The sequence below is a fragment of the Bacillus rossius genome, chromosome 1 (genome assembly GCF_032445375.1).
Source record: "Bacillus rossius redtenbacheri isolate Brsri chromosome 1, Brsri_v3, whole genome shotgun sequence".
Lineage (NCBI taxonomy): Eukaryota > Metazoa > Arthropoda > Insecta > Phasmatodea > Bacillidae > Bacillus > Bacillus rossius.
This window is the reverse complement of record NC_086330.1, coordinates 230762877-231051234: the sequence shown is the minus strand read 5'-3', so window position 1 is coordinate 231051234 and position 288358 is coordinate 230762877. Positions and strand designations below refer to the sequence as shown.

Here is a 288358-nt window from a genome sequence, read left to right as displayed (position 1 = left end):
CCGCTAGTTTTCTATAAAGTAGGCAGCCGTAGAGATAATACAGCTATAAATATTCCTTATGCCGCTTCCAGCCAAAACTTCTATCGAATATTGGAAACGATCATTTGTGTCTCCCCGACCACAAAGAGCGCCCCGTTGGCTGACAAACACGAGGTGAGTGACAACCGCAATCCACCTGTTTACAACCAGGCGTGTTTAGAGCTCGTGAGCCAAGAGGAACTGAAATAGGTTGGGCAAAAAAAAGCGTTCCAAGGATTTCTACTCTGTGAATCAGACTAAAGAATAATATTGCTTAATTTTCAGTATGGCGATGAGCATACACGAGACTGATAATAATGTATCACGTGAGGTATGACTGTTAGGCAATGTAAGTTATCCGTACAGCCTGATAAATTTCTTGGTTTCACTTTGCCACAAATTAAATTTAATATATATATATATATCTTTTGAGCAGTTTCTTAATTTTTCCATAATTTTTTATATTTGAAGACTCTGAGCCAAAAACGAACACTCAACCAAAGACGTATTGAAACATGGCAGCGTTGTTGACAAAAATTTTCAAGTAAAACGGTCAATGAATGAGTGATATTTTCCCAAGTATAATATACTGGCCATATCATGACTTCGGATGTCTATTCAAAAGATCAATGGAAAAAAAAATTGTCACTACGATTTATCATTAAATAAAGTCTGCATGGATTTGATTGTTATTGAGCTAATTTTTCCAACGGTAAAATTATTTGGTGTATTTTATTTCGTCCAGGCTAAACGTTACACTTCTAGCCATTTTCGAGGTTTGTTGATTGCATGCCATTACGTAGCACGCCAGCATGAACCACATGCAAGCAATAACTACTAGTACTGGGGGACATTGTGGGTTCAGTAAACTTTAAAAATGACTCTACAGTCTTCTAAGTACTCGGACCAAGGAGGTGGTGATTCAGTGGTCAGGCTAAGTCATAAGTCAGATCCAGTGGTCGCTGTTGACAACACGGGTTGGATTCCTTGTGGTGTCAAACACCATAGTTTCTACCAGTAGAAAATGTAGCAGACTTTGCAATGGGTTGGTACCTTCAGGGTAGCACTGTTTTTTTTTTCGGGTTTACTACTGTTTTATTTTCAGTGTTATACTGTTTTTTTGGTAATGCTGCTTTTTATAATACATTAAGTGAATGTATTATACGGTTTACGTGACATCGCCCCTCCCCCCTCCCCATTTACTCTCTTTCCGGGCTCAACCAATAATTTCTAACTGCTTCGATGCTAACCAGATATTACCATAAATCATTCAAGCAGTTAATTTCGATAATTTTTACTTGAGAGGTGTTATAACTGGAACCTATAATTACATTATTAACAATTGTAGGGTTTCTCACTGCTCTAGAGTCCCTTTTAGTTACCGTGGCAGCGACTGATAAAGCGTTTTAATTTTTAGCCCATCGTAAAGTTTAACCATTCATTTTTTCGCTTTCTAAAACGTAATCAAGGACTGAGGATTTACTGTTTTCCGACATGTTTCGATCCCTGGCAAATTATTGATAGTCCAGTCGTCTAAGAATAGGCGGAACACAGATATTTGAAGGACAGGCGGTTGAAAACCAATGTGATATGTTAATGCAGTTTGACTATTTTTACCGCTGCAAACTATAATAATTTTTAATACACTACGTTATTAAATAGAGACTTTAAAACTTCTTTGCTCCGTCTTTTCGTAATGGTAAGAAATTATTAAAAAGGCGGTTCAAAATTTCGCATCGTCGTTGTGGCAACCTCTGCTTGTTGACATGTAAACATACACATCAAACACCCAACGAGAATCATATAAATAATTCTTTAGAACTAAACTGAGACAAGTGATATAAGCATTTGATTTATATTTGTTATAAAATTTGGAAAAAACCATTGACTTTCAGCACGTGTTTGGTTTAATTTTATTGATATTGATATTATATTAAAAATTGAAGTACAAAAATATTTAATCAATTTTCGTGGGCCACTAGAAATTTATTTTTTTAGTTATTGAGACTATATTTAAATGCTAATTAGCTGAATAAATTACATTATTATATTTTCAGTCGTAACTAAACTAGTTGACGCAATCTAATCAGTATTAATGTTATATATACATATATAAATATATATGCTCGTGTGCTTTGGTAGATTTTATATTCATGTTTTGAAACAATGTTTAAGATATATTATATTCATTTGTATGTTAAAATAATTTAGCTAACAAGTATATCATAGGTCACTTAAAACCATTTAAACCCTTCATCCATTTGATTAAGTTTAATTTTGGTTAATTTTTTTTTAAATTTTTAAATAATTTTGTTAGAGTTCACATGCCACTATAAAAGATAGGTTCTTGACGTTGCTACTACATGTGAGTGTATTATTTGTGTTCTTAGGCAAAAGAAACCTCTGAGTGACAGACTGGGAAAGTTATTGCGGCCCATAAAAAATTCATTGTATCGTTTATGAAGAGCCAAAGAAGATTGCAGGATGAATATTTTTCTCAAATAATTGAAGAGAAGCTTAAATATTTTCTGTGCATTTACTACCCAAAAATACTTCTGAAAGTTAAGGGCCACATTAAACCACTGCTCAGTGGCAAAAGGTTAGGGTTTTATTACTGAATAGATGCAGTACTCGGCGTTGCCCGGGCTGAATACAAGGTGATATTGTCCGCGAGTTAAAGCACAATGGATAGCGTTTCATGACAGTGGGGTAGACATAGAGAAATGACACACAATTGATTTTTGTATGACTATGACATATGATTTTCTTTTTACCCATGGTGTTCGGTTGAACGGTTTAGAAGTTGTTGCGCTGCAGCGCAATCTAATGGCGAGTTACAAAAAATGAATAGCATAAAAACTTTCTCCATGAAAAAATAACTTCGATGTGCGAACTTTCATGGAGATCGGTCAAACGGTGTCAGAGTTTATCGACGTCATACATAAATACCAACACATAATTTTATACGTATATCGATTACTGCATTATGTTTTATGTATGACAGTAGTAGCCTTTAAATACAGTAGAGAAAGTTTGTATATAAATTCCTATATAAATAGCAGTGTAAAATTATTAAATTTTAGTTTTGTGATTTCTGACTTGCGCTAGAATTATATCCTTGCTGAACAAAGAATATGTTCACAAGCCGACTGAATTTGATTTGATTTTTTTTTTTTTTTTTTTTTTTTTTTGTGATTCACTGACCTTGATTTAGCAAAACTCCTGATTATTATTTTCAATGTTTTGATGGTTTTATCCACGTGCTCTTAATTATTCCCATCAATATTTTGATGGTTTTCTCCGTGGATTCCGGATTATTTTTAGTGATTATTCCTGTAAATATTTGGATGTTTTTTTTTCAAAGTGTTTCTAGAAATATCTGACGAAACTCCCCTTAATATTCTACGTGTACTCTTGATTATTCGTGTCAATATTTTGTTGGATTTTCAGTGTGCTCCTGGTTATTTATGGCGAGACTTCTGTTGATATTCTCTGAGTTTTACTTGTTATTCCTGAAAAAAATATCACTGCATAATATTTTTTTTCGTAATTAGACAAGCAAATTTCATTAATTAGTTTATTTCTGCGACCAAATAATTATAGCATCCCACGCAAAAAGAAACAAATATTTACCTCAACATAACATGTAACGACATCTGTTAACAAGAATCGGGATTACTTGCAACAAATAATTTTTCATGAGATAAATTAATCCTCGCAGCTGAATGGAGTGAAAGACAGACATGTAGTCTTATAGCCTAGTAGCCTTGTAGCGTACCCAGTTGAAGGCTTGTAGACATGTGGGGTGGTATTTATATTCACGTCTTGAGCAATTCCTTCGTCAATAAATTCTTATATGCATTCTTATTTAACATTTGTGTGCCATAGAGGTTGCATGAGATGATCTCAAGTGATCGAAAACAAGACAAGACTTGAGAACACCATCGTAGAAGCATGTTTCATAGTCGCTGAGACCGTGCTTAAGAACACGAATAAGATCGTCTTTGCCAAGACTACTGCAGGCATGTCTTAAGCAATTGCTTGTTCTGATCGCAATGTATAAAATGGCGGATTCTCGTGAACTTCGTATTTTTAAACTTAAATAAATCCTGTGTGAAGTGCTGAAGCATATTTATATGTATTTTAAATGAGTTTAGTGTTTGTTTGTAACCAGTGGTTACATTTTCAAGTGCTAAACAAACACGTTTATTTAAATATCGATCACAGAACGAGTATACAATGAATGTGGAAAACGATGCGTTTAATGATGTTTGATGGTACATATCACAATCAGAAAATTTAATTCTACATTCGTGACACCCAGAATACATTAAAAATAATTTAAGAAAAAGTGGCATTACAGTATTGATATAAAATAATTTTCCTCAAAATTTCGTTAGAGGTTTGGTAGTGTAATGGTTTGGGAGTTGGGTTTCAAGTCCTTGAAAGGAGATGCCAATACGAATGTAGTTCAAATCCTGGCACCGACAGTACTTTTTTTATAGTTACAGTTAATGAAAAATGCAAATATAGCTTTAAGATAAATTTTATTAAATTAATTTTTTTTAATCTAATTGTTAATATATATTTTTTAAATACATATCTCAGTTTAGGTATTGATTTGTTTATTTCATACGCAGTAGTCTTTGAGACATACTAAAGTCTATATATTTTACTTAAAATACGATTAAATTATAGAATCACAAGTAACATAAACAAGAAAAATTAACCTATTATATGAGGAAATAAATGTCTTATATTATTGATGAACAAACAAACACTTTATAAAGGATTTTACAAAATTTTAAGTTCCTTACTATGTACCCTTATCAGATTCGTTAAACCTTATTGTTATAATTCTAATCATACATTTTTCTTACTTAAATTAAAAAATTTCTTTTACTGTGTAGTTAAATCTGATATTTTTATTAAACTAACATTTTCTGTACCTTATCCTGAAGCTGAAGCAGAGTGACATTTTCTCAACCAAAAAAAAAAAAACGTTTTTCACTACCTGAAATATTTCTTGATAATTCTGTAAAGACAAGTAGCTTTTAAACAAGTATTAATTCAGTATTAACATTTCTGAAGATGTTAACTTAATTTTATTATTTTTTAAAAGGGTGAAGCGCCCGCCGCGCTTCTGTGACGTCATCTCCGTGCCGCAGCCTTCCTTTCCTTCTCCCCTCTTAACCCCTCTCCGCCTCAAGGTGCCAATTTCCCCTTCCCTTTCTTTCCCCCTAGCCTCTCCTCAATTGTAGCGACTGCAACGCCATCTAGCGAATAGTATAAATGAGCGCGTATAACTTTTAATTGTCTATTTCGTGGGTCTCTCTTGGTGGAAGCAGGTCGTCTCTGGCCCGGTCGAGGGGCAGCTCGTCTAGGTAAAATTCTTCAGGAGACGGAGTTAGTGTGTGCACACGATGGCCGTGCGAGTAACGTAAATATTAAATATGCTTGCCAGCCTTGATTTTCATGTAGCCATCCCTTTTGACTTTGACCTTCACTTAATTTATTTTCTGTGTAATATTTTCTTTTGTTTCTTCTTTCTGCTGGAAGCATTTGCTTACTCCCTCCTGCATGTGGTTTTGATTTTAGTTGCTGCGCGACTTGCATTGTCGGCAGTGGACTCTTAACTTATTTCAACGGCATCCAGACCACGCTTTGATTGCTTTTGGTTTAGAAGTAAGCACGTTAAGTGCCCGATGCCGCCCTTGTATTTTTTTTTTTCATAAGAGCTTTCAGCTCCGTATGACGTAATTTTACGCATCGTTTTGCCTCGATTTTGCCCTCTTTCTTTTCCTCCCAGCTGTACCCCCGACCGGAGCCATTTGGTTAAGGCATACCCCCCGTGATCTAGCATATTTTGTTTGAGCACTTCTCTGTATTACGCTTACCTAGCCTTGGCAGTGAATGTCATCATGACGAGACCCACTGAAAATTGTAGCTGTAACAAACCATGTAACCGATCCCTCGCTTCTCTCTTGGGCTTGCATTTCTGTCCGCGGGACTACGCTCTCTATGAGTAATAGATATTTAATATGTTTTTTTCGAGGAGTGCACAATTAACGTTATATTAGGTGTTGGTTTATTTTGTAGTACATAATTCCTTGCCCCTACACGTGTTTGGACCGCTCGTATAGTCTGTATGTATATTGAGTCAGTTCCTAAAGTTGTTAACAGCAACGTACGTCTTGTGAATCACGTGTGTAATGACATAATGTTCACTATGATTTTGGTCTTCGCTCGCCTCCGGGCCGTAACGTAATGCGTACGCACGTATACTTGAATATTGGTTTCTCTCCTCTCTTATAGTGTGTGGTAACTGAGTCATAATTTCGCACAGAAAATGAGAAAATGTCTATCCCCATTGTCAGAGGCGACTGTTTTATACTGCATGATCCAGGGCATGCCTAGGAAATTCAACTTGTAACGGAGAGAGAGAAAGAATATTAACTTGTTGCTTGTTGCTTGTTGTTTCGTACGACTGTAAGAGATACGCAGTAGTAGTTTGTTTGTTGAATCAGAGTACATTGGGCACAAGGTTCACCCTAGTTTTTTCCATAAGTAAGGACTCAGTAAAGACATAAGGAGTGAAAATCATTGTGAAGGGAATAAACTTCATTAAATGTATGCTAATTTGTATTTGCTACGCACATGCCTCTAGCTGGCATCGAATCCGTTGACAGTGTATGTATATGTGTTAAGTTTGCGAAATTATAACGTTGTTGAGTGCGACTCATGTTCTTTATTTGTATTTATGATTTATCACTTTCTGCTTAACTGTCTTTTCTAGCAAAGACCCCACACACGATTTTCTTGTGCCCCCATACACTTCGCTTGCATGAGTAGGATAATCAGTAGGAGTGTTTGGTGGCGCATGGATGCACCCTGGTGGTATGCTTAACTGGATACCCCCACGCTGCAAGGGTATTATTAAATCGTTAGATACATAATTTCTTAATGTTAAACTTACACAGGAAAGAGAAAGTATATAAAGTTCTTAATTTCATTCATCTTAAGTGACACAAGTTGAGATGTACTAGAAGGTGTGCATATTTGTGGTCGCAAAACATCAATTTTTCCATGTGTGATTCAAGAGTATTAAAACAATAAATGAATTCCTCACATCAACGTACAAACGTACTGCGAATGTAGTGATATATACTCACTAAATCTTGTTACTATAAATAGCCTCAAATTCTGGGGTTTCAGTGCTTGGTGTGAATAGTACCAGAATATTTAACGAAAACAGTTTAATCGGCAAAGTTCGTGTATGCTCGTGTCTTTTCGGCTGTCTCAAGTAAGTGCTTCGTCAAGCCGTAGTACGGCAAACAAGCTCTTGCTTTAGCATGCAGTCTTCATGAAGCTCGTCTTGTTCGCGGACTATGAAACATGGAGATTGAAATCGCTGCCTTGAGAAACAAGAACGTCTTCGTCAAGACGGTCTCAAGACATTGCTCAAGATGCGACTATAAATACCAGCCGTAGACAGCTGGAGACAAAAACAAATACAGTCAAATACAGTTGGAGACAAATGAAGTTGGAGACAAAGACAGTTGACGCCAATGACATTTGGAAGTATTGTAGCCCAAGTAGTATAGGATAGTATTTCCGGAAACAGGCTTCAGGCTGTGGTTGTGGTGTCGGTGTCCGCCATCTTGGATTGTGAAGTCACGGCGGCCATTTATGACTCAAAATTCCTCAAAATTCCTCAAAAATGACTCAAAATGACTAAAACATTTCCCTTTTTGAGGAAAAAATTTCCCGTTTTCAGGGAAAAATTCCCGTTTCGAGGGAAAATTTCCCGTTTTTAGTCCTTAAAAATCCCAGAGGCTGAAAATTCCTAAAACTTGCTTAAAACTCCTAAGAGATAGCCACTTATAAGCCATTTCTAGGAAAAAGGATACCATAACCGCCATCTTGGATTCTGACGTCACCGTTGCGATTTCCGTTACGCCCGCCATCTTGAAAATCCGCAGTTTTTATGTTAGAAAATCGGGAAAATTTTTAAAAATCATTAAAAAATTTAAATAATCGAATTAAATAAAAATCTTAAAAACCACTGTTGCAGTTATCGTTACGGTCGCCATCTTTGATTATATAAATTTTGCATATTTCGTTACACCCACCATCTTGGTTGAGTACCATTTCATTCTTACACTTTACGTTACGACCACCATATTGGATCCTATAAATGTTGCAATTATCGTTATGGTCGCCATCTTGAAATTTAGACGCCATCTTGAACTATAGACGCAATCTTGAAATTTAGACGCCATCTTAGAAATCCGTAATTTTTATGTTAGAAAATCGGGAAAAATTCCAAAATTCATCAAAAAATTAACTTAATAGAATTCTGATTGATTATATCGATTCCCGTCCTTGATTCTAAACCGATGAAGGAAAAAAAACACATCAGATCCTTCCTCCACAGAAGTCACCTACAGACTGACCTACCACCACCAATAACAAGGTATTTACCATCAGCTGGTATGACGTCATGTCCGCCATCTTGTCTTTGTCCGCTGGAGGCCGCCATCTTCTTTTCTTCTGCTAGAGTGTGCTGACGACATGTTAGTATAATGTTCTGTTTACCATAACTTCGATATCTTATATTGACATTGAATTTTGTCATTGACCTTGAACTTTGACCTTGACCTTGAACTTTGACCATGACCTTGAACTTTGACCTTGACCTTGAACTTTGACCTTGACCTTGAACTTTGACCTTGACCTTGAACTTTGACCTTGACCTTTAACTTTGACCTTGACCTTGAAATTTGGCCTTGACCTTGAATTTGACATTTGTCCTTGACCTTGAACTTTGACCTTGAACTTTGACCTTGAACTTTGACCTTGATCTTGAACTTTGACTTTGACCTTGAACTTTTACCTTGACCTTGATCTCTGATCTTGACATTGATCTTTGACTTTGACCTTGACGCCTATCATGGATTCGTCATTTTATGTTCAGTACATGCTACCAGGAGCTACCACATGTTAGTGGTCATTGCCAACATCTTGTTTTCGTCTGCTGGAGGTCGCCATATTGTGTGTACTCGTCTTACCATCATGCTAGTTTTATTCTAACCTGCTACAGTGCAGTAATCATTTATTATTACCGAGGTGCCCACCATCTTGAAATTTGGCCGCCATCTTGAAATCATGTAATAATTTAGCTAGAAATGCGGGAAAAATTCCAAAATTCATCAAAAAAATCACTCATTAATTTACATATTGAATCGATGGATCCCTGTCCACGGTTCGATTCCTGACCAGTGACAGTTGTAACTAATTATGAAATAAATTTTAGATTCTGTTTTCCAATACCTTTCGCGGAGTTTATTAATCATTCACTCTACGAAAAACAACTCAAGTCAATATACCTGACCAAGGAATTAATACAGTGCCGATTAGCCTATTATGAAAGTCTAATTTTTCAATAATCTGAATAACATATAAGCCGTTCATGTACAAAGCCACACATATAGATCAATTGTCTTCAGTCCATGAGACCGAGTCACGTCATTATCAGACGTATAGGCTAGTCATTTCAGGTCCGCGTGACCTTCGTCGTTAGCTAATTATATTTAATTAATCCATCGTGACATTTTTATACAATCTAAAGGACCAAGTAAACTTGAAAAATATTTTATTAACACCAAGATGTTTTAAATCAGTAAATATTCAATCACTACATTTTGTACTACGCGCAATCAACAAAAAGGAAGCACCAACAACGAAAAGACAGCACCGACAACGAAAAGGCAGCACATTTGGAAGCACCGCCAACGAAAAGGCAGCACATTTGGAAGCACCGACACGAAAAGGCAGCACCACCATCGAAAAGGCAGCACCGACAACGAAAAGGCAGCATATTTGGAAGCACCGACAACGAAACGGCAGCACCACCATCGAAAAGGCAGCACATTTGGAAGCACCGACAACGAAAAGGCAGCACCGCCAACGAAAAGGCAGCACATTTGGAAGCACCGACAACGAAAAGGCAGCACCGCCATCGAAAATGCAGCACATTTGGAAGCACCGACAACGAAAAGGTAGAACCGTCAGCAAAAAGGCAGCTCATTTGGAAGCACCGACATCGTAAAGGCAGCACCGCCAACGAAAAGGCAGCACCGTCAACAAAAAGGCAGCTCATTTGGAAGCACCGACAACGAAAAGGCAGCACCATCGACGAAAAGGAAGCACATTAGGAAGCACCATCAGCAAAAAGGCAGCACCGACAGCGAAAAGGCAGCACATTTGGAAGCACCGTCAACGAAAAGGCAGCACCATCGACACAAAAGGAAGCACATTTAGAAGCACCGTCAGCAAAAAGGCAGCACCGACAGCGAAAAGGCAGCACATTTGGAAGCATCGTTAACGAAAAGGCAGCACCGCCAACGAAAAGGCAGCACATTTGGAAGCACCTACAACGAAAAGGCAGCACAATCGACGAAAAGGAAGCACATTTGGAAGCACCGCCAGTGAAACGGCAGCACCGACGGCGAAAAGGCAGCCCATTTGGAAGCACCGTCAACGAAAAGGCAGCACCGCCAACGAAAAGGCAGCACCATCGACGAAAAGGAAGAATATTTGGAAGCACAAGTTATGAGAACTAAGTCTTAGAAATCAGAATACAAGAAATAAAAACATTAACTTTTTATAATTCAAATTATTTATTTTATTTCTTTACATTATACAAATGCAAGTAAAACAAGCCATTATTGTATGTAGCCAGCTTTCCTCAGTTCTTTGAGTATGAAGGATATTTCTTTGATGCACGAATAGTTTCCTGCACAAAGCGAGCCATGTAGAAGTCTTAGCCGGTCAACCAATATGTTTGGATCTTTCCATGATGTGTAATCAATCTCTTCTACCACCATTTTACTTGCTTGTTTATTATAAATATTATGATCTCTGGTGTATTCCGTTTTAACACCAACCTCAGGGTAACTTTCATTATCGAGATAGTGATCATCACAAGCTTGATCAGATTTATTTAATATATCACGTCGTTTCCATCGTTTCGGTCTCAGGACACCGACACAATCTTCGATCTTGTCTGCTTTAGCTGCTTCATCACAGTCTATGCCTTTGTCAACAGCCTCAGAGTCGCTGTAGCAATCACCGTAGAAGGCAACATCTTCACCCAGTTTACCGTAAGAATTCGATGCCGATGATTTCGAAGTGTCTTCATCGTCTTCATGCTTCATTTTTAGGAGTCCATCATTTTTACAGAGTAGGAAAGATCTACTTGAATTCGGCTGGAATTTATTCTCACTTTTCACGTTAAGGATTCTTCCATTGTCTTCATTCTTCCATAAATCATCATCATCCTTCAATTTAAGTTTTTTGTCGAGATCGGAAGAGCCGCGAACATAATCTCTCCCAAGACAAGGAAAATTATTGTCGTAATGCAAATCGCTCTTCCTTAGCCTAGTAGAGCCATCGTTGTCCTCTAGCTTGTACGCAGGCTTGGCATTACAAGTTCTGTCATGTCTTTTTAAGCTCTCTCTCTGCGTAAACGACTTGCTACATCTAACACAACTTATCATATTACGTAGTGGATTTTTAACACAGTCATTCTTCTCGTGTTGTCTTCCATTCTTTCTCAAGATAAATTCTTTGCTGAAAAACTTACACCTGTGTCCTTTCAATACAGCAACAGACACCGAATCAGGATTCATATTAGGTACTGAGACCATTGTCAGATGCAAACTGAGTGAATTAAATTAGATACATTACTTACATAGAATTTTTTAAATATTTCATCAGCAAGAATTAAGTTACCTCAAACAAAAGAAATTGTTACATGTGGTTTCGATTATTAGCATGAGATGTCGCCACGTGTTGTGTTGAGTCATAATTTATTTAGTTATTTTATGTGATATGCGGGATGCTCACTAACGTTCGCAAAACAAGGATGGCTTCGCTAGACATCAAGGAGAAGGAAGTTCGTCTTGCATGTTGGTGATCCACAGATGTCTCATGGCATATTATTAATTCGACTGAGTAATGATATTTTTTAAATTCCACCTGATAAAAATATAGCAAGTTTTTACTTAGTAGCAAAAATTATCGAATTAAATGTAACTCCAAATAAAATGTCATGTCTCATTAGACAAAAAAAAATCCATGCAGAGAGCGGTTTCTCAGAATAGTCAGAAGCACTTGAAGAAACCACAGGACTGATTGCAAGAACACGGGAACAAACCATCAAAATATTGGCAAGAATAATCAGGAGCACACGGATTAGATACATAATTGCTTAGTGTTAAACTTACACAGGAAAGACGAAAGTATATAAAGTTCTTAATTTCATTCATCTTAAGTGACACAAGTTGAGATGTACTAGAAGGTGTGCATATTTGTGGTCGCAAAACATCAATTTTTCCATGTGTGATTCAAGAGTATTAAAACAATAAATGAATTCCTCACATAAACGTATAAACGTACTGCGAATGTAGTGATATATACTCACTAAATCGTGTTACTATAAATAGCCTCAAATTCTGGGGTTTCAGTGCTTGGTGTGAATAGTACCAGAATATTTAACGAAAACAGTTTAATCGGCAAAGTTCGTGTATGCTCGTATCTTTTCGGCTGTCTCAAGTAAGTGCTTCGTCAAGCCGTAAGTACAGCAAACAAGCTCTTGCTTTAGCATGCAGTCTTCATGAAGCTCGTCTTGTTCGCGGACTATGAAACATGGAGATTGAAATCGCTGCCTTGAGAAACAAGAACGTCTTCGTCAAGACGGTCTCAAGACATTGCTCAAGATGCGACTATAAATACCAGCCGTAGACAGCTGGAGACAAAAACAAATACAGTCAAATACAGTTGGAGACAAATGAAGTTGGAGACAAAGACAGTTGACGCCAATGACATTTGGAAGTATTGTAGCCCATCCTAAATTAGAAATTGCATCCTACTGATTTGAATGTTCGCTAAAATATACTCTCTTTTCGTTAAATGTACCTACATAGTCAAGCCTGTATTAGCGTATCGTACTGATAAGATCGAATCCCTGTGACGAAATCAAATTCCGTGGTGAGATCGTATCCCTGTGGCGAGAATGTATTCCTGTGGCGAGATCGTAACCCTGTGGTGAAATCGTATCACTGTGACGAGATCGTATCTCTCTGACGAAATCATATTATATCAAGTTTTAATTTTTGTCCAAGTGTGCGTCCTGTTCGTTAAATATGCTTCCTTTTTGAATAGGCCTATTCTTCGTAGTTTGATTATTTTTTATTGTACTTCAAAATGTGCTTCCTTTTCTTATATGTGCTTTATTGGCTGTATGTGCTTCCCTTTCTTGAATGTATGTACTATTTGATCACGAATGTACTTCCAAATTTACGTCCTTTTCGTTTATTGCACATCGTCAAGTATGTAGTCAGATCATGAATGGTCTCGTATTTCGGAGACGCCTGGTTTATACGTTTGACGTCTTACATGACCTCTTTAAAATGTTCGCCTAGTATCGTTGAAAAATACCGCTTGGTTACGAGATGCTTGGTCTATACGCCTGACATTGTACATGACCTGTTTAAAATTTTCACCGATTATCTAAATTATAGACCTCTTGGTCTACAAGTCTGACTTTGTACATGACCTGTTTGAAAGGTATTCTAAGTATATAAATATTAGATCTCTTGCCTACTGACTGTATGTGCCTGATCACCAAATGAACATGGCTGGACAACCTATCTGACGTGACTGTCCAGTATGACGTGCCTGACCACAGACAATGTGCCTAGCGCACAACTTTTGCTCCTAGCAAACAACTAGACGTACCTTGCTACCTACTGGACGTGCGTTCTTAGTCACTGAATAGTCGTGTCTGACCACCAACTGAATGTGCCTGGTCGCTAACTGGTAGAATTAGCCTAACCATAAACTGGAATTGCCTAATCACCAACTGGGCGTGTCTAGGCGACAATTGATCTAACGTTCCTGGTCACTAAATATGTATGTGTGTGGCCATTTATTGGACATGCCTGGTTAATAGACTATCATATAGAGATGCACTGAAAACGCATTTCAAGGAATGTGACGGACACGAGTAGTATATATTGGGGGCTCCGGAACCTGGCTTCATGACTGTGGTGCTTGGTGCTGACCACCATCGTGGATTGTGACGTCACGGCGGCCATTTTGGACTTAAAAATTCCTCAAAAATGGCTCAAATGACATAAAATTTCTAAAAATTCCCCAATTTAGCGGGAAAAATTCCCGTTTTATTCCTTAAAAATTCAAAAATTATAAATTCGAAGAACCACAAAAGAGTTTTTCATTAGATAGAACACATATTCCTTATTGAGGATAAAGCATCCATGTCTACAGACTCCAATAAGCCTCTAAAGTCATCTAGGATTATGACGTAACCGTTGAACTTTTTGTTGCCGGCACCATCTGGACAATCTTTATTTACTATCCAATTTCAATAAAAAAAAATTCATAAAAACAATTTAACTAATAAAATTTTAATAAAATATTACTTAAAAACACCATTGCATATATCGTTACGCCTGCCATATTGGATTCTAAAAATGATGATTGATTCGTTACGTCCGCCAACTTGTATTACTATTACGTCATCGTTAAACTTTACGGTACGGCCGCCATATTGGATTCTAGAATGTTCCAATTTTCGTTACGACCAGCATCTTGAAAAACAGTAATTCAAATCCTAGTAATTCAGAAAAGAAATAAAAATATTATAAAAAATTAATTAATCAATTTTAATAAAAAATACATACAAACGTACTTACGCCATGGAGTCATCGGTTCGAACCCGGTGAGTCCAAAATAAATAAAATGACGACCGATCCTTCGTCCATAGAATCCACCGGCAGACGGACCTCCACCACTAATGTCAAGATATATATATATCACCAGCTTGTATGAAATCACGTCCGCCATCTTGTTTTCGTCTAATGGAGGCAGCCATATTGACTGTGACTACTTGAGTGCGCTACCATATGTTAGTTTAAGTTTTACCCTCTAGAGTGCAGTAATAATTTATTATTACTGAGGTGCCCGCCATCTTGAAATTTAGTTGCCACCTTGGAAATCCGTAATTATTTAGCTAGAGATTCGGGAAAAAATCCCCAAATTCATCAAAAATCACACATTACAATAATGATGAGTGCTATAGATTTCCCTCCTTGGATCAATCCCCGGGCAATGCAAAAAAAAATACAAATTCCACACAAGACAGATTCGAGAAATAAAGCTAAACAAATTAAAATTAAAACTTATTAGATCAATTCATTCAACACAAACAAGTAAATAACTAGCGTTTATCGATTTATACATTCTTCTTAGAAGGTGAAGAGAGTCCTTCGCATGTCTTGACTTGTGTTTTCGAGTCAGTTATACATAACAGTTGATTAACCAATCATGTATATTTAGTCCTGGGACAGGAATGAATTCGACGGTCAGGCAAGCCAAGTTGGTGTCAATACGCGTCCAGTCGAAAGCCAGGAATGTCTATTCAACGTTCAGGAACGTACGTTCATTAGGTGACAAGTAATATCTAGTTTAAAAAAAGTAAGCAAATATGTAGGCTACGAAAATTCGATGCGGTATGATACGATCTCGTCACAGGAATACGATCCCGCCAATATACAGTACGAATTAAACTAGCATGATGGTAATGCACTCTATAAGACGAGTACACACACACAAGATGGTGTCCTCCAGCAGACTAAAACAAGATGGCGGCAATGTCCTCTAGCAGGTGGTAGCTCCTGGTAGCATTACTGAACACAAAATATCGGACTCATGATAGTCGCCAAGGTCAAAGTCAAATTTCAAGGTAAAGGTCCAATTTCAAGGTCACATTTTAAGTACAAGGTTAAATTAAAAGGTAAAGATCAAATTTCAAGGTCAAGGTCAAAGTTCAATGTCAACAGTCGAGTTAAAAGGTATGGTGAACAGAAAATTATACTAACCAGGTGTCAGCACACTCTAGCAGACGAAAACAATATGGTGGCCTCCATCAGACGAAGACAAGGTGGCGGACATGACCTAATACCAGTTTACGATATATTTACATTGGTATTGGTGGTGAGAGGTTAGTTTAGGTGGCTTCTGTTGAGGTAGGATGTCGATTTATATTTTTTGCTCTTACCGGTTTCGAACCAAGGACGGGAATCGATTTTATCAATCAGTATTCTAATAGGTTATTTTATTTGATGAATTTTAAACTTCTTTCATTAAAATCGGATAATAAATAAAGATTTTCACGATGGCGTCCGTAACGATAATTGATACAGTGGTGATATAATTCAAAATGTCTGATGTGGTGTTAAACGTTTTACTACTTTTTATTGAGAATTTTTTCAATATATTAATAAATTACTGGTTTACTCTCGCCGGAAATCGAACCAAGGACCGAATTCGTTTTGTAACTTTACATTTGAAATAGGCAATTTTTAAAATATTTTTGGAAATTTTTTGAATTTCTTGCATTTAAATTACGGATTTTCAAGATGGCAGCCGTAACGATAATTGAAACGGTTTATTTAAATTTTTTATTAAAAATTTTTTTATATAAATTTTAAAAAAATTTCCATTGAAATCGGAGAATAAATAAAGATTTCCAAGATGTCAGACATGACGTCATACTCGCTGACGATATATATACCTTGACATAAGTGGTGGGTGGTCAGTCTGCCAGCAGCTTCCGTGGAGGAAGGATTGGTCGTAATTTTTTATATTTTTGACCTCACCGGGTTTGAATCGAGGACTCCGAGCTCCATGACGTAAGTGTACATTTATTTGTTTTAAATATTTCTTTTTAAATTTTATTATTATATATGATTAGTTAATTTTTTTTATAAATTTAAAAATTTTTCCTGTATTTCTAACATAAAAATTACGGAATTTCAAGATAGTGGCCGTAACGGAAATTGCAACGGTGACGTCGTATTCCAAGATGGCGTAAATAATCCTAGATGACGTCAGAGGCTTATCAGAGGCTTTAGACATGGATGCTTAAGCCTTTTTTAGGACATTGTGTTCTTTCTAAGGCAAAGGGTATTTTGTGGTGTTTCGAAATCCTGATTTTAAATTGTGGATTTTTTTGAGAATTTATGGGAGAATTTAAAAAAAAAGGAAATTTTGGCGAATTTTGAGGAATTTTGGGCAAATGTTGACCAATTTTGAAGGTCAAAGGTCAAGGTCAAGGCCAAAGGTCTAGGTCAATGCCAAAAGTCAAGGTCAAGGTCATCCAAGATGGCCGCCGTGACGTCAGAGAAATCGGTCATTGACTCGGCTCCCGGCTCCATAGCCTGGCGCCTGTGCGTGGAGGAACTATTACATACTACTAACTATGTGTGGATGGTTGGTTGGATTAGGGTTTGCTGTCCTACATGTAATTCCTAACAAACTATTAACATATTAACACATAAAATTTAATGAAGCTAACTTTACCGTACCAAACGTTCCCACAACTAACAAATAATTATAAGATATATAACGCAAAATAATGTAGCCAGTTGGTTATGTTAGAAAAGCTATGTTAAAAACACGAATTGTGTGAATGTTTGGTTAAGCAGGGTTAGCTACATTAATAATTTTACAAAATATGTGTAGATGGTTGATTAGATTACATAAGATTTATTTTCCATTGGAAATCCCTAACCAAACTTAAATAAATCATTGTTTTAAAAAACTAAAAAAACACGCTTTTATAGAAAACTGAATTAAAAAATAGAAAATAAATTTTAAAAAATTTGAATTAAAAATAGTGTAAAATAAAAAAATGTATTTTATTTAAAAAAAAGCGCGGGGTGCATGGTGTCAATAGTTATAATTATTTTATTTACATATATGAGTATAAGGATTATCATATTGATAAGATCTTAAAAAGTACCCCACGCTTTTCTTTAAATAAAATACATTTTTTAATTTACACTATTTTTAATTCAAATTTATTAAAATTTATTCTCTATTTTTTAGTTCAGTTTTCTATAAAAGCGTGTTTTTTTTTGTTTTTTAATACTATTATTTATTTTCTACTTTTTAGTTTGGTTTATTTATAATTTAAAGTGATACTTCTTTATCGACTTATGAAAGAAATTTTATGACAATGTAAAAAAAAACTACATAGTTAATACATCAATTTACTATTAAAGTAGATTTGGAATAGATATTGGCTGCAGTTAAAATAAAATAGATAAATATTGTTTTATCTCAGAAGTGTCTCTAGATGTGACTCAATTTTTTATTTATTACAGGACTTTACTATTAAAGTGAATTTGAGTAGATATTGGCTGCTTCTAAAATATATATCCAATAAAGCGTGTTAAAAAACTACAGTACTCAATAATTTTAATATTCTGCTATGAAAATCAATATATTCGGGAAGTCATTGATGTTTATTCTAAGTCAGCATTTCTGATGGGTGACCATCCTTTGTTTGCAAATGTCTCACAAAATATTTTCTCTCATTTGTTCCAGTCCGATTCCACTGTAAGTTTCATTTGCATACAGTTGTACCAAACTACACTGGAGTATTCTAAGAAATGTATTAAAATTTATATTTTCTTTTTGTCTTCTTTGATTAGGAAACGTTCACATTCTTTGTTAAAATCTTTAATCCACTGGTAAGCATTTGAGTTTCTGCTCGTGAATTTTTCAATCATGAAATCTTTTGAAATTTTCCTTAAATATTGAGTTTCAAATACAGTTTATTTTTTCTTCAAGAAATTTTTCTAACAGTTTTTCCAATTTTTTATTTGATCCACTAGGTATAGATTCAGCACTTTTTGTTTTTTGAAATTTCTTCCAGGTAAAAGGCCTTAAACTGTAAGTTTTGCTCTCTATCCAAATATGTTTTTGATACATCTCCTGTCAAACTTATCCATATTTTCCGTGTTTGATGTATTTTATTTAATGATTTACTGACCTTGGCATAGTTTGGAGTATTTGTAACTGCTTGGTGTAGATTTGCAGGTTGGTGTTCCAGTGGAATTTCAAAAATCTGCCCATCAGGTGTACCTATTGAGGTAATGCATATGGTGTTTTTTGATTTCCCATCTGCTGTTGGTTTCACAGCAAAATTAAACCTCAATTTTTCCATGTTTCGTGAAATATTTGCAGAAAATGTTGTTTTATAATAATGTTTCACTCTTGGTTAATTGGTAAAATGAAACAAAGATGTAATTGTGTTTCTCTATTTAACGAAAGAAACAACATTTAAAGCCCTTATTACCGTTTTTTCTTTTCATATTTTTACAAATATATAATATTCTCTTCAAGAAAGTATATTGTTCACAATAATCATAACCCACTCTCACTTTTCATTTAATTAAATTTCACAATATAAAGTAGGCTTTGTATACATCGCACCAAAGACAAACTGAAAGAAAAGAGTTCGCACATGAGCGAAATAGTTTTCTTTACAATGTGCGTACTCTTTTCTTTCATTTTGTCTTTGGCGTGATATAAACCAAGCCTACTAAATAGTGTGAAATTATATAAATTGACAAAAATCTTATTTTGCAAATTGAATAATGTAATAAGCTTATTAAATTAGTGTATTGTCATCGGTCCTCGATAAATCTATTAAGTTTCAATTAAATCTGGCTGTATAAATTGGGTCAAAATCGCACCCAAAGGAGTCGGCTACAAACATACAAACATACAAACAAGCATACAAACATACAGGTGAAGCTAATATAAAGCGTGTAAAAATATAAAACAGTATTTGTTTATTTTGCTACCATACTAAATAACCGTGCAAAAATATTTAAATAATTAAATATAGCTAATCTAACCTAACAAACCATTTTCACATTTTTACAGTTTTCTAATGTAGATAAATTACCTCTTATTAAAATGGTAAACCACGGGAAAACTTCTTGAAGTATCAGCGAATGATTTAAATTAATGTCTAGACACTAAAATTATGATTTAAAAAAAATATGGAAAAATATATATGCACGTTTACAGTATTTTGAATGTAGCTCACCACATCTAACCAACCATTTCAATGATAATCTACATGAAATATAGCAATGTTGTTTAACAGAATTAAGAATAATAAGAGGATCTCAAAAGAACCATTTTCACTAACATTTATTAATGGATCAGTCCCATTCATTATCAGTTGCCAATGATTTATAAGTAACAGTTCTGCAAACTAACCCTCCTAGGTTAGGTTTGCCAGGAAGAAATAGTTTGACATTGAAAGCTCCATGAACCTTAGGCAAAAATTTGAAGTGCAGAAAAAGTATTAGTGAAAAGGTAAACTTCACTGACTGGCTAGCCATGTTGCCCATCCAAAAGGGTGCAAAAAAATAATCAAATAGGAGAAGTTGTTAAAAGGAAATTTAGGTCAAAACAATTGGACGCAATTTCAAACAAAACAATTTTGGAGGTCAACATTTGTTGATTTCTTACTACAAAATATCGCACAAAAAGGAGAATTCACTTTTTGATTATTGTTTATTGCACTATAACTTTAACATAATTTCTTTACCTTTTGGGGCCTCACAAAACAAATAAGATAGACTATAAAATTACTTTTAAAAATTTACATTGCTGTGGTAGTTACACAGTTATTCTGAGAACATGTAGCACACCAATTTGTTGATTCATTTTTTTTAAAGTTTTATTTCGATTTACGTTTATTATTTTGATTAGAATCTCAGCGATTTGATAGCTCGGTGGAGTTCCAAAAACGTAAAAAAACATGCGCCAAAGCTGCATGCGAAGAAGGAAGAAGAAAAAAAATACTGAATAACAATCCTAAAAATAATTGTTGGTACAATCCCAAAGCTGTTCAAGAGGGTAAAAGACTCCGTCTTTATTCCCGAAAAACAGTGAAAATTAACTACCCATAGCCGGGATGTCTCACTCCAACACGAGGACTGCTAAAAGAAAGTAATATATATTTAAAATAACACATCGGCCAAAAATAAATAACCCAATTGGTTCCCGGGGACATAAAGCAAAAAAAAATACTCATTTACTGCTGCGGGGAAATTAATTACCACAAAAATCAAGTGTATTTAAAATAAAACCCTAAGTTAAAAGTATGTGTTCACATTATGGCTGATTAAAAGAGAAGAAGGTGCAAGTCACCTCACAACAACCAAGATGATCATAGATATCATCACAAGATTTAAAACTGGTAACAAATACTTTGAAATTATATTCCCTGATCCTGAATAAAGATTGCATAATACCTAATTATTTATTATTATTTAAAGGTTTTATGCATTTTTTTGAACTACTAATTTAAAGGAAGACTAAACCAACTTTGTGAGTTCTAGGTAAAATAGAAGCTCTTGGCCGTTTTTCAAGTATAGCCTATGTCTACAGTCATGAAACTGACAGGGATGTTCTTTATATCACAGACACATTACCTGAACTCAGGTGTTTTCCTAAAATCAGTCTCCAAGGCGGGTTGTGGGAGCATTAAAGATTTTGGAGCTTTAACCCCTCCGCCGGCATATTTTCCACTATAAACCGACCTCGGAAACACTCTAAATCAAAAATATTATATATTTTTTAATTTTTGAAATTTAGGGTCAATACCACTTCCCCCCTCCTATGGGGAGAAAGTCGAACCCCGGGCACATTTTACACCATAACCCGATCTCTGAAATAGTGTCAACCGAAAAGAATATATATTAAAATTAAAAAAAATATATATATGGTCATTTACCCCTACCGGCGCTGAGGGGAAGACAGTGGAACACCGGGCACATTTCTTGCTATAATCCAATCTTCAAAACACTATTAATCAAAAAGAATATATTTTAAAAATGTTCGGAATTTTAGGGACACACTTTTACCATAACCCGACCTTTTGGATCGGAAACACTCCAAATCGAAAAAAGCATTGATTAAAAAAAATCGTTTTTGGGTCATTGCCCCCTCGTCACCCTAGGGGCATAGTTGACCACGGGGTAAATTCCCAAAATAACCCGACCTCATGGATACAAAAATAGCATGGTTATTACCCATAGCTTGAAATTAGTGGTTTTTTGACTCTCTGGCCACCTCAATCCTCCTTAACACTGGTCTTAAGTCATCAAATAATTATTCATTTTCAGTGTTTCTTTATATTTCTGCAAAATTTCACACATTCTGACGTCAAAAAGTGGGTAGAATTCAATGGAAATATTTTATTACATAGTCCATTCAAACATACAAGGCACGCTAATAAAAGTGTGTTGAAAAATAAATAATTTAAAACAAGAAATTTTCAACATCAATTAGTTTTCCTGTAGTTATAAGTAAAATTTAAATGTGCATATTTATATTCATAATTTGATTAACGAAGTAATCGTAAACCAGTCATACTTAATATTTCGTAAGGAAGTATGAGTTTATTTATTTTCAGTTCAAAACATTGCAAGCCATTTATTTTCCTATGGCATATCGTTAGTGTACTCATATTCAGGTGGAAAAAAGAAAGCAGTTATTTATAATAGTTTAAAGTAATGTTTCACTTAACGGCAAATTTTTTTATTTTCAACATAGTGGCCATCAGATAAATTTGACATAACGTCCTGCACATCTTATATCTGTTATAAATTGCATCACATATAAAAGCTTTGTTTTGCACAACCACTTAATAATCTACTAAATAAATTTTAGTAATGGTTTATCTGAAATAACTTAGTTTTTAAACAATGAAAGAATTGTTGAAATTAGTTCAGGAGTTTCCTCCCATAAGAATATGAGTAAATTTTAAAATAAAATATCCTTACTTTTCAAGAGCGTTAATTCCAAAAATTAATATTTTTCATATACTGATGAACTAATTATTTAAATCCCAGCATTACGTTCAATTAAAATATGGTTTTGTCAAAATGGTTGTATGTTTACTAGTAGAGGGCACATGATTCGTACGAAGGACGATATTCTTTGCATTAGCGTGTAAGGTGAGACATGTTGGCATGTATTCCGTTAAAAATAGTTTTTGTTAATTTTTCCAAGACGATGATTGTGTTGAATCCAGTATAATGTAATGAGCTTAGTTTTGTTTGCCGTGTATATTTTATTTAGACGATACGAAATAAAGATTAATAATTGCAGTAACATCATTAATTAATATTGTTTCTTATGAACACAATCTCAGCGCAAACGGCCTAATATAAAATGAAGAGAAAGTTCTTAGACACTATTTTGAGTACGACATGATTTATTTAATTTTAATTTAATTTAGTGTATGAGTAAGGTTATTAAAGTTAAGAAACATGGTTTGGGGGAAAAAAATGATGTAACATGTAATATTTTAAAGTATGGTGATATATCACGGAAATATAAACTGACATTTTAGACTTCAACACGCTTTAATGTCTACAACACTTATCGTTACTGACTTTGTACGGCGAGAGTAGCTTCTTGAATGAGCCTATGAGAACACAGCGGTGGTGTTAAATAATGTTTATGGCTCGTTAAAAATAACTACATATTGTCAAAAATATTTCTTCCGATTAAATTAGGGCCATGCATTTTTCGCGAAAAAATTTTATTGTCTGGTTTTTGGTGGTTGGCTAGTTTATTTCAAGTTCAAATCTACTTTCAGCACACCAATCATAGCCATCCATTGCGAAAGCAAACACGTCCTGTATGGTCCGGCCAAATGGGACAATGACTTCTCTTGCAGACGGCCGCCAATCACAAGTGAACAATCGCCAGTGCAGACATACCTTATTGCAGTCTAATAAGTGATCAGATTTTATTTGCGAAAATAACATTCCCGTGTAAATAAGTGCAAAGACATTATAGTGTTTTGTAGACCATATTGACACAAAACATTTCCGTAATATTAATAACCCTCTTTCATGTAAATGTAGGTGACGAGGGTTTTGTTCAGGTTCGCATCATCAAACATCGCGGTTGAAGGTTTTCTGCTGTGATGGACGCGACTAATCGAGTGAGTAATAGTCGTCACAGGTGCGTGCAAGACCGGGTTAACCACTATTTCAAGTAACAACATGCTTGTAGATGAGACACACGCAAAAAACAGACCTAACAGGAATTCGGTACACGGTCGTGCTCCGGTGAATTTGGTAGCAGAAAGCTCAGAATCATGCTATGTTATCACGTTTTAACATTTAAGATAGTTCTTTTAAAGACAAAATATTGATATGACTCCACCTCCTTCCCTTTAATAACGTCAAAATATTTCGTTGCTTTTCGTAAATCATAAAATAACAATAATTTTAATTTTTTTTTACTACTGCAGATATAGAGAACTTTAGAATTTTTGATTCAAGGCAATGTTAAACATTACTTTTTCATGCAGATAATGTTCGAATTATATAATTTTATGTAGTGTATGTATCAAAATATTGAACACTGATGCGTTTCTGTCACAAAGTATTTTTTTTTTAATTTAGTAAAAATTAACGCCATTCAGGAAAATTGTTTTGAAATTTTCTGTTTCTATAGGTTAAATTTCAATTTAATATTAATTTTAATCGAAGAAATCACGTAAAACCGACGAGCATAAATAAAACTGAAATACGGTTTGGTAAGAAATGATTTCTCGTGTATATTAATTTTGTTTGTCTGTAGGGACTGTTTGCCTTACCTGTCCCTTGAGTGGCCCGGCTCGTCCTCGGTCATGGCGCAGCCAGGGGTGCGCTCCGAGTGCTGCCCGGGTCTCGCCGGGGCAACTCAGGGACACCAGCTGGCTCGCGCCTGTGTCTCCATCAACCACACGTCGTCAACTCTACCGGAAAAAAACTATTATTTTTGTATTGGTAACTCGTCACTTTATTTGCGATATTTTTAATTATTTTTTTTACTGCAGATGTTTATATTAGTCACTACTTGAAAAAAAACTACGTTTGTTATTAATATCATAAATAAGTGATTATTGATCGGGTTTCCACGCAGTCGGCCACGGTGTTGCAGACGGGAAGTGCAGTGTGTCGGGCGCCGAGCGACCACCGGAGACCGCGCGTGTCGCGTCGCAGCAGTCGCGTCGCACCGCCCGCGCGTCACTGCGAGCCAGTCGCGCGGCGGAGCCCGGTCCGCGGCCCCCCCTAATAAGATCCGCCGAGCGCAGCCGAGCGCTGGCGGAAACGACCGAGTATCGATTCATTGTCACCTGCCCCTTCTCGTAAAGAGGAGTGGAGAAGGAGGGTGATGTTACAAATCTATCCCGTAGCCCGCCATACTTGATTCACCTGCGGTTGAGCTGCAGAGCGCGTTTGCTGGATTCTACCTTAACATAAAACCGCTCCGCTAATTCATTTCCCAACACTCCCTCCCGCCCTTAGCCACTTCACGAATTTTCATTAGGCGCTAACATCCCAAGTTTCGCGTGCAATTTGATCGTCAAGCATTTACCTGGTTGGTTCCAGGGGGTTGTCATTAGGAGAACCTATGCTGCTCAGTAGCGAATACAGGAATTTATTTATGGAAGCGATTTAAAATATTTAGAATATTTGTATTAAAAAATATCATGTCAACTAAAGGGGGTTTGGACAGCTACATTATCATTCTCAACATACATCACTGCCTTTGAAGTTCGTGATTTCTGGTTTTTCATAATTTTAGAATGTGGTATATCGCCCCCCCTTCCCGTAAAGAAGAAATCCGTTATACCAACATCAGACACAGTCGATTCACAACCAACGCTAATGTGTGCGTGTGTGTATATGTGTATGTATGTGTATATATATATATATATATATATATATATATATATATATATATATAAACGACGTAACTTGTAATAAAACTGAACTATTACATTATAAGTCTGATTCATTTTACCCGTATAATGTTTTCATTCTAAGAATTAGCAAATGTTTGTTTTACCGTTAAATTGGTATTTAGCTTATTTAAGTCAAGTTAGTGAAAGATCTTTGAGTGTTATACATGTGTGTTTTAGGTATTAAAAATCATAAATTAGATGCATAGATGCTAGAAAATCGGGAAAATTTTTAAAAATTATAAAATATAATAATTAATAAAATTTTAATAAAATTTTAATTAAAAACGCACTTACGTCATGGAGTCTTCGGTTCGAATCCGGTGAGAGCAAAAATAAAAAAAAATGGCGACCGACACTTCCCCCATGTCGGTTACACTCAGCTGACCCCCACAACTAATGAAATTGTTTATATGAACTCCCCCCTCCCATACCTACTCCCTCCTACCCTGCTCCTCCCATCTACCAACCAAAAATAATTTTACTTGGAATTTTTTCCCCTTCACTACCGACCCCCCCCCCCTCCCCTTCTCACTTCCTACATTAAAAATTATTTTATATTCTCGCCAAAAATCCCCCCTACCTTTCTCTCTACAATAAATCGTTGCAACTTCTCTCCCCACTCTTCTTTCCGCCTGGCACCGCAGTTTTAACCCCTCCCCCCTCTCCAAGTTTTCCTGGGAACACCACCCCGGGTCTTTGACCGGCCACCAACCCCGGCCAGGCTTGGCCTCGCTCCAAGGCCACAACAGTAGTACATGAAGTACATGCTTATGCCACCTAGCGGTAGTTTTGCGAATCACTTCCCCTGGGAGTTTGAACGCTGTGGAACGCCTGCTCTCTGGCGTCTCCTGCAGTAACCAGTACTGTAGTTTCTTCCCAGGCCACCAGAGCGCTGGCTCCGTCAGCCCCATAAGTGCAATTCTGCCACTAACTGCCCCGCGCGAGTCGATCTCTACTCAGTTCAGCCACACCACAGTAAGTCGCGCTGACATCGGGCAGTACCACCAACTTCGAGATATTGAAGTCTGCCTTCCTCGACAAGCACCTCGGTAATGTTCGGAGCCTTTCGGTTCGAGAGCCGAAGCCACCCCACCATTCTTACGTTAACGACACTTTTAATTACGAGAGTCTGGCCGCCCCAAGCTCACTGCGTGCTGCTATTCAGGACTGACTGCATAGAACCAGACATCATCGGAACGCCTCGCCGTGTTGTTCTCTTAAGATGTGATCAGATTAGACAAGTTAGTCAGTCCACTTAAATCTAGCTAAAGTAGTCATGTATAAGTCATCGTAGATAATTTTTTTTTTTTCGATAATCATGGATCATCCGCGTCACGCTCGTCTGCTCAAACAGTGGGCAGGCCCTGGAAGACATCATCCTGTTTGGTGAGTTTTTACCACTACCCCTCCCCCACCAGTCATCGTAACTAGAAGGCATTTTTTGTCTATTCCACCAACTGTCTGTGAATCAGTCCTTAACATATGTGTTTGGCTCTGTTCACAGACAGGGTACTCGTGCCAGAGTACTCATGCCAGGCACCGAACACCGGACCCGGGTACTTTGCCAAGGACCAGATCCGTCTACACAGGGCGGATCGCCCAGGGCCTCTGACGTCTCGTCAGCTGCCCCACTTCATCCAACAATATCCGAAACGCCAGCCTTGCAATTTTTTTTTTAAACCTTTTTCGGACTAGCATCCAACCACGACGTTTCTTTGATCTGAAATCAAGAACCTCACTAAGATAATTTAATATGTTACTTGTTACGAACTTTAATTAAAAATTGTTAAATCTACTTATGTTAATTGTCTAATAAGGGCCGGCCCATTCTTGTATAATGTGAACTTAATTCCATGTTGTATAAGTATGCTTTCATTTAATTAATTTACATTATGTAGTTCTATATTATATAATTCCAAATAATCAAAAGTAAAATATAAACAGAGAAACTAAAGCCTGGAAGAAATCATTGTTTTACCTTCTGGAACCTTCGTTCCCCTCAGTCATCAGGTGAGAGTGACTAGTCGGGACAGTTTTCAAATACAAAAAAAAATAACAAATGTGATTTTGTCTATATATCTGTGCCTCTATATTTATTTTACTTTTAATTAAGTGAACATGAACCAAAAAAAATATGATCTCAGTAAACACGTTAAAAATCTACTAAGATAACATTTATGTTTTACCAAAAATATTAAAATTATAACATATTCTCTATGTGGCGGCCCTAATTAGAATATAATTATTAAGTTTGCTTTTGCATAGTTAAACAGAATAAGAAACAATAAATAATCAAAATAAACAATCCCAAATTTGAATTCTTAGTGCTTAGAGTTATTAAAGTCCTGTAAGTAATATTTCAGGATGTTCCAATCTCTTCAAAGTAATAATGTAATTTGCACGCTGTAGATATCACTGATAATTTGGAAGAATGGAGATTTCATATTAGCTGGCCGAAGGTGATGTGTTACACGCTACAAGGGCGCATTAGCCATCCTAGGTCCCTGAGGAAGGGAAGGAGTATGTGGCCGTCATGCTCGCTCCAGGCTCTTGAACCCTGTCTGTGATTAAGCCCAAATACAACATGGTCAGAATTGGTTCACAGAAAGTCAGTAAATGGGCAAATGTGCCCACCCAAAACAGTGATGGTCGGGGAATAAAAAGGTTGGCAAAAACTCACCAAACAGGGAGTAGCTCATAGCGCTCTATGTAAGGCATCCCGCCAGGATGCGAGGCGAAGACAAGCAACGAACACGTGCGTTTTCCACAGACACTTACATAAATTAGGATAGTTAGGAATGTTTTAACTAAGTATTGTAACACCCCTCGTGCCTCAAAATTGAATTATTTTGAATTAATTAAAAGGAGCCTTGGAAACTTGCTGGATAAAAAAAATAAGTTAAATAAATTGATTTACCAGAGGCGACACGAGGTGGGAAACAAACAAAATTTAGGAACTTCCTGTAACAAGCAAGGAGGAAGTTGGTGGAACGTTAAAATCGATAAATAAAAACTACACGATTAACTTGATCTATAGTTTCCCTGTTTTATTTGCCCTGATGAATTATCTTGTTTCCATTACTTTACATACAAAAGGTTTTAACAAGTTTCAAAGATATAAAAAAAAAAAAAAAAAAAAAAAAACGAAAAGGGGCCGGCCAGCGATTATTTAAAACAATTTACATTCTTAGTTTGAAATATAGACATTTGCATTATGAGTTTCACACCCAAAATTGGATGGATCCGATGATTACATTGATAATTAGTTCTATTCGTTCTACATGTTCTTGAGGAAAACACTGGTCGCTGGTGGGTTGGTCATCCGCTTAAGATAGTTCGTAGCTAGGAAAGGGGGAAATGTTGAATTTACATTACCACCCGGGGTCTTCAAACGATCACGTCGGGTAGTAGAAACGTTTCTTCTAATGTGACCCACGGAACAGGAGGGGGGGGGGGGGGGGCCTCGAGATGGGAGCAATCAGTCTCTCCCTGTCATCGACCCTGTCTGCAAAAGTCCAAATCAAAACTGATTAGAACTTGTATACAGGCAGTCTATGGGGCAGAAAATGCCCAAAAAAAATTTAAGGGAAAAAAAAGGGGGGGTCGCGAATTATCACTTACCAAAACAGGGGGGTTGCCCAGCACGCTGCAGTCGTGGAGTCAGCCAGGGTCTGGAGATCGCGAATTGCGCGGCAGGACGCGGATGATTTCTTCATGATAACATTTAAAAGAGAAAAATTTCGAAGGCAAATAATTAAACTATGCAGACAGACTAATCTACTAGGATTGACTTGAGGGATAGCATCCCTTATGCAAAGCGACTACATAGTCGTTAGCGGTCGGATGAAGTCTTGCAGAGTCTGCCGATTCGCCGATACTCGCTGGAGATCTGTCTGCAGACGCGACGCGAGTTTATCTGTGTCGCGGCAAATCGCGTCTCGTAATTAAAAGTGGCCGCTGGCCCTTACAGGTGGAGGGGGGTCTGGGCCGCCGAAAGATTCCGAACTTGCCCGAATGCGGGCGGAAAAAAAACTCTGGCAGCAGCTTTGAAGTTGGCATCACTGGGCGACAGTAGAGAACTCTGTCGGAGGGGTCTGAGTTGAAAACAATCGACTCGCCCACGGCGTCCATATAACTCAAGGGAAAGCAGGTGCTGCTCTCTGGCGCCCTAGAGGGTAGGCTAGCGGAGAAGTTCGCGACTTGGTCGCTAGGTAGCGCTTGCTATCAGTTCTGGCGCACTCGTTTTTGCGAGTAGACCTTGGGGACGGTCACTGTTGTCCAGGGGGTTACGACCGGTCATTGGTCTTACTTGGAACTGTGAAGGGGGGGGGGGGAGAGGGTAAAATGCAACGCTGCTGGGAATCTGCGTCCCGTCGTGGCTGCAGAGGAGCGAACATAACACTAATACGTGATGAAAAAGGCCAATCTCAGCTCGTCTCTGAGAACTGGTCGCCTGCAAGCTACAGGCTTGTCTATGCAGTTAGGGTCACGAAGAGAAATGATATTACAGGCTTGAGGCGTGACTGAAGGCGGGGGAAATGGTAAGCTGTCTGCATGTCAGGGATTAGGCCAGCAAAATATCCGATACGCCGATGGGAAAGGGGCTTCAGAGCACTGAGACAAAGTTTAACTCAGAGGAGTACACCAGACTAACAAATTAAAATCACACTATAGTAGAGCAAATAAAATTTCCATACAAAAAATTTAAAATCATAATAAAAATTTAAAATATATCGTGTCGAAATTACTAATTAACGGCACATACTCCCCCGCTGGAATGCGGAGCATATAGGGAAAATAAAACAAACTTACACTTCTTAGTAAAACTAGTACCAGGTTCGCCTGTATCCTACTACTTACAAAAAAAATATGTTGATAAAATCGAAAGTGTATTATAATTGTTTAAATCACCCTTAACGGTGAATTATGTAATTAGGAAAGTTGATCTCAGATGTTGGGACTGATGTCACGTGACAAAACTCTAAACATGGGCGCTGTGAGGCGGGCCGAAAACACTGGGCCGGAACCGGAACTTGGTCCATCGGGTGCCAGTAAAGAAATGTGGGGATTTGTGTACCCCTGAAAATAATGAAAGTGGGAATGTTAACCCCTGTACAATAGTCTTTCCATAAGAAGCCGAAGGCATTGGGACTCAGCCCTGCACAGTCAGGCGATGGAGAAGACAGTCGAATTTGCTGCTTGCTCGGAGGCGAAACAGAGCCTCAGTCCCAGAGTGACACAGGACCTAAGGGTGGAATTCCCTTGGCGGAATTTTATATGACTGGGGATGAAAACCCCAAAAGATCAACAATCCGTAGGAATAAATGAATTTAAAAATATTAAATATTCAATAAATTAAGAAATTTCAGCGCATACCACTCTGATGTTTACTAATATTTATTATTTAAAGTATTCTGGAAACAAAACGATAAATTAACGACTCTTCGCACTCAAATTTAAATTATTTAAAGAAATGTAAAATGCAATAAACCAACAATTATAAATCAAAAAGGAATAAATTATAATGTAGCGGTTAGATCTTCCATGACTGCTTATAGGCTTCGCACTGCCTGAGAGGGGGTTTGAACATAGGCCGTCCAAAGATGAGTGGTGGGAATGTAACCCAAAGAACACTCGAAAATGGTCATGAGATTTTTCACTCAGAGGACCTTGGTCATAGCTCGTTGGCTCAGAGGACCCTAACTTTTGCGCCGCTCGTTGGCTAGCTTGACCTAGCTCCTATTTTATAAAAACACATAAAAGAAACCAGTTTGCCGTCTGGAAGTCACATAGCTGTTATTTATATAAACAATCTCATCGATAACGATGTAAAAGAAATACAACTTTGGGGTAGAATGCAAAATGAAAAAGAAAAATGGCTAGATGTGACAGCTTCAGTGCTCAGACTCTATGTACGTCACTGTACATCACATTTACGTGCAAGGGAAAATAAAGAAATAAACATGTACAAGTATTAACGAAAAATCAGAACAAAAAACACTACAAACATTATTCTTGCTTACTTTACGAATTATGGTTATTAAAAAAAAGGAACGTAATCAGAAATTAAATATATGAAATCGTGGAACAAGATTCGTGAAGATTCAAAAAATATCTGAGAGGTATTCTGAGTAAAAAACATTAAACTATTTACGTCAAGTAGCTTGTTAAAGACTGAAATAGGGTATGTAAAAATTAAAATATCTTAAATTACCTAGCTTGTGCTAGCCTAGAAATGGGATGCTAAAACATACACAAATTAATTAAGTGGACCTCTCGTTGGGGGTTGAAAGTATTTCACCCTTATCGGTGATTACATTAAATATTAAAAAAAAATGATACTAGTCACCTCGTAGCTGCTTAATTTAGGGGAAAAACTTATTTTATATGCGTGATTATATTATTATTATTGAGCAAAAAAAGGATGCATGTTGCCCTACTACTTGTAATAAAGCAGAATTAATTACATGACCTTTGACTGTAACTTTTTATAAGTCCAAGACAAGATTAATAATTAAATAGAGTCCATTTAAACTTGATTTGAATTATTTAAAATAAATCCTTAAAATCATTTAATAAATAAAAAATTTAATTTAAAGCTTAACTTTAAAGTACTTGTAAGCTTACAACTATTTATGTCTTTGCTATATTAATGAAATGAAATTCATCCTGTTGATCTCAGATATTGGATATCGTGTAGGAACACAAAATGGGCGCTATGAGGGAGGCCGAAAAGCACTGAGGCCGAAACAAGGGAAATGCGTCCTTGAGCACTCAGTGAATAATGGGGATTGTAACCCCTGTAAATAGGTATGGTAACCCGTAACTTACAAACTAAATTTGGGAATATAACCCCTGTACATAATTGTTTCGCTGTCCATAAGAAGTCGAAGGCATTGAGTCATAGCTCTGCACAATCTGACGATGGATCAGACGAAATAGATGAATTTAATACTTGCTTAAAAAGCGAAGTACACCTCGGTCCCGGATACCTACATTTATTAACTCACATAGGCTCAATATGTTCAAGCTCTGACGGTAGATCAGACCATCAGGCTGAAGCAGAGAGACCTACGAGGGAATTTCACCCCTGAGTTAGTTCGGGTTCGAAACCCGAAAGATCAACGAATTTGGATGAAAAATGGATAATGAAAAAAAATTTAGATGTTTTAAAAACATAACTGTACACCACCTTATAAAGGAAATTAACACCGATCCAAAAAAAATATAAAAGTTAATAAATTGTTTACTCAAAATTCATAATTACAAAAATATTATTTATTCTTTACCTTGCATTCTTAGATTAAATGGTAAATTGCTCATAGAAAACTCGACGTTAAAAAAAGGTATAGTACTCTATCTTACAATAAATTCCTCACCTCATGACTAGCGTAAAAAGTATTGGGGATTCAACCCGTGTATATCAACAATTTAGTTCAGTAACCTTTCCTTAAAGGCATGAGTGATTGCACCTCTCGTTGGGTGATCACGAAATAAATCTAAACAAAAGCTAGACACATGGGTGTGTATGGTGATACAATGAAATGGTACGTCGAAGTATATTCACGTTGCTAGTGAACGATGAAATAGGATTAGAGTACATGTTAAAATTACTTATGAGCATATTCTTATTTTATATTACTTAATGAATGGACCCTTTATAAATTTATTTTATGTACTATTAAAATACTTAATCGTTAATTTTATGATACTTAGAAAATGTAAACAATGGAAGTTTCTTAACATTAGCTAAAACAAAAGGTTTATATTATCATATTATTTGTATAGTTAATATAATTATAAGTTATATAAATATATTATGGTATAATTTACGTTTCCCTAGATTAAGAAAATACTTTGCTGCTAGAATTAATGCAGTATAGATTATTTATAGTGCCTGTCTTGGTGACATTAAAATAATATTAAAAAGACATACAATGCATGGGTAGTTTGTTTACAAAATACGTGGCACGTGGGTGGAGTGGAGAATAGTTGCGCGTGGTTGGCGGCCCTGTCATGTGGAAAGATAACATGTCGGCGTGCGCAAGGCGCCGAGAGACAAAACAAAAATACCACGATGTCCGAAAGGACTCCTATGATGAGTTTTTTTACAAAGATGGCCTGGTTTGCAGGCGGATGTGTTTTAAAAAAAAACACAGATAAAAGGAGGAATTTAAACAAACTCAGGGCACAGTCGGCCGTGAGGAACAAACTAGATTGTAACGCGTTATTTACGCTGCCGGACACGGGGGCAACGACATGACCTTGTCTCCTCCAGCCGGTGAGGTGTGAAGGGGAGGGGTGAAGATGATGACAGGAGGAAAGACACGCGTGCCTGATAAGGCACGCTGCCTGAAGGACGTCGCGCCGACGGGGCCGTGCGGTGTCTCACCGCGCGCAAACACAATCACAGTAGGACGTAAAAATTAAAACACATTTTAAAATTGAAAAGCAATATAACTACCGGGTGTACCAGCGATCAGTTTACAATATTATTACAAAATTGCTATTATAAAAAATTAATTTAAAAAAATTTTTTTGTACTTTTATTTTTATTTTATATATTTTTATATTATTCAGGTATGCCTATAGACCAAGAAAACCATGCTCTGCTACCAAGTTGTAACACCCCTCGTGCCTCAAAATTGAATTATTTTGAATTAATTAAATGGAGCCTTGGAAACTTGCTGGATAAAAAAAATAAGTTAAATAAATTGATTTACCAAAGGCGACACGAGGTGGGGAACAAACAAAATTTAGGAACTTCTTGTAACAAGCAAGGAGGAAGTTGGTGGAACGTTAAAATCAATAAATAAAAACTACACGATTAACTTGATCTATAGTTTCCCTGTTTTATTTGCCCTGATGAATTATCTTGTTTCCATTACTTTACATACAAAAGGTTTTAACAAGTTTCAAAGATTTAAAAAAAAAAAAAAAAAAAAAAAACGAAAAGGGGCCGGCCAGCGATTATTTAAAACAATTTACATTCTTAGTTTGAAATATAGACATTTGCATTATGAGTTTCACACCCAAAATTGGATGGATCCGATGATTACATTGATAATTAGTTCTATTCGTTCTACATGTTCTTGAGGAAAACACTGGTCGCTGGTGGGTTGGTCATCCGCTTAAGATAGTTCGTAGCTAGGTAAGGGGGAAATGTTGAATTTACATTACCACCCGGGGTCTTCAAACGATCACGTCGGGTAGTAGAAACGTTTCTTCTAATGTGACCCATGGAACAGGAGGGGGGGGGGGCACGAGATGGGAGCAATCAGTCTCTCCCTGTCATCGACCCTGTCTGCAAAAGTCCAAATCAAAACTGATTAGAACTTGTATACAGGCAGTCTATGGGGCAGAAAATGCCCAAAAAAAATTTAAGGGAAAAAAAGGGGGGGTCGCGAATTATCACTCACCAAAACAGGGGGGTTTCCCAGCACGCTGCAGTCGTGGAGTCAGCCAGGGTCTGGAGATCGCGAATTGCGCGGCAGGACGCGGATGATTTCTTCATGATAACATTTAAAAGAGAAAAATTTCGAAGGCAAATAATTAAACTATGCAGACAGACTAATCTACTAGGATTGACTTGAGGGATAGCATCCCTTATACAATGCGACTACATAGTCGTTAGCGGTCGGATGAAGTCTTGCAGAGTCTGCCGATTCGCCGATACTCGCTGGAGATCTGTCTGCAGACGCGACGCGAGTTTATCTGTGTCGCGGCAAACCGCGTCTCGTAATTAAAAGTGGCCGCCGGCCCTTACAGGTGGAGGGGGGTCTGGGCCGCCGAAAGATTCCGAACTTGCCCGAATGCGGGCGGAAAAAAAACTCTGGCAGCAGCTTTGAAGTTGGCATCACTGGGCGACAGTAGAGAACTCTGTCGGAGGGGTCTGAGTTGAAAACAATCGACTCGCCCACGGCGTCCATATAACTCAAGGGAAAGCAGGTGCTGCTCTCTGGCGCCCTAGAGGGTAGGCTAGCAGAGAAGTTCGCGACTTGGTCGCTAGGTAGCGCTTGCTATCAGTTCTGGCGCACTCGTTTTTGCGAGTAGACCTTGGGGACGGTCACTGTTGTCCAGGGGGTTACGACCGGTCATTGGTCTTACTTGGAACTGAGAAGGGGGGGGAGGGTAAAATGCAACGCTGCTGGGAATCTGCGTCCCGTCGTGGCTGCAGAGGAGCGAACATAACACTAATACGTGATGAAAAAGGCCAATCTCAGCTCGTCTCTGAGAGCTGGTCGCCTGCAAGCTACAGGCTTGTCTATGCAGTTAGGGTCACGAAGAGAAATGATATTACAGGCTTGAGGCGTGACTGAAGGCGGGGGAAATGGTAAGCTGTCTGCATGTCAGGGATTAGGCCAGCAAAATATCCGATACGCCGATGGGAAAGGGGCTTCAGAGCACTGAGACAAAGTTTAACTCAGAGGAGTACACCAGACTAACAAATTAAAATCACACTATAGTAGAGCAAATAAAATTTCCACACAAAAAATTTAAAATCATAATAAAAATTTAAAATATATCGTGTCGAAATTACTAATTAACGGCACAGTATAACAATTTCTACTAGGCACACAGACTGACTAATTACTGGTTAAGATAAAAATTAGGGAAAACATCCCTTGACTAGCAGACTACATTTTCGTATGACGACCGACTGAAGTCTTGCTGTGTGTTGGCCAAGGATCTGGAATGGCCAGTCTGCTAGCGCGGCGCGGAGTCCCTTTGTGGCGCGAACAACGCTTAATTAAAACACGAGCTTGATTAAAAAAAAGGGAGTTTGGCTTCTGGGCCGAAATGTTGCGAAGATTTCCGAATGGATGGCAAAGAAACACCTGCATCGATACCTTGATGTTGTCGTTAGCGGCCCAAGTGGAGCGCCATCTCTTGGGTGGTGGCAGAAACAAAACACAAATTGACTTTGTGCGCTCGCACGAGTACACTGCTAAAACAAGAGGGCTTATAAAAGAGACTGGTGTAGCTATCTGACGGTTCCCAAAATAACTACAGGGCATTGCTTGTTGCATGAGTCACCAGGCGGCAGACTGAGATTGACCACTGATTGGAGGAGTTGCTAATTTCTCCACAAGAGAGCAGAGATGGTACGTCTGGACACTGGTGTTCAGACTTTGAGACAGGTCGCCCTGCCTGGGGTTAAGGACCGGTCAGTGCTCTGGGCAGTGTTCCCAGGAAATCTTGGTGAAGGGGGGAGGGAGGTTGGAACTGCACGGCGGTTGTAAATTCGCTCTACAGGGGCCGGAGACGTGCCGGGACGTTGGATAAAACGACTCGTGTTCATGTCTTTGGGTGCTCGCGTCAGGAGGACTCTTAGGACCGAGCTGCTCTGATAGCTTTCAGGGCATAACAGTTCTTGTCACGGCTCCAGGGAGAATTACAGGCGACGGGCGTGCATCAAAGCAGGGATAAGACGAGACACGTGCTGGCTCGCAAAGATTTGGCAAAAATCTGATCTGGTGCTGGGAACAGTTTGGGAAGACAAAGCCTGACAAAGGTTAAGTAGGAGTGTGCAGAGAGCGGGAAAAGTTTAAGTTTTAGTTATAACAATACTGGTAAAATTATGGTTCAAAATTCAAATTTAAAATTGTCCCAAAAAATGCTAATTGGCACAACTAGATTACAAAAAAATATATACGTCTACAAATCCCTGTCAGTGTACCTACAGCAGGACGAGGACACAGGTCACGCAATGGTCACAAAGTACACACACATGATACGCAATGACCACACAGTACATGCTAAGCTTAAAAATGTCATCCAATAGGCACACACATTGAACACACATAATACACATGTAGGACATGCGGTTGACTAAAATGAAGTACATTTGGACAAAAATTTAACTTAGTGTAATATTATCTCATCAAGAGGATACGATCTCATCAGCAGCATACAATAATACAGACCTGACCATGGATATTTAACGAAAAGAACGTACATTTTCACAAACTTTCAAATTCAGTAGAATGCGATCGCCAACTTACGATAGGATATAATACATCTAACATTTTATAACTCCAACAGTTTATGGCTCCAAAATTATTTTGTTCCAAAAGTTCCAACAGTCATTGGCTCAAACAGTCATTGGCTCCAACAATCATTGTCTCCAACAGACTTTGGCACGAACAGTCTTTGGCTCCAAAATTTATATTGGCTCCAGCAGTCATTGGCTAAAGCAGTCTTTGGATCAAAAAGTCTTTGGTTTTAATAGTATTTTGCTCCGAAAAGAGTATTTTGGCTCCAACAGTCATTGGCTCTAAAGTATTTGGCTCCAGCTGTCTTTGCCTCCATCTGTCTTTGGCTCCAGCTTTCTTAGAACTAGCTGTTATTTGGCTACGAGACTAAGAGGCTACGAAGCTAAGACACTACAGGACTACAAGACTACTAGGCTAAAAGACTACTAGGCTAAAAGACTACTAGGCTACAAGTCTACGAGGCTACAAGTCTACAAGTCTATGTGGCTATGATACTACTTGACTCTGTCTTAGACTCCATTCAGCTGCAAGAGTTAATTATTCTCATGAAAAGGAACTTATTGTAAGTAGTCCCGATTCTTACCAACAGATTTCGCCTCTTGTGTTCAGGTAAAAATTATTTCTTTATTTTATATAGGATGAGGGATGCTCACTAATGATCGAAAGAGAACGATAGCTTCGAAAGACATGAGGGAGAAGGATGTTTGTCTTGCATTATAGTGCTTCTCATCTGTCTCAAGGCATATTATTAAATTGATTAGTGGTTGTTTTTGTTTGATTTCCACTTGATAAAAATATTTTTTAATGATAAATAGGTAGCAGAAATTCAAAATTTAAATGTTACTCTGAATAAAATAGCGTGAAACATTAAATAAAAGAAATGCTTTGTTCAGATAAAGATTTCTCATTAAAAACCAGAAGCATTCAGATAATATCAGAAATCTCTACAGGAATAATAAGGTCCACACGAATAATAACATAAAAATATTGGCAGGAATAATCAGGAGCAAACGGAGAAAACTAACGCCAGCTTTCCGTATTATAAGAAAATTATAGACAAAATTGTAAATAAAATTTAAGATTAGCGTATATTAAAAAAGAACAAAAATTAAAATTAAAATATGAATAAATATTACAAAAAAAAATATTGGTTTATACTAGAACTCTATCTATCCTTGCTCTACAAAGGAGATGTTCATAACCTGGCAGAAGCTGTTTTTGTAAATTTTTATTATTTATTTGTTTATTATTATTTATATTATTATTCGTTTTTTTTTGTCGTTTCGTTAAATGTGCGTAGTATAATCTAAGATAGCTCTGAAATTTAATGGTTAAAAACCTCTTGGTTTTGATAAAACATTTTTCAGAGATTTTGGTCTAATTAGCCTCCCAGTCTCTTAGCCAAAAATAAGCTAGGCCTATGACAGCTGGAGTCAAATACAGCTAGAGCCAAATACTTTTGAAGCCAAAGACTGTTGGAAACATAATAATTTTTTTAAGCCAAATACTTTTGAAGCCATTGACGTTTGGAGCGAAAGACTGCTGTAGACAATTACTGTTGGATCCAAAATAATTTTTGTAACCAAATACTATTAGAGCCAAAGACTTTATGTAGTCAAAGACAGTGGAACCAAAGATTGTTGAGCCAAAGTCTGTTTGGAGACATAGACTGTTGGAGCCAATGACTTTCGCAGCCAAAAAAAACTGTTGGAGCCATAGACTATTGGAGGCATCACATCCTTTTCGTAAATTGGCGATCGCATCCGACTGTGTTGAATTTTCGTGAAAATGTACATACTTTTAGTCAAAAGATTGTCCTATGTGTGCGTTGTGTGTGTTCGTGGTGTGTGTCAATTGCGTGATCATTGCAATTCCAGTGTGTACAGTGTGGTCATTGCGTGTCCATTGTGTGTCCGGTGTGTGTAGTGTGGGTCCATTATGTGTACTTTTAATCCTGTGTGTTCATCGCGTATCTTGTTTGTACTGTCTCATCTGTGTCTTTATTGTGTTTTTATTGTTTTTTGTTAACCTTGTGTAGTGTTTGACCGTACTCTGTGTACTGTTTTTTCAGTGTATGTACTGTGTATACACTGTGTCTATACTGTGTGTTCACTGTGTGTATTATGTGTCAATTGTGTGTCTTGTGAGTGTATTTTTGTTCATTGCGTGCCCTGTATGTGTACACTGTGCGTCCAGTGTGTGTCCTGTGTGTGTACTGTGTCAAATGTGTGACCAGTGTGTGCATTGTGTGTTTATTGCATGTCCTGTGTGTGTACATTGTGTGTCCTTTGTATATTGTTTGTCTATTGAGTTACCGGTGTGTGTACTGTGTTAAGTGTGTGTACTCTGTGTCCAATGTGTGAACTCTGTGGCTACTGTGTTTCCAATGTGTGTACTGTGTGTAAACTGTGTGTCCTGTGTGTCTACTGTGAATACTGTGTTTTCTTTTCTTTAGTTGAATGTGTGTCATTTCGTTAAATGTGCATAGTCCAATCTGTAGTAGCTTTGAATATTTACTGGTTCAAAACCTCTTGGTCTTGATACTAAATTTTACAGGGATTAGTGACCCTTTAATAACCTTAAAACATGTTTCGTTGTTCTTATTTATGTAATTGATATTAGCCTTACGTTTGGTCTGACAGTTCCAAGACTTTGTCTTGAATGCTTAATATATGGTATATTATCTGCAGACGAAGAAGGTATTCAGGTTCGGAAATTTCTGGTCAATTCGTCTGACATTGTTCATTACCTGGTCTCTTGGTCCAAAGACAATTAACATTATACGTGAACTGGTTGTAATTTGTTTAATGCATCAAAAAAAAGTATTTCGTGTTAGGCTGCGCGAAATATTTAATTTGTCGGACAGGTATCTTGTCTAATGTTGTTTTTCGAAGAGTGAATGATTAATAAACTCCACGAAAGGTAATGCAAAACCTACAATCAAATTAATTTTAAGCTTTAGTTATCCTTAGCACTGGCCGAGAATCAAACCAAAGATGGAAATACCTATATCGTTCCAATCATTAATTTTATAAGTTATTTTTTATTAATTATTTTCTAGGTCAATAAATACATATTTTCAAATGGTAGGTATTCAAATCCCTTGTAGGAGGATGTTATATAAGGAACTTAAGCTGCTTAAAGGATTTTTAACATGATATAGGCCTATTAAATAAGTACATTTTGTCTAAAACATTTTGTTTGCATTGATAAAGTAGCGAAGCAGGACGAATATCGATCGAATCAATCATTATATTTATGAGTAAATTTTTCGGTGAATATTTTATTTTTTACAGAATTTTTTAGTTTAATTATTAAGAATTTTCATAATTTCGGTCAATATGTCCTCATCGAATACGACTGGCTGGTGTGCTAGGTAACTATATTTATTTTAGGACTTTCCAAAATATTTATTGAAATTAATATTTTTTTTTCATAAAATAACTTTTTATCGTCATGTTTCGAACCAAGCACAGTAAGTATTTTTCTCGAATGTATAGTAAATAATTACGAATTCCCAAGATGTCGTCCAAATTTCAAGATGACGGGTGCCACATAATAATAGATAATTACTACACCCTAGCAGGTAAAAACAAAACTAACATGGTTGTAGCGCACTGAAGTAGACGAAAAAAATGGTAGCCTGCAGCTGATGAAAACAATATGGCGGACGTGAAGTCATACTTTTTAACGATATAGATATATACCTTGGCATTAGTGGTGGGAGGTCAGTTTGTGGGTGCTTTCCATTGTGAAATGATCTGTCGTTTTTTTATTATTATTTTGCCCTCATCGGGTTCAAACCGAGGTATCCATGGTGTGTGTGTTTTATAAAATTTTATTCATGCATTTATTTCTAAATTTTTTCCTTTTTTTCTGTTAATAGTTACTGATTTTTTTATATGATTTTAGTGACGACATAATCCAAGATTGATCATTGTTTCTTTAAATTTTTATTAAATAATTTGTATATAAATTCTAACTTTTTCCCAATTATCTAGGAATAAAATAAAGATTTTAAAGATGGTGAGCATAACGAAAATTACAATGTTCTAGAATCCTATATGGCGGTCATAACTAAATGTGCAACGATGACATCATGAACATCCAAGATGGAGGGCGAAGCGAAAAGTGCAAATTTTCTAGAATCGAATATGGCGACCAGAATGAAATGTACAATGGCATGTTTTAATATATAATATTTTATTGAAATTTTATTAATGATATTTTTTTATTGGTTTTTTAACTTTTTTCCGAATTTCTAACATAAAAATTACTGATTTTCAATTTGACAGTACTAACGATAATTCAAACAGTTATATCGTAATTCAAGATAGGGACCATGGCATCCTAATTGAATAGATCATGCCCTCGGTGGATTAGGGAGATTCGTAGATATGGATTCTTAAGCAACTTTGCAGACTTTTTAAGGCATTGCCAAATCTGAGGACTAAAATGGAAAATTTTATTTCAAAACGAGAATTTTTCACTTGAAATAGAAAAATTTCTAGGAATAATAGACAATTTTATTCATTTTTGAGGATATTTTTCTCCTAATAACTGGAATTTTTTGTGACTTTTACGAATTTTAAAAAATTTTTTAAATGTTAAGGTCCAAGGTAAATGTCATCCAAGATGGCCGCCGTGACGTCAAAATTCAAGAAATCTTCTCTTTCTCCTCAAGCTAGAAGCCAAGTGCAGGAAGCACATTTTTATGTTACTTATACCATACACGCAGTCCAGACAAAAGTTTTATTTTAAAGGCCCGTACGTTGAAACTTCATCAGTAAGCTGATTTATTATATTCTGTTTGTTATCGTCAAGATAACCACAAAAGTTTTTGCGTTTAACTTTCTTTGACTCCAACAGTCTTTAGATAGAACTGTCTATGGCTTCAAAAAACATTGGCAAAGAAATTGGCTCCAACAGTATTTAGCTCCAACAGGCTGTGGCTCCATAATCATTGACTCAAATAGTCATTGCCTCCAACAGACTTTTAACGTATTTACCTCCAACATCTCCAAATGTTCCAAGTGCTCAAACTGCTACAACAGCCCCCACTGTTCCAATTGCTTCAAGTGCTCCAACATCTACAAGAGCTCCAACTGCTCCAGTTGCTACAATTGCTATAATCGCTCCAAGTGCTCCCACTGCTCAATCTATATTTAATTTCAACTGATTTCAATTGAATTTTTTGATCGAACTTGGCCTGATTGCAAGTATTACTATATTATTAGATACTCTCCAGTTTTCGTGTCAATGAGGATGTTTTTAATTTTTTTAATTTAGTAGTTGATTTACGAAAAATCGGCATTAGATAGAGATCAGATTTCAAAAAAAGGAAACGTTCACATTTGAAGTTATATATATATAACTCAATTATATACACTGTACACATGTGTTTTGACTGAAAGGTATTAATCTGTTATAGCATCCTACATAACCTAAATGTGTGGCATTGAAGGTTACCCAAAGACACAATAACATATGAAAGTTTCATACATGTTGGATCGTTTATGTTTACTGTACTATGTTATTATGTAGTACATTATATATATGTAAATATATGTATATATGCATATAAATGTACATATACATATATATACATATATATAAGTCCTGTAATGGAAAGTTTAAGCACAAAGAGGGCCGCCTGAATATGCTGCCTAAGAACAATATGTGCTTAATAAAGTATATATATTAAAGATCAAACAAACTTTATGCTGTAAAGAAATTTTAAGGGTTAGAAGGTATGAATAAATAAAAAATTTAATTAGACATATTTCAGAGGGCAGCCATATTATATTTTACTTTCTTTTTTTTTATAAATATTATGAATTACAAAACCAAATTACAATAATAAATATAAACTCTTAAAAAAAAAAAGTGACCTTTTTTGAGAATATTTAATCTCGCAATTGTTCATAAGTTTATCTCTGGGGCCCCAACTAGTTTATATCAGGAAAATAATTAATTATAGAGTACAATACATTTAAACATTTTTGTTATATTCGAATTTGATTTTAACTTTAGCAGGTTAATGTATCCAAAAGAGAAATTTAATTGTCCGAAGAATGCATGCTACATGCAGAGAACACAAGAGAAACTTTTATCTGGTGCACATCCTGAGGCCATAGGAGAGAGGAAGGGAAATCCACCCCTAGTTGAAAATCAGGTATTCATTCCAGTTCAGACACGGCTCGGTCACACCAGGACGCCCACCGCTAAACAACAGATGGCAAGTCCATAAATAATAAATGGATCATGAAAATAATACTTTAAACACGATCCTCAAAGGAGTCGTGAAATAACTCACCCCTTCAGGCGGTTAGATGCTCTTAAGTTACTCCATAATATTACGATACACCAGAAGCTACAATTAAAGCATGTTTATGATGGCTGCCACGTAGTGAAGAAGGCAGAGACCACGGTCTAAGAAGGGGAGGTCTGGACACTCGCCAGATAAAAGTGACAACTTACTGTCTCCATAGTTCGTTCGACGTCCGCAATTCAACTCTAGCGCTAGGTGTCTTGCGGTGGAAATATATCACTAGGCCTTATGATGAATTTGTCAATTCTCGTGAAAAACAAACAAGATGTAAATAATATACGACACAACGATAGTTTAAAATCATCGCCGGAGGACGCATAGTAACGTGATAATCGGGCATAGGGCCACATTTCCGCAACCTAATAATTTTATGCAAATTACTGGAAATATCGCAATGCCGTTTTGCAGAATGATCAGGAATCATGTAAGGAAGTAAAAATAAGTTTTTTTTTACTTTTTTATTTCCATGGTGGCCCTCTACTCCATAATTACAAACGTAGAGAGTTACGACAGTATTTGATGCACTGCAATGAATTTTAATATAATTACACTATATTTTATTATTTAAAATTAAAGGCTGGATCAAATTACATAACTTGGCTGATTTACGTATTTGAATAACAATATCAAACCTGCATTTACAATACATTATTTGCTACACAAATAAGTGCTATCGTCAATGTTTTGTGTCTCATGTCAAGTGTTGACGCTTCAGCTTTGGTGCATAGTACGGACGTATTTTTTAATTTTTTTATTTACATTGCCTTACTATATCCAAATAAAAAATATATATATGTTTTTATAAGTTGTCGAAAACAAACAAGATGCACATACACAGCAAACAAAAATAAATGCTTTGACCGCATGAATGCACAGGTATTGTAATGTAAATTACAAACGGCGATTACTCCTAAACGAGTTGGAATTCCGTAGCTGCGCCTTTTGAAATAACAAAGGAAAGTTTAGAGCACTGAATAAAAGTATTTTGGGATTTTTATTATTTTTTTAAGGAAGAGACCGCACTCGTTTTGCAAATTTTGTATTTTAATAAAAAATAGTGTATTGTCAAACTACTTACAAACAAGTATTATCAGGGTTGTGCTGGTCATTAATAAAATTCGACATCATACATTCCATTTTTTAAAAAAGTCGGGCCTATACAAAAATAAGTAGGCCTAATATTTAGACTACATTCATACAAATAATAAAATTTAACTTACTATTCCAATGACGTTTCCGAACTGATCTTTGTGTTCCTTTTTTTTGTGAGAATGTCGTCTTCCACAAAATGTTTTTCGCATACATAATGGGATCTTTTAAGTACAAACTTGTCTCATGGAATTTCTTTCTGCCACAATTATTGCCTAACATTGTCATCATTGGGAACTCGGAATATTGCAACTTTCTCGTCCGACAATATAAGCTTATTCTATTTACTAACAATCAATGCTCCTTGCTCACAATGAAGTTCCCGGCTTCCCGCCAATGCCAATGTGGAAACTATACTTCGTAACCTAATTGACCTAATTTATGAAATAATTCCCAAACTTATAAAAAATAAACACATCCTATTTAATACTGTATCGATATCTGGAGATTAATGCATTTATAACATTTAAATGAAAATTTAAATGATTATTATGTTGAGTTGTTCATAACAACAAAGCTTAAAATACCACCGCAGAACAACCAACGCTACAGGTCAGATGGTGGAGCGGAGCGGAACTACGGATACATTAGGTGTGCCACTTTTGCATGCTGACCTGGTTGGGGAGTGTCCAGACCTCCCCTTCTTAGACCGTGGCAGAGACAACAAATTGCTAGGAATTTAGCTGTGACCAAAGAGTCACCACTGTATAGAACAGTGCAAAACAAAAGTTGTGTTCCAATATACCTATGGCATAATGCCTTACAAAGAAATACCTTAAATAATTAGCTTTTGATATTTCATTACAATATTGTAAGTTCAGAAATACATCACAAATTTCATATTTGATAAAGTAAAAGACTACAATCAATCCACTATAGTTATATTTTGTTATTATTTTATTATATTGTTATATTAATTTGTGTAAAATAAGAAATATATTAGTAAATATAACTTATAAAAAAATAAGCAGATCTTCAGTTTGCCTTAAAAAAATATATGATATGAAATTTAGCATATGCCCAGCAAATGCTGAATAGTGGCACACACCCCACCCCTCAAAACAGATGCTACCATCTAATTAAAAAAATTTTTTAAAGTTGCCATCAAATACAATTCAATTTACAAATTAAGAGACATAAGAAATAGTGATGTCAAAAACGACAAAGACTGTATTAAATATAGAAATAAAAATAAATCATTATGCAGCTGAAGAAACAAACAGCACAGACACGAGGATAAAACTCAGATATTTACTGAGAAACAATAGATTAATATCCTTATAAACTCAATACTCAATGAGGAATATACACCTCTACATACAATTATTAATACAAAATGGGGACTACTCACCCCCTAATATTGAAAATACTTAAATGCTCGCTCAAGAAAAATATAGAAAACTTGGTCACGAAATCGACATCAATTAGCTGAACGTAGGATGATCACATACCTACGAAAGACAAATCTGAAAGCTAAAGAGGAAATAAAAACGAAGATCAAAATGCTGAAGGACAAAAAAATCAGTGTGTAATAGTAGAAACAAAACAGGACAGAAAGGTGGTACAAATACCCAGGACAGCCAGTTACATACTACAATTAAAGAGGACCATACCTCATATAAAATGCCTGTCGGCTAATACAGAATAGTGGGGACTCTTTACCCCTACATATTCAGCTAAATGGGGGACTCTTTACCCTCCATATTAACAAAATTGGGAACTCTTCACCCCTGCTTATTACCAAAAAATGGGGACTCTTCACCCTTACATAAATCTTGGTCACTAAGATCCTGATCGTGAAATACCCTCCTGAACACTGTAGTTTATCAAAATAACACCACATGATAATAACGATATGCAAGAGCAAAACGACATATTAAAATTCTGAAATATAATGCTTACAAAAAGCACACCAAATCACAACTCCCAAAATACTCATGAGCCAAGTAAACTGACGAAAAACCAAATATCAAAAATAACCTAACCCAGGGAAGAAAAATGTGAAATAGAAAACAAAAAACTGTAGCTTATGGCCGACCAAAAGAGAATGACTAGGTCCCATACCCTAGACACGCAATTTAAATGCTTGCAGAAGCAAACAAGACCACTAACGACAACAACAAAAACATTTTGCATAAAAAATTACATAGAAGGTCAGCAAAGCAGTGGCGGATTCATAGGGGGGTGCAGGGGGCGCGCCCCCCCCCCCTTGACCAGGGCAGCCCAGCACCAAGAAAGGTTCTTGGCAAGGGGAGGGCGCGCAACCGGCCGCCGATGTTATACAATACACCTTCATACACTTACCTTTAACAACTTCATGTCTTGGAAACAGTTTGAATAAAGTTTTATTAAGCTTTGCATGGGACTAGAATCTTTAGTTTTTCTGTAGTGATTTTGACATTTGTATACTGCACAATTGGCCATTTTAACTACATATAGCACACAATTATGCACCAACAACAGCAAATATTCGGGCGAGACGTAAATGAAACGGATAGAGCTTGGAAAAAGATCTCTGGCTGCATCCAAGCAACCAAGGTGACGTAACAAGGGAGTGTGTGGAAGAGGTAGACATGCGCCCCCCCTTGAGATTTTTCTGTATCCGCCACTGCAGCAAAGTAAGTGTAATGTTACAAAGCCTGAATGTGTAAAATTTATACAAAGGAATTTAAAGTGTGGAAAAAATAAAGTCGATACCATACCTTGAAATGAAGACAGTGCCACTACATGACAGTCTCACCAAGCAGAACTCCACAACACGAAATTCACCAGAGATGGCTGAAACGGTGAGTCACAGCAACACCGAGCCGAAGCCGCAACCACCCTAGCAAACTCCATGCAGCAGACACCCCACAGGATAGATGCCATTGTAGCAAGGTTCAAACCATGCCAACTGCCATCATTCTTGTAGCAGCAAACCACAGTCTGACCACCATCTTTGCCTTGCTGGGTGGATCTTAAAGGTTTCACCAGTCTATTAGAAATGAACAAAAACAAGGTGTGATTCCGTCTGAAATATAATTACTCCACACTGAGGAAACTTATAACAGATACAAGAAAATTTTAATGTACAATATTAATTACATTCTTAAACAGCTCTCAGGTATATTCAAAAAAAATTATTGGCCGGCCGTACATAGAATTATCAAATGTTTCATTTACTAAAAAATATATAAACCAATAAAAAAAATACAAATATGTTTAAACGATCCCAGGTTATATACTTAAAGTCCAGAAATTATGTTTATCTAATTAACTGCATCTGACGACGTAATTTAAAGAAAGTTCAGAAAAGGGTCAAAAGATACAGAAGCACCGGAGGTCGGGGTTTCATTTCCCGGAGATCACGCGGGTACATGATGCCAGGGCGCTTGTGTCCTGTTGAGGAAGGGAGATGAAAATGCCAATTCGGCGTCCGGCTCTCGGACCCTGTCTGGAACAGTCCGAATCAAAACTGATCAGAACTTGAATACAGACAGTATACGGGGCAGAAAATGCCCGGAAAAGTTAAGGGGGGGGGGGGGTTGGGGGAAAGACGCGGATCGTCACTCACCAGACAGGGAAGTTGGCTTCTGTTTACCGATGCGTCGCCAGCCAGGAACTTGATCCCGCGAATACGTGGCTGGGCGCGGATGTTTTCTTCATTTCAAAAGAAATTAAAAGAAAAATATCTATTACACATTGTACTATGCAGACGGACTATACTACTTGAAAAAGATTATAGGGATAGCATCCCTGATTTAGGCGACTACATAGTCGGTTGCGGCCGGATGGAAGTCTTGCAGTGTCTCGTCGACTCGCCGATAATCAAACGGTCCGTCTGCAGTCGCGACACGAAGTGCCCCGCGAAGAACCGCGTCTCCTAATTAAAAGTAAATCTTGAATCAAAAGTGGAGGGGAGGGAGGCTGGGAGTCCGGACCGAAAGGTCCCGAAGTTCCCGAGTGGGCGTCATAAAAAAACTCTGACTGATGTCTCGAAGTTGGTAGCACTGGCCGACTTTAGCGCTACCTGTTGAGAGGTGTCTGAAATAAAAAAAGAATCGACTCGCCCAAGGCGCCTGCTTTACCAAGAGAATAAAGGGCGCATTCTAGTGCTGCGCTCTGGTGGCCTACAGGGTAAGTTGCTGGGCGGTTCGCGAATTTGCCGCTAGGTATCGTGTGCGGTCCATCTTGGCACACACATTTTTTATGCAAGGCGTCCTTGGAGACTGTCGCTGTCTGCTGGGGTTTCTGACCGGTCATTGTCCTTAGATGAATTCTTAGAACTGAAGAGGTGGGGGTGGGGTGGAGAAAACGCAACGACGCTGGGAACAAGCATCCATGACGTGCTTCCAGGGGAGTGAACCTAATACGTATTCGTGACAGTAAAGGCTATGGTCAGCTTGTCTCTTAGAAATGGTAACAGCTTGTCCAGAGCTGCTGTATGCAGTTTTAGTCATGAAGTGAAGTAACGTTACAGGCCTGGGACGTGCCTGTAAGCGAGGAATTTTCAAACTGGCTGCCAGCAAAGTATTAGATCTGCAAAATATCAGATCCATCTCTGGGAAAGGTGCTTCAGACTACTGGCACAAAGTTTAACTAAGGGGAGTACACCAGCCTAACAAAGTGTAAATCGCCCTTTAGTAACCAAATTATATAGCAAATAAAATTTCCAAAAATAATTTAAAATTATAGTAAAATTAAAAAAAATAACGTGTTGAAATACTAAATTTCCGGCACACCATACAGCAACAAACCTATTACACAAATTCAAAACAAGGAAGAGTAGGCCTACCTAAGTTCAAAACAAAAAGTAAAAAACCTTGCAAGAAATTTAATACTGATTAGGTTGATGACACTACACTGTGAAATGTGTGGAATACATGAGACACTGCTGTATTGTGTGGAAAGATGGACAATACACTCAACAACAACACAAAACCCACATCCCCACACAACACACCACATAACCTACAAAACAGAATATTCAAAAAAAGTATAGGCAATATATAGGATGACAAGACACGAAACAAAACAAATATACTAAAGTGTTATTTTAAAAGATGACACTAGCAAGACAAAGAAAATAGAATAACAATAATACAAAATTAGCACTCAAAATATAATTAATATTAAAAAACAAATAAAATCACAAAACAGATTATGAACCTAAAATGACACTACTATTAAAATGAGCGATTAGATCGTCCATGGCAGATATATGGTTTGATAAAAAAAAAAATGACTGAGGTATGCAAAAGGAAAAGTGCTGGTGAAGCCTAAACACTTGTCAAATGGTCTTGGCTCTTGGCTCAGATGACCCAAAAAAAATAACAAGTTTGCTCACTGGCTAAACTTGAGCAAAGTCAACAAAACAATTAAAAAAAACAAATATCGTCTGGAAGTCACTTACTCCCACAGTACAAAATTGCATATAACAATACATTAAAACTATAATACTTTCTATAATAGTGCTTAAAAAAATTCAAAAGAGAAACGACAAAATTCTAACAGATGAAAATCACTGACCTTAAAATGCATCACACTGAAACAAATTTAAATGAAGACAAACATTAATAGGCTCCAGAAGAATAAATTTAAATGAAGATCAAACACAGCTCAAGACAAAAAATATTACCCAAATACTTGATTCAAAGATAAGTTTACTGCAAATTAAATACTTATAGAACAATACCATAACCTAAATTATTAAATTGTGCAATGAAAAGCACTAAAACACACATTAAATAAACATATAAGGAAAACGAGAAAATGTCTCTTGTAAGAAATTAATCAAATACATACCCAAGATGATCTATAACACAACATGGGCCAAGGAAATAACATTAAGATAATGATTAAAACCACCTGCTGAAAAAAGAGAACTTATTAAACGATGGCAACAAAACTATAAATATACCTACATGGTTAGGTTAAGAAAAACGTGCCCCAATTGGTGATACACGAAGAGTAAACAAAACAACATCGATTAAAAAAATTATTGAAGTAAGAACAGCAAACCACAGACAACTCAACATACGAAAATCTGCAAAATAAGATTTTAAAAAATTAAAATATTATGAAAACGAGAAATAATATTCAAACAATTCTCCCAACAAACAAAACTTGCATCAATATTTAAAGTGAAATACCATTTAGAATTATGTTAATAAAGAATATGCAAATAATAGTATCTAACATTAAAACTATTACAGTTTTGTACTTTTAAATATTAGGTATGAGATTACAAAAAATATTTGTTTACAAAAATTTAAATTCCTATAACAATTCATAAAAAGAATTATTAAAGATCGCAAAAGGTAAGAGATATCACACAAAAGAGAATGTTTATGAGTTATTTTACACAACTTATTTAAGGTTATAAAATCTTAAAATTAAAATTATGATTTAGTTTCTTCAAAATTATATATATATAAAACAAATTAATAATAACAAAGTAAACAGCAAACCACGCTCTGCTACCATTTTGTGACATGTTTGACTAAAAGGTATTAATCTGTTATAGCATCCTACATAACCTCAATGTGTGGCATTGAAGGTTACCCAAAGACACTATAACATATGAAAGTTTCAGACATGTTGGATCGTTTATGTTTACTGTAAGTACTATGTTATTATGTACATATATGTAAATCCTGTAATGGAAAGTTTAAGCACAAAGAGGGCCGGCCGAATATGCTGCCTAAGTACAATAGGTGCTTAATAAAGTATATATATTAAAGATCAAACAATTTTAATGCTGTAAAGTAATTTTAAGGGTTAGAAGGTATGAATAAATAAAAACTTTATTTAGACATATTTCAGAGGGCAGCCATATTACACTTTACTTACTTTTTTTTACTAAATATTATGAATTACAAAACCAAATTACAATAATAAATATAAACTCTTAAAAAAATCAAGTGACCTTTTTTGAGAATATTTTAATCTCGCAATTGATCATAAGTTTATCTCTGGGGCCCCAACTAGTTTATATCAGGAAAAGAATTAATTATAGAGTACAATACATTTAAACATTTTTGTTATATTCGAATTTGATTTTAACTTTAGCAGGTTAATGTATCCAAAAGATAAATTTAATTGTCCGAAGAATGCATGCTACATGCAGAGAACACAAGAGAAACTTTTATCTGGTGAACATCCTGAGGCCATAGGAGAGAGGAGGGAAATCCACTCCTAGTTGAAAATCAGGTATTTATTTCAGTTCAGACACGGCTCGGTCACACCAGGACGCCCACCGCTAAACAACAGATGGCAAGTCCATAAATAATAAATGGATCATGAAAATAATACTTTAAACACGATCCTCAAAGGAATCGTGAAATAACTCACCCCTTCAGGCGGTTAGATGCTCTTAAGTTACTCCATATTATTACTATACACCAGAAGCTACAACTAAAGCATGTTTACGATGGCTGCCACGACATGAAAAAGGCAGAGACAGCAAATTACTAGGAATTTAGCTGTGACCAAAGAATCACCACTGTATAGAACAGAGCAAAACAAAAGTTGTGTTCCAATATACCTTTGGCATAATGCCTTACAAAGAAATACTTTAAATAATTAGCTTTTTATATTTCATTACAATATTGTAAGTTCAGAAATATATCACAAATTTCATATTTGATGAAGTAAAAGTTTACAATCAATCCACTATAATTATATTATAGTATTATTTTATTATATTGTTATATTAATTTGTGTACAATAACAAATATATTAGTAAATATAACAGATAAAAAAATAAGCAGCTCTTCAGTTTGCCTTAAAAAAAAAAAGATATGAAGTTGAGCATATGCCCAGCAAATGCTGAGTAGTGGCACAACACATGCAAGTAATATAAGTCATTATTGTATGTAGCCAGTTTTCCTAAGTTCTTTGAGTATGAAGGCTACTTATTTGATGTACGAATAGTTTCCTGCACAAAGCGAAGCATGTACAAGTCTTAACCTGTTTACCAATATCTTAGATTATTCTCATGTTGCGTGATCAAACTCTTCTGCCGCTATCATCTTCCTTGCATGTTTAAATAAATATTATTAAGATATTTGGAGTATTTCGTTTCAACATCCGTATCATGGTCACTTTCGTCATCGACCCAGTGATCATCGCAAGCTTGATCAGAATAATTTATTTTAACACGTAGTTTCCAACGTTTTGGTTTCAGGTACGTCATCACAGTCTTCGATAGTGTCAGCCTCAGATGTGTCATCATAGTCATCAATCATGTCAGCGTCAGATGTTTCATCGCAGTCTTCGATCTTGTCAGCTTCAAGTCGGTCACCTTGTTCGCTTTTTCATGGAGGCTACTTGAATTTGGTGTATACATATTTTCATTTCCAATGTAGTTGCTCCCTTTTTCGTTTGTTAAAAATTTTATATTATTGTCGAGATCTAGGATAGTATTTTTAGCAATAGCAGTTTTACATTCTTCGTAATCTTTATAGTCGTCTAATATTTTGCCTTTGTTCCTCTTCCTCGGTGTTGTAGACAAGTTGTCGTTATCTTTAGTCAGCTTAGTTGTACAGGTCTTGCAATGTCTATTCAAGAAATATCTTCGACGAAAGGATTTCTGACACTGACTGTAACTTAATGGTTTTTGGCAAGGACACAAAATACACTCGCTTCTCTTATTTCGTTTAGCATCTTTCCTCAAGGTAAACTCCTTGATGCAGTACCTACAGCGATGTCTTTTTTATACATATACAGACAACAAACCAGGATACATTTTAGCTTTTGCGACTAATGCCAGATGCAAACTGAGAGTTTTAAATTGTAACAATTACTTAAATAGAATTTTTGCTAATTTTTCATTAGCGAGAGATATTCATATAATACTATAAACTAGTCGGAATGAGTTCTGCTTATCAACAACAATTGTCGCCACATGTTGCGTGGAGGTAAATATTATTTATTTTCAATGTGGGATGTGGGATACTCACTCTCGATCGCAAGAGAACGAGGGCTTTGCTAGACCTCCAGGATAAGGAAATAGGTCGTGCATGTTGTAAGTCTTAGCCATCTTAACACATATTAATGTAATATGTAGTGATATTTATGATTGAATTCCACCTGGTAAAAATATTTTAAGTGCTGTTTTAATTACTGAAATTTACTTTTTAAATATACCTCTGAATAAATTTGCATGAAAAATTTAGTAAAACTTTTTTATGCAGAGATAAATTTCTCAGAAATAACCAAAAGCACTCGGAGATCATCAGCAAGTTTCTAGCCAGGAATAATCAGGAAAATTCGGAGAAAACCAACAATATATGCAGGAATAAACAGAAGCACACGGAAAAATTAACACACGTTTACCTAAATATAGATAATTAAAAAACAAAAATTAAAAAAAAAATTCTAAAAATAAAATGAAATAAAATAAACAGAAAAATAAACAAAATTAAAATAAAAAAGTAAAAAATTCAAAAACACCTTCTACCAGATTGTGAACATCACCTTTGTTTAGCAAGTACAAAGTTCTAGCACAAGCCAGATATTGAAATTTTTGCCTTTTTTTATTTATTATTTTTATTTCTTAAATTAATACTTGCCATCATGCCAAATTTGATCAAAAAATTAAATTTAAATCATTTGGAGCCAAATGTTAATGGAGCAGTTAAATCACTTGGAGCTATTGGAGCACTTGGAGCAACTGGAGCTGTAGGAACTGTTGTATCAGTTGGAGCACTTGGAGCACTTGGAGCAGTTGGAATTGTTGGAGCAAATGGAGAATTTGGAGCCTTGGAGCAATTGGAGCATTAGAGCATTTGGATATGTTGGAGCAATTGGAACAATCGAGCGATGACTTTTGGAGCAAATCAGTGTTGGATAAAAAGAAAACTGGAGCACTTGGAGCCTTTGGAGACGGATTCAAAGACTGTTGGATCTAAAGACTGTTGGAGCCAATGACTTTTGAAGCCAAAGACAGTTGAAACTTAAGACTGTTGGAGCCCTAAACAGTTGAAAGCAAAACGTTTGCACTATTATTGACGAAAACAAGCAGGACATTATAAATCAGCTTACTAATGAAGTATAAATGTATGAGCCTTTAAAATATAATATTTGTGGCTGGACTGCGTGTATGGTGAACTATATTCGTTTGAGAACCAAATGAAGAAGTGCGCATTCAAGACAGTGAATAATCCCATTCACAATTCCAACTATGTGAAACAGTCTGTTAAATACTGTATCGAGAAAATCTGTCGGGAAGAAAAAGACTATGTAGGAAAAGGATACGACTGGTCTTTGTCTTTAGTAAACCTTTCAGAACTAAGAATCAGTCAATTCAAGCCAATGCAGAAGTAAATATTTATTAGATTGCTAACTTTAGCAAGTGTTTGTGCATAAATGTAGGATTTATGTAATAAATGTTATGTTTATAATTCTAATGTTTTATTTCTTGAACATGTTATGTTTTGGTAATTTTATTAAATAAAATTGTTTACAACAGTGAAGTATTGCAGCAAGAACAGTCATCCATCAATTCATTTAGTAAGTTAATAAATGATCTTTCGATGATTTTTGGAATTTTTCCCGATTTTCTATTAAAATTATTTCGAATTTTCAAGACGGCGGTCAATATGTCATTATAAGCTTACTAGAGACTAGTAGTAGAGGAATTAAGCTGTTTTTAGGATTTTTGTCATATTTATTGAATAAGTATTTTTATATCAAATGAAAACATTTTACATCGGTCAATTATCGAAGAAAGGTCAGAAATCGATTGAATCAATCTTTGGTTTAATAAGTGATAATTTATTAATTTGAAAATTTTCCCGAATTTATAGCTAAATAATTACGGATTTTCAAGATGGCATCCAAATTTCAAATTTTTTGGCGCTACAGCAATAAATGATTATATACTTCACTCTAATTGGTATAAAATAAATTAACATGGCGCCAGTGCACTCTGGCAGATGAGAACAAGATGGCTGCCTCCATCAGACTAAAACAAGATGGTGGACATGCGATATATATACAATAGTTGTGGGATGTCAGTCCGTCAGAGGCTTCTGTTGTTGAAGGATCTGTCATTTTTTTTATTATTTTGCTCTCACCTAGTCGAACGGAAGACCCCATGATGTAAGTTCGTTTTTTATTGTAATTTTATTAGCATTTGTTTATTAAAAATTTTAAAAAAATTTTCACATTAAAATTTGATAATAATTATAATTATATAATAATTATGGCTTTTAAAAATGGCGGATGTTACATCATATTTCAATATGATGGGGATTTTTTTAAATTTTAATTAATTTTTTATAAATTTTAAAATTTTTCACGATTTCCTAGCATTAAAATATGGATTTTCAAGATGGTGGCCTTAAAGAAAATATGAAGGTTCTAGAATCCAAGTTGTCTGCCAAAACTAAATGTGCAATGATGATGTCATACAGATTTAAGATGGTGGGTTTAACAAAAAGTGCAACATTTTTATTATACATTATGGCAATCATAACGAAATGTGCAACCTTGATGACTTAATTCAAGAATGCAAAATATTTAATCAAAATTTGATTACTTATATATTTTATAAATTTTATTTTTTTCCTTATGTTTCTGTTAATAATTACGGATTTTCAAGATGGTTGCCATAACGAAAATTTCAATGGGGATGTAATAATATAAAATGGCGGAAAGTTCTAGGGAAAAAAATTGCTGAATCCAAGATGGCAGATCCAAGATGGCGGATCCAATCTTGCGTCAGCTGTTGAGCCGGCAGCCCGACGTAATGACTTGGATTTTGAAGTGACCGCCGCGGGACTGCTGATTTCCCCTCCTCTAGGTCCGATTTTCCTTCCTTACCCCTCCTGAGTTGGACCTGTCCACGCTGCGCATGCGCCGACATCATGTCAAGGCTATATAAAGACTTCAATTTGGTTAACTCGGTCTTCTTCGGCGTACTTTTGGATTGATATGTTGTAGACCAACCTGGTCGCTAGTGCAGGCGGGTGCGTGGGCAGCACTCAGCGTAAGTAACGATCGTTAGGAATACTTCTACTTTTTCTATATTGTAACTTTGTTTCGGCTCGCCCTTAGAAATTGACTTAATGATGTGTTTAGTAGAGTTAATATGATATAATGAATTTGCGATTAGATTGTAGGGCATTATTTCTGCCGTAATCTGAGCTAGCGAGTTTGTGGACGGTCCAGATTTGGCCAACTGCACAAGTATGTTCACGACTGAATACCGTTCGGGTTAAGCGCTTCATGAAAGTTGTTAAGCACGTTGCACGCCTGACATGTTTGTAAAAGCTATTGTAAGGTTAAAGAGGTGCACATGTTGTTCGAGAACGTAGCTAACTCTGTGTGGTGTACGTGGTTGTCTGCGACAGACGCACTGTCTGCGTAACCTTGAACCTAAAGAGACGGCAAACGTATTTTGTAACGTCTTATTAAAATTAAATTTACAAAACAGTATTGTGCGTTACACGTACTGTGACTTTTGTATTAACATGTAACTTTCTTATTGCGTTTTTGTGCAAAAATATGTAACCAAGTTCCTGTAGTGAATGTGAAAAAGTCATTGAATTTGCTAAAGAGATAAAAACCACGTGTTGGTCAAATAAACAATCATGTTTAGAAAGATTTTGATTTTTTTCTTTCAGAACATGCAGGGTTATAAAGATGCTTGCATTGTATGAAACTAGCGTCGTAAGGGCTTCATCGCTGGTTTCATTATTAAGATCAAAAACAAAGGTAAAGGTTACGTTCATCCAAGATGGCCGCTGTGACGTCACAATCCAATATGACGTGTGGCACCACGGCACCACAGCCTGAAACCTGGGCCATTACCGGTCAATATACCTATATACTACTTCTGTAGGGATGTCAAATAATGATCAACAGCACTAATCAAAATTCTCCTTTCATAGCAACCCATGCCACCGCTGCTTCGCAACTACAACTTTATGATTAAAGGTTTTAAGTTTGGAAGAAAAAAATATATAATGCCATAGAAATACATAAAGCTAAAGTAACGATACGTTACAATAATTTAAAAATTATTAATTTTTACAGTATATTAAATATTCAATTAAGGTTTCAATAGCTTATTATTTAAACCACCTAGGTTGTCATATTTTATAAAAAAATATTTTCATGCTGGTTTTTATCAGCTTTAAACTAAACTATCAATCATTGTTAGTTTGTTGCGTGATTAAACCGATTTTAATATGAAAATATTTTATAAGTTGATAAAATATTATTTCAGTAAATTTCATTTCCGTTTGTCCTGATATTTATTAACATAAAGTCACTATATATATATATATATATATATATATATATATAATTGCGGGACAAATGGCCTTACTTAGGGTTATTTAATATCATAAGTTTTAGTTTTCCATGTTAAAAAAATATATATTCTTTAATAACTGCAACTGATCTTTGCTCTTTAGTGTAGGTGTGTGAGTCTTTGTGTGTGTGTATGCGGCACCACACGAAAGAGAGAGTTGGTGTGTGTGTATGTGTATGTGTCTGTCCACTATTTTGTTAGAGAGAGAAATGTGACACATGTTCTAATTAGACTGCATTTACAGCCAGTTACATAACTCCGCACAGATTTTATTTCGAACTACAACAGTAACAGCCAGAAAAGTAAAAAAAGTAATATTTTTAAAGTATTGGAAGGGGGGGCAAGATGGGGTAGCGAGGCAAGACGGGGTATGCCTGCTAATGGGCTTGTGATGTGCTGCTGCCTGGCGGGAACCCTGAAAGTACATCCCTAGACATTTTCCTTGTCAGTCAAGAGCGTGACGCGTGATTCTACTTTCACTTGTGCTTGTTATGGTGATTTTTTGTTTTTTGAAGGTGGTGATGTAATTATAGATTTATTTTGAAGTGTTGTCACTATTAACTCGTGCAAAGATTATACAAATACTTGTGACTAAGAAAATACTCTGTCATCAAGCTTCAAACTAACAGGTTTGTTGGACTTTCTTTCTCTCGCATTTGTGTTTTGGGTGGCCATGTTTGTTTGCAGTACGGAAGGGGAAAGATGGGGCGGAGCAAGATTGGGCTACCCCATCTTGCCCCTTACAAAAGTTTTTTTGTTTATGATGACTTTGAGAATAATTGGTGTTTTACAGTGGGTATAATGTATATTTGCGCTGCTTATACTTTAAATTGGTAGTGATTACAAGTCTCGAAAGCTTATTTTATACAGACATACAATCTAAATCAAGATCTCTGATAGTTATGTTTTAGTAATTTACGTTACACTCTGTTGCATTTAATTAAGTTACGCTACCTTTTACAAGTCCCTCTATTGCACTTTGCTCTGAAAGTGATGTCAAACTAACTTTACCACCAACTAACAGTTATAATTACCTACCTAACGGTATATCCACAAATTGTGGGTTCATTGTTGTGCGGTGGGCTGATTTCTTTAGGACTAATACAGTCAGTTGCACACCGGGCGGTGGTGCGAGGGGTTCCAGTTTCGAATCCTATCATGGCGAGGCATATATGTAGGCCTAAATTTGTGATTTGTTATTTAGGAACTTACACCTTACAATATTTTAAACTTATGGTGTGTACAAGTTATTTAGAGGGAAGAATATTAAACTCACTGTCGAAGTTAATAAAATTGCAAAATAACCATACATTTTTATAAATAAATAAAATTATTGTCTTGATGTCATTTCATGCCCTGTAATTGTCTATTTATACCTCCGTGGTTACGTCAACAATATTAATTTTTATTGGTTCATTGTTTCAGAGGCCATGGTTCGAAATTACAAACGGAAAACCGAGAGACAGAGTTGGCCTGAAAAAAATATGAGAGAAGCAGTGAATGAAGTTGTTAGTGGTAGAATGGGCTACAACAAAGCAGCAGCACATTTTGGTGTTCCCCAAACAACTCTAGAGAGAAAAGTAAAGAAAGTGAAAGATAATCCGGACGTGAACTTGAAAGATAGGTTAGGCCCAAAACAAACTGTGTTTGCTCAGTCTGAAGAGGCTGAATAAGCGGCTTATCTTAAAGACATGGAAGTTAGATTCTTTGGACTTTCAGTTGCGGAACTAAGAAAACTTGCATTTCAGCTTGCCGAAAAGAATAAAAAGAAACATAATTTTGACCTAGAGCAAGGTATGGCTGGTATTGACTGGGCAAATGGTTTTTTGAAGAGACACCCTGATCTCTTTTTGCGAAAACCTGATCAAACTTCCATCGCACGAGCAACGGGATTTAATCAGGTTGTTGTTTCGAAGATTTTCGAATTGCTCACAAGTGTTGTAGATGAGCATCATTTAACCCCTGATAAACTGTTCAATTGTGATGAAACTGGAGTGTCAGTTGTCCCAAAATCGAAGTCCAAAATAATAAGTGCGAAGGGTATAAAACAGGTTAGTGCGCTTTCTTCTGCAGAAAGAGGAACCACCATAACTGTGGAAATTGCATCTGGGGTGTATATGCTGCCAAAGCTGATTTTTCCAAGGCTGCGTATGAAGCCTGAACTTCTAGATGGAGCTCCGCCTGGAACATGGGCAGAGTGTCATGAAAGTGGATGGATGCAATCAGACATATTTTTGTCGTGGTTCAAGAAAATTGTTGAGTCCACACATGCATCTAAAGACAATCGTGTATTGCTTTTGTTGGATGGTCATTCCACACACACGAAGAACATCCACCTTATTGATTATGCACGAGAAAATGGTGTCATACTCCTCTGCTTTCCGCCACAATGCATGCACCGCATGCAGCAACTTGACGTGGCATTCATGAAACCTCTTAGTGTATTTTATGACAGAGCTGCAACTACGTGGCTACGGTCTCATCCAGGAAGAGTGATCACGAACTTCCAGGTGGCAGAAATGTTTGGTAGCGCATTCATAACAGCTGCTACAATGTCCTGCGCAATAAATTGTTTTCGTACAACCGGAATTTGGCCTGTGGATCCAACTGTTTTCTCTGATGTTGATTTTATGCCTTCTGAGACAACGAATAGGTCTATTCCTGTTATTTATTTTGAGGATAGGCTAGCGTCTGAAGAACTTTCAACGCCGATATCCACAAAACATCCTCAGCCTGGTTCGTCTACCTGGGTAAACGGGCTCGAAATACCCTCAACACCTGCATCAGAGAATGTCGCATTGCCATCACTGTCAACTTTTCACAACCTGGTCCCGAACTAGGCCTACCCTTAAGTCCTCCATCAGAGAATGTTGCAGCGACATCATTGTCAACTTCAACACCGAGTTCGTTTACAACTACTCCACCACATCATTTCTTACCTATTCCTCATGTTGACAACACAGTAAGACCAACAAGGCCAAATGCTAAGCGTGGGAAGACAACAATATTGACATCATCTCCTTACAAGAGAGAACTAGAAGACCTTCATAACAAAAGAAAGGTTGTCATGAAGAAACTAAAGAAAACCACAAACAGTACTGGAAAGCCGAAAGGGAAAACAAGACAGAAAGTGAAGTAAATAAATAATATACAAGTGCCTCGGACAGTGATGAAGATGACGTGGAGTGCTCGTATTGTGGCGGTTTGTATTCACAATCATCAGAAGGATGGGTATCGTGTGGTTCTTGTGGTCGATGGTCACACTGTTCATGTGCTGGCATTGAAGACGACGATGATGAAGCGGGACATAGGTACATGCATTCATTGTTCAAAATGAAGATTCAATATTTTACCCCATCTTGCCCCATATCAAACCCCATCTTGCCCCGTATAAGGGGTAAGATGGGGTGTTTGCAGAGCATGAAGAAGAAAAATATTACCGTGTATGTTATGTGACTTTTAAAATTTTGATTGTTCCGATGTATTGCTAGGGTATGTATGTTATTCGAAAAAAATTAATATGGTTTCTAAGATTACAGCATTTAATGCTACAGTGGTTTAAACCTTAACTACCCCATCTTGCCCACCCTTCCCCTATTAGGGAGTAAAGAGAAATTAACTGTAAAACTTCAAAATATTCCCACACAATATTGATTCTTAAATAAGTAATTTTATATATATTATTAGATAATTTATTTTTTTAAATTACTCTCCTGGATATAACTAGTAGTATTAGTACAAGTAGTTTTATAAGGAGTACCTATATTATTTGTATAATATTTAATGATTTGCTTTATTTTGAAGGCTTCCATGAGCTTCATGGGACAGTGTAAACAGGTGAAGTACATTCACGTGAACCTTCAACTGCGTGTAACACTATCCTAAAAATACTGAATAAATTATGCTGAATAAAAGGTTTTCAAAGAGGTAATCTAACAATTATAGCCAAGGATGGATTCAAAGGTTAAATTAGCAAGAATGAATTTACATACATGTCCTTTAATCCTGGGCAAAAGCCTCACGTAAAACATTCTTTCACATACAAGAGTAATACTGGGTTTTTAATAATACTGATAGCAAGAAAAATTAGCGGTACAAATGCCACGGCACGTGAACACATATCCATGTTTTCTTTAGGATTAAATACTTAATACATAATAGAAACTTGATAGATACTTGATGGATAGAAATATTACAATTAAGTATTAACGCTTACACAATGTCGTGAACACAGACATGCCTCATTAGAGAATACAAAAAAACGTCAAATGAACATGCAGGCGACCGCGGCCTAACCTACACTAAGCGGTATAAGCTTACTGTAAAGCATGATAAAGCATGATATAAAAGGAAAATTCACAAATTAATACATTACATACATTACGTATAAACAAGTCCTAACGAAGACTGTAGACCAGACGGGGAGAGACGTCAAACAAACTATGCATGGTACTAATACAAAAAAATGATCAAGGAAAACAATAAATGCCAAATTGAATTTAGACGGTGACGGCCGAAATGGAATTTATAATACAGCTATTACCAAGTACCGTTTACATTACTGTAAGGGTCACCACCTTACAACACTTACGTGCATTCTCCCCGCTGTCACACACTCTCTCTAAAGCAAGTATCAGACTACATGCTTAATTCACGACCAGCACCGACTGACTGCTAACGAACAAGAAGCGCCTTCAAGGCATTACACCTAGTTTTAATTAAGCAAGAGGGCGCCACGCGCATGCGCGGACACCTCACGAGGGGAAGACAAAACACAGCACTGGACGCAGAGAGGGGGGGGGGGAAGGTAGGAAGGGAAGGAGCGCCGAAGTCCGCCGCGCGGCGCGAAGTTCAAGTGACGCGCACCGACCACTTCAACTCCCCCACCCTTGACGAACGCAACCGCGAGCCTCGCCAACCAAGTCACAAGGACTCGAGAAACTGCAGGTCCGGTCACAACACTCTTGAAGTAACTCAAATGTCAAGTCAACACAATTCTATGTGTGTATAATAACAAAAGTGTATCTAACTGACGATTTCTTGAAGTGAGTTCAACACATTTCTCTGTGTATACAAATACAAACAATGTTTCTAAATAACAATTTCTTGAAGTGAGTTCAACACATTTCTCTGTGTATACAAATACAAACAATGTTTCTAAATAAAAATTTCTTGAAGTGAGTACATGACTGGCAAAATTTTCCGTGTAGGACACCTAGCAAGGATTCTCAGTGTATCCACAGAAATAAAGTGTCTTCAGCGTTTCCACTGAAATAAAGACTCTTCAGCGTTTCCACTGAAATAAAAACTCTTCAGCGCTGAAGAGAAAGTTTAGAGTACGGGACGTCCCTAATAAATTCAATATCGGACAGCATCTTCTTCATCCCAGAGTAGCAGGAACAGCATGCCATCGCCCAGCGCGACACCAGGGCGAGAACGGCGGGCGTCCCCACCGCCTGCCCACGCTCGGCGCCTGGCAGGCAGGGCCGTCCGAAGCGGCCGCTGCAGGAGAGTCAGTCTCCGCACGCGTCACGGCCCCACACGGGCAGGAGACGGCGGCGACTCCATGCCACCGCTCCTCATCGGTGACGTGACGGCGACCAACGTCCCAGCAAGCAAGTGACCTTGCAGACACGACGAACCCGGCGGGCGGCTGCGGTCACGCTATCTCGGGCAGGGCGAGGAGCGTCGGGTGCGCTGCGGCGCGAAGTCCTCTTCTGGGCGTGGCGGGAGCATCGGTGGGAGGAAAGGAAAAAAAAAAGAGAAGGAAACACGAACACCCATACAACAACAAAAAAAAACTAAGTCCAAAAAAGGGAAAAAAAAAATTATTGATGAAATTTCTTTAATTGACCCACATGGGCCTTTTTATATTTTCTAGAACCAGACGGGTTACGCAATAGGACCGTGTTGTCTCCCAAAAATTTATCAATCACAAATGGCCCAACAAAAGCAGAAATCAATTTTGAATTAACATTATCAGCCAGTTTTGGCAATTTAAAATTCTTTAAGAGAACCAAGTCATTAACAGCAAAACCATGAGGTCTCCGCGTAGCGTTATAAGAGGCGGCTACAGCCTCGCGGGCCTTCTTAAGATTACAACTCACATCGTCAAGCATGGCCTCCAGGGAATCACTGTCAGAGGCGAGTTCCAGAGGCGGCAGTCCCCAGGAGTTAAGCAAGGGATGGGTCAACTCACGGCCCATGAAGGGGATGGAAGGGGGAAACCCTGTCGCCATATGGACAGCAGAATTAAACGCCACGTTGATGAATTCAAGGTCACTGTCCCACAATGACTGGTCATCCCTGTAATAAGCAGTTAGAGTGGCTTTAAGCACCTTGTTTACACGTTCACACTGATTACCCTGGGGGCAATAGGGACTACTGTAAATGGGTTTAATAGCCCATTCAAAACACATATCCTTAAATAATACAGACCGGAAGTAACGGGCATTATCACAGGTTATCATAGCAGGAGCACCAAAATATTTCCACACTTGCTCTCTTAAGGCTTTAACAATACTAGTCGCCTTCATATTTTTTAAGGGGAGTAGTAACACAAATTTGGAAAAGATGTCCAGAACCACTAGAATGCAAATATTTCCCTTTTTGGAGCGTGTAAGGGGGCCAAAAATATCCATATGCAGAACGTGCCATGGAGCAACCGGGGGATCCGCACAATACAGGCCAACCTTGGCACATTGCGGAGGTTTAGAAACCTGGCAGTCAACACAGGACCTCACGTGGTGACGCACGTCTGCACGTAGTTCGGGCCATGCCAGATGCGCGCTGATGCGGCGGAACGTTTTTTCGATACCCAAGTGAGCACCCAACAATGAGTCATGAAAGTACTTAAGAACCATCGGACGAAGGGAGGCAGGGACCACTGCCTTCCTCTGCTTGCCAGACTTCCCTGTGTAATAAATTACACCTTGTTCCTCTATGTAGGGCGTAACAGTGCCATGATGCAAATCCCTGCGTATGTGAACGCACAGCGGGTCATCCTTCTGACAATCACGGATACTAAGAAAAGACTCTGGGAAGACCTTGCACACCGCGGCACTAATCGGCTCAGAACAAGATACTGGCAAGGCACTGGTGTCAAACTCCTCAGGGGTAAACATCCGTGACAACGTGTCAGCGACCACATTGTCACTACCCTTAAGATGGTGTAGCTTAAAGTTAAAGCGGGACAGCCGTAACACCCAGCGCCCTAATTTCCCTAGCTGGTTAGGGTGGTTAAATAACCAGCTAAGTGCCTGATTGTCAGTGTACAGGTCAAATTCCTGACAGTCCAGGTACGAGGCGAACTTCTCAACGCCGAACAAGCATGCAAGCGCCTCCTTCTCATACACGCCGAGACGCCTTTCTCCGTCTGTCAACGATCGGCTAGCATAAGCTATGGGGCGTAATCTATCATTTTCGAGGTGACCTAAGACGGCTCCTAGAGCAATACTAGACGCATCGACCTGAAGTGCGAACCTACGCTGAAAATCCGGAAGGATCAAAACGGGAGGAGAAGACACAAGGGCCTTAAGATTATCAAAGGCTTTCTGTTGCGCGTCACCCCATTCAAAGGCTGTGTTTTTCTTGCGCAGCTTATTCAACGGACCACAGACCGCAGCATAGTCCGGTATAAAGCGTGCATAGTAACCTGTCATGCCTAGGAATCTCTGAATTCCCTTGACGTTTTTAGGGGGCGGAAAATTAACTATGGGTAAAACCTTGTCAGGGTCCATAATGAGCTTTCCCTTAGAAATAATGTAACCAAGGAACTTAACATGGTCCTGGGCCAAACAAAGTTTGTCAGGATTAACAGTTAACCCAGCCGCTCGAAGACGGTCAAACACCTGAGTTAGATGTTGTTTGTGCTCTTCTAAGCTAGCGCTATAAACAATAATATCATCAATATAGTTAAAGACAAATTTATACTTTAAATCAGAAAGAATATGGTCCAGCACGCGGCTCATGGCCTGACTACCAAATGAAACTCCCATGGGCACCCTATTGAACTGAAATTGTCCCCAAGGGGTAGAAAATGCGGTGTATTTACGGCAATCAGGATGCAGGAGGATTTGATGGAAACTGGCGTTCAAATCGATGACGGAAAAAATGGCTGCCTCTCCTAGGTGTTGTAGAGCGCTCTCTACCGTCGGTAATTCGTAAGAGTCCTGAATGACCTTATCATTTAGAGATTTGAAGTTGTGAACCAAGCGAAATTCTCCAGCCTCCTTTTTAGGAACTAGAAAAGTAGGCGAGCTAAAATCAGAAATAGATGGGGCAATGACCCCAGCTTCCATGAGGCGATCAACAATAATCTTCATTTTTTGTAGTTTAGGGGGTGATACTCTGTGGCCTTTGGCCTTAACAGGCGTGCGATCCTTTAAATAAAACTTGTAGGGCAATACATCACACCTACCTATACGACTGTTTATTACGTCAGGATAACGACTGAAAACGTCCGAAATCAGAGAGTCTCTGAAGGTCATGTCACTCATGTCAGGACAAGACATGACTTCAGGGGCGGCATTCTGCGGAATTAATTTAATTTTTAATGAAGGGCGAAAGCCAAAAACAAGATGCTGATTAGCCACGTCAATCAAACAACGAGTTTTCCCCAGAAAATCCAGACCAAGGATAAGTGAATGACACAAACCAGGAATAATGTAAAAATGCCAGTTCCAGGAAAATCCGGCAATTTTAATGTGAAGCTCAACTGTCCTGTTAGCGCGTACTACTTCTCCGTTAGCTACACAAATAATGACGTCAGGGCACGTAGTCACACGGCTCTGCAATGCAGGAAATTTATTACATAAGGAATCAAAAAAATCAGCACTCAACAAAGAACGAGTGGCTCCGGAATCCACTAAAGCCGGGACAATATCACTAAACAAATTAACATGAACAAAATTGTAAAATTTATGAAAGGCGGCTTTTCTCTGACGACGATCGCGGCGACCGCTCATACGCCCGATCGGGGCCCGTTTCCCGGACACTGATCCCTATAGTGCCCTGCGCGGTTGCACCTAAAGCATTTGCGTAAATCACGGCTCACAGCGGGCTGCGTGCACTCAGACACCGCGTGACCGAACTTTCCGCAGTTGGCACACCTAGACCGGCTGGCCTTACGGCCGGGCGCATTAGTGGGAGGGGGGCGCCTGTCGGTAGCGCGGCCGGAGCCGACAAGGGGCTCGGTTACACTAGCCGCACAATCAACGAGCTGCGGCGCGCGCGTAGCACGAGCGGACTGAGAATAAACATTCACAGCAGGCTGAAATTCTAAGTTTTTGGGCTTATAAAACCGCGATGTAGATGAAATGGGGAATTCCTCCTTATATTTTCTAACAGCGAGCAAGCGATTCTCCACTTCAGAGCTCCACTTGCGTAAAGCATTCAAAGTTGTGGGAGGACTAAGCATGGCGCTATGTTGAAGCACAAGCGGAGAGACATTCCCTAATATAGTTTGTACTAACTCCGTTTCTGTGAGGTTTAAATTAAGAACGGCCGCATAATTGGCCACGGAATTAATGAACTGAAGAGTGGGCTCGTTAGGCAATTGAAACCTAAATACTAAGTCTCGTTTACAGCTCTCAAGCACACGTGGAGGACAGGCAAATTGCAAAACTGAGCTTTTGAACTGAGCAAAAGAAAGATTCTGAGTAATTGCGTCAGTAAGTAATTGCAAAAATGCGGCTCCACAGAGACTCAGCAGGGCCTTTAACAATTCTGCCTCACTAACTAATTTCAGCCCTTCAAGACGTGATGCCGCACTTAAAAAACCCAAAACAGCTCGTGGCTCGCAGCTATCAAGCCGAGGAAGAAGCTTAAGGTTAGAAAAAAATATTTTTGTGTTAAATTTTGAGTTCAAGGCGGGGCCAGAAGGGGGTGGGAACTGCCGAGACGGTACCTCATCAGCTGATTCCCAGGAGTTACGAACATGCTGGACGAGTAGGCTCCTCAAAACAGCAACAGTAGCGCCCTCCTCGAAGGAAACGCCCTCCTCGGAGAGGATTTGAACCAGCTCGTCACGGCGCAGACGATACACCCATCCCGTGACCGGTGACCCCATGGTGCATGCAAGACAAAAGAGAAAAACAAAAACGTTAATAGTCAGCATAACAAAGCAGAGTTGCGCAGTTGAAGGCTTCCATGAGCTTCATGGGACAGTGTAAACAGGTGAAGTACATTCACGTGAACCTTCAACTGCGTGTAACACTATCCTAAAAATACTGAATAAATTATGCTGAATAAAAGGTTTTCAAAGAGGTAATCTAACAATTATAGCCAAGGATGGATTCAAAGGTTAAATTAGCAAGAATGAATTTACATACATGTCGTTTAATCCTGGGCAAAAGCCTCACGTAAAACATTCTTTCACATACAAGAGTAATACTGGGTTTTTAATAATACTGATAGCAAGAAAAATTAGCGGTACAAATGCCACGGCACGTGAACACATATCCATGTTTTCTTTAGGATTAAATACTTAATACATAATAGAAACTTGATAGATACTTGATGGATAGAAATATTACAATTAAGTATTAACGCTTACACAATGTCGTGAACACAGACATGCCTCATTAGAGAATACAAAAAAACGTCAAATGAACATGCAGGCGACCGCGGCCTAACCTACACTAGGCGGTATAAGCTTACTGTAAAGCATGATAAAGCATGATATAAAAGGAAAATTCACAAATTAATACATTACATACATTACGTATAAACAAGTCCTAACGAAGACTGTAGACCAGACGGGGAGAGACGTCAAACAAACTATGCATGGTACTAATACAAAAAAATGATCAAGGAAAACAATAAATGCCAAATTGAATTTAGACGGTGACGGCCGAAATGGAATTTATAATACAGCTATTACCAAGTACCGTTTACATTACTGTAAGGGTCACCACCTTACAACACTTACGTGCATTCTCCCCGCTGTCACACACTCTCTCTAAAGCAAGTATCAGACTACATGCTTAATTCACGACCAGCACCGACTGACTGCTAACGAACAAGAAGCGCCTTCAAGGCATTACACCTAGTTTTAATTAAGCAAGAGGGCGCCACGCGCATGCGCGGACACCTCACGAGGGGAAGACAAAACACAGCACTGGACGCAGAGAGGGGGGGGGGGAAGGTAGGAAGGGAAGGAGCGCCGAAGTCCGCCGCGCGGCGCGAAGTTCAAGTGACGCGCACCGACCACTTCAATTTTATTACTTAAAAACTATATTCACATGTGAAAAATGTTACTATGATGACATTATATAAAAATATTAAATTAAAAACCAGTAACATTTTTAGTTATAATGCTAACTCGGAGCTCGAGGTCCCGAATAACATGCTGGGAGCAAATTAGTCCCCCCAGCACTTGGACCCTGTCTGAAACAAAATCAAATTCCAAACGAATTAGACCTGCTTCCAGACAGTCAAACACAGTCGGCGCGAAGGCCTTACATTCGACTATTACAGGCCACGAGGAGGAAGTATAGGGCCTTATGGCGTAGCTGGTGGTGCACTCTGGTGGCCTAAAGGGGACAAAAAGGGGGGAGTTAGCAAGCTCGCCCACAGGTGTCGCGGGCGTCAGCTCCACGAGCTGGCGCCAAGAGTACACTTTACAGTTTCTGCCGCTAGATGTTGTGGGCGGTCCTGTAGGTCCGGCGCATTGAGGCAAAGAGGCTAGTAATGCGCTTGCCAATGTCGCTCTTAGCGCCCTCGCGCTTTTACGACTCGTGCATACAGACAGGTGGCACATTTATGGCTTGTACCACGAACAAGCCTGCAAATTTATGTCTCGTGCAACCACCCAGGTGGCACATTTGTGGTTCATGCATCCTGCCAGGCAGCACATTTATGGCTCATGCATCCACCTAGACGGACATTTATGGCATGTGAATACTGCCAGACGGCAATTTTATGGTTTGTGCATCCAACCAGGCAGCACATTTATGGCACATGCATTCAGCCAGGCGTCAATCTCAAGTCATGTGCATTAAACCAGGCGCCACATTTATAGTTCGTGCATCCAGCCAGGTGGCACATTTCAACAACAGATGACTCGCATAGCGGTAATTTTTTTTTTATGAGGGATGTGGGTTGCTCTCTCACCTTCGCATGAGAAGAAGGGGTTCGCTAGAAATCAAGGGAAAAGAATGTTAGAATTGCATAATAGTGTTTCTCATCCATCTCAAGACAAAGTAAACGGCTCAGTAATAAATATCTTTGATTTTAATATCACAAAAAAATTAAAAATAATAATAAATACATATATGCACAGTAAGTGATAATTTAGTAACAGCAATTCAGTAAGTAAGCTATGCTCTGAATACAATTTATTGTATAATTACGGGAAAAAATTATGTGTTGGAAATTTTTTCTCAGGAATAACCAGAAACACTTGGAGAATATCAGCAGAAGTCTCACCAGGAACAATAAGGAGCACATGGATAACATCAACAGAAATCTGCTCAGAAATAACCTGAAGCATACAGAGAAAACTAACAAAATATTGACAAGAAAAATCAGGAACACACGGAATACACGAACAGAATTCTCGCTAAGAAAATATCAGGAGCACTCGAAGAAAACAAACAGAAGTCTTGAATATCAATCATAGTGAATGTTACATTTAGATGATTCACATATATACATATTACGCATTACAGAATAATATGCCTCGAATATATCTGTTACAAATATGCATGAGCACAAAATATATACAGCTATTCTAGGCTTATTTTATATTAAACTAGCTGTACCCTGCCACACTTCGCTGTGTCACATTGTGATTGAATAGTTGAGAAATGAGAAACAAAACAAAGAATACATTTCATATAAGTTTAATTTTGCAATTCTTGTGGATATACAATATATTTTTTTTTTAGTTTTTCCACTGTATGCGTAGATATAAAGACTATCTTGTTTTCCGACTCGGGAACACGCAACATACAGTTTTCCATGTGAAAAGCAATCCGCATCTAAATCTAAACCACACATTTCTAAAGATGGACCTTGAGCTTTATTGATTGTGATTGCAAATGCCAATCGAATTGGGAATTGCAATCTTTTAAATTGAAATGGTGTATCGGTCGGGATCATGGGTATTCGAGGAATGAGGACATCTTCACCTTTGAAAGGCCCCATTAAAATCGTTGCTTCCACTACGTTATTCATTAATTTCTTAACTGAAAGTCGCGTGCCGTTGCAGAGTTTTGGCTGATTAATATTCCGCAAGAGGATAATTGGCACACCTATTCTCAATTTAAGTATGTGTGGTGGTATCCCTGGTAGATCAAGTGAGTTTAAAAATTCCGTTGGATATTTAACTACTTCATCTGGTTCCACAACAGGGTCTATTGACCTATATGTAATTTCATCACTTTGAATACTAGATTGAATAACATTATTAAGTTGATAGACATCTTTATTCTTTGCGGCAAGGATAGCTCTTTCACTGAGCCAATCGTGATTTCTATGATTTTTTTGAATGTCAGGAAATACTTTTTCGATCAGTTCTTCTTTCGATGTTACTAAATTACAAAAATGATCGGGAAATGATATTCGTCTAGACGTCTCATCGACTGGCAGCTGTCCGTTTCCAATTTCCAGTAACTGCCGTGAGAATACCTCAGTTGATGGATCATTCTGCAACTGGACACGCATATTCGTAGTCAACTGCAATGTACGTACGTGCCGCCATAGTGTTGAATATTCCAGACAAGCATTTATTTCGTCTGCTGGTGTCGATCGAGAAATTACAGGCAATGTTTGCCTCAAATCTCCTGCGAGCAATATCAATGCATTTCTGAATGGTTGAACGTTTCGACGCAAATCTCGTAACGATCGATCAAGAGCTTCAAGCGATTTTTTATGTGCCATCGTGCATTCATCCCAAACAATTAGTTTACATTTTTGTAATACTTTTCCCATACCGGATGCTTTGGAAATATTGCACGTAGGAGTTTCGATGATTTGCATGTTTAATGGCAACTTTAGAGCTGAATGCGCAGTTCTTCCACCTGGTAACAATGTCGCAGCTATTCCAGACAAAGCAAGAGCTAAGGCTATGTCATTTTTTGATCGAACTGTTGCTAGAATCAATCTAATTAGGAATTTTTTCCCAGTTCCTCCTGGCGCATCCAAGAAGAAGATCCCCCCAATTCCGTCATTTATCATTTGCATTATGCGATCATAAATGCCTTTCTGTGCACTCATTAATTTGGGAATGTTCTATCTGGACATATGTCTGAATATCATCAAACTTATAACACTGTTCACGGCGTAAATCTACATCAAATGCAGCAGTCGTAGTTCGGTTTGGTGCTGGCATTCCTAATTGACTAAGAACTTGTCTTCAATATTTATTAATACTTCGTTGTAAATGCCTTCTGTTAATTCTAAGGTCATATTGGCATCTTCAAGGCGTACTCTATGCAAAATATCCTCAGCCATATGAGATCGATATTTTTACCATAAGTCTGTGGGAGATGAAGGAAAGCAAGCGGTCAATATAATTGCGAATAATGCGCGAATTTGGTTTGGATGTGCAGTGTTGCACGCCTCGTTAATGCAAATATTCCACCGATGGTCATTTTCTGATAAATTCAGAGCTTGACACGCAGCGCGGAAAGTGACATGTGTGACGCCGTCAACTAATTTTAATTGCTGAAAAGATCTAGGACCAGGCACATTTACCAATAGCATGCGAAGGAAAAAACATTCATTTTGATTGGGATGCACTGTATAAAGTCTACCAATTGTATTTTCTTTGAAAATGCCAGGTTGACCGTCAACTGGCTCCCCTCGTCTGCGTCGTACGAATACTTTTTTAGTTACATTCCACGTGTAATAAGAGGGAAAGTCCGAATACATCAGTGTTCTGGCGAAAGCGTCGTCCTGGCATAAGGTGAAAAAAGCAGTCAGAGTTGTACCAGGTGGATTAAGGGATCTTTCTTGCACATTTGCATCTGTGAAATAGACACGCTGTCCGTTTTCTAAATGTACTGCCAAGTGAACCACAGCTGGATAGCGTTCATGAAAGGGAAATGAAAAAATTCGCCATGCAGCCTCATTGCTGCTTATGTATCTCCCTGCCTGGTATTGAGCAATTTCATCGATATCTCATACTGCATTTTTGTCACTATTATCTGATTGCACACTAAAAACTGCCATATCACTGCCTTTATTAACATATTTACAGATGTATTTAATGGATTTGACTGAATTGCAATATTCTACCTTTATGTGGGCTTTATATGTTTTGACAGCTAAGGAGAATATGGAACCACCCAACGGTTGTCTACATCAATATCACCATTTTGCATGTGTATAGTTGCCGAATTCCCACCATCTTCAGTTGATCATCTTTTATACCGAGGATATCCATCGTGGCCTGTTACTGTGTTGGCTGTGAATGCTCGAGGATATTGCTTAGATCATTTCCCATCTACCATGCATGGTGAATTTGGATTTAGTGTACCACATGGTCCATGTATCATGTTTTTGATAATAACTGCATGCAAATCCTTATCGATGTCAGCCCGTGGAATCTCAGCGCATATCACATCGTCGATTTCGTCTGAAGTTATTTTATTGTAGAGCTAGATTAGTATATGCGCATGTGGAAATCTTCTCTTTTGCCATTCCACTGAATACATCCAGCAGCGCACAGATCCAATTACTTCATGTTTCACGATGAAATATATCAGCAATTTAAGCTTTTGTCGGAAAACACGTGCTATAATGTCATGCCTTTCGACGTGTGATTGGCCAGGAAGTAACAGCTGTCGTATCTCGTCCCAAGCTGTATTGCATGTGAAAGAGATAAATAAATCTGGACGATCGTAATGACGAACATATGACATTGCATCTTGAGCATATTCTTGCATGTGACGTGGACTGCCAATGTATGAAGATGGCAAAATAGTTAGCTTTCCAACGTTGGTTGTATTACTGTCATTCACAACTGCATCTCGCAAATAAAAATATTCTTCAGAGCGTAGTTTAGTCTAAAACAAACGGAGAAATAGCAAACGTTCCGTTTCAATTTTTGCATACATATCCACAATATACTGGTGAAACAACTGACGGCATTTTAAAATATAATTGTCCTCGTTCCTCCGAATCATTAAGCAGTATGCGTAAAAGTTCATTGAGCTGCAATTTTTATTGATATCTACACCATTTACTGGATTTATAATTTTCACATTGAAATGATATCCATCGGTTCCATCCCAAAAGATCACTGGATATTGTAAAGCATCGTAACAACGGTAAGTTTCTGCTACGTTTATCAATTGATTATTTCTTTCATGGAGAACAATATCTCTTTGTTGGAACTGATCTCCGACTATGACAACTGCTACTTCGTCTATAGTTGGAGCATTATATCTCCGGACATGTTCTCCAGCGGGAGTTTTGTCTGCGTGAATAATAATTTTGTGGGTATCTGATGGCATCATATCAATTGCTGGTTTGAACAAACGCACCAAATTGTTCCTTTCGTGAAGAAGCTCCTGCAGTTGCGAAATAATGGATCTTCTTAGCGAGGTATGTATTCCACAACGTGCATCTACTTCATTTCTATCATCACCAATTAAGTAAATTTGTAAGAATTTATGGTCACTATCTGAGAACGGGAGCAGGGAGCCAGCTTTGTGATATATTTGCCCTTTGATTTTAAAAGTTGGCATGAATTGAGCAGTCACGATTTTCCGCACCAAATGACGTCATTTGGAAGCAAGAGTTATATTTCCCGATGTTCGATAGGAAATGCTTCGATTCAGCGGTAGATCCAGCAAGTAAAGTTTTCAATGGATCTGGTGGTGCATCAAGTTGAGGCAATTTGATTTTTCTGCCAGCGAAACACATCCCTTTCGTTTTATCATTAAACTTTAGAGCCTGGCAGTAGCTACAGATATGACTCATCTGACCAATGACCACATGCTGACTTGACCTATAATCAACAGCTGGATTGTACCGGAACGCAAGACGATTGTATTCTAGATGCAGATCAGCTGTTCTTTATGTTCGTGTTTCAGCTATCCTCACCCTTTCGCGTTCAATCCGTTAAAAACGAACCAAATTTGTTGCTGCAGAACGCGACTGACGTGCTCGCAATCGTGCATCCTCAAGCCTGGCTGCTCGTCTTTCTGCTGGTTCCACGTTACGTGTCTGGATGGTGCTTAGTCTGCTCCTCTCTCGTACGGATGCTCGCTCTTCCTCAGTCATATTTGATAGCCGTCTTCTTGATCCTTCTGTGTGGCGAGTGCGACGGCCCAAATTTGACTTTCTGCGAGGCATTATTTCGGTTTTCACTGAAACAGAAGAAAGGAATGAGATTATAACTTCTTATGGCCCTCAAAGCTCTTATATTCTCCTATCTCTCGTGATTCTCATAGCTGCAGTTCGACAACAATGAGACACAGGATAGACAGCATTGAAAATTAATAATATATTTACTGTCCATCATGTAATTGGAAACGAATATTGTTTCTCATGTGACTGCGCCATTACTATTGTGGTTGTCTGCGAGTGTTTTCCTCGCTTACGGCAGATGGCGCGGTCACTGGTACACAGCTAATAGGTAAAAAAAATGGTTTTTTTTCGCACTTGTGCTATGAATGTGATGCAATTGTTGTTATTGGCGATATAACATTTTAATTTAAATTAAAAATTAAAAAAATGGTATAGGGTCAATGGAGTCCAAAAAATGAATCGCCGAAAACCATCTACATGCAATCCCACATCAAGTGGTGATAGACCCATACAAAACATAACCTCTACTTACGATTGATGCAATTGTTGCTATTGGCTATAGAACATATTAATTAAATTAAAAATTCAAAAAAATTGTTTAGGGTCTAAGGAGATCAAAAAATTTATAGCCTAGAACCATTAACATGCAATCCCACATCAAGTGGTAATAGACCCATACAAACATAACCTCTATTTACGATTGATGCAATTGTTATTGGCGATAGAACATATTAATTAAATTAAAAATTTTAAAAAAAGGTATAGGGTCTAAGGAGATCAAAAATTGAATAGCCTAGAACCATCTACATGAAATCCCACATCAAGTGGTGATAGACCCATACAAAACATTACCTCTACTTACGATATGGATAACGGTGCAGTTCAATCGAGACACGATCACACCAAAGTACCTCATTCATATTGTATAACTAGCTGCCCGACCCGGCTTCGCACGGCTATACTAATGGAAAAAAATTAAGCCTCATCTCCCATTTACAGTAATGGTAAATAAAAAAAATTGAGTTAAAATTTATTACAATGCTGTATAATGTACCAGAGATAAAATGAATAGCACCGATGGTTTCCCGACTCGTGCACGCAACGTACAACTGATGTACCCGTACTTCGCTACGGCAGTCTACAGGCAGATCACTCTTGCGCCGCTCATTATACATGCCCCTCCTTGTGGGTACGCCACTGCCGCGCGATGCCTGTTGCCATGGAGACGCAGAAGGCATGAAAAATGCAAAATCCTGTTCTCATGCAGACAAAGTACCCACTGTTGCATGGTTTTAACCACCCATGGGATCTAATTTTCGGAATATGTCATCCTGCGTAACATAAGGAACATTACTGTGAAGTTTCAAGTCTGTAAAATATATATACTTAAAAAAAGGGCAATTTTTGATATTTAAAGTACCCGCAAAATTTCAACAGTGATGAGGACTGCACTAACAAGGAAATAGTCGTTGCCATGGTGATTTCCTACCAAAAACTGGAAATTTTGATATATTACACCCCCGAAACTCTCCTTGGGATCGGATTTCCGCAGAATCCGTTCTTAGTGAGCGTCTACATTACAAAATGAGTAACTATGCTAAATTTCAAGTCAATCGGGTGTATAGTTTTAGAGATCTCGTGATGAGTGAGTCAGTGAGTGGTATTTCGCTTATATATATATACAAGTCCTTGTCAGAATTATAACGGGAGAGGAAAATTATTGATGGTCCGAAAAATGAAAATTAATTAAAAATAATAAAAATAATTCTAGTAAAAGAAATAAACAAATTAAACACAGAGAGAGGAAAAAAGACAATAGTTTAGGGTTGCGATTTAAAGTGATAATAAGTATTTAAATACTAAATGAACTCTTATGAGGGTACTGATTGCTTCGTTGTTAATATCACACGGGTGTTTTTTACTTGTATAAGAAAATTAAGAATGATAAGGCATCTAGTGCGTGGCAACAATGTTAATGGGCAATAGGAAATAAACTTCTAGCGCCTGCGGCAGTGTGAACACACACTTCGTACGTGTACTGCAGGTTGTATCTAACCCCCTCCAACGCATTTGATTCTACATTGGACTTTTAGTAAGGATCCCTAATGTTATTGATAATATAATATAGCCTATAGCTTTCCTCGATAAATTTACTATCAAACACTGAAAGAATTTTTCAAATCGGACCAGTGGTTCCTGAGATTAGCGCGTTCAAATAAACAAACAAACTCTTCAGCTTTATAATATTAGAATAGATGAGTCCCATAATGGTACGCTTAGTCATTTTTTAATTATTGCACCTTACAATGAAAGCATTCTCATTGTATATAGCCATATCCCGCTCGCTTCACTTGACGTAGTTTTTTCCATTGGCATGGAGAAACGTTTCCATAACAGAAAATTCGTGAAAACACATTAATAAAATGGCGCAGTTACTTTTTCGTTGTCGCGGGTATGTTGCTGACGTGAAAAGTAGATAAAAACAATCCTTGTTGCGGGTTGTATATAATGGTAAAATTTCAGCTCGATCGGTGCAGAACTTTTTGAGTTTTTGAAGCGTACACAAACCAACATAACATTTATATATATATTCTAGCTGTACCCTGCCACGCTTCGCTGTGGCACATTGTGATTGAATAGTTGAGAAATGAGAAACAAAACAAAGAATACATTTCATATAAGTTTAATTTTGCAATACTTGTGGATGTACAATATTTTTTGTTTTTCCACTGTATGCGTAGATAAAAAGACTATCTGGTTGTCCGACTCGGGAACACGCAACATACAGTTGTCCATGTGAAAAGCAATCCGCATCTAAATCTAAACCACACAATTCTAAATATTTACCTTGAGATTTATTGATTGTGATTGCAAATGCCAATCGAATTGGGAATTGCAATCTTTTAAATTGAAATGGTGTATCGGTCGGGATAATGGGTATTCGAGGAATGAGGACATCTTCACCTTTAAAAGGCCCCGTTAAAATCGTTGCTTCCACTACGTTATTCATTAATTTCTTAACTGAAAGTCGCGTGCCGTTGCAGAGTTTTGGCTGATTAATATTCCGCAAGAGGATAATTGGCACACCTATTCTCAATTTAAGTATGTGTGTTGGTATCCCTGGCTGATCAAGTGAGTTTAAAAATTCCGTTGGATAATAAACTACTTTATCTGCTTCCACAACGGTGTCTATCGACTTATGTAATTTCATCACTTTGAATACTGGATTGAATAACATTATTAAGTTGATAGACATATTTATTCTTTGCGGCAAGGATAGCTCTTTCACTGAGCCAATCGTGATTTCTATGATTTTTTTGAATGTCAGGAAATACTTTTTCGATCAGTTCTTCTTTCGATGTTACTAAATTACAAAAATGATCGGGAAATGATATTCGTCTAGACGTCTCATCGACTGGCAGCTGTCCGTTTTCAATTTCCAGTAACTGTCGTGAGAATACCTCAGCTGATGGATCATTCTTCATCTGGACACGCATATTCGTAGTCAACTGCAATGTATGTACGTGCCGCCATAGTGTTGAATATTTCAGGCAAGCATTTATTTCGTCTGCTGGTGTCGATCGAGAAATTCCAGGCAATGTTTGCCTAAAATCTCCTGCGAGCAATATCAATTCATTCCCGAATGGTTGAACGTTTCCACGCAAATTTCGTAACGATCGATCAAAAGCTTCAAGTGATTTTTTATGTGCCATCGTGCATTCATCCCAAACAATTAGTTTACATTTTTGTAATAAATTTCCCATACCGGATGCTTTGGAAATATTGCACGTAGGAGTCTCGATGATTTGCATGTTTAATGGCAACTTTAGAGCTGAATGCGCAGTTTTTCCACCTGGTAACAATGTCGCAGCTATTCCAGACGAAGCAAGAGCTAAGGCAATGTCAATTTTTGATCGATCCGTTGCTAGAATCAATCTAATTAGGAATGTTTTCCCAGTTCCCCCAATTCAGTGATTTATCATTTGCATTATGCGATCATAAATACCTTTCTGTTCACGCGTTAATTTGGGAATGTTCGATTACACATATGTCTGAAGATCATCAATGTTATAACTCTGTTCACGGCGCAAATCTACATCAAATGCAGCAGTCGCAGTTCGGGTTGGTGCTGGCATTCCTAATTGACTAAGCACTTTATTTGTCTTAAATATTTATCAATGCTTCGTTGTAAATGCCTTCTGTTAATTCTAAGGTCATATTGGCATTTTCAAGGCGTACTCTATGCAAAATATCCTCAGCCATATAAGATCTGTGGGAGATGAAGGAAAGAATGCGGTCAATTTAATTGCGAATAATGAGCGAATTTGGTTTGGATGCAATAACCATCTACACGCAATCCCACATCAAGGGGTGATAGACCCATACAAAACATAACCTCTACTTACGATTGATGCAATTGTTGTTATTGGCGATAGAACATATTAATTAAATTAAAAATTTAAAAAAGGTATATGGTCTAAGGAGTTCAAAAATTAATAGCCTAGAACCATCTACATGCAATCCCACATCAAGTGGTGACAGACCCATACAAAACATAACCTCTACTTACGATTTGGATAACGGCGCAGCTCAATCGAGATACGATCACACTAAACTACCTCATTCATATTGTATAATTAGTCCCATACCGGTACGCTTTGTCATTTTTTAATTATTGCACCTCACAATAAAAGCATTCTCATTGTATACAGCCATGTCCCGCCCGCTTCACTTGACGTAGTTTTTTCCATTGCTAAGAGAAATCCTTTGGCATGGAGAAACGTTTCCATAACAGAAAATGCGTGTTTTTTTTTTTTTAATGGTGAGAAAACACATTAATAAAATGGCGCAGTTACTTTTCCGCGGTCGCGGGTATGTTGCTGACGTGAAAAGTAGATAAAAACAATCCTTGATGCGGGTTGTATATAATCGTAAAATTTCAGCTCGATCGGTGCAGAACTTTTTGAGTTTTTGAAGCGTACACAAACCAACATAACATTTATATATATATATATATATATATATATATGTTAGCATATATTTAAATGTATTTACTGAGTTCGATATTCAATCCTTCTGTTTGTTTTCTCAGAGTGGTCGTAATTTTTACCTTTCAAATTTTTTTCCGTGTGCTCCTGAATATTCCTGTCAATATTATGTCGGTTTTCTCTGTATGGTTGAGATTATATCTAACAAAAATGTCTTTGATGTTCTCCGTGTGCTCCTGATAATTTCTGTTGAAACTTCTGCTGTATTCTTCAAGTGTTTATGGTTATTCCTGAGAAAAAATACCTAGCATTTAATTTTGTGTCGTAATGATACAAGCAATTTTATTCAGAGCATCGCTTACTTAGTGAATTCCTGTTACTAATTTTACAAATAATATATATTTTTTATTTTGTGGAACTTAAACAAAAGAGATTCAAAACAGATCCGATTACTATGTCTAGAGATGGCTAAGTAACACTTTCATGCAAGACTTTCATCCTTTTCCTTTTATTTCTAGTGAAGTCCTCCTTCTCATGCGTTCGTGAGAGAGCAACTCACATCCCTCATAAAAAAATTATTTACCACTATGCAACATGGGGAAACATCTCTTGTTCTAAAGCTGAACTACTTCGCCATGAGTCTTTCGAAATGACAAATTGACCCTGGCTGATGAAATATTAAAAAATTCCCTTTAAGTAAATTAAAAAATTAAAAAAACTTAGTTTGCATCAGTCATTAGTCGCAGAAGCTAACATGAATCCTTGTTCGTTGCCTGTAGCTGTATTAAAATGAACCGCTTTAGATACTGTAACAAGGAGTTTACCTTGAGTAGAAATGCTAAGCATCATGAGAGAAGCTAGTGTATTTTGGATACTTGCCAAAAACCAATTAGTTGCAATAAGTGTAAGAAATCCTTTGGTCGAAAATGTTTCTTGAATAAACATATCAAGACATGTACAACTAACCTGACTAAAGATAACGAGGATTGGTCTGCAACACCGACGAAGTGGAACAAAGGCAACATATTAGATAAAATATTAATTATGAAAAATGTAAAAATTTTCATGCTAATTTTACTATACCAGATATAACTAATGATTAAAAATTGATAACCAGCGAAGAAAATAAAATCTTCATTGGGAAATCAAAAGATATATACACCAAATTTTTGTCGCCATCATGGCACTCTGAACAATAGAGAAAGACCTGAAGCCGACAATATCTAAGAATATGCTGAAACCCCAGTATCTTACATGACCGAAGACTGTGATGACATTTCTGAGGATTACACGATCAAAGCCTGTGATGAAGCTCCTAAAGCTGGCAAGATCTAAGACTGTGATGAAGCACCTAAATATGGCAAGATCGAAGACTGCGATAAAGCCCTGAAACCAAAACTAAGGAAACGTCGTGATCAAATCAATTATTCCAATCAATCTTACATTGAAACGAAGTAGCCACCATACTTAAAGAACTAAGGGAGGCTGGCTACATAAAATTATGTATTTTTTACTTTCATGTAAACAAAAATTTAAAAAATTATATATATATAAATATATATATTAGATTTTAAAATTAATGTTTTGATTTAATGTAATCTGGTTTGTAACTAAGTCTGAGCTCTCAAAATACAACTTCTAACTTAACGAAGTAAAAAATCAGCACCAATGACTAGTAAAATAGAGAGTAATAAAAAAGACATTCCTGTGATAGGGATAAGATCGATCAAAATTGAATTTAATTCAGTTTAAGCCTAAGGCAATTAGAGCTGTAGGAGCAATTGGCACTGTTGGATCACTTGGAGCACTTGGAGATTTGGCGCACTTGGAGGATTGGCGCACTTAGAGTTGTTGGAGCAATTGGAACTTTGGATTATTTAGAGATGTTGGAGCCAAAGACTTTTAGAACAAATGACTTTTGATGTCAATGACTTTTGGAGCCAATGACTATTGGGGCCAAAACTATTCGAATCAAAGACAGTTTGATGTATTTTATATTATCGCATATTGTGAGCGATCGTATCCTACTGAGGATATCGTATCCCTCTGATGAGATCGTATCCTACCAAGTTGAATTTTCGTACAAATGTGTGTCCTTTTCGTTAAATGTGCTTAATTTTTTTTTAATGTGGGCCTCTTTTTATTGTACTTCCTTTTTGAAGAATTTACTTTTGTGAATAATGCCTCATGGTTCGGAATTTCTTGGCCTATGCGCATGATTTTTTTCATGAACAGTAGTATATTTTGGGGGCTACTGGGACACGGGTTCTGGGTGTGGAGCCGAGAGCCGTGGTGTCGTCTTGGATTTGTGACGTCACGGCGGCCATCTTGGATGACTGTGACCTTGACCTTGACCTTTGACCTTGACCCTGGCGTCCATATTGGATCCGCCATCTTGGATCTGCCATATTGGATCCGCCATCTTTAAATCGAGTGCCCCACTCACTCATGATGAAATTTTCGTCACGGTCGCCATATCGATTTTTTTTGTTCCACTGGAGGCCGCCATCTTGGATACCGTCGACTTTGTTTCCGCTGTTTGTTCATAGAGAGCACCAGCGTCGCTCTTGATTTTCTTTCTGTTCCACTGGAGGCCGCCATATTGGATACCGTCGACTTTGTTTTTGCTGTTTATTCCTAGAGAGCGCCAGCGTCGCTCTTGATTTTTTTCTGTTCCACTGGAGGCTGTCATCTTGGATACTGTCGACTTTGTTTCTGCTGTTTGTTCCTAGAGAGCTCCAGCGTCGCTCTTGATTTTTTTTGTTCCACTGGAGGCTGCCATCTTGGATACCGTCGTCTTTGTTTCTGCGGTTTGTTCCTACAGAGCGCCAGCATCTCTCTTGGTTTTTTTTTGAAATTGAAATTTGGCCTTGACCTTTAAATTTGACTTTTACCCTGACGACCATCATGAATCCAACATTTTATGTTCAGTAAATGCTACCAGGAGCTACCACCTGCTACAGGACATTCCACCATCTTGTTTTCGCCTGCTGGATGACACAATCTTGTGTGTGTACTCGTCTTATAGAGTACATTACCAACTTGCTAGTTTTATTCTAACCCGCTAGAGTGCAGTAATAATTTATTATTACGGGGATGCCCGGCATCTTGAACTTAGGGCACCATCTTGAAATCATGTAATTATTAAGCTAGAGATACGGGACTAATTCCAAAAGTCACCGAAAAAGTAACTCATTAATTTACATATTGAATCGATGGATTCCTGTCCTCGTTCCATTCTTGACCAGTGACAGGTGTAACTAAATATAAAATAAATTTTATATTTTGGTTTTTATTACCTTTCATAGAGTTTATAAATCATTCACTCTACGAAATACAACTCAAGACAATATACGTCAATGTTAGACGAATTAAATACCTTGCCACTATGCCTTACATGAAAGTCTTGTTTTTGATACTTAGAATACCTTTAAAATGTTCATGTACAAAACCATCCATACATATACACAAGCGTCTTCGGACCGCGAGACCGGGTCATGAACAATGTCAGACATATAGACCATGAACACAGTACACACAGGAAAACGGAATGTACACAGAGGTAAACAGAATGTACACACAGTACACACAGTAAAACCGAATGTACACACAGTACACACAGGAAAACGGAATGTACAATTAATACACACAGGAAAACGGAATGTACACACAATACACACAGGAAAACGGAATGTACACACAGTACACACAGGAAACGGAATGAACGTACAGTACACACAGTACACACACAGGAAAACGGAAAGTACACACAGTACACACAGGAATAACGGAATGTACACACAGTACACACAGGAAAACGAAATGTACACACAGTACACACAGGAAACGGAATTAACACATGGTACACACAGGAAACGGAACGTACACAAAGTACACCCAGGAAACGGAACGTACACACAGTGCACACAGGAAACGGTACGAACATGCAGGAAACGGAATGAACACACACACAGTAGCGGAAACACAGGCTTAGTAGGAAAAAGGAATACAATAAATAAAACATTAAATTTTTATAATTTAAATTATTTATTTTATTTCTTAGCATTATACAAATGCTGGTAAAACAAGTCATTATTGTATGTAGCCAGCCTCCTTCAGTTCTTTGAGTATGAAGGATATTTCTTTGATGCTCGAATAGTTTCCTGCGCAAAGCGAACCATGTAGAAGTCTTAGCTGGTCAACCAATATGTTTGGATCTTTCCATGATGTGGAATCAATCTCTTCTGCCACTATCTTCCTTGCACGTTTATAATAAATATTATGATATCTGGTGTCTTCCGTTTTAACACCAACCACAAGGTCACTTTCATCATCGAGCCAGTGATCATAACAAGCTTGATCAGATTTATTTAATATAACGCGTCGTTTCCATCGTTTTGATCTCAGGACACCATCACAGTCTTCGATCTTGCCTGCTTTAGGTGCTTCAGCACAGTCTTCGATAACGTCGCCAGCTGCAGAGTCGCTGTAGCAATCACCGTAGAAGGCATCTCTTCACCCAGATTACTGTAAGAATTCGATATCGTTGATGTCGAAATGTCTTCATCGTCTACATGCTTCTTTTTTAGGAGTCCATCATTTTTACAAAGTATGGAGGATCTACTGAATATAGGCTTGAATGTATTCTCACTTTTCACGGTGTTGATACTTCCATTAGTTTCAGTCTTCACGAAGCCATCAGCATCCTTCAATTTATGTTCTTCGTCACGATCGGGTAAGCTAATACCATCACACTCAGGACAAGGAAAATGATTGTCGTAATGCAGATCACTATTCTTTAATCTAGTAGATTCATCGATATCCTCTATGCCATAAGTAGGCTTGGCTTTACATGTTCTACCATGTATTTTTAAGCTGTCAATTCGTGTTATCAACCTGCTACACCGATTACAGCTTAACATTTTGCGTAGTGAGTTTTTAACACAATCATTCTTCTCATGACGTCTAGCATTCCTTCTCATGACAAAATTCTTGATACAGTATCTACAGCGGCTTCCTTCCGATTCAGCTGCAGATAACAAACCATGATCCATGGTAGCTTCTGTGACTAATGTTAGATGCAAACTAAGAGTTTTCAATTGAAACCATTACTTAAATAGAACTTTTTAAATATTTCTTCAGCGAGAGTTGATTTATCTCACGCAAAGGTACTTGTTGCAAGTAGTTCTGCTTTTCAACAACAGATGACGCCACGTGTTGCTTGCAGGTAAATAATATTTATTTATTTTATGCGGGATGCGGGATGCTCACTAACGATCGCAAAGGAAGGATGGCTTCGCTAGACTCCAAGGAGAAGGAAGTTCGTCCTTCCTGTTAGTGCTTCTCAGTTTTCTCAGAGCTTATTATTATGTGACTGAGTAATGATATTTTTTTAATTACACGAGATAAAAATATTGCAAGTGTTGATTAAGTAGCAGAAATTCACTAATTAAATGTAACCTTAAATTAAATGACATGTCTCATTAAGAAAAAAGGCCTTCATGCAGATATCAATTTCTCATCTGTAACCAGAGGAACTCGGAGAAAACCATCAGGTGTCTAGTCAGGAATAATCAGAAGCACTAAGAGAAAACCATCAAAATATTGTCAAGAATAATCGCAAGCACTTGGAGAAAACCATCAAAATATTGACAAGAATAATCAGGAGCACACGAAGAAAACCACAATAATATTGACAAGAATAATCGGAAGCACACGGAGAAAACTACCAAAAGTTTTCTTTGATATCATAAAATTACAGAAAAAAAAATAAAAAAAATTTAAAAAAAGTTAAAATTAAAACAAAAAAATACAAAAGTTCAGGCTTGTACTAAAAATCTAACTTTGCACGACAGTGAGAATTTCACAAGCTGGCAGAATCTGTTTTTGTATTTCAAGGTCAATGTCAAATTTCAAGGTCAATGTCAAAATTCAAGGTCAAAATTCAAGGTCGAGGTAAAATTTCAAGGTCAAGGTAAAATTTCAATGTCAAAATCAAGGTTCAAGGTCACAGTCATATAAGATGGCCGCCGTGACGTCACACTCCAAGATGGTGGCCTTCAGCGAACGAAGACAAGGTGGAGGACATGACATCATACCAGTTGACGATATATATACCTTGGTATTGGTGGTGTGTGGTCAGAGGAAGAAAGATTTGTTGTTTTTTTTCTGCTCTTACCGGTTTCGAACCAAGAACGGGGATCAATCTAATCAATCAGTATTCTAATAAGTTAATTTTTTTGATGAATTTTGAATTTTTTTTATTAAAAACGGATAATAATTAAATATTTTCAAGATGGCATCCGTAACGATAATTGATACAGTGGAGACATAATTCAAAATATCGGGTGTGGTGTAAGATGTTTTTATTACTTTTTATTGAGAATTTTTTTAAATATAGTAATAAATTACTGGTTTACTCTCGCCGGAAATCCAACCGAGGACCGAAAACTTTTAAATAACTAAACATTTGAAGTAGACATTTTTTAAAATATTTATTGGAATTTTTTCGGAATTTGTAACATAAAAATTACAGATTTTCAAGATGACGACCATAACGATAATTGCAACAGTTACGACTTAATACAAGATGGTGGTTATGTCTCGAACTGGTGATTATAATATTACTTCAAATTAAAAAAAAATACAATTCCGAATATGCATGTTATTTTGATATATATATACGTTATTTAATTCTCAGTCTGGTAAATGTCTCGATGGCCGTGCGGTTAAAGGCATATGTTTTCCAACCTAGAGATCAGAGCTGTGATGGTTCGAATCACAGTGCTTCCAATGTATTTTGCACAAAAAATTAAATTTAATATGTTGATAAGGACCATAATAGCTCTGTTAGGTAATGGAACATCGACCTTATGTGATGAGACAGAACGACGCTGGAACTCTCTGGGAACAAGCAGCAGAAACAAAGTCGACGGTATCCAAGATGGTAGCCTCCAGTGGAAAAGAAAAAAGTCAAGAGTGACGCTGGCGCACTGAGAAACAAACCGCAGAAACAAAGACAACGGTATCCAAGATGTCAGCCTCCGGCGGCACAAAAAAAATTAAGAGTGACGCTGGTGCTCTCTAGGAACAAACAGCAGAAACAAAGTATACTGTATCCAAGATGGCGGCCTCCAGTGGAACATAAAAAAATCGATATGGTGACCATGACGAAAATTTCATCATGAGTGAGTGGGGCACTCAATTTATACATGGCGGATCCAAGATGGCGGATCCAATATGGCCGCCGGGGTAAAGGTCAGGGTCAAAGTTCATGGTCACGGTTATCCAAGATGGCCGCCGTGACATCACAATCCAAGATGGCGGTTCGGTTCTCGGCTCCACGTGCCAGCGCCAGTCCCCGGAGCCCCATTTGTATACTTCTATGAACTGTTTAAAATGTTCGCAGAGTATCCACGAAAAATATCTCTTGGCTACTGACTGGATGTGTCTGGCCACTAACTGGTCGTGTTAGTCTGTCTACAAACTAGAAGTGCCTTACCACCAACTGGACGTGTCTAACCTACATCTGGATTTATATGATCACTGACTGGACATGCCAGGCCACAAACTGAATGTTCATGGCCGCCGATTTCATGCCTGGCCACTGACTGGAGGTGTCTAGCCAACATCGGTATGTGCCTGGTTAATTGACTTTCATGTGGAACACCCTTAAAACACATGTCAAGACATATTAAGTTGTCGCTTTGTCTTCTAAGAAGACTGTATATAATGAGAAACACTTGAAATTTTCTGGGTTTTTTCGTACTTGTAGAAATTACCTACCGATTTTTTTTATTTGTAATTATGTTGTTTTATTACTTGAATGTGTCACTTGATAGGTAATTTTAATTAAATTATGTTTTGAATCCATAAAGGACTGACATGAATATATCGAATAAAATAGTATATCAATAAATTTTTTTTATATAATTTTGGGAATTTTTTCAGAATTCCTAAGTCAATAAAAACAAATTTCCAAAATGGTGGTTATTATGTTATAATCACTTACTGGAGGCCAGTAATTGACGAATTTAAGTCTCTTTTAGGACTTTTCACCATGTTTTATTAAATAAGTATTTTCTTAAAACTGACATACAACTGAAGTACATTATCCAGGTATCGAACAAGCACTTTATGCGATCCCATCAAACATTATTTTCATAATGATTTTTAAAATTAATTAAGTATTTTTTTTCCTTATTTCTAGCTAAATAATTACAAAAATTATCAAAATGTTAATAATTTTAAAAATCGTGGGTGCCCTGTCAATACTAACTAATGCATTCTGTATGGTAAATATTAAACATATATGGTGGCAGTGCACTCTAGCAAGCGAAAACAATATTTCTGAACCAAATGGCGGCCCCCAGAAGACTAAAACAATATGGCCGCCATACATCATACTGGCTGACTTAATACCTGCCTTGGCATAATGAGTCGAACTTCCATGTGCTGGTGTCTTCCGTGGAGAAAGGATCCGTCGCCATTTTTAATAGAATGACCTCACTGGATCCGAACCTATTACCTTTGAATTAATTTTGTTATTATAATTAAATTATATCATTTCTTTAGGTTTTAAAATTGTTACCATTTGTTAGCATAATAAATATGTATTTTCAATATGTTGGATGATTTGCAAAATGGCAGAGGTTTTTATATTAAAATTTTATTAATGACTTTTTAAATTTTTAATTTTGCCCAATTTATAGCAAATAAAATATGGATTTTGAATATGATGGACAATTTTCAAAATGATGATTATTTATATTAAAATGTTATTTATTAAATATATTTTAATATTAACATTTTTTTACATAAAGATCGGATAATAACGGATTTTCAAGATGATATCCATAACGAAAATTGTAACATTTCTAGAATTCTGGATGGCGACCATAACGAAAATTGTAACCATGATATAATTCAATATGGCAGAATGTTCTAGGAATCAATATGACAGAAAAACAAAATGGCAGATCCAAGATGGCAGAAAACAAAATAGAGGAAACCAATTTAGGTGCTGGGATCAAGGTCAAGGTCAAAGGTCAATGTCATTCAAGATGGCCACTATGACATCACGAGCCTAGATGGTGTCAACAATCATCAATCCAGACTCCTACTCCTGCGCTCGAACCGCTATTTACATAATACTTGCTTGGTTTAAGTAATATTTAGTTACATATGCACCAACAAAAAATATATATATTCTTTTTAATGAAAGAAAAGGAAAATTACAATTCCAGTTTTAAAATTTCGCCATCGTTTTTCCGGCTTTAATGATTTTTTGTCGCTTTTTGCCACTGGAATAGTGAATGATTGAAAACAGAACTTAATGCCCAATAACTGATAATGTTAACCATCTAAATAACCAGTTATTCTAGTGGGACCATAACTACCATAACTGGTATTCGAAAATAACCATTTCGCTTATCCCTAGCTGCTTACTTCGTTTCATATTGAGAAGCAAAACGTAAACGATTCGGGCAGTGAATTAAATTTGCTGGTGCAGAAAGTATGTGTGAGATTTGCATCAAGAAATTTTGACTTTTGAGAAGCGAATATTTTATTTACTAGTATGTTTGTCACACTCAGCGTTTTTTTAATAATTATCCGTTAAATTTCATCTCAGAGTTTCGTATAATAAAATTATTTGCAACAACATGAGAAAACATTAATAAGATCGTTACCGAATCACTAGCGAATACTTACATACTCGCTCACATTTATTTTTCTCCAGATAAAACAAACAATTTACATCCTCATAATTAAAAACATTAAAAAAACACTTATTGATTACATTTCCTTCTTTCAGAAAATATTATTTGTAAATATATTGAAGGATCGATTAATGGAAAACACCCAAACTTGTTTACTCCACTCTGGGGTATGCTAGTTCAATATAAAAGTATAGACGGCTGTCATTTGTGCCCCGTTTGCCCAAGCCTTTAACTTGGCAGATGTGTGCCCATCGCGATTGTCTTTGACTTAGTTGAAAAATTTAATATTTCCTACATTTATTACACTCGTAGCACTTTTGATTTACTTGCATATTTCATAAAATGTTTATGTTATAGTTTCTTTCTCAGTCTTTTGCAGTGCTAGTTCCAACACCTGCTCCACTAACTGTCTATGTATAGTTCAATTAGTATTGCTTTGCTTCTCTTCTGTGCTGTTAACTCTATGAGCTCTTCACGACCAGCCATGTGCACCTGATCTAGGAGTCCTCATCTCAGTCACTGAGACTCGGCTCTCCACTGAGCAGTCATCGCTGGACCATGGAGGTCGCAGTGTGGTCTGCTAGACCGCCTCCTGCGCGAAGGCGTGGTCGCCGCGGCAGGACGACAGGTCGTCGACGATGCCGCTGGCTGGGAGTCGGCGGTTGTCGCCCGGCAGGCAGGTGCTGAGCGCCGCACCGCAGGCCATGGCGGCGCTCAGCATGAGGGCGGCGGGGAGGTCGCCCCAGCTCTGGAGCAGCCAGGTGAAGCCCGCGGTCAGCAGGATGCCCAGCGCGTGGCCGGGCACGTGCATCAGGCTGCCGGCGAGGCTCTCCGACTCGGGGTGCGTCATCTCGGCGCTCATCTCAACGGCCATCGGAGGGAAGCCCACCAGGAACAAGCTGCAAACAAGCGAGGCACTTGAGTCTCTTGCAGGGGCAGTGATCTGGTGCTCAAATAGTACACCCATGTGATTTATGTTTGCTAGGTACCTGGAGTAGGCATCGCAGTATTATATATAGCCTTCTGCAACTTTATTCTATTTCCCAGTAACTGGTACCCATAAATTTTATCTAAGTTGTTGACAGGTTGCAATCCCATCCCACTGACAGCGAGGCGTTCCGAAAGCAGGGATGAACTATGATATGAATCAGGCATAATGGGAAAAGACTCATCTACAGCCAGTGGTAAGGAATCATCAAAAATTTGCCTTGAGTGATTTCAGGACACCATGGGAAAATTATATCAACATGATTGGACTGGAATGCCAGTTCAGCTGATACAATTGGCCTTGACTCCTTTTAGTTTACATACTTACGAAACTACAAAAATAAATAGCTGTAAGAGTGTGCTGGTCTCACTTAGTAACATAAATAGAGAACTTAAATATTTATATAGCTATGATTGTGTCAATTAAAGTTTAGTTTAATGTCTAAAATCTTCTGCTGCAGAGTCAATGTGGATAATCTCTAGGTCACTTAGTAAATCTTTTTTACGATTACCAAGTAATCACTTCCTAACTTTTAATTAGGTTTTATAGGATTGGTATCCAACTGAGAATTAAAACACAGTTTATCAGTTTTGCCTGTAATTTAATGTAAGTAATGGCTTTTGGTGTTAAGGAAATAATAACTAAACAATTTTGACATGTTATGTGCTTTAAATTACAGAACTTAATTAATTTATAAACAAATGATCAAAAATAGTGTTAGGCAAATACAAAAAAAAATAGAAAAAATGTTACAACATAGCGTTACAAATTACGGTCCAGAAATAAGGTGCCAAAGATAACGTTAAAAAATATGGGTGGTTGTAGCACAAATAGGTTTTTATTTTAAAAGATTCTGGTTAAGAATCTGCATAGCAGGACTAGTAACCAATAACCAAAATATATTTAAACCCTAGTCGTATACCAAGCACTGTGTAATCTCACATTTTAGCATGAGTGAGGAACAATCAAAAGTTTTCTTTTTGCTTTTTACGTTAAATTCATATGTTAGTAAGAACTTATCTCCATGCCGGCTTCAGAGATACTACAAGCGCCTAGTAGTGATGAAAGTTGAAAAGTGAGTCTAAAAAGACAGGGCCAGGCGATCACGGACTAACAAGAGTCCTTTCAGGGCGTAGAATTGTGTTTGCTAGACCACCCAAAGAGATTAGCCGGAGGTGAAATTGGAACCACACATTTGCGGTGGGTAACACTGAATCTAAGGTGTTAAGGGGCGGCGGGGTGGCAAGCCCAAAACCAAAACAGATAAAACATTACTAAGAAGACTGATAAACCCACTATGTTAAATGAGATAAAATAAGGGAATATCATTCCCGGATTATGTGATTACATCCCAAGATAATAGTTTTCGATCGCTCTTTACGAGTAAATGTCTACAGATGCGGAGGGCGAGAGAGAACTCCGAAGCAGTCTTCGCACCAGAAGGTAACATGGATAGTTTCTTCGCCTAGTTAAAGGGGCCGCTAGTGGGTCATAATAAAAGGGGGCCGAATGGGACAGAAGGTAGGGGAAGCGGTGGCCAGGGTCTGGACAGTGGCGCTCCGTGGTCAATTATGTTACTCATGCCAGCGTCGACAGAGAGTTGTCGGCAGTGCCGGCGGGTAAAGCGCAGTGTCGCAGTAGTAAGACATCAGGCTGAAACAAGTGCGCCTTGGAGTTGGACGTTACTGTGGGGAAGGGCCCGAGTTATTTAAGGACTTAAACTTACATTAGTTCTACTGGTGGCCGAAATACCACACATAAGGGCAGCGCGCCCGGAGCAAGAGTGGGTGGGATTGATGTCCATGGCGCGAGTAAATGGTGGTGTGGAGTAGTATATATTGGCCCGAGATGGGACAGGGTGCAAGCGGGGGAGCCAAATCCGATGTCCACCATCTTGGATTGTGATATTACGACGGCAATCTTGAATGACCTTGACCGGCGGCCATCTTGGATCCGCCAACATTGATCCGCCAAATTGGATCCACTATCTTGGATCCACCATTTCGGTTATAGAACTTTCCACCATTTTGAATTACATCATTTTGTTTTCTAGAGCAGTCCAACATTTAAAGCTGTGGTGTCATCATTGAATTTTGTTTACAGCTTATTTCTTGAAAATCCATAATTTTTATTAAAGAATATCGGAAAAAAATTATTACAAAAAATTTTGATACTAAAAGTTTGAAAAAAAAAATGTTGCATTTTTTGTTACTAACACCATCTTTAAAGTCCATAATTATGATAATCAAAACATTTGGAAAAAAATTACAAAACTAATAAATAAAAATTTAAATAAAACCAACCCGCCATCTTGGATTATGACGCCAAGGACCCTATAGTAAAATCCATTATTATTATCTGATTTTAATTGGAAAAGATTTAAACTTTATGAAAATTTTTAAATTATCAAATTTTTCTATAATAATATATTTAATATGCATCTAAATTATGGAGTCCTAGGTTCTAACCTGGCGAGGTCATTTGATTTAAAATGGTGACTGATCCTTCCTCCACGGAAGTCGCCCGCAGACTGACCTCCTACAACAAAAAATATATATACCTATATATATTATATATAGTGAAAATAAATAATAATTAATCTAGAAATTCAGGAAAAATTACAAAAATCATTTAAAAACCAATCATTAATACAGTCGATGCATTCCTGTCCTTGCTTCGATCCTTTGTGAATGCAAAAAATATATATATATTTAATAATAAGTATTATTTTCAATAAATATGGTGGAAAGTCCAAAAGTAAGATCAAATTCCTCTACTACCAGCCTCCAGAAAGTCGATGATGACATTTGACCGCCATTTTGTAAATTCGTATTAATTTATATTAAATTCTGGAAATATTCCAAAATTAATTAAAACAACACTCATTAATATAATGATGATTAATTCAATCAATATCCGTCCTTAGTTTGAAACTTGAATAATGCCAAAAAATGTTTTGACAAAAAAAATTTTATTAAATAAATCATATTCTAAATCCTAAAAGCAGCTTCAGTTCTTCATATACCACCGTCCAGTGGGCCGACATGGCCGTCATCTTGGAAATTTGTTTTTAATGAACTATAAATTTAAAAAAATTACAAAGTTCATCAAAAAAACTTATTAAAACAATGATTGGCGCGATAGATCTTATTCCTTGCTTCGAATTAAAGTCACTGATAAAGTAACTCAATATTCAAATTAATTATAAATTTGGTTTAAAATTTCCTTTTGTAAAGTTTATTAATCATTCAACCTACAAAAAACAACTCTAGACAAGAAACCTGAGCAATGAATTAAATATCTGGTTGCGCTGCCTAAAACGGAAGTCTAATTATTTCCATGCATGAAATACATTTCAAACAGTTCATTAACGTATCATATACGTATCGGATGTTATCAGACCACGAAACCAGGTCATGAACAATGTCAGATATATAGGCCAGACATCTACGAACTACAAGACCTTTTTCGTCGATAGCTAATAATTATAACGTTTTACAAGCAGTTAAGACAAAGTTTTATATATGTTAGTTCTAAAGTGTCGATAAAATAAATTACAAGCAGTTAAAATAACTAATCATGTTTACGCTTACTAATAAACCAAGGATCCCTGATTTTTTTTTTATCAAGACCAAGAGGATTTGAACCAGTAAATACTAAGAGCTACAACAGACAACCCACATTTAACGAAACGACATACATTTAACAAAATAACATACAGCACACACACTGGACACACAGTACACACACAGTATGCTAATTTACAAACTATAAAAACACAGTAAACAAAATGAACATATGGTACACACAGTACACACACAGTACATACAATCAACAACAAAATAACACACAATAACCCAATGGACACACCGTACACACACTAAACACACAGTACACACAGTAAACACTGTAAACACACAGTACCCATACTATATACAGTGCACAGTACACATTGTACACACACAGTACACACACAACTCACACACTGGACATACAATGGACACACAGTTCACGCAATGGACACACAGTGCACACAATAAACAAACAAAACTCACAGTACATAAGAAGGATATAAAACTAACACACAGTTCACACACAGTATCTGCAATGGACTTACAGTCCACAAACAGGTCACATAATGGCCACACACTAAAAACATAGGAAACGCAATGGCAACACAGAACACACACAGGACACACAACTGACACACAAAATAAACACACACAACACACACAGGACACGCATTTGACTAAAAGGAAGCACTTTTGGACGAAAATTTAAAATAGTATGAAACGATCTCATCTGTAGGGTACGATAATACAGACTTGACTACATACACTAAAAGAAAAGACAAAAAAATTTACAAACATTCAACTCAATAAGATGCGATCGCCAATTTACTTTCGGATATAATGCCTCTAAAAGTCATTGGCTCCAGCAGTATTTTGGTTTCAAAAGTGATTGGCTCAAACAGTAATTGGCTCCAATATTCTTTTGCTCAAACAGTCTTTGACTCCAACAGTCTTTAGCTCCAAAAGTACTTGGCTCTAAATAGTCTTTTGCTCCAAAATAATTTGAATAAAAATATCAATTGGCTACAACAGTCATTGGCTCCAAACGTCTTTTGACTACAACAGTCATTGGCTCCAAACGTATTTTGACTACAACAGTCTTTCTCTCCAAAATTCAATGTCTCCAATATTATTTGGCTCCAAAAAAGGCCTTTGGCTCCGACAGTCATTGGCTCCAAAAGTATTTAGGTCAACCTGTATTTGGCTCCAGCTGTCTTAGGCCTAACTGCTATATGACTACGAGACTAAGAGGTTATGAAGTTATTAGGTTACAGGACTTCAAGACTACAAGACTTTAACTGGTTACGATGCTACAAGAAACTAGGCTACACATGTACGAGGCTAAAACTCTACGAGGCTACAACTATACGAGGCTACAAGTTAACGATGCTACGAGACTACAGGAATACAAGACTATAGGGCTAAAAGACTTATTTGTTAGAAGTTTACAATGCTATCAGTAGCGTAGCTAAGGTGAGTGGCGCCCCTGGCCAGACTTGAAAATGGCGCCCCCTCTTGGATTAAAACAGGGGGGGAGGGGCGTTCAGTAACTGCGAAACCGTCGCGGTAGCGCCCCCCTACTCCAGCGCCCCTGGCGGGGGGCATCCCTGCCACCCGCCTGCTACGCCACTGGATGCTATGAGACTACATGGCTAAAAGTCTACGATACTATTTGGCTCTTACAGTCTTTGACTCCATTTAACTGCCAGAGTTAATTTATCTGATGCAAAATCTTGTTTTAAGTAATCCCGATTCTTGCTAACAGATGTTACCACATGTGTTGAGGTAAATTCTATTTATTTATTTTTTGTAGGATGTGGTATGATAACTAACGATCGCAAGAGAAGAAAGGATTCGCTAGACATTAAAGAAAAGGAAGTTCATTTAAAAGGAAGTTTTCGTTAATTTTTACCATGTGCTCCTGATTTGACTGCCAATATTTTGATAGTATTCTTTGTGTGCTCCTTATTATTCCTTTCGAGACATCTGCTAATATTCGGCGAGAGCTTCTGGTTATTTAAGAGAAATATATACATATGTTCTTTTTACAAATGAGTCACGCAATTCTGTTCAGAGTTACATTTAAATTGTGAATTTCTGCTATCAAATTATCACTAAAAATATTTTTATCAGGTGAAATTCAAACCAGAATTATCCATTACTCAGTCCAATAATATATCTTGTAACAGCTGAGAACCACTATCAAGCATGACGAACTTCCTTCTATTTGATGTCTAGCGATGCCTTCCTTCTTTTGCAATAGTTAATAAGCAACCAGTATCCCACATAAAAGAAATAAATAACTTTTACCTAAACACAATACGTGGCGACATTTGTTTGGCAAAAATCGGGACTGCTTAAAACAAGTTATTAAGCACGATATAAATTAACTCTCGCAGCTGAACGGAGTAAAAAAAGGTTAGAGACAATTAGTCTCGTATTCTCGTAGACTTGTAGAGCCATGTAGTCTTGTAGCTCGTAGACTTGTAGCCTTGTATAGTTGTAGCCTCGTAGACTAGTAGCCTAGTAGCATTGCAGCCTTGTATTCCCGTAGCCAGTTAATGTCTTGTAGTCTTGCAGTCCTATAGTCTCGTAGCTTCGTAGCCTCCTAGTCTCGTAGTCAAATAGTAGCTAGGTCTAAGACAGCTAGAGCTAAAGACGGGTGCAGTCAAATACTTTTATAGCCAATGACTGTTGTAACCAATAATACTTTTTTGGAGCCAAATATTTTTGGAGCAATTGACTTTCGGAAAGAAAGACTGTTGGAGCCAATGACTGTTGGAGCCAAAAGACTGTCTGGTGCCTATACTTTAGGAACCAATGAATTTAAGGAGTCCAAGACTGCTGGATACTGTGTGTACTGTCGGAGCCAAACGAATTTCTGAACCAAATATTTTGGAGCCAAAAAACATTTTGGAGCTAAAGACTGTTTAAGCCAATGATTGTTGGAGCCGAATAATGCTCTAGCCAATGACTCTTTGAGCCAATGACTCTTTGAGCCAAAATACTGCTGGAGCCAATGACTGTAGGAGGCATAATATCCTATCGTAAATTGGCGAACGTATCCTACTGGGTTTAATGTAGGTGAAAATGGACGTCCTTTTCGGTTAATGTTCGTAATGAAGTCCATATTATCATATCCATTTGGTGAGATCATACAACACTAATTTGGATTTTCATCCAAATGTGCTTCCTTAGAGTCAAATGTTTGTTTTGGGTGTTCACTGTGTTTGTCAATTGCGTGTCCAGTGTGTGTACTGCGTGACTTTTGCATTACCTGTGTGTACTGTGTGTACATTGTGTGTATAGTGAGTGTATTGTCTGTACTATGTTCAGTGTGTGTCCATTGTAGGTCCTGCATATGTAGTGTGTGTGTTACGTGTGTTAATTGTGTATTATGATTTCATTGAATGTAAAGTGTGTCTAATTTGCGTTCATTGCGATTATTGGGTGTGTAGTCTGAGTCCATTTTGTGTACTGTGTGTGTAATGTGTTTTTTTTTCTTATACTGAGTGTTCATTGCATGTCGTGTTTCTGTACACTGTGTTTCCAATGTGTATCCAGTGTTTTTTATTGTATGTTCATTGTGTGTCCGGTGTGTGTACTGTGTGTACATGGCTTGTCCTCTGTGAACTGTGTTCCCATTGCATGTACTGTGTGTACATTGGGTGTCCTGTGTGTGTACTGTGTGTACTGTAAGTAGTGTATATACTATGTTTTCAGTGTGTGTATTGTTTTTGTGTTTACTGTTTGTCCATTGTGTATTTTGTGAGTTATATTTTTGTTTATTGTGTGCAGTGTGTATATACTGTGTGTACTGTGTGTTCAGTGTGTGTACTGTGTGTGCATTGTATGTCCTTTGAGTGTATTGTATGTGTACTGTGTGTTATGTGTGTTCAGTTCGTGTACTGTGTGTTCAGTGTGTGTACTGTATGTGTATTGTGTGTGTACTGTGTGCTTATTGTGTGTTAATTGTGTATTACTGTGTGTCCAGTGTGTGTGCTGTCTGTTATTTTGTTTAATGAATGTCGTTTCGTTAAATGTGGGTTTTTATTGTTGCATCTCTGGGTATTTACTGGTTCAAAATCTCTTGGTCTTGATAAAAAAAACATTCAGGGATTCTTGGTACTTTAGTAAGCGTAAAACATGATTAGTTAGTTTAATTGCTTGTAATTTATTTTATCGACACTTTAGAACTGACATAATGAATTTTTTCTAGACTGCTTGAAATACGTTATATTAGCTATCGACGAAAAAGGTTATGTGGTTCGGAAATGTCTGGTCTTTGCATCTGACATTGTTCATGACCTGGTATAGTGTTTCGATGACACTTTCCCAATATGTATATCATTGTTAATGATCTGTTTTGAATGTTTTTCATGCATCGTAATAAATAGACTTTCATGTTACGCAGCGTGAAAAAATACTTCATTCGTTGGACAGGATTCTTGTGTAGAGATGTTTTTCGTAGAGTGAATTTTTTAATAAACTCCAAGCAAGGTAATGGGAAAACCAATAAAGAATTTATTTTAAGCTCTAGTTACCCAAATCACTGGCCGAGAATAAAACCATGGACGGAAATCTATAAAGACAATCATAAAATAATAAGTATTTTGTTGATTATTTTTGTAATTTTTTCCGATTTTTTATGTCAATAAATACAGATTTCCCAGATGTAGGCCGTATCGGCGTACTGGAGGCTATGAAGAACTTAATTCACTTTTAGGATTTACAAATGTTTTTTAAATTGGTAATTTTTTGTTATGAATAATTTTTGCTTAAAAATGTTTCGATCTATGAACGGATTTCGGTCTAATTAAAACTAAAGGGGCGTATCAGTCATAATCCATGATGGTGGGATGTTTTTGATTTAAATTTTTAAAATTACTTTTTTTATAAATTTTTTCATTTTGCCAATTTTTTCTGATAATAAATATGAATTTAAAGATGACGGTGGTAACAAAAATTGTGACATTATTTTCAAATTAATATGTTATTAAAAGTTTTTAAATGAATTATTTATAAAAAACATTTAAAAATTCCGATTTGCTAGCATAAAAAATTATGAATTTTCAATATCGTGGCCATAACGAAAATTGCAATGGTGACTTCATAATTGAAATTGTCGAAAAGTTCTAGAAACAAATGGTGCAATTCAGAAAGTAAGAAATTTCTAGAAAACAAAATAGTGGAATTCAAAAAGGCAGAAAGTTCTAGAAACCAAAATGGCAGAATCCAAGATGGGTGATCCAAGTTAGCGGATCCAAGATGGCAGATGCAAGATATCCCACAGGGTCAAGGTTAAGGACAACTAAGATGTTCGTCATGACATCACAATCCAAGATGGCGGATATCGGCTCTGGCTATACTGCCTACAGCCTGTCCCAGCTCCGGCCAATATATACTACTTTGTGGGGTCAGCGTTTGCTCAGCTTGGAGTTACCAGAAACACAGCCAAAGAGAGGGGGTGTGGCCTGTGTAAATTCGTGCGTGATGCCTGAGTAGGCTGGCTGTGCCGGAAACTCCGGCCGTGCCTAAAAAAAGTGCAAACCCTCTCCATGCACTGGAGGTGGTTGGTTCAGCCAGGCGGGAAAACCCTGAACTGCTGCTAACCCATCTTCGATGGTATGCGCGTCCGACTGCTTAGCGCTGTAGCACTAGCCGCGGGCGGAACAACTGCATTAAGCTTAAATAATGACACTTTTGGATTGAAATAAACTTAAAAAAATATTTGTAACCCTGAACACTTATCATTATGTAATACCCCAAGTGTCTTAAAGAATAATTAAATCATAAGGTTAGAAGATTTGGAAGCTTTGATTACTGAGGCCCTCCATTAATAACTATAAAAGTCAACAACAGAGGCGACACTAGGAGTAAACAAAGAAATTTTAGGGACTCCCTACAAATACTTGGGAGTAAAAGGATCGTTATTATATATTAAATAAATAAAAACAACTGTTATGTCTATAGACTTCCTTATTTTATTAATCATTGTTCTTTTTTTTTTATAGATTAAATTTTCCTTAGTAAAGACTGTTTTTCATTGATAAGTGATCTTATTTACATAACTCACAATTACACTTATTATATGATATTCCTTAACGTTATTTACGATAGGGCCGGCCCTGAATGTATAACAAAAATTAAAATATTTAAAAACAAGAATGAAATTAACATTGGTAACTTTAAAGATTGTACATATAGTCCTTCCAAAACATAATATAAATTTCTTCTCCTCGAACTGCCTTTTACTGTCCGCTGTCTTAACTGGGTTACACTAATCTTGGGTTCGTGAATAAAAAGATAGAATTATGCGGGTATCACCCGGGGCTGTAGGTAGACGGTGATCAAGGTAGTAGGCCTAATGATGTTGGATTCTGCGCAGGAACCAACTCCAGAGGTTCTGGCAGAGGATTTTGGTTGCCCCAAACTTGGAACCCTGTCAAAACAGGGTGTTGGTCCTGGCGCTCAGGAGAGGGCGTCTCGTCTCCGCAAACTCGAACCACGATTCGCGGTAGCCACGGAAGTCATCATGAATAATTAAAAATTAATAATTTATATAAAAATACTAAGTTTCTCTACTTTCAACTAAACTACTGACTGGTTAATAATTTTAGCTAGGGACTCCATCCCTTTAGTCTGAGAAGACTACATAATATACGATGTCGATGATTCGCAGAAGATCGCAGATACAAACGGTACCAGTCAGTCCGGAGGCGCGCACCGAAGTCCCTTCAGAGCGGGATATCACCAGAATATCATAAGCGCGGGGTCTCTAGAGAATGGGAGGGGGGTTAGGCTCTGAGCCGAAAATTACCGAGTCCACCCGAAGGTGTCCGGCATAAAAAAATTAGATCTTACTGGAGTGACTGCGCGACTGAGGCGCTATCTTTTGGTGGCGAGAGGAAGTACTAATAAATCGACTAGTGACCGACGAGAGTGTCAAGCTAGGGGGTTAATGGAGTAACCAGTGGTGCCACCTAGCGGCCTGAGACATAAGGAGGGGAGAGAGGTTGTCGTTACCTCCGCGCGAGCGCGGTAGTTTCGGCGCTGCCGACGCCTCACAAGTGGCATTAGTTACCACAGCCGTCGCTAGGTGTCGTTAAGGTGCAGAATCGTAACTGCGGCTGTCAAGCCTGAGATGGCCTTGACTTCGGTTAACGCACCCGAGCGGTCGTCGCTCCTAGCCACTTCTGAGAAGAGAGGGTGGGTGAGCAGGCGGGGGGTGGCTTCAAAAAACGCATGGTCTGTGGGACACAAGGCCCACGGGATCCTCCTGTCGTGTCTTGCTGCTAGTGAACCTTATACCGATTCGTGACAGAGTTAGCAGGGCTCAGCACTGCTTCACAAGCTGCTCTAGGCAAAAGAAGACCCGCGAAGAAATAACGTTACCGGCTCCGACGTGCCTGGAGGCGGGAGAAATATTAGCCAGAATGCTAGCCTAGCATGAGGCTGGGAAAGAAAATCAGCTCGCCTCTGAGAACAGAGGCTGAGGGCCTGGCCGTAAAGAAAATAAGATGAGAAAAAAAAATAATATTTCCAAAAATATTTCAGATTACAAAATTTTTAAATAAAACGTGCCTAAATCCCTAATACACGGCACATACTCCCCCGCGTTAAAGCGGAGCTTAGGGGAAAGCAAAAACAAGAAACCAAAAACTTCAGTAGGACGAGTTACCAGGTTCGCCTGTATCCTACTACTTACATGCTAAAACACAAAAAAAAATATTAAACACTCTTATGAACTAATGTGCACATTCTTAATGACTAACATGATTAAATTCATTATCTTAATTAAAATTATTAACTTAAGTGGCCACTTAAACTAACACCTTATATTAAGTTTTCTTACAAACTAGCACCATGGATTTTTATTGTTACTTAATGTTACTACCTAGGTTTTGTATTCTTCAGTTAAACTCCTTATTGAGTCTTAAATATATATAACTGTATGGCATGCCAAGGCTTAGAGAAAGTAATCGCTCCTATTTTAAATTCGGATGCGCTTTCTTAAGGTGGGAGCTGTGCGCTCGTGTCACATACTCTCCGGAACTGTGCTCGGCTAGACTCACAGTCACTGGGGTTAGAAACCGTTGGATCTGTAATGGTCCAGTCCAGCGATAAGATAACTTGGCCGATCGCTTATCGATGGCCTTACTCTGCGGGTGTGCTTTGCACATTACCGCGTCACCTACCCTGTAGGGGTTAGGGGAGCGGTACTTACTGTACCTTCTCTGACTTGTTTGGTGAGCCAAATTTAAATTCCTACGCGCCTTTCTCCAAATCTCCGTGATGTCCTTGGGATCATCCGGCAGTAGGTCTTCGAGAGACCAAAGATTGGAAAGGGGTGTGTTGGGCTTATAAGTAAACATAATCTCAAATGGGGTGGATTTGTGTCCTTCATGTCGGGCATAATTAAATGCCATCTGTAACCACACCAAATTACTGTCCCATTTTTCCTGCGCATTCGCGTGGAACGCTATGAGCGCCGAACGAAGATTTCTATTAAATCTCTCCGCGTGCGAGGGTTTAGGGTAGTATGGCGATGTTGTCACATGCTGTATACCATGCGAGAAACACATGTTCTTGAAAGTTCTGGATGTAAACTGTGTTTCGTTGTCGGATACAATTATGTTTGGTAATCCTGAAGTTTTAAAAATATGATTTTGTAATGCACGCACAGTGGTGTCAGCTGTAGCCTTACGGAGTGGAATAAGCCAAACAAATTTCGAAAAGGCATCTATGCCCACAAGAAGCATAGAGTGTCCGGATTTGGATCGAGGAAATGGCCCTACAAAATCAATAAAAAGTTTTTGCATAGGTCTTTCGGCTACTTCTGAGGCAAGAAAACCGTACTGTGTATTTTGTGCAGGTTTACTTAGTGCACATAGCTTACATAACTTAACTCGCTGTGTAATGTCCCGGTGCATTCCTTCCCAAATAAAATGGCGTCGGATACCTTGAATAGTTTTATAAATACCTAAATGGGCACCGAGAGGTGAACTATGGTAATATGTGAAAATCATATCACGCAGATTTTGTGGAAGAACAATTTTAAAGTGCCTTGACTGTTGTGTACGTTTTTGTAGGAGACCTTTAGCTAACTTATAAAATTTCGGAGCTGTACCCGCTTCAACTTGTTCAATTATTTTTGCCAAATATGGGTCGGCTTGTTGATGTGTTTGTATGTCCTGAAAAGCTAAGGGGAAATCAGTTAGGAGTGCCTGACACGAAATCTGAGGTTCCTCCTGAGATATTGTTTCGGAGGGGTTCTCGAACATTCGAGAAAGTGTGTCAGCCACAATGTTTTGAGTACCGCGAATATGTTGAATATTAAATTTGAGAGAAGAAATTTTGGTGATCCACCTTCCAAGTTTTCCTAATTGTTTAGGGTGAGCTAACAGCCAAGCGAGCGCCTGATTATCAGTTTCCAATAGAAATTCCCTATGTTCCAGAAACTGTCGGAATTTATCAATACCAAAAACTACTGCTAAACATTCCAATTCATACACTGAAGATGCTTTCCTTTCCTGAAAAGTTAATGTACGTGAGGCGAAGGCAATGGGTTGCCTGGCGCCATCTATTTCCTGAGACAATACCACCCCTATAGCAACACTTGAGGCGTCTGTTTGTAAAATAAAGGGTTTACTAAAATCTGCCATGCGCAGAACTGGTGGATTCGCTATGGCTTCTTTCAAGAAATTAAATGCCTTGTCTTGTTCAGGACCCCAAATATATTGTGTATTTTTCTTACGTAATGCATTTAAAGGTGCCGCATGCTCGGCGAAATTTGGTATGTATTTGGCATAAAAATTAGCCATGCCAATAAAACGAGCTATGCCCTTTGTGTCTTTAGGTGGTTTGAATTCCCTGATCGCCTGTGTTCGTTCTGGATCAATTGTAACACCTTTGTGTGATACCAAATGTCCAAGAAAAGATATTTCGGAAGCAGCAAATTTTACTTTTTTTGTATTTACAGTGAGGCCTGCCTTGCGCAGTCTTTCAAGGACAAGAGTCAGATGCTGGATGTGTTCCTCAAAACTTTCTGAATAAATTACAAGATCATCTAAATAATTGTAAACAAATTTAAATTTAAAATCTCCTACTACTTGTTCAAGAAGTCGTGTGAGTACTTGAGCACCTGTGGCCAAGCCAAAAGGTACCACATTATACTGGTAAAAATTCCAAGGTACGCAAAATGCGGTAATAGGTTTTGAGTCTTGCGAGAGTGGGATCTGATGGTACGCCGAATTGAGATCGAACACACTGAAATACCTGGCCTTACTAAACCAATGAAAGGCCGAGTTCAAATCTGGGAGGGGTGTTTGCGGTATTTTAATCTGTTTGTTCAGTTTTCGATAATCAGTGACGAAACGTTGTTCCGTGCCCTTGGGTACTAGAAATGCAGGTGAACTGAAAGGAGAATTAGAAGGTTCTATTACCTTATTATCTAACATTTTCTGTACGTGTTTTCTCATAATTTCCATTTTAGGACCTAAAAGTTGATAAGGATGACTTTTGACTGGCGTGGTATCAGTCAATTCAATTTGATATTCAATTAGGTTAGTTCGACCTAATTTCTTAGTTAGCACATCTGAAAATTCATTACACAAATCTCGAATAGCAACTTGTTTACTGGGCTCGAGATGATCCAGGGACAAAGAATTTCTCTCGTCAGTGTTGGTAGAAACATTAGTAACTTGTCCTGACCTTTTATTTTCAGGTTCCACGAATGATATGACAAGATTTTTATTAAATTTAAATACAAAACTTCCTGCTTGTAGATCAATCAAAATACCTGTTTTAGCGATGAAGTCGGAGCCTAGAATAAGCTGCGTGGCTAAGTTTTCTGCCACAAGAAAAGGGAAATTCCAAGTGAATAATTCTATCCTGATTTTCACTATAGCCACTTTGGATATACTAATTGGTTCGTCCGCTGCAGTAAAACAGCGCACATCCGTGACTTCTGTTTTCAGAACCTGCTTGTTCTTCTGTAATTCCCTAAACAAATCGCCTGAAATAAAACTACGAGTAGCTCCTGTATCAATCAGACCAATAATTTGATTTTTGCCAAACATTGCTTTAGTGTATGGTAATACAGTTCGGACGTGACCGAAAATGTTGTGACACTTACGTTTTCCTTGGTTAGTCAGGCTAACACATGTTTTGCAAATTCTTGTGAATTTATCAGAATTTTCTTTATGATTAATTTGCTGTGTTATAATCTTCTGTTTGTGTTTTCTGTCTTTTTCTGTGTATTTCCTTCGTTTATTTTTCTTGTGTTTTTGTTTTCCTGTGTTATGCCTTTGTTGATTTTTGTTTTGTTGTTGTGATTCGTTAGTATGCACATTATGCACTGAAAAATTCCTCTCGGATGAAGTTTTAGGTGGACCAGGTAGAAATTTGCCTGGCCACCGCCTTACGCGTTTTTTGCCTTGTTGAAATTTGGTTTGAAATTTTTGTGGTTACATTGCTCAATGTAATGTCCTGTTTGCTTGCAATAATTACAGAAAGGTGTTTGTTGTTGTATGTTCTTGTTTGAATTATACTTATTATTTCTGTAGTAGTTTGTTTTCTGTTGTGGGTGGCTATTTTGTTGTTTCGTGTATGGAAAACTATTTGCAGTTTCTGCCTGAGAATCATGCTTATCCACGGACTTCGCTGACCTGTTTCTCTGAGTGTCTGCATATTCGTAACTCATGGCCTGTATACAGAGTTGATCTAGTTCTACAAAACTCCGTGGCCTAGCCTGGGAAACAGCGCGTGAGCGCTCTGCCTGATTTAGTCCGTCTACTATGCAACTAACTATTTCGCTCTCTGATACGCCCAATCTGAGAACCGCCGCGGCTTCTCTGATTGATGCTACATAGTGCGGCAATGCTTCATTACTTCGCTGTAGCCTGTTGTACCATTCCAAACGGTAATTTATCAAAAGTCTGCCAGGTATAAAAAAATTCAAAATTTCTTCGTGGTATTTGTCAAAAGAGTAACTATTTTCTATTGCTTGACTCGTTCTTTCACTCAGTGGTGGTTGGGTGTAGGGAAAAACTATCTGTTTGTCAGGAATGCCCCCTTTCTGTCTGATTTTAAGTACGTGCCTTATGAATTCGATTAATTTATCTGGGTCAAGACCACTTGTTTCGGGAAAACCAACAAGTAATCTCTCGACTGGATGGGCAATTTTCCCATAACAGCTATACTCAGCCGCCCTTGGCGTAACTGGTAATGTTGTTTCTGGTTGATTCTGCGTTGATGGCGGAGGTGGGGGTGAAGGATGTGCAATTTGCGCGGTGGGGATGGTAGGGATCGGAGTTCCTTGCCCGGATGTCAATAAAGAATGAAACTGGGAATATGGATTAAAATATGATTGGTTTGTGGTGAATGGTAAAAACAAATTTTGCTGTGTTAACGGATGCGGATTTGCAGGCAAGTTGCCGGAAAATGTGACACTGGTGATGGGAGCTGTAGCAGCATGCATGCCTGAGGGAGTTTGAGTGGTGGCTGCTGGGATGGGAGGGGTTGAAACTGCGAAGAATGATTGAGATGTTGATGAAATGGGCGGAACCTGCCTTGTTTGGCACAAAGATACTTGTGTGTCGGGTTGCCTTATTTCCCGAGGAAATTCCAGACTTTCACTCTCTACATTTCCTAGTGTTTCTATTCCTAGGTTTTCTGCCTGGGCAATGTTGGCCCGGAGGTCCTGTTGAGTCTCTAATTGGGCTGCCCTAGCTTTCAATTTAATTTGGAAGGCGTTTGTCTATTGCAGACAACGATCTAGCTCTGTTCGATAAACACCATTGAGCACATCTGCGGAAAGTACCACAAGATTTTCCAGTCGTCTGGTGACATGCTCTAATCGCATAATGTGTCGCTTTACATTGGGCAAATTCTCTTCCACATCTGAATAACTTACGAAAGCAGCTATGTCGTAAAATTTGGAGCAAGCTATGTTGAATTCCTCGAGTATTTCTAAATTTAGATTATGTACTGAGGTAGGTAACTTATCACGTACTGCGGCTCGAAGCCTTTTTCGCAGATCTTGCGCATTTCCAGTAGTTGGTAAATTACGCAACTGCAACTCATAACTTAGTTCATCTACTAGTAATAGCTCCAGAGTAATCATCCTGTCCGGATTCATAGTATTACACAAAACAAAACAATACCCTCTTAAAATTATCTCTTAAACTTTAAACTTAGGTATATACTTAAATCTAGCTTATTATTAAAACAATTGCTTTATTGCGTGGGAAGTATGTGCCTTCATAATTTATTATTATTATTACTATTATTATTACTACTACGCGCGTCTGGAAATGAACAGTGTACTCGGGTGTAACAAGCTGTCAGGTTAGCTTGCACAACAGGGTACCTACAAGGAACGTCACGTCAGCCGGCAGGACTGACCTTGGCGCGCAGCGCCTTTAACTAGGGGTGTGGGGGGGGGAGGGAGTATCTTGTCCAGCGGACACATCTCTGTTGATAAGCCACGCGCGCGGCCCGAGTTGCGTGGGCAGGCAGCCAGCCAGCTGCTCACAGTGCGCGCTCAAATGTAAACACACAAAACTTATGATAATTTTAAAATTCAAGGGTCAATTTAGCTACTACGTGTATCAGCGGACAGTTCACAAATTACTTACTACAAAAAGATTCTAAGTGACAAAAAAAAATATAAAAATTTTTTTTATTCAATTTTTTTTTTTTAATTTTAATTTTAGGTATGACCTTTCAAATTAGGTATGCCTATAGACGTAACCATGCTCTGCTACCATTTTGTAATACCCCAAGTGTCTTAAAGAATAATTAAATCATAAGGTTAGAAGATTTGGAAGCTTTGATTACTGAGGCCCTCAATTAATAACTATAAAAGTCAACAACAGAGGCGACACTAGGAGTAAACAAAGAAATTTTAGGGACTCCCTACAAATACTTGGGAGTAAAAGGATCGTTATTATATATTAAATAAATATAAACAACTGTTATGTCTATAGACTTCCTTATTTTATTAATCATTGTTCTTTTTTTTTATAGATTAAATTTTCCTTAGTAAAGACTGTTTTTCATTGATAAGTGATCTTATTTACATAACTCACAATTACACTTATTATATGATATTCCTTAACGTTATTTACGATAGGGCCGGCCCTGAATGTATAACAAAAATTAAAATATTTAAAAACAAGAATGAAATTAACATTGGTAACTTTAAAGATTGTACATATAGTCCTTCCAAAACATAATATAAATTTCTTCTCTTCGAACTGCCTTTTACTGTCCGCTGTCTTAACTGGGTTACACTAATCTTGGGTTCGTGAATAAAAAGATAGAATTATGCGGGTATCACCCGGGGCTGTAGGTAGACGGTGATCAAGGTAGTAGGCCTAATGATGTTGGATTCTGCGCAGGAACCGACTCCAGAGGTTCTGGCAGAGGATTTTGGTTGCCCCAAACTTGGAACCCTGTCAAAACAGGGTGTTGGTCCTGGCGCTCAGGAGAGGGCGTCTCGTCTCCGCAAACTCGAACCACGATTCGCGGTAGCCACGGAAGTCATCATGAATAATTAAAAAAAAATAATTTATATAAAAATACTAAGTTTCTCTACTTTCAACTAAACTACTGACTGGTTAATAATTTTAGCTAGGGACTCCATCCCTTTAGTCTGAGAAGACTACATAATATACGATGTCGATGATTCGCAGAAGATCGTAGATACAAACGGTACCAGTCAGTCCGGAGGCGCGCACCGAAGTCCCTTCAGAGCGGGATATCACCAGAATATCATAAGCGCGGGGTCTCTAGAGAATGGGAGGGGGGTTAGACTCTGAGCCGAAAATTACCGAGTCCACCCGAAGGTGTCCGGCATAAAAAAATTAGATCTTACTGGAGTGACTGCGCGACTGAGGCGCTATCTTTTGGTGGCGAGAGGAAGTACTAATAAATCGACTAGTGACCGACGAGAGTGTCAAGCTAGGGGGTTAATGGAGTAACCAGTGGTGCCACCTAGCGGCCTGAGACATAAGGAGGGGAGAGAGGTTGTCGTTACCTCCGCGCGAGCGCGGTAGTTTCGGCGCTGCCGACGCCTCACAAGTGGCATTAGTTACCACAGCCGTCGCTAGGTGTCGTTAAGGTGCAGAATCGTAACTGCGGCTGTCAAGCCTGAGATGGCCTTGACTTCGGTTAACGCACCCGAGCGGTCGTCGCTCCTAGCCACTTCTGAGAAGAGAGGGTGGGTGAGCAGGCGGGGGGTGGCTTCAAAAAACGCATGGTCTGTGGGACACAAGGCCCACGGGATCCTCCTGTCGTGTCTTGCTGCTAGTGAACCTTATACCGATTCGTGACAGAGTTAGCAGGGCTCAGCACTGCTTCACAAGCTGCTCTAGGCAAAAGAAGACCCGCGAAGAAATAACGTTACCGGCTCCGACGTGCCTGGAGGCGGGAGAAATATTAGCCAGAATGCTAGCCTAGCATGAGGCTGGGAAAGAAAATCAGCTCGCCTCTGAGAACAGAGGCTGAGGGCCTGGCCGTAAAGAAAATAAGATGAGAAAAAAAAATAATATTTCCAAAAATATTTCAGATTACAAAATTTTTAAATAAAACGTGCCTAAATCCCTAATACACGGCACAATTATTAAGAATAAATAAAGCATATGATATTGTGACGCCTGTGACGGCGTCACAAATAAATTGTTTTTTTGTTTTGATCGTGTCCGCGCGTTGTCGGAAGGTGTGACTTATCGCGCCGCCTATTAGTGTTTTGGGTCGAGAGTTGTACGCTAGCTACGGGCTAATCCGTGTAGCGCTGCCGGCGGTGACTGTTGGAATTAGCTACCGCGCATGCGCGGTAAGCGACGAGTCAAGCACAGCGCTGTACAGAGAGAAATTGGGAGTGACTCGTGAGTTAGCAGTGGGGCCAGATGGTCAGTGTGGGTCTATGATAGGTACCTACCTCCGGTGAATAATGCACATCACGACTTCAAGAAATGATTTTCACTTTACTTGATTTATGTGTAATTCGTGGACAGGAGAAGAGAGATTTCAGCGTGTATATGCTGGACAAAGCAACGCGAGGCTCGTGCGGGGATATGAAGTGTAGTTAACCCCCAGTGGAGGCCTCTATCGCCGAGGATAATATTAGCATAGACCCGGGCTACTTACGAGCAGAAGAAAAGCAGCTACGATTGAGCTGTGGGAAAAAATTTTGTAACAAGATAATAGTGGTACCTTCTTTTCTAAATTCAAGGAAGCATCGGCGCGTGCGAGAAAATTATTTTAAGAAGTTATAAAAAAAAAATATGTAATCAATTTTTTTGGAGTTCGACACGACATGGAGGGTTGTGGAATGAGCGAGAAGGTGTGAGACTAGTCTACCGAGTCAACTTGAGCAGCTGGCACAGGAGGAGGACAACATTTTATAAACTTAAATTTGGTCTACTATTTAATTTTTCCTGTTTATTGCGGAGGAAGAGAATAGATCGTCTCGACGGATTATTTTTTTTTTTGGAATTGAAATTTGGGAAGAAATGAAGTTTCGTCGGTAGCTGAGCGAAGGAAATTCCACGAAGTTTAAATGGTTCGTCGTATGGAATGCAGCTGGTTCGAGAGTCGGTGGTTGCAGTCGGCGTCCCAACTGTCCAGTTAATGGTGGTGTAGTGATCTTTTCTTTTAAATGGCCTTTTTAAATTATTTATATTGTGCGTCGTCCTGTTCCCGATGGCAACTGAAGGGGTGAGTCTTGAAAAGTATATTTCCTTGGGTCCACTTTGGATAGTGAAGAGCTACTAAGAAGTTGAGATAATGAACACAATTTGCCTAAGGGTGTTAGTTCTATAATTTTTTTGGTGATTTAATTTTGCCAGAAATATTTTAGGCATTTTATTGTTTGCATGCTGCCCGCCTCCGTAGGTTGGAGAAAAAGCCTGCAGTGGGTGATTAGTGAGATTATAATTTTGTTATATTGTTTTTATTATATGTTTTATTATATAAAATTTTTTATAGAATTATATATTTATATTGCTGATATCTTGAGTGGTACAAATTATTATCATATATGTTTTATTAGATGTTAAATGTATGAGAGTTAAAATATTCTATTCATGTTTATTTGAGGCTGCCATCTGTGATTGATGAAATTAGGAAATCTTTATTATCATAATTGTCTTTTATATAAAATTTTATAAAACTATATACTCATAATGTTGGTAGAGTACCGTAATTAAATTATTGTTTAGAGTGTCGGGACTTGCTATAGGAGAGCTCTCGGGGTAGGATAAACGAAATAAAATATTTTAAAATTTTTGTTAGGTAATTTGTTTTTTGTATTTGGTGTATGAATATGAACTAAGAGTTCATGAACTTGTGGTGAATTTGTGGTGAAGCCTGTGAACCCACGCAACCAAAAAGAAAATATACCCACCTCTATTAAAGTTTTTGTCTTGTACCTGAATTTTGAGATTTTTAAGGTTATTCTGATTGTTGTAGTAAAGCATTTTTTTTTGCATTTGAGCGCTGTTGAGATGCGCATATACCAAGTTGTTTGCTAAATAATGAAAATATATTTATACCACTGAGCTCTGCTCTTTGTTTTGTTTAACGTAACCTTTTCTTTCCCTTTGATTTAGTACCCTTGGGCCAATTGTTAGGCCAGGTTCTCCCTGCTGTAAGGGTAATAGGTAGAGAAGGGTTACAATATGGTGCAGAGAAAATCTATATTTTGTGGCTCACAGCATCTGAAAAATTTAACACTACTCTTCGTCATTAATTTAAATTCCATTTTCAATGTAGTATTACATTAATATTTGGTAAAATGCTGTGAAACCTGGGTCAAATTGGTGATTGTCACCACCTTCCTATCGAATTTTTATACTTCAAGCACAATTTTTTTTGTCTCATATCTCAACCCTGAGGCAGAGCTGCCCGCCTGGCTTGAACAGAGACCTGCAATAATAAAACATTAATAAAATCCGTAAAAGCTCGTATTCTGGATCTCCACATCAACGGCTCTTTTCATGTTGGGGAAACATCAACTGGGTGGTTCATACATCTCCATACAAAATAAGGATAAACATTGTCAATTGTTCACCAAAATTAGTTGAATCGTCTGTCATTGTGAGTAGGAATAATGAGGGAGTTCTTGAGCGATGGCTACTGCGGGTGGAGAGGGGTAATGATCAGTGCTGGTAAATAGAGCCCCTTTAAGGTAGGGGCAGTGTTGTTGACATGGCATGTGGATATTCAAACAAGTCGTCTTCTGATGGCCGCCTACTTGTTGACATACGCCAATTTTGTTTCTAAAGCTTCAAGGTAGGTTGCACCAGTGGTTTATACAGAACCTAGTGTTGGCTGTGATTCGATCTGGGAGACATGAGTACTTCGAGGTTAAAAAGCAGAGACCTCATCCACGTGACTACTAGATCAGTTCAAGAGTAAATATATAAATAAGGAATATAATATATCAAAGGAAGACATTTAGATAATAGTACAAGCTATGATATAATTTCAAAATTGAAAATCTTTATTCCACCCCTCGTTACGGGAGGGAACCATATTAAAAAATAAAGGGTGCCTACTTGTGGTCGTCTGCTGGGACTCGTTCCTTTACATGCACAGTGTGCACTATCAATGTGCTATCTTCCCGCCATCTTGGATGTGATTGTCATCTGCTAGGACTCAATCCTTTATGCAGATAGGGCCCCCTAATAAACTCTCTCCATTTTAGATTGAAAAAAGACGCCATCTTGGATGGAGTGGCATAGTGTAGCTAAGAATACATTACCTAATGTGCATTATAAGAATGCAAAAGTAATATTGTTTGCTACACATAACCCTATATGAATAGAATTAACTGTAGATATATATAGGCAAAGTATAACCTGTAAGCTTATACGTGACCATGCATATATATATGCATATCTACTATAAAATAGAATGTAGCAAAAAGTCTTATCATGTTTACCTTTTTTTGAGTTGTATACTATAGACATATATTAATTATGAAAAAGTTCTAATAATCATAGTTTATGATTTTAAATATTCGATATGTAGGACCTCTATAGTACTAGTCATCCATTGTTTGTAGTTGTAAATCACATAGTGTTAGTTCTCCAATAATAGGTAGATACTATAAGTTTTTTTAATTAATTGTGTTTAATAAAATAAAACAAGAACCCTTATTTCTAAAAACTATCTTCAGTTGTATTGTACATAAATATTGATAATTAATGTTATAGTGTCGTGTAGACACTCTCTTCTTGTTTCAAGTGGTGAAAGGCTCTCAGGAGTGTAAGCTGGAAGAATACTTGTACGTGAAATTAGGTATTTAAAACTTGTTCATGTATATTTCATTCCACTAAATACTTAGTGTGTAAGCCCACCGACGATTCAGCAGCTGGTTGACGGCTATCGCGCAACGGGCAGCGGCCATGATATATATTACTGTATCACTGTTGTTGGTGCTGAGCCGCGCGATCACCGTGCTCGCCGCTGCCGGTCTTTGCTGCAAGGATGTTTTAAATAGAAAGTGGTCTTTTGTTATTTCACGAACGCTTCCAGTAGAGTCACAACACGGAACTGGCCTGAACACGGAACAAAAATTAAATTCGTACAGCCCAGTGAAACATGTAGTTAATCACGGAATGCATGAGCTCAGTGTGTACATTCTATATATCAACATACAATATAGCTGTGAAAAAATTAAATAATATGATTTAAAACCATAAATTATATTTTAATAAATGTTTACAATTATTAATTAAAACTTATAATGTAAAACATAAATATTTGGTTTGAAAAAAATAATAATATTATAAAAATGATATAGAAATACATGCGACAGATACACACAAACCCATCACGAACACAATACAGTGGAATGTGCATAACCAAATTACTTCTTACTCGCCAATCACAGAATATAAAACCCCAGCAGAAACCTCGCAGTGAAAACTCTCTTGAAATAATAGAACACACATCCGCTTGATAGATAAGTCAGTAACCGACTGAAGAAACAAGTTATGTCTCTCTACGAGACTGTTTAATATAACGAAGCTCTTAAGTAGGAGTAGTAGGCTGTTACTGGATCAATGTAAACATAGAAATGTAAACACCGCGCCAGTACCAGCCTGGGGGCCGCCATCTTGTCACGTGGGCGCCGCCATTGTTGTTGACATTGGTTACCAGGGCGCGCCGGTAGGCCGCCATCTTAGTTCAGCCTTTAGTTACCGGAGGGCGCCACCGTCGCTCCGAAGGCGGGAATTGTATACAAAAAAACCTGGGCACTGGGTGGATTCGATCCCGGGGACGCACCAACGTCGTGGTTACGAGGCGTGCGCCTTGACCACTAGACCACGGGACCATATGAAGTATGGGGAATTAAATAACGAACATATGCCTTAAAGAAGCTATGCTTAAAAGAAACTATGTCTTTAAATTCCGAAAAAAAAAATGCTTAAATTTCGAAAAAAAAAAAGATATGTCTATAAAACCGCCCCCCACCCCTAAAAGAAGCAACCGCCATATTTAAATTTGGACCCGCCAAGTCTTAAAAAAAAACATGCTTAAAAGAAGCTATGTCTATAAACCCACACCCACCCCCACCCCCAAGTATGTCTAAAAGAAACCCCCGCCATACTAGCTATGCCTAAACCGCTATGCTTAAAATACCTGCCATAATGTATGCTTAAACCGCCATGTTTAAAAGTCAAAAAAAAAAGTTTAAAAGCCCCACCACTCCACAACCGCCGCCATGTGGTATGCTAAAACAATGCAACCATACTAGCTATGCCTATAGACCCCACCACTCCACAATCGCCGCCATGTTTAAATTTCGAAAAGCAACCCCCACCACTCCACAACCGCCATATCCTTAAAAAAACATGCTTAAATCAACCACCCCCATATTAGCTATGACTAAAACCCTCCACTACAAGTATGCGTAATCGCCATATTTAAATATCGAAAATAAAAAAATATCGCTATATTTAATTTTAAAAAAATACCCGCCATACTAGATATGCCTAAACAGTTAACTTTCGAAAAGCAAACCACCATGCTTAAAAACCCCACCCGCCATATTAGCTATGACTAAAACAAACATAACCTCAAAATCCCGCGCAGAGAGAGCGAGATGTTGCCTGCTGGAGCGTCACTCGTAAACTGCGCAATTATAATCCCCACATCATATTATAAACATAATAATGTCTTTAAAAACAACAGTGTGTGTGCAACACGCCAAGTAATAAGCATAGTTACTATTACGTCGAGTAAAATATATAATATTGCGTAATCATATTTAAATTATTAATAATATTTTTACAGGCCAATGTGTTAAGCTTTAGCGTTAAGTAATAAACATATTTAAAATAAGGGGCGAAGACCCAGAAAAAACAACACCGGAACGCACCCCGCCTACCCCGGCGACATGTAACAAATTAAATATCGTGTAGGGAAGCATGTTCTCACACCGGGGGCCGCGATGCGTCTGAGGGGACTTGTTGACAAAACTCTGTTAGGGAAAACGTTTACCGATGCGGCGCGTGGCCAGAGGGGGGAAGGTGACTGCAGATCACTTGTTGACAAAAAAGTGTTAACCGATGAGGCGCGGACCGGAGGGGGGAAATGAAATCTCCACTACCGATCTCGCCTGCGAACGCCCCAGGGGCAAGGTGTTATGCCAGACACAGGCGGCGAGGCCGAAAAACAAAAGCCGGAGAGGAAACCTACCAGATAACATCACGGTAATTAACCCAAGTCTTTACGGAAACGGGAAAACCTTTCCACGACACTAGGAAACGGTCGCCACACTTTTTATGAATTTTATTCACTAAATAAGTATCGGGGTACGCAGTTACCTGAATCTCAGGACCATAAAACCCGCCTTTAATTTCATTACCGTCCAAATCACTCAAATGAAACACACGTGGAAAAATATTCATAACTCTGACCACTCTGAAAACTTCGTGCGACCACCTGGGTTTGAATCCCTTCTCAAACACTGTCTTGTGTTTCGATATACGTACGTACGAACCCACGCGAGCCTTTAACCGTCTAGAATCTATTTTCTTAACATATCTGTAAACTGTTTGTAGCAAAGAGTTATCCCTCACAGCATTCGGAGCCATGCCTATAGTGCGGTGGAACCTATTATTGTAGACAGAAAGTAATTTCGGTAAAAGTGTAAGCCACTTATAATTTCCTTGCGCCGAGAACTCACGGTAAAGCATATCCTTTAAAGTCCTATTTAAACGTTCTACAACAGACGCCTTGACTTCGCTATAACTAGAGTAATGATTAATTGCGTACTTTTGCATTAAGGCTTGAAAATGTTTATTGTAAAATTCCGCTCCAGCGTCGCTTTGAATATTCTTAAAACTTCCCGCATCATTTAAAATACTCTTCATGGCCGCGGTGACTAATATTCCCGTCTTTCGTTTAACTGGAACCGCATAAGCACGTTTGCTATAGACATCTATAGCAGTAAGGATGTACTTGAAACCGCTATTTATCCTGCTGTACGGAATCATCTCCACCAAATCAATCTGCAATAAATCGCGAAGCCCATATGTCAACACAGGTCTACGAGGAAAAATTCTGCGAACACCGCGATGCAGTTCATTAGAAATCCCACGTTGTGGGACACTCATTTTACGATATATCCAGCTTCCTTCAACTCTTCAAGAATAGATATCACCTCGTTGCTATGTCCGGTATGGCCAGCAGCTTGCGAGGCCATTAGTAATCTGAGGCGAGCAATAAGTTGGTTCGGGTTGTCCCAATAGATAAATTGCTTTGTGCGTTGCAAATCCAATGTTTTTTGTAACAAGCCACTTCCTCACTGAGATGAGTCAATATTCGGAAACAATCCTTTAATGATATCAAACTTTGCATGCGTTTCGCTTTTATATCGTTTTGTCGTAGGATCATTTTTTTTTATAATAAGCATTTGTAATATCTAGTAAATGTCCGTATTGTTTTAAGGCATAATCGGAGTAGGTGTGCGGCACTCGGCGGAACAATAATTCGAATAAGCCGGGAGCAGGCTGTATCAATTCTTCGTTGACGCGAATTAAATTATTATCGTGAAAAAATACTTCCGTATCCCCTAAGAACCAATGGTTGTTGCGTTTATAGAGACCGTAGGTCCCATCACCCGAGCGAAGGTTGTAGCTCCGTAAGTAAGACTGTAATTCACCCAATGAATCATTCATAACATTGCGACGTATACTAGTGTCAGAATCATAACCATCACTCAATACCGGTTCCGGCTTCACCTCTGAAGACTCTTGTTTCGGAACAATATCACGTTGCGGGATCACAAACGACTGTCCAAGACTATCCAAACGCGAATTAACAGACTTGAACATTTCCTGATTAATCGCATCCCTCTCCATTCGCGCTCGCTTAGCCAAAATATATTTGGCACGTATGTTCCGTATGACATGATCTAAAGCGTTTGCCTCGGTAGACATGACTGAAGATACCATACAGCATAAAGCCTTTTTATATACAAAATGTCTAAGTTTTAGGAGGCGGTCTGTGAGGTGTGGGCCGCTTAGCAACAGGCCTCACAGTCGATGCAGAAACCAATCCATCAACACCATTCTTAACAACACCAATAGTACGAGCCAATTGAGAAACACGTTGCGAAATGTCAGCGCCACTAGCGGTAAGTTTCAATATCAGTTCCGCCAATATACCGTTTACCTTTTCTATAATCGTATTCTCAAATAGATCGAGTTTATTCTCCAACAAAGTAACATACATATCACCCAACTTTGTTGGCAGTACCGACAGACGAGAATTGATTTGGTCCACAGACCGCTGCTCCTTCACCTCCATATTACGTAAAAACTCGATAATACCAACCTGCACATCCCGTACATTGACTAACGACAAATTGAGCTCCGTAAACCGACGCAACAGCTCCTCCATCACCGTGCGAGTGATTACACTCGCGACAGAGTCGATATAATGTTTACTCGCACCATCCCCAGCATCCTTTGGCATACCCACACGCTTTAAACGTTTTCCACCCAAATCGCAATTCCCATCAAGATCGCGAGATATACACGAGTCAAGCTGACGTTTCAGAGGACCACCTCCAAACTTTGATACGCTGTAGGACATCCTTCAATGACTCGCAACAATAAAATGATCAAAACCACAACGATACCTGCCATTAAGTAAAGGATAATCCTTTACGATAACAAGAAAACCATGTTCATTTTTCCAACACAAGAAACACATATCCTTAAACACGCGAAACTCCATATCACTGTTTACATGATCATCGTAGGCATGTCGCAAATTAAGCATATCCATGCGGAAAAGCACGATAACATTCGCATTATCACGAAGCAAATGTTTAGGTATTCTGCCATAAGTTTGACCTAGGTAAAAACAATCAACATGTGCGTGTCGACCCATAGAAAAATACTGTTGTATGATTCCTTGTTTCTCACACAGTATATCGTCAAACACAAACACTGAATTGGCCCTGGCCTCGCTAGGAGGTACCACATCAGCATTTTCCGTATACGGGAAAAATTCCAAACCTTCCACCGCTCTAAGAACCGTAGCCAGCCGTTTATACTTTGGTTGGTGCAGCGATTTTGAATATAGATACACATTCTCGAACCGAAGACCGTTCGGTTCCTCGAGTAAACTAAGTAGGACACACGTTTTTCCGCATTCGGACGGACCGACAATCAAACATCTTATTGTCGAAGGTAATAAAGAACCATGCCGCGACTCGCGAGCACTGGCTTCATCAGCCTGTGTAATCCGCACAGGCAGCGACTCGCGCTGTGGCACTACTTCCATTACGCAACTAAACAGAAAACTATAAAAACAGCGTACTTATACCAACTGGAATCAGTATAGCGTTATGCGTTGTACACGAAAGAAGGTAGAAAGAGGTGGAGGAATAATAAACTCTGTTATTAACAAGCTGCCAGTAGAAGTACATCTGCCAGGATACAATTACTGCGGTCCGGAAACGAAACTCGCCAAGAGGCTAGCACGTGGAGATACAGGAGTCAACTCCCTTGACGAGGCGTGTCGTCTCCACGATATTAGCTATTCTAAAAGTAATAACCTAAGTGACAGACATATAGCCGACGGTATATTAGCGAACCAAGCCGCACAAATAGCAAAGAATCCCGCAACGAAATTCTGTGAAAAGATTGCAGCGTGGGGAGTCAATAAGATAATGAGAGTAAAACGTAAGATTGGCGGCGGTGTTTCAACAAAGAAAAACCGCGCCAAAAAAGGCGGGCTACTACCTTTCATTTTCCCAGCGCTGGCAGCGCTAGGCAGTCTGACTGGCGGAGCGGCGGGTATAGCCAAGACCATGAACAACGCACAGCACAATAGTAAAATGCGGGCGCTTGCAAAAAACGGTTCGGGCCTATACCTGCGTCCCTACCCAAAGTCAGGGGGAGTGGTCAAGAGGAGAAGAAGGAAGAGGGGCGGGAAAAGGAAATGAGGATACTGAGTAACCTGCCAAAGCTAGCCCTTACCACCACAGACATAAAGACAGCAATTAGGAAATTAAAAATTCCACATTTTAGAAATGTGTTTATGAAGGATAAATTACCCACAAAACCATATCACAACGAGAGCGGTATTATTAATTTAGATACGAGTAAGGGGCCCGGAACGCATTGGGTAGCGTATGCCAAGACCGGTCGTACGGCTCGGTATTACGATAGTTTTGGAGACCTGCCGCCCCCTTTAGAAATGCAGCGATACCTGAGAGGCTGCAAAATAACATATAATTACGATAGACAGCAAAAGTTAAACTCATTCAACTGCGGACACTTGTGCATAAAGTTTCTCATCTCGGTATATAAGAGAACCGGCTTCGAAAGAACATGTCCATCACGCTAATACTAAGTGGAAACACATCGGAACTGTGTTCAACACACTTCCCACCGATCGACGTAAGTGACGGGTTATGGCAGCTCGCTCTCGTGGATTTTACCGTATACAATTCCATCCCGAACGTGGACGAAAACAACCGAATGTTTAGGTACAAGCTGAAGAACGAAGAGATGACGCGAGAAATTAAATTTACTATAGGTTCCTACGAAGTCTTAGACATTGAAACGTATATTAAACAACACCTACCCACAGACGTAATGTTTTCGTTGAAAGGTAATCCAAACACTCTACAATGCGTATTGCACAGCAATGCACAAATCGACTGCACCGGCGACTGTTCCCTAGCCCCGATGCTTGGATTCGAACCGGAAGTCTACGAGGCGAATAAAATTCACGAGTCGACCCAGCCCGTAAACGTGATGCCGGTAAACGTGATTAGAATCACGGCGAATATTATTGGCCACAGCTTCCTTAATGGAAAACCAAACAGTACGATACACGAATTTTCCCCGAACGTTCCTCCAGGATATAAGCTCAGTGATACGCCTCAAACACTCATTTACAGTCCGGTTACCGTGCAACAAATACGAGAGTTGGTTATTAGAGTGGTAGACCAGAACGGTAAATTAATCAACTTTAGAAACGAGGTGATTACACTACGCTTACATTTGAAAAAAGTATGGGCATAAGATACTTTGGTTTGCATAAAGGGGCGGGGGTGAGCAAGCATAGAGCCAGTACGAAAGCAAACATCAAGCGGTTAACACCTGCCAACGTGAGGTTCCTAGAAAAATTAGGTTTCAAAGTATTTCCAAATGGAATATAGTATACTCGATGTGCAACAATCACCGCACTTTGACGATGCAGTCTCAAAATGTGAAATGCACACGTACAAACCATACATTGCGGGACCGTACGAGCCAAGCTCCGAGATAGTTATAGCAATACAAAACTCTGACGTGTATACGCACATTGCTAAATCGTTTCTGCGAATTCGCGGTGTATTCACGAAACCAAACGGACAGAAACCAGACAATGCAAAAATCGTAAACAATGGTATACTACATATGATAAAACGAATATCATTCGAACTTAACGGAGTGACAATCGACGAGGTACGTGAAGTTGGAATTGTGACAACTGTGAAAAACTATTTATCGTGCACACGTGATGAAAAATCCGTAAATAAGATGGCGGGATGGTGTCCGGACGGCGACTACAATTTACCACTTACAGCGCAAGGCGAGTTTGAGATATGCGTTCCGTTGAACCAGTTGCTAGGCTTTGCAGAAGACTATAAACAAATATTAATAAATTGTAAACAAACGCTCGTTATAATCACCGCAAACAGTTATATTAACGCTATAATGGACACAAGCGATCAGCCACAGCAAGTGACATTAAGTTTGCAATCTATCGACTGGCTTGTTCCGCATGTAACGGTAAGCCCCGCCCAGCGCACACGGCTGTTGAAAATGATTGAAAAAGGCCGCGACATAGATATGGCTTTCAGATCGTGGGGAGTAGAAGTTTACCCGAGTTTACCACCATCACAGAGCGTCAGTTGGGCTGTAAAATCTAGTTTCTCCAGCGAACGCCCTCGTTATATAATAGTGGCATTTCAAACCGGCAGGCATAATGTTATAGCCGCAAACAAATCTAAATTCGACCATTGTAATTTACAAAATATCAAGGTCTATCTTAATTCCGAGGCGTATCCATATTCGGACCTAGCAATAAACTTTACGAATGGATACTACCTACTTGCATATAATATGTACTCGGACTTTCAAGCGAGCTACTACGGTAGACTAAATACGCCTCTACTTGACCCGGAGGGATTTAAAGATAAGGCCCCTCTCTTTGTATTCGATGTGTCTTGTCAAAACGAAAAACTGACCTCAACCGTCATAGATTGTAAAATAGACATTACCGCAGCAAACAATATACCGCCGCTAACACAGGCATACGCAATTATCCTACACGATAGATTAGTATCGTACAACCCGAGGGATCAAAGTATTAAAATAATGAGCTAAACGCGATGTATGTTCAGTCGTGTCTCAGCCGCCATGGCGAAGTGTGTTAACCTCCAAGGCTTCTTCTCACAGCACGGGTTTATCATTAAGGAAGTTAGCATCGCAGACGCGGAAGGGAACGTGATTACGCGCTCGTTTCAACCACCATTTGCGTGGGAACATTTAATTAGCAAACATCAACAAACAAACACGTGGCTCACCAACACCTTCCACAATCTGAAATGGGAAGACGGAATATTTCCCTACACAAGCCTGCCAAACATATTGACGGCACACCTGAGTGGAACTATAATGGTCGCCGGAGCCGAACAGAAACGTTGGTTAGCTAAACATTGTCGCAAACATGTGCGCATAGTGAACGTTCAAAGTGAATATGGCTGCCCATCATTAAAGTTATTAGATAAAACGTACAGCAACAACCGCAGAGGCACAAGACAGGTATCGTCGCGCCACAACGCAGCGCTGCTCAGAGCATGGATGATTGAAAACATTGTCGAGAGCAATGATAAGGCGGAAATATCAGAGGAGGGGTAGGCCTCAAGGTCACCGCAAGCGGCGAGATGTCGGTATAAATATAGCTCGGTGGTCCAGAGTAAACAACATCCCAATGCCTTCGTATCTAAATACCCAAGTAACAGATCATGCAATGAACTGTTCCGAATGCCGTGATTGCATAATACATTTAATTATTCATCTGGTAAATATTGTTTTAAATAGACACGCAGGTCCGTGCGTGAACAGTCGTGCAGAAACAGTGACGGTGTAAAGATGGCTAGCTTTAATCCCCGGAACACGTATCCAGATGTAACTCCAAGCGTAGGCAGTGTAGAGTATAGCGAGTGGAGTCAGGGCGCATTGAGACATGTTACGGAAGAATGTGACTCTACAGTGCACTCGAAACATATTCACAACCCAAGACCGGAAGACCTGCCTCTAGAAGTGATTCCCTGCCCCGGCTTCGGCGAGTGCTGCGTTAGTATGCTACGCACCGATACAACTCTACCCGCAACAAGTGAAGAGGTCTACGCACACGCCTTCGAGACGCAGCCGCCATTGCCCGCCTGCAGCCACACTTCACCGCCGCGGGTAGAGCCGAGACGCCGACGCCGCCCTTCCGCCCGCAGAGCGCGGGGCCTCGATGAGGGCGACTTGGGTCCAGCGGTGAGCAGTGACGAAAGAGTGTTAGACATTGCCAGAACCGCACTGCGCAAAGTACTTACAAACCTTTTAAAGAAAATATAATTTATTTTATACATAACTTTTGTATTGACATGTAATACCATTTATACGTTAAATTGTTTTCAATGTAACTTTTAACTTATACGTAAATTGATTTCAGTGTATTTTTTTTTAATTTGCGTGTAATATCATTTAAACGTAAACACGTCTTCAGTGTAATATCTTTATACGTAAATTGTTTTCACGTTTTGTATTATTTTATACGTATCATTGTTTTGTATTATTTTATACGTCAACATTGTCTTCAGTGTAATAACTTTATACGTAAAATTGTTTATACATAAAAATTGTTTATACGTATTATTGTCTTCGGTGTAATATCTTTATACGTAAATTGTTTTCAATGTAACAAGTTTGTAACTCTATTCCAACGGGTGTGGGCTATTAAAAACATAAAAAAATGTCTCGATGTATTTTTCTTTCTACTTGACCCTGACAACCTCACTAATGTGTTCACTCGTAACCATGCAAACCACATAAATATGATTTTAAAAATGTCTTCACACTTGACCTTGCAAACCACACTAATGTGTTTACTCGTGACCTTGCAATGACCTTGCAAACAACTAATGTGTTCACACTAAATTTTGTCTTAAGACGGAAAAACGTCTGTGTGACGTACGTGTGGTGAAAGTGTGTCCAACCCGGACTGACCTAGCTGGGCATGTATAAATACCGCCGTCGGGAGGCGATTGCTTGCATTTGATGTCGGCGCATGCTACGTGAGGTAAGTCTCCTCCGCTAGTGTTAATTCTACGTCTCTACACGGTCCCTCCCGCTGGCTGGGCTGGGCAGGCTCCCCTCCCCGACTGCCGGCTGGGCGGACGCCTCCCAGACTGCCGGGCGAGCTCCCCTCCCCAACTGCGGGGCGGGGAAAGGCTTGTTGTCATGACAACACGGAGCGGAGGGGAGTGCGCTCAGTCGCGTTTACGGCGCGCGCAGAGTAACAAGTTCACAGTCGCTCTGTCATGTTTACAGCGACACATAGTTTGCGCTCAGTCACGCTTAAGGGCTTCACTCAAGACCCTTTCCTTTAATATTATCAAATGTTTATTTTATGTTTCCAGAACATTATTTGTACCGCTGAACGTAACTTCCCGTCTATCCCCTCCTCACCATGACTACTCCCCCCGAGGTGAAGCGACCCCGTCCCAGTGAGGCTTCCACCCCGGACACCTGTGCGCTGTCGCGAGTGCCCGACGTGGAAGCCTCACTGGGACGGGGTCGCTTCGCCTCGGGGGGAGTAGTCATGGTGAGGAGGGGATAGACGGGAAGTTACGTTCAGCGGTACAAATAATGTTCTGGAAACATAAAATAAACATTTGATAATATTAAAGGAAAGGGTCTTGAGTGAAGCCCTTAAGCGTGACTGAGCGCAAACTATGTGTCGCTGTAAACATGACAGAGCGACTGTGAACTTGTTACTCTGCGCGCGCCGTAAACGCGACTGAGCGCACTCCCCTCCGCTCCGTGTTGTCATGACAACAAGCCTTTCCCCGCCCCGCAGTTGGGGAGGGGAGCTCGCCCGGCAGTCTGGGAGGCGTCCGCCCAGCCGGCAGTCGGGGAGGGGAGCCTGCCCAGCCCAGCCAGCGGGAGGGACCATGTAGAGACGTAGAATTAACACTAGCGGAGGAGACTTACCTCACGTAGCATGCGCCGACATCAAATGCAAGCAATCGCCTCCCGACGGCGGTATTTATACATGCCCAGCTAGGTCAGTCCGGGTTGGACACACTTTCACCACACGTACGTCACACAGACGTTTTTCCGTCTTAAGACAAAATTTAGTGTGAACACATTAGTTGTTTGCAAGGTCATTGCAAGGTCACGAGTAAACACATTAGTGTGGTTTGCAAGGTCAAGTGTGAAGACATTTTTAAAATCATATTTATGTGGTTTGCATGGTTACGAGTGAACACATTAGTGAGGTTGTCAGGGTCAAGTAGAAAGAAAAATACATCGAGACATTTTTTTATGTTTTTAATAGCCCACACCCGTTGGAATAGAGTTACAAACTTGTTACATTGAAAACAATTTACGTATAAAGATATTACACCGAAGACAATAATACGTATAAACAATTTTTATGTATAAACAATTTTACGTATAAAGTTATTACACTGAAGACAATGTTGACGTATAAAATAATACAAAACAATGATACGTATAAAATAATACAAAACGTGAAAACAATTTACGTATAAAGATATTACACTGAAGACGTGTTTACGTTTAAATGATATTACACGCAAATTAAAAAAAAATACACTGAAATCAATTTACGTATAAGTTAAAAGTTACATTGAAAACAATTTAACGTATAAATGGTATTACATGTCAATACAAAAGTTATGTATAAAATAAATTATATTTTCTTTAAAAGGTTTGTAAGTACTTTGCGCAGTGCGGTTCTGGCAATGTCTAACACTCTTTCGTCACTGCTCACCGCTGGACCCAAGTCGCCCTCATCGAGGCCCCGCGCTCTGCGGGCGGAAGGGCGGCGTCGGCGTCTCGGCTCTACCCGCGGCGGTGAAGTCTGGCTGCAGGCGGGCAATGGCGGCTGCGTCTCGAAGGCGTGTGCGTAGACCTCTTCACTTGTTGCGGGTAGAGTTGTATCGGTGCGTAGCATACTAACGCAGCACTCGCCGAAGCCGGGGCAGGGAATCACTTCTAGAGGCAGGTCTTCCGGTCTTGGGTTGTGAATATGTTTCGAGTGCACTGTAGAGTCACATTCTTCCGTAACATGTCTCAATGCGCCCTGACTCCACTCGCTATACTCTACACTGCCTACGCTTGGAGTTACATCTGGATACGTGTTCCGGGGATTAAAGCTAGCCATCTTTACACCGTCACTGTTTCTGCACGACTGTTCACGCACGGACCTGCGTGTCTATTTAAAACAATATTTACCAGATGAATAATTAAATGTATTATGCAATCACGGCATTCGGAACAGTTCATTGCATGATCTGTTACTTGGGTATTTAGATACGAAGGCATTGGGATGTTGTTTACTCTGGACCACCGAGCTATATTTATACCGACATCTCGCCGCTTGCGGTGACCTTGAGGCCTACCCCTCCTCTGATATTTCCGCCTTATCATTGCTCTCGACAATGTTTTCAATCATCCATGCTCTGAGCAGCGCTGCGTTGTGGCGCGACGATACCGGTCTTGTGCCTCTGCGGTTGTTGCTGTACGTTTTATCTAATAACTTTAATGATGGGCAGCCATATTCACTTTGAACGTTCACTATGCGCACATGTTTGCGACAATGTTTAGCTAACCAACGTTTCTGTTCGGCTCCGGCGACCATTATAGTTCCACTCAGGTGTGCCGTCAATATGTTTGGCAGGCTTGTGTAGGGAAATATTCCGTCTTCCCATTTCAGATTGTGGAAGGTGTTGGTGAGCCACGTGTTTGTTTGTTGATGTTTGCTAATTAAATGTTCCCACGCAAATGGTGGTTGAAACGAGCGCGTAATCACGTTCCCTTCCGCGTCTGCGATGCTAACTTCCTTAATGATAAACCCGTGCTGTGAGAAGAAGCCTTGGAGGTTAACACACTTCGCCATGGCGGCTGAGACACGACTGAACATACATCGCGTTTAGCTCATTATTTTAATACTTTGATCCCTCGGGTTGTACGATACTAATCTATCGTGTAGGATAATTGCGTATGCCTGTGTTAGCGGCGGTATATTGTTTGCTGCGGTAATGTCTATTTTACAATCTATGACGGTTGAGGTCAGTTTTTCGTTTTGACAAGACACATCGAATACAAAGAGAGGGGCCTTATCTTTAAATCCCTCCGGGTCAAGTAGAGGCGTATTTAGTCTACCGTAGTAGCTCGCTTGAAAGTCCGAGTACATATTATATGCAAGTAGGTAGTATCCATTCGTAAAGTTTATTGCTAGGTCCGAATATGGATACGCCTCGGAATTAAGATAGACCTTGATATTTTGTAAATTACAATGGTCGAATTTAGATTTGTTTGCGGCTAGAACATTATGCCTGCCGGTTTGAAATGCCACTATTATATAACGAGGGCGTTCGCTGGAGAAACTAGATTTTACAGCCCAACTGACGCTCTGTGATGGTGGTAAACTCGGGTAAACTTCTACTCCCCACGATCTGAAAGCCATATCTATGTCGCGGCCTTTTTCAATCATTTTCAACAGCCGTGTGCGCTGGGCGGGGCTTACCGTTACATGCGGAACAAGCCAGTCGATAGATTGCAAACTTAATGTCACTTGCTGTGGCTGATCGCTTGTGTCCATTATAGCGTTAATATAACTGTTTGCGGTGATTATAACGAGCGTTTGTTTACAATTTATTAATATTTGTTTATAGTCTTCTGCAAAGCCTAGCAACTGGTTCAACGGAACGCATATCTCAAACTCGCCTTGCGCTGTAAGTGGTAAATTGTAGTCGCCGTCCGGACACCATCCCGCCATCTTATTTACGGATTTTTCATCACGCGTGCGCGATAAATAGTTTTTCACAGTTGTCACAATTCCAACTTCACGTACCTCGTCGATTGTCACTCCGTTAAGTTCGAATGATATTCGTTTTATCATATGTAGTATACCATTGTTTACGATTTTTGCATTGTCTGGTTTCTGTCCGTTTGGTTTCGTGAATACACCGCGAATTCGCAGAAACGATTTAGCAATGTGCGTATACACGTCAGAGTTTTGTATTGCTATAACTATCTCGGAGCTTGGCTCGTACGGTCCCGCAATGTATGGTTTGTACGTGTGCATTTCACATTTTGAGACTGCATCGTCAAAGTGCGGTGATTGTTGCACATCGAGTATACTATATTCCATTTGGAAATACTTTGAAACCTAATTTTTCTAGGAACCTCACGTTGGCAGGTGTTAAACGCTTGATGTTTGCTTTCGTACTGGCTCTATGCTTGCTCACCCCCGCCCCTTTATGCAAACCAAAGTATCTTACGCCCATACTTTTTTCAAATGTAAGCGTAGTGTAATCACCTCGTTTCTAAAGTTGATTAATTTACCGTTCTGGTCTACCACTCTAATAACCAACTCTCGTATTTGTTGCACGGTAACCGGACTGTAAATGAGTGTTTGAGGCGTATCACTGAGCTTATATCCTGGAGGAACGTTCGGGGAAAATTCGTGTATCGTACTGTTTGGTTTTCCATTAAGGAAGCTGTGGCCAATAATATTCGCCGTGATTCTAATCACGTTTACCGGTATCACGTTTACGGGCTGGGTCGACTCGTGAATTTTATTCGCCTCGTATACTTCCGGTTCGAATCCAAGCATCGGGGCTAGGGAACAGTCGCCGGTGCAGTCGATTTGTGCATTGCTGTGCAATACGCATTGTAGAGTGTTTGGATTACCTTTCAACGAAAACATTACGTCTGTGGGTAGGTGTTGTTTAATATACGTTTCAATGTCTAAGACTTCGTAGGAACCTATAGGTAATTTAATTTCTCGCGTCATCTCTTCGTTCTTCAGCTTGTACCTAAACATTCGGTTGTTTTCGTCCACGTTCGGGATGGAATTGTATACGGTAAAATCCACGAGAGCGAGCTGCCATAACCCGTCACTTACGTCGATCGGTGGGAAGTGTGTTGAACACAGTTCCGATGTGTTTCCACTTAGTATTAGCGTGATGGACATGTTCTTTCGAAGCCGGTTCTCTTATATACCGAGATGAGAAACTTTATGCACAAGTGTCCGCAGTTGAATGAGTTTAACTTTTGCTGTCTATCGTAATTATATGTTATTTTGCAGCCTCTCAGGTATCGCTGCATTTCTAAAGGGGGCGGCAGGTCTCCAAAACTATTGTAATACCGAGCCGTACGACCGGTCTTGGCATACGCTACCCAATGCGTTCCGGGCCCCTTACTCGTATCTAAATTAATAATACCGCTCTCGTTGTGATATGGTTTTGTGGGTAATTTATCCTTCATAAACACATTTCTAAGATGTGGAATTTTTAATTTCCTAATTGCTGTCTTTATGTCTGTGGTGGTAAGGGCTCGCTTTGGCAGGTTACTCAGTATCCTCATTTCCTTTTCCCACCCCTCTTCCTTCTTCTCCTCTTGACCACTCCCCCTGACTTTGGGTAGGGACGCAGGTATAGGCCCGAACCGTTTTTTGCAAGCGCCCGCATTTTACTATTGTGCTGTGCGTTGTTCATGGTCTTGGCTATACCCGCCGCTCCGCCAATCAGACTGCCTAGCGCTGCCAGCGCTGGGAAAATGAAAGGTAGTAGCCCGCCTTTTTTGGCGCGGTTTTTCTTTGTTGAAACACCGCCGCCAATCTTACGTTTTACTCTCATTATCTTATTGACTCCCCACGCTGCAATCTTTTCACCGAATTTCGTTGCGGGATTCTTTGCTATTTGTGCGGCTTGGTTCGCTAATATACCGTCGGCTATATGTCTGTCACTTAGGTTATTACTTTTAGAATAGCTAATATCGTGGAGACGACACGCATCGTCAAGGGAGTTGACTCCTGTAACTCCGCGTGCTAGCCTCTTGGCGAGTTTCGTTCCCGGACCGCAGTAATTATATCCTGGCAGATGTACTTCTACTGGCAGCTTGTTAATAACAGAGTTTATTATTCCTCCACCTCTTTCTACCTTCTTTCGTGTACAACGCATAACGCTATACTGATTCCAGTTGGTATAAGTACGCTGTTTTTATAGTTTTCCTTTTAGTTGCGTAATGGAAGTAGTGCCACAGCGCGAGTCGCTGCCTGTGCGGATTACACAGGCTGATGAAGCCAGTGCTCGCGAGTCGCGGCATGGTTCTTTATTACCTTCGACAATAAGATGTTTGATTGTCGGTCCGTCCGAATGCGGAAAAACGTGTGTCCTACTTAGTTTACTCGAGGAACCGAACGGTCTTCGGTTCGAGAATGTGTATCTATATTCAAAATCGCTGCACCAACCAAAGTATAAACGGCTGGCTACGGTTCTTAGAGCGGTGGAAGGTTTGGAATTTTTCCCGTATACGGAAAATGCTGATGTGGTACCTCCTAGCGAGGCCAGGGCCAATTCAGTGTTTGTGTTTGACGATATACTGTGTGAGAAACAAGGAATCATACAACAGTATTTTTCTATGGGTCGACACGCACATGTTGATTGTTTTTACCTAGGTCAAACTTATGGCAGAATACCTAAACATTTGCTTCGTGATAATGCGAATGTTATCGTGCTTTTCCGCATGGATATGCTTAATTTGCGACATGCCTACGATGATCATGTAAACAGTGATATGGAGTTTCGCGCGTTTAAGGATATGTGTTTCTTGTGTTGGAAAAATGAACATGGTTTTCTTGTTATCGTAAAGGATTATCCTTTACTTAATGGCAGGTATCGTTGTGGTTTTGATCATTTTATTGTTGCGAGTCATTGAAGGATGTCCTACAGCGTATCAAAGTTTGGAGGTGGTCCTCTGAAACGTCAGCTTGACTCGTGTATATCTCGCGATCTTGATGGGAATTGCGATTTGGGTGGAAAACGTTTAAAGCGTGTGGGTATGCCAAAGGATGCTGGGGATGGTGCGAGTAAACATTATATCGACTCTGTCGCGAGTGTAATCACTCGCACGGTGATGGAGGAGCTGTTGCATCGGTTTACGGAGCTCAATTTGTCGTTAGTCAATGTACGGGATGTGCAGGTTGGTATTATCGAGTTTTTACGTAATATGGAGGTGAAGGAGCAGCGGTCTGTGGACCAAATCAATTCTCGTCTGTCGGTACTGCCAACAAAGTTGGGTGATATGTATGTTACTTTGTTGGAGAATAAACTCGATCTATTTGAGAATATGATTATAGAAAAGGTAAACGGTATATTGGCGGAACTGATATTGAAACTTACCGCTAGTGGCGCTGACATTTCGCAACGTGTTTCTCAATTGGCTCGTACTATTGGTGTTGTTAAGAATGGTGTTGATGGATTGGTTTCTGCATCGACTGTGAGGCCTGTTGCTAAGCGGCCCACACCTCACAGACCGCCTCCTAAAACTTAGACATTTTGTATATAAAAAGGCTTTATGCTGTATGGTATCTTCAGTCATGTCTGCCGAGGCATACGGAACATACGTGCCCAATATATTTTGGCTAAGCGAGCGCGAATGGAGAGGGATGCGATTAATCAGGAAATGTTCAAGTCTGTTAATTCGCGTTTGGATAGTCTTGGACAGTCGTTTGTGATCCCGCAACGTGATATTGTTCCGAAACAAGAGTCTTCAGAGGTGAAGCCGGAACCGGTATTGAGTGATGGTTATGATTCTGACACTAGTATACGTCGCAATGTTATGAATGATTCATTGGGTGAATTACAGTCTTACTTACGGAGCTACAACCTTCGCTCGGGTGATGGAACCTTCGGTCTCTATAAACGCAACAACCATTGGTTCTTAGGGGATACGGAAGTATTTTTTCACGATAATAATTTAATTCGCGTCAACGAAGAATTGATACAGCCTGCTCCCGGCTTATTCGAATTATTGTTCCGCCGAGTGCCGCACACCTACTCCGATTCTGCCTTAAAACAATACGGACATTTACTAGATATTACAAATGCTTATTATAAAAAAATGATCCTACGACAAAACGATATAAAAGCGAAACGCATGCAAAGTTTGATATCATTAAAGGATTGTTTCCGAATATTGACTCATCTCAGCGAGGAAGTGGCTTGTTACAAAAAACATTGGATTTGCAACGCACAAAGCAATTTATCTATTGGGACAACCCGAACCAACTTATTGCTCGCCTCAGATTACTAATGGCCTCGCAAGCTGCTGGCCATACCGGACATAGCAACGAGGTGATATCTATTCTTGAAGAGTTGAAGGAAGCTGGATATATCGTAAAATGAGTGTCGCACAATGTGGGATTTCTAATGAACTGCATCGCGGTGTTCGCAGAATTTTTCCTCGTAGACCTGTGTTGACATATGGGCTTCGCGATTTATTGCAGATTGATTTGGTGGAGATGATTCCGTACAGCAGGATAAATAGCGGTTTCAAGTACATCCTTACTGCTATAGATGTCTATAGCAAACGTGCTTATGCGGTTCCAGTTAAACGAAAGACGGGAATATTAGTCACCGCGGCCATGAAGAGTATTTTAAATGATGCGGGAAGTTTTAAGAATATTCAAAGCGACGCTGGAGCGGAATTTTACAATAAACATTTTCAAGCCTTAATGCAAAAGTACGCAATTAATCATTACTCTAGTTATAGCGAAGTCAAGGCGTCTGTTGTAGAACGTTTAAATAGGACTTTAAAGGATATGCTTTACCGTGAGTTTTCGGCGCAAGGAAATTATAAGTGGCTTACACTTTTACCGAAATTACTTTCTGTCTACAATAATAGGTTCCACCGCACTATAGGCATGGCTCCGAATGCTGTGAGGGATAACTCTTTGCTACAAACAGTTTACAGATATGTTAAGAAAATAGATTCTAGACGGTTAAAGGCTCGCGTGGGTTCGTACGTACGTATATCGAAACACAAGACAGTGTTTGAGAAGGGATTCAAACCCAGGTGGTCGCACGAAGTTTTCAGAGTGGTCAGAGTTATGAATATTTTTCCACGTGTGTTTCATTTGAGTGATTTGGACGGTAATGAAATTAAAGGCGGGTTTTATGGTCCTGAGATTCAGGTAACTGCGTACCCCGATACTTATTTAGTGAATAAAATTCATAAAAAGTGTGGCGACCGTTTCCTAGTGTCGTGGAAAGGTTTTCCCGTTTCCGTAAAGACTTGGGTTAATTACCGTGATGTTATCTGGTAGGTTTCCTCTCCGGCTTTTGTTTTTCGGCCTCGCCGCCTGTGTCTGGCATAACACCTTGCCCCTGGGGCGTTCGCAGGCGAGATCGGTAGTGGAGATTTCATTTCCCCCCTCCGGTCCGCGCCTCATCGGTTAACACTTTTTTGTCAACAAGTGATCTGCAGTCACCTTCCCCCCTCTGGCCACGCGCCGCATCGGTAAACGTTTTCCCTAACGGAGTTTTGTCAACAAGTCCCCTCAGACGCATCGCGGCCCCCGGTGTGAGAACATGCTTCCCTACACGATATTTAATTTGTTACATGTCGCCGGGGTAGGCGGGGTGCGTTCCGGTGTTGTTTTTTCTGGGTCTTCGCCCCTTATTTTAAATATGTTTATTACTTAACGCTAAAGCTTAACACATTGGCCTGTAAAAATATTATTAATAATTTAAATATGATTACGCAATATTATATATTTTACTCGACGTAATAGTAACTATGCTTATTACTTGGCGTGTTGCACACACACTGTTGTTTTTAAAGACATTATTATGTTTATAATATGATGTGGGGATTATAATTGCGCAGTTTACGAGTGACGCTCCAGCAGGCAACATCTCGCTCTCTCTGCGCGGGATTTTGAGGTTATGTTTGTTTTAGTCATAGCTAATATGGCGGGTGGGGTTTTTAAGCATGGTGGTTTGCTTTTCGAAAGTTAACTGTTTAGGCATATCTAGTATGGCGGGTATTTTTTTAAAATTAAATATAGCGATATTTTTTTATTTTCGATATTTAAATATGGCGATTACGCATACTTGTAGTGGAGGGTTTTAGTCATAGCTAATATGGGGGTGGTTGATTTAAGCATGTTTTTTTAAGGATATGGCGGTTGTGGAGTGGTGGGGGTTGCTTTTCGAAATTTAAACATGGCGGCGATTGTGGAGTGGTGGGGTCTATAGGCATAGCTAGTATGGTTGCATTGTTTTAGCATACCACATGGCGGCGGTTGTGGAGTGGTGGGGCTTTTAAACTTTTTTTTTTGACTTTTAAACATGGCGGTTTAAGCATACATTATGGCAGGTATTTTAAGCATAGCGGTTTAGGCATAGCTAGTATGGCGGGGGTTTCTTTTAGACATACTTGGGGGTGGGGGTGGGTGTGGGTTTATAGACATAGCTTCTTTTAAGCATGTTTTTTTTTAAGACTTGGCGGGTCCAAATTTAAATATGGCGGTTGCTTCTTTTAGGGGTGGGGGGCGGTTTTATAGACATATCTTTTTTTTTTCGAAATTTAAGCATTTTTTTTTTCGGAATTTAAAGACATAGTTTCTTTTAAGCATAGCTTCTTTAAGGCATATGTTCGTTATTTAATTCCCCATACTTCATATGGTCCCGTGGTCTAGTGGTCAAGGCGCACGCCTCGTAACCACGACGTTGGTGCGTCCCCGGGATCGAATCCACCCAGTGCCCAGGTTTTTTTGTATACAATTCCCGCCTTCGGAGCGACGGTGGCGCCCTCCGGTAACTAAAGGCTGAACTAAGATGGCGGCATACCGGCGCGCCCTGGTAACCAATGTCAACAACAATGGCGGCGCCCACGTGACAAGATGGCGGCCCCCAGGCTGGTACTGGCGCGGTGTTTACATTTCTATGTTTACATTGATCCAGTAACAGCCTACTACTCCTACTCTCTTATGCGACACGAAATTAGAGGGATGTTTCTCTCTGAAATCATGATGTAGGATATAGTGTAAATTATGTCAAACGATGTCAAAAAAATCTTCGGAAATAAAATGCAGAATCGCTCCTGCTAGTGGAACAAACCAAAAAGCTAAAGTACAAATAAGAGAACTTCCAAACACACCTTCAATTATCATAATTTAAAAAAATAATATGTCGTAAATGCGCACACGAACGTTGCAATACCAGAGATATATCTCGCCATAGTAGGACATTTTTCTCATTTTTTTTTTGCAACACGATATATCAACTAACATTAATGTAAAAATAAAACATGTTTTCTCTTAATTATTACACTTCTTCATTCCAAAAACAATTAAATGTTTTTATATAATCTAAAGTATACAAAAATATATACACACCTTGACCAACGAATCCATATATATAAAACACTAATCAAATCAGTAAATAGATTAAATAAATAAACGTCATTAAATAAAAGAACATTCTCAAGCTACAAAAAGATAAACATTAATTCACACCTTTTAAAAAATGAACTATTTAAAACCAAAATAAATTAAAAACTAAATATATCAACTATATTTAATATAACATATTTAATAAAATATTTGATCTGTTAGTTGTGCAGCAGAAATTAGGTAAAATTTAATAAAATACTTTTTTTGTTTAAATTGAAATACACTCTTACACCATAAATTTTAACCTAGTTATAAAAAAATTAAATCTTAAACTTCTAATTGTAAAACAAAATAAGGCGAAACCGTTATCACAAGAATTTATGACTAAATTATCCAATGAATGAAATGGTACAATTTAGAGAAGGCAGGGTGCAACAAACTTAAGCCGAGTACCTTCAGATAAACTCGCTCGAAATTATTTTTTATCGTACTCGACCACACGAGACTTGAAAGAATGTATGTTTATGTATGTATGTATACATGTTTTTTTATATATTAACTGACTATATATTCAAGAAGAGCAATGAACATAAAATCTCTTATGAATATTATTCAAATGATTTACTGTGCAATTTCGCACAAACGTCCTTGCTATTTTAATTTACATACCAATTACGAAGTTTTATTCAAGTATGGTATATTTTTCATACATTTTTCATCTCAAAACAAGGGAAATTGACGCCATTTTAGAATTAAATGCCAGCAATAGGCCAATAATTTGTAACACAGCAAACAATCTTGTTTTTGAATGTCTTTTGAAATACACGTTTTTCAGTTTAGCATAAGTAAGTATATGTATCAAGCCAGAAGCTGGCCTTACACTTAAAATAAAAGAATTTGTCTTCAAATGTCTTTCAACCATTATATTTAGAGAGCAACTTTTCAAACACACAAACCCCGCTGGCCAAATGACTTTGTCTACATGTGTCTATCTCCCTCACTCCTGACTCCACGCTCTAATTTCCTAGTTTCCCCCACACCAGGTTCCCTTCGTGTATTGCCTTCCAGTTGTCGGATGGCTGAAATGATTAAAGCCAGCTTTCAATTACTTTGCACTCTATGACCCGCATCGCCTAGACAAGACAACGGACAAGTTTACATTTTTCACCATTTTTGAGCAATCCGGTTTGTGTATGATTGAGGATCTTAAAGACGTTTGCTGTAATACGTTTATGTATATACAGTACAACTATGATTAACCATATTTTCTGCAATCATTATTTTCTATGAAAAAATTGTATCAACAAACTAAATATACATTTGTACAATTTTTCAAGGATTAGATATACACATATTATTGTATTAAGCTGGAAGTGTATGTATTCATCATTTACTTTTAAAGGACTTTGTTATTATTTCCAAGCCTGCATTTAAATCACGTTGCTGTATGTAAGTATCAAGAGATCCCTATTATCTGATTATTCAATCACCTGTAATACTCCTAGCCCAGACGACGACGGCTAATTAAAGTTTTACTCCGAATTAATTTGCTGTATTGATACTGTTATGAGGATGCCAGAGATGAGGCAGGCCCTTCAGCCAATGGTGCCTAACAGGCGGTCCAGGAGAGGGCCCACCTCCCGGACACAGGTAGTATCCATCACTCCACTACATGGTTATCCGATACATATTTCACCTAAAAAAAGTTCAAATTTTTATTTGGTATGGAAAACTCAAAACTGTATATTCCTTGACTTACTCCAGTATCTTCTAAAATCCCTCGTTTATTGTAAAACAGGCCTTGAGGAAAAGAAAGTGATGTGAAATATTTGGGATGAGTTTCAGACTTAATAGACATCAAAGTAAAACAAAATATGATGGAGGTTTTTGCTGAAATAAGACAGGAACGTTTTTAAGAGGGTTTCATAAGTATCGCATAACTGCATGTAAACCAGTTAACACACCAATGGCTCGAAATCCCGCGGTAGATATGTTAAATAATGGTAATGTGAAATACTTCTACAGGCATTTGAGAGGTTGTGTGCTTTTTTCAGTAGCATGCTAAAGGCCAGATATGTACAAAGTGGTAGGAATGTGTATGTCCTAAAAGCTATAAAGTGGGCTTTAAGATACTGAAAGGTACTTTAGAACACATTTATAAATGTTAGTGATATTTTAACAGGTTATGTTGGTGCAGATTACTGAGGGGAATGCAATGACAGAATGTTTACTACAGGATTTTGATTTTAAGTGTGTTTATCCTTTCTTTGCGCTTAAAAAAACCATATATTGTAGGAATTTCTTCCACAGAAGTAGAATAGGTATTACTTTGCACCAGGGCCCCAAATGGCTACGGCAACGGATCCCGTGGGTCTAGGGGGCCCGCAAAGGAAAGAAAAGAATTAATAAAAAGTAGAACATTTTAAATAAATCATATAATCAATTAAACAGGTATGCCTAGTTTTAGTGGTACCGATGAAATACAGGTATAACACCAGATTAATATTATTCGGAATATGCTGTGCGTACGGAACGTGTCTGAATCTATAACTGTAACAAAACCAGCACCATCTGACGTGACACCATGTTGACAGTGCAGAACAATGCCCGCCCTCCTCCTCAACCCATCGACTCGGCTCAAGGTCAATGATGTAATGTTGCTATTTTTAATCTTCCTCGGCCCGCGGCCCGCCTGCTCCTCTTCTTAAATATATCCCGTGTCCCGATTGTGAATCTACCACCCTCAAAGGTTTTTGGTACTAAGTAGTGTGTTTCCGTATGACAGTTTGTGTGTTTGTCATTATGTCTACGAGTAATTTCAAGCACAAATCTGGGGTGCAAAAACGGAAGTTAAAAGTCATTAAAGATACAAAAGGGACTGTAGGCTGTGTGACTACTGGTTGTTTATTATTATTAGTTTATTTGATTTTGATTTGACATGTTACTGCTACCAAATTATAATAAAATTAATATTGATATTATAAAATTATTTGTTTATGTAAGTAAAATGCTTGACTGGAAACGTGTCAGGATAAACCAGCCTCACAACAGAATACACCTCATAAATTATAATTACTTAAATCCAGAGGAACTTAGCTTAATAAATGATAACAACATATGCATCTTCATCTATTAGTGGTGATATATTTAGTTAGAAAATACATTTAAATCTAAACAAAAAAACAATGACTCATCTGAAGAGGTAAACAAGTCATAAAATTATCATTAAAATGGAATATTTGTTATCAATAGTAAACCTAGGGTGCACCCAAATTACAGGCTAATAATGTTAAAAATTACTTTATATTATTTATTTAGTTTTTTATAATAAATTTAAATATCATGTTATATCCATAATTAGGATTTTACTAATTGAGTCTATAACTTTAAATGTAGATTAAAAACTTCTTCAGGAACAAAACAAAACATATAACAAAAATACTTCATTTAAGTAATTAAAGTCCTTTTTTGGAAACATTAGGTAATTAAAATCTTTTGCCCAACATTAGGCGACGAAAGTCTTTTTCTTTTGTAAGCGTTAGGTGACGAAACGTTTGTACGACAAGCAATAATAAAAATTCATTAAAAAAAAGGAACGGACTTAGCTGAAGATGAGAAATATCCGTGACATGTTCAAGACGAAAACTTGTACAGCAGCCGGCGCAGAACCGTGCTTCCCGGGCCGACAGGACGTAGATTCAATACATAATGTTTGAAGGTAGGTTAAAGAATAACCCAAAACGTAAAGAACTTGAAGAGGATCCGAAACGTTAACCTCCTGCAACATAAGGTTGCAGAGAAACAAAAATTAAATTTAAAAAAAGGCAACAACAAAAAAAATACTCTCACTCTCTCTCATGCTTTCTCGTGACTTACCGAAATCGGAGGCTGAATAAATTTACACTGAACTTCACGTCATCTTTTAAAACCAAATAAAAACACCACTTCTACGTGAGATGTCTACCAAAAAAAAAAAAACTATGGTGCGAAAAAGTACATTAATCAACCACCATCACTGACTGGAACCATCTTGGCGAAAGCCGAGAACAACGGACGAAGCGGGTAAGTAATTCTAAAACAATGGAGCATCGGAAGCTTACCGAACTGCCACCAGGTTGCATGGACGGTACTTAAAAAAATTCTCTAGGAAAAAAAATGGTCTAGAGTACAGATTTTTTATATGAAATCACGTGAAGGAGCGAGGAGAATCTGCAAGCAACTGCTGACAATCACGTGGGCAGCACGCCGGGACACGGCGCGGCGGACAGGCGGGCGTTACTAAAAACTCTTAGGCTAGCACAGAACATCCGGCGAACAAATGGAAGGTTTTGACTGAAGCCAAACAAAAAATAGAATTGTGTGCTTAATGGAATATAATACAAAAATTTAAAGTAAATATCATTAATAAAATAAAATTTAAAAAACTAAATTAGGTTTAAAATGTAATTAAACACAAGTAAACATTATAAGACTCAATATAAAATAATTATTAGGTACAGAAAACAAAAATTATTTTACTATTTTACGAGTGCCGAAACATAAAACGGCAGAGCTGGCAGAATATTAGAAAGATTTTTTTTTAAAAGAATGATGGGATTGATAACCGTTCTCTTTGTGCTGATGATGGAAGTGTAAAAAGTGACAGTTTACCTACTTGGATGCTACTGCGACGGTGCCCAGTGAATTATTGGTTCAAACTGATGACAATGCAGACAAGACTTCCTCGGAGGTGCAGGTAGGAAAAGGACATGTTGTAGATTATATCAATAAGGGTAGCAATCACGAAAACGACATTTAAACGGACGAGAGTTCAAACAATGATAAATCAATTTTAGATTTTACCGGCCCAGGCACATGGACATAAATAATTAATTATACTAATCGCCGGAATATTGTCTCTCAAATTAATATAACATTTAAAGAATTATCTAGTCAGGCTAAGACATTCCCTAAAAACAGGAAAACTGTTTTCTAGCTATCTTCACAATTCTAAATCTGTAAACTCGAGAAAAGTGCCCCAGAGTCTGGTTAATTTGGAGCTCTTCAAAACAGACACTTCATTACATTGCCTGTACTCTTTTTGCTTATGACCTAAAAAGAAGGTAATTTGCAAAGTTAGGATTTTCTCCGGCTCAATTACCATAGAAAATATTTTATAATAATCTTCCCGAGCATGAAAACAACAATGACCATCATAAGTCTTACTGTAAATGTAAATCTCTCCAACAATCAATTAATTCAAAAGGTATTGACGGTGGTCTTTAAAAACAAATTTTGAACGAAGCACAAAAGTGGAAAGCAATTTTACAACGAATTTTAGACGTGATACTCTTTCTAGCATCAAGGGGGTTGCCTTTCCAAGGATATAATGTATCATTTGGTGAAATAAATAATGGCAATTTTCTCGGGACTTTGGATTTAATAGTAAAATACGATAAAATCACAAGAGATAACTTTGCTAAGATAAAAAAAACTGCAATTGCAAGGAAAAAAGATGAGAGGACAAGCCCACCACTTATTTTGGATGAGAGAAAATGAATTCATTTCACTTTGTGGTGAAAAAGTTTTAAAATTTATACTTGAAGAAAGGCAAAAAGCAATTTATTATGGAATAATTGTTGATCAACTCCTGATGCATCGTAACAAGAACAAAATGTATTTCTTTTGAGATACCTATGTCATTCAAAATAAAGACTCAAAGCAAAATTAAATAAAAGAGAAGTTGGTGAAATTTGTTAACTGTAACGAAAAAAGTGGAGACGATACTACTAATGAAATTTTAACTGTCTAAGCAAAAAATAACATACCTCTTGAGTACTGCAGGGCTCAAGGGTACGATGCAAACATGTGGGGAAAAGTTAAAGGAGTAAAATCAAAACTGTTAGAGAAAAATGATGTGCTCTCTTCTTAAACAGAATACTTAATACAATAACTTAATACGGTAAAAATTACCCCAGAAAATATGTACTTTTGTTTTTTTAACTTGGAAACAATGTATTATTTTATCGCACGTAGCTCTACAAAATGGAATATTTTTACTTCTGAAGTATCACTCTCGCTTAAAAAAAAAATCACAAACAAGGTGATAAGTAGTTCCCGTCGCAAAGCATTACCCAGGACTATTAAAGGCCTTATAACGAGTATTAACTGAGTTGAAGTCAAGCTTCGAACCAAAAGCCTACAATAAAATTATGGGTCTTAAAAAATACAATAAAATTATGGGTCTTAAAAAATACTTTGCTTCTTTTCAATTCCTATCTGTGACAGTATTTTGGTTCAACATGTTGGGCTGCATCAATGAAGAGTGTTTTAATTCAGTCGCAGAGTATTTCTCTGGACATTGAAGTGAAAATGATTAATGTTCTGAAGGAAGACATACAGCGACTGAGAAATGCGTGGGGAAACATCATCAGTGAGTCACGTTTAGTGGCGGAATAAATCAACATACCATCTACGTTTCCAAAATTAAGAAGTTGCCCTCAATTGGAAACAAATAATACAGAAGAAGAAGAACAATATTTTATAACTAACAAGTATAGTGTATAGAGCTTTGGATCATATTTTAAAAGATCTCAATTCAATATTTGAAGGACCAATACACTCACTGAACTCTTCAGCCCAGTTCTTCAATTCAGCTCTATGGAAGACAGTGATTTGAGGACTAAGGCTGAAAACTTAGTCACAACGTATAAGATCGATTTGTCGATAAACTTTCCTGACGAAATCATACACCTGAAAAATATACTCAATTCAGTGTTTCAAGTAACCTGCTAGTGTTGTTGAATGTTATCCATGAAAAACAATTTGAATCAGTATTCATAAATGTCAGTATTGCATTAAGAATCTTATGTACGATTTCATTTACCGTTTCATCAGCAGAAATAACATTTAGTCAGCTGGAAAACGTATTAAAAACATGGCCACGTTCATCAATGATCCAAAAATGTCCTAATTCACTTGGAGTGTAGGCAATCAAACACTATTTGCATCAAGCCTTGACTCCAGAGATGCAATTGAAAAATTCTCAATAATAAAAGCCAGAAAAATGTAAACTTTCAATTTTCCTAAATTTTAATTAGTTTACACCGTTTTTTATTTAGCTTTGAATTTAAGTGGATTTAGGGGGCGACGGAAGACTACCATATCGGAAGACTACCATAATGTAATTATTCCACCTAGCCTCTTCGAAAAAGGTGGAAGAGTACCATAACGGAAATCTGCCATACGTCCAAAGGACGAGACGTAAATCGGTCATATTTTCTTACACCCTCCATGGAATGAGTTATGAGTACAGCAGCATTGTCCTCGAAGTAGTGTATAGAATACTCGATAGGTAGCACTGTCAACCCTCTAGCTGTTTCTCAGGTTAACTTTAAAGTTTTCAGATAGCGCTTCTGACGGTGATAGTTGCAATTGAAAATAACGTCCAGATCACGGACGAGAAGAAAGAAAATTTTCCAAAAATTTATTATAGGTAGCAGCACTGTATTCTTATTATGACGATTTAAAAAAAATTACATATGGTAGTTTTCCATGCACGAAGGAGAATTCTGCCAAAATGAATGAGGAATGAGGAAAACGGCCTTACTCGTAAAATCTTAATGTAACTAGCTTCATACAATTTACATTTTTGCACATTGGAATACTTGAAGTAATTGTAGATAATTATATAATGAGTGCAAATCCAACGCAAATATTCAAGGGTTTTCTTGTGTAATGTTTTCATTATTAGGGTGATAGAGCTCAAAAAACTCAGATATTAAAGTTTTAAATATCCATATAAAATTATTTAAAGTCTACAAGATGTATTTTGCAGATGCTGAAATTCGAGGGAAATATTTTTGTGTAGTCTAGAAGGCACAGGTCAAGCAGCACAGGCACTCTAGGGGAGACATAGGCTCGTATATCTAATGTTGGTGGGCTTTGTTTGCACAGGCTTGCAATCTTTCAAAAATAAACTCTGCTAAAATTTAAGTAATTTTTCTATTACGAAATAAAAAATATATATATTACCATGCACAGCATATTATTCTGCTTCTTTACAACTGTCAGATCAAATTGAAATTCTGTTTTTTGTACCTTACGACACTTATAAACGAAAGTTGACAAATACATTAAAAAATAGGTACGATATAAGCACATAGAATAACAACCAAAACACATTTACACAAGACACTTTCTGATACATAATGATAACTTTACGACAAAACACGAAACAACACAGATAAATAAAGATTAATAAAGTTCATATTAACTAATTAGTTATAATTGGTTACTTTGGTTTTCAGAAAAATCTTAAACAGAAACTAAAATGGTGTATACCTAATAAATATGTAGATTATAAAAGTTTTAAAAAACTTTTTGCTTAAGTTTTTTTAACCAATAAATGTTTCTAGATTATTCAAAAAGAGTTGTAATATTTTTACAAATTGTATAGTTACTTATGGTTTTAAAAGTGTCACTAATTCTATAATTGCAAGTTTAAATTCTTAATCCAAACCGAAGTATATCTGAAGCATCAAAAATGGTAATAAAACGTATATAATAAAATGTGCATCACTTATTGAACTTCTAATAAATGGAAAATACAAATTAAAGTTATATAAGAATGTATTTAATGTATATAAAAGGAATTTATAAGCCTGAAATTTTAAAATATTACTTTAAGAATTTTTTTCTGCATACTTTCGATTCTATTACAATCAAAATTAGTTATTTAATTCCAAATTATGTTACAATATTCTACTTTATAGCTAATCAATTTGAAGAACAAAGTATACAATCAGGTATTTATGCAGAAAAGTTATAAATTTAATAAGACCTAAGAAGATCTTCAAGTGCAACTAATAATATTATCTAAATGTTGGTGAAAAAAATAGCTTGGCATGCAATATAACTCGAAGGTATTAAAAGTGGACACCACGCTTAATGTTATTTCTTGCTATGTGATAATTCTAATTAATTGAATTAGTCTTTTCACTAAAGGTTATACAATAAATACTATCGTAAATCAGAGATATTTGTGAACTTGAAAACCAGATCTGGACAGGTGAAATATCTTGCTGAATAGTTTCACAAACATATTTCCCAAATATATATTTTTTCATCGGCATCTTTTCTTAATCAATTCTTGATTACAGTTAGGATATAATTTATTAATTATTAAAGAGTAGTTGAGATAAATAACATACGCATTTGCAAATTTGACTTAAAAGCATATATTTGTAAAATAATTAAAACATATTTATATATATACATATATATATTATATATATATATATACACACCACGTATTGCTTGACCAGGCCTAAAATTAATAATTATTTAATTGTAAGATTGTGTTGGAAAGTATCAAAAGCTTTGCTCATGTTGAAATAGAATATTTTAATTATATTTGGTACACAAATCATATTATATATATATACATACAAGACATATATACATACTATATATATATATGTGTGTGTACAATACGTGTGTGTGTTAAAGATGATCTTTCTGATTCAAAACGATGGAGTTTTTACAGAAATATTATTTTTTAGGAATAAAATTCAAACGACTATAAATAATTTTTTCTTGAAAAATTCTAAAATACTACATAAAAAAGATATTGGTCAAAAGTTTGTGACTAAATTTTAACTGTCAATAATACTTCAAGAAAATATATATACCGATAAATGGATGAACACTCAACATTGGTATACAACCATTATTTAAATGAAGTGGTAGCTGGAATATCGTAGAAAATTATGGCACAGTTTACTACTGCCTGAATCCAAGTCTGAACTATTAGAATATTAAATAAATTATACAAATTAAAAATATTAATGAAAACAAGACACATCTTAGTTTAAAGTGAAAAATTAACTAATGTAATCAGCTGCTGCCACCCAGTGAATAAGAAATATGCAAAAATATTGCTGCCACACCTGTGTGGCATTTTCAGTTTGTTTGTGACTACCCGGGGGGGGGGGGGGGGGGCAGTAGGCTACTTTCTACGAATATTCCCCACTTCTAGTCACTGCCAGTGAAAAGTCAAAGATTAAATGGACGGCGTTATGCATCAACCAGCTAAGCGACATTTTTCAAAAATTCAGCTGAGCACACCATCTGTTGGCCAAGTGGTCAATCTACATGTACAAGAGTAATCAAACTTTTGTTCGCAATATAAAAAAAACAATGGGAAAAAAGTTAAGCGCCATTCCTCACATGTGGGTTACGATGATTTGCATAACCTTTGAATATATATACTGTATAGAAGTCGCGAGTAGATAGGATTTACTCTACGGTTTTTAGAAGCGTATGAGGAGCAGCTTGGGAACTTCACCGCTGCAGTGCGCTGCCGTAACGCCCTGTATCGTCTTAGTTGTTATTTATACGTTAGAGCGCAGAACTGTCGCCCGCTGTCATTCCCCGCAACCCCCTCCAATCATTCACAGCAGCTCATGGTTGTTGAACGGGAGGGGGAAGGGGTGTTTGAAGAGTTCGAGACTTGTCCGCTAGGGACCACCACAAGTCGATGCCCTAGAGATGGTGGCGATTGCGGCGGTGAATTAACCAACTACCTCAAAACCGTATTAGAAATTTTAACCTGGGCTGGCGACTTCTATACAGTATATATATTCAAAGGCATAACTCAGCTATCCGCCTCGTCTGTTTCGGTTTCTCGACAAGTGGTGTATCGAGTTTCGCATCATCCAGCTAAGCGACAGTTCGTATTACGTTGGCAGTGTGTCTGCTATGTTGGATGCATTGTTTTTTATTAAAGAAAGGAAGTTTTCGGCGCTTGTATATCAAAGGTAAGTACCAGTTCCATTATTAAATTCACACATTACATGGATAGAGTAAAATAATGTTCACAAAATTAAATATTAAATTAAACAATGCTTTTGTCTTGTATCAAATTATTCCCATACAAAATCATGTTACATTTTGTGATCAGAACAAGCTCAGTTCACCAATTCTGTACAAAAATGGCACAATGATGCTTCATTGTGAATGTACTTGTTTTGAATTTAACTAATCATAAAGAAAAAATTAACAGTATTAATTTATTATTATAACCTATTATGCACATAAACACCTATTATAACCAACCTAGTCATAATAATACATACTTCAATTTTGATATGCACTAATTGCATATCATAGGCTACATCATTAATAATTAGTGTGAACCAAGCTATAGAGTGCATTGTTGCATAATTTATTGCAGTATACTGTATTTATGTTGTTAACCTTTACATATGTGTTTCATATATATAATCCATTTTTGTGTTACAGGTAGCAGAATGTCCTATGAGTGGAAAAAATGAGGATACTTTGTTGCAGGTAGCACATTACAGTACCACATGCAATCAGTCGGCAACATTGGCAGGTGATCCTGTAGAACTTACTCCTCTGAAGACTGCTACTGGTGAGTCCTGTTATGATGTTTTATTTAACAGACGAGGGAATCTGCCCCCTAGTACATCAACAAATACAACGATTGATGCCCAATATATTGAGTATTCTAACATACTCCACCAAAATCATATTGAAGATATTACTTCATGCCCATACAGTGGTATAGAGCTTGGTACAGTACAAACATTAAATGCTATAGACAATCATGTTGTAGAGATCAGTTCAGTCACTTCTGAAACGATATCCTATAGCGTTCCTCCCATGAAAACTGCCAGCTCTCTCAACAATCTAGAAGACATTGCATTAAGTGCCACTGGCATTTCTACGATTCCTCATCCGTCTTCAAACAATTCTGTTGATATTAATGTATCAGCAACTACAGTAGTTTCGGCACGAACGTTCAATGATGTAGACCATCGTGTTGTAGAGAATCGTCCAGCCACATCCGAAACAATATTCGACAGTGCCCCTGTCATGAATGCAGTCACCTCTATTAATTGACTATAGTCGCCGCACGGTAAGTTCGTACTTTTGGGAAGAACTGTTGAAAAATGGAACTAAGAATATTTGGTTTACTATTGTGCAATTTGTTTGACAAATAAATAAACAAAATAGGACGACATAATTTATCAAGCTATTACGTTTCCGTACGTGTGTATTTTTACTGAAATAATTTGTATTTGTTAATTTTATATGTAAGTTTTTAAACACGCGTGGCAACGATATTTATCGGTATGTTGGCTACACACTTGAAGAAATAGTTCCTTAGTATGTAATTTTGAACAGCTGAAATAACGATAAATATTGCTTAAAATGCTTCACATATGTTTATTTCCAGATCCTGGAGTAATATTGTTTAATATATATACGAAAGTTAAGTTATTTTGTTTATAGATGACGTTGCAAGCTGTTGCGGATGAATCACCTACGTAACTGTGTGTCGGCCCGAGCCATGTTGAACGCTTGTTTGCTCAAAACGACTTCTGATTTTCCGAAAACATCCAGTGTATTTGTGTACTAATTAATTTTCTAATTTTAAAGGGTTGTCTTAATTGTAACTTGTAGTGAACTATTGCTTTTACAGTGTAACTTTGTGTTAGTTATTACGGTTTGTTAGGTTATTAAAATGAATGTAAAGAAGGAGACAGCACGATATTATCAACGTGGCACGAAGAGTTACGATGTTAATGAATACAGGTCAACTGGAACAGGGTGATGTCGCAGAAATGACAGCATTTCTTCTAGATCTGGGCGTCACGACCGTGAAAAAGTGAGTGACTAATTAACACGTTATGAAAGTATGTGCGTGAAAACGTTCCGTTAGGTTGGGGCGTGTTTGTAAAATAGTGTAAAAGTACCTTCCTCGCAGCTTTCTTGTTTTGAATGTCGGGAAAGTTACAAACAGACACGTTTTTATATTTTCGGTTATATATTAGGTAATGTCCCACAAGCAAAACATATTAAATGTAAGGGCATGTACACAGAATTTTTATTATTTTAACAATATGTAATATGATTGTATGATTGTATTGTTGATTTTTATATAACTTCTATTGTATTAAATTGTATTTAACTTGCTCCATGTCCCTAATTTGGGACTAAACGGAGTGCATGAATGAATAAATAAATAAATAAATAAATAAATAAATACTAACCTAACATAACCTATCCTCAACCAACATAATGTAACCTAACCCAACTCAAATGAGGTTTAATTACATTAAATTAGGTTTGGTAAATTTTGGTTGATTTTGGTTAGGTAAGGAAACATAATTGTCAATAATTAGAATGCATTTTAAAAAACTTGAGTAGAAATTCAACTCTACGTAGGTTGTTGTCATGACTTTTTGTTAACACCTGTAACCTTAAAAAAATACAGCATTTGAATATATGCTCAGGGTAAATGTGCTAATGTATGCTTTTTAAATACAGGTGTTCTGGATAACGTGTTTAGTGATATGTAATTTCTCTGCTGTGTTTATATGTGATTCTTAAACATTAGTTTCATTACAGGATATAATATAATATTGATGGTAGTGATAATTTATTGCTGAGTTTCGATTTATTTAATATATTTATTTTATTACAGATTCTTAAGTTAAGTTTTTTATGGCAAAAATTTCTTTTCTGCATTGTACATACTTAAGTGATATAGTTTTTATATGAGACAAACCACATAGACACATAAAAATACACACTTACAGAAATTTTTAATGTATAACTTAGAATTTGAATTTAAAATTTATTCTGCTTGATAGAAAATAATGCCTCTAATTACAAAACACATGTTGGTTAGCCATAACCTTTAACCGATACTTGACTCGGTTCGTAGTGCCAGAAAAGTGTTACTAACTTGGGTAAATATGTAGTTGAGCGGTATTTGCGAAAAAAAATGTTAAAAATCCGAAAATATCTTTATTATATGCTCTTCAACTTCCTCTTTTCATTAAAAGCGGCGGAGATAAGAAATTCCAAATACTTTAGGAGATATCGAATTTTTTAATTTTGCAATACATGACCTGTGGAACCATTCGAGCGACGCCATTTTTGTTATTTTGCCGTGTGTTCGTGAATACGCGAATCGTCAATGCGTAATTAATAAAATGGTTGATTAGGTCAGGTCAGTTACATTATTAATACTTTCAAACTAAGCCGACATTAAAAATAATGTGAATTAATTTTAATTATTCTTTAGTTTTAAATTATTTATAATGTAACTGACCTTACCTAACAAACCCGTAACAAAGGATGCACAGTAATAACTCACGTATTTTTTTTTGTTACTTATTACTTGCACAACAATATCAAAATAACAAATAAGACTTTAAAATTAGAAACGTTAAAAACTCACCTAAGTTGGAGGCGGTAATTAAACACCGTTTTAAACAATAAATGAACTAAATAATCACGTATTGGTTCGTTTGAATTCTGGCCTATCACGAACAATCACGTGACATCATTATCCAATAAAAAAAGTAGATACTCGTGTGTAAACAAGAAACAATGATAATCGCCACATCAATGCACTGGTATTGTGATGAAATTTTAAAATTCGATATCTTCTAAAGTATTTGGAATTTCTTACCTCCGCCGCTTTTAATGAAAAGAGGAAGTTGAAGAGCATACAATAAAGGTATTTTCGGATTTTTAACATTTTTTTTCGCAAATACCGCCCAACTACATATTTACCCTAACTTGATATTTTCTATTCACAAATGACCTCTCGATGTAATGGCAGTGATGTGCCTGGCACTCACGGCTTTAGGAAACTAACAGTTTACATAGCTACCTCATTCTGAATAATTTCTTAAAGTTAAATTCTTCATAAATGATACTGACATAATTTTCATGCTTTCAACCATAGCACTTTGTGATATAGTAATCTCGAAGCAGCAAAATTTCTTTAGTAAAACTTAACATTAATTTTTATAGATATTATGTGAAGACACAGCACCACGCTGGGTTTAAACTCTAAACTAAGCTTATAAAAATTTGCCTAGATTTTTTTATATTTAATATTTGAATTATAAAACATGGTGTTATGACATTTTCTACTGACATTTAACCAATTATAAAAATTGCAGTGTAATTTTATTATCCATTAATTACATCCCTATTTGACAGTTACCCAACCAAAACATTGCCATGTGGTAGTCACATGGTTTTCCACATGGCAATGTTATTGTTGATATTTGGCGGAAGGATACATAGTCACCTTGAAAATAGATCCCAGCTTGAAGCAGGGCTTCCTAAAAGTATGAACTTACCGTGCGGCGACTATAGTAGATGCAAGTGTAAGTGCCAGTGAAATGCCAACAATTGCTCTTGTATCATCAAATAATTCCTCAAATGATAATGTGTCACAGGACACTAAAGACCAACAAAGTACTTAACAAAGTGAAGGTGTGCATTTAGGAAGACCGAAAAAAGGAAGGAAACGGAAAATACCGGACCAAAGTAGATATACCAGACATAAACGATGCCAGCTAAACCAACAATATGTTAGTCAGCATGGTAGTGTTGTTTTCCCAAAATAATTTCGTGACTTCCATCGCAAGGACAAACGCAATGGAAAAATAAGTATAAATAACTGAAAGAAGAAGGGAATTCGAAAAATTTTAGAATCTCGAATCTTATCAAGCTAAAGCACTGTACCTACTTGTCTAGCAAAGTGTCAATAGCCGAAGTGAAGCGGAAAAGGGTCAAAGGACCAAGCAGAAGAACATGCGCCAGAAGTTACACCTTGGCAGGTATCCGAGTCTGTAAACATTTTTTTTTACCCAGACTCTTAGAATATCTGGGGATAGAATCGATGGCTGTCTAAAGAAAACAGAAAGCAGGCAAATTATCAAGGACAACAGGGGGAAATCTGGTGGAGTTAATAAACTGAGTGAAGGCAAAGTGAATGAAGTGGTCAGCCACATAAACAGATTTCCCAGGTATAAGTCACATTATTGCAGGGCACAGACCAGTTGTGACTTTCTCCCACAGCATGTCACCATTCAGGTCATGTATGACCTCTACAAAGATGAATATGCGGAACCTGTGTCGCTTTCTTGTTACAAGAAGATATTCTACTCTAAATTCAACTTACGGCGTAAAGCACTGAAAAAGGACACATGTAATGTTTAAGACACCCTGAATACACAGCTGAAAGAACATGATGTACCTGACCTAAGGCAAAGCTGGAGGTCCATCAGAAGACGGCAGAAATGGCACGTTCTGAGATGAAAAATGATATAAAGCGTGCTACATAGTCCACAGATTTAGCGGTTCTGACTTTCGACCTTCAGCGAACACCAACATTGTTTTTACAAACGGCAATTGTGGCTCTATAACTGTGGTATTCATGAAGGGAGTTCAAAGAAAGGCTACTGCTATGTCTGGGTGGAAGGGCAATCTGGTCGAGGAGCACAAGAAGAACCTTGTGTCTCCGAAAACATCTGATGGAACATTTGCCCAAAGGAAAGAAACATTTAATACTTTGGTCGGATTCTTGCGGAGGGCAGAATAGGAACGTAAAGCTAGTTCTCATAAGGAAAACAGCAACATTAGAAACAGTGACAATGAAATTTCTAATACCTGGGCACAGATTTTTTGCCCAATGATGACGAATTTGGAGACATTGGGTGTGCTTTGAAGCTGCAGCAACGATTGTACACCTCTGGTGATTACATACAAGTAATGAGAAACTGTCGTACCAAAAACAAACTGACCATAATATAGATGAGGAATGAGGATTTTGTGGGATCTGCTTGCTTGGAAAAGAAAATCACGAACAGGAAGAAGGACATTGAAGGTAAAGGTGTAAGTTGGCTCTAAACAAAAAATATTGAAATTGAGAAGAGTAAACCATTTTCTCTTGTTTTGAGAACGTCCTTCAACAGCGTAGGTCAATAAATTCGTCACGCCTTGGTGCTCGAGATGTTGTGAGTGGTGATCATCTAGTACCATTGTGGCCTAATGGCAAGGCAACATCTGCACCAAAATTGAGTGATCTCAAAAGTATTATGCATCTCATCCCAAGTGACTGCAGAGGTTTCTATGATAAACTTTACACTAGTGGTGACACATATGATGATATTGATGGTTTTGGTGAAAGCCTGGATTTCACATTACAAAATGAGAGCGTATTAACAACACAGAAGAATGTTCCTTTTATTTACTCATTGGAGTTCATTTATTATATCTATTTATTTTTATGTAATTGTGTATATATTATGAGATAAAAACTGGAGAACCTATAAATAAACTATTTTTGAACACTAATAATAGCCTCCATTATATATTAATAATTATTTCTCTTATATTGTTCTTCGCAAACTAAAACAATGTTACGTATTCATTCAGTGGTAAACGTACATAACGTGTTGTTCCATAACACAATAATCTCTAATATTTTGCATCAACAAGTTAACTACCACGCATTGGTGCTTAACTGCTTGATGCATATCTTTGGTTACCATAATAAGGAATTGGTTAAGTGACATTAAAGAAAATCAATGAAACTATTGTCATTGATAGATTTTATTGTGAATAATTCAAACATGGGTGCAGACATACAGTATTGTACGAAGTATCGACTTGATAGGGGTAAAAATATATCATATTGGCCTGTTTCTAAGCTAGAAACCTTTGAACCAATTTTACTCAAAACTGTCAATTGTCGCTTAGCTGGTTGATGCATAACGCCATCCAAATATTGTGAAATCAGTATATATATAGTCCCGTACTGGTTGGGCTACCCAATGTTTCAAATTCCTAATTAACTTTATTTATGTAATTGTTTTGTGAAAACATGATTGTTAGAATTGTAGAATTTATTATCTATTTCTAATTGATACCTTATTTTGGCCGGGCCTCTATTAGTTTTTATCAGTTTAATTTTTTTTAATTTCTGAGATATTAAAAGAGATATAATGAAAATCACCATTAACAATAAAAGGAGTAAGCTTTACACAAACTTCTTTTTTATTTATTAATTTAAAAACGACATTTTTTTTACTTCCTAATGTGAGAAATAAGTTTTTAAATAATGTTTCTCCCTTGTGTAGGTAACTCTGAGTATACTGTTTTGTCATTCTCGCCCACTTAAAACAGCTTCCAGAGCTTTTATAATAATTTATATAAAGTTTTCTTTAGCTACAAAAGGGCTATAACATAAATATGTAAAATACACCACACTTTAATCAAATTTCCTAAATGGCAGGTAAATTAAAATAGTTTGGACGTTAATACGAAGTTTCTCAGTTAAATGTTTGCATAATAGGCATGCATAATTTTATATTCGTTGCTCGAATACGATGAAAACGACTTTCGAGCGAGTCTAGCTGAAGCTACAGGACTCAAGTTTTGGAGTCACTATCTTTCTATACTTTGTACCATTTCATTGGTTGGATAATTTAGTCATACATTTTTTTATATTTTAGTCACCTTCGTCTTTTTTATTCACGATTAGAAGTTTAATACTGATATTATTTTTAAGAACCAGGTTAAAATTTATGGTGAAAGAGAGTACTTAAATTTAAACAAAATAGTATTTTATTAAATTTTACCTTTTTTCTGCTGCACAACTAACTAAATGTCAGTTATTTTAATACATAGGTTATATTATATATAGTATATATACAGAGTTTTTAATTTATTTTGGTTAAACAATAGTTCATTTTTTAAAAGATGTGAATTAATATTTATCTTTTTATAGCTTTAGAATGTTTTTTTTATTCATAGGCGCTTATTTATTTAATTTATTTACTGATTGATTATTGTTTTGTATGTATGGATTCCATGGTCAAGGAGTGTATATATTTTTTTATACTTTGAATTACATAAAACATTTTATTGCTTTTGGAATTAAGAAGTGTAGTAATAAGAGAAAACATGTTTTATTTTTACTTTAATAATACACAGTCAATAAAGTTCAGTTTAAATTTGAAAAATTAAATTAATAAATTTTAGAGAATAATAAACCTATATGACATAATTTGTACGAAATATTTTAAAATTCAAACAATCTGGCTTGTACTAGAACTCTATCTTTGCTCAACAATGAGAAGTTCACAAGCTAGCAGAATGAATGAATTTTTTTCGTTTTTATTTTTTTTTATTAATTTTTTTTTGTATTTTTATGATATCAAAGAAAACTTGTGGTGGTTTTCTCCGTGCGCTCCTGATTATTCTTGCCAATATTATGATGGTTTTCTCCGTGTGCTCCTGATTATTCTTATCAATATTTTGATGGTTAATCCGTGTGCTTGCGATCATTCCTGAGGTTTCGGTCAAAGGTCAAGGTCACACCCATCCAAGATGGCCGCCGTGACGTCACAATTCGAGATGGCGGACCTTGAGTAATCTGAGAAGCACTAGCAGGAAGGACGAACTTTTTTTTTCTCCTTGGATACTATCGAAGCCAACCTCCCTTTGCGATCGATAGTGAGCGTTCCGCATCCCACACTAATGAAATAGATATTATTTACCTGCAAGCAACACGTGGCGACATCTGTTGACGACAGTCAGAACTACTTGCATCAATTTGCTTTGCATTAGATAACTTAACTCTCGCTGATGAAATATTTAAAAAACTCTATTTAAGAAATGGTTCCAATTGGAGAAAACTGACAGTTTGTATCTAACATTAGTCACAGAAGCTACCATGGATCGTGGTTTGTTATCTGCAGCTGAATCGGAAGGAAGCCGCTGTAGATACTGTGGCAAGGATTTTGCCATGAGAAGGAATGCTAGACGTCATGAGAAGAATGATTGTGCTAGAAACCCACTACGCAACATGTTAAGCTGTAATCGTTGTAGCAGGTTGTTAACACGAATTGACAGCTTAAAAAGACATGGTAGAACATGTAAAGTCAAGACTACTTACGGCATAGAGGACACCGATGGATCCACTAGACTAAAGAAGAGTGATCTGCATTACGACAATAATTTTCCTTGTCCTGAGCGTGATGGTATTAGCTCACCCGATCGTGAGGAAGAACATAAATTGAAGGATGCTAATGGCTTCGGGAAGACTGAAACTAATGGAAGTATCAACACCGTGAAAAGTGAGAATACATTCAAGTCTTTATTCAGTAGATCCTCCATTCTTTGTAAAAATGATGGACTCCTAAAAAGGAAGCATGAAGACGATGAAGACACTTCGACATCATCGATAGCGAATTCATACGGTAATCTGGGTGGAGAGGATGTCTTCTACAGTGATTGTTACAGTGACTCTGAGGCTGTTGACAAAGGCATAGACTGTGATGAAGCACCTAGAGCTGACAAGATCGAAGAATGTGGCGATGTCCTGAGACCGAAACGATGGAAACGTCGTGTTATAATAAATAAATCTGATAATGCTTATTATGATCACTGGGACGATTGTGATATTAAAAGTATTTATAATAAACAAGCAAGTAGGATGGTGGAAGAAGAGATTGATTACACATCATGGAAAGATCCAAACATATTGGTTGACCGGCTAAGACTTCTACATGGCTCGCTTTGTGCAGGAAACTATCCGTGCATCAAAGAAATAACCTTCATACTCAAAGAACTGAGGAAAGCTGGCTACATACAATAATGGCTTCTTTTACTTGTATTTGTGTAATGTTGAGAAGTAATAAAATATTGAAAGTAAAAATTTAATGTTTTTATTTCTTGTATTCTGATTTCCAACTAAGCCTGTGTGTGTTTCCGCTACTGTATGTGTGATCATTACGTTTCCTGTGTGTACTGTGTGTACGTTCCGTTTCCTGTGTGTACTGTGTGTACGTTCCGTTTCCTGTGTGTGTACTGTGTGTACGTTCCGTTTTCTGTGTGTACTGTGTGTACGTTCCGTTTCCTGTGTGTACTGTGTGTACGTTTAGTTTCCTGTGTGTACTGTGTGTACGTTTAGTTTCCTGTGTGTACTGTGTGTACGTTCCGTTTCCTGTGTGTACTGTGTGTACGTTCCGTTTCATGTGTGTACTGTGTGTACGTTCCGTTTCCTGTGTGTACTGTGTGTACGTTCAGTTTCCTGTGTGTACTGTGTGTACGTTCCGTTTCCTGTGTGTACTGTGTGTACGTTCCGTTTCCTGTGTGTACTGTGTGTACGTTCAGTTTCCTGTGTGTACTGTGTGTACGTTCCGTTTCCTGTGTGTACTGTGTACGTTCCGTTTCCTGTGTGTACTGTGTGTACGTTCAGTTTCTTGTGTGTACGTTCCGTTTCCTGTGTGTACGTTCCGTTTCCTGTGTGTACTGTGTGTACGTTCCGTTTCCTGTGGGTACTGTGTGTCCGTTTAGTTTCCTGTGTGTACTGTGTGTCCGTTTAGTTTCCTGTGTGTACTGTGTAATCATTACATTTATTGCGTGTAAATTGCATGTATTGCGCGTACATTGCGTACATTACGTGTTGGAGCTGATGGAGCTGTTAGAGCACTTGCAGCTAATGGTCAATTGAAGCATAGGAGCAAAATGTAGATGGATCTGATGACGTGAATTGTAGCTCTTGGAGCCTGGCGTATATTGGAGAGATCGAATTTTTTTTCGATCAAATGATCCTCTTCTTTAATTTGAAGATTTGACTCTAGTATTATTGTACATGGTTCTTGATTTGACTAGCGTATTGTTCCATACGGTGCATGTATATAAGCGAGTCCTAGACAGCAGGACACTCAGTTTGTTACTGACGTCGGCGGTGTAAGGATCACCTAGTTTGTTTCTTCTGGTGCATAAGTCGTGTCAATTAGCTGTTCTTGAGACCTCGATGTCATCTTTACCGTCTTTAACGTCGAACTCGGAGGTTGTACCATCGTCTACGGGAACCATGACGACAGCTACGATGGAGAAGGTGCAGATCCCGTTGGCAACGACGGCGTCAACATTGGAGGAGATTTCAACAGATGTGATACCGCCATCATCCGAAGTTTCATCGTCAGCAATGGATTCTTCAACTAATGAAGAGCGTACATTGCGTCAGTGCAAATACTGTGACGCATCATTTACTATCACCTCAAATGCTCGCAGACATGAAAGAAGCAGTTGTTCTAATAATGTTAAAAGAATACAATTTCAGTGCAATAAGTGCAAAAAACTAATTTCACGTCTTGATAGCTTGCATCTTCATTATAAAAAATGCTCCGAGAAAGTTAAGTGTGAGTATAATGAACATGGTTCTTGTTTTGACTCATGTGTTGTACCGACTTATGAGTCTATATAAGTGAGACCCTGGTGATATGGACTTCGATCCGTCTCTGGCTGCGGTAATGAACGGATCGTATAGACATTTAAAGTCATGTGAAAGGCTTAGTCCGTACAATAAGAAGACTGTTTGAAACGAGGAATACAAAAGGCTTTGGTAATTTGTCAGTGTTTTTTTGTACTAGTAGTAGTGTATTGAATTTATGTAATAATTTTTTTTTAAAAGAACTTGTGGTGTTTTTATTTTCTCAAACCTAACACTTCTTTAGTATTTTATTAAATTAAAGTTGTTTTGTATCGGCCAGGGATCGAACCAAGGACTTTAGTCGATCCAATCAATTATTATATGTATTACAAATTTATTTAATGAATTTTGGATTTTTTCCCGCTTTTCTAGCTACATTATTACATGATTTCAAGATGGTAGTCTTGATGTCTGATAGGATGATGGTAGTAGAGGATTTAAAGTCTCTTTAAGAATGTTGAACATGGTTTATTGTAATTATAATTTTTTTCATAAAATTAAACATTATTGCATCGATCGAGGATCGAACCAAGGACTAGAGCGGATCGAATCGATATGTAAGTTAATGAGTGATTTATTTAATGAATTTTGGAATTTTGTCCCGAATTTCTAGCTAAATAATTACGGATTTTCAAGATGGCTGCCGAATTTCAAGATGGCGGGGGTCACCTCCGTAATAAATGATTACTGCACTGTAGCAGGTTAGAATAAAATTATCCAGATGGAAATGTACTCTATAATACAAGTACACACACAAGATGGCGTACTCCAGCAGGTGGTAGCTTCTGGTAGCATGTACTGAACATAAAATGTCGGATCCATGATGGTCGACAAGGACAAAGTAAAATTTCAGGGACAAAGTCAAATTTCAAGGTCAAGGTCAAATTTCAAGGTCAGGGTCAAATTTCAAGGTCAGGGTCAAATTTCAAAGTCAAGGCCAAATTTCAAGGTCAAGGTCAAATTTCAAGGTCAAGGTCAAATTTCAAGGTCAAGGTCAAAGTTCAAGGTAAGGTCAAAGGCCAAGGTCAATGTTCAATGTCAACAGTTGAGGACAAAAGTATGGTGACCTGATAATTATACTACATGGTATCGGCACACTCTAGCAGACGAAAACAAGATGGTGGTCTCCAGCGGATGAAGACAAGATGACGGACATGATGTCATACCAGTTGATGATATATACCTTGGTACTGGTGGTGGTAGATCAGTTAGGTAGCTTTCATGGAGGAAGGATCGGTCGTTTACTCTCGTCGGGAATCGAACCAAGGACGTACATCGATATAATCAAACAGAATTCAAATACATTAATTTTATGATGAATTTTGGAATTTTTTTCATTAAAATCGGATAATAAATAAAGATTTTCAAGATGACGTCTAAATTTCAAGATGGTGGACATGACGTCATACTAGGTGAATATATGTATACTTTGACATAAGTGGTGGGGGTAAGTCAGTCTGCCAGCAGCCGTCATTGAGGAAGGAGCCTGTCGCCATTTTTAATTTTTTGACGTCGTCGGGTTCGAACCGAGGACTCCAAGCTCCGTGTCGTAAATGTACGTTTTTTATAAATATTTTATTAAATTTATATTATTTAATTTTTTTTTATAATTATTAAAAAAATCATTAAAATCAGATAATAAATAAAAAAGTTAAAGATGGCGGCCATAACGATGATTGCAACGGTGACGTCATCATCCAATATGGCGGAAAACAAAATGGCAGAATGTTCGAGAAAACAAAATGACGTCATCCAAAATGGCAGATTTAAGATGGCGGATCCAAGATGGCCGCCGTGATCTACGTGCCCCGTTACTTTATGTCCCGTTACGCTGTGTCCCGTTACGCTGTGTCCCGTTACGCGGTGTCCCGTTACGATCGTCCAAGATGGCCGCCGTGACGTCAAAATCCAAGATGGCGGTCATGGTATCCTTATTCCTAGAAATGGCTTAACCCAGGCTTGAGTTAAGGATGCTTAAGCCGTTTTTAGGAATTTGGGTTCTTTCTAGGGCAAAACCTAATTTTTTCTCGAAACGGGAATTTTTCCCTCGAAAACGGGAAATTTTGAGTCATTTTGAGTCAATTTTGAGGAATTTTGAGTCAATTTTGAGGAATTTTGAGGAATTTTGAGTCAAAAATGGCCGCCGTGACGTCACAAATCCAAGATGGCGGCTCGGCTCCCCGCTCCACAGCCAGAAGCCAGTGCCAGAACATACATTCGTATACTACTAATATTTATCTTTTTATAGCTTTAGAATGTTTTTTTTATTCATAGGCGCTTATTTATTTAATTTATTTACTGATTGATTATTGTTTTGTATGTATGGATTCCATGGTCAAGGAGTGTATATATTTTTTTATACTTTGAATTACATAAAACATTTTATTGTTTTTGGAATTAAGAAGTGTAGTAATAAGAGAAAACATGTTTTATTTTTACTTTAATAATACACAGTCAATAAAGTTCAGTTTAAATTTGAAAAATTAAATTAATAAATTTTAGAGAATAATAAACCTATATGACATAATTTGTACGAAATATTTTAAAATTCTTAATTTTAAATATTTAATATTGATTATTTAATATTTTAAAAGAATTAAATATTAATTAATTAATAAATTCAAAAATTTAAATTTCGTTTAGTTAGTATTTAATTATTTATTATTTTCTTAGTTTAGTATTCACTTTTCATTTTCATCAAAAAGTTCTCAATAAATTTTTTCATTTATTTTTATAAATATTTATTATTTATGAAATTTAATAATAAATATTAAAATTCAAATTTTATTTTGATTTTTGATTTTAGTTTTTATCACAATTTTTAATTAAATGTTTTATTAAATTTATTTATTTTATTTTAAGATATTAAATAACCCATAATAAATATTTAACATTAATAATTTAATAACATTTATTATTAATTATATTAAATATTAATTTTATTTATATCAATAAATAATACATGCGGATAGATAACCTCAATTATATTGGAGTACTTGAAAAAGTATATAGCACAATTTTTTTTACTAATATTTACGAATAGTAAATAATATTAATCAAAATATTTAATTTAAATCACTACTGAATATAATTTATTAGCACATATATAATTCGCACTTATATGAAACTAAAGCACGTGTTGTGAATGAAGAAAAGAGAAATATGTGAATAAATATTATAAATATGAAATCAGTGATCAGAGGCGACGAGCGTGCCAACATGCGCGACTAATAGAGGTTCTATTTCTATTTTGTTGGTAGCTTTTTTTCGAGACTTAATGAGCGCTTTAGCGGGCAGCTTCAACCTGTTAATTTTGTGTTACAGTGATGCGCGCGCATATTAAAATTTCACTCTTTATCATTTTTTCATAACGCGCCTAAAGAAGTAAAACTTAAAAAAAAAAAGTGAAAAAAAAATCTACCGCCGAGTTTGAAACACGGCCCTTCAGTATATTGACCGTGCAGTATAACCACAGCTCTAACAGAAGGTTACTAGGAAAATGTGTATTATATTTTATGTATTACCAAAATAATGTGTTTTTTAACCTTGTAATTTACTCTTTACTATGACTATTTTAGTTTACCAAAATTAATTCCATGGTAATTTCACTATCATAAAGTTTAATTTGGCCCACCAATACGTTTGGTATGTCCCCTAATGTGGGTTTATTTTCATACACGTGGGTCCGCCATCTTCCTGTGAAAATGTCGTCACATGGTGCGCGCGCAGCTTCAACCTGTTAATTTTGTGTTACAGTGATGCGCGCGCTACTTAAAATTTCACTCTCATCATTTTTTCATAACGCGCTTAAAGAAGTATAACTTCAAAAAGAAAGAGATAAATCTCCTACTATGCCGAGATCTATCTCTGGTATTGTAACGTTCGTGTGCGCATTCGCGACAATTTTTTTTTTTTTTGAGAAAAATTAATGTTCATGGAAAGTGTGTTTATAAATATCTTATTTGCACTTTAGCTTTTTGGTTTTTTCCACTAGCGGAAGAGATTCTGCAATATTTTTCCGAAGATTTTTTTGACATCGTTTGACATCATTTACACTATATCCTGCATCATGTTTTCAGAGAGAAACATCCCTCAAATTTCGTGTCGCATAAGAGCTTCGTTATATTAAACAGTCTCGTAGAGAGACATAACTTGTTTCTCCAATCGGTTACTGACTTCTCTATCAAGCGGAAGTGTGTTCTATTATTTCAAGGTAGTTTTCACTGCGAGGTTTCTGCTGGGGTTTTATATTCTGTGATTGGCGAGTAAGAAGTAATTTGGTTATGCGCATTCCACTGTATTGTGTTCGTGATGGGTTTGTGTGTATCCGTCGCATACATTTCTATAGCATTTTTATAATATTATTAATTTTTTCAAACCAAATATTTATGTTTTACAGTATAAGTTTTAATTAATTGAGTAATGTCTATTTATAACTGTAAACATTTAGTAAAATATAATTTATAGTTTTAAATCATATTTTTAATTTTTTCACAGCAATATTGTGTGTTGATATATAGAATGTACACACTGAGCTCATGCATTCCGTGATTAACTACATGTTTCACTGGGCTGTACGCATTTAATTTTTGTTCCGTGTTCAGGCCAGTTCCGTGTTGTGACTCTACTGGAAGCGTTCGTGAAATAACAAAAGACCACTTTCTATTTAAAACATCCTTGCAGCAAAGACCGGCAGCGGCGAGCACGGTGATCGCGCGGCTCAGCACCAACAACAGTGATACAGTAATATATATCATGGCCGCTGCCCGTTGCGCGATAGCCGCCAACCAGCTGCTGAATCGTCGGTGGGCTTACACACTAAGTGTTTAGTGGAATCCTTACAAATATTATAAATGCGAATGTGAGTTTGTTTGTTTGTTTGTTTGTTACGCTTTCACACGGAAACTACTGAACCGATCATCATGAAGTTTTGTGCACATATTTTCAAAGGTGTAGTAAAGGACATAGGACACTTTTTATAGAATATATATGTATATATATTCTTTTCCAGAGAGCAAAAAAAATTTTATTGATAGGTATGATCGCTCGCCTGAGATTTTGAGTAATTAGAATTAAATTTAACACCATCTTGTGTTTCAATTAGTAAATTATATAATTCGCCCATCTAATACTGTAATACCGGCGGTCAATTCACTATTCAATTTAGTATAGCATCTGCTTCCTCATTTATTTTTATTTTTCTGACATTGCCAATCAATACTTAAACTTTTTTTTAATGTTTGGGGTTAGGTTTCTGTTTATTTTATTTGGTGATGGTTTTTTGGATGTTGATGCTAAATGTTATATTTTACTTTCAAGATAGTTTTGTAATTTAGTAGAAAATTATGTGGATCTTATTACTCAAGTTTTCCCGGACTTGCAACAAAATATGAATAGTGATCAGTGGTTGTGCGCAAGAGCAATATTGGCGCCAAAAATATCATCAATAAATTCAACTCTTATATTTTAAAAGAGGTGCAAGGGTAAATTAAGGAGTATTTGTCAATAGATACAATCATGGATACAGAACAAAGCACTTCATATTCTGCGGAGTTTTTAAATTCACTTGAACTTCCGGGTTTACCCTCACATAAAATTCAAATGAAACTGAATGTACAAGTTATGCTTATGCGAAATCTAGATTCTCCTCGGCGATGTAATGAAACGAGGCTTCAGATCACACAATTGGGGAAAAATATACTTGGTGTTACTATTTTAACAGGTGTCGGTAAAGGGGAAAGTGTTATCATACCTCGAATTCCAATTATCCCCACTGATCTACCGTTCCAATTCAAAAGAGTTCAGTTTCCCGTTAGGCTTAGTTTTACTATTACCATCAACAAAGCGAAAGGGTAAACATTGCAGGTAGCAGGGGTGCATTTGGAAAAGCCATGCTTTTCCCATGGACAACTATGTAGCCTGTTCGCGTGTGTCCAATGCCCGAAATCTGCACCGGACAGAAAATCATATAACATTGTATACAGAAGCATCCTAGAATAATACTCTGATTTAAGCTCTTTTAAAGAAAAAATAATTTACTAAACATTAATACTTTGAACTTTTTAAAATATTATTATTTAAAATTATTTATTGTTTGTAATAGTGAAACATATTTCAATAAAGCATATTTTCAGTTTTTTAAGCTAAATTGTATATTAGAATTTTTAAATACTGATGATCCCATTCATGCAATAAAAAACAATTACCATATTATTCTATTTTCCTTGCAAATATCTTTGATACTTATTTAAGGACATCAACGCGAGCGAACCCACGGTTAAAAGCTAGTAAAATATAAATGAACTAGTGTTGACTACCTAATTTCAAGTACAAGTTGTCTTCCATCTTACACTCCAGAAACACTTTCTACACTTCAAACAAGAAGAGAGAGTCCACACGACACTATAATATTAATTATTAATATTTCTGTACAATACAACTAAAGAGAGATGTTAGAAATATGGGTACTTGTAATATTTTTATCAAACACAAATACATAAAAAAAATATAGAGTCTACGTATTATTGGAGAGCTAACACGATGTTATTAAATAGTATAAAAAAATGGATGACTAGTACTATAGAGGTACTACACATAGCATATTTAAAATTAATTTTACTATGCTTATTAAAACTGTTTTTATAATTAATATATGTGTATAGTATAAAACACAAAATGGGTAAATATTAAAAGAACTTTGGCTACATTCTATTTTCAAGTATGCTTATATGTATCCCTGGTCACGTAAAAATATACAGGTTATATACTATACCTATATATTTACAATTATTTTTCTACAGGCATATGTGTAACAAAATATATTTCTAATGCATTCTTCTAATTTAAATTAGGGGATGTATTTTTTTGATGTAAGTTTTTGGACATACGCCATTGCTAAGAACTTTTTCTGTTGAAGAAAAACTAATAAATAAAATAAATAAATAAAAAAAACCAAAAAAGACAAAAAACACACAAAATTAAGCAAACAATTTCTGTTGTGAACAAGGATATAAACACCATAAAATATTCCGAAACAGGAATATGGTCAACAAACAAAAGAAAAACAAATAAAAATGTACTAAGAGAACGAAAAAAAAAAACCACAAATGATGACAACACAAAAATATTGAACCCAAAATAATTCAGCACAACAGTTGAAACGAGACAAAAACACGACAAAACGAAAAGACAAACAAACACAATAGTTTTACCAAAACAGAAACAAGCGACGTTTCGGGAACTGCTATCTGCTGCCGTCCTCAGGCAGAGACGCACATGGTACGGAAACACAGGTGCGACTCGCATACTCGATTGTGTATGGCATCTTTTCAACAGTGAGGTCTCTTCACAATGTAAAAACAATAGCACAGACCCTAGATTAAGCATGGGAGGACGCATTGAAACGATATACCATTGTAAGCTTAAAGTTTATGAATAAAAAGTCTCAAAACAGAGTGAAAAGTTTTCTTAACTTCCATATATTTTTCCACGGTTGCCTTAAAATTGCTACATTTAAGGTTTAAGTTTAAAAATGTCTGAATTAAACTTATGATATTGTACATTTTTGTTATAATTATTTCCCGCTCTAATGCATTGCGAATATTATATTGGTTATTATAATGCAAAACAGTTTATCACTCGTTAATCTAGTTGGATCTTAACACAAATATTACACAAACTTTCAAAATGCCTTACACTTGTAAGACAGCATGAATCTGTCTCAAACAATTATCATCTACTCACCCCATCACTCCTGCCGAAAAGTACACACAGAGGGGGTCTTCTGTCCTCAACGCGAAGGCGAATATACAAGTTGCTGCAGCCATCAAAATGTATGCTGCTATAGTCATCTGTCTGGAGAAAGAACATCATAGGTAATCAAACTAAAACCTGATAGTGTTTATCACAGCATTTAGTTGCAAGTATTTTTTTTCTTTTAAATGTGCTGAATTTGCTGGATGCATATTAATATTTGAAAAAAAAAAAAAACAAGGCCCTTTCATTTTATTTGGAGTTACTGACATTATGTAAATGAGTGACATGCCAACTACATATACTTACGAATGAAGACAGAGAGTAACCACTGTACCTGGGGAAACTATGTAAAAACGCAGCACTTTCTCACGTTAAATCTTTATCCGCCATATTCTGCCTTGCATGAGTGAATTGAGACATTACATGAGAAACAATAAAAATTAAGCTTCAAATGTGAAAGTTTAACTTCATAAATAAGCATAGCAATACACAACTAAATTATACTTACAGCATGTGCGAGCAAGTAAGTAGTTTTGAGTTTTGATCCCAAAACTGAGCTCATAGTCAAAATTCATACTTTTTAATTAACGATTATCAGATAAAAAAAAACATTAAAATGAAACCAAATAACACATTTAATACAGCAAAGAAAAAATATTATCTATAATTTTTTTAACGCATGTTGTGTCAAAACCCTTTTCTAAATCTGGCAGGTTAGTGACATAATTACGTACAATGTAGGAAGTTAATAAAGTACTTTTTCGTTTTCTATGTTAAAAAATTTATTTGCACACTTGTTCCAGCTTTTTAAGAATGTATTGTATCCCAAAAAAAAAGTTTACCCTTTATTTAAATAGAGAAAAGAAGCTGATTAAAACATACAAAACATGATTCTTCCCTTTCTAAACGAAATAAATGGATGGTGAGATTTGAATAAAGAAATTTATATAGTGTATGTTAATTTCGTTAAACAAATTAGATCAGTTTACATAAGTATCCAAGTTTTTATAATTTACTGTGCTTTACTAAGAAACATAAAATAGATTAAATTAAATATTAGTTATATAGTAAAAAAAACCTGCTAATCTTCAACTTCATTTTTCACGATAAATCACCATCTTAATCACTAAACTTGATTTGTAGCCCACTAGCAGTTATATTTTACTAGTCCATTTACCCGCGCCTCGCTACATCAGTCTGCAGGCAGAACACTCGCACTGCACATTTACCCAGGCCCCTCCTAGAGGGTACGTCAGTGCCGCACATCGAATGAAAAAAAAATTCAAACAATGGTATACCCGTTGTCATGGATACGCAGAAAGTGTAAAAAAATGCAAAAGCCCTTTGCCATTGAGACGAATAAAGCATCACTAATAAAATGACAAAAATTTATCAAACTTAAATCAGAATAAATAAGAACTAAATTCTGCTTGAAGGGTTGGTTGTATAGAAATCCCACATAGACAAGTGACCTTCCTCGTGTCTTGAAGGTCAAGGGTGCTAACTTTCAACTCAATCAGTTGAAAGATGCGCGAACGCACAGAAGACGAACAAACACACACAAACATATATTTTTATATATAAGATAAGAAAATAATATTGAAAGATAATGAGTAATGTAAGGCCATAAACGTAGAAAATAGCGAATACCCACATATTTTGAAAGGATAAAAACTATAAGAAAATCCTGCACTTAACTTACGTAAAGAGATCTAGCAGAAAATATTTGTTGTTGAGAATGTGTGGATGAATATTATTTTATTATTTGGAAATAACAGAACAAGAAATTTTACTGATTTAAATTCAGTTCATTTTTTTAAGGTTCAGGCTAGTAGATGACAGCTTGGAGTCTGAGTCACAGAGGCCATATTGAGTTATGATATCACTATTGCACTATTTTCGTTACGCTGACATAACTACCTTTATATTGCTCCACCAACTTAAATTACTTCGCCACATCCGCCATTTTTAATGACTTTTACCTTTACTTTGGAATTTGACCATTGACATTGTATTTAAGCCTTGACCTTTGACTTTGGTATTGATCTTGATATCAACCTCGAAATTGACCTCGACCATTGACATCAGTCACGATCATTATTCCGCGCATCTTATATTCCATCATTTTGACACCGTGCATTCCACTCCCCGAACGTTACACTTTTCGTTACATTAGAATATTCTGCAATATTTAATTCTGACATCACATCCGCCATCTTAGATATGACATTACAACTACTTTTTCGTTATCTTAAATATATTGAATGACCATATTGAACGACATCATCACCACCATCTTGTTTTTTGTTTTGCTACAGCTCCACATTTCACATACTACAATCTTTGTTTCTACGGTTTGTTCCTAGAGAGCGCCAGTATTGATCTGTATCATGCATGTAAGGTCGATAGTAGTATATATTAGCCGGTCCTGTGCCTGGGTCCTGGGCCCGGAGCTGTATGTCCGATCCGACATGTTGGATTGTGACGTCACGGCGGACATCTTGGATGAGTGTAACGGGACACAGCGTAACGGGACAAGAAGATAATGGTGGCCATCTTGGATCCGCCATCTTTAAATCGAGCGCCCCACTCATTATGATGAAATTTTCGTCTCTGTCGCCATATTGATATTTTTATGTTCCACTGGAGCCCGCCATATTGGATACCGTCGACTTTGTTTCAGCTGTTTGTTCCTAGATAGCGCCAGCGTCGCTCTTGACTTTTTTCTGATCAACTGGAGGCCGCCATCTTGGATACCGTCGACTTTGTTTCAGCTGTTTGTTCCTAGATAGCGCCAGCGGCGCTCTTGATTATTTCCGTTCCACTGGAGGCCGCCATCTTGGATACCGTCGAATATGTTTCTGCTGTTTGTTCCTAGAGAGCGCCAGCGTCGCTCTGCCTCGTCACATAAGGTCGATGTTCAATTACCTACCATAATTATTATGGTCCTTATCGACATATAAATTTATTTTATTTATGAAAAATATATTGGAAACGTTGTGATTCGAACCAGCGCAGCTCTGATCGCTAGGTTGGAATACATACGCCTTTAACCGCTCGGCTATTGAGACATTTACCAGACTGAGAATTAAATAAGGTATATAAAAAAATAACATGCATATTCGGACTTGTAATTTTTTTTTTAAATTTTAAGTAATAATAGCACTGCCTGTTCGAGACAGAACCGCCATCTTGTATTAAGATGTAACTGTTGCAATTATCGTTATGGTCGCCATCTTGAAAATCCGTAATTCTTATGCTAGAGATGCGGGAAAAAGTTCAAAATTCATTAAATAAATTGACAATAAATATAATTATTGATTATATCGATTCCCGTCCTTGGTTCGAAACTGGTGAGGGCAAAAAAAAAACATCAGATCCTTCCTCCACAGAAGCCACCTACAGACCGATCTACCATCACCAATACCAAGGTTCATATATCGACAGTTGATATGACGTCATGTCCGCCATCTTGTCTTCATACGCTGGAGACCACCATCTTGTTTTCGTCTGCTAGAGTGTGCTGATACCATGTTAGTATAATTATCTGGTCACCACACCTTTGACCTTGACCTTGAAATTTTACCTTGACCTTGAACTTTGACCGTGACCTTAAAATTTGACTTTGTCCTTGAAATTTGACTTTGTCCTTGTCAACCATCATGGATCCGACATTTTATGTTCAGTACATGCTACCAGGAGCTACCACCTGCTGGAGTACACCATCTTGTGTGTGTACTCGTATTATAGAGTACATTTCCATCTGGATAATTTTATTCTAACCCACTACAGTGCAGTAATCATTTATTACTGAGGAGCCCCGCGCCATCTTGAAATTCGGCCGCCATCTTGGAAATCCGTAATTATTTAGCTAGGAATTCGGGAAAAGTTCCAAAATTCATGAAAAAATCACTCATTCATTTACACATCGATTCGATCCGCTCCAGTCCTTGGTTCGATCCTCGATCGATGCAATAATGTTTAATTTTATGAAAAAAATAATAATTTCATTAAACCATGTTCAACATTCTTAAAGAGACTTTAAATCCTCAACTACCATCACCCTACCAGACATCAAGACCACCATATTGGAAATTCGTAATTGTAATGCTAGAGATTCGGGAAAAAGTTCAAAATTCATTAAATAAATTTGTAATCTATATACCGATTGATTAGATCGACTAAGGTCCTTGGTTCGATCCCTGGCCGATACAAAACAACTTTAATTTTAAAAAAGTACCAGAAAAGTGTAAGGTTCGAGAAATAAAACACCACAAAGTCTTTTACAAACATAATATTTATTACACAATTTCTATCCTACTACAGAATCACTTGCGAAAGCCAGCAATCTCATAAACATTTAGCCCTGCATAGACGTGCAACAACTACTTCTTAGCTCCAACAGCTCCAAATGCTCCAAATGGTTCCAACAGCTCCAAATGGCCCCAAAAGCTCCAACTGCCTTTTCTTTCAACAGCTCCAATGATATTGTACTACATTGCTACGAGTCTAAGTGACTACATGGCTACAAGGCTACGAGTCTTAAAGGATCTAGCTGGTTCCAAGTTATACATGGCTGCGAGACTGCATGACTAAAAGACCGCATGGCTACGAAACTACATGGCTATGAAGCTACATGGATACAAGTCTACTCGGCTCCAACACGCAATGTACGCAATGTACGTGCAATACATACAATTTACACGCAATAAATGTAATGATTACACAGTACACACAGGAAACGGAACGTACACACAGTACGTTCCGTTTCCTGTGTGTACTGTGTGTACGTTCCATTTCCTGTGTGTACTGTGTGAACGTTCCGTTTCCTGTGTGTACTGTGTAATCATTAAATTTATTGCGTGTAAATTGCGTACATTGCGTGTTGGAGCCGAGTAGACTTGTATCCATGTAGCTTCATAGCCATGTAGTTTCGTAGCCATGCGGTCTTTTAGTCATGCAGTCTCGCAGCCATGTATAACTTGGAACCAGCTAGATCCTTTAAGACTCGTAGCCTTGTAGCCATGTAGTCACTTAGACTCGTAGCAATGTAGCCCAATATCATTGGAGCTGTTGAAAGAAAAGGCAGTTGGAGCTTTTGGGGCCATTTGGAGCTGTTGGAACCATTTGGAGCATTTGGAGCTGTTGGAGCTAAGAAGTAGTCGTTGCACGTCTATGCAGGGCTAAATGTTTATGAGATTGCTGGCTTTCGCAAGTGATTCTGTAGTAGGATAGAAATTGTGTAATAAATATTATGTTTGTAAAAGACTTTGTGGTGTTTTATTTCTCGAACTTTACACTTTTCTGGTACTTTTTTAAAATTAAAGTTGTTTTGTATCGGCCAGGGATCGAACCAAGGACCTTAGTCGATCTAATCAATCGGTATATAGATTACAAATTTATTTAATGAATTTTGAACTTTTTCCCGAATCTCTAGCATAAAAATTACGAATTTCCAATATGGTGGTCTTTATGTCTGGTAGGGTGATGGGAGTAGAGGATTTAAAGTCTCTTTAAGAATGTTGAACATAATTTATTGAAATTATTATTTTTTTTCATAAAATTAAACATTATTGCATCGATCGAGGATCGAACCAAGGACTGGAGCGGATCGAATCGATGTGTAAATTAATGAGTGATTTTTTCATTAATTTTGGAACTTTTCCCGAATTCCTAGCTAAATAATTACGGATTTCCAAAATGGCAGCCTAATTTAAAGAAGGCGGGGGGCTCCTCGGTAATAAATGATTACTGCACTGTAGTGGGTTAGAATAAAATTATCCAGATGGAAATGTACTCTATAATACGAGTACACACACAAGATGGTGTACTCCAGCAGGTGGTAGCTCCTGGTAGCATGTACTGAACATAAAATGTCGGATCCATGATGGTTGACAAGGACAAAGTCAAATTTCAAGGACAAAGTCAAATTTTAAGGTCACGGTCAAAGTTCAAGGTCAAGGTAAAATTTCAAGGTCAAGGTCAAAGGTGTGGTGACCAGATAATTATACTAACATGGTATCAGCACACTCTAGCAGACGAAAACAAGATGGTGGTCTCCAGCGTATGAAGACAAGATGGCGGACATGACGTCATATCAACTGTCGATATATGAACCTTGGTATTGGTGATGGTAGATCGGTCTGTAGGTGGCTTCTGTGGAGGAAGGATCTGATGTTTTTTTTTTGCCCTCACCGGTTTCGAACCAAGGACGGGAATCGATATAATCAATAATTATATTTATTGTCAATTTATTTAATGAATTTTGAACTTTTTCCCGCATCTCTAGCATAAGAATTACGGATTTTCAAGATGGCGACCATAACGATATTTGCAACAGTTACATCTTAATACAAGATGGCGGTTCTGTCTCGAACAGGCAGTGCTATTATTACTTAAAATTAAAAAAAATTACAAGTCTGAATATGCATGCTATTTTTTTATATACCTTACTTAATTCTCAGTCTGGTAAATGTCTCGATAGCCGAGCGGTTAAAGGCGTATGTTTTCCAACCTAGCGATCAGAGCTGCGCTGGTTCGAATCACAGCGTTTCCAATATATTTTTCATAAATAAAAAAAAATTAATATGTCGATAAGAACCATAATAGCTATGGTAGGTAATTGAACATCGACCTTATGTGACGAGGCAGAGCGACGCTGGCGCTCTCTAGGAACAAACAGCAGAAACATATTCGACGGTATCCAAGATGGCGGCCTCCAGTGGAACAGAAAAAAATCAAGAGCGCCGCTGGCGCTATCTAGGAACAAACAGCTGAAACAAAGTCGACGGTATCCAAGATGGCAGCCTCCAGTGGAACAGAAAAAGTCAAGAGCGACGCTGGCGCTATCTAGGAACAAACAGCTGAAACAAAGTCGACGGTATCCAATATGGCGGGCTCCAGTGGAACATAAAAAAATCAATATGGTAACAGAGACGAAAATTTCATCATAATGAGTGGGGCGCTCGATTTAAAGATGGCGGATGCAAGATGGACGCCGTGATCTACTTGTCCCGTTACGATATGTCCCGTTACGCTGTGCCCCGTTACACTCATCCAAGATGGCCGCCGTGACGTCACAATCCAATATGTAGATCGGACACACAGCTCCGGACCCAGGACCCAGGCGCAGGACCGGCCAATATATACTACTGTCGATGATCATTAATGTAACCACGTTAGGACCTTTATAATATATTAAATTTAATTTTCTATACATAATACATTTAAAGGGAGGTGATTCGAACAAAGAAAACTTGGACCTCTGGGTTGGAAAATACACATCATTGACCACACGGCCATCAAGACATTTATCAAACTGAATATTTTGTAAGGTATATAAAAATAACACACATATTAAGACTTACCTTTTTTTTAAATTTATCTGGTTGTGAGAAAGCCCCCAAAATGTTTTTAATGTCCTACTAGGAGCGCTAAAACCATGTGGAATGCACATTGTCTGCCTCAGTGAGATGCCGCCATGAATATTTTCAATACTTGATACAAGGAGTGCTAGTACACACATCATCTGCGAGAAAGTTCTGCTACTATATTAATCTAATTTTCACATGCTATAGTGCAGGAGATATTATTAACATGGCATCTACCATCTCGTTGACCATCTGGGCTGCCATCTCGAATATCTTAAATAATTAAGCAAAAAAGTTGGAGAAATTACTAAAATTATTAAAAATATATATAAATACATTGATAATTTCCTTAAATTTAAGTCCATAGTTCAATCTTTGTCGTTGCAAAAAGAGTTATTTTAGGTTTAAATATATTTATTTGATAGAATAATACCTCGATTTACCATAATAGTGATAGGTTTAAGAATTAAAACATTTACCAAAAAAAATTATTAAGTGAATTCTACATGTTATAAAAAAAAACAAATGAAAGCTTTTCTCTGTTTCTGAGTCTGCTAATCACGAAATAAAGGCACGTAAGAAGCCCCACCACTTAACGTGCGATTGTCCATTTCACCATTTTTCGATCTTCTCCACCAAATACGTGTCAGGATACATATCTTCGGCATAGAAGCAACCGTGAATAAGTTTGAGGTCTAAATATCCGAGTTAGTAGGTCCTATGCTCCGATTCACGAACGTGTGTCATCCGGAATAAAAGTCGATGACTGTCAATGTGTACTTGAAGCCCTTATTTATTTGGACATATTGTACCAACTCAACAAGTTCCGCCTGAACAAATCACCAAGTCCACGAACTACGACTTTGCATCGAAGTACTTCCATATTGCAGGAGCATGACGCGATTCCAGCCCACTCATTGTATGTAGCAAGCTTCCCTTAGTCTTTCAATTAGGGAGACTATTAAGTTGATGTGCGAATAGTTTCCTGCACTATACGAAGGCAGCAACAGTCTTAACATATCGACTAATTTGTTTGAATCTTTCCACAAATGTAATCAATTTTTTCGAAATTCACTATCTTCTTTACATCTTTTGTGACTATTTTGTTTTAAATCTCGAAAGTATTTTCTTTTAATGCTAGCCTCATTTACATTAAATAATCCCAGTGATAATTAATATCATTAGAATGGCATGTAGGGATTAAGTTAATGTTTCTGGTTGTATTTTTTCCTGCTTACCTCATGGGCTACATTTAGGTTTTCTTGAGCTCTTATCCAGACCTCTCTTATGTTGTGAGGATCATCTGCTTGCAGCTCATGTAAGGACCAAAGATTTGAAAGTGGTTTGTATGTGAACATGAATTCAAATGGAGTGGTTTTATGACCTTCTTGTCTGCCATGATTAAATGTCATTTGTAAACAAACTATGTTGGTATCACATAGTGGTGTTAGGTTAGGTTAGGTTAGGTTAGGTTAGCTTATGTTAGGTTAGGTTAGGTCACTTTACAAACTAACCACTGTCAGAAAAATCCTGAAGGGCTCTCTATCCAAGGGGCAACAATTCAGACAACCTTTCAAAAACACCACTGTCAGAAAAATCCTGATGGGCTGCCCTTCCAAGGGGCAACAATTCAGGATTATAAAATTACGAAAATAGACACATTTTAAGACACTGGAAGGGCTGCCTCAGGCGCATGCTGGGTTGGTGGCTTACAGTAAGGCATGCAAGGTTATTCCTTTAAAATTACTGTTTAGTTACCTTCTCCCAACTGTTCGCTTTGTTAAAGCCTAGGTTTGATCACAGGTCCCGCAATCCCTATTAAGATTTCTCATGGTAAATAGATCACCACAATGAATGCGTGGATGGTGACGTACAGTTAGGCATACAGGGTTATTTTTTTCAGTATCCCTATCAGGTAATGTTCTCTATTGATCTTGGTTCCTTGAGGCCCAGTTTTGAACACAATTCCAACCATCCTAATCTCCAGGTTTTATGGTTCCCGTATCCCCAAAAGCAAGTGCTGGGATGGAGCCACTCAGAAGTACTTGGTGAGTTATTACTTCAGTGTGCCTGTCAAGTAACCTTTTCTAATAAACTCCATTCCTCAAGGCCTCAGATTTAACACAGGTCCAGCACTTCGTAACTCGATGGGTCTATGTTCCTAGATCCCCACAGACGAGTGCTGTAATAGTGCTTTAGAATACTGCATAGTGGGTTATTTTTCCAGTATTGCTATCGAGATACCTTTTTTAATGAGATAGCTTTCTTGTAGCATAAGGGGAAACAGGTCCTGTCCTCTTTATCGCGATGGTTCATGGTTCCAATATTACTGCAGGAAAGTGCTGGAATGGTCCCTTACATTACGCATGGCATAAATTCTTCCATTATTCCTATTTAGTAACATTCTCTAATTAGCTATTTTTCTTGCTGCATTGGTTTGAACACAGGTCCAGCCCTCCTTATCATGATAATTCATAGTTGCAGATAATTTCAGGTGAGTACTGGATTATTCCCTTGAAGTACAGTGTTGCGAGTATTCCTGAGTTAACCTATTCTAGTAACCTTTTCAAACGAGCTAGCTTCCTTGAGGCCAGGGTTTGAACACAGGTCCAGCCATAGTTAACACGATGGTTTACGGTTCCTTGATCTTTGCAGGTGAGTGCTGGTATTGTGACTTACAGTAGTGAATTATGTGTGTTGTTCCAGTATCCCTATCCTGTTACCTTCTCTAATCAGCTCGCTTCTCTAATGCTCGGTTTTTAACACAGGTTCTGCCGTTCTTATCTCGATGGTTCATAGTGTGCAGTCACCTTCTCTACTAAGCTCGCTTCCTTGAGGCCTGGGTTTGAACGTATGCATAAACATCCTTATATCGATGGTTCATGGTTCCTATATCCCGGCATGTGAGTGTTGGAATGGTACATAACAGTAGGACGTGTAGTGTAATTCTTACAGTATCCCTGTCAATTTCCCTTTTTAAATAATCTCGATGTCTATGAAACATTAAAAACAAGCAGTATAACTATAGTGTAAATGTTCTGATTGTTATTATTAATTTTCTAGATCGAAAACAAGTAAATTTATAGAATTTAAAAATAAAATTGTTCAATTATCTATTAAATAAAATTGTTCCACTAACTGACAGATAACACACAGTTTAAATTGGTTTGTCTATAACCATGAAATTTCTTACAGGAGTTCCTTATACAACGTTTGTGAGCACTAAGAAAAGATTTTTAAAAAAATCATTCCTTAAGGGGATTAAATAGGGGATGAACGTTTGTATGGAAATTCATACTTGAAGTTAAAACTATCATGAACAAAACATTGTATCCAAAATTTCCAACATTTTAGAAAAGTCAGATTGTTCCTGAAATTTTACCGTTTGGAAATTCCATCGGGCACACGCTAATTAATTAAAAACTTCTTATTTTATGTTTTATTTTTGTATAAAAATAAAAAAATATATTTTTTGAAAGTAAATTTTAACGTTTATCTCACTGGAAGTGGACGATTTAAAAACGACTAAAAGGTTAACCCTTGTACAAAAAAAATTTTTTTTAACCGTTATTGTTAAGACTGCGATGATCTCATGTTTGACTCCAACCTCCAGCATGACACAAATTTATGAGCAATAGAGTGTACATCTTTATAGAATAGGCCTATTACATTAAAAACATTGTGCACGTGAAACTTCCTGCTTATCAGGTATACATTGTAATAAATTGTTAGTATTTTTTATTGAACAAAAGGTAATAAATGAGAATGTAAGAATGCGGTATGATCTCTCAATGTAAAAATACCTTTTCCCGCGCCCTGGCAAACAGCATGCACTTTTTTACATTTTCAATCACACTATTTACATGAAAATTAATGATATTTATGAAGTCATTCCACAAATCCATAACTCTTTTACACACAAATAAATAAATGATAAATACTTTAAATTAAATAAAAGATATATCGTCACTTGTTAGCCGATACGAAAACTAAGTATTAGACAAACACAAGCAGAGTTACGAGAATTCCGTAGCATCACTGCTTCGTTATTTCTTCCTCTTCCCTGCCGTTTCCCCTTCCAGCCGTTACAACAAGGATATAGCATGCTACGCTATGTACCTATAGCGTCTCCCCCCCTCCCGGTCCCCCCGGGTTTTACGATGTTCCCATTCGACCACTAATGCATGCGTTCGAGTGGCGTCGCCCCTGACGCACTCTCCTCCTCTACCGGTTCCCCCACCACGTATTCGCCTCATGCGATCGGAATTTTCGTAACACTCGAATATCGTAGTCCCCTCAGGAAAAAAGTTTCACCTCAAAAAATGGAAAAATTTAAATCTTTGACTAAACCAGCAACTTTTTAGTTCTGAAGAAAACTGTTCTGTCTGTAGTGTGTTTTTCATCAGTTTACTGAGTCTAGTTAAAACTAAAATTCCCTTTTCAGATTATCAGAAGTTAGAGACCACTTTAATTTTAGACTATTAATTATAGGCATTAAGCTTAATAAATCCAAAATTTTGTAACGTTTTTTACGTGTATCTTGGTCGGATATAATAATTTGCTAGTTTTATGATTTCAAATCCTGCGGACAACTAATAAAACTGTGGCTAAACGATGATGCACCAGCAGCGACGAATTTTGAAATTACTAACACTTAGCTTCTTTGTCGTTCTGTACACGCACCATCGGTTGTACCTCAAGCAGAGCTCAATATTTATTTCAAGCCAATTTTATATTTTTTCCACATTTTTTAAAATTAATTTCCGTACTTAATGGAAAAGTAGTGTCAAGAGAGGAGGGAAAGAGGGATAATTGGCCAGCTAGCAAAAACCCTCGGCACGCCAATCAATATGTTTTATGCATAGGGACTTTAAAATATTTCGCAGAGTCATTGACCTTCAGGGCAGACCGCACAGTCCTCTGTACAGTCAGGAAAATAACGCCACTTCATTGGCTGCTGGCTTGTGAGACATGTCAAATTTGGTTGAGGGTTTCCCACTGGCCCAGAGTGATCCAGATGAGCAGTCGAAAGGTGTCGTGGAGACACTCACTTGTGCTTGCGCGTCCACCTGAGCGCTGCGCCGAACAGCGCGCAGCCCAGCAGACCCACCGCCACGATGACGAGGCCAACTCGCCCGGTGAACTCCTGTCCGTCCTGCGCATGGCCCGCCAACACCACTCTCCCGTATCTCCCGTATCTCCCGTGTCTCACGTGCCTTCAGCGCATTTCACTATCAAACTGTTTCGCTTGTTCTTTTTAAACAGATCGCATTTCACAAAATAAAGCTGTATTGTATAATTTTACGCAGTAAGTTGTCATTGTTATGTTTTTAACTTTTTCAAAACCTTAACACCTTTAAGGAGATTAAAATTTACTACACAATTGAAATTACTCGAAGATTAAAGAAAATTGTACTAACTACATCAAGATACGGCTTGAATTTCTCTTGGAAAATTGTGTTTAGTTTTGCTTAGCGCTAGATCGGTAGGTAATAGCAAACAGTCCTGACAACCACATTTCAGTGCGGCCCGATTAAACAATCGTTCTACAAATAAATGTTATCTGTAGGGGCAGGCATATTTCGCGAAAAGATGTGAACACTTATTAGACTGCAACAAGGTATACACGCACCTGTTTCTTCCTTGTGATTGGCGGCCGTGAAGTCGTTGCTTTATTTGACTGAGCCATTCAGGACGCGTTTTCTTCCGCACTGAATCATTGTGATTGGTGTTGTTACAACCGCTATGTACCTGGGATAAACTCACCCAATCACGAAACACAGACGGTGCTCAAGTGTTTTAACTTTCATCCAGTCCCGAAATCTATTCGCGAGATCTGCATGCCCCTAGTTATCTGGCAGGTATTAGCCGTCTTTGGTTGCATAAGTAACCAGGCACACACCATTACTACATCATTTTCTAACACAACTATTAAACATATATTAAGTTAAATTTATTATAAATGTATTTTTAATGGTATTAATATTTGCAATATTTTTTTGTAAATACTTTATTTCAGAGAATATAATTTTATTTCTTCTTCATGCAACATATAGTGTATTTATAGTCTACTCTAAAAATAAAATGCTGATAACTGTTGTTTGACTTAGAGACTTGTTGGTGACTACTCACGGGGAAGTGGCGCGTGACGACGGGGTTGAGCTGGGTGAGGATGGCGCTGAGCGCGCCGCGCGCCAGGCCGTGCGCCGCGAGCAGCAGCAGGTAGTCGCGGCTGGTGAGCAGGCGGCGCAGCGTGGACGCGAACCCCCTGGGGGTGGCCGGAGCGCGGCGAGACCGCAGGCAGGCCTGCTCGCTGCTGGGCGGCAGCCGCGGCCGGTCCCTGAACACTGCGTCCCCCCGGCACCTGCTGCTCACTCCGCTCTGTGGCTTACTGCACATCATGTAGCTGTGTAACTCTTTACATGCGGGAACCACTTCAGTCATGGACTATGCTTCACTGGACATTATGGAACTTCTACTAGGCTTGACTAAATTACCTTTTAAACATTCAAGCCACTACAGTGTAGGATTCTGCTTTACCGTACATTATGGAGTATCTACAGGGCTAAACTCTATTGATCTTTACAAACTGGAGCTCCTACGATGCTGGAATATGCTGCACTGAGCATTATGGAGTTTCTAATTGTCTAGACTCTGTGGCTTTTTACATAATGAAGTCCCTACACTGGTGGACTCTGCTGAACTGAACATTATGAAGGTCTACAAGGCTATACTCAATAGGTTTTTACAAACTGGAGCACCTACAGTGCTGGAGTCTGCTGCAACGTACATTATGATGATTCATCAGTGCCAGAATATGGCATTTAAAACAGAAGCCGCTACAGATCTGGAATCTGCTTAACCGTACATTATGGATCTTCTACCGGTCTATACTCTATGGCCTATTATATACTAAAGCCCCTACAGTGCTTTACACTACTGAATCTTAAATAAAGAGCTTGGCAGTGCTAGACTCTATAACGTTTTACATACTGGAGCCCTAAATTACTGGACTCTGCAATATTCTATATTTACGAGAACCACTGTGCTGGATTCTAAGCATCTTATCATACTGTAGTCGCTAAAGTTCTCCAACTCCGTTTAATTTTATTTTATGGAGTCCTACGGGGCTTGTCTCTATACCTCTGAACTATCAGGAACACCTACAGTGCTGGAGTCTGCTGTACTATACAACCTGGTATCTTTACTGTCTAGACTTTTTGGTATTTTAAAAACTTAAACTGATAATGTCCTGGACACTACAGCACTGTGCATTATGTAGCTTCTACAGAGACAGATTCTATGGTTGCTTATATACTGTAGCCCCTTCAAGGCTGCATCCTGCTTCACTGTATATTTAGGCATTTTTACAGGGCTAGACTCTATGGTTCTTTAAATAATGAAGCCCCTACTGCGCTGGACTCTGATGCACTGTAAATTAACAGCTAATACAATTCTGTACACTATGGCTCTTTACATTCGAGAGCACCTACAGTTTTGGACACTACTGCCATTAACATTTGGAACTGCTATAGTTAAGGAATATAAGGCTTTTTACAGATTTGGCTTCTACAGTGCTGCACTATACTGAACTGTGCATATGAAGCTTCTACAGAGCTAGACTGTATGGCTATATATACACAGGAGACCCTACAATGCTGAAAGAGGACGAAAAGTACATTAGGGACTTTCTACCAGTCTAGACACTATGAGTCTTTATTTACTGGAACACTTACAGTGCTGCACTGTGCTGCACTTTACATTATGGAGCTTCATCACTGCTTGACTGTATGGATATTTACATCCTACAACGCAGGTCTCTGCTCCAATCTATATCTATACTAGTATTATAAAGATGATGAGTTTGTTTGTTTGTTTGTTTGAACGCGCTAATCTCAGGAACCACTGGTCCGATTAGAAAAATTCTTTCAGTGTTGGATAATACATTTATCGAGGAAGGCTATAGGCTATATTATATTATCAATAACATTAGGGATCCTTACTAAAAGTCCAATTTAGAATCAAATGCGTTGGAGGGGGTTAGATACAACATGCAGTACACGTACGAAGTGTGTGTTGACAATGCCGCAGGCGCTAGAAGTTTATTTCCTATTGCCTATTAACATTGTTGCCTCGCAATAGATGCCTTATCATTCTTAATTTTCCCATACAAGTAAAAAACACCCGTGTGATATTAACAACAAAGCAATCAGTACCATCATAAGAGTTCAATTAGTATTTAAATACTTTCTATCACTTTAAATCGCAACCTAAACTATCGTTTTTTTCCTCTCTCTGTGTATAATTTGTTTTTTTTCTTTTACTAGGATTATTTTTTATTATTATTATTATTAATTTTCATTTTTCAGCCCATCAATAATTTTCCTCTCCCATTACAATTCTGACAAGGACTTGTGTGTGTGTGTGTGTATATATATATATATATATATATATATATATATATATATATATATATATAAGCGAAATAGCACTCATTAACTCACTCATCACGAGATATCTAAAACTATACACCCGATTGACTTGAACTTTAGCATAGTTACTCATTTTATGATGTAGACGCTCACTAAGAACGGATTCTGCGGAAATCCGATCCTAAGGGGAGTTTCGGGGGCGTAATATATCAAAATTTTCAGTTTTTGGTAGGAAATCACCATGGCAACGGCTGTTGCTTTGTTGGTGCTTCATTCGTCTCTATGGCAACGACTATTTCATTGTTAGTGCAGTCATCACCGTTGAAATTTTGCGGGTACTTTAAATATCAAAAATTGCCCTTTTATTCAAGTATATATATTTTACAGACTTGAAACTTCACAGTAATGTTCCTTATGTAACGCAGGATGACATTTTCCGAAAATTAGATCCCATGGGTGGTTAAAACCAGGCAACAGTGGGTACTTTGTCTGAATGAGTACAGGATTTTGCATTGTTAATGCCTTCTGCGTCTCCATGGCAACGGGCATCGCGCGGCAGTGGCGTACCCACAAGGAGGGGCATGTATAATGAGCGGCGCAAGAGTGATCTGCCTGTAGACTGTCGTAGCGAAGTACGGGTACATCAGTTGTACGTTGCTTGCACGAGTCGGGAAACCATCGGTGCTATTCATTTTCTCTCGTGTATATTATACAGCATTGTAATAAATTTTCACTGAATTTTTTTTATTTACTATTACTGTAAATGGGAGATGTGGCTTAATTTTTTTTCCACTAGTATAGCCGTGCGAAGCCGGGTCGGGCAGCTAGTGTACAATATAGAGCGTCAGGGCCAATTTAGAGGTCTGGAGGTCTCGGGGCAAAAGAGTAGCGGAGGCCCCCTGGCCCCAAATTATTTTCCAAATAAAATGAACAATTGTTTTCAGTCGAGTTTTCCAATAAATATTTTATTGTGAAATCAAGTAGATTCTCTTAGTATTTAAAAAAAACATACATAAATATAATCGGATACAAGAATTATATGAAATTAAATTTTAGTGTTAATGAACGGAACCTTCCGAGCTTTTTTCGCCGAAAAATCGTTGATGATTTCGCTGAAATCCAATTCCCGGAGTAAATCGCTTTCAATGCTCGGGAGAGAAAGCTTCGATAAATGTTTTGTCCCATCGTGGTTCGGAGCCAATTTTTTTATAATTTTCATTTTTGAAAATGAGCGCTCTCCAGTGCAATTTGAAACCATCAAAACCAAATACATTCTCAATGCAATTTTGAGGTTTGGAAATTTAGCTCTGAAATTTTGATCTGCGAGAATTTGGTAGTAAAATAGTTCTGGAGATTGGTCTTTTCCATAGTCCTTTTTGTATGAGTCGATCAAAGACACAAATTGAATCAATTCATTACCGAGACTAGGCTCTAAATCATCCGTATAAACTTTCACCAATGCCTCTGCTGCAGCGTACAAATTTTCAGCATCCATCGTCTCGATGCGATTAAGAAATCCAAATCTCGAACGTACAGCTTCATAGGCATGCAATCTTTCAGTAAGAGAAACACATAGCTGGTCAACCACTGGGATATTTGTGGGGGCCATCCGTTTGTGGAGGCCCCGGGGCTTTCGCCCCGGTTGCCCTCCCCTAAATCCGGCCCTGTAGAGCGTCTACCATTTTGTGAGATCCAATGGTTCATTGAATACTAGAGCCCCTACAGTCCTGTAATATCTTGCAATCTTATCTTGGAGCTGGTAAAGGTCTAGGATCTATCGCTATTTGCCTATTGGAGCCCCTAAAGTGGAGATATCTGCTGCACTGTACATTATGGATCTTGCATACTAGAGATCCTAGATTACAGGACTCTATTGCACTAAATATATGGAGCTACTACTGTTAATAACTCTATGGTTCTTTAAGTATTAATACCCATACATTGTTGAACTCTGCTGCTGTGTGCATTAATTAACTTCTACAGGGTTAACATCTATGACTCTTGCATACTGGAACTCCTGGATCCTACTGATTTTTACATATTAAGCTTTTACAGTTAAGAACTTTATGACTTTTTACAAACTAGAGCCCATACAGTGCTGAATTCTTCTGAACTGTTTCTACAGGGCCAGACTATAGCATTTTACATACTGTAGATCCTACGGAGTTATTATGTGATGCACTGTACATTATGGAGTTACTACAAGTTATATGAATATGGATCTTTACAGACTGCAGCCCCTATAGTGCTGGACACTGCATTGTATATTATGGTTCTTCTACCTGGCTAGACTCTATAGCTCTCTAATAATGAAGCCCCTGCATTGCTGGAATCTACATAAAACTACATTATGGAGCTTCTACAGGGCTAGACAATGTGGCTATTTACATACTGCAGCCCCAAAAGTGATGGACTTTGTTTCACTGTACTTTATAGAGCTTCCCAGTGCTGTAATCTATGGCTCTTTACATACTGTGTTCCCCATACTACAGGACTCTGCTGCTTATGAAGCATTTACAGGGCTGACCCTATGGATATTTACATACCAAAGCCCCTACAGTGCTGGACTTTGCAGAACTGTAAAATGTTTAGCTTATGCAGGGCTAGACAAGAGGCTCTTTAATTACAAGAGCACTGCTGCACTGTAAATTATGGAACTTCTACAGAGCTCAAATCAGCGGCTCTTTACAAACAAGTGTCCCAACAGTGCTAAACTTTGCTGAACTGTATATAATGGGTGTTCTAGAGGGCTGGTCTTAATCTCTCCTTATAAACTAACCCCCTTAAAGTAATAAATTATGCTGCACTCTTAAATATAGAAAATCGACTGATCTAGACATTATGTATCCTTATATTCTAGTGTCCTTACTGAGCTGGAATCTGTTTCACTGTACATTATGGAGCTCCTATAGTTGTGGACTCTGTGGATCTTTAAATAATAGAGCACCTACAGTATCATAATCTGCTACATTTTTCATTATAAAGTATCTACATGACTTGACCCAATGGCTCATTACTTACTAAAGGCACCTACTGTGCTGAGTCTAATGCACTGTATTTTTGGAATTTCAATAGTGCTAGACTCTATGGCTGTATATATTAAGTTTCTACAAGGCTAGACTCTATAGTTTTTACATAATGGAGATCCTATGGAGCTGCAATGTGCTGCACTGTACATTACGGAGTTACTACAAGGAAATACGCTACGGGTCTTAACAGACTGCAACTCCTGTAGTGGTGGACTCTGCTCCTTTGTACATTAATGTTCTTCTATCGGGCTAGAATATTTAGCTCTTTACATACTAAAGCCCCTACAGTGCTGGAATATAAATCACTCTACATAAAGTAGCTTCTACAGGGCAAAATAATATGGCTATTTACATACTGAAGCACCTACTGTTCTGAAATCAGCTGCTTTATACATATATTATGGATCATCTAAAGGGCTACACTCTATGGCTCGTTACTTACTAAAGCCCCTACATTGCTAAATCTACTGCATTATACACAATGGAACTTCAACAGTGCTGGACTCACTCTCTTTACATCCTGAAGCCTCTACAGTTATGGACTCGTTGCTTTTACTATTATGAAACTTCTACAGGGCCCGACTCTCTGGCACTTTACATACGAAGCACCTACAGTGTTGAAGTCAGCTGCACTGTAAATGATGGAGCTTTTACCGGGCTAGTCTTAAAGAGTCTTTACATACTACAGCCCCTATATGGCTGGACTATGCTGCACTGGAAATTATGGATCTTCTAAATTGCAATTACTCTATGTTTTTTTTATACTATAGTCCTTACAGTGCTGAAGGTCGCTCCTTTTATACATTATGTAGTTTCTATAGGGCTAGAATATATGGCTTTTTGCATACTAAAGCCCTTACAGTGTAGAACTCTATTGATATTAACTTACGGATCTTCTACATGGCTTAATTATACAGCCTTTTACATACTGAATTCCCTATAGTGCTAGACTCAGCTGAACTGTACATAGGTATGTCTACAGTGCTATACTGTATAGTTTTATGCATACATACCCCTTAAATTTCTGAATTCCTCTGCACTGTAAACTATGGAGCTTCTACAGGGCGTGACTCTATGACTCTACATAATAAATACCTATAATGGTGGATACTGATATACTGTACATTATGGAACTTCTACTGGTCTAGACTATATGGTTTTATACATACTGATGTCCCTACAGTACTCGACTCTGCTGCACTGTATATCATAAAGGTCTACAGGGCTTGACTATATGGCTCTTTACACACTAGAGGCCCTTCATCGATTGCTTCTGCTGCATTGTATTTATTAATCTTTTACAGGGTTAAAATTTATCATGTTAAAAATACTGAAGCAACTACACTGTTGGACTCTGCTGTAGTGTACATTATGTACATCCAACAGCGTTAGAATATATATATATCTTTACATACTGGAGCACCTACCCTGCAGGACACCACTGCACTGTACATTAAGGAGCTAATGCAGGTCTGTACTCTATGGCCCTTTTTATATTAGAGATTCTACAGTGCTGAACACTACTAAACCTTACACATGGAGCTTGACAGTGCTTGACTTTATGGCATTTTAAATACTGGAGCTCCTACAGTGCTGGATATGCTACACTGTACATTTAGGAGCTTCTAGTGTGCTGGGTTCTATGGCTATTAATATACTACACTCACTAAAGTGCTGCAACTGTGCTGAAATGTACTTTTTAGAGCCATACTGGGCTAGAATCTATACCTCATTACTTACATGAAATCCTTTATAGTTGAAGACTGCTTCACTGCACAATATGGAGCATCTACAGGGCTAGACACTATGACATTTAAAATTCTCGAGCCACTAAAGTTCTCGATCTCCAGCACTATTTATTATTGAGCTTCTACAAAGCTAGACTCTGTGGCTCTTTACATAATTAGCCCCTAAATTGCCAGAGAATACTGCATTGTACATATAGAGCTTAAACAGGGATAGACTCTATGGCTTATTTACTTACTTGAGTAACTTAGAGCTGGACTGAGCTGCACTGATAATTATAAACCTTATAGAGTGTGAGACTATGGTTATTAAGATACTATAGCATATTAAATGCTGGACACTTATGCACTTTACATTATTTAGCTTCTACAGGGCGAGACTTTATGTATAATTAAAACTGGATCCCATAAAATGCTGGACTATACTGCATTGTACATTATGGAGCTTCTACAGTTTTGGAATGTATGTCTCTTTATACACTGTAGCACTTAAAGTGCTGGGCTCTGCAGCAACTGTAGATTATGGAGCTTGTAGATGCTATACTCTGTGGATCTTTACATACTGGAACATCTACAGTGTTAGACTCTACTGCACACCACACTTTAGAGCTTCCTCAGGCTAGAATTTATGGCTCTTGAAATACTGGAGCCCCTACAGTGCTGGATGCAACTGCATTCTACACAGTGGACCTTAAACAGAGATAGACTCTAACCACTTTACATAATAGAGCCCATATAGTGCTGGACACTATTGCAGTGTACATTTTGGAGCTTCCACGGTGCTGAGCTTTATTGGTCTTTATATTCTGGATACCCTAGAGTGCTGGACTTTACCGAAATAAATATAGATATATCAATGCTAGAATTTATTTTTTTTACATCATGGAGCCCTTTCAATGCTGGACTTTACTGCAGTCTAAATTAGGAGCTCCTACAGGGCTAGACTCTAAAACATTTTTACACTAGAGTACAATAAGTGCTGAACTCAGCCGCACTGTAGATTATAGTGATTCTTTAGAGCTATTTTCTTAAATTCTTGCAATGCTGGAGATCCTATAGTGCTGGTCTCTACTTAACTGTACATATGGAGCTACTACATGACTAAACTCTATTACTATTTACCTCTTGGACCCCCTACAGTGATTAAATTACCTTCATCGTACATTAGGGACTTCTACAGGGCTAGACTCCATTGCTCTTTGCATAATGAAGCCCCTAAATGCTGGACTTAACTGCACTGTACATATAAAAATTGTACAGGGTTGGACTCTACGGCCTACAATGCCTGACTCTACTGCACGTACATTATGTAGCTCGTAGAGTGCTGGACTCTATGTCTCTTTTAATACCAGAGTCCCTACATTGCAAGTCTATACTACATTGTTCATTTTTAGAGCTTTTACAGGGCTATACTCTTTGGCTTTATCAATGATAGAGTCCCTTAATTGCTGGACTCTGCTTCACTGTACATTTTGGAGCTTCTACATGGCTAGATTCCGTGGTTCTTTAGATAATGGAGCATCTCCTGTGCCATACTCTACTATATTGTAGATACGGATTTTCAAAAGGGATAGACTCTGGAGCCACTAGTTTGGTGGGCTGTGCTTCACTGTACAATATGGACCATCTACAGGGTGAGATTCTATTGTCTCTAGAAACTGTGGCATCTGCAGTGTTGGACTCTGCTGCACTGTACATTATTAAGCTTCTACAAGGCTATACTCTATGACTCTTCACATATGGAGCCCCTATAATGCTGGATTTTTCTGCAATTTACATATGAAACTTCTATAGGGCTAGATTGTGCCTCTTTGCACACTGAAGCCTTTACACTGATGAACTCTACTGTACTGTACATTATGGAGCTTCTACAGTGCTGTACTCTATAGCTCTTTGAATACTGGAGTCCCCACAGAGTTGGACTCTTCTGTTCTTTATATATGAAGTTTCCACAGGACTAGATTATATGGCTCTTGGCACACTAGAGCGAGTACAAAGTTGGACTCTACTGAGCTGTACATTATGGAGTTTCTACAGAGATAGACACTATGGCTCTTTACATTTTGGGGTAAATGCAATTTTAGACTCTACTGTAACGCACAAGTGAGGTCATTTATCCTGGCTGCACACAGGCAAATTGCAGTGTACCTGTCGAGTTCGGACCCGAAACTGCAACGTGCAATACATACCTACACTAAAACGCAGACAGTTCGCAGTTAGCATGCTGCATCTACGAAAACATGGGGTTTTCTAGTCGTATGTTGATCACAATCACTTTAATTCTTGATAATGAACAGGAAGAGAGAAATCAGGTAAGACCATTTTGGGTTTACTTCTTGGTCCCGATTTGCTAAGAGATGGGAGAATATTCAACGATGTATCACCCACTAGTATTTAAAAAAACAAAATTTAATTAATATAATGTATTTATCATAGTAAATATATAGTTATATAGAGAATAAACTTGAGCGACACGGTTTGAGACACCCGCGCGGGAAGGTACATACTCGACGTGATCTGTACTCGGGGACACCATGGTCGGTGTCCCTCCAGTGGAGTTATTGCTGCCCAAATTGACTGGACCACCTGGTCTGAAGCTATACACTGGAGTCCGTGCTGGCCCTTTTTGTTGGACCGCGAGCTGACTCGACCATGGCAGCAAGTGCTAATACAGTTTTACAGTGAATGTGTGATTAGCGATATTACCGAACTTCAATATCGTTCAAACTGATATACCAAAGAAACTTAATATACACTACAATGATGTTTTTAATTACCTTAAAATAAGCTGCTCTTTAGAAAGAAATAATAAATATAAGCGTTGATTTTATAATAAAAAAATCATTACGGGATAAACATAAAATGTGTGAAGTAACCCGCTTTAAAACAGGGAACACTGAATTGAAATGAAAACCGAGCAGTAATGGTGCATCCTGAGCGAACTATAACTGCCGGCAGAGCAGTGGTGCTACTTGGCAGCCAAGCTCAGCTGACAGAATACATACGAAACATTTTTGAATGTAAATAGTTCTTTTGATGCTAAATTACCGATTATACCAAACTTAGAATACTGCATTAATTACTGTGTTATTTGGAGAGCGGTTAGGATGCATACCGTTATGCACTTGAGCTACTCTCTCTCACTGGACCATAGGTTAGTTTGTCACGTCTTGAAGAAAAACCAATAAACCGAACACAATAATGTAATAAAATCTCATGCAATCTGGCGAGAAGGATAAAATGTTGAAGCAGGCCATGGATTTATTTGTGTACAAGCGCAGTAAATGAATTGATTTTTGCAGGTTTATAACTTTGGTAGGTTACTTGCAAAAACTTTCAGCATTAAATAGTGTTACAACTGCCTTTCTCAAAACTGGCTTAAATTAGAGTTATTGTGTGCACTTTGCTAACAACACTGAAAACATAAATGGTTTTGTGGTCATTTGTACATATTTGATTAATAAGAAACTACCAAATATTTCGCAGTGACAAAATAAATAATTTTCTAGTGTCTATGATCTGGCCTCTTAGTGACAGCACCTAGTGAAATGACAAAAAAAAAAAAAAAAAAATATTGGGTTGTTACAATTATTTTAAAATAAAATAATTTGATAACAGCAAAACTGTTTCAGTTTATTAAATTACTCAGATTAATTAAACATTATCATTAAGCTTAGTAGTATTACAATTATTTGCAAAGAAATAGCTTTCAGTTCCAACATGAAAAGCCTTGGAAAATGTTATTAGAATATATTGGCCCGTCCAAGCCCTGGCTTCTGGCTGTGGCGGTTATACCGATGTTCACCATATTGAATTTTGATTTAACGGCGGCCATATTGGATTACAATAACCTTGACCTTTGACCAGGCCCTTGACATTCAAAATTTGCCCAAAATCCGCCAAAATCCAACGAATTTAGTTTCTTGGATAAAAAAAATTCCGCCATAAAATCTCCAAATCTTTGAAAACTATAAAAATGTTCTTATTTTGAGGGAAAAATTCTTATTTCAGGTAAGTAGTGCACAAATGGGGCTGCTGACACAGGCTTCTAGGCTGGCGAAGACTGGAGCTGACCATCATCTCTGATTGTATCGTCATGGCGGCCATCTTGGAGTTTAAAATGACTCAAAAATGTCTCAAATATTCTATAAATGTCCCTACTTCGAAGGAAAAATTCCCGTTTTGATGAGAAATTTCCCGTTTTATTCCACGAAAATTTAAATAATCGAAATTCGAAACACCTCAATAGACTATTGCCATAGAAAGAACACAAGTTCCATAACGATACTTAACAATCCATACAAACAGCCTCCTTAAGCCTCTGACGGCCATCTTGGATGACCTTGTCCTAGAACATAAAATTTCCATTATTTATTTTTTGACCAATAAATTATATATATATATAATTTCTTACTACAAATGTATAGTTACTTAGTAAATGGCCTTTGGTTCAATACCCAGCGAGAGTAAACATTTAATTAATTAGTAATAAACTAAAACAAATATAATAATAAATAAATATGGTATAACAATTTCTTACATCTCACCCGAAAACTTCAATTTTGACCTAACTGTTTCCATTATCGTTACGGCCACCATCTTGAGAATCCGTAATTTTTATGCTAGAAAATCGGGAAAAATTTTAAAATTTATAAAAATAATTAATTAATTAAATTTTAATATTTTTTTTAAAAAAACCACCGTTGCACATATCGTTACGATCGCTATCTTAGATTCTAGATGTGTTGCAAATATCGTTAGGCCCAACAGCTTGGATGAGTATTATATAATCGTTGCTCGTTTCGTTACGGACACCATCTTGGATTCAAGATCGAAGCAATTTTCGTTACAGCCGCCATCTTTAAAATTCGTAATTTTTATTAGAATTGAAAAGTAAATTATTTAAATTTTTAAAAAAATTATTGATCAAATTACAATTAATAATTATTTCAAACATGCACTTACGTAATTGGTTCGATTCCGAAGAGGACAAAAAAATGGCAACAGATCTTTCCGCTGACAGACGAACCTCCCACCACTAATGCCAAGGTACATATATCACCAGCTTGTATGAAATGTCCGCCATCTTGTTTTCGTCTGCTGGAGCCACCATATTTTTCTCGTATGCTATAGTGCGCTACCACCATGGTAGTTTAATTTTTACCCGCTAGAGTGCAGTATTCATTTTTTATTACTGTATAGCCCGTCATCTTAAAATTGGGACACCATATTGGAAAATCGTAATTATTTGGCTATATTCGGGAAAAATTCCAAAATTAATTTTTAAATAAACCTATAATTAAAATCATGATTTATTCGATCAGTTCCTGTCCTCGGTTCGATACTTGAACAATGCTAATATTTTAATTTTATGTAAAAAAAAATGATTCAATAAAAGATGGTGGAAAGTCCCAGAGGAGACACAAATTCCTCTACTACCAGCCACCTAAGCCGATATTTCCACCATCTTAGAAATTCGTAATTACTTAACTAGAAATTAGGAAAAAAATTCCAAAATTCATTAAAAAAAACGCATAAAATAATGATTCATTCGAACTATATCCGTCCTCGGTTCTATCCTTGGTCAATGCAAAAATGGGCAATTTAATTAAAAATACTACAAAAGTGACAGGTTCGAGAAAGAAACACCACAAGTTATTTTATAAAATAAATTTCATTACATAAATTCTATGCTGAAACAAGAATAAAAACAGACATTACTAGCATTTCTATATTTCTACAGTGTTCTTAGAAGGCGAAGCGAATCCTTTATATGCCTTAACATGTGTTTGAGTGAGTTAAACAAAACAGTATATTAACCAGGCATGTATATTTAGTAGCCAGGCACATCCAATCAATAGCAAGACCTATTTAGTCGTTTGAAACGCATAAATATTAATTGGTCACGCATGTATTTAGTGTACAGAAGTATAAAGATTGTTAGGTAGACACGTTAAGTTGGTTAGGCACTTCTTTATTGAGGTCAGGCTAACACGATGAATTAGTGGCCAAGCATGTCCAGTAGTTATTGGCTCGACACCTCCATTATGTGGCCAGGCATGTATATTCACTGGCCTGAAAAGCATATCCAGTAGGTGACAAGACGTATTCAGTTGAAATTAAGTCTTTCTATTCAGGAGCCAGGCACGTAATCGACGTCCAGGTGCTTTCAGTTTGTGGCCTACATGACCAGTTATTAGCTAGCCATGTACAGTCAGCAACAGGGCAAGACCAGTTGGTGTCTAGGCATGTATTCGGCGGTTAGGAACGTTCAGTAGGTATCAATACGCACTCAGTCGGTAGCCAGTAATGTGTATTCAGCGTTTAGGAATGTACGTCAATTAGGTGGCAAGTAATATCTACTTGGTAGCTAGGTACATCCAGTAGGTGGTCAAATAAATCCAGTCAGTAGCCAAAAGATACTTTTCGTCGATACTCGGTGAATATTTTAATCAGTTCATATAGCAAACCATGCACATACACCAAGCGTTACGAACCAAACGGTAATATACAAGAATATGCGATGAACATTTTAAAATGATAATTTTTAAAGTCATGCCAATATACCACTCGTCTCCCAACAATGAGGCCAATCATGTACTGAGTACACACTTATCGATACACATTCGTCGTGAAAAAGAACGCACATATCGACGAAAATTCGACGAGGTATGATACGATCTCGTCACAGGAATTCGATCTCGCCAATATTCTATAGGCTCGAAAGCAAAAATTGCTCCAAGAGCTCCAATGCTCAAATTGCTCCAATTGGCAAACAGCTTCAAGTTCTCCAAAGCTTCAAATGATCCAGTTGCTACAACAGCTCCAACTGCTCAAATTGCTATATCAGCTACAACTGGCCAACAGCTCTAAGTGCTCCAAACTCCAAATGCTCCAATTGGTGCAACAGCTACAACTGCTCCAATTGTTTCATCAGCTCCAAGTGCTCTAATTGTTCCAAGTGCTCCAAAGCTCCAAATGCTCCAACAGTCATTGGCTCCAACAGATTTTTGGCTCCAATAGTCATTGGCTACAACAGTCTTTTGGCTCCAATAGTCATTTGCTCCAACAGTCACTGGTTCCAATAGTCATACGTTCCAACAGTCGTTGGCTCCAATAGTCATTGGCTCCAAAAAACATTATCTCCAATAGTATTTTGGTACCAAAGGTAATGGGCTCCAATAGGCATTGTCTCCAATACCCATTAGCTCCAATTCGCATTGGCTCCAATAGTCATTGGCTCCAATATTCATTAGCTCCAATAGTCATTGGCTCCAACAGTCATAGGCTCCAATAGCAATTGGTTCCAATAGTCATTGGCACCAATTGTAGTTATCTCCAATAGTCATTGGCACCAATTGTAGTTATCTCCAATAGTCATTGGCTCCAACAGTCATTGGTTCCAATCGTCATTGGCCCCATAGTCATTAGCTCCTAAAATCATTGGTTTCAACAGTAATTAGCTCCAATTGTCATTGGCTCCAATAGTCATTGGCTCCAACAGGTTTTGAGTTAACAGTCAATGGCTCCAATAGTCATTAGCTCCAAAATCATTGTCTCCAACGATCATTGGCTGCGACGGTCTTTGGCTCCATCGGTTTTTTGGATCCAAATGTTATTGCCACCACATGTCATTGTCTCCAACGGTCATCGGCTCCAACAGTCATTGCCTCCAATATTTTTGGCTCCAACAGTCAATGGCGCTAAAAGTATTTAGCTCCAAGAAGTATTATTCCTAGCTGATATTTGGCTACTAGACTAGGAGGCTACGAAGCCACGAGACTACTGGACTACAGGACAACAGGACTTCAAGGCTTCACCTGGCTACGATGCTACAAGTCTACGAGGCTACGAGACTTTATATAGCTACAAGTCTACCAGGCTACAAGTCTACGAGGCTTCTTGGCTCTAACTGTCTTTAAATCCTTTCAACGACTAGAGTTATTTTATCTCATTCAAAATAACTTTTTGTAAGTAGTTCCGATAATTGCCAAGAGATGTCACATGTTGTGTTGAGGTACAAGTTATTTATTTATTTTATGTGGGAAGCGGGATGCTCACTAACGATTGCAAGAGAGGGAAGCCTAGGCTAGACACCAAGAAGAGGGAAGCTGTCTGAGAGTTGTGGTTGCATTGTGTATATGGCAAACCATATACTTCAGAGAAAAATGTGAAGTAGTGTGCATTCAAGATAGTGAATACTCCCATTTACAATTCCGACGATTTAAAGCAGTATGTTAAACATAGTATCGAGAAACTCTGCCAGGAAGAAAAATACTATGTAGGCAAATGATCAGGGTAGTCTCAGTCTTCAGTAAACCGATTGGAGCTAAGAATTAGTCAGTTCCAGCCGATGCAGAACTATATGTTTACAATATTGCTAACTTTAGCAAGTGTTCCTGTAGTATAATATAAATTATGTAATAAATTATATTTGTAAAAAAATTCCCCAATTTTTAGCTATTTAATTACGATTTTACAATAAAGTTGTCATAACGGCTTACAAAAGGCTGGTATATAAGGACCTTATGCCCCTTTTAGGATTTTGAAAATGATATCTTGAAATTGTTATTTTTTACATTAAATTTATTTTTTGCATCATTCCAGGGATATAAACAAGGGCCGATGTCGATCGACTCAATCAGTTAAAAAATGAGTGATCTTTTTGATGAATTTTGGAATTTTCCCGAATGTATAGCTAAATAATTACGAATTTCCAAGATGGCATACAAATTTCAAGTTGGCGGGCGCCACAGTAATAATAAATGTTTACTGCATTCTAGCGGGTGAAAATTAAACTAACATGGTGGTAATGCACTCTAGGAGACGAAAACAAGATGGTGGACATGTCGTCGTACTAGCTGACGATATATATACCTTGGAATTAGTAGAGAATACAACCTCCTTAAGGCTCAAGTTTCACGGAAAATAAAGGACTTTAAAATAAAAAAAATTCGGGAATTTTTTCACAGAAGTCGGACGCAACCCCGACAAATGAGGCGCCTTTCACGCACTTTAAGAGGACAAAATAAATTTATTTCTACCCCGGAAATCATTACAGACACGGGCATAATTTATGCAGCAGACGCAAAGGCCAATTCAATGGCAGATATCTTTGAAAAATAATTTTCGCCTAACGAAGACATAAATGATCCCGGTTCACTATAATCACAATTTATTGCGGTTAGTTACTACATACAAGCAGGCACCCTGGTAGCGTCGAAACTCATCTCACCTAGAGAACTTCTGGCTGCAATTAATTCTCGTCCAAGCAATGAAGCTAGTGAACCTGATGGGGTTAGTTAAGAAACTCTTTTAAAAATTCCCCTCGATGTTCTCGAATATTTATTAAAAATTTGCAATTTGCAAAGTTTAAAACGTACCCTGCTGCTTAGAAAATTGCTTAAGTTTTCACTGAAGTTATTCGTCAATCCTCTAACCTAAGGTATGCCCTAGTCGCTGTTCAGAGGCAGTTTATCTCACTCTAACAGAGTACTTCAGATGTCGCACTAAAGTAAATGAAGCCAAGTCAACCAGTTATTTTCACTAAGAAGCTCGCCCTTCCCGATCCAGAGCTTAAATTTTTAACCAAGCCATTTTTAATGTGGGCTCAGTGAAATATTAAGGCCTTACTCTTGTCTCGAAGCTTACTTGTGTAAATCCCACCACCAGGGCTGCAAGGATCGCCAAGCACCCGGCGAAGCCTAACCCAACTTTAATGGCTCCAAATTTCTCCAGGAGAAAGAAGGTACAACTATATTAACAAATCATTCATCCCCAAATTGTGTATGCCTGTGAGATCTGGGGCCATGCAGCAAAATATAACAATGATAGGCTCCAGGTAACCCAAAATAAATTTCTCCGAATCAATGCCGACTGCCATTGGAACACTAGTAATTTGGAAGTACATTGGCTGCTCAAAGTAGAGTACTTTCGGATGACATAAAACGACTAAATAGGTCATTTTGTGGCCAACTCTCCACCCATGCAATATTATTATGATAGCTACACCCAACTACGACCCACCCGAGCGCCACCAATACAAAATATCGTGACTTGGCTTAACCAGCGCCAACCTCGGTCCCATTCAAGCCCCACCTTACCCTTCAATACTACTTACTAGTTGTTTTCCCCAGATATCTCCGATCTCCCGCTTCCCGGCTTAAGAAATGCTACAAGTATCAGGAAGGAACTGGCTAAATTCTCTAACCTTCTAACTACCTATTGTTGGCAACAGGAAAACCTGCAACTCTAACATCTCTCCGGATTGTACCCCGCTCACCAGCTCTCGTGATTATTTTGTTTTGTTCTTTTCTTATCAGTTACTTTGTTATTCCTGTGTTCCGGCTTAAGGACTGGGGCAAAGGTAACACGAAGGAGCTGGCTAATTTCTCTAGCCTTCCGACCATCTCTTGCTGGCAACAGTATAAACTGAAGCTCTAGCCTCCCTCTGGAATGTGCCCCACGCACCAGTTTCTCGAGGGAAAAAAATATAGCCACAGTACGTACTAATGTGCTCTCTCCCTCAACGGGTTACTCTCCCACGATGATATGCCTCCGTGTGTGACTAGCCGGGTCTAGTCTTGATATGTCAGAAGGATGACATACCCTGTTTTCAGCCTGACTGTCGCAAGCGGCGTTGTATCTTTACACTACACGCACAGAGAGTTTAACCAGGCCGATTTGACACAGATGACCAAACCATACTCTAAATACAGACATCACGACACTCATATGCATCATTTGGCCAACTAACTGATGGGGAAAGGGTGACCTCCCCCCGAATACAACCCATGCAAAAAGACAAACATAATTAAGCATTATGAAAATTAATATTTGTCAGGATATAGTGTAACTACTTATGCCATTTATAAGATAATAATTAATCATGAAAACTGTCGAAGTTAGTCTGCAATACACTCTAATCTCTCCTTTTTTGTGTGACAGGAAAGAATACATTTTACATGACGTAGTTATTTTATGGAAAATCACGAACGTTTTATAAATTTCTTCTTTAATGGCTGAGTTAGAGCGGAATGATCTAATTTAGCTGATTAAATCAAGTAAGTAAAGACTGGTTGAAAATAGGGACAAAGTCATTTGGAATATCTCAAATAGTCCAATTTTACCGAGATAATTTATTTATGTTTAACATCTTTATAGTAACTGCAAAATTATGTAACAATTATATGATAAAAAGGGACGTGGATGTAGCCGATAATTAAAGGAGTGAAGGAGAGATGAGAAAAATGGAACAGAGTGAAGGAGGAGGATTGGTGGTGGGACAAATAAAGATGAAGGGAATTTACTTTACAGACCCGGCTGCTTGAAGCATTTGTTGTTGATGATGATGATTATGATGATGCAAATAAACCATGTGCTAAGTTTGTATTTGTTTTGCAATTGAACACAACTGGATGAATCACGTATACATTTTTGTAGCAACATGGATGTATTTTGTTTCATACTAAACTGTCAGTCTGAACGCGCCTAACAGAGTAACAACTTCAGTAAAAGATAGACCGGCGTGGATAGACCCCGACAGTGGGCGGGGGGGAGGCGCAGCACCACTCACGCAGCACCACGAGCACCATGACGACGGTGGAGGCGACGGCGGTGCTGCTGCCCAGCCGCCTCAGGTCGCCGCCGATGTCCTGGGGGTCGTCGTGCGGGCGCACTATCGTCGGCGGCAGCAGCAGTCCCAGGGCCATCCCCAGCTGGGGAGCAACACCGCGAGGTCAACATCTTCGTCGCACATTTAGAAACGAGAAAGTTGGGTGGAAGGTCTTAAATACGGTGCGTTGAGGGCCACTGCTTGTGCCAACACTACCAAAGTATACAACTGCAATACCAAAGTAACATTTATAAGCATTACGGTAGTATTTAAATCAAGTTATAATTATATTCTTTAGAGAAGGGAAAATAAAAAATAAGGATCGGTCTTTTCATAAAACCATTATGTAAATGTACCTGTGAAATTTGAAATGTAACCCATTAAAAAAACAGGGACTACTGCATTAAAATGAAAACCGAGTTGTGCTGATGAACCCTGAGTGATCTATAACTGCCGGAAGCGCGACCTGGCGACTGAGGTCAACAGTCGGAAACCACCCGAAAATATCTAAACACGAGCGGCTTGATTGTTGCCGGATAGCATAATGTGCTGAACCATATAATTCTGTATTAAAGACCTTTCAGTGTGTATCGTAGGGTCACTGGAAAAGGTCGGTTATCAACAGAAACATATATAACTAGTTTTCTGTAAACAATGAGACAAAAATATACTTTAGGATTATTTGTGCATATCTGGAACATTCATGAGGTACATGCTTTGCTCTTTATGACTTTTCAACACAGAAACCATTTTCTTTATCATTGATATTTTAGAACTCCTGTTTTCAGAAACTGGACTTAAAAACATTTTACAATACCATCGCGATGTGTAAGTATGAACGGCAACACGTATGTTTTCTTGCCGTGACCACTAAAGCGATCCCAGTTTGAATCTCAGTAGGTTCAAACGAGGTTTTTGTGGGAGATGTTACCTTAAACAGGTTGGGTTCTATTTTCATCACTGATGAACTTCCGTTTCCCTCGTTCTTTTATTAAGTCACTGCTCAGTTCTTATCTTTCCATTACTTATTGTCTCCAATCATCCGGATTTCGATGTGTCGTTTCAGAATGATTCATTCATTCATTTATTTACTTACTGACAAAAACAAAATTAATTTTAACGTGTTTTGCCAAATTCAATGTGTTAGACTTTTTTTCGTGCACCTAATACACTCTAAAAAAAGTTTGTACTTTTACAAGGGAAATTCTTGGAAACCCTGTTGCCAAGGATATTACTTGCAAAACTACAAGGCAGAGCCTTGCAAAATCGCACATGGTACAAAGCTCTGCCTTGTAGTTTTACAAGTAATATCCTTGGCAACAGGTTTTTCCAAGGATTTTCCATGTAAAATATACAAAAATTTCTTTCAGTGTACAGTATACAGTACAGTAGACAAAATCCTATAGTTGGGAATATTTTTGTGGAATGTTTTAAATTAGGTATCTTTATTCCTTTATAAAATAATAAGTAGACAAACAATCCCCTCGATATGTCCACCAAAAGATCTTACGTTTTTACCCAACGAAACATTTGCATGGTAATATAACGAGTGTAAGTCATTACAAATGTTTTTCTCACTAAGAAACTATTTTGTGACTCCTACAAAATTCGTATTTAGAAACTACAAAAAATATCTCTGGGTGAAGGCTTACAAAATTTTTAGGAGCCAAAAAACTGTTTTTATAGTGTATTTTAGAAATAAATGCGACTGCTAATGTAGTGCTAATAATCACCAACAAGATTACCTTCGCTGAACATACAACACACATAAGGTTCCATAAAACCATTACAAATAGGAGATAGTACTGAATGACCTTGAACTAGCGAGGACCACCGCAATGTGTACCTACGCGCTCTCGCCATGTGTATATTCACCTTTGTGACTGGCGTGCGCAGACTTTTCTCTTTTACGTGTTGACTTAAAGGCTATCTGTTATTTTAGTCTAACGATCAGTACAGAATTAGGGGCATGTTATTTTATTCCCCATAAATATATCGATACAATGTGTGTGTTAAACCCCGGTTACCATTGTATAAATGTCTTGACCTGTTAAGATTTTTTAAAATATTTATCTTCTGACAGTAAAAGAATAACAGCCATTTTGTACGGAAGCAAAGAGTCCATATCGACCCAGCCATATAAGTAATATGGTTTCCCTTGCATATGGCTACAAATTACTTAGTAGAAACTAATGAAGGTTCTGATTAATATTCGCAAAAAATACTTGCCCCTATCCATACTTCATTTTTCATTTTTTCCAACACAATTTAGAAACATTTTTTTGGTTTTTGATGTTTTTTTTCAAATAGTCAAACAACATCTTTAAAAAATATAAAGTCGATCAATACAATGGTATGCTTTTTTTTCGTTTACTTAATAAATAGGATCAAGAATTTAAAAACAAAAAAATGTGTGCATGGAGTCAACGCTCGACAGAAGTGAAACTTCTGGCTTATTAGCTATACAGAATGTATCAAAATTCATGTTACAACGCTTGAGGGTAGAAAGCTCTTATTATTTGCAACCATTTTTGCTAATAAACATGTTGCCGGAAACGCGTAGTTAAGCCCCTGTAGCCCCAGAAAGAGTCAGCGTAGGCAACCCGTTGTAGAGTGTTATGTTGTGGATGTGCGGGCGTTCGAGTAGAGAAATAACCTTTTTAATCGTGGCACAGATTTTAATTTCACTCTGAAATCAATCACAGCTTCGGCTTTGTTTCACAACATTGAAATTGTTGCATACGTTTTAACAACGTGACAGCTTAAAGCAACGGCTCAAAAACACGCCCACCTTGAGCGACACAGAGGTGGCAGCGCCGAATCATGTTTTCACGGATACGCTGTCGACCTTATGATTTCGAACCTTTCAATGATTCGCTGTGTAAGCTCTTCTACCGTTTATACTAGCGTAGCGTAGATAAGCCCTTTTACGTAACCCCAAAGAAAGAAATCTAACGGGGTTAGGTCCGGTGACCTTGGCGGCCATGCAACAGGGCCCGCTCGTCCAATCCATCGGTTTGGAAATGTTTGGTTTAAATACTCTCGCACTTGAAGGGAAAAATTAGGTGGTTCCCCGTCATGTTGGTACCAAATCACACGTCGGACATGCAATGGAACCTCTTCAAGAATACCTGGTAGTTCGTTCTGAAGGAAGTGGAGGTATCCGGCGCCGGTAAGTCGTTGCGGAAGAAAAAAAGGCCCGATGAGTACGCCGTCAAAAATACTGGGCCACACATTAACTGAAAAATGTTCCTGGCGAGCTGTAACACACGTTGCATGCGGATTGACATTATTCCAAATATGACTGTTGTGCGAATTGAGAATAGCGTCTTGAGTAAACTTGGTTTCATCGATGAATAAAACCGCTAACTCGGGGTTCCTCAATACTCTTCGAATGTACCAACGAGAAAAGGTCATGTGAAGAGGATATTCCGCCGGGCCCTTTTTGAAGGTGGTACGGGTACAAGAGTTGCTCCTGAAGAACTCGCCAAACAACCATTTTGTCAGCGTCCATATCGGAACCTTCTGCCCTTGTGCTTGTATCCGGACTCTCCTCAAATCTCTGAAGTACTACATCTTCTTCAAAACTGGGAGTACGAACCCTGCGTGGAGCACCAGCATTTGGTTTTGTGACGGCACATGTACCAGTATCACGCATTCGCTGAGTAAGTCTTGCAAACATGGTGTGAGCTGGAATCCTACGACCTGGATATCGTTCTTCCTACAGACGACGGGCGGCTCGTCCATTTTGTTTAGCTTCCCCGTAAACAAGCAGCATGTCCGTGTACTCACTAAACGTGTACTCCATTGAGCTCCACTAAAACGTCGCCCTTTTCAGAACCACAGCGAAAGAAATGACACCACGAGTTTGCTTGTACGACAGAACAGTCAAACGACAGACCACCAGTGATATCAAAACACACTGCGACACTGCGATGTCACGCTGCTCAGTGCTATGGCATGGCACGAATGGAAGAAAAGAGGTGAGGGCGCCACCAACAGAAGTAAAAAGGGGCGGGGGTCAACATTCGACATCGTACAGTCCTCTCGAGCGCTGCCCGGTGTCGTAAACACGTAATTCACCACAGCATCGTGTGTCTCGCTCAAAGCCCAACGGGTTGCCTAGGCTGACTCTTTCTGGGGCTACAGGGGCTTAACTACGCGTTTCCGGCAACATGTTTATTGGCAAAAATGGTTGCAAATAATAAGAGCTTTCTACCCTCAAGCATTGTAACATGAATTTTGATACACTCTGTATATAGAAATAGAGTTCTAATATTTTTAATAAAACATTAAATAATAATTGAGAAAAGTAAGAACACGGTTATAATTTCAAATGAAATAACCTTTTTTCCACACTAATAAATAAATTCAAGATTGCTTGAATAAAAATAATTTTCTATTTTTTTCTATTACATTTCAAAAAACTATGATTTTAAATCATTCTTAAAATTAAAACTTGTCCATAATTTGGTAGTTTATGCAGCTTAACTAACTGTCCAAATGGACGTGTGTAGTCTGAGGTAGGTATCTGGCATGTGAAAGTGACAACATGGCATACGAATAGGACCTGGCTCAATGCTACTTTGTTGCGCCACAGTCACGCACAGTTACACTCAGATTGAGAAATTCTCACGCCTCTTAGTTGAACTTAATATATTTACACACTTGTGGGCTCGTAACTTTTCTACGTTGTGTGAATTAGTTAATAATAATGATAATTAATAATAAGATAATAATTCGTGACAGATAATTACCCATGTCAAACACAATCGTGAAAAGCATTAAACCAGCAGAGATATTAAGTTACACGGCTAAAACATCACTTACATAACACAGTTTTACACTGATTTACACTAGTAATTTAATTAATAATACATAATTGAGAAAACCAGATTTTCTTTCGAATATGGCCATACCGCCATGAAGCACCTATCCCTACAGCATGGCAGGATTCAACCTGAGCCATATGCAACCACTTGGAGCCCGCTCAAGGCTGGTCCAGCGATCACCGACCACGCCAACGGCCCCGGAATGGGAATAGCGTGACGTCCACCTCCAAGAAACAACCGCGCACACGAAAGTGCGCAAATGCCCAAGAGAGCAAGAGCGCAAGAGTACAAGAGAGAAAGAGAAAAAGAGAGCAAGAGAGCAAAAGCGCAAGAGTGCAAGAAAGAAAGTACACAAGAGTGCAAGAGATCAAGAGAGCAGGAGCGCAAGAGCACGATTATGATGCGTCATTTATACCTTTCCCTGCCGTCTCCTCTATCGGTTCCCCCACCACGTACCTATTTCCCTCACGAGATTGGAATTTTTGTAACGCTCGAAAATTGTTACCGCCTTAGGAAAGATGTTTCACTTCAAAAAGTTTATATTAGTTTCCGAGAGCTTTCGGACACCCTCTGGCGGAACCGTAGATGTAAAGATTAGGTATACAAACTGGAATCGCATGAGCTTCTGACTGGCGAGCAGTACGAGTGTTGGAAACTCGCCCCTCACAACCTCAGTTGCCACCAGGTCATATAGTGTGGGAGAACCACAAATGTTTTTTATACAAGCTTTAGGGGGAAAAAATCTTCTTGTGTTTGTGTCTACATGTTCTGTTTATTACACTTGTTGTGATATATTTCGTGATTTTATCGATCTGCAAACGATTTTTTTTTAATTGATCATCCAATATCGTTTTCTTTCAAATGAAAATAAATTAATATGTATCGCAAAAAAATTATATCAATAATCCAAAATACTCTAACCTCCCCGTGTTAGCTCGATTGAAAAAAAAAATTTTACAAGACAAATTAATTTTAAATTGTTTGCACACATTCTGTAACACAATAGATAAGTAGTATACATACATTTTATGTTTCTGGACCACTGTAAAAATCACTTGAAATTCGATAATATGTAACTAGGTGCTGTCACTAACAGCGCCCCCTAGCAGAAGAAAACAATATGTCGGATCCACAATGGTGGCCTCCAGCAGATGAAAACAAGATGGCGAACGTGACATCACACTGGCTGATACAGTATTTTCCTTTGCATTAGTTGTGGGTGGTTAGTCTGTCGGTGACTTCCATGAAGGATGGTTCTGTCGCCATTTTATTTTGCTCACCGAGTTCGAAAGAAGTCTTCCTGGTGTATGTTTTTTACACAAATTTCATTATAATTTTTTTTTATAAATTTTAAATTATTTCTTGAATTTCTATGATAAAAATTATGGATATTAAAGATGGTGGCCATAATGTAAAGTGCAACAGTAAAATCATAATTCAAGATGATGACCATAGCAAAAAATTCCGTGTTCTAAAATCCATGATTGCGGATTCAAAATGTCCACTGGGGTCAAGGTCAAGGTCATAACCCGGAGGCTTAGTATTCAGCATTCTAATAAATGTAAGTTTCTCAAGAAAAGTTAAGCCTCGGTGAGAAAAATAAGCCTCGGTAATTTCTTTAAGAAAAAAATGCAAAATTGTTCTTCAAAGAACTGAAATTTTTCTTCGAAATAGGGAAATTTTTAGCAATTTTAGGGAAATATGAGGAAATTTGACCCCAAAATGGCCGCCGTGAAATAATTATCCAAGATGGCGGACGGTACGTTGCCATCTCAGCCTGGACTCTGCCAGAAAATATTTTTATATTCTACTTCGATCTTTTTTGAATATTGGCGAACATATATGATGTTATGTAGGCTACATAAAGTTCTTAAAATGTTTCAGGAGCTTATATAAGAAAGAGGTACTTCTGAATCTATCTACCAACGCCTGTAGGCTGTGCCGAAAGGTATTTTTAAAATTATGTAGTGTATTTTATCCTAATTTGTTGCTTAATAATTACAGTTTTTCAATATTACATGAATTGTATAATTTTGTTAAAATTTTTAAATATTTTTTAATTTTCATGATTTTCTAGTTTAATAATTACATATTTTTCAGATGGTGGCTGTATTTAAAAATGATGGACATGATGTCAAAACTCAAAATGTATGAATGTTTTACCATTACGAAAAATGCAATGTTCTTTGAATGGTACACTCTTTTCCAAGATGGCAGAAAGTTCTAGAATTTAAGATAGTGGAAATTATATGGCGGCTGAGCTTAAAGGTCAAAGGTCAAAGTCACAAATCAAGATTAAGTTAATCCAAGATAGCTGCCGTGACATCACAATCCAAGTTTGCGGTGATGTCACCAATCATCACACCCTGGCCAATGCACTAAACTCACCATTATCCTACTACTAACATAAATGTTTAAATTTTTTTTTAAATATTATAATACCAAAATCAGGCATGTTAAACCGTAAGTAAATGGAATGATCTTTAATGTCAAAACTGAATGTAATAGAACCAGAAAGTACCTACTATTCCACAAATTGTTATTAAAATAATTCATAAGGGTTATTGATATTTTTTATTTAATTACAAGCGTTTGATTCTTATTAAACAACATGCCACTTAATTTTTGTATTCAAATTTTTCCCTCGATCTGTTTTTTTTTAATTTTTACTTTTTCATCTTCCTTTTTTCGATTACAAACAAATAAACAATTATTATTAGATGAATTACGAAAAATGTTATTTTATAATCAATCTTCTCTTGTAATTTTTATGCATTATTTCTGATAAAAAAAATTCATATATTTGTGGATATATTATTTAATTTGTTCTATCGCTATGAATTTATTATACAGAATTTTTTACTATCAACACCAGTAGGTTCTAAATAATTTTGTTAATTTCGGAGTTCGTAATAATACCTAGGCTATAAATAGCTTCAAAATCATACCCGATTTCGAGTTTTATTCTCTAGAAAACTGCAAAAAAAAACTCCAATATCTAATTTGGAATATAGTACATTTATAAAATATGATGTAGGTATATAATCATTTACATACGATATACTTGCTATTATTGTTGGGTTTTAGATTCTATTATTTTTGAACCTCAATTAAAACTATTTTTAAGTAATTTTTAATAAAACATTTAATCATATAGTTGTAGTATTAACATATGAAAAGGGAAAAAAATAATTTTGATAAAGCTTATATACATATTGCTTAACAAATAAAAATATAAATAATACTGATATACATATAAAAACCAAATTATTTTCATAATGTATGCGGAATGATTTGTTCCTGTTCTTAATTTTATAAATATATTGATGTTTTTTCAACAGATATTTAAATATATAAATTTTGAATTTAGTTGACAGCCTGCTTCAGCCGGTGCTGAAATGGAATTTTTTTTTATTTTTGTGGTTTTATATGGTATTCTTTTTTTTTCTAAACAATATATTTTATTATACAATGCACTTAGTACTAATTTATGTTCAATTGAACAAATATCATGCTTTTTATCTTAATAAACTAAGTTTTATAATTTTTTCCTCATTAAAAAGTGTTCTTAACAGCATTAAATATCATCTACTTTAGATAAAAAAATTCTTAACTCCATTTGGTTACAATTATTTTTTTTTAAATCATATATTTTTTGGTCTTAAACCAAAAAAATCCTTCATTATTTTACCACTAAATTCATCCTTCACTCGATCTAAATCATTTTAAATTATTTGTACGTTATTTTATTGTGCGTCCAATGTGTATACTGTGTGTTTAGTTTGTGTACTGTGTTTACTGTGCGTCCAGTGTGTGCGTGTACTGTGTGAGTACTATGTAAATGTGTGTCCTTAGCCAGGGTTGAAGGAGAGGTGCTGAGTTGCCGACCGCCATCTTGGATTTGTGTCAACACGCCGGCCATTTTGGACTCAAAAATGACTCAAAAGACACAAAATTAATAAAAAAAGTTCCCATTTACGAGGGGGAATTCCCGTTTTTTGAGGGGAAATTTTCCAGTTTTGTCCATAAATATGCTGACGGTGAAACGCCCCTCGTGTCCTTGTTATTAATATTGACAAGATGTCAACAAAACAGGCCTTGGAAGTGGCGGGCAGAAAAGAATAATAAAGAACAAAATTTAAACATCAGAGGCGGACACGGGGTGGGTCCAACGAAAATTTGTAAACTCCCTATCAGGACTTGGGAGCATAGTGTGGATCGTTATTGCCTTAAGAGGCCACTCCAGTGTTTCAGGGGCACTACGCAACCCGCGTTAACCTCATAAGATTCAATGCTATTTTCATTTTGCTTATAACTAATTAACTAATATAGATTTCGAAATTATGCCTGCTTGATATGTAAGACAACGATGCTCTTATCAAAGCCCCTTTCTTCAAAAACATGCATAAATTATGGTTCAAACCTAGACAATACATTTATGCATATTAGTAAAGATTAGAATAAAATCATAATTTATGCACATTTTTGAAGAAAGGGGCTTTGATAAGAGCATCATTGTCTTTCATATCAAGCAAGCATCATTTCGAAATCTAAATTAGTTAATTAGTTATAAGCAAAATGAAAATAGCATTGAATCTTATGAGGTTAACGCGGGTTGCGTAGTGCCCCTGAAACACTGGAGTGGCCTCTTAAGTAATAAAAACAAACAGTTACGTTTATAGGCATCCTTTTATTTGAGATCAAAGTTTGTTTTCAAGATTTTCTGTTACAAGCTATAAAGAGAAAACACTTCTATCATTTAACCATTATTAAAGAGAGCTCAGTTTACCTAATCATTTGCCGACCCGGGCCGCGAATAGAAAATTATTTTTCTAGCACATCATTCTTAAAGAAACCGTAAAGTTAACATTTTATAATAATCTGTAATCACCATATTTTCTTATCATTGGTTAATCATAACCATTTCACATATACAATTTTGAGATGGCTGAAGAGACAAAAACTGTTAAACTGGTTAGAATCTGATATCTGAAATTACATTTGGAAATTAACAAAAGAAACTTTCACTGGCACTCGCTCTCATGAACTGAAGATTTTCTGGCGGTTCGTAGCTGATGGCGAAAAGGCCGGGAGTGAGGACTTCCACTGGCGAAACCACCAATTCAAAATTGGAGGTCGCCAGGCTTGCTTAGTTCCCCATGATGGTTTCTTTCTCTTTGGGAAGGGGGGGGGGGGGGGGGACTAGGACCCTATCTGCGGAGACACCAAACCAAAAAAAAAAAATTATATCTGCACCACAGACAGAACAAGGTCGGGTCAGAAAACGACCGCTAGAGTGACAAAGTTCAAAGGACCGAAGAGAGAACTTACCAAAACAAGGTAGTAGTTGTTAGGCACAGCCATGTTGCCTGGTAGGAAGATGGAGGGCGATGCGCGGCCGACGTTGGGGTTAAAAAAGAAAAAAAAATATATGCGGCACCAGACAAGAAATTTGGTTCGCGGAGAAACTTGGATTACTACGTAGAGGCTATGCTGAGATGACTAAAATAAAAATAAAAGGTAAATAGGGAAACACCCCTTTTCTGATCAGACTACATCTTTGTACTGCTGCTCGGCGTCAGCTTTGATTTAACTGGACGGAGCCCGAAACGCGATCAGCGGACTACCGACGCGGTCGTTCCAGAGTGCAGAGCAAGAGTCCCCTCACATCCGCGCCGCGTCGCGTCGCTAATTAAAACAAGGACTTCGTCCTAGAGTGTGGAGGGGCGTCGGAAACCTTCGGAAACTCTCGTCGTCCGGCCCGAAGTGAACTATCGTAAAATAATTCCCTCTGTCGGAGTTTGCGGCCACTAATGTCGACCAGGGGTGAGTTGCGGTACAGTCGACTTAAAAAAAAAACTGCTCCCTTAGGTAACCAATCTATATGGAAAATAAAATTATTTCCAAAAATAATTTTAAAATTATGATAAAAATAAAAAACATGTCGTAAGTAGGTAAATATAGTAGGTCCTGGGGCAGGGGAGGGGGGAGGGGGATCCGGGGATCCGGCGGCAATCTTTGATTACTTCATTTCCGGCGGTCATCTTGGATTACGTCACTTCCGGCGGCCATCTTGGAATACGTCACTTCCGGCGGCCATCTTGGATGACGTCACTTCCTGCAACCATTTTGTTTTTATCCGCCATTTTGTTTTCTAGAACATTCCGCCATTTTGAGTTTCGTCCACCATCTTGAAAATCTTTATTTATTATCCGATTTTAATGGAAAAAAAATTAAAATTTATAAAAAAATTAAATAATCAAAATTTTAAAATAAAATTAAAAAAATGTTATTTAATAAAATTTTAATTAAAAACCTACGCATCGAACACCCCACTCCTCTAAATTACAAATACATCATCTAGCACCCCCACCCCTCTGTTACAATAACATCGTCATCGAACACCCCACTCATTTATGTTACAATTTTTCGTTACATCCACCATCTTGGAAAATCATAATTATTAACTTAGAAAATCAGGAAAAAATATATACACCATCGTTGTCTGCTGGAGGCAGCCATCTTATTTAGTGGAGACTGCCATCTTGATTTCATATGATGGGTGTCATCATCGGTTGTAGGTTTATAAAGTATGTTAGTGTATGTAAGGTCGAGTTACAATTCTCTACCAACATTGTTATGAACCTTATAGACCAAAATCCACAGAATCCACAAAATCCACAGTCATTTTGCTGTTTTAACCGACATTTTTTCTTAAAGTCTTATCACTTATAGGTTTTAACTAAAATATATGTTATCAATACTATCGTTATGGATGCGTTAGTTAAAGTAATGATAATTTAAAAAAACCTTTATTACTCCATCTTAGCGGAAGAGAAATTTTTCCGAGTCCTAACTCACAAGTAATATTCTCTTCTCATGTTTGCGTACTCGTGTTTTAAAAGCTGCATGGAAGCAGATATTTTAATGTTTGTGTATAATTGCATTTCACCATTCTGTAAGATATTTATAAGTATCAGTACCTCGTGGGATATTGGTTCTATATTAAAAATAATAAACAATATGTAGGTAAAATGTATTTACTAAATTAAGAACATATTTTACACATCAAAAATTGGGCAAAAACAGAAACAACACATAAAAAAATGGAAACTTTACAACAAAAATGAAAACTATACATCAAAAACAAAATCTATATAACAAAAATGAAAACTGTACAGCAAAAACATAAACTGTACAACAAAATGAAAACTATAAAACGAAAAAAAACAACAGAAAAACTATAAAATAAATGAAAACAACAACCAAACTATTTACAGAAAAAAAATTATTCATCGCATCCAACATATCCGTGGGGGACCGTGCGGATACCATCTTCGCAGATCAACCGTTTGTCGTCCTCCCACGTTATGGCCAGCTTATTGCTGTACTCAGTATAGAGTATGTGCTGACGGGAGCGAATTGCTCTAACGCCTGCCCTCATTGTGCGGTGGTCTTGCAGGGCATCCAGGTAGTCATCGAATGTTATGTGGTTTTTGACCACACATCGCTGGATGCCCTTGGCCTTTTTCTCGCTCTTACCACCACACCTGTAGGCGTAGAGTTTGGCCCGTAGGCTTACAAACTCCTCCATCACTTCTCCCCCACATTCATCTTTGAATTTACCGACAACTTTCTTGTTGATGGGGGAGAAGCATGGGTGGTCGGAAGGGTAGCAGCTGGTGTCGAATTTAGCCATCAGTGTAGGGTTGGCTTTGAGGTCTGAGTAAAAGTCTGCTGTCTGGATCTCATACACAAAACTGTCTGTATCCATATACATCATGTGAATATTGTCATGGTAACGGGGTTTCATGGTATTGTAGTGGAAGTCGTACATGAGAGTCTTTGAAAGATCTAGTACGGCCAGTCCGGCATAGATCGGCTTGTCGAAAATGATGGTCTCGTGATTAAGGTGGACTAGAGACAAATTCGGTTCGTACATTGTACGGTCCTTGAAGGATGGACGACACACCAACTTCTTGAACCTCTTCTCAGAGCACACCAACTCCATTTTGAGCCTCCGCCTTTTATTTTCCATCAGTTTACCAAATGTCGAGTTCAAAGCGAGCTTAAAGAACTCCTTCTCGAACTCGTTGGCTGCTGCTTTCCGCTTGTTGGTATTCAGCCGAATATAGGGCTCCAACCATGCCGACTGCTCGAACTGTAGGACTCGGTGTATCTTAGTCACTCTCAACCCATGAGATACTGCTTGCTGTAGGTTTTTGTAGTGGACAATGTAGTGCTCTTTATTTTCAAGTGTTGTCATCAGCTTTGATTGATTTGAGCCGGGCGGACACTGATTTACGGGGAGAAATGGCAGGTCTTTATGACTTTCGTGGAGCTCGGGAGGGTACTCCACATCACACTCAATAATGTAGCCTGTAGGAGAATCATCTGGAACAGACACGACATCAATTGATGTGTCTGCCCATTGGAAATGTCGAATTGGAAGCGGCAGAGACATCGCCCACCCGTACAAGTTATTTGCATCAATGTACTCCAGGAATGTGGATGGCTTGGATGCATCATATGTCTCAGGTATGTAGGAGTTATTGGCTACGCAATGACGTTTAATGCTTTGCGCTACTCCCCCCCTAATACCAGCCTCCACAAACATGTACATATCATAATCGGTAAGAAGCTCTAGCTGTACACCTGTAGTTCGAAGCATTGCATCGAAAGAGAACCCTGGACAAGAAATATAGTGAGACGGATCTAGGCTGTATGTCTCCAAACAGATGGAACGGAAATTCTCGAATACATCCGCCAAAATCAGAACATCCGTCTTTAGGTACAAGTCAGCGTACTCCCCCAAAGTAGCACACTGAAACTTGTCCCAGACTTTCACTGCATGAGCGTACTCCATCTCTGAAATCATGGAATCAGTCAGACTATTGTAGAAATCGCCGATAGGCGGAAGACTAGTATCATCTAGTCGAGCAAAAGAATCCACAAAATCATACGGGAAGACACCCTTGCGGGTAACCAACTCCAACTCATCAGGCGCGAAAAACTCAGCAGTACTGACAAACTTGTCTGCCGGCAAGAACTCAGCGAGCGAAGCAAGACCCCGACTCATGAAACGGAACGTATCGACAAACTGAATGCTGAACTTATCATACAACTTCTTGGAAAAAGTTATCAGCTTCTCCTCTGAATTCGGGATTATGAAGATGTCTTTACTGTCGTACCCCAACTTCCTGATAATGAAGTTCTGGTCGTACGTCAGGTTGTGGAAGAACACAATCAACTTTTTTGGTCTGCGCCTGAGAAGGTTGCAGTCATTACATGCAGGCCCCAGATATTCATCGGTAAAGTGATTGTGATTACGAACTTTCTTTGCAGTTCCTCCGAACTTTCCTGCACAGTAGCAACACACTCTTGCTTGCAGAAAAGCAGTGTTCTGTGCATGTGTGAGTGGAGTCATAGGAACAGATGTAGAAAATATTTTTTTTACATCATGACCAATCTCCACAATGTGTGAGATGAACTTATCCTCTGCGTCACAACCGCGATACAATTCAGGCTCTGATGGAAGTGCTGAAGTGAGGTGTACAGGAATGATGGTGTTATCAGCTTTCACATAAATGCAGTAGCTGTATGCTTTATGCTTTTGATACTGCAGCGTGTATGCTTCATCAGGATTCGGGTGGCATGTATGGATTTTCTCCAGAATAGCTTCAAAGTCGCAATATACCACGATGGGCATCTTATCAGCATGGTGGAAGTTTTTGAACTGCAGAACAGGTGGCTGCCCATTTTTATCGGGGAATGGCATTTCCATTCGAACAGCAGCATGCTGTTTGCAGAGCTCACTGTGTTTTTCCAAACACTGAAGACCAGTGAGCCCACTAACCCTATCCTGATCATCATAATGCTTGAAGCATCTTTTGCAGACATGAATTCGTTGCTCGTGTGTAGTGATTTGGGACCGAACCAGGGCAGAAAATTTTTTAATGTATGTGAAATGGGACGAATCGTCATTAACCAAGAGCAGAAGATCGAAATGAAGTTCTTTTTCTTCAGGAGCGACTCGTGCAGGTACAACATTCAGATTCTCGTCGATGCTGTAAATGTTGATGGAGACTCCAGGGTTCTGCTTTTCGAACAGCGGTATTTGCCTGATTGGAGTAGGAAACTCTATGTTCGTGAAGTTGAATTTCTCTTCCAAGTCATGGTATCGCTGGTTGACACGCTCAGGATTCCACCCTTCCACGTACTTCACAAGAATAGACCACTTAAAACACATGTGGTCTTCGAGGTTTTGTGGATTTATCACCGCATGTCTTGACTCGATGGTGGTAGGCAGTGAGATGTAGGAGCTGGCACGGAGTGGATCGAGCTTGTTTATGCGAAGTTGAAGTCGCTTAACGGCCGACAAAGTCCATCCGGACCCTTTTCCCATGTAGTCTTCCTCCTCCTTGCAGATCTTAGAGATGGACCCAGTAACTGCTTCCTCCACCTCATGAACTGTGTAGAGGGGCACATTAACGGTTTTGAATGCTCTCTTGTCTTCGCTAACATCCACAGGTTTTTCGTAATCACACTCAAGCACGATGTTGAATTTGAGTGGACCGTTCTCCTCTATCTCCTCTACAAGTTGGCTCATTATTTTTGCCTCGATGGAGTTCAGGTACGAGCAGATATCCTTGGCAGTACTTGATGTGTTTTCTGCCACGTACGTCTTCAAGTTGCCCTTGAAACCCACTTCGGCGGTGATGAAACCGTGGGCATTGGCCAAACCAGCCCCGGTCACCACCTTTGTTCGGCTGGTCAAAGGCTTGGGCGCAACTGCAGGCTTAACTGCTAATATCCTCTGCTTCTTTGTCGGAGGTGGAGCAGGCCCCTTGCATACCTTCATGTGGGCTTTTAACTTATCAGCCCTGGCGAACTCCTTAGAGCAGTTCTCGCAGGAATGCACTATGCGGTTTGCGTTAAGACCGCAAGCCGACTTCTCATGTCGTCTAGCAAAATCAGCACGGGCGAAGGCCTTGTAGCAGAAGCTACACCGCATTCCAGATGTAGCGACAGCTCCAGTGCATGATGCAAGGTGCTGCTGCATCTTATCGCTGCGTGCGACCATCTTTCCACATAGGTGGCACTGCTGGTGGTCACGATGCTGGTTCTCAGCACACTGACGCTCGTGCCGGTAGCGGTTGTTGCCTGCCGTGAATGTAGCAGAGCAGAAACGGCATTTCTGAATGGTAGATGCCATCATCACGACAATCGGTAGACTGGTCAAACGTACGGAACACGCAACGGTAGCTCGACGCACGGAGAACTATAACAAAAGAATTAAGAATACAATGTAGCTAGATGTTAACACGAAAAAGTTGCAAACATAACCTCAAAACTCTAGCCCTCAAGCTTACTAACCTAAACTGATTGCAATGTAACTAAATAAAAAAGTTACAAACATAACCTCAAAACTCTAGCCCTCAAGCTTACTAACCTTAACTGATAGTAATGTTACTAAATAAAAAAAGTTGCAAACATAACCTCAAAACTCTAGCCCTCAAGCTTACTAACCTAAACTACTAGCAATGTTACTAAATTAAAAAGTTGCAAACATAACCTCAAAGCTACTCCTTCATGTACAATCCTAAAAATGGTAGGATATTTAAAGTACTGATAAAAATTAAAGCTGAAAAATATTCAACTTGAGAGTTCTGGCACAAGTCAGCTTGTGAACTCTTTGCTTAAGCAACATGAGAGTTCTAGCAGGATTTAATTTGAACTTTTTAAATAAAAATTGATAATTCATGATATTTTTAAACATCTTCTCCCTGATGGTTTTTTCTGAGTGCTCGTATTTTTTCACATGAAATTTCGATAGATTTCTACATGTGCTTTTTTTTTCATGTGCTTCTGCTTTTTTTATCTGACAAGAATTTGATGATTTTCTCCGTGCATTTCAGCCTTTTTCATGTCAGGTCTTTATTGGTATTCTACATGTGTTGATGGTTATTCTTGACAATATTTTGGTGATTTTCTCCGCATGCTGCATGTTATTACTGACAAATCTTTTTTTTTCTATTGTTCGTGTGCTGTTGGTTATTATTGGCGAGAATTTCGTTGGTTTTTTTTAAGTGTGCTCCTGGTTATTCATGATAAAACAATCAATCTGTGCATCTTTTTCTATAAAAGATAAGCAAATGTACTCAGAGATTCGTTTAATTTGTGAATTCATGTTAGCAAATAAACTTTAATCAGACGGAGATTATACCCCCAAATGTTATTACTTGCTTGATTACTATATATCCAAATATATGAGAAACGTCAACTTTGAAGATGGTTTCCCTCTCCCCTTGAGTTACAGCGAAGCCCCTCCTTTTTTCGATCGTGAGTGAGCATTCCACATCCCACCAAGAAACTGTTTTGCATTTTTTTACATTACAACTAATAATGACTGATACTATATATTTTTTCCTGATGTACACGAAAGTTTAAAATTGATAAATAGTGATTTAAGCAAATGTTTGTGTTCTCTCATTTATTACATTGAGCAAAATATGTAATCGAAGGTATATTATTTATTTTGTTTGTAACTGTTTTATAGTCGACTTTTTTTGTTAATATATTTACTTTGTCTCTCCCTAGATCATCTAAGCTTGTCAAGGTGATATTAGTACAGCTTCATCGCTGGAAAAGAAATATATACTATTTTATGTGTAAAATCTTTTCTTTCTGTCAAGGGGGCAGCACGAGTCTAAGAACGAAGTGTGTGCCTTTTTTGTTTTTCTTCATTTGATGTATTACTGTGTTCCATAATGAAGGAATGAATGATCCTTTCTTTCTAAATATAGCATTCTGTGATAGCATTCGCAGAATTGTGATTGAAAGGGCTGTCAGTTGCGTGGTGATTTTCTAGAAATATGTAGTGTTTTATATTATTCAATTATTTTGAAATGCATTATTTTAATGTGTTTCACTGGACTATGTTTACTGTTTCAGGAGGTCCACCTAGTCAGAGGTGAATCTGCATAAGTGAAGCGAGATAATTGCAATGCTTGCTAGCGCTTCTAGTGCAGTTTCGTCTCTAAGCGCAGGGGGCTTGGACTGGCGTGCAGTCATCTCATAGTGCATATGTTAAGTATGAGATTTGTGTGGTATCCAGACATCAGACCTATGGTTTGGGAAAAATGAAGATAATTGCGTAATAAAATGTTCTCGCATGCAAGGACTTGCACATGATGTTTCATCTCTAAAATTAACTTTGAAAAAATTTTACTTTTTAGCTCCTTTTCATACACAGATGTAAGTCTTGAGTAGTTTTCAAAATATCGTACTTCCTTCTGAAGCAATGCAGGGTGTATGTATGTATGTATGTGTGTGTAAATAGCCAAGTGTCTGTATTTCATGTCCAATTTTTTCATAAACAAATTAGCATCTTTAGCAGTTATTTTAATCAATATTTCTAACCTGAAGCTGCGCACTTCGTATGCACGGTCTCCTGCAATGTAAATAATGTATTGTGTAATAACAATTTTTTGAGGGATGTGGGGTGTATTTTTGCTTAGTTAAACTGTTGTTGTTTTTTGATGGATAAAAGTATTAATTCTGAGTCGTTGAAGGCAACAAGGACGTTCTATAGGCAATCTGTCAGCCCAATCCTAGTAAAGACTGGAGTGTTGTCCACTCGTTTTGCAGTATGGTTTCTGGTACCATCCAATCTACACAAAATTTAAATATTATGTGTTTTAATATGTTGCCTTTGTAAATTAAAGTAGCTTATGTGGGCAGGTATGTATTTCATCTCAGTGCACGCATGCGCACGCATGTGTGTGTAAGTGTGTGCATGTGTGTGGTAGGTTGGTTAAGTCTAACATGTAAATAAAACCTGTATGAGATAATATAATTTTTAATTTCTAGATGAAGTAACAGCATCCTAGGATGAAATTTCTACCGTAAGGTTTAAGCAAAGTAATTTTTTTTTGGTCTTACAGAATTTTAGCGTGATGTTGAAGCAGCATCATTGTAAAAGGGGAAGAGAGGGAGATGTTTTATTTGACCAATGAAAAGAGAGCTTAAGGAATGTCTCCTTAAATGGTTGTGAAAAGGATTGGTTCCTGGAACATCCGCAAAATGTGTCATACTGTGGATATTCAACAGAGTGTTCGCAATGAAATGCTAAAAATTTTTAAACGAATGTTGGTCATAATAAATGTAGAATAAATTTTTTATGTTTAAGTTTTGTAATGTGTTCTTACTTTCAAATAAATTTATGAAACATATCCAATTTTTTTTTATTTCCTTGCATTAATAGTATTATCATTTAGCTACCTGTCTACCCGAGTGTCAGCTTGGCGCCACGAAGTCGGTGACTAACGGGCCTGTTGTAGCACGCACGTCATGACTGCAGCTAGATTGCTTCGTGATGACACTTTGACGAGCTGTTTGTGGCAGGCTCAGACATTCCTGAGCGCCTCATGGTGCCACAAAGTCGCGGACTAATGTACCTTTTATAACATGCATGGTCAAGTCTATTGTTTGGGTCCCCTCGGCACTGCGAGACGACATTCCTGAGTGATGAGTCACGATGCAGACAGTGCCTCGCGCCCTAATCTCTAATCACCTAGGTCATTAGTGGTTTTACCCGAGAGTGGTTTCCCATGTTTGGCTGTCAGGTTACATTTCTACCCCCACCCCTCACAGACCTGCTACGACATGCACATGAGTAATGCCGGGTTTTTCCGAAGACAATGGTACTTCCATGTACTACATTCCTATTGGCGGATACAACAGAAATACTCTGTTCCTAATGGTTTTTCCAAGAACAATCAGGTCCGAGGCTATAAAAGGACAGGATTAGCTGTCGGAGCTTCAGTGTGTTCTTAGAGTTTGAGTGAGCTAGTTCGTGTATGAGTTTCTCTGCTACCACGATTTCTACCGCCAACGCTACTTCGTGTTCTACAGCTACACTTCATCGTTTTCTGAGGTATGTTACATGTTTCGTTAACATTGCGTGTTTCTCAGCTTTTTTTAGGTTATCAGCTAGCTTGTTTTTTCTCTGTGCACTTATATGCAGGTAACCAGAAATTTTTCAGTTTAAACTTTTATCAGTACTTTAAATATTCTAGCATTTTTGGGATGTGCATTAGAGTATTTTTGAGGTTATGTAATCAATAATTCTTAGTTAACATTGAATATTTTTCAGCTTTAATTTTTATCAGTACTTTAAATATCCTACCATTTTTAGGATTGTACATGAAGGAGTAGCTTTGAGGTTATGTTTGCAACTTTTTAATTTAGTAACATTGCTAGTAGTTTAGGTTAGTAAGCTTGAGGGCTAGAGTTTTGAGGTTATGTTTGCAACTTTTTTTATTTAGTAACATTACTATCAGTTAAGGTTAGTAAGCTTGAGGGCTAGAGTTTTGAGGTTATGTTTGTAACTTTTTTATTTAGTTACATTGCTATCAGTTTAGGTTAGTAAGCTTGAGGGCTAGAGTTTTGAGGTTATGTTTGCAACTTTTTCGTGTTAACATCTAGCTACATTGTATTCTTAATTCTTTTGTTATAGTTCTCCGTGCGTCGAGCTACCGTTGCGTGTTCCGTACGTTTGACCAGTCTACCGATTGTCGTGATGATGGCATCTACCATTCAGAAATGCCGTTTCTGCTCTGCTACATTCACGGCAGGCAACAACCGCTACCGGCACGAGCGTCAGTGTGCTGAGAACCAGCATCGTGACCACCAGCAGTGCCACCTATGTGGAAAGATGGTCGCACGCAGCGATAAGATGCAGCAGCACCTTGCATCATGCACTGGAGCTGTCGCTACATCTGGAATGCGGTGTAGCTTCTGCTACAAGGCCTTCGCCCGTGCTGATTTTGCTAGACGACATGAGAAGTCGGCTTGCGGTCTTAACGCAAACCGCATAGTGCATTCCTGCGAGAACTGCTCTAAGGAGTTCGCCAGGGCTGATAAGTTAAAAGCCCACATGAAGGTATGCAAGGGGCCTGCTCCACCTCCGACAAAGAAGCAGAGGATATTAGCAGTTAAGCCTGCAGTTGCGCCCAAGCCTTTGACCAGCCGAACAAAGGTGGTGACCGGGGCTGGTTTGGCCAATGCCCACGGTTTCATCACCGCCGAAGTGGGTTTCAAGGGCAACTTGAAGACGTACGTGGCAGAAAACACATCAAGTACTGCCAAGGATATCTGCTCGTACCTGAACTCCATCGAGGCAAAAATAATGAGCCAACTTGTAGAGGAGATAGAGGAGAACGGTCCACTCAAATTCAACATCGTGCTTGAGTGTGATTACGAAAAACCTGTGGATGTTAGCGAAGACAAGAGAGCATTCAAAACCGTTAATGTGCCCCTCTACACAGTTCATGAGGTGGAGGAAGCAGTTACTGGGTCCATCTCTAAGATCTGCAAGGAGGAGGAAGACTACATGGGAAAAGGGTCCGGATGGACTTTGTCGGCCGTTAAGCGACTTCAACTTCGCATAAACAAGCTCGATCCACTCCGTGCCAGCTCCTACATCTCACTGCCTACCACCATCGAGTCAAGACATGCGGTGATAAATCCACAAAACCTCGAAGACCACATGTGTTTTAAGTGGTCTATTCTTGTGAAGTACGTGGAAGGGTGGAATCCTGAGCGTGTCAACCAGCGATACCATGACTTGGAAGAGAAATTCAACTTCACGAACATAGAGTTTCCTACTCCAATCAGGCAAATACCGCTGTTCGAAAAGCAGAACCCTGGAGTCTCCATCAACATTTACAGCATCGACGAGAATCTGAATGTTGTACCTGCACGAGTCGCTCCTGAAGAAAAAGAACTTCATTTCGATCTTCTGCTCTTGGTTAATGACGATTCGTCCCATTTCACATACATTAAAAAATTTTCTGCCCTGGTTCGGTCCCAAATCACTACACACGAGCAACGAATTCATGTCTGCAAAAGATGCTTCAAGCATTATGATGATCAGGATAGGGTTAGTGGGCTCACTGGTCTTCAGTGTTTGGAAAAACACAGTGAGCTCTGCAAACAGCATGCTGCTGTTCGAATGGAAATGCCATTCCCCGATAAAAATGGGCAGCCACCTGTTCTGCAGTTCAAAAACTTCCACCATGCTGATAAGATGCCCATCGTGGTATATTGCGACTTTGAAGCTATTCTGGAGAAAATCCATACATGCCACCCGAATCCTGATGAAGCATACACGCTGCAGTATCAAAAGCATAAAGCATACAGCTACTGCATTTATGTGAAAGCTGATAACACCATCATTCCTGTACACCTCACTTCAGCACTTCCATCAGAGCCTGAATTGTATCGCGGTTGTGACGCAGAGGATAAGTTCATCTCACACATTGTGGAGATTGGTCATGATGTAAAAAAAATATTTTCTACATCTGTTCCTATGACTCCACTCACACATGCACAGAACACTGCTTTTCTGCAAGCAAGAGTGTGTTGCTACTGTGCAGGAAAGTTCGGAGGAACTGCAAAGAAAGTTCGTAATCACAATCACTTTACCGATGAATATCTGGGGCCTGCATGTAATGACTGCAACCTTCTCAGGCGCAGACCAAAAAAGTTGATTGTGTTCTTCCACAACCTGACGTACGACCAGAACTTCATTATCAGGAAGTTGGGGTACGACAGTAAAAACATCTTCATAATCCCGAATTCAGAGGAGAAGCTGATAACTTTTTCCAAGAAGTTGTATGATAAGTTCAGCATTCAGTTTGTCGATACGTTCCGTTTCATGAGTCGGGGTCTTGCTTCGCTCGCTGAGTTCTTGCCGGCAGACAAGTTTGTCAGTACTGCTGAGTTTTTCGCGCCTGATGAGTTGGAGTTGGTTACCCGCAAGGGTGTCTTCCCGTATGATTTTGTGGATTCTTTTGCTCGACTAGATGATACTAGTCTTCCGCCTATCGGCGATTTCTACAATAGTCTGACTGATTCCATGATTTCAGAGATGGAGTACGCTCATGCAGTGAAAGTCTGGGACAAGTTTCAGTGTGCTACTTTGGGGGAGTACGCTGACTTGTACCTAAAGACGGATGTTCTGATTTTGGCGGATGTATTCGAGAATTTCCGTTCCATCTGTTTGGAGACATACAGCCTAGATCCGTCTCACTATATTTCTTGTCCAGGGTTCGCTTTCGATGCAATGCTTCGAACTACAGGTGTACAGCTAGAGCTTCTTACCGATTATGATATGTACATGTTTGTGGAGGCTGGTATTAGGGGGGGAGTAGCGCAAAGCATTAAACGTCATTGCGTAGCCAATAACTCCTACATACCTGAGACATATGATGCATCCAAGCCATCCACATTCCTGGAGTACATTGATGCAAATAACTTGTATGGGTGGGCGATGTCTCTGCCGCTTCCAATTCGTAATTTCCAATGGGCAGACACATCAATTGATGTCGTGTCTGTTCCAGATGATTCTCCTACAGGCTACATTATTGAGTGTGATGTGGAGTACCCTCCCGAGCTCCACGAAAGTCATAAAGACCTGCCATTTCTCCCCGTAAATCAGTGTCCGCCCGGCTCAAATCAATCAAAGCTGATGACAACACTTGAAAATAAAGAGCACTACATTGTCCACTACAAAAACCTACAACAAGCAGTATCTCATGGGTTGAGAGTGACTAAGATACACCGAGTCCTACAGTTTGAGCAGTCGGCATGGTTGGAGCCCTATATTCGGCTGAATACCAACAAGCGGAAAGCAGCAGCGAACGAGTTCGAGAAGGAGTTCTTTAAGCTCGCTGTGAACTCGACATTTGGTAAACTGATGGAAAATAAAAGGCGGAGGCTCAAAATGGAGTTGGTGTGCACTGAGAAGAGGTTCAAGAAGTTGGTGTGTCGTCCATCCTTCAAGGACCATACAATGTACGAACCGAATTTGTCTCTAGTCCACCTTAATCACGAGACCATCATTTTCGACAAGCCGATCTATGCCGGACTGGCCGTACTAGATCTTTCAAAGACTCTCATGTACGACTTCCACTACAATACCATGAAACCCCGTTACCATGACAATATTCACATGATGTATATGGATACAGACAGTTTTGTGTATGAGATCCAGACAGCAGACTTTTACTCAGACCTCAAAGCCAACCCTACACTGATGGCTAAATTCGACACCAGCTGCTACCCTTCCGACCACCCATGCTTCTCCCCCATCAACAAGAAAGCTGTCGGTAAATTCAAAGATGAATGTGGGGGAGAAGTGATGGAGGAGTTTGTAAGCCTACGGGCCAAACTCTACGCCTACAGGTGTGGTGGTAAGAGCGAGAAAAAGGCCAAGGACATCCAGCGATGTGTGGTCAAAAACCACATAACATTCGATGACTACCTGGATGCCCTGCAAGACCACCGCACAATGAGGGCAGGCGTTAGAGCAATTCGCTCCCGTCAGCACATACTCTATACTGAGTACAGCAATAAGCTGGCCATAACGTGGGAGGACGACAAACGGTTGATCTGCGAAGATGGTATCCGCACGGTCCCCCACGGATATGTTGGATGCCATGAATAATTTTTTTTCTGTAAATAGTTTGGTTGTTGTTTCCATTAATTTTATAGTTTTTCTGTTGTTTTTTTTTGTTTTATAGTTTTCATTTTGTTGTACAGTTTATGTTTTTGCTGTACAGTTTTCATTTTTGTTATATAGATTATGTTTTTGATGTATAGTTTTCATTTTTGTTGTAAAGTTTCCGTTTTTTTATGTGTTCTTTCTGTTTTTGCCCAATTTTTGATGTGTAAAATATGTTCTTAATTTAGTAAATACAATTTTACCTACATATTGTTTATTATTTTTAATATAGAACCAATATCCCACGAGGTACTGATACTTATAAATATCTTACAGAATGGTGAAATGCAATTATACACAAACATTAAAATATCTGCTTCCATGCAGCTTTTAAAACACGAGTACGCAAACATGAGAAGAGAATATTACTTGTGAGTTAGGACTCGGAAAAATTTCTCGTTCGCTAAGATGGAGTAATAAAGGTTTTTTTAAATTATCATTACTTTAACTAACGCATCCACAACGATAGTATTGGTACAATATATTTTAGTTAAAACCTATAAGTGATAAGACTTTAAGAAAAAATGTCGGTTAAAACAGCAAAATGACTGTGGATTTTGTGGATTCTGTGGATTTTGGTCTATAAGGTTCATAACAATGTTGGTAGAGAATTGTAACTCGACCTTACATACACTAACATACTTTATAAACCTACAACCGATGATGACACCCATCATATGAAATCAAGATGGCAGTCTCCACTAAATAAGATGGCTGCCTCCAGCAGACAACGATGGTGTATATATTTTTTCCTGATTTTCTAAGTTAATAATTATGATTTTCCAAGATGGTGGATGTAACGAAAAATTGTAACAGGAATGAGTGGGGTGTTCGATGACGATGTTATTGTAACAGAGGGGTGGGGGTGCTAGATGATGTATTTGTAATTTAGAGGAGTGGGGTGTTCGATGCGTAGGTTTTTAATTAAAATTTTATTAAATAACATTTTTTTAATTTTATTTTAAAATTTTGATTATTTAATTTTTTTATAAATTTTAATTTTTTTTCCATTAAAATCGGATAATAAATAAAGATTTTCAAGATGGTGGACGAAACTCAAAATGGCGGAATGTTCTAGAAAACAAAATGGCGGATAAAAATAAAATGGTTGCCGGAAGTGACGTCATCCAAGATGGCCGCCGGAAGTGACGTAATCCAAATGGCCGCCGGAAGTGATGTAATCCAAGATGACCGCCGGAAATGAAGTAATCAAAGATTGCCGCCGGATCCCCGGATCCCCCTCCCCCCTCCCCTGCCCCAGGACCTACTATATTTACCTACTGTCGTAATACCTAATTTCAGGCACAACGGCTTGAAAAGTCCATAATGAGGTTTAAATTCCTCATCTACAGCATCCGATAAGCCTCTGATGAACTCTCAGATTATGACGACACCGTTGCAATTTCCGTTACAGCCGCCATCTTGGAAAACCGTAATTTATGCTAGATGTAAAAAAATTAAATTAACAAAACAATAACTATTCAAATTTAATAAAAAAACCTTTATAAAAATAATTTGAAAAACTTATTCAAAAATTGAATAAAAAAACGCACTTATGTCCTCGGTTCAAACATGGTGAGTCCAAAACAAAAAAGGGCGACCGATACTTCCTCTAAAGAAGCCGCCGGCGGGCTTACATACCATCACTTATGCCAAGGTATACATATCGCCAGCTAGTATGATGTCATGTCTGCCATCATGAAAATCTGTATTTATTATCCGATTTTAGTGAAAAATTCCAATATTATTAAACAAATTTATTAATCAAAGTTTAATAAAAAATTTATTTAAAAACACCGTTGCACATTTCATTATGGTTGTCATCTGGAAAATTGGTAAATATTATCAGATTTTAATGGAAATAAATTTGAAAAGTAATAAAAAATTAAATTAATCAAATATTAAAGAAATATTATTTAAGACATAGACTTATGTGTTTGGTTCGATAAAGGCGAGGGCAAAAAAAAAACGAAGACAGATCCTTCCTTCATGGAACCCACCGGTAAACTGACTGCCACCACTAATGCCAAGGTATAAATCGACAGCTAGTATGACGTCACATCTAATATCTTGTTTTAGCCTATGGAGGCCACCATCTTGTTTTCAGCCGATAGAGTGCACTACCATCACGTTAGTTTAATGTTTGTTCACAAGACCTTTAACAATGACCTTGACCTTGTACTTTGACCTTGACCTTCAACTTTGAAATTATCTTGAACTTTGAAACTGACCTTAAACTTTGACTGGACCTTGAACTTTGACCTTGATCTAGACCATGTTGACCATCTTGGATACACCATCTTGAATTCAGTACTCGCTACCCGGAGCATTAGCTAATACACATGGCATCTGTTAGAGAGCGCTGTCTCCATCTAGTTTTCAGTAATCGATTCAAGGAGCACTAGTGTCACGTAGTACACATGCTATCTGCTAGAGTGCGCTACCGTCATGTCAGTTAAATTTTTATCCGCTGGATTGCAGTATTCATATATTATTACTGTGGAACCCGCCAACTTGACACTACACTAAGGAAGAGTGATGTTAATAGCTCTTCCGATCGCGACGAAGAACTTAAATTGAAGGATGCTGATAGTTTAAGGAAGACTGAAACTAATGGAACTATCATCATCCTGAAAAGTGAGAATACATTGAAACCTACATTTAGTAGTTCCTCCATACTTTGGAATAATGATAGACACTTAAAAAGGAAGATTTTAGACGATAAAGAAGCTTCTCCGTCAACGATTTTGATTTCCTATAGTAATTCAGGTGAAGACACTGTCTTCTATGGAAATGTCGACAGTGACTCTGAAACTGGTGACACGATCAAAGACGGTACTGAAGCACCTAAAGCATGCAAGATCGAAGACTGTGATGAAGCCATGAGACCAAAACGATGTAAACGTTGTACAAAAATAAATTATTGTGATAAAGCTTGCGTTGTACGCTGGGACAAATGTGATATTAAAAGTATTTAAAATAAACATCCATGGAAGATGGCAGCAGAAGAGATTAATTACTCTTCATGGAAAGATCCTTACAAATTGGTTGGCATGTTAATACTTCCACATGCTTCACTATGTGCAATAAACTATTCGCACATCAAAGGATGTAGACATAATACTCAAAGTACTGAGGAAAGTTGGCTACATACAATAATTTTTTTTTACCTGTATTTCTATAATTTAATAAAAATAAATTATATTGACAATTTAATAATTATATTTATTATTTCATGAATTATTATTTCTAGGCCTGATTTCACGGTACTGCATGTTAAATATTAGCATTAAATGCCCATTGCATTTCCTGTGTGTGTACTGTGTGTACTGTGTGTTCATTCCGTGTTTGCTGTGTGTACTTTGTGTTCATTCAGTTTCCTGTATGGACTGCGTGTCCTTTCCGTTCCTGTGTGTAATGGGTGTTCATTCCATGTGTACTGTGTGTTCATTCCGTTTCCTGTGTGTAATTTATGTTCATTCCGTATCTTATGTGTACTGTTGGCCTCTGTGTTCATTCCATTTTGGTGTGTGTACTGTGTGTACAGTGTTTTAATTTCGTGGCCTGTGTAAACGGTGTGTACTGTGTGTTCTTTTCTTTTGTTGGATGTGTGTCGTTTCAATAAATGCGCTTGGTCAAATCTATATTAGCTCTGAATATATACTAATCTAAAACCTCTTTGTCTTGATAAAACATTTTTCATGGATTCTTGGTCTTCCTTTAAGCGTATAAATATGTTCCGTTGGTCTAAATGCTTGTAATTGATATTATAGATACTTTAGGTCTGACTCTTCGAAGATTTGGTATTTTTTGGCTGAAATATGTTATATTATCTATCGACGAAGATGTTCATGAGGTTCGGAAATTTTGTTCTATTCGACGGACACTGTTCATGTCCTGATCTCGCGTTCCGAAGACACTTGGCCTATATGTTTAGCATTTTACATGAAATGGTCGGAATGTATTTAAGTATCGAAAAATTATATTTCCATGTTAGGCATAGCAACCACATATTGTATTCGTTGGACAGGTATTTTATCCAGATTTTTTTCCTCATTAATTAATAAACTCCACAAAATGTGATGGAAAACAGAATATAAAATTTATTTTAAGCTAAGTTATCCTAAGTACTAGCCAAGAATCAAACGAAGGACAGAAATATATCGTACCGATCATTATTTTAATAAGTGTATTTTTTGATGAATTTTCGAATTTTTCCCGAAATTCTAGCTAAATAATTATAAATTTCCAAATGGCGGCCATATAGGCTTACAAGATGCTATAACCCGACAAGATAGAGCTGAACCTTTTACTGCGCATGCGCGAGTTCCCGAGGACCGTCGAGGGGAAGTAGGGGAAGGGAGTGACTCCGCCCTTGTTCTTGTCCGTCGCGTCGGCCCGACTTACACGAACACGGTATCGTACCCACGCAGTTGGCCAGTAGCAAAGTAAACTATGTACGAAGAAATAACTCTTCGCCGCAGCTTTGCGCGGGCAACACTCAAGTATTTAATACCTTTTTTTTGTATGCATCTGAGCTCATCTCGCTCAGTCTAAGTTGTACGCCTATTGTTAAGAATGTAAAGAGTAAGGCTAAGTATATAAACAAAAAACCATAACGACAAAAGGATGGCAAGAAAAAACTAAGTTATTTTTAATGTAATAACTATATTGAATGAGATTATTGGGAACTAGGATTTCGTCAGCTTTTTCCAATACGCCAATCGTCTACAAAGGAAACGTAAGTTATTTAACAAGTTATTTTACAAACACGAATAACAAACTTTACTGTCACACAAATAAAATTAACGCAGCGAAAAAGTAAACCCAGGGCCTGAGATACACATTTTGAGCATTTTACATTATCGGAAAGGATTTGTTATGAATTAAGAAGGCGGACACTCCAGACAAAAACGCTAGAAAGTTGAGAGTTTAAAAATCGCTATGTTGCGGTCTTGCGTCGTTCTTTGTTTAGGAACCATCACATCGTTCAACTGTTTTTTAATTTCTGGAAAACATGGTTACCATCAAGAACGCCAGAGTCGGGATTCGAACCCGTTGGCAATTAGTTTTACAAAGGAATTTTTGTAAAAGTACAAAAACATTTATAACTATGTATAACAGGGAAGTACGGTTAAAATTTATTTGAACGCGACTCACCTATTCCGAGCTCGAGTCTGAGTTCAGACATTCGGCCGTTTCTGTAGTGCTAGATCCTGTGTCACCCGAAGAACTTTCGCCACATGATGAGTCAAGATTCACTATTATCTTGTCGATTTCGATGTCCACTATTGCATCGTTCTTGAAATATTCGGCTTCAATGTTTTTAACGTGATCACAGCACTTTTTCCACTGTTCCACCGTATAGGAACAAAATAATTTCTCACAAAGTTTTCGTTTATCGTCCAAAGATGTAGATATTTCCTCGCAAACTTTTGCTTTGAAATCTGCCCACACTAGTTCAATCGGATTCAAATCCGGGTGGTAAGGAGGCAAACGAATAGTGTCATGGCCACACTCCTCTATTATTTGATCCACTTTGAATCTTTTTGTGCTTTGGTGGGATTTTACCAAAAGTAGCAAATCGGCTTTGGTCATGTGTGTGGAGAATTGAATGTTGTTGGCTTTTAACCAGTCTTGGATGCCAGATTTCAGAGTAGTGGTCGTAGGCTTTTTATTTATTTGGACATTGTGGTAGCTGGCATTGTCTAGAACTATGACACTATTTTCAGGTAAATTTGGAAGTAGCTTCTGTCTTACCCAGGTAGAAAATTTTTGGTAGTTCATGTCATCATGATAATCACCAGACTTTTGTTTTGATTTGAAAATTAATAAAGCATTAGAAACGAAGCCTTCTTCTCCACCAGCATGCACGATTATCAAACGTGGCCCCTTGCCAATTGATTCTGTTACACCTACTTCAGTGCTCGACTGCCAGCAGGAATTAACGCAATGTGTTGCATGTAGGTATGTTTCGTCAACATACACGATATTTCTACCTGCATTTCGATATTTACGAATTGTTTGTAGATACCTCCCCCTCCAAGCAGAAATTTCCGGTTTTTCTACCAAAATCTTTCTTTTTGATTGGCATTTCTTCCACCTAAATCCTATACGTTTTAACAAATGCCGCAAGTACTCTCTACTGCAATTTAAAACTCCGTCCTCTCGTAATGCCCTGGTCAGTTTCTTTAATGTTGGAATTGTTTTTCTAACGGTGTAAAACTCGTGAATTTTCCGCCGTATAGCGCCGCACGTAAAGTCATCTACTTCGATTCTTTTTTTTCGCTCCTTATTCTTTCCCGTGGGAGTAGAAAAACTTAAACTATTTTTGCTTTTTACTTTACCTTCTGCCAAAATTCTTTTTACAGTTGAGTGAGAAACCCTTGTTGCAGCACTTGTTGCTTCGACAATGTTGTACTTCAAATTATGTAATCGCTTTTGCTCTTTCAAATGTGTTGCCACATTGTACACAATCTCCCGTGCCTGTCCCCGCAACGGCGTGCCGCTTAAAATCCGTGACTTATGACCCGACGTTGATGCCATGGATAGCGTTGGATCGTGTAACTAGGACCGCGAGCTGACGACACCGGACCACTGTTTCCCGGAAGCGAGCGACAGCTCAACTGGCCCCCACCCCCGCCAGAAGCTTCGGTCACGTGACTGCCACCTCCCTCCCCAGCTCATCCAAGGTTCTTTTGTAACTTGTCTGATTATAGTATATGAGAAACAAAATCCTCTTTAAGGATTTTAAACATTATTTTTTAAATAATTTGTTTTTACATAAAATCAAATAGTTTGTTTCGTTTAAGGATCGAACCAAGGACAGGAGTCGAACTAATCAATCTGTAAATTAATGAGTGATTTTAATGATTTTTTGAATTATTCCCGAATTTCTGTCTAAATAATTGCGAATTTACAAGATGGCGTTCAAATGTCAAGTTGGCGGGTGCCATAGTAATAATAAATGAATACTGCAATCCAGCGGGTAAAAATTAAACTGACATGACGGTAGCGCACTCTAGCAGATAGCATGTGCACTACATGACACTAGTGCTCCTTGAATCGATTACTGAAAACAAGATGGAGACAGCGCTCTCTAACAGATGCCATGTGTATTAGCTAATGCTCCCGGTAGCGAGTACTGAATTCAAGATGGTGTATCCAAGATGGTCAAAATGGTCACGATCAAAGGTCAAGGTTAAAGGTCAATGTCAAGTTCAAATGTCAATATAGAGGTCAAAGTCAAAGTTCAAGGCCAATGTGAAAATTCAAGGTCAAGGTCGAAGTTCAAGGTCAAGGTCAAAGTTCAAGGTCAAGGTCAATGTTCATGGTCAAGGTCATGGTTAAAGGTCTTGTGAACGAACATTAAACTAACATGATGGTAGTGCACTCTAGCAGCCGAAAACAAGATGGTGGCCTCCATAGGCTAAAACAAGATGTCAGATGTGACGTCATACTAGCTGTCGATTTATACCTTAGCATTAGTGGTGGCAGTCAGTTTACCGGTGGCTTCCATGAAGAAAGGATGTCTTGGTTTTTTTTTTTTTGTTTTTTATTTTGCCCTCACCTTTTTCGAACCAAACACGTAAGACTTTTTCTTGAATAATATTTTATTAATATTTGCATAATTTAATTTTTATAATTTTTTTATTTTATTCCCATTAAAATCGTATGATATTTACCTATTTTCCAGATGGCAACCGTAATAAATGTGCAACGGTGTTTTTAAATAATATTTTATTAAACTTTGATTAATTAATTTGTTTATAAATATTGGAATTTTTTCATTAAAATCGGATAATAAATACAGATTTACATGATGGCGGACATGACGTCATACTAGCTGGCGATATATATACCTTTGCATAAGTGATGGGAAGTCAGTCCGCCGGCGGTTTCTGTGGAGGAAGGATCGGTCGCCCTTTTTTTATTTTGGACATTACCGGGTTCGAACCAAGGACGTTAGTAAGTTTTTTATTAAAAAAATTAATCATTTTTTCTAATCAAATTTTTTTAAATGATTTTTTTTAGTTTTTTATTAAATTTGAATAGTTATATTTTTTAACTTAAAAATTTTTACCGGTTTTCTAGCATAAAAATTACGGATTTCCAAAACGGCGGCCGTAACTTAAATTGCAACGGTGGCGCCATAATTCAAGATGTCATCAGGGGCTTATAGGAGGGTGTAGATGCGGAATTTAAACCTCATTACGGACTTTTCAAGCCGTTGGCATTTTTATGGATAAAAATGGGCAATTTTTCCGAAAATATATATATATTTCCCATGGAAAATGGAATATTTTTAGGAAGTTTAAATCATTTTGAGTCATTTTGAGTCAGTTCTGAGTCCAAAATGTCTGTCGTGACGTCACACATCCAAGATAGCAGTCGGCACCTTAGCACCACTCCATAAACCCTGGCCAGTACATTAATTATATAGCCTACTACTTGTGTGAACCAATATATGAAATTTGTGTTCAGTGTGTATTTTGTGTACAGTGTGGCCAGTGTGTGTAGTGTGTTTCCAGTGTGTGTAATTTGTGTACTGTGTGTCCAGGGTGTGTACTGTTTGTCCAGTCTTTGTACTTTGTGTACTGTGTGTCCAGTGTGTGGTGTGTACTGTGTGTCAAGTATGTGGTGTGTACTGTGAGTGTACTATTTGCGTACTGTGTTTCCAATGTGTGTACTGTGAGTTTATTTTGTTTACTGTGTGTATATTGTGTATAAAATGCGTCCTATGTGTATAAAGTATGTGTTCTGTATATCGAATGTGTGTACTGTGTTCAGTGTATGTACTGTGTGTCCAGTTTCTGTAAAGAAGGGCCAATGTTTATACTGTGTGTGTTCTGTATGTGCAATGTGTATACTGTGTGTCCAGTGTGTGTACTTTGTGTCCAGTGTGTATACTATGAGTGTCTACTGTGTGTACTGTGTGTCCAGTATTTGTACTGTGTTTTCAGTGTGTATTGGATGTCCAGTGTGTGTACTGCGTGTTCAGTGTGTGTACTGCGTTCTCAGTATGTTAAAATGTCATCATTGGCTAACTGGAGGCTGGTTGTCTAAGTAACTAATCTCCTTTCAGGACTTTCCACCATATTCATTGATATTATTATTTTCTACGTAAAATAAATTTATATGCATCGAAAAAGTATCGAACCAAAGACAGTATTAGATCTTATGAAAAAAAGTATATAAACTGCATAATTTTTTAATTAATTTTGGAATTTTCTCCAATTTATAGCATAATAATATCGAACTTCCATGATGGTGTCAAATTCATGATGGCGGGCAGCCACTGTGATAATATATAATTATTACTGCACCCTATTGGGTAAAAATTAAACCTACATGGTGGCAGTGCACTCTAGCAGACGAAAACCAAATGGTGGCCACCAACATACGAAAACAAGATGGTGGACGTGATATAATACTAGCTGTCGATATATACCTTGGCATTAGTGGTGGGAGGGTCAGTCTGCCGGCGGCTTCCGTGGAAGAAGAATCCATTGCCTTTTTTTAAAAAAAATTCGCCGTCATTGGTTTTGAACAAACTCATGACAAACTTCCTAGTTTAAATATTTTATTTAATATTGATTATTTCATTTTTTATAAATGTTAAATCGTTTGCATTTAAATCTGAACATAATTACTAATTTTCAAAATGGCGAATGTGACTTCCTAATTCAAGATAACAGAGTGTTTTTGTTTAAATTTGTATCATTAGTATAAATTTCAAAAATTGTTTCAATTTTATAGCATAAAAAAATGATTTTCAATATGGCGGCTATAACGAAATTTGCAACGATATATAATACAATATGGCGGCCGTAACTAAATGCACAACTATGACGTCATACTAATCCTAGATGGCGCAAGTATCGAATTGTGCATCGTTTTGAGAATTCAAGATGGATCCTGTTACAATATGTGCAACTGTGTGTTTAAATAATATTTTATTAAAATATCATTCAATAATTTTTTTATAAATTTTAGAATTTTTATCTATTTTCTAGCATAAAATTATGGATTTTAAAATTGGTGACCGTAGCGACAATTGCAATTATTATTAGTCAAAATAATGGTGGGTAAAATGTAAGAAATTTTTATTAACTTTTAAAATTTTTATTTTAGAAATTTTTGAATATATTAATAATAAATTGCTTTTTTACCCTCTCCGGGAATCTAAACTTGTACTGAAATCGATTAAATAAATAAACAACTGAAGTAGGCAATTTGTTTTGATATTGTTTGGAATTTTTTCGTAATTTTTGGTCAAAAATTAAAAAATTAAAATTGTATGGTCAAGGTCGAGGTCGTAACTCGGTGGCTAAGGGGTGGCTTGTGGTTGGGTAATTTATTCCATCTGGGGTAATTTTGGTTATTTCTAAGGTAAAAGTATTTTGAGGTTTATCGAAGTCCTAATTTTTAATTTTTTGAGAAATAAAACGGGAAATTTTCGTTCAAAACGGGAATATCTCCTTATAAATAGGATAATTTTAAGGATTTTTGAGTCATTTTGAGGAATTTTGAGTCCAAGATAGCTGACGTGACGTCAAGATCCCAGGTGGAGGACATCGGCTCCTGCTCCTCAAGCCGGAGCCAGGGTTCGGAGCCCCTTTTCTATGCTACTGTATTTGTATCCTAGCAAAATTTAATTTTTAAGGTTTATTCGAACTACGTGACGGTTTAAATTTTTTTTTAATATTATAATAATTTTTTTATATGTTTTTAAATCAAGGCCGTTTTCATTTTTTATGTTCGATAAGCATATTTGATCAAATTTGTTTCGTTACCATTGCACTTTCTTTGGATCCAAAATAACAATATCCGAATTAATTGGCAACATATTATTCATTTCGAAAAAAAGTAAAACAACTGAAAATATTTTAACAGGGATTCTTTTTTCAGAACAGCATTAAGGTTTAATCTCTTTTTATTTTTTAGAATGCAAACGAAAATGTTATAGGGTCCTTTAAATATTAACCTCAATTTAACCTAACAGTATAGCAGGCATATCTCATATAATAAATGCCTTTAAATAAATAAGGACATTTTTTAATTGTAAATTTGTTTTGAACAAAAACTAATTTTTGCTAAACTTATTTACATAAGTGTAAGGAATAAATTACATAATTGGAAATATTAAAAATATTATTTTGCACCAAAACACTACTAAGAAAAAAAAAGTTATACTTCGGTTTTCAATACTTAACTAAAATAATTAATTTATTATTTAACCATTTTTAATATTATGATTAAATATTTCATTGTATCACCCAGTTTTTCGATGTTGATAAAATATGGTACTCTAAAGAAACGGAATCAAGATATTGTAGGCCTACTATAGGAATAAAGTGATGAAACGTTTCGTAAGATGTGTCATGAAGGTTTTTATCTTCCTACAGAATTCTGTAATGGATATTTTGTTACTCGAATTGAAAGATTAAATAATAGCCTATAAAATTTGGTACTCTGACCAGTAACGTCCTTGGTCAGAAACAACATAATTATCATACCTCCATAAACATGCATTGCATTAAATTAGCATGTTTAATGTTAACAATTTTAATTTTTAGCTTTCATTTTTTGAAAAACACAAATAAATTTTTTAGGGTTCTAAATATTTTTCATAATTGTTAAATATTGTATTTTTTTATTATTCCTAAATAAAAAATTAAATTGAAATTTGTTAGGGAAATAACTTATATTTTTCTGAACTGTAAAGTTGGAGATTCTAATAATAACGTACTCAAAGTTGTGGATTTAGGTAAACGTTGTCTAATAATGGCAACAATTAAACTGGACAAGGAATAGTACTTAATTTTAAGAGAAAAAGAAAATACTCGCTAGTGATTTGTAAACATCTACACTCGGTAACGAGCAGACTCATATGTTCTCATGCTACAAATAAACTTATCATGCGAAACTTGAACACAAAATTTAACGTAGAATACTATAAAATAATGCCGAGCGTGATAAATATACGAGAAGTATTGATTTTAAGAATTTTTTTTTTTTACTTTTTAAAATCTAACTTTAATTAATCAAACCGAAACCAACCCAACCCATCCCAATCAACCCAGGTTTGGCTAATTTGTTTTATTATTTTCCACAATTTTCCTCAAAGTCAGTGCATTTGTTGCGCTTCGGGTAGTTGCGGAAAATTTGTGATGCATTTCGTCGGCTGGCGTAGGCAGGGAGTCTTAAAAGATAACCATTATTTACCATTTTAATTTTTCTCGACTGGCCGTTACCATTAAAATATCAGGCACTCATTGGCTACACCATTATTGGATTCAAGAGTGGAGAACTTCATAAAGTTAAGTCATAAGTTCAACTTGACCAAACAATGTTTTTGGTACAACTGAGAGAAAAAAGGACAATCTTCAAACCTCTCTCTACTTTTACAAGAGCCTCTGTCCCATCAACGGTCACTGCGAGCATGAGCTTCTGTCACGACTAAGAAACTAAACAACTTAAAAACACGCCACATGGAGTTGTGTAGCCTGTGGCAGTTCTAAGTAGTGTGTTCCTAGTTGGTGATGGCTGCGTGATGCAACGTGCTCGGGGCAGTTACCTCGCTGCCCAGGGCGGCGGCGGCGCGCGCGAAGGGCAGCTGGCGGGCGTCGAACCAGGCGGCGGCGAGGCGCGGGGCGGCGCCCGCCACGGACAGCTCGGCCACGCCCGCCGCCGCCTGCGCCAGCAGCAGCAGCGAGAAGCGGCCCGGCGCCACAGCCGTCACTTTGAACCACGAGCCCAGCATCATGAGCAGTCCGCCGAGCAGCTGGCCCCACTCCACGCCCTGCGCCCACGCCGACCACAACACCAGCGGTGACAACAGACCCGTGAACCTAGGGAGATGCAGGGGAAGCTACAGCTAAAGATGCTGGAAGTCAAGGTGAAAAAGGAACTTCAACATGTTTAGTTGTTACAGCAATAACAAAAATAATATACAAATTAATTTAACATCATAATTAAATGTACAAGTCAATTTATATGAAACTAGCTACACTCGACCACGCTTCGCTGTGGCTCAGTCTGATATTAAATGAATAGGAATGCAAATCACAGTATTCTAGCGAATAAATATTCAGCGAGGAAACACATCATTAAATGCAATGTCCTGCTTTGCGTTGCTGTGGCTATATGCTGTGGAATAAAAGGAAAAGAAAAAAAAGTATTAATTTTTTTACAAAAAAAAATTATTTTAAAGCTGCATAAACATAAAGATCAGATTCTTGAGCATGCGACGTATAACTGCCCTTGAGAGAAGCATTCGTTTATAAATTCAAACCACACAGTTGCAAAGATTGCCCTTGCACATTGATAGATAACGAACGCAAAGCGTTTTGGAAATTGAAGCCGTTTGAACTCGGACGCTACGTCGGTCAGAATGGGTGGTATTCGTGGAAGTAGTACGTTTCACTGTTACGCAGTTTCGCACTGCGTAACTATACGACTACCAGTCAGCGCCCCTGGCTATCTGATGGATACCACCCGCAGCACAGGGACGCGCAATGTTCGATTTCTGCGCGCCGGACGGCAATGCATCGGGGCCGCTCGGGCCGCTTCGACTCCACCCGGCTTCGCGGGCTTCGTCAAAAAAAAAAAATCGGAACAACCAACAATGACGTACTTCCGCCGGCGGGTATCCAGACTGTTCCTCGGTCGGGCCCCGGCGGACTATATAAATCGGCCCAGCCAACGCTTCTGCAGGCAGTCTCCGACTGGCCCAGCAGCATGAACCTGCAGTGAGGACTATCTACACCACCGGCCTCCTCCGTCACGCTGCCCGACGACGTGCCGACCGCTTCAGGAAGAAAACGGTAAGAGACGCCGTCAGAATCTAAGTCCGTAAGGGACTCTGAAAAATTTTCAACCCAGTAGAAATATTACAAGTCCACGAGGGACTTAGAATAAATTCAAGCCGAATTAGTTTGGACTTAGAATGTTCGCAGAGTGAGAAAACAGAAAATTTGCCTCGTCTGTAGAATGAAGGGAACTGTCTCGTGAAGGTTACGGGATAAGTAAATGTTTGACTGGTGTTGAAAGTAAAACGGCAGTGGGGCAGTGTGGCAAGAGACGGAGGAGAGGTCGAGTACCGCATAACGTAAAGTGTACCAATTTGCAATACGTTGAGGATTACCGTAACGTAACCAACGTAGTTTTACGTAACGGATTCAACTGAACTGTTAGAAATTCCCGAACAACACGATCAATGTAACGAGCACTCCTGTGTGAACTTCAGTACACAGCTACTTCGTAGAACAACTGACGAGGCGAGTAAAGATAAAGACTGCTCGCCGCAATATTGGCGGGGCACACGCCATACCGCTGTCAGTAATCAGGAGACTTTTGAATACGACTCGCTGACTACAAGTGTGTGTAAGAACGTAAACATTTTAAGTGTCATAAATTTGGTATTGAGACTTACACCAAAAACACTGTTTAACTTTAAAGAATCAGACCACGATGAGAGAGAATGTATTTCAAGTTTAATCGATATTTCTTTATTATCTGGGTAAACTAGTAACAGATAATATTTAACTGTACTATAAGCGATTTCATGTCCGTTCTCCTTAATTATTTTCTTTCACCTTTCTTATTCTCTAATTGTAATTTGATATGTTTGGCAAATGTTAGTCATGTTAGTACAGTTATTTAACGTAATATTGAATGTGCCAAAAACAAAATGATTTGATGTTCATATTTTCTGCTAATATAATTTGCTGTTTGCTCTATAATAAGGCGTTAATTTATGTGTGTGAAATATATATGTGATCCAATATTGTTAATTATATTTTTCTATTCACAGACATCGTGGGCACTTGGTGTAATAGTCAAAATAAGAAATCAGAAGGTTGTCATATCTGAGCAGGCGTGTATTGAAGGATGTCATGTTGTTATTACAAGTCTTGTTAATAAAAGCACTTGTGTTTCGCGAACTTTAGAACCACTTTCTGAGATTTCTCCCCTTGTCCTCCCGTCCTTCCGGACTGGAGGTAACATCACTTTTATGAGGTACGATCAGAATTGTTGCTTCAATTAGATTGTGCATAAATTTTTTGACTACTAGTCGTGTGCCATTGCATAACTTTGCTGATTTATGTTTTCAAGTAATATAATTGACACTCCAATTTTAGAATTCAGAAAATGTGACTGTAATTCTGTAATAAGGAGTGAAAGAACGCTGGAAAATTCACTACTTCACTTTGGATTAAAACGTAGTCAATGGTTTTGTATGTCACTGTTTCACCTGCAATTCTGTTTAGAATGATGTTCATATCGTTTTCGTCGACATTTTAAGCCGCTAGAATTGCTCTTTCACTTAACCATACGTGATTTCGATAATTTGTTTCTATGCTTTTGAAAACCTTGTCTACTAAATTTTCTTTTGAATTCGCGATATTGCAAAATATTAGATTGTAAGATGATTTATCCTGTTTCTGGATTTGTATGTGCAGTGCCGTTACCGACATCGAGTAATTGTCTTGAAAATATGTCAGATGTTGGATCGGTTTGAAGATGAACTCTCATTTTTTTTGTTAAATGGATTTTTTTTACTGTTCTCCAAAAATATGAATACTTCACACAGGCATTCAATTCATCAACTGGTGTTGAGCGAGGTATAAATAAAAGCTTTTGCCTGAAGTCATCGAATAGTTACAACAATGTTTCTCCCAATTGAACCTGATTATTTCTCAAGTCTTTCAATGTATCGTCTTCAACTTCCAAAGACTTCTCGTGAGCTAGCTCGTTACACACGTACAATGGCAAGCGAAAACAAAAGACGGTGGTAGAAGTCATTTTCCTTTTTTTTTTCACGCGCGCATTTCAAGGATAATATTGTAATGTAGCCGCCAAAACTGAGGCGTAGGCCAATAGCCAGCCCATCTACTGAAAGTAATCCTTAGTTGCAATTTCCATACAAAATTACCCATTTCGATTTTTTTTTTTTTTTTTTTTTTTTTTAGATTTTTCGGCTGTTCTTTTTGGTTTTACGAAATGCTCTTTTTTTCTACCTTGGTATTAAAGCGGAAAAAAATTATTCAAATCAATCGAGCCATTTTCGAGCATTATATATACAATCTTCAATGAGTTAATAAAGTGTGGAGTGTTTAGTTTGCTAATAATGGTAAATTTTATGGTGTTGTGTGAAAATGATGGCAGTGTGGCCTCTTGATGGCACAGTACAATGTAAAGTCGGTTAAACAAGTTTTGATTAATATAGAAAATCAATTTACCTACATGGATATGTCAATAATTTTTTTTTACTTATGTTAGTTAACTTATTTTACATACCACCGATTCAAACATCAATTAGTACTTGTAAACGCCAAACAAATCTCTGGATTATTCGTGTCCATGTCAATCACTCTCATCTTTATTGACTTCGTTGTACTCTATATGTGAGATAACGAGGAAAATTATCCGATGTCAACCATTACGAAGTCTTTATTGGCATTTACCAAATCAATAAGCAATACACTTTAATATCCTTTAAAATTGTAATACCAAGAGCCTGAGTCGTGTGGGAATCTAATTGGGATTTGCTTCCCATCAAGATATTAAAGGCAGTTGTAGAATTGATGTAGTGTTTCGAAGTCATCAATATTTTTCCATTATTCTGCTTTAGTTGGTTTCTGAAATATATATATATAATATATATATATAATATATATATATAGAGTAGTATGTTTTGGTTCCTTCTGGTGCAGGTGCCAGGCGGTGGTGCCGGTGCCGTGGAGCCGGCCGATTGATCTAACATCACGGCGGCCATCTTGGATGAGCGTGACCTTAACCTTTGACCTTGACCTTTGAGATAGACCTTGACGTTGACCCCGGTGGCCATATTGGATCCGCCATCTTTAAATCGAGTGCCCCACTCACTTATTATGAAATTTTCTTCACGGCCACCATATCAATTGTTTTTCGGTTCCGCTGGAGGCCGCCATCTTGGATACCGTCGACTTTGTTTCTGCTGTTTGTTTCTAGAAAGCGCCAGCATCGCTCTTGATTATTTTTTGTTCTGCTGGAGGCCGCCATCTTGGATACCATTGACTTTGTTTCTGCTGTTTGTTCCTAGAGAGCGCCAGCTTCGCTCTGTCTCATCACATAAGGTCGATGATCCATTACCTACCAGAGCTATTATGGTCCTTATCGTCATATTAAATTTAATTTTTTATGCAAAATACATTGGAAGTGCTGTGATTCGAACCATCGTAGCTCTAATCTCTAGGTTGGAAAACATACGCCTTTAACCGCACGGCCATCGAGACATTTACCAGACTGAAAATTAAATAAGGTGTATATAAAAATAACATGAATATTCGATCTTGTATTTTTTTAAATTTTAAGTAATAATAGCACCACCTGATCGAGACAGAATCGCCATCTTGTATTAAGTCACAACTGTTGCAATTCGTGTTACGGCCACCATCTTGAAAATCCGTAATTTTAATGCTATTAATTCCGAAAAAAATTCCCAAAAATGTTTTAAAAATTGCATACTACAAATGTTTAGTTACTTAATTGTTTTCGGTCCTCGGTTCGATTCCTGGCGAAAGTAAACCAGTAATTTATCAATATATTTAAAAATTCTCAATTAAAAAGTAATAAAAATGTCTTAAACCACACACGGCATTCTAAATTATGTCACCACTTATATAAACTATCGTTAAAGGCGCCATCTTGAAAATCTTTATTTATTATCCAATTTTAATGAAAAAAGTTCAAAATTCATCAAAAAATTGACTTATTAGAATACTGATTGATTAGATCTATTCCCGCCCTTTGTTCGAAACCGGTAAGTGCAAAAAATAAAAATGACAGATCCTTCCTCCATAGAAGCCACCTACAGACTGACCTACCACCACCAATGACAAGGTATATATCATTAGCTTGTATGACCTCATGTCCGCCATCTTGTCTTCGTCCGCTGCAGACCACTATCTTGTTTTCGTCTGCTAGAGTGTGCTGATGGCATGTTAATATAATTTTCTGTTCACCATACCATTGAACTCTACTGTAGGCATTCAAATTTGACCTTAACCTTGAACTTTGACCTTGACCTTGAAATTGGACTGACCTTGACGACCATCATTTATCCGACATTTTGTGTTCAGTACCTGCTAGAAGACATTGCCACCATCTTGTTTTCGTCTGCAGGAGGACGACACTATATTGTGTGTGTACTCGCCTTATAGAGTGCATTGCCATCATGTAAGTTTTATTCTAACCTGCTAGAGTGCAGTTATAATTTATTATTACTGAGGTGCCCACCATCTTGAAATTTGGGCGCCATATTGGAATCGTGTAATTATTTAGCTAGAAATGCGGGAAAAATTCCAAAATTCACCAGAAAAATTTAAAATAAATTTACAAATTGATTCGATTAGTTCCTGTCCTTGGTTCAATACTTGAACAGTGACAAGTGTAAATAAATATTAAATAAATTTTATATTTTGGTTTCCATCACCTTTCATGGAGTTTATTAATCATTCTCTCTTCAAAAATAAATCTCAAGACAATGTACGACAATGATCCACGAATTAAATATGTTGAAGATAAGCCTAACATGAAAGTATAGTTTTTCGATACTTATAATAACCTCTAATCCGTTCATGTGCAAAGCCATACATACATATAGACCATCTATCTTCGGACCGCGAGACCGGGTCATAAACAATGTCAGATGTATAGGCCAGTTATTTCTGAACCTCACGACCTTCTTCATCGATAGCTAATTATATTCAATTAAACCAATGTAACATGTTTTTACGCTAACAAGAGGACCAAGAATCCCATCAAAAAGACAGCACATTTTGGATGCACCATAAAGAAAAGGAAGCACCAAAAACCAAAAGAAAGCCCATTTGGAAGCACAATCAAAAAGGCAGCACATTTTGGACGCACAATCAAAAAGTCAGCACATTTTAGAAGCACAATCATAGAGACAGCACATTTTGGAAGCACAATCAACAAAAAGGCAGCAAATTTTGGAAGCACCATCAACAAAAAGGCAGCACATTTTGGAAGCACAATCAAAAAGGAAGCGCATTTTGGAAGCATAATCAAAAAGGAAGCACATTTTGGAAGCATAATCAAAAAGTAAGCACATTTTGGAAACATAATCAAAAAGGCAGCACATTTTGGAAGCATCCTCAACAAAAAGGCAGCACATTTGGAAGCACAATTAGAAAGGCAGCACATTCGAAAGCACAATCAACAAAAAGGAAACACATTTTGGGCGTACCGTCAATTAAAAGGAAGCACATTCTACAAAACGAAAGCTCATTTAACGGAAAGGAGATACATTCTCACATACATTCAACACGGTAGGATGCGATCGTCAATGTTATGTTAGGATATAATGTCTCCATCAGTCTATGAATCCATCAGTTTTTAGTTCCATAAGTCATTGGCTCCAATAGTCATTGGCTCCTCAGTCATTGACTTCAACAATCTTTTGGCTCCAAAAGTCATTGGCTCCAACAGTCATTGGCTCCAACTGTCTTTTGCTTCAACGCCTCCAATGATATTTGGCTAGAATTCTACGAGTCTAAGAGACTATGAGGCTACAAGGCTACGAGTTGTTACAGCACTGTTCATAAATCAAACCAAAGCAGATAAAAAGTTAATCACGCTAGATTCTATCATTTTTGTTACGTTGAGGCAGTGTAGGTAAATCAGATTAAGTACATAAATATTACAATAAACATTATACACTGCTGTAACGGTGGATCTTTTAGTTTTCAAGGACATGAAGAATGAACAGAAACAAGGTGTGATTCCGTCTGAATATAATTACTCCATATTTATTTAAAAGTTGAAAGTTAAAACAGTTTAATGAGAGACAAAATATAAAAGTTATTAAAATGCGTTAAAATATATCTTCAATTACAAAATTAAAAGAGTTCTTAGATATGTTTAGGAAAAATATGGGCCGGCCCTAAATTAATTATTAAAGGTTTCATTTAACATAAATAAACAAATAAAAAATACAAAGAGGCACAAACAATACCAATGTAAGTTCTTAAAGTCCATAACGAAAGTTTTATATAATTCTTATTTCTTCGAATGTAGTAATTTAAAGGTTGTTCCAAAAAGGTTCATAAATACTGTATAACTGGAGGTCTGATGTTCTCTGGCCGGAGTCCAGCAGTCAACATGGTGTCAGGGTACCTGTTTGTTGGAGAGGGCGGGTGAAAATGCGGCTAGACCCGCATCCGGCTTTGGACCCTGTCTGTGTACAGTCCGAATCAAACATGATCAGAACTGGTACACAGACAGTTAGCAAACTGGGCAGAAAATGGCCGAAAATGATAAGGGGAGGTCGGGGAATAAAGCTGATAGTAACTCACCAGACAGGGGAGTTGGCTTCTAGGTTCTGAAGCGTAGAAAGTCCGGGTCTGAAGATCGCGAAAACGCGGGAGGCGCGGACGTTTCCATAATTTCAATAAAAATTATTTAAAAAATAACTACTATGCTGTGAACTGTAAAGACGGACTAAACTACTTAAAGAATTAATAGGAATTGCATCCCTTGTCTAATTGACTACATCGTCGGATACTGACGGACAGAAGTCTTGATGTGCGTCTCTCCGATCCGCCGATAACTCAAAACAGTCTGTCTGGAATCGAAACGCGAAGTATCCGCGGAGGGACCGCGTCTCGTAATTAAAAGTGATAACTAAATCAGATGGTGGGGGGGGGGGAGACTAGGGGGTCTGGACCGAAAGGTTCCGACGTTCTCCGAGTGGGAGATAAAACTCTGACTTCAATATCTCGAAGTTGGTAGGACTGGCCGATTTTAGTGCTACCTGGTGAGGGTGTCTGAAACAAAAAAGGGATCGACTCACCCGAGACGCATGCTACAGCCTGGGGCTAATGGCGCAGTCGGTGCTGCTCTCTAGCGGCCTACAGGGGAAAGAAAGAGGAAGGTTAGCAATGTCGCCACCAGATGTCGCGGGCGTTAGCTCCACCAGCTGACGACAAGTGAAGAAGTTTCTATTTCTGCCACTAGATGTCGTGTGTGGTCCATATTTGCACACATTTTTTCTGTGGCAAATTGTCCTTGAAGTAGGCCACTGCCTGGCGAGTTCACGTCAGGGCAATGAACCTGGGCTAAATTCTGAGAACCAAAAAGGGGGGGACTGGGAGGTGAGGGTGGACAAAAAATGCAACGAGGCTGGGAAAGAGCGTCCTAACGTGACTTTCTAAGCTCGTTTCTGAGGAGTGGTAACAACTCGTCCAGAGCTGTTGTGTGCAAATTTAGTCATGCAGGGAAATACTGTTACAGGCCGCGGTCGTTACTGTAAGCGGGATAAATGTCATCCGGGCTGCAAACGACGTCTTAGACATACAAAAGATCAAATTGGCACCTGAGAAAAGGTGCCTAGAGCCACTGCAGCAAAGTTTTAACTAAGTAGAGTACACCAGCCTAACAAAGTGTAAATCACCCTTTTGAAACCAAATTATATAGAATATAAAATTTCCAAAAATTATTTTAAAATTATAATAAAAATTTTAAAAAAATGTGCCGAAATACCTAATTTCTGGCACAGTCTACAAGGATCTAGCTGGTTACGAGTTATACATGGCTGCGAGACTGCATGGCTAAAAGGCTGCGTGGCTACGAAACTACATGTCTATGAAGCTACAAGGATACAAGTCTACTCGGCTCCAAATGACTGCAAGGCTACATTACTACAAGACCACTTGGCAACAAAGCTTCAATTCTACGAGTCTACAAGACTCCTCCAACTGCCTACGAGTCTACAAAGCTCCAACTACTCCAACAGCATTATGTTATAAGATTACAAGACTACTTGTTTATGTAGCTACAAGTCTAGGAGGCTACTTGGCTATGTAGCTGCAAGTCTACGAAGCTCAAAGACATCATGACTACGCGAATACGAGCCATGAGTTTACGAGACTACGTGAATACGAGTCTTCAAGTTTACGAGACTGCGAGGCTACAGAGCTACGAAGCTTCTAGAACACAAGTTTACGAGACTGCGAGGATACAGGACTACAAGTCTACATGAGAACTTGACTACGAAGCTACAAGTCTACAAGGCTCCAGTTGCTGCTTCTGTCTTCAGCTGAATTTTCTCTTTGGCTCCAACTGCTCCAGCAGCATTATTTTATAACATTACAAGGCTACTTGTTTACGTAGCTACAAGTCTACAAGGCTCTAATTGCCGCATCTGTCTTCGACGGAATTTTCTCTTTTGCTCCAACTGCTCCAACAACATTATGTTATAAGATTACAAGGCTACTTGGTTAAGTAGCTATAAGTCTACGAGGCTCCAAGGCATCATTACTACGTGATTACTAATCATGTGGTTACGAGACTGCGATTACAAGTCTACATGGTTACGTGATCGCGGGGCTACAAGATTACGAAGCTTCCAGAACACAAGGTTACGAGACTGCGAGGCTACAGGACAACTTCGTTTCCAGGACACGAGGCTACGTGGCTACGAGACTACATGCCTCTTAACTGACTACAGTACCACCATTAAGTGGTTAGAATTAATTTATCTCATGCAAAATAACCTGTTTAAAGTAGTGTCGATTATTTTAAACAGATGACACCGCATGTTGCTTACAATTAAATATTATTTAGTTATTTTATGTAGGATGCGGGATCCTCACTAACGATCGCAAAAGAAGGATGGCTTCGCTAGACACCAAGGAGAAGGAAGTTCGTCTTGCATGTTAGTGCTTCACAGATGTCTGATGGTATATTATTTGACTGAGTAATGGTTATTTATTTTTTATTTCCACCTAGTAAAAAAAATTGCAAGTTATGATTTAGTATAAGAAATTCTCGAATTAAATGTAACTCCAAATAAAATGTCATGACTCATTAGGTAAAAAATTCTTCATGCAGAGAGCGGTTTCTCAAAATAGACAGAAGCACTTGAAGAAACCACAGGAATAATCGCTCCTGTAAGCAAGTACTGAAATCAAATATGGCGGCTTAGTCTCAATACGATACTATTATTCCTTCAAATTAAATAAAAATACAAGTCCGAATATGTGTTATTTTTAAATACCTTTTTTCATTCTCAGTCTTGTGGAGCTGCCCTTTGAAGTAATGGTTTGAAAGACGTCTACTGTACTAGTGAACCTTTCTACTCTTAAGGCAAAACCACAGCATCAATGTAATGGACAGAACTGCAGTAATCTCTATAATTTCAACCTGGAATTTAAATTATGTGTTCTGGGTCATGAAGTATACTTGGAATAAAATGCAAATTAGGTGTAGAATACTATGTGTAATTTTAAAAGGTTAAAAGTACTCCGGTGACAACACAAATGTCCACAAAATATAAACAATTTATCTAAGAAACACTATTAATCATAAACCCTGTCCCTTAATTCTAATTTAAACAGTAATAGATGATCTTGGTTAATACGGGCTCAGTTTTGTCAATACTATCCTAATTCTCTCGATAAGCTATTAAAAACAAACATTGCAAAACATTATTTACTTATTTTCATAATCAAAAAGGGGTAATTTACGTATTATGCATCTATGGTTTTCTGAACATTTATCAGATTCAAGATAAAATTAATTGTAAATGTAAAACTTATTATTTCAAAGGCTCAAGCTAAGTATGCTCAGCGGTTCAGCAATTGGACCACTGGGTGATGATTTCTAATGTAAGCACAAAATTTAACTCAACGAAAATTATTACATTTACTATAGTATTCATAAGGTGAAAACAGACACCATCCGTTTTGTGTTTAACCTAACAACAAAAGTTTGACTTAGAATAGCAATGTTGTCACGGTACAGATTAATATATTAAATCCGGAAATGTTTGGTGTGGTGTTCGACTATAACAAGGTGTACGAAGTTTCAGGCATTTACTTGGGGAGAACAACCCACCTCAGTTAGATGTATACCTTAATATGTTCAAGTTAATGACACCTTTGGAATAGGCCTCCATTCTGCGACGTCGAACTACGACTGCGGATGACGGAAACGTACTTCTTCGGGTTTGACAGTTCTGGGTCGACTAAGGCAGATAGAACAGGAATTGAAGTTCAACTCGGCAGTGATGTCTTCGAGGTCAGCTATTTCTTGGTACTCCGCCAACGGAAAGACATCCCTCCTTCGGGAGGTTGTATTGGCGTAGATTCTTTTTAGTTTCTCTGCGTTTGACGCTGTAGTAACTTACGACGAGTTATCCATCTTCTAGGAAGTTTCTTAATATTCTTCAATAATGCCTCTTGGTAAATCTGTATTGTACGGATTAGCGCCAAAAAAAATCGTACAAATACGAAATAACTTTCATTATATGCTCTTTTACGTCCTCTTTTCAAAACCGCCTGCGGATATTAAAAATTCCAATTACTTTTGGAGATATCGCCGTTCTTATTTTGCAATACAAGCCCTATGTAATCATTCGAGCGTCGCCATTTTATATTTTGCCGTGTGTGCAAAACGGGACAAAGGTAGATTAGGTCAGGTCAGCTACATTATAAATAATTAAAAACTGAACGGACATGAAAATTATATAAATTTATTTCAATGGTTGTTTAGTTTTAGAGCATTTATAATGTAGCTGACCTAACCTAACAAACCCGGAACAAATGATTAACAGTAGGAACGAACGTAATTTTTTTTTACGCGCAACAATATAATAAAAAATAACACAACAAAATTTGAAACGTTAAAAACTCACCTAAGTTGGAGGCGGGTACATTTCCTTCGCACTTAGTAAGAAATGATGTAGTCGTTCACCTACGTCGCGATACCTCCGACGGAACATGAATTCCGCAAGGTACCCGACGTAGTGGTCAACTCGTCGACCATATCGAGGCACATTCTGCCTCACTTCCCGCCAAAGTCTCTCTATTCTTTGGGTGTTCGCCCCTGTGTCGGGATCAACAAAGTTCATATTATGATTAACCTTCAGGTGAAGATAATCATGCTGAGAAAGACAATTATAAGCACGCCAACAGTCGCTTATAATTGTTGTTCCAGGCAAAATGTACTTCTTGATCACGCGCAGGAGCGTTCTGCTAGTACGATCTTTGACAGGAACGAGAAAAATGTTATCACCATTTCTCTCGATTCCGCCAAAAACCCACTGACCCTGGATGACTCGCCCCTTATTATTTTTACGCTTACCAATTTTTTCCTCATCAATTTCGACAACTTTCCCCGGCCCACCCAACTTCCCTACATTTAAGTCCAAACTCCACTTAATTAATACTTCCCTGCAAAAGGACGTCCAATCTATGACGGTTTTCTTACTGACATTACAATTCTTCTCAATGAAAACAGTATTTGGGTGATGAATCGTTAAAAAAAAAATAAGTCATCTTCATAATCGTTTCAATCGAAAGTCTACTTTTGGAAAACCACGTGCCGGTTCTGAAAGATTTTTTGAAACAACAAGTTACCCTTTTAATTCTTTTATTGGCACGCGTTACCGTTGTCCGGTGACATTGAAAATATTCGCTGTCCTCGGCCAACTCAATTACCGTCCCACATTGGTCGCACTTTACCTCACTACTCAAAACTCCATGATCAACTAAAAATTCAAACAAAAATTTCCAATCATCACACAAATGCACAAAATCGAATACATGCAGGGTACACCCGCCGCATAGCTGACTATTCCCAGAAACACAGGCCATTTCAAAGACAGAATGTAACACGATAATGATAGGAATTCCAAGAACGACTACAACATCTAATACAAATAGCGCAAGTGACCGTTGTAATTACACATCGTTTTGAACAATAATAAATTAATCATCACCTATTGGTTCATTTAAATATTGGCCTATCACAACCAATCACGTGACAACCTTATCCAATAAAACACAATTGACACTCGTAAACAAAAAGCAATGGTCGACGCCGTGTGAATGTACAGATATCGTGATTAAAATTAAAAAATTCAATATCTCCTAAAGTATTTGGAATTTCTTATCTCCGCCGGGTTTAATGAAAAGAGGAAGTTAAAGAGCACAGAATAAAGGTATTTTCCGATTTTTAATATTTTTTTTAAAAAAAATCGCCAAAAAATGAATATTAAAAAATTCGATATCTCCAAAAGTAATTGGAATTTTTTATCTCCGCAGGCGGTTCTGAAAAGAGAACGTAAGATAGCATATAATAAAAGTTATTTCATATTTGTACGATTTTTTTGGCGCTAATCCGTACAATACAGATTTACCTGTCTCTTACTTTAATTTTTTGCACTGATAGAAAATCAGAAATATCTATATGGCAGATATTCGTTAGTCAATATAATGACGATGTCCACTGCTTACAATAAATATCTTGAACTAAATCAGAAGTCTTTCATGTAGGAGCTAGTTTTCATGTATCCTTTCAGTACGACTATGGAACGATTACTTTCAAAATGCAAAAATTTCTAATTATTGTCCACGATTCTCAAAAATATGGTGTGTTCAAACAAAATATAAAAAAATTAAACAAGCGCAACGCTTAGAGAAATGACTGCAGGCAAAACATATTTTAGTGCAGTAAGAAATTATAAAGAACAATTGCGTTAAACACGTGTAAGGAAATTTAAAAAAAATTATAAATAAATTATTTTTTTTGTTTGCAATATAAAACCTCTATGAGAGCGAAACCATTTGCCTCTATAGTCTTGATGGCCGTGCGATTAAAGGCGTATGTTTTCCAACCTAGAGGACAGAGCTGTGATGGTTCGAATCACATCGTTTCCAATGTATGATGTAAAAAAATTTAATTTAATATGACGATATGGACCATAATAGCTTTGGTAGGTAACAGAACATCGACCTTATGTGATGAGACAGAGCGAAACTGGCGCTCTCCATGAATAAATAGCAGTAACATTGACGTCGGTATCCAGGATGGCGGCCTCCATGGGAACAGAAAAAAACCAAGATGGTGGACGTTTCGTCACATAAGATGGCGGCCTCCAGCAGTTGAAAATAAAACGGGGGATATGATATCAGAATCCAAAAAATGGCTTCGAAATCAAATCCAAGATGTCGGACGTGTTATTAGAATTTAAGATGGCGGCCATAACGAAAATTTCCACGTTATATAATCCAAGATGGCGTTCGTAACGAAAAGTTCAACGGTGACATCAACACGTCCAAGATGACAGGCGTAACGAAAAATGCAGCATTAGTGAGTGGGGCGTTCGATTTAAAGATGGCGGATCCAAAATGTCTGCCGGATCAAAGGCCAATCAATGTCAAAGGTCAAGGTCAAAGGTCATAGTCAATGTCATCCAAGATGGCTGCCGTGACGTCAGAGCAATCGGTCATTGTCCCGGCACAAAGCACCACAGCTTAGAAGCCTGAGCTGGGAGCCCCCAAACTATACTACTATCATTTTGCTATTGAGTTTCAGATTTTGGTTATATTACAGCCACACTCCAAAGCGGAACCATACATATTATCTGAGAAGGGTAACCCATTGAGTATGACAAATAAAGATTAAGTTCTAAACATATAATGTAAGTTTAGAAAGGCACCCAAATAATTAGAATTACAATGTCACTAGCGTGACAATGATTAAATATGATAACACTTTATTTACATAAAGAAAGACGAAGCATAAAATTTGTTTAAAATACTGCACTATTAGTTGTTTTTTTCGCATCAAAATATTTCGTCGATATGGATCCCATAAATTATTTTGTAGTGACAACAGAGCTATTTTGCAGTCTGTATTCGATGGAAAAATTTTAGCTGCAGGTTAATTATAAAAATATGTTGAAAATATTTACAAAACTTTAGTTTTTAAGTGTTTACTAAAGCCTTTGAAATTTGAGTTTATGTATTTTTGGCAAATATTGGAGTAAATAATAAGAGACATGTTATTCCTTGTGATTACTTGTAAAATTACTTTGACACTCCTGGCAAAGAAGTCTAAAGTCACAATAATACATTTTTAAAACCAATTAAAAATTTAGCATGTATCATATTTAATAACGTAAATACTTGGAAAATGATTAACATTTTGAAAATAACAATGTAATGTTCTTAAAAATTACGTTGAAAATATATTTATTTGCTTTAAAAACCTACGGTAAATTTTAACACAAATAAGTTGAATGAGTTGTTATTAAAACAATACTATTCAATAGTAAGCTTTACGCTAGGTTATTTTGACGGCGATGTGTGAGAGTAGGAGTAGCGGCGTGGCCTCACCATGACGTCGATGAGGAAGCAGGCGGGCAGCACCAGCGCCGCCACGCAGCCCATGAAGGCGAGGGACGTGTCCTGCACCCGCGCGGCCGGCACGCAGTAGTAGCGCGCCACCTGGTCGCCCACCACGGCGTACTGCACCCAGTGGAACGAGCTGCAGGCGCAGAACAGCATGTGCACCGCCAGCACCACCCAGCGCTTGGCGTACACGCGTGTCCGCACGTGCGCCTCCTCGGGCGTCGTCACCATCTCCTCGTACTCCACCACCGCCATTATCCTTCACCAACACTGCCACCTACAACACCACCAGTTTCCTTCCGCTCGCAACATTCACCAACACTGCCACCTACACCAGTGCTATTCTCCGTCACCTGTCCACCACAGCCATTCTCCTAAAGCTGGCAACATTAACCAACACTGTCATTCTCTTTCAGCTTGAAATATTCACCAACACTGCCACCTACACCACCACAGACATTCTCCTAGAGATGGCAAAATTCAAAAAACACAACCACTTAACACACTGTCATTCCCCTTCATGGCAATATTCACCAACACTGCTTTTACACCACTGCCATTCTCCTTCAGCTGGCAGCATTCTCCGTCACTGCCACATACTTCACCATTGCCTTTGTCTTAAAATTAGCAAAAGCATTTATCATACCCACGTAAACAGTTTCCTCATAATAAGCACCGCATAGATAAATCAATCAAACCTATGAGCATAGTCTCCAGAGCAATTTTCTCTCGCTACCAAATGATATTTTTTTTTTTGCAAAAATAATACCACAACCATTACATTCATTTCCTAATATGCCATCTTTGCCCAACTTATTAGACTAAAAATGTTTTAACGACCATCCCAAAGATATATCTACTAACACCACCAACTGATTTCTTCTCCTACAACTATCAACACATTCAAGATACCCACCAAGCCATCGCCACTAACTCCAAGGTCGCTATATTATACATATCATGTAACAAAATTTTTAACAAAAACCACTGGCTTAACAAATTCTTACCTTATCTACCGCAGAAGGCTCTTCTTACACAATCGCCTCTTTCCTTAAACAAAAAATATCCCAGCCTTCTCCTTAAACTCTTACACTCTTATTCCCCTTCAAATCACAAATATATTTACAACTACTACTGGATATGACTATCAATTTTCTAGTCCAAACTTTACTCTTCAACAATAAAAACTTTTATAATTGTTCCTAAGCCAATATATCGTAATCTACCACCACTTTAAATTACGTTACATGTATGTTCCGTATCAAGCCATCAACTTTTATTCCAACATCGCTATTTGATTTCTGTTCCACCAACAAATATATTAACGATACCAACAAAGCCATGACCTCGCAGTCTGCTACCACCGGTGAACGCCATACCATAGACTAGTTCGTCCCGGCGACACCCACTAGACTTCAGGCCTGCTTTCATGCACGTGACGTTATGAAGAGTGATCCTTCACTCCGCTCAGCAGCGCTGCACTAACTTTGGACTTTTTTTTTTTTAACATTGAGCTTCTTATCCTTCTGTCATACTGCGAAGGGAGCAAGTAATAAGTTACAGAAGCTTGCCAATTATAACCAAACTAAAAAGTGGAGTGGTTTAACACTTAGATTACAAATTCAGTAATTTATCGAAGAAGAAATCATTGATACTCATCATCTCATCTTGTCTGTGATAGTTTCAAACCGTATCATAAGAGCAGATTCAAATGTTTAAAAGTTTAGAAATCAAACTTTTTTAAGAGTTTAAAACGCATGGCATTTAAGGTGTTGCTTGGCTTCTATGTTGTAGCCACGACGAAGACGAATTTATAACCGACGTTTCTGTGAACGTTGCAATCACCGCCATCAGGGAGCAGTTACCTACTGAGGAAGGTAACTGCAACTCCACACAATGGACAGTAAAAACTGCGATTCTTGTCCGGCATTTCAGTTAAGAAACATTAAAAACGCATGGTAACTTTTACTAAGATAAAAGAAAATATAATTTAATAATGAAGTTTTAGTCAAGTCCATGCTTAGTTACTTACCTACGGCTCTGGTAGATTTGTAGAGATTATTTTTACCTTCTTTTAAATAAAATTATCCCGCTCCCACCCCTTGAAGGTGAAATTTATAAATAATGTTTAAATAAAGTTCGTAATTATTGTATTTTTTGTAAAAAAAAAAATTACTTAATTTTTGCTTGGTTAGCTTAAGAGCTATAATTAATTACTGTAAAATATATTTTGTCACATTAGGGGTGAAATTTCGTAATGACTTTATGTAAAGAGTTTAGAATAGCAATAGTTCTAACTAACAAATAAATTTTTTTAGAAATTTATAAATACAGCCGGAATAACAGACTAAACGTTAACATTGTTAATACTTTAATTTTATTCATACCTAATGTAAAATGTTTTTGCTTAGTCATTTTTTTCATAATTTTTTAGTAATACTTTCTAATGCCTGGTATGCGCTGCAACATCTCAATCAAATTTTTTTGTTATTTTTTTGACTTAGCTACACATATACAAAATATATTTATCTCTCTCTGATTCTATTTTTCTCTATGTATATTTATATTTCTCAACATCCCTCTATATTTTGATATATCAATTTATCTCTTTATACATCTATATCACTATATATTTATATATCTACCCCTCGCTATCTCCCTTTATATATATATTAATTTATATATTTGAATTTCCCTCTATCTCTCTCATCTCTATATACTTATATATAAATCTATAGATGTCTCTATATCCTCATATCTCTCTTTTATATTTAATTTAATTCCGTCATGCTTGCGCACTCATATACTGAAAACACACGAACTGCCGCTAAATTATGTGCTAATTCATAAACCTTCGCGAAAATGCGCATAACAACTCACCAAATGTTAATTGCAACCGAATTTATAGAATAGGAATGCATACGGGACAAACAAACGCAATTTAATTTTTCTATGAATTGATTAGCCTCTATACGGCTATGGTTTGTTTTGTTAACCAACTGCTAGGCAGTTGACCTTAACTTCAGAACAGATATCTACTCCATGAATACGACCAGACAGAAACCTTATTTGTGTTTCAAAGGTAAAGTGTACAAAATGTCACGGAGATCGGATGAACGACGCGTTAACAATTAAATGGCGAAAAATCACCAAAAATAATTAAATTTGGATTGAAGGATTGGATTAATCAGATTTCAAATTTCAAGTGTGCAAAATTTCAATTAGGTACGCATAAGGTACAAACAAACAAGCATATATAAACATATATAAGTAGTATATAAAATATGCTCGTGCGCCTGGCTTCTGGCTGTGGATTGATGATTTGTCATAGTTCCTCTGAGTGCAGAGATTCTCGTGAAATGTTGGTGTCCACCATATTGGAATGTTACATCACGGCGGCCATATTGTATGGCCTTGACCTTTGGCCTTGACCTTGACCTTTGGCCTTGACCTTGACCTTTGGCCTTGACCTTTCGCCTTGACCTTGACCCAGATGGTCATCTTGAATCCTCCATCTTGGAACCACCATTTTGTTTCTAGAATTTTCCACCATTAAAAATTATGATGTGAGCGTTGCAATTTTCGTTACGATAGCCATCTTGAAAATTCGTAATTATTATTCTATAAAAATTGAAAAAATTAAAATTTATAAAAAAATTAATTAATCAAAATTTAATAAAACACTATTTAAAAACACCTTTGCAATTTTAGTTACGCTCACCATCTTGAAAAACAATAATTATTATGTTAGGAAATTGGGAAAATTTTTAATATTATTAAAAAAATTAATTAATATAAATTATAAAAAAACACTACATTATCTTGGATAAGACATCACCGTTGCACATATAGCTGTGGTCAAAACCTTGGATTCTAGAAACATTGCATGTTTCGTTACGCCCGCCATTTTGAATGCATATGTTTAGTTACGGTGGCCATATTGGATTCTAGAATTTTGACATTATCGTTTTGACCGCCACCTTGAAAATCCGTATATTTTATGCTAGCAAATCAGGAGATTTAAAAATATATATAAAAAATTTAATTCGTGAAATTTTAATAAAAAAACTCCGCCATCTTGAATTAATACATCACCGTTACACATATAGTTACGGTCGTCATCTTGTATTCTAGATACGTTGCATGTTTCGTTATGCCTGCCATCTTGGATGTGTATGACACCAGCATCGCACATTAAGTTACGGCTGACATATTGGATTCTAGAACGTAGCCATTTTCGTTATGGACGCATCATTAAAATTCCTACTTTTTCAGATAGAAAAGCGGGAAAAATTTAAAATTTATAAAAAAATTATTTTAAAAACTTTAAATAAAAACGCTCCGTAATCTTGTATAATGACGTCACGGCAACCATATTAAATCACTAAAAATTATCAGATTTCAATGGAAAAATTATAAATAAAAAAATAATAATTTATCAAATTTTAATAAATTGTTATTTATAAAACGCACTTACGTCATGGAGACCTGGTTTCGAAACCCGGTGAGGGCAAAAATAAAAAATAAAAGAGACCGATCCTTCTTCCACTGAAGCGACCGGCAGACTGACCACTCACTAATGCCAACCAGTTTGACATTTGGCAGCCATTTTGTTTTCGTCTGCTGGTTTTAGTTTGCTAAGGTGCACTGCTACCATGTTAGTTTATTTTTACCCACTTACCGACTTATTTATTATTACTGTGGCATCTACCATCTTCAAATTGGGATGCCATCTTGGAAATTCTTAATTATTTAGCTATAAAACCTGGCAAAAATTACAAATTAATAAAAAATCACTCATCAATATGATTGATTCGATCGATATCTGTCCTTGGTTCGATGCTTGATGAATGCAAAAAAGCTTTACTATGGTAAAAATATTTATTTAATAAATCATGTTCAAATCCTAAAAGCAGATATAGTTCCTCCTAAAAAAAAGCCTCCTATAAGCCAATAAGACCATCTTGGAAATTTGTATTTACTGACCTACAAATTAGGAAAAAAAATTATCAAAATCTTAAAAAAATCACTTATTAAAATAATTATTAACGCTGTAGATTTACGTCCTTGGTTTGAGTCTGAATCAGTGATTAGACTAACTGAAGCTTAAAATAAATTTTAATTTTTTTTCCCATTACTTTTCGTAGATTTTATTAATCATTCACTCTAAAAAAACAATACTATCACTACGTCGTTAGACTGACGAAGTGACGTAAGCGCCAAATGTGCAAAAATTGAGATATTAAGCCTGGCTGTCGGCTATGTGTTGATCTATGACCTGACGAAGTGGCGTATCTCCATCTCCTTTCTATAACTGTGGGGGGGGGGGGGGGGCATTCTGGTTTTTAGCGTAAGCGCCATATTTCCACGATTCTTGGACACACCAAGTGGCGTTAGTGCCAGGAATGGTATTGACACCACTTTGTCATTTCAAATTTTCTTATATTGGTGAATACATCACTTTGCTAAATTATTTTTATAATATTATTATTTATAATACTTTTCGCATATATGCATTAGTCATTCCATCACCCTAAAAAATACCAATGTAGTCTGTGTTCTTCATACAGACAAGCAGATGAAGAAAGAAAGAAAGAGAGAGAGCATTGAAAGAAACTTTCGATAAACACATTGCACAAAAATAAGAAGCTTTCCGTCAGAAGAAAACCACAGCCAAGGAACTAGCGAAACAACATCCAAATAAAGTAGCTGCAGCAGTCTTTGATCTGCAACAGGTAATCTTTTTACCTATTTCCAAGGAGAGTGCCCATTTTTTACAAGCGTCGTCTTTCAAACTACAACTTTACCATTTATAACATTGGAAATAAGCACTGCCTATGCTTCCTGTGGCACGAGGCGATCAGCAGAAGGGGGTCCTGCGAAAAAGCTACATGTGTTGCTATATTCCTTCAAATTCTTGATCGAGAAGGAAAAGAGGAAGTTCATCTCTTCTCCGACGGAGCTGCTGGGCAGAACAAAAACAGTATATTCATTACAATGCTCCTGTATGTCTTAAGGCACTCCACTAGCTTGCATTCGATCACCCTCAACTTCTTCGAGGTAAACCATGGACAGAGCGAAGGATATTCTGCGAACAGTGCAATTTCAACTGCTCTGTCTCACTCCGGTGATGTTTTCATGCCTTGCCCGCTACCACCAATAATAACTCTTGCAAGCCGAGCTTCTCCATATGAAGTTCGAGAAATGCAATCTAACGAGTTCTTAGATTATAAAAAATTATCTGAAGTTATTAGAATAAAGACTATAAAGTTCTTTGACTCTGGACAACCAGTTAATTGGAAAGAAATCCGTGAAGTGTTTGTGACAAAAGAAGATGTGAACTGCATATACATCAAAAATAGTCACACTGATGCTACCTACGAGAGGCTGTCTCTCAAACGTCAAGCTTTGGACTGCATGAAACATGGTGTTTCCAAACTCAATTCTAGTCCTCCACCTTTGGCCTACGAAAAATACTAGTACTTTGTCACACTTTGTGTTGGCCCCAACCCAGTGATTCGTAATCCTGTTTGTCAGCAGTTCTACAAAGGATTATCACACCTTGGACAGCACCCAAATATTGCAAAAAAAAAAAAAAAAACATATTTTTTTTTCAGTTTGGTGCTGCAAAAGTGCTGACAAAAACTACAGATATGTGTTAATATTACATTTCACATATAGTGTACACATTGCTAAACTATGTTGATTTGTATTTTTCTGCATAAAAATCGTTAATTCAAAGAAAATACATATTGACGTAACTGCCAAAATGGATACAATACCTTAACCTTCAGGACCGTCGAACTGGCGTATCTCCATTTAGGCCAATTTACAAAAAAATGGCGGCAGCTATAAAACTTTTAATCATATTTTCGGAAGGAGCACCAAATATACTATTTTAATGAGTCATTACTTTGCGCACAGCTCTATAAAAAATTGCTCCAGTTCAGTGAGTTTGGTGCCAATTTTCTTTAAAGTGCTCTCCTGAAAAATTGTCCTTATGGCGCTTACGACACTACGTCAGTCTAACGACGAATAGTCCTGTCCAACAAATTAAGTATGTTGGCGCGCTGCCTAACATAGACTTCTCTTTTTATTTATGTATAAAATACATTCCAACCAGGTCATGGATTATACGTATAAGCCAAGTGTCTTCTGGCCACGAATCCAGGTCATTAACAATGTCAGACGTATAGAAAAGACATATCCGAACCTCAAGACCTTTTTCGTCGATATCAAATATAACATATTTCAATCAGTCAAGACAAGTCTTTGAACTGTCAGACTTAAAGATTCGATAAAATCAATTACAATAAATTAACCCAATGGAACATGTTTACCAAGAATCCCTGAAAATTATTTTATCAGGACCAAGAGGTTTTGAACCAGTAAATAATCAGAGCTACTACAGATTAGAAAACAAATATTTAAAGAAACGACATATAATCAACAAAAGAAAAGACGCACTATAAACAAAATATACATACACAACACACACGGTACACACATTGGACACACCATACACACAGTACACACACTGAACGCACAATACACACAGTACACACCCTGAAGACACAGTGCACACACTGGACACACACATTACACACACTAGACACACAGTACATACAGTACAAACTGGACACTAAGTACACACACTGAACACACAGTACAGAATTGACATACAATACACACTGGACATACAGTACACACACGTAATTTAGGTTCACACCTCATGAATACACCAATACTCCCCCAGGCATCTAAACCCGCTAGGGTGTTTACCTGGTTAGGAGAAAGATGTATCTTTTACATGCCTGACACTGTTGCCAGTGTCCAACATGGGTTCCAAGAACCGGGAAATAAATTCGCCATTTCCATTCGCGGCATGTTACTGGCGAGCGCACGGCTAGGTCGAGAGGTTGAGAAGAATACGGTACACACAGTACACACACTGGACACACAATACACACAGTTTGCCTTTCCACCTTCACGTGAACCTCTGAGAGAGGACGCGGATAGATCACGTCGCCAGGTGATGGCTCACGGGGCACGAGCGTGGCTACCCGTGGCGGAGAGCAACAACATGCAAGCGCACGTCCGCTGACCGCCTCTTCCGGGGACCGCATGGTGGGCGTAATCTGCCGTCATTCCTCCATCACATATGACCCGGAGCACTGCCCTGGGGATACCACCCACAGTTTACAGTAATACAAAAACTTCAAATGGTATTTACACATAAATTTTATTTAAACATTAATTTATTTACATACTATTACACATAAATATTATTTACATATAAATTTATCTACACAAAAAGTTAATGTTTCGAAAAAAAATTTCATCACTCCACAAATTAAACTTGGGTCCATGGAAGAGCCAGCGAATTAAGACCTTTCCATTTTTACGTTTCAACACTTTTTTGACAAGTTAAGTGTCTGGGAACCTAGTTTTTGTTTGTTCTTTTCTTGGTGAAATGCGCCTGAAATTGTCTTGCTTTTCAAGTCTTCCATAAAATAAGTTTGAAAAGACGTAATCTTTATTCTATGAACACGAAATAATTCACCAGTCAAGTTTCCCTTATAGGGCAAATTTTCCTTTTTTTTTTTTTCTTAATAAGCGCCGACATTAGCCTTCTTTCGCGGATCCAGTCTCTTTACATCAGAGAACACGGTTCGAATCAGACGATTGTCCGTTACTTCATTTGGCTTCAATTTCGTGTTATAATGTACTTTAGAATTGTACTCGCTTATAACTTTCGGCAAGATATCGATTCTCTTGTATTTTCCGTTCGTTATAAAACATCTACACAGTATATTCTTGTTGTACGAATGTCGCGTTCGGCTATCGATGCCTTCACGCCGCTAAAAATAGAGTAGTGATTGATGTCGTACTTTTTCATTAATGCGTTTAATGATGCATTATAATATTCTTTCCTGTCGTCCGTCTGCAATAATATTGGCCTACGTATTTGTTTTAAAATATCCTCCATCGTATTTGTAAAATCAGCTGCAGTATTTCATTTCAAGGGCCTAGTCCAAATAAAAGAAGGATTAATATTTGATAACACGCATCATTTCAGTAAATATACCTTAAACAAATACAAATTTAATAATGTAAAATATGCATGTTAATTAGAAGAACCGGGTATGCTAATATTTTTATACTGCAAGAACACTGTAGGCAGCAAAAACTTAAAAGTAGTATGTAAGAATGTTATTTAAAAAAAGTCATATTATATTGGTAATGTTTTTCCAAACAATTAGCATTAGAAAAAAAATACTTTTTATTCTATTAACCTCACACTTCTTAGCACATGTTTCTTTGATGATGTATAAATTATCACCATTTTGCGAAACAAATAGAAGTTTTAGCCTATTCACCATTTGGATTGTCTCTCAATGTACAACATGTCTCGTGAGCTACTGTTTCCAACTTTTTTACATATTTGTTATGAATATTCTTAAAATTTCCGAGTCCATGTCAATATCACAGTTTTAAAGTCATCATCATCGTAACTATCGGCAATATTATCATAAGCTCTATCATTAACATTTATTTAATAATATCGTTTCAATTTATCTTTTGACAAAGATTTACCACAAACTTTGATTTTGGGAGTTTCACTTTACTCTAGATTGTTTTCAAGCTCATGGCTAGCTACATTCTCATTTTCTGTAATAGCTAGTGTTTCCAGTATTATTATTTAATCCTTTAATTCAGCCTCCCAAACACAATTTTATCATCGCTTTATATAGGAAAAAACAACAAAGTACTATTGATTTAATCTTAGGAACCCCATCATCCTTTACCCCTATAGTATAGTTTCTTAAGCGCAGGAGCCTTTCATTGTAGGCCATGTAGTGTTCGACAAGGGAGATAGTATATACTACCAGTTCCACTCACAAATACAGCCTATCAATGATTTTTTTTCACTCTAGAAACACAAAAAAAAAACATTACAATTCTTCGTGTGTTTTATTTTATTATCACTTCGATTAAAATAACTACCACATTTAGTATTTTCTAAAAATGGCTCTTCACTTAGGACTTTTTATCCATCATCTCTGAAAACAAGCATGCCCCATCTATAACACGAAGTAAAAGCTGGTCAGAGGAAATAGCACACATGACAAGTGCTTAGTCACTCATAGGTTTATTATGTACTCGGTACATACCTCAGGAATTGAATAACTTTGTATATATATTTTTGCTACATGTAGGAAAATAACTTTCAATACATGTGAACTTAAAAGTATTTACATACGACTAGTCAAGTACCCAAATTTTAGCTCGTTAACCTCAAAGAAAATTTTAAAAAATTTTCACGGCTATAGATAGAGGTTGAAGAACGAAGCACGCCTACAGGAACCTGCAAATTAACATTGAAACCTCGCGTGCGGGGAGAGACTCGCAAGCCAGCAGACTGTCACGGCAGGCAGATGTTCGCACGAGACCCGTAGCACTACTTACCCAGCCGTCGCGCCATTATATAAAAAAACATTATTAAAATCATAATCAAGCTAATGTAACGTAATTGATGTAATGAGTTCAAAGTACGAGCCTACAATGTATAATTTGCAACAAAAAAAATTGTAGTGCATATACTAGAGGAGTCGAACCCACATACCATACTGCGAAAGTCGACACTTATAAAATTATAAGCATCGAACATTAACATCAAGCATCAAGTATACATTTTTTCATGTTCCCAAAATTCTTGTTAGTAATCACTAATCAGTAACGAAGGAGTGAGTAACTTGGACGAAGTATAGCTTACCAAGTATTCAGAATATTACTGATACAGTCCATCCAGTGCACCAGCTTAATCGCTAGTTTGGATAATTGGTTAACATTTGGATTTTTAATATCGCATACGTAGTGTAGGCTATAACGATATATGTCAAGTTATGATTTTAACACCATAAAATTTTCCAGAGGTTTTTTTTTTTTATTTCGAGGAGTAACAAATTAATATACAGAAATAAAGATCAAATGTTCCTATCAGATTTGCTATAATGGTACAATTACACCTGTGCCAGGACTTTACAAAATCATCACACAGAGTATATGTTTAACACTAATGGATAAACAATTACGATACTCAATATCTTCGCATAAACAATTCCCATTAAAATAAATTCAAATTTCATTTTAAAAATTTTAAAAATGCATATGCCATATTTAGCCAAAATTATTTTAAGAAAAATTGCATTCATTCTATTGTTTAAATAATACCCACAAACGAGACAAAATGTGCATTAAATGCCTAACCTAATAACAAAATTACTTGTCACCTGTATAACTAAATAAATAGGAATATCTAACATATCAAATTACTTGTTTTACTCAATAATACGATGATATAAAACAACACCTACCTTGTTTCTTACCTTTTAGGGTTTGTTTTCCGTAGTCTGGTTACAGTTTTGTTTTTTTTTTTACTTTTTTTTTACCCAGTAGGACTGGTAGAGACACCGATCCATGTCCTTATTTTAGGGTGTGACTTTCTCACTAAGTTTGAGGCAGTATTTTCATGTCAGGGAAACAGAAACGCTTTATTCAAAACAAACCTTCCCACTTCGAGCATTCTAATCCAAAGCGGAAGTGAAGGAGGCTAAGCCCAGTTACCAAACCAAGGGTAGACACAGAAGAAGTGATAAAGCTAACTCAAACCCTTGTGATAACCAGGTTAAGGAATCGGTAACTAAAGCCGATCCTCATAGACTAAACGAAATTGAATCAGAACCTACTTTGTGGTTAGGCTGTATCAGGGTGAAAGAACATTTACACATCGATGTCAGGATGCATCATATAATTCCAGTGTGTTTTAAGGTAATAATTTAGCAGAGGAAGTTATGGTGAAACCATAAGAGGACATTTACAATAAATTATCAGTCCTAATAACCTGCAGTATTGTGAACAGAAACAAACATGCCCACCTGTGGGTCTCAAATACCGCAAATCAGCCGGTAGCTTTACATCAAGGGATGAAGCTAGGTTTCTTACATGAATTTGATGATACTGCTCAACAGGTATCTGGGGAAATTCCTACAGTTCTACAAGCTAGGGAGCACGATGATTTATATTTTAAGTAGTACGTGAAGGGGGACCGGCGCCAGACGCAGGCGCGTAGAGCGTGGCGCCGACCGCCATATTGGAATGTGAAGTAACGACAGCCACCTTGGATGACCTTTACCGTGACCTTTGACATTGACCTTGACTTTAGACCTTCATAATTTGCCAAAATTAGTCAAAATTTGCCCAAATTCGCCAAAATCCACCAAAATCCACCTAAATTTCCAGTTTTTTTGGAAAATAAATTTCGCAAAACAAAATCTAAAAAAAAAATCGACACTTCAAAAATTAGGATTTCGAAAAACCTCAAAAGTCTTTTTGCCTTAGAAAGAACACAAATTCCTAAAAACGGCTTAAAATTCCTAAGAGCTAGCCGCTATAAGCCATTTTGAATTATGACATCACCATTGTAATTTTCGTAATGGCAGCCATCTTAAAAAACTTTATTTATTATCCGATTTAATTGAAAAATATTCATAAATAATAATTAATTAATTTTTTATAAAAAATATTTCAAAACACCGCAGCACATCTCGTTATGGTCGCCATCTTCGATTCTATAAATGTTGCATGTTTCCTTATTCCCGCCAACTTGGACGACTATGACATCATCATTACACTTTAAATTACATCTGCCATACTGTATTATAGAACATTGCTTTTTTCGTTACGGCCGCCATCTTGAAAAACTGTAAATTTATGGCTAGATATTGGGAAAAAATTTTAAAAATATAAAATTTAATTCATTTAAGTATATTAAATTATTATTTAAAAATACACATACACATTAAAATCCTAGGTTCAAACCACATAAAAGCAAAAATTAAAAAAATGGCGACAGATCCTTCCTCCATGAAAGCCGCCGGCAGACTGACCTCCCACTTCTAATACCAAGGTATATATTATCGGCTAGTATTACATCATGTCCACCATCTTTTTTTCTGCTACTGGAGGCCACCATATTGTTTTCGACTTCTAGAGTACACCACCATTATGTTAGTTTAATTTTTACGCACTAGATACCAGCATTAATTTATTATTACCGTGGCACCAACCATCTTTACATTCGGATGCCATCTTGGAAAATCGTAATGATTTAGCTAGAAATTCGGTAAGAATTTCAAAGTCACCAAAAAAAATTGCAATCAATATACTGATATATTCGATCGATTCCTGTCCTTGAATCGATCTCTGGGTGATGCAAAAATAATAATTTTATGTAAAATAATAATAATTTCAATAAATCATGTTCAAAGTCCTAAAAGTAACTTATATTCCTAGCCAACCAGCATCATATTAGTCTTTATGTCCGTCATATTCGAAATTAGAAATAATTTACCTAGAAAATCAGGAAAAATCTTAAATTCATCCAAAAAAAACTTATTAATTAACTGATCAATTAGATCCATTTCCGTTCTTGGTTCGATCCCTAAGCGAAACAAAAATAAATAAATTTAATTAAAAATACCACAAAAATGACAGATTTGAAAATAAAACACCACAAGTTCTTTTACAAACATAAATTGTATTACATAATTTCGATTCAACTACAGAAACACTTGCGAAAGCTAGCAATCTTATAAACATTTAGTCCTGCGTCGGCGTGAAATGACTAATTCATAGCTCCAATCGGTTTAAACTAGACTGAGACCAGCCAGATGCTTTACTGACATAGTCTTCCTCTTCTTGACAGTGTTTCTGGACACCATGTTTAACTGTTTGCTTCACATCGTCAGAACTGTAAATTACTGTAGCCGATGTCTTGAACATACACTTCTTCACTTTGTCATCGAACGGATATGGCTTTCCATATGTACAGTCCAACCACAAGTTACATTTTAAAGGTCCGTTTGTTGCTACGTAATCAGTAAGCTGATTGATTGAGTTCTGCTTGATATCGTTAAGAAAAGTACAAATGTCCTTCGACTCACTGAAAGTATTTAGATAATAGTAGTCTTTCAATGTTCCACGAAATGCAGACTAAGCCAAGTAAAACCCATTATCATTCACCTGTAATGCAACCGAAAACAGTCATGCGTTTAGTTTCATGTCCAGATATCATAGCAATTGGTTGCTGCACAACTGTTATTTCTTGCTATTATGCTCACGAGACTTAAATCGAAAGCGAGAAGACGAAATTTCCGTAGGTAGTTCAACAGTAGTCACACGGACTACACCTTTACATTTTTTTCGCACGACATCGCAAACTGTCAATATACCTATAAACCAAACATGACACTGATCACAGCGAAACTTTATACGAGAAGGATTCTTCTTGCATTTACTCAGTTCATGTCTTCGTGCTACATGGGAAAATGCAAACTACGTATCGCAGTAGCTGCAAGGATACCGCGGTGATGAAGACGAGCCTTTCAGACCCGATCCAGATACTGGCGTTGCCACAGTTGTACCATTTCCAGGCATAATTTTATGCACATCAATGCATCGTTGTTCTATAGAAACCTTTACTTTCTGCCGCACAGCAAGATATTTACATGTCTTCATGCGCGTTTTCATATAATATTTTCTGGCAAACTGCTTATGACATTTCTCACAACCAAACATGTTACGAGGAGGATTCTTAGCACATTCTCTCTCTTTTCGTGTCGACGAGCATTGTTGTTGTTTGAGAGAATCTTGTCACAGTAACGGCACCGATGTTCGTTAGATGTTGACGAACACCATCCATTGAGGGCGAAACAGCGTTCATCGAGGTTTCCTGTGCAGCCAGCACTGAAGTCATTGAGCTCTCTTCCGCTGGTGGTACCACGACTGTTGAAGTCGCCTCCAGTGTTGATGTCGTCGTTGCCAACGGTATCTGCTCCATCATCGTCGTCGCTGAAGTCAGGGTTCCCGTAGACGATGGTAAAACCTCCATCAATGTGAACGTTAAAGATGGTAAAGAAGCTATTGAGTATACATGAACTGGTAATTGCGCGACTTATGCACCAGAGAAGACAAAATTGGTGAACCTTACACCGTCGACGACAGTAACAAACTGAAAGTCCCGTCGTCTAAGAACATGCTTATATACACGCAAACGACTAAATAATATGCTAGTAAAAACAATACCCATTTACTATAATATACGAGTTAAAACAACATTCAAAACAGAAGCAAATTTGAAAGCAAATTAGTCAAAAATGGACGCACAGTACAACCACTGGACGTGCAGTACACATAGGACACGGAATGTACGCACAGTGCACACCAAACACGTAATGAACACGATATGTACACACCGAATATCTACGTAATGAACACGCAATGTACACACCTACCAAAGATCCGTCAGCTCCAAAGCTCTAACTGTTCCAAAAGCTCCAAAGCTACAAGAGCTCCAAAGCTCCAAACAGTACCTACACACACTAGACACACAGTAGTACAAAGCACACTACGTAATACACACAGTACATACACTGCTACCACCGAACACACCCAATGTACACGCAATGACCACGCAATGACCACGCAATGACCATGTAATGTACGCACTGGACATGCAATGTACACGCAATGACCATGCATAGTACGCACCAAACACGTAATGTACACACTGGTCACGCAATGTAGAAGTAATGAAAAAATTTACCAAAAAAGAAAAAAAGAAAAGAAATTGAATGGACAAATACAAAAACAGTTTCTGCTAGATTGTGAACTTCTCAATGTTGAGTAAAGATAGAGTTCTAGTACAAGTTAAAAAAAAAAAATTTCATTCAATTTCATTTTTTTGGTCATTTATTTCATTGTTTTACAATTTTAATTATTATATTTTTATTTTATAAATTTGTATGTAATTTTATGATATCAAAGAAAATGTGTGATGGTTTTCTCCGTGTGCTCCCGATTATTCTTGTCAATATTATGATGGCTTTCTCCATATTCTATCGATTATTTTTGTCTATATTTTGATGGTTATCTCCGTGTGCTCCTGATTATTCCTGTGGTTTTTCAAGTGCTTCTGGTTATTTTTGAGAAACCGATCTTTGCATGAAGGATTGTTTACTTAATGAGTCATGTTATTTTACTTAAGGTGGCATCTAATTAGTGAATTTCTGATACTAAATCAGCACTTGCAATATTTTTATCAGGTGGACTTTAAAAAAAATTCATTACTCAGTCAAATTACAATAAACTCTGAGACATCTGAGAAACACTAACAGGAAGGACGAACTTCCTTCTCCTTGGTGTCTAGCAAAACCATCCATCTTTTGCGATCGTTAGTGAGCATCCCGCATCCCACAAAAAAAAAAATTAAATATTATTTACCTGCAAGCAACACATGGCGATATCTGTTGACAAGGATCGACACTACTTTAAACGAGTTATTTTACATGAGATAAATTAACTCTCACCACTGAATGGAGCCAAAAACAGTTAAAGAGCCATGTAGTATCGTAAACTTGTAGCCTCGTAGACTTGTAGCTATATAGTCTCGTAGCCTTGTAGACATGCTACCTCATAGCCAGTTGAAGCCATGTAGTCCTGTAGTCATGTAGTTTCGTAGCTTCTTAGCCTCCTATTCTAGTAGCTTAATAGCAACTAGAACTAAAACCTTTTGGAGCAAAATACTATTGAATCCAATGACTACTGAAGTCAATGACTGTGGGACTCAATCACCATTGGAAACAAAAGATTGTTGGAGCCAATGAATGATGGAGTTAATAAATGTTAGAGTGAATTACTGCTAGAGCTAATGACTATTGGAGCCAATGATTGATGGATCCAATGATTGATGGATCCAATGACTGTTAGAGCTAACTAATTTTGGAGGCATTTAATCCTTCTTAAAATTAGTGATTTCATCCTGCTGATTGAATGTTTGTGAAAATAGAGCATCATTTTCGTTAAATGAGCTTCCTTTGTTAATCAATTTATGTTCAAAAAAGTGCATCCTTTTCGTTAAATGTAGTTCCTTTTTGTCAATTTTTTTTCCAAATGTGCGTCCTTTCCGTTAAATGCGAATCCTTTGATACATTACGTAAATGATGTGTACATTGCGTGGTCATTACGTGTACATTGCGTGTCCAGTGTGTACATTACATGTTTGGTGCGTACTATGCGTGGTCATTGCGTGTACCTTGCATGTCCAGTGCGTACATTACATGGTCATTGCGTAGTCATTGCGTGGTCATTGCGTGTACATTGGGTGTGTTCGGTGGTAGCAGTGTATGTACTGTGTGTATTACGTAGTGTGCTTTGTACTACTGTGTGTCTAGTGTGTGTACTGTTTGGAGCTTTGGAGCTGTTGGAACAGTTAGAGCTTTGGAGCTGACGGATCTTTGGTAGGTGTGTACATTGCGTGTTCATTACGTAGATATTCGGTGTGTATATATCGTGTTCATTACCAGTTCGGTGTGCACTGTGCGTACATTCCGTGTCCTATGTGTACTGCACGTCCAATGGTTGAACTGTGCGTCCATTTTTGACTAATTTGCTTTCAAATTTGCTTCTGTTTTGAATGTTGTTTTAACTCGTTTATTATAGTAAATGGGTATTGTTTTTACTAGCATATTATTTAGTCGTTTGCGTGTATATAAGCATGTTCTTAGACGACGGGACTTTCAGTTTGTTACTGTCGTCGACGGTGTAAGGTTCACAAATTTTGTCTCCTCTGGTGCATAAGTCGCGCAATTACCAGTTCATGTATACTGAATGGCTTCTTTACCATCTTTAACGTTGAAATTGATGGAGGCTGTACCATCGTCTACGGGAACCCTGACTTCAGCGACGACGATGATGGAGCAGATACCGTTGGCAACGACGACTTCAACAGTCGTGGTACCACCAGCGGAAGAGAGCTCAATGACTTCAGTGCTGGCTGCACAGGAAACCTCGATGAACGCTGTTTCGCCCTCGATGGAGACTTCAATGGATGGTGATTCGTCACCATCTAACGAACATCGGTGCCGTTACTGTGACAAGATTCTCTCAAACAACAACAATGCTCGTCGACACGAAAAGAGAGAGAATGTGCTAAGAATCCTCCTCGCAACATGTTTGGTTGTGAGAAATGTCATAAGCAGTTTGCCAGAAAATATTATATGAAAACGCACATGAAGACATGTAAATATCTTGCTGTGCGGCAGAAAGTAAAGGTTTCTATAGAACAACGATGCATTGATGTACATAAAATTATGCCTGGAAATGGTACAACTGTGGCAACGCCAGTATCTGGATCGGGTCTGAAAGGCTCGTCTTCATCACCGCGGTATCCTTGCAGCTACTGCGATACGTAGTTCACATTTTCCCATGTAGCACGAAATATTAAATATGAAAATTGAATTTTGAGTCATTTTAAGACATTTTGAGGAATTTTGAGCCCAAGATGGCCACTGCGACGTCAGAGCAATCAGCCATTGACCTCATCTACAATCCACAGCCTAGAAGCCTGGCGCCGGAGGAACTAAACTATACTACTGCCAAAGCTACTTGACTTTTAACCACAGCTGCCCCTACTATGCTAAACATGACCACCGCCGCTCCTCGGTGCGTTAGACCACAGTTGCCCCTGCTATGCTATAAATAACCACCTCCGCCACTCCTAGGTGCATTCACCACGGCTAGATTTAGAGCCCAACAGCCCCTGTACACTAATGAAGACCACACCTGCCACTCCTCGGTGTGTCCACAACTGCTACTTTAATTTTCACCACAATTTCCCTTGCTAAGCAAATAAATAACTAACTACCACTCCTCGGCACGTTTGCCATGGCTACTTATCTTTAGAGAAAAACTTCCCCTGCTACGCTAATGAAGACCACCTATGCTCCTCCTAGGTGCGTCCGTTACAGCTGCGTGACTTTAGACCACAGCTTCCTCTGTTACGCCAACTATGATCACCTCTTCCTCTCCTCGGTACATCCGCCACAGCTACGTGACTTTAGATGACGGCTGCCCCTGCTACGTTAATGAAGACCATCTCTGTCTCTGCCATTTATGGGAGAATCCACTACTGATAGAGTAATAAAATTTTATAATTAATTATGTTAGAAATAAATTTTCACTTAAAAAAAAAACGTTGCGGAGATGAACAAGCAAAGAATCTGGACGATTTGCCTCTACTTAAAGACTCGCCCAAAATATTGAGACCCATAAATCATTATTTATAGCTGAAAACTGGAAAATATTAAAATTCAAAAGTAGAAAATTGAAATTATAAAAAAATAATTTTGTGGTACAAAGGGAAGCCCCCTAAATAATTTGTGTGCCTATTTTCAAGCCTCTAGGCCTCTTCATCTTTGCACTACGCGAAAGACAGATGAACTCTCCTGTTTATATAGATTACTGTTGGTATTTCCACTAACCGAAACCTCTTTATCTTACTCCCTTGTTGGTTAACCAGTTTTAAAATAATTAAAATTATTTTACGGCTTCGATGGGAAATAATTTTTCTCCTAACTTATTCACCTGTTTCTGCTCTGTAACACTGTACATTAGTTCAAGAGCAAGTAAAATTGATTCTTGAATTTCGCACTAAAATATTACTAAGAAAATGTAAGTCAAAAATTATGGGTGAATTTTTCGTAATCCTACACTCTTTTAATCACTCAGGTAAATTTGTTTTTAGTTTTGCAATGTAAAAATAATACTTAAAAACTTTTAACAAAAATCATATTTATTATAATAATAAGATGCTTTTTACTCAAAATCCTTAAGTATTTTAGCATTTATGTTATACGTTTCTGCAATAACTGTTATTTAATATTATGATAACTTAATCTCCGAGAGATATTAACAGCCGTTATTTGATGTAACTTTGATAATACGAACTCAATACTTAACAATAAGAGCAATCTATATAAATATTTCCAATATTCTGGACTTTACACAATTTATTTTTTAGTAATCAATAAAACGCACAATATATGTATGTTGAACATTACTCTGCAATGTTCTTTTAACAATGTCGTAGTAATTTAACTTATAGACTGACTATACAAATTAACTCTTCAGCAATTTCGTAAATTACTGTCATGTTTGAAGACAAGGAATTCCTGAATATTTTTTGTGTGATGTAATTAAAAACCTAATTTGAAATTTGGTTTCCAAATGCAATGGATGAATCAAAATCATGTTATGAATCTTGAAGATTCCTGGAATGATGAATATTTAAAAACTTATCTTAATATGTTAGAACCAAGAATTTAAAATAAGATTTCTAATTCAGAGGACTTTCACTTTAGATGAACTTAATTTATATTTGAAACAGAATAAACAAGGACTTCAATGTTTCACTATATTAAAATTAAAAACATTTAAGTGTACACAATCCGTAAAGATGGTTTAAGACAGTGGATTCTGGGTGTAGTTCATATACGAGTTTAATCAGCATAGTTAAGCGAATTTGTACTTCAACTTCCGTCATTATAATCAACAAAACTTAATCGATTGCCTTAAATAGACAGATGTCTGTATGCACTTATACTATATTCCAACAGTAACTTTAGACGAATAAGTAGTTTATTATTGCTGATAATAAACAGATAATGATGCTAAATTCTAACCGTGGTGACCTTGCGATAATGCCGTTATAGATGTCCCAAACTACCTGAGTTTATTACGGCGGGAAGATTCCGCCGCCTCCCGCAAAGGAGAGGTGTTACAGAAACACAACAACTAGTTCATCGGGGAGCCAAATTCCTCAAGTAAGAACCCCACTCTGTGAACTCGGGAGTTAATGGTTTCATAAGGTAGCTTGAAATTAACAGATGAAAATAATTAAAGTCTAAATTTAAAGCTATACCTCTAAAACCGAACATAACTTATAAAAAATGTTAAAATCTGTTTTAATAGGTACGTTTGTAATTATTCGTAAACATTATAAAAACAAAAATTTAAATCAATGCCATTTACCTTAATAACGAAGTGTTATCTCGTCTGAGTCTCTCGTCGAATAAACAGGAAATGTCCACTGTCAACAGTACATCATGTTGAATGTTGCTTGAATCAACAGTATTAAAAATGTTTTGTGCCACACTCGGCAGTAGTTGGGCCCTAACTGGAAATTTCTGCTTGTAGTTTATGCTGTTGCTACTTGTAACCTTGCAGAGAACAACACAATGGTCGTGTTGCAAATCCTCTCTACTTAAGATTATGGACGTAAAAGGTACGATTTATTACACGCAAAGTGCCAAAGCAAACAACCATACAGATAGTTGCCATATTCTGGTGAAATTCTAGGGAGTAATGTAAAAAGTATTATTATATGGCACATTGAAACCGAAAGCTGTTTTCGTCAAATAAGTTCCTCGCCAAGGTTATTAAGTTGTAAAAAAATTTTTCACTTCAGATAACAATCTAAGTTAGACTTCTCAGTGAAGCTGCAGTACCAATAATTTTTATTAAAGAAAAGACTGTTTTTAAAACATAAGTAATTAATGCACATTAAATATTTACTTTATTCTTATTTTTTTATATATAAATTCATTAATTGCTTTTGATAAAAAAAGAGTTAGCGATGTACTATAAAGAATTTAGAAAGTGAGAATAAATTATCTGGTGTAAAGGATCATTCCAAAGTCTCATTATTTAGAGAGAGAGAGAGAGAGAGAGTAAATGCTTTTTACTTAAAAAAATAACATGAAATATTATTTAAAGGCAACAGATCATAACATTTTTAAGTTGGAACAACCCTTATTATTAATTAATTTACTCATAAGTTTATTTGGGTCCAATTGCGTTGCTAAGTTCGTACAACATAAAATGCATAAAAAAGGACGGAAAATTTCTTTTAAGTGATAACATTTATGTTTTAAAAACCTTTTTGATATGTCAACAAGGGGCTGATTTAAAAAAAAAATCTTTTAAAGAAGGAAGGGCCGTGGATAAGCCGTTGAATTCGTAAGAATTGAAGCTGGTGACCTACATATTCCTGTAATTGCTGGTATCATATTAAATGTCGGAAATATATTTCGCTCCTTATATTTAGTATCCAGTGGCTTACTTAATATTTTTTAATAATTTTTTGATATTATTGAAATTTAAATTTGTAATATGGCTGACAGATGGTGGATACCTCGAAAGCTGACGATCTGGTGATTGACACAACTGAATACTAGTGGTGAAAAAATAAACCTAGATGGGCAGCGAACTCTTTCAGACGAAAAGAAGGCAGACTCAAAATTTCCACCATGACGTCATAATAGTTGGCATAATATATATTACTTGGCATTAGTGGTGGTGGTAAGTCTGCCAGTAGTGACTATGGGGAAAGGACCAGTCAACATTTTTAATCGATATGTTAATCGATAATCGAACCGAGGCCACCAATCTGAATAACATAAATTATTTTTTTATTTAAAACTGTTATTAACTAATATTTTATAAACTTTAAACATTTTCGCCAATTTTTTTGGATAAAAATTAAGGTTCTTCAACATGGTAGGCATGATGTAATAAATCAAAAAGGCAGGATCCACGATGGCATGAAATTCTTAGAAAACAATATGGAAGGTGTGAAGTCACATGCATACTTATCCGATGTTCGCCGTTCGCTCGTGCAACTTCGTGGTGATAATTAAAAACACATGGGTGACTCGTGCTTTAGAAGTGAAACTTCAGTAGTATCGGAATGGAGCTCCGGCGCCAGGGTTCAGGATGAGGAGCCAGGTGCAGCTGTATGAAATTCGGAATGTGACGTCACGGTGGCCATCTGGGGTGACGACCTTTGGCCTTGACCCCGGCCGCCATCATCGATAACAACATCTTGAAATTTGTCTGACATTTTATAAAGCTGCAATTTTTAGCTAGACATTCGGAAAAATTCCAAAATTCATAAATCACCTGTTAAAATAGAACTGATTGATTTGATCTCTTCGGTTCTATCCTTGACGGATGCAAAAAAGTTAATTTAATTAAAATTACTAAAAACAGTTACAAGTTCAGAAAATATAACCCAATTACAAATAAAAATTAGTTCATAATTTCTGCAAGTACAAAAAAGTGATTTCTAGCGTTTCTCGATATAGGATGTACTATCTGCTACCCACGAATTAAAGCGAGATGAGAAGTCCCACCACTTGACATAGGATAGTCCATTTTTTCGTTTGAGAATCTTCTCACCAAGTACCTATGTATCGGGATGCATCGTAGGCTGAATAGGCTTGTGGTCCAAATCTTCCAGATAGTAGGTCCTAGGCTCCGATTCACGAAATAAATATGGGTAGTTAAGTCTGTATTAGCTCTGAATATTTACTGGTTCAAAACCTCTTTGTCTTAATAAAACAATTTTTCCGGAAATTTTCGTTCTTTAGTAAGCATAAAACATGTTCTGTTGGTCTAAATGCTTGTAACTGATTTTAACGATATCTTAGGTCTGACAGTTCGAAGACTTTGTCTTTACTGACTGAAAAAAAAATGTTATATTAGCTATCGACGAAGAAGGTGTTGTGGATAGGAGACGTCTGGTCTATATGTCTGACATTGTACAAGACCTGGTCTCGTGGTCCGAAGACACTTGACCTATACGTATAGCATTGATGAACTGGTCCGAATGTATTCTAAGTATCAAAAAATTATACTTCCATATTAGGCATAGCAAAAACATATTTAATTCGTTGTCCAGATAGGCTATCTTGTATAGAATCGTTTTTCGTAGTGTGAATGATTAATAAACTCCGTGGGAAACCTAAATTATAATTTATTTTAAGCTTTAGTTATCCTTATCAATGGCTTAGAAACAAATAAAGGACGGAAATCAATCACGACAATCATTATTTTAATAAGTGAATTTTTTGATGAAATTTGAAATTTTTCCGAAATTCTAGATTAATTATTACGAATTTCCAAGATGGCTGTCATACCGACTTATTGAAGGCTTGTATATGAGGAAACCAAGCTTTTTTTTTTAGGATTTAGAACATGATTTAATAGATAAGTATTTTATTACATAATATTAAAATATTTGTTTCAGTCAGGTATAGAACCGAGGGTGGAAATCCATCAATTCAATCAGTAAATTAATTACAAATTTATTTAATGTATTTTGGAATTTTTCCCGAATTTCTAGGTTAAATATTACGAATTTTCAAGATGGTGAACATATTGGCTTGGTTAGGAAACAAAGCTTCTTTTATGGATTTTATTTATGATTTATTAAATAATTATTTTTTGTTAAATAAAATTAAAATATTTGCATCGGTCAAGGATCGAACCAAGGAGAGGAACTAATCAAATCACTCAGAAAATTATTTGCAAATATTTAATGAAATTTGGACTTTTTCCCGAATTTATAGTTAAATAATTACGAATTTCCGAGATGGTACACAAATGTCAAAATGGCAGGTGCCACAGTAATGATAAATTATTACTGCACTCTAGCAGACCAAAATTAGCTAAACTAATATGTTGTAAATGCCCTCTAGCAGATGGCATGTGTACTACATGCCACTAGCGCTCCTTGTATCAAATACTAAAACAATATGGCGAACATGACATCATACTAGTTGATATATATACCTTGGCATTAGTAAGGTGGTCAGTCTGCCAAAATCTGCCAAGGGGGAAGGATCGGTCGCAACTTTTTGTTATTGACCTCATATGGTTCGAACTGAGGACGTAAGTACATTTTAAAAATATTGTTATTAAAATTTAATTCATTAATTTTTTTTATAAATTTTAATTTTTTTTCAAATTTTTATAATAAATATTATAGATTTTAAAGATAGTGGTCATAACGATAATTGAAACAGTGATGTCATATTTCAAATTAGTGGAAAGTAAGAAAAAAACAAAATGGCGGAATTAAAAATGGCCGAAAGTTCGAGAAAACAAAATGGTTAAATGTTTTAGAAAACAAAATGGTGGATCCAAAATGGCGGATCCAAAAAGGCTTCCGGGTAAAAGGTCAAGGTCAAAGGTCAAGTTCATCCAATATGGCCGCCTTGACGTCAGAGCAATCGATCATTGACCCCATCCACAATCCACAGGCAGAAGCCAGCACCAGTAGCCCCCTTTCTCCACTACTGTTTGAGTAGTGGATGTTGAGGGGGAAGAGGATAGTAGGGGGTTGTTAATTCATATATGCATAGGTAAAAGTGGTGAGGTTCAGTCTGCCAACTGCGAACATATGGGTATGTTTTATTATTTTTATTTTTGCCCTCGACGGGATCGAAACGAGGTCTCCATGCTTCCCGACATAAATGTTTTTTTTAAATTAAAATTTGATGAATGTTGTCATCAAAATATTTTTTTAATTAAATTTTTTTTCAGAATTTTTGGATAGTACGAATTTTCAATATGACAGTCGTGATTATAATTAAAAATGGTGGGATCCAAGATGCCGGAATCCAAGGCAGTGGTCAGGGTCAAGATCACTTAATATGGCCGTTGGGATAAGGTCAAAGTCAGAAGTCAAAGTCAAGGTAATCCTATACGGCTGCTGTGACGTCCCAATCCTCACCCAGCGCCCAGTAGCAGAACCGGCCAACATGTACTATACTAACTTATCATGATAAAACTAATTTAGGCTACCTATAATTTTTTTTTAAATCCAACTTGCATGGCAATCTTGATTATCAGCATGTCACAAAAACCATTTCTAGCGTCTTTTGTTGAATACACGCTGATGTAAATTATCTTGTCACCCATATTTTATAAGAAGGCTATGGTAAAACGGAAACAATGGAGGTGAATCATAGTGTTCTCGGTTAGAACTAGATAGGTTGTGCACTTTTTAACACTACACGTATTTGATAATGTAATGAATATATGAAGAGGGTAGTATCCTAAATTAAGTAAATTTATATTTGAACCATATTTAATAATTTATAGATTTTTTTACCAAAGACGTAAATAGTTATTGCTATTAACGATCTTAAAGACATATTATTGCATCAGTCCTAGCGTGCACACAAATTATAGAATAACGTCGTAGACAGATTTTAAATAACCATTTGTTTGTAGTTTTTGTTGTAAAACCTTTTATATTTAGTACCTATATAATTCATTGAATCGAAAAAAAATTATGGTGTCCCGAAACCATAGAAACCTGACATAAAAAATGTTCTTTGAGTTCATAAAAAAAATATTATCATGTTCTGTAGTAAAAGAATTCCATTAAGAATTAAATGAGGTTATATTATTAATTTATTTAAAACCATGAGCAAAACACAAAAGGTTCGGCTTTACCTTCCATTTTCAATTTTTCAATTTTCGCTCATTGCTGATTTTCATAAAGAATTTGACTGAAAATTAGATTATAAAAGAGTTAATGTATGTTTTAAGCAGCTATGGAAAAAACTAAAAGCAGATTCTAGTGAGTGACTACAATGCAATTAGTTAAACAAAATTATAATTAGAAGTATTTGTTTAAATTTTTACAAATGGCAGATATCAATCAGCATATATCTGGCAATAAAATTTAACACAGAATATAAAATGCAATGTTTATAAGTATAATGGAACATGTAAAGAAATTTTCCTAGATAAGAAGTAGTGGAAAGGTATTGAGGTAGGCCTACTACATGACCTCAAGACTCTGTCTCACCCGCCACACTGATTGTGTCATGATCCTTGTTTTTACTGTTATTTGAGGGCTTTGCCTGTTAATTCAACCCCATAGCTCTATTGTATTTGTGTTTCACCTCAGTTTCGTAAACAGATGCTCTCTCTTTTATTATTTAACAGCGGTAAAATGTTACGGAAGAGTTCGTATTACTTGCGCAGACATTTCACATTTCGAAAACATAAAAAAAAAATTTAAAAAAATGTGAGCGAGTAATTCAGTACTCGCCAGTTAATGTGAAAATATGAAACCTCGGTTCCGAGAAAATTTATTTAACTTGTTTATGTTTGCACATAGTTTTCGACAAGGAATTACAAAAATTAACAAAAACAGCTTCTGTCAGCTTGTGAACTTTTCCGTTGTCGAGAAAGGATATATAGTTCTAGTACCAGCCAGAAATTTTTTTTTTTTTTTTTGTAATTTTTTGACGTGACGTCTAATAAATCGATGAACGCCGGCTGCACGCACGAAAAAGTGTCCCGTAACGCACATTGTCCCACTACGGATGTCCCACTACGGATGTGTCCTGTTATGCTCATTGTACGCATGCGTGGCATCTCTCTTCCACTCGATTGGAACAACCATCGGTTTATCTTTTCAATTATATTTTCGTCGATTGAATTATAAATATTATGTAATTTAACGATCGTCCACCGATTTTCAGCATAATCGGTACGGTTATTTAAAGGTAATGTTAAATATTCAAATACGTAATTTAACAAGCAATGGTGTTTTACTGTTACACATAATAATTCAAATTACACCTGGGATCTTTTGCACAATGTTTTAAAAAATATTGTAACATATTATAAATAAGTTTGGTGTATTTGGGATGCGTATTTGTTATAAAAACGAAATAATAATATTCCCCTACCGTGAACAAAATTTTTATAAATATATATAACATCTGAAACGATTATTTCAAATATGGCCTCGTGGTCATGCGGATAGCATCGCTGACTACCAATGGTCGGTTGGCGCGCGAGTGTGTTGTGAATATTATACCGCGTTTTCGCAGTATAATAACGAATTTCGCGTTTACATAGTGAATTTCGAGTGCAAACAACATTTGTGCATGTGGACAATTATAAGTAAACTGCGGTTTTACCGCAATCATCTGTAAATTGTGTAAATAAACTGTAAATAGCCTGTGCTAATAAATGTAAACAATGATTCGTCAACATTCGAAAGTGGCAAAATATATCGATAGGTATAGATCGCACCGCAAAATACTACAGGAGAATAGCACAATACTGGTAGGAACTGAAACAAACATGGTGGCCAACTTTTCTCCAACTTTAACTAACATTCACGAAATGGCGACAAGTGAAAATAAATTGTTCGAACTGTTCTGCCCAGCCAAAGGGGAAGTAATTGCTGACACTAATGTTAATTTTCATTTCGATCACTTTTATTATGTGGAATGTGACAATGATAAAAGTGTTATGATGATAGTGTATCTCAGGGAAATTCTGGATGAACCAACAAGTGACGATAATAATATCATATGTGATCCACACCAACTAAAAACTAATCTATTTGACATTAATAAAAAGATACCTGAACTTATTGGTGAAACTGAATTCAACAAATACTTTCACTGGTATACCAACACACAGAAGGTGACTGAAAACTCTTACCACAGGCGTATTTCAAAGCCACCGCCCCAACCACGAGCAGAACCAGACTGGCAAACAGTGCCAGGAGGAGGACGAACAAAACGGGTATCTTCCCACTTGGAAACAAGCCCCCAAGCATCTCGGCTTGCCAAAGCAAACAGGTTCGAGGTCCTCAACCAGGAAGAAGAAAAAGCCCAGCAACCACAATCGTCGCAGCCAGCTGCTACCAACACTCACAGCTCCGAAACAAGACAGCACGGTGCCCCCAACCTGCCACCCAAGCCGCAGGCCCAGGCGAGCATCCCACCAACTATGACAAAATTCCCGATGCCCCCAGTGACTGCAAAAACAGGCCTGGATAAGGCATTCTTACGACTTAAGACAACACTCAGTGCACTACTAAACAACAATTATTCAATCAGTGCTACCAGGTTCAATGTAAAAATCTGCACGGCCACCATCCAGGACCACGAAAACCTCCTCAAGTTCCTCAAGGAGAGGAAGTTTGATTGTTTTACCAACCCCAGGCCCGACCAAAGAAACAGTCGCTTCGTCGTCCGTGGCCTCAGCATCGACAGCGACACCGAAGAACTAAACAATTAACTGAAGGCAATGGGCCTCAATGTGGCTGGTATCAAGTGTATGGACAGAAAGACCCCCAGAGGAGAAGAAGTTCTTATGCCCCTCTTCCTGGTGTCACTGCATGGCACCACACAGCTATCTACGATCCTAGGAGTGCACTTCTTGGACCAAGTGCGGGTGCAGTTCGAGGCCTACCATGGTCAACAGGAGCTGCAACGCTGCATCAACTGTCAGCGCTGGGGGCACTCGTCGTACCACTGCGACATGCACCCCAGGTGCGTGCGTTTCCCGGGCGAACACCCATCCACCGCCTGCACAAGGATCCAGGAGGACACCCCTACATGCGTGAACTGTGTGGAGCACCAGCTGCAAGAGTGCTCCCACATCGCAGCCTCCAAGGACTGCCCAGTTAGGATGGCCCTGCTCAGGGCAAAGGTAAACCAACCAACAAAACAATGCCCAGCACAGCACACAACCACAGGCACCAATTTCCCACAGCTGCGACCACCCAGAACCACATTCGCAAGCCCATTAAAATCATTTTATCCTCAACCAATCACACCAGCACCACAGCAACTGACACAAACACATTCCCCAAGCCGCAACCCCCGCCCCCCCCCCCCCCAATCCTAGCCACCCCGTCAAAGCAGGAACAACCAACCGCCAACTAATAATCAAGCACATAACTCCAAACCCAACATTCTTGGAGAAATAACCGAACTAGTTAAAATGATTAAAGAGTTTAATTTACTAAAATGGGTTCCTTTTTTCCTTGATGCCACAAGAAAGTTCAAATCAGTGCAGAACTATGACGAGAAGTACTCAGTGATTCCCTCGACAATGACTGCCCTCGCCAATGCCTTCCCTTAAATTCATAGTCTGGAATAGCAACAGCATTGTCAACAAGACTGCGGAGTTCAACAAGAAAGTTCAAATCAGTGCAGAACTATGACGAGAAGTGCTCAGTGATTCCCTCGACAATGACTGCCCTCGCCAATGCCTTCCCTTAAATTCATAGTCTGGAATAGCAACAGCATTGTCAACAAGACTGCGGAGTTCAATCATTTCATCTCATCCCACAAACCAGACCTGGTATTCCTGGCAAAAACCTGGCTCAGGGCTGGCGTTCCGTTCACAGTACCAGGATATGTGACGCACCAAGCTGACCGGTTGGACGGTGCACAAGGAGGCGTGGCTCTTCTTCTGCATCAAACCCTATCCCACCACAGGCGACAAAAACTGCAACTGCAACACGTGGAAGCGGTGGCAGTTTGACTGCACATGAACCCCACGCCTCTCACAGCCGTGACCCTCTACATTCCACCTACCTCACCAGCCTCCGTCGGCTAGACTCACGTGTGATGCTAGCAGGTGACTTCAATGCTAGACACAACCTGGGGCTGCCTTAACAGTAATTATAAAGGTATTGCCCTCTGCAAATACCTAATGGGAACACCACTAACACTCCATGCTCCTGACACATACACTTACTACCCCCACTCCCACACTGGTAGCCCCAGCATACTGGACCTGGTGGTAAGCACCCCCCTACCCAGAGTCCATCGCCTTACAGTCAGCACCGATCTGACATCAGACCACCTCCCCGTCATGGGGACCATAGACACCACAATCACCCCCACAACCACCACACTCCCTTTTAACTACAAGTTGGCTGACTGGAAAGCATACCGGACAGCCATGGACCAGCAGCTAGATCTGCGCCATAAAGCCCGCTCAAAGGAAGAACTTGACCAACATGTTCTTCACTTTGCAGACACCATTATCACCTCTGCTTCACTGCACATCCCCCAAGTCAGGCCTCACCCACTGGGAGTCCCCTTCCCTGATCACATCAAACAACTCATATCATCCCGCAACAAGGCTCGGGGCCGATGGCAGCAGACCCACCAGCAGCCGGACAGGGATACCTACAATGCACTGTTCCGACAGTGCAGAGTGGTCGTCGCTAATGGATGTCAGCGAAGGAAGTAAAAAGCTCCGAGCTTTGTCACTCGCGAATGGTTCGGTGTGGTGCTTTGCACGTAGTATCCGTTCTGCTAGGTCGGCGATCCCACCTCTCAAGATGGTCGGCGGCATGGCGGAGTCGGCGACTGACAGGGCTGAGTGCTTGGCCGACCACTTTCCCAACTCATTCACCCCAGCACAAGTTACACCTCATCTGTCAAAGCTCCCCACTCACTACAACTCCCTTCCCCGCCCTCTACCTGGTGCCATCAAACTGGCCACGCCCAGGCAGGTGAGGAGGGAAATAGATTGTGTGCATGCCAATGCTGTCCCTGGCCCTGATAGCATTACACCACACCTTCTTAAATAAATCTCTCAGAAAGCCATCATCTATCTCACTAGCATCATAAACTCCATCCTCATTATAGGCCACTACCCACTTCCATGGCGTGAGGCCATGGTGGTACCCATTTCAAGGGGAAGGGCGCCGCCAACCGGCCAGCGTCGTACCGCCCCATATCTCTGCTATCAGTGACGTCAAAAGTAGCGGAATGCATAGTCCTGGCCAGGCTGGAGGCAGAAGTGGCTCGCCTGCAGCCGCTGCCCGAGTTTCAGTTTGGCTTCAGGTGGCAACTATCAACCCAGAACGCACTGGCTCACATCACCGACCAAATCACCCTCAAATTCACCCAAAGGAACCATGTTGGCATGGTGTTGCTAGACCTGAATCGTGCATTCGATACAGTCCACCACCAAGCCCTAATCCTCAAGCTGGCCTTTCTGAGATTCAACCCTGCTCTTCGTTCCATACTCCATTCTTTCCTGGAAGCCCGCAGGTCCACTTCATCCTCGAGAGAGATCACTGCAGGGGTCCCACTAGGGTCCACGATTTCACCCCTCTTATTCTCCCTGTATACACACGATATTCCTCAACCCCCCGAATGCACGATCGTCATGTACGCGGACGATACCGTGCTGATTGTAAAACATCATTTTCCCCTACAAATAAACGCCAGGCTGACCTCGGCCATTCGCACTATCACAATGTATTTTACCTCCTGGGGCATCCTCCCAAACCCCTCCAAAACTAAAGCCATATTTTTCACCAGGCGGGAGGTGGGAGGCGCAGTGATAAAATGGATCGATTCAGTGAAATACCTTGGTGTGACACTGGATCGCACACTGCGCTTCTCACCGCACTTCCCATCTGCCACTGCCCAGGCCTACCGCCCATTTAACTCGCTGTCCACCATTCTCCGCCCCCACAGTCCCCTACCAGCCAAGGACAGAGTGTGCCTCTTCAAGGCGTACATCGTCCCTATTCTATTGTACTCCTCTGTAACATTTGCTCATGTAGCCAACATCCGTTTCCACCAAATTAATACATGTTTCAATAAACTACTAAGAGCAACACTCGGTAAATCACAAATACGTAACTAACATCCAACTACACGAACTCGCAGACACGCCATCACCACGCCAATTGGTTATACAATACACAGACAAATGTTTCAACAAAGCAGCACAACACCCGTCCACACTCATTCAGAACATCGGACAGCACGACATTACACGCCCATACCCACACAAACTCATCTCCTATTACCACCCTAGCAGACCACCCTGACTGGGCTACGCATGTGAAACCAGACCAAGAGACACCAGCCACAGTGCTCACCAAAATTGAATAGCCATAGAAGCTCACCACAGTGTCATGTATGTAAATAGTTAAATTTTAGTGCGGTTTTTATGTACAGTTAAAGACAATTAGTTACTATGAATGTGTGTATAATATATAGTGTAAGATTTTCTAGGTGTAGACTCAAAACAAAAACATTGAGCCAAAGAGGCTTCAAAAAATGTTGCTAAAGGTTTTTTTTAAATTTCCTTTAATTTAAATATTGTTTTACTATAACCATATCAGAAATATATATATATATCAACAAAATTAGGTAAAAGAGCACTTAGTGCTGGAATGCCATATTGCAATAACAAGATATGTAAAGTGTAAAAAAGTGTGTCAATAAAAACCTATTGAATTGAATTGATACCAATTCAAACGTTAACGGATCGAATCCCCGCCACCGCTATACTTACATTTTTGTACTTGTTAAAATAAATATGGCGCACGCGACACTACAAAAGTAATAAACATATTTGAATTAATGAGTGCAAATAAAAGTAAATTTATCAATTAAAATGTAGATTTCATTTCACTCCTTCTTTGTATCCATACAAAATAGTGATAATTCAATAAAAATGATTCAATTTTATTCATAAATATATGCAGAGGTAGATTTTATCATACACAAGATATAAAAAATAAAAACAAATAACTTCCTCAAAGAATAACATATTTTTAACGAACAATGGTGTTTTACAGTTACACATAACAATTCAAATTACACAAATAATAATATTATTCCCCTACCGTGCTGCTATCTACGGTGACGGACGCGAACCGAATGAAACGTGATATCTATCCGCTATCGCGGGAACCAGGCACGGCGAGTGCAGTAATAATAGGTTATGTTACAATTGACTAAAGAACTATTTTGATAAATATAATTTATGATAGATATTTGATTACAGATTATTTATATGAAAACTTGTTCATAATTATATTTAAACTTTTAGCTAAACACCAGTTTTTAAAATTAATTACAAGTCATCTAGATGTGAACTGTTTCGTCGACTGTTTATAAAGTGAAGTGAAAAAATGTGGTTCTCATTGCTTATTACAACCACAATTTCGGCAATAAAGGTTAATTATTTTTGCATTTTAAAAATCTGATTACTAGTATAATTTCAAGTATTTATTCTTTTATTATTAAAAAAAGTAGCATCTGTCAGCGAGTGCAGTAATAATAGGTTATGTTAGATATTTTATTATAGTTTATCTATATGAAAACTTGTACATAAATATATATAAACTTTATAGCTGAACGCTAGTTTTTAAAATTAATTACAAGTCATCTACATGTGAACTGTTTCGTCGACTGTTTATAAAGTGAAGTGAAAAAATGTGGTTTTCATTGCTTATTACAACAACAATTTCGGCAATAAAGGTTAATTATTCTTGCATTTTAAAAATCGGATTACTAGTATAATTTCAAGTATTTATTCTTTTATTATTAAAATAAATATAATTCAATTTTATTCATGAAAGTATGCAATCATTTCATCAATGTTTTGTTATGACGTCACGTTAAACTATCGTCCGTAAACCGACTTTACAGACAACCAATTTTTTTTATTTTTTATTTTTTCTGTTATTAAGTAAAACGTGTGATTGTTTTTTCCGTGTGCTCCCGATTATTCTTGACAATATTTTGATGGTTTTCTCCGAGTGCTCCTGGTTATTCCTGGGGTTTCTTCAAGTGCTTCTGACTATTTCTGAGAAACCACTCTCTGCATGTAGGATTTTTTTTTTTTTTTTTTTTACTTAATGAGACAGGTCATTTCATTTGGAGTTACATTTGATTAGTGAATTTCTGCTACTAAAACAGCACTTGCAAAATTTTTACCAAGTGGAATTCAAAAAATAATAAACAACCATTACTCATTCAAATAATATACCATGAGACATCTGAGAAGCACTAACATGCAAGACGAACTTCCTTCTCCTTAGTGTCTAGCGAAACCATCCTTCTTTGGCGATCGTTAGTGAGCATCCTGCATCCCACATAAAAGAACTAAATAATATTTACCTGCAAGCAACACGTGGCGTCATCTGTTGACGAGAATCGGGACTACTTACAGCAAGTTCCTTTTCATGAGATAAATTAACTCTCGCAGCTGAATGGAATCCAAGACAGTAATAGCCAAGTAGCCTTGTGTCCTGTATGCTTCGTAATCCTGTAGCCTCACAGTCTCGTAACATTATAGACACGTAGTCGCGTAATCTCGTAACCTCGTGGCTCGAAGTCATGTAGGCATAATGTCTTGGAGCCTCGTAAACTTGAAGCTACGACCAAAGTAGCCTTGTAATCTTATAACATAATGCTGTCGGAGCATTTGGAGCCACAGAGAAAATACAACCGAAGACAGATGCATCAATTATTGGAGCCTTGTAGAATTGTAGCTTCGTAGTCAAGTACTCATGTAGACAAGCAGTCCAGTAGACTCGTAGCTTCATAGCCTCCTTGTCTTGTTGTCAAATAGCGCTAGGCCTAAGACTATTTGGAGTCAAATACTTTTGACGTCATTGATTGTTGGAGCCAAAAACAGTTGGAGCAAATGACTGTTAAACCCAATGACTGTTGGAGACAATGACTTTTGGAGCCAAAAGACTGTTGGTGACATTATATCCTAACGTAACATTGACGATCGCGTCCTACCGAGTTGAATGTACGTGAGAATGCACCTCTTTTTCGTTAAATGCGCTTCCGTTTTGTAGAATTTTCGTCCAAATGTGCTTCCTTTTCATTAAATGATTGAACTGCGTGAATGTTCTGTAGTCATTGCTTATACATTGCATACATTGCGTGTTCATTGTGTTTTTGTGCGTCAATTCCGTGAACATTGCGTGTTCGTTCCGTTTACTGTGTGTATTGTGTGTTCATTCCGTTTCCTGTGTGTACTGTGTGTATTGTGTGTTCATTCCGTTTCTTGTGTGTACTGGGTGTACTGTGCGTTCATTCCATTTCCTGTGTGTACTGTGTGTTCATGGTGTGAATTGCGCGTACATTGCGTGTCATTTGCGCGAATATTGCGTGTTGGAGCGAATGGAGCTTTGGAGATCTTTGAGCACTTGAAGCTGATGAGTAATTGGAGAATTTTAAACAAATGTAGATGGATCTGATGGCGCGAATTGGAGCTCTTGGTGCTTAGCGTATATTGGTCAGATCGAATTCCTGAGGCGAAAACGTATCACACCGCATAGAAATTTTATTCATATGAACTTATATTTTTAATGTTGTTTTGACTCATGTATTATAGTAATTGGTTCTTGATTTGACTAGCAAATTATTCTTTCAGGTGCATGTATATAAGCGAGTCCTAGACAGCAAGTCGCTCAGTTTATTACTGTCGACGGTGTAAGGATCACCTAGTTTGATTCATCTGGTGCATAAGTCGTGCATCTTTACCGTCTTTAACGGCGAAATCGATGGAGGTTGTACCATATATAATCCAATATGGCAGCCGTAACGAAATGTGCAAAGATTATGTTAAACACGCCTAAGATGTCGGACATAACTAAATGTGCAATATTTCTAGAATCCAAGATGGTGACAATAACGAAATGTGCAACGGTGTTTTAAAATGTAATTTTACTAAAAATTTATTTTAATTTTTTTATTAGTAGTGTAGCAAGGGGGCTCCTTGCCCCGGCTTCAGGCTGTGGTTTGTGATTGTCGGTCCACCATCTTGGATTCTGACGTCACGGCGCCCACCTTGGACTCAAAAATTCCTCAAAATTCCTCAAAATTCCTCAAAAATGACTCAAAATGACTCAAAATTTTTCGTTTTGAAGAAAACTTTCACGTTTTCTTCCATTAAAATTCAAAAATATAGGATTTCGAAAAACCTCAAAATTCTTTTGCCTTAGAAAGAATACAAAATAGTAAAAGCGGCTTAAAAGTCCTAAGAGCTAGCCACTCTAAGCCGCAGACGTCGTCTAGGAGTATGACGTCACCGTTGAAATTTCCGTTATGGCAGCAATCTTGAAAATCTTTATTTGTTAACGGAATTTAATGAAAAATAAAGACAAATTTATAAAAAAACTCAATTAATAATATTTTAATAAAAATATTTAACAAACATACTTTTACGACATGGAGCTCGGAGTCCTCGGTTCGAACCCAGTGAAAGAAAAAAATTAAAATGACGATCGAACCTTCTTCCAAGGAAACCGCTGGCAGACTGACTCCCCTCAACACTTATGTCAAAGTAAATATAACAACGCCTAGTATGAAATCATGTCCGCCATCTTGAAAATCCGTAAATTTTATGTTATAAAATCGGGAACAATTTTAAAAATCATTAAAAAATTAATTAATCGATTTGAATAATGAAAATTTAATAAAATATTACTTAAAAACCACTGTTGCACTTATCGTTACGGTTGCCATCTTGAAAATCCGTAATTTTTATGCTAGAAATTCCGAAAAAATTTCAAAAATATTTTAAAAATTGCCTACTTAAAATATTTAGTTATTTAAACGATTTCGGTCCTCCGGATGATTTCCGGAGAGAGTAATCCAGTAATTTATTTATATAATTAAAAAATTCTAAATAAAAAGTAATAAAAACGTCTTCCACTACACCCAACATTTTGAATTATGTCACCACTGTATCAATTATCGTTACAGATGCCATCTTGACAATTTTTATTTACTATCCGTAATTAATGAAAAAAATTCAAAAATCATCAAAAAATTAACTTATTAGAATACTGATTGATTAGAACGATTCCCGTCCTTGGTTCGAATCCGACAAGAGCAAAAAAAATGATCCTTCCTCCATGGAAGCTACCTAGACTGACCTCACACCACCAATACAAAGGTATAAATATATCGTCAACTGGAATGACATCATGTCCGCCACCTTGTCTTCGTCCGCTGGAGGCCAACATCTTGTATTCGTATGCTAGAGTGTGCTGGTGACATGTTAGCATTATTTTCTGTTCACTATACCTTTGACCTCGTCTGTTCGCATTGAAAATTGACATTGACTTTGAAAATTGACCATGACCTTGAACTTTGACCATGACATTGAAATTTGATCTTGAAATTTGAACTTGACCTTGTCCTTGATATTAGACTTTGACCTTGACGAACATCATGGATCCGACATTTTATGTTCAGTACATGCTACCAGGAGCTACCACCTGCTAGAGGACATTGTCGGCATCTGGTTTTCGTCTGCTGTAGGACACCATCTTGTGTTTGTGCTC

General features: G+C 37.7%; 1 protein-coding gene across 2 annotated transcripts; it reads right to left on the bottom strand.

The window, feature by feature from the left end:
• Positions 1–90440: 90440 nt before the first annotated feature.
• Positions 90441–271803, bottom strand: LOC134529854 (heme transporter FLVCR2-like). 2 transcript variants are annotated; one of them, XM_063364379.1, is made up of 9 exons: positions 271645–271803; positions 250699–250990; positions 235086–235310; positions 198065–198206; positions 179416–179630; positions 178335–178438; positions 165902–166012; positions 93931–94000; positions 91290–91373 (listed from the first exon to the last, which is right to left on the bottom strand). In XM_063364379.1, the coding sequence occupies exons 2-8, from the start codon at positions 250966–250968 to the stop codon at positions 93949–93951; spliced, it is 1119 nt and encodes a 372-aa protein (XP_063220449.1). In that variant the 5' UTR covers positions 250969–250990; positions 271645–271803; the 3' UTR covers positions 91290–91373; positions 93931–93948. The 2 variants fall into 2 exon arrangements, with proteins under 2 accessions (XP_063220441.1, XP_063220449.1); XM_063364371.1 differs by lacking the exon at positions 93931–94000 and having other exon boundaries at positions 90441–91373.
• Between the last annotated feature and the right edge of the window lie 16555 nt (positions 271804–288358).

Coding starts and splice junctions, on each gene's coding strand:
- LOC134529854 (XM_063364371.1), bottom strand. CDS start 250,968: ATGGCGGTGGTGGAGTACGAGGAGATGGTGACGACGCCCGAGGAGGCG. Junction 178,439..179,415: donor TCGTCACGCGCCACTTCCCC/GTGAGTAGTCAC, acceptor GGCCATGCGCAG/GACGGACAGGAGTTCACCGG. Junction 166,013..178,334: donor AGGTGGACGCGCAAGCACAA/GTGAGTGTCTCC, acceptor TTCTTTCTCCAG/ACAGATGACTATAGCAGCAT.